General features: G+C 44.6%; 3 protein-coding genes across 7 annotated transcripts; 1 reads left to right on the forward strand and 2 right to left on the reverse strand.

The window, feature by feature from the left end:
* Positions 1–4760: 4760 nt before the first annotated feature.
* On the reverse strand, positions 4761–53792 carry LOC143767179 (uncharacterized). Its single transcript, XM_077255276.1, has 7 exons — positions 53665–53792; positions 38811–38941; positions 38473–38661; positions 38304–38370; positions 36191–36276; positions 23096–23201; positions 4761–7548 (listed from the first exon to the last, which is right to left on the reverse strand). The coding sequence occupies exons 2-7, from the start codon at positions 38886–38888 to the stop codon at positions 6650–6652; spliced, it is 1425 nt and encodes a 474-aa protein (XP_077111391.1). The 5' UTR covers positions 38889–38941; positions 53665–53792; the 3' UTR covers positions 4761–6649.
* A 23282-nt stretch (positions 53793–77074) lies between these two features.
* Positions 77075–158349, reverse strand: LOC143767177 (uncharacterized). 5 transcript variants are annotated; one of them, XR_013213678.1, is made up of 16 exons: positions 158227–158349; positions 145371–145500; positions 142561–142725; positions 142410–142461; positions 139510–139614; positions 139326–139436; positions 138624–138736; positions 138360–138453; positions 133771–133862; positions 130915–131041; positions 127038–127099; positions 126918–126954; positions 92506–92766; positions 89405–89509; positions 88492–88892; positions 77075–80026 (listed from the first exon to the last, which is right to left on the reverse strand). XR_013213678.1 is itself a non-coding variant. In XM_077255269.1 (15 exons), the coding sequence occupies exons 1-14, from the start codon at positions 158241–158243 to the stop codon at positions 89427–89429; spliced, it is 1449 nt and encodes a 482-aa protein (XP_077111384.1). In that variant the 5' UTR covers positions 158244–158349; the 3' UTR covers positions 77080–80026; positions 89405–89426. The 5 variants fall into 5 exon arrangements, 4 of the variants coding, with proteins under 4 accessions (XP_077111387.1, XP_077111384.1, XP_077111386.1 ...); XM_077255269.1 differs by lacking the exon at positions 88492–88892 and having other exon boundaries at positions 77080–80026; XM_077255271.1 differs by lacking the exon at positions 88492–88892 and having other exon boundaries at positions 77080–80026; positions 145371–145487; positions 158227–158342.
* Positions 158350–178538: 20189 nt separating this feature from the next.
* LOC143767192 (deoxycytidine kinase 2) lies at positions 178539–208109 on the forward strand. The gene is made up of 7 exons (XM_077255312.1): positions 178539–178859; positions 180391–180506; positions 191038–191231; positions 191317–191464; positions 191549–191664; positions 191855–191954; positions 207488–208109. Exons 1-7 carry the CDS (start codon positions 178766–178768, stop codon positions 207512–207514), a joined length of 795 nt encoding a protein of 264 aa, XP_077111427.1. The 5' UTR covers positions 178539–178765; the 3' UTR covers positions 207515–208109.
* The last annotated feature ends 69125 nt before the right edge of the window (positions 208110–277234 follow it).

The following is a 277234-nucleotide window of genomic DNA, read 5'->3' on the forward strand; positions in this document are numbered from 1 at the left end:
AGTTTTGCAAAAAGTTTCATTTTTTCCTTTCACATTGCTTTAATTGACTTTTTTCCATGGACATTGAAATCATGGAAGTGCGGGGACTCCGGTCTCTCTCAAAGTGTCGTCAGAGCTCCTGCAGCACCGAGCACCCCGCTCCTACCAGCCTGGGACTCTCAGCATCAACCAACCTTGCCAACGCCGCCCCACCGGTAAGTTACATTCTGTCTATGAGACACACCTCCATTTTCCCCTAAATTTAAGGGGGAAAAACGTAATCTTATATGCCGAAAAATACGGTATCCCACGTTTGTCATTTCTTTACATGCTTGACAAAAAGGCACAAATACATAAAAATTTGTTGTATCCTGAGACTTGTAGCTTCCAATAAAATGGGTACGGTATTATGTTTCCATGATTCTCTCCTTTATTCTTTGGGATTTGTTTTGTGCCATGTGTGATGTCACACACCCAATACAATGTGAAACACGGATCAGATTGTCCTTATCTGGGATCATGTCCCTTCTGATATAAAGGGGTTGCTACTGAATTGCAAACAGATGGCATAGCCTGCACATTTTACAGAATACGGGGGAGGAAAAAATACTAAAAAACATAAAGCGAACCTGTAATATTGAAAATGTCAGAGAAGTAGATGTTAATTAGTTCAATATAAATTTTTGTTGGACAACTTGCATGTTACTCATTTAAATCCCTGTGTTTCATCTACATCCATGCGAGTCCAGTGGACGGTGCTATTCAGTGATTGACAGTCTTTCCCATATGACTACACATGCAAAAATACCTGTCAATCTCTGAGTAGGACTGTCCACTGGACCAGTTTCCAACATGTGATGTTGATATTCATTATGTGTCAGTTCCCAATGTATGTGGTGTGCTTGACAGCGATGCAGTACACTGTGCTATACAGCCAGCACCTGCTTCTAATAGCAACTGTAAGATCTACTAGAAGTTTAAACCCTAAGATGTCACTCTTAATTACACACAATGGTATTTCTATGATTAGGTCCAGAAGTACCGTAGTCTCCAACTTTGCTCATCAACCTACTCCCTCCCCCAACGTGAACACAACCAAAGTTTATGGGTGTCTGAGTTATCCTACCTTACGATATTGATGGCTTATCAATACCATGAAGAGCCAGTAAAGTCCAGTGTCTTTAGCCTTCACAGTGGGCAGAACATACGGTACACTACCACCCCCAGCATCTCAGAAGTTATCACCAGTACTTAGTACCTGGATATTAAGGAGCAGTGTAGTGTCCTACTACAGGCTGCGGAGTCCCTGCTTATCCACTTACTGCTCCATCTACTGCTTTGCTTGCCCAGTAGGGTTATCATTTTAGGTTAGATTGATAAGCTTTTGGCAAGCGGACACGCACTATAAAAAAAATGCATTACACTACTGTAACAATACAGTTTTGGCAAAGTCAAATACCAGGAAATATCAAAAACAAAAGCAGCTTTATGACACACCAAAAAAAAGCAGCGCCACAAAATCATGTTATAAAACGCACTTAATGCACTACTCCAGCATTTGTGTTTTAAATTTCAGTGCTGGAGTGGTGCAGCTAATGTTAGCCTCCATGACCCTAGTATTCTACTCACCAGCTGCAGTTTTCCTCTCTTCCTAGTCGCCACGCCATCCTGCTCCGCCATCTTGTGACAGCAGCTTCTGACTGACCGGAAGTCAGAGGTAACGGTCACAAGCTCTCAGTATAAGTCTATGAGCGCATCGTTCTGGCTCCCATAGACTTACATTAAGTTGTGACTTCCGGCTCGCCCAGCAAACACTGGAGCGTTTCGGCAGGTTGCAACCTGCAGGAGACCAATCGGAGTGGCTGTTATAAAAGATGAAGATGGCAGCTGGTAAGTATAATACAAGAGAGAGGAAACTTAGTTGCACCACTCCAGTGCTGCAAAAAACAAACAAAAACATGCTGGAGTGGTGCTTTAAAAAAAAATTGAAAAAAAAAGCAAGTAATCCAAGATGCAGAAAATCTGCAACAGCAAAAAGTCACAAAATACTAAACTTGAGTCTTAAAAAGCAGAACTGCAGTTAATAGCCTCTAGATGGGTGCAAAATTTGTGGCTTCTGCTAACAGGGACTGAGTCATGCAGAGTAGGTGAGAAATAAATGATGTAGAGATTACATACCTAAGACCCATTAACCCCTTTCTGACATATGATGTACTATCCCGTCGAGGTGGGGTGGGCCCGTATGACCACCGACGGGATAGTACGTCATAAGCGATTGGCCGCGCTCACGGGGAGAGCGCGGCCGGGTGTCAGCTGCATATCGCAGCTGACATCCGGCACTATGTGCCAGGAGCGGTCACGGACCGCCCCCGGCACATTAACCCCCGGCACACCGTGATCAAACATGATCGCGGTGTGTCGGCGGTATAGGGAAGAATCGCGCAGGGAGGGGGCTCCCCGCGGGCTTCCCTGAGACCCCTGGAGCAACGCAATGTGATCGCGTTGCTCCGAGGGTCTCCTACCTCCTTCCTCGCTGCAGGTACCGGATCCAAGATGGCCGCGGCATCCGGGTCCTGCAGGGAGGGAGGTGGCTTACCGAGTGCCTGCTCAGAGCAGGCGCTTGGTAAGCGTGCAGTGCTGTGAGGCAGGTCGGTGATCTGACAGAGTGCTGTGCACACTGTCAGATCGCTGATCTGTAATGTCCCCCCCTGGGACAAAGTAAAAAAGAATTTTTCCACATGTGTAAAAAAAAAAAAAAAAAAAAAATCCTAAATAAAGAAAAAAAAAAAATTATTCCCATAAATACATTTCTTTATCTAAATTAAAAAAAACAAAACAATAAAAGTACACGTTTAGTATCGCCGCGTCCGTAACGACCCAACCTATAAAACTGCCCCACTAGTTAACCCCTTCAGTAAACACCGTAAGAAAAAAACAACAAAAAAAAACGAGGCAAAAAACAACGCTTTATTACCATACCGCGGAACAAAAAGTGGAATAACACGCGATCAAAAAGACAGATATAAATGACCATGGTACCGCTGAAAACGTCATCTTGTCCCGCAAAAAAACAAGCCGCCATACAGCATCATCAGCAAAAAAATAAAAAAGTTATAGTCCTGAGAATAAAGCGATACCAAAATAATTATTTTTTCTATAAAATAGTTTTTATCGTATAAAAGCGCCAAAACATAAAAAAAATGATATATATGAGATATCGCTGTAATCGTACTGACCCGAAGAATAAAACTGCTTTATCAATTTTACCAAACGCGGAACGGTATAAACGCCTCCCCCAAAAGAAATTCATGAATAGCTGGTTTTTGATCATTCTGCCTCACAAAAATCGGAATAAAAAGCGATCAAAAAATGTCACGTGCCCGAAAATGTTACCAATAAAAACGTCAACTCGTCCCGCAAAAAACAAGTCCTCACATGACTCTGTGGACTCAAATATGGAAAAATTATAGCTCTCAAAATGTGGTAACGCAAAAAATATTTTTTGCAATAAAAAGCGTCTTTCAGTGTGTGACGGCTGCCAATCATAAAAATCTGCTATAAAAAATGCTATAAAAGTAAATCAAACCCCCCTTCATCACCTGCTTAGTTAGGGAAAAATAAAAAAAATTAAAAAAATGTATTTATTTCCATTTTCCCATTAGGGATAGGGCTAGGGTTAGGGCTAGGGTTAGGGTTGGGGCTAGGGTTAGGGCTAGGGTTGGGGCTAGGGTTAGGGCTAGGGTTGGGGCTAAAGTTAGGGTTTGGATTACATTTACGGTTGGGAATAGGGTTGGGTGTGTCTGGGTTAGAGGTGTGGTTAGGGTTACTGTTGGGATTAGGGTAAGGGGTGTGTTTGGATTAGGGTATCAGTTATAATTGAGGGGGTTTCCACTGTTTAGGCACATCAGGGGCTCTCCAAACGGGACATGGCATCCGATCTCAATTCCAGCCAATTCTGCGTTGAAAAAGTAAAACAGTGCTCCTTCCCTTCAGAGCTCTCCCGTGTGCCCAAACAGGGGTTTAACCCAACATATGGGGTATCGGCGTACTCAGGACAAATTGGACAACATCTTTTGGGGTCCAATTTCTCCTGTTACCCTTGGGAAAATACAAAACTGGGGGCTAAAAAATAAGTTTTGTGGGAAAAAAAAGGATTTTTTATTTTCACGGCTCTGCGTTGTAAACTGTAGTGAAACACTTGGGGGTTCAAAGTTCTCACAACACATCTAGATAAGTTCCTTGGGGGGTCTAGTTTCCAATATGGGGTCACTTGTGGGGGGTTTGTACTGTTTGGGTACATCAGGGGCTCTGCAAATGCAACGTGACGCCTGCAGACCAATCCATTTAAGTCTGCATTCCAAATGGCGCTCCTTCCCTTCCGAGCTCTGTCATGCGCCCAAACAGTGGTTCCCCCCCACATATGGGGTATCAGCGTACTCAGGACAAATTGGACAACAACTTTTGGGGTCCAATTTATTCTGTTACCCTTGTAAAAATACAAAGCTGGGGGCTAAAAAATCATTTTTGTGAACAAAAAAAGAATTTTTATTTTCACGGCTCTGCGTTATAAACTGTAGTGAAACACTTGGGGGTTCAAAGCTCTCAAAACACATCTAGATAAGTTCCTTAGGGGGTCTACTTTCCAAAATGGTGTCACTTGTGGGTTTTTTTAATGATTAGGCACATCAGGGGCTCTCCAAACGCAACATGGCGTCACATCTTAATTCCAGTCAATTTTGCATTGAAAAGTAAAATAGCGCTCCTTCCCTTCCGAGCTCTGCTATGCGCCCAAACAGTGGTTTACCCCCACATATGGGTATCGTCGTACTCAGGACAAATTGCACAACAACTTTTGTGGTCTAATTTCTTCTCTTACCCTTGGGAAATTAAAAAAATGGGGGCGAAAAGATCATTTTTGTGAAAAAATATGATTTTTTATTTTTACGGCTCTGCATTATAAACTTCTGTGAAGCACTTGTTGGGTCAAAGTGCTCACCACACATCTAGATAAGTTCCTTAGGGGGTCTACTTTCCAAAATGGTGTCACTTGTGGGGGGTTTCAATGTTTAGGCACATCAGGGGCTCTCCAAATGCAACATGGCGTCCCATCTCAATTCCAGTCAATTTTGCATTGAAAAGTCAAATGGCGCTCCTTTCCTTCCGAGCTCTGCCATGCGCCCAAACAGTGGTTTACCCCCACATATGGGGTATCAGCGTACTCAGGACAAATTGTACAACAACTTTTGGGGTCCATTTTCTCCTGTTACCCTTGGTAAAATAAAACAAATTGGAGCTGAAATAAATTGTGTGTGAAAAAAAGTTAAATGATCATTTTTATTTAAACATTCCAAAAATTCCTGTGAAACACCTGAAGGGTTAATAAACTTCTTGAAAGTGGTTTTGAGCACCTTGAGGGGTGCAGTTTTTAGAATGGTGTCACACTTGTGTATTTTCTATCATATAGACCCCTCAAAATGACTTCAAATGAGATATGGTCCCTAAAAAAAAATGGTGTAAAAATGAGAAATTTCTGGTCAACTTTTAACCCTTATAACTCCCTAACAAAAAAAAATTTTGGTTCCAAAATTGTGCTGCTGTAAAGTAGACATGTGGGAAATGTTACTTATTAAGTACTTTGCGTGACATATGTCTGTGATTTAAGGGCATAAATATTCAAAGTTGTAAAATTGCGAAATTTTCAAAATTTTCGCCAAATATCCGTTTTTTTCACAAATAAACGCAAGTTATATCGAAGAAATTTTACCACTACCATGAAGTACACTATGTCAAGAGAAAACAATGTCAGAATCGCCAAGATCCGTTGAAGCGTTCCAGAGTTATAACCTCATAAAGGGACAGTGGTCAGAATTGTAAAAATTGGCCTGGTCATTAACGTGCAAACCACCCTTGGGGGTGAAGGGGTTAATACTCCTAGAAGACCTTCGTAAACCTCACATGATGCTCCTGCTGAGCAGTTATTTGTCTCAATATAGTACTTATCTGACAAATCATTGACAGAATAGAGATCATTGCCCACCTTCATATAAACAGCCAGTACTGCTGATTATAACTACTGCTAGGCATCACGTATGCAGTGTTAGCAGGAAAGCAGTTGGCTTTGCCACTGCAAATTGTAAGATAATAATACTAAAATATTAATCCTAACCGACTAGACCAGTTTAGTACATTAATCCTTCAATTTTCTTATACCACTAAGAAGTGTTTAATTAGTATGAAATCTTTTTTTCCCCCTAATTTCTGCTTAAAACCTTTGTGCATCTTGTAGTTAGTTGCGTCCTATAGTCCAAACATATCGTACTTCAGCTTTTTAAAAATTTTAAAAAAAAAATCAGCATCCATTATAATGGCATTTTGACCTAATATATTGCCTCACAGTTTCAATAATGGGGTAACCACAGGAAAGGGATGAAAATTTCTTCCATACAGAACAGGCCATAAAGAAATGTCCAACTGTGAAAAAGGTGAATTAAGAATAGCAGGTTAGCAACATTTGGCTTATACAACTTTATCCAAAATATGCAATTTGTACATTATTCTTCAATACATGAGGTTGGCTAGGAAGATCATATCCTTTTTTTCCCATCCAAATTAGAAGATGACACAAATTATGCACAAACTCTACCTGGATTTGTTGTTATAGAGGTTGATCTTAGGTGTGCATTTTCTGATGTGCAACAAGCCCAGATTTGTTAATAAAACTTTCTCCACATTCACTGCAGATCAATTGCTTATTTTCCGTGTGAGTCTTTTTGTGCCTGAAAAGGTCTGAACTTGTGATGAAGCCCTTACCACAAAAGGAACAATTAAATGGCCTTTCCCCCGTGTGGATCCTCTCATGGTTGACCAAGTTGGATCTTGAAGCAAAACATTTTCCACATTCTTGACATGAAAAAGGTTTCTCTCCTGTATGGATCCTCTGGTGTTTAATCAGGTTTGATTTCATTCCGAAACTCTTCTCACAAAGTGCGCAGGTAAAGGGCTTCTCTCCTGTGTGAATTCTTTGATGTTTCACAAGGTTGGACTTGATCCCGAAGCACTTTCCACAATCGAGGCATGTGAATGGCTTTTCGGCGTTGTGAGTTTTCACATGCTTGACAAGGTTGGCCTTCATGGCAAAACATTTCCCACAGTCTGAACAAGAAAACGGTTTATCCCCCGTGTGGATGCTCTGATGAGTTTCAAGGATGGATTGACTGGAGAAAGACAATCCGCACTCGGAGCATTGGAAAGATTTCTTACCGGTGTGAATACGTTGGTGGGCAAGAAAAACCGTTTTACTGGCAAAACTCTTTTTGCATGTCAAACAGTAGGACGAGGTCTCTTCTGCTCCGGGTGGCACAACAACTTGGGAATTTAAATGAAATGAAGTCTCACAATCAGAGCACAAATACATGTTTTCTCCACTGTTAGCCTTCTGGTTGGACGACCTGCCCCTGGATTTAAAACACTTCCCACATAGCGAACATAAATACATATCTTCATCTGTGGCAACCGGACTGGAGGAACCAGAAGGTGCGTCTGAGAATTTGTGCTCCTTTTCCTCACCATCTAGAAGATAAAAATCAATGTCACTGTTACCACTCAACTCTGGTGAATTACATCACATTTTCTCATTAGGCGCAAAATACCTTGGTAGAAAAAAGTTTTCTTTCCACTGTCCAGAAATTTGTCAGTTCCATAAAACATATGTTCCTTTTACATGTGCCTAATATTTGTGTGTTTCATGTGGCTGGCTAACTATACTACCTGTAACCGCTATATCACTTATTACACTTTCATTTTTCCTGACAACAAATTGAATATTGCCATAGCCCTCACTGCTTTACTAATGTTCACATCCTAAAATTAGCATTAAAAGGGTTGTCCAGTCTAATCAGCAAGGTCTGCAGTCAAATAGAGACTGCAAAATAGTGACAACGTGCAATATGCACACAGTCACGATTCTTCTATATGCCCTGTGTGATCACGATGTTACTTAGACTCCTGCAATTCCCTTCTTTTCAGTGAAACTGGGAGAGACTAGATAGCACTTGATTATAAATATACAAATAGCATACGTATACGCTGACACGACGACCCCCGCGCAATGGGCTATTCAAGGGAATCATGACAGATTGCGCACTGCACAATGTCATGCTTTGCCAGTCTGGTCACAAAGTGATTGCAGAGTTTGCTTCGGAGACCAGACAACCCCTTTAAGGAAGTAAGGTACTTCTATATCATTCAACAAGCTCAATATCAGCATACATACTGGGTTATCAGATAAAGTGTTCAACATCAAACAATACACAGCTTCTTAAAGTAAAAAAGGTTACCGCATACACTGTATTTTGCGGACGCCAAATTTTGGGGTGGAAAATAGGGAAAAAAAATGTTTGTTTTTTTTTTATTAAAATGGTGGTGCGTCTTATAGTGCGTTTTAAGGGTACCTTACCAGAGGGTTCAGGGGTGGTGGAGCAAGGTAACAGGAGGCATAGTCACTGCTTCAGGAGGCCGGAGTGGGGCGACGCTGTGGTGCCTGGGCGGTCATTAGCTGTTGGCGCCAGTGAGCGGAGTCCTCGTTCCCATTCAGTGGGAAAATGACCACCGGAAGTCTCAATCAGCACATGCGCCACCTCTGGCAGCCATTTTCCCGAGGCCCATTGGAGGGAACTGAATGGGAAAGGGGACTCCCCTCACTGGCAAGGACATCTAATGAACACCCAGGCATCGTGCCACTCCTGCCGCTGGCCTCCTTAAGCAGCCACCTGTCCTCGTGTCACCTGCTTCACCTCCGCTGACCCTCTCCCCGGTAAGCTACTTTCGGATTATAAGACGCACCCACATTTTCCTCCCAAATTTGGGGGACAAAAAGTAAATCTTACAATCCGAAAAATATGATAGTTTAATACTGGGCAATTTTCTTTTTTAACGTGTACAGATTTATTTCCTGCCCTTCTTCCAAGAGCCAAACTTATTCATTTTTCAGACAAAAGACATTTGAAGGCTTGATTTTTATGTGACAAGTTTTAGTTTTACCCCCTTCACGTCATGATCAGTAGGGGAGCTCACATCAAGCTGATCATGCGCCCACATAAGCCCACATAAGCTGTCCGAATTATCACATTATTTAGCCCATTCAGTGAACATCATAAAAAATGCTTTTTTATTAGATTAGTGGAATAAAATACAATCAAAAAGTTGAATTCCAATAAGATAGTATGTCTGAAAATGTAATTTTTTCCAGGAAAAAAACAAGCAACCACACAGCTCTGTTAACGCTACTTTCACACTTCCGTCTTTTTGTGTCCGTCGTAGTGCAGCAAAATGACGGATCGACGGACATCATGAAAATAGTGAAAAACGTGTGCGACGCATCCAGTGTAATGACAGATGCGTCGAGAGAGAGAGACTTTTCCCGGACTTGAAAATCCTTCCGGGCATGCTCAGAGGGGAAAAACTGGATCCGTCGCTGGACTCCAGTGTGCGACGGATCCTGCGTCCATAGGCTTCCATTCTAGTGAACGACGTATGACGCAGGATCCGTCGGTACAGGTTTTCCCGACGCAGACAAAAGACGTTACATTGAATGTTTTTTCCAGACGACGGTCCGCCAAAACACGACGGATCCGTCGCACGACGGATGCGATGTGTGGCCATCCGTCGTGATCAGTCGCTAAGGCTACTTTCACACTAGCTTCGTTTTGCCTACATCGCAATGCATCGTTTAGGAGAATAAACGCATCCTGCAAAGTTGTCTGCAGGATGCGTTTTTTCCCCATAGACTAACATTAGCGACGCATTGTGACGTATGGCCACACGTCGTATCCGTCGTGTGACGGATGCGTCGCGTTTTGGCGGACCGTCGGCACAAAAAAGTTCCATGTACCGTTTTTTTGTGCGTCGAGTCCGCCATTTTCGACCACGCATGCGTGGCCGAAACTCCGCCCCCTCCTCCACGGAACTCACAATGGGGCAGCGGATGCGTTGTAAAACTGCATCCGCTGCCCATGTCTTGCAGAAATTTCACATCATAGCGGCCCATACCGACGCTAGTGTGAAAGTAGCCTTATACAAGTCTATGGGAAAATGCAGGATCCTGTAAATTTTTTTGCTGGCGCTGTTCATCTCGGTTGCATCGCCACTGACCTCCATGCGGCGGGAGATGAGCCACGGCTACCAGAACTGCTGATCTCCCGACGGAATAGCGGTGCCGTTTTTGTCACTTGTGGAGGCACAGTTCGTGGCCTTCCGGCTGCCGTGAATTGTGGGATAGCAACACAATCGCCGGAAGCTGTGACAGAGCCGATTGGCAATCATATATTAGATTAATTGAACCACTTAATATTGAGCAAAATTGAGTATGCCGACATCCCCCTATATATCGTTTGAACCCAAGTACAGCTCCTTCTGTATATTGTATACTGTAAGAGCCCCATACAGCCTCCCCCATATGCGGCATGAACCCCACACCTTGCTTCCCCATATGCGGCATGAGCCCCACACAGCCTCCCTAATATGCGGCATAAGTTCCATACCAGCCTTCCCCATATGCGGCATGAGCCCCACACTAGCTGCCCCCATAGGCAGGCATGAGCACCACCCAGCCTCCCTATATACTGCATGAGCCCCACACAGCCTCCCTATATACACTGCATGAGCAAAACACAGCCTCCTATATACACTGCATGAGCCCCACACAGCCTCACTATATACTGCATGAGGCCCACACAGCCTCACTATATACTGCATGAGCCCCACACAGCCTCCCTATATACACTGCATGAGCAAAACACAGCCTCCTATATACACTGCATGAGCCCCACACAGCCTCACTATATACCGCATGAGCCCCACACAGCCTCCCTATATACACTTCATGAGCAAAACACAGCCTCCTATATACACTGCATGAGCCCCACACAGCCTCACTATATACTGCATGAGGCCCACACAGCCTCACTATATACTGCATGAGGCCCACACAGCCTCCCGATATACAGAAGAAATGAGCAAAAATGAGGACCTTAAAACATAACATTTATTAATAAATTATTACAATTCAAAGACAAGACAACCATAAGGCTATGTGCACATGTTCAGGAAAGTGTGCAGAATTTTCCTGAGAGAATCCTGACTACTTTCGCAGGAAATCCGCATGCGTATTTTTTTGGGTTTTTGCGCAGATTTTTCCAGAGCTTCCCAATGCAGTAAATAGCGGGAAATCCATGAAAAATCCGCAAAATTAATTAACAAGCTGTGTTTTTTTTCTGTGATGCGTTTTTATTGCGGAAAAAAAACGAAACATGTCCACAAAAATTGCAGAATGCATTAAAAATGATGGGATGCTTAATGTATGCTTTAAGCATTTTTGCCACGGAAAACCACAAAAAAACACGCAAAATCCGGAACGTGTGCACATAGCCTTAAAGTCAATGTCCCTCAGCAAGACAAGCCAAAAAACTAGCCAAAATTATCAAGTCGGAGGGCCGACTATCATAAAACCATCAATCCCAGTACCACTGGCAGTGTAGCAAAAATAGACCTAATGAACAAAAAGGGCCAAAGCTAAATACATTAAACAATTAGCTCATATTGCACCACATAAACAATGGAGATCAATATAATAACACAACAAGAACAATCTCACCAATCCAGTAAGGAGTAGGATCTACAAGGTAATTCAAAGAGTCTCCTGTGGAGCTGAAGGCATAACATCATAAGGACAGACATCCAAATCAGGAGAAAGAAATAATTCATGCCATTCCAAGCGGGGACCGCCTCCCAACGCGTTTCATCCCAGCGGGACTCATCAGGGGATATGGCAGCCAGGGACAGAGCTCCACCATGGCAGGTGATACACAAGAGCCTCCCAGGGGAAAGAAAGAATGGGGAGGTCCATTTAACTAGATATTAGCATATCATAAAGACACCGCCTACTAGTGCACAGCAAATCAAAATCAACCATTCGGAAATTCTGAAGTAAAGGAGACGCCCCCTATCAATTCAAGGACCAGTAACAATGCTTTTGATGCATCATAAGATCCCAGTAACTTACCCCATTGATAATTCAGGTGGAACACAAATGCCGTGAGCCGCATGCCACATTCTCCTGCATGTTAGCGAACACAAGATCAAATTAAGCGCCAAACCCTACGTGCATGCGCACAAGATACAAACCGCCTGGAAGTGACATCCGCTGTGTGAATCACAAGCGGTGGTCAGCATCTACTACTTCGGGATCATTGTGTAAAGCACTTCCGGTATGGCCAAAGCTGTGCGCCTGCGTGAACAGCACAGCGGTGAGACACACTCTGTACACAGCTGCCATAGCAACGGAGGCATACGAGAACCCTATTACACGGCACACAAAGAAGTCGCATAATCACATAGATGCCCTCTATCATAGCTACCATGGCAACGGATCCATGCAAGATCAATAATTAAACAACGCATAAAACAGTCACAAGGTTATCCTATTCAGGATACAGTGCGTTCAAACCATTTAGGGCAAGTAGACATTATGGGTTATCCAATTTATATATGAACAATCATAGGGATAAATATGGGTGTATGATAGACAAGATGAATACCATATATACGATCGTGTCATCTATTACCAAATTTCACCTTCAGTTTTACAGAAAAAAATACCCAGGAGAAAGATGGAGACAACGAGCAGCAATGCTACTCGGTATGAAATAAAAGTGTTTTGACTGGCTTTATTATTACCACATATAGACAGAGGTTAACAAGCTGTATAATAAGATCAAAGGTAAGTGAATTCATAACGATTAGGATGGAACCTGGGAGGAGAACCAGCAACCTAGACAAAGGCACAGCCAAGGAACAATGAAAATAAGGAAAATGATAAAAAATAAAAAAGAAAAGGAAACCTTATTATTCCCTAAATATGCCCCTATCTAGCAATTGCACCCTACCTAGCAGCAGAGGTTTGCACCCTAGAACCTGCGCAATGGCGCCCCCGCTCAACGGCGGCTCACCCTCAATACCTAGGCCTTAGGGATGCCCTACAAGCTCAAAGGAAACAAGTAAAAGTAAGTTGTTAATTTAATCCTCCTGAGGCAACAGATCAAAAGGCGATGAATCCATCTAGTTTCAAGCTGTAGGATTATTTTATCCTAGTCACCCCCACGTATGGGTCTATCAGTTTTGTCTATTCCCATAAATTTAATTACAGAAATATTACCACCATGTATGAAGTTGACAGGTTTCTTTTTTTCACTATGTCTCTTAGATGTTCACTAATTCTTCTCCTGAACTCTCTGATGGTTTTCCCAACATAAATAAGACCACATGTACACAAGGCCCTGTAGACAATTCCCTCACTCCTGCAATGAATGAAAGATCTAATCTCATATTTCTTGGTATTATCTGAAGAAAAAAAGATTTTCCGGGAATCAATATTTTTTGCAGGAAACGCATCCACTGCATGTGTAGCAGCCAATGACTTTAGAAGTGAGCCAGGCTGTTCTGGGGGATTGGGAAAAATGGCTCCGTACTAGCCGGTCTCTAAGTGATCTCCCCTTTTGGAATTTGATTTGGGGATGTATTGGTAGTAGATCACCAATATCCCGATCCATCTTGCAATCGGATTGGCCAGTGTTGATTGAGAATTTGCCTCAGTTTATTAGAACCATTATTGAAGGTGGTGATAAAATGGAGACCTGCAAATTTATCTACTTTAGAAGTAGAGGAAGATGTCAATAACTCAGACCTGTCTCATTTGAACGTCTTGGTATGCTTTTCTCAAAACCCCATCAGGGTAACCCCTTGTAAAGAAACCTTTTTCTTAGACCACCTGCCTGCCGCTTAAAAATGTCAATGTCGGAGCAATTTTTCCGTATTCTAGTGTATTGTCCATTTGGGATGCAGATTTTCTGGGCCATGGGGTGACTGCTTTCCCATCTAAGAAGGGAAATGGTGGCTGTGGATTTTCTAAAGGTGCTAGTATCCAAGGTTACATCCAACAACTGCTCAATATGGACATCCAAAAATGATAACTTCATCGGATTGGATTCAAACGTGAAAGTGAGGCCAATGTCATTGTGGTTCAAAAGTGGTGACGAACTCAGCAAAGGTGTCACCCGTGCCTTTCCATATTACAAACACATCGTCGATATATCTTAGCCACAATTGGACATTTTCATTACCTTCAACACCTGTTTCGCCAAAGACAACGGTTTCCTCCCACCTGCCAAGGAGCAAATTAGTATACGAAAGGGTAGAAGGACTCCCCATCGCAGTGCCCCTGAGCTGGTGGAAGTACTTACCATCAAAGGTGAACATGTTCTTGGTCAAAAGAAAGTTCAAGGATTCAAGAATGAACTTATAAGGTTTCAAAAAACGACAACCCCTACTGCTAAGGTAGTAGTTTACTGCCTCATGGATCGACGAGTAAAGATCCTCAACGTCAATACTGGCTAAAATAGCATCAGGTTCCAAAATCACTCCATTGATTTTTTTTTTAAAGACATCTGTAGTATCTCGTATGTAAGAGCTCAGGGAAGTGACAAACGGGTTGAGAATCTAATCTAAATATACACCAAGATTTCTAGTAAGACAATCAGACCCAGAAACGATGGGTCTACCTTTAAGTGGGGTAAGACCGTTATGCACTTTTGGGAGACAGTAAAAAGTCACCATTACTGAATACTTGGGTAAGATAAATTTGTGTTCATTGTTATCAAATGGCAGCTGAGGTGAGGCCCTGAGTTAAGATGTCCTTGAGTTCATTTAAAAAGTCATCCCAGCATGAGCCTCACACAGCCTCCCTATACAGTGGGTACAGAAAGTATTCAGACCCCTATATATTTTTCACTGTTTCATTGCAGCCATTTGGTAAATTCAAAAAAGTTCCTTTTTTTTGCACATTAATGTACACTCTGCACCCCATCTTGACTAAAAAAACAAAACAAAACAGAAATTTTTGCAAATTTAATAAAAAAAAGAAAAACTGAAATATCACATGGTCATAAGTATTCCGACCCTTTGCTCAGACACTCATATTTAAGTCACATGCTGTCCATTTCCTTGTGATCCTCCTTGAGATGTTTCTACTCCTTCATTGGGAGTCCAGCTGTGTTTAATTAAACTGATAGGACTTGATTTGGAAAGGCACACATCTATCTGTAAGACCTCACAGATCACAGTGCATGTCAGACCAAATGAGAATCATGAGCTCAAAGGAACTGGCCAAGGAACTCAGAGACAGAATTTTGGCAAGGCACAGATCTGGCCAAGGTTACAACAGAATTTCTGCAGTACTCAAGGTTCCTAAGAGCACAGTGGCCTCCATAATCCTTAAATGGAAGAAGTTTGGGACCACCAGAAGACTTCCTAGACCTGGCCCGTCCAGCCAAACTGAGCAATCGTGGGAGAAGAGCCTTGGTGAGAGAGGTAAAGAAGAACCCCAGGATCACTGTGGTTGAGCTCCAGAGATGCAGTAAGGAGATGGGAGAAAGTTCCACAAAGTCAACTATCACTGCAACCCTCCACCAGTCGGGGCTTTATGGAAGAGTGGCTCGACGGAAGCCTCTCCTCAGAGCAAGACATATGAAAGCCCACAGAGTTTGCTAAAAAACACATGAAGGACTCCCAGACTATGAGAAATAAGATTCTCTCGTCTGATGAGACGAAGATAGACCTTTTTGGTGATAATTCTAAGTGGTATGTGTGGAGAAAACCAGGCACTGCTCATCACCTGCCCAATACAATCCCAACAGTGACACATGGTGGTGGCAGCATCATGCTATGGGGGTGTTTTTCAGCTGCAAGGACAGGACGACTGGTTGTGAATGAAGGAAACAGGAATGCAGGAAAGTACAGAGATATACTGGATAAAAACTTCTTCCAGAACGCTCTGGACCTCAGACTTGGTCGAAGGTTCACCTTCCAACAAGACAATGACCCTAAGGACACAGCTAAAATAACAAAGGAGTTGCTTCAGAACAACTCTGTGACCATTCTTGACTGGCCGAGCCAGAGCCCTGACCTAAACCCAATAGAGAATCTCTAGAGAGACCTGAAAATGGCTGTCCACCAACATTCACTATCCAACCAGACGGAACTGGAGAGGATCTTCAAGGAAGAATGGCAGAGGATCCCCAAATCCATGTGTGAAAAACTTGTTGCATCATTCCCAAGAAGAGTCATGGCTGTACTAGCTCAAAAGGGCTGCATCCATCACTTGTCAGTCAATTGTGTATTGTCCTGATGATTGGAGAAAGTGGAGTTGCGTTCCTTGACAAACTGGTTGCAGCGGTGGGATCTGCGTGATCTCTCCGGTCTTATCTGTAACAAACTGGTGGCAGTGGTGCAATCTGTGCGAACCCCTTGACACCAAATATGATTTTTGTTTTAGATCTTTATTTTTAAATAAATGAATCAAATTGCACAATTGAAGCCACGTATATTTTTCTCCAAAATGCTCCTGACTGAAGTGATCAACAGGTCTCTCCTTTCACAAGACACCGGTCAATCATGTGGAGCAGGGCTGGGAAAAGAAGGCCAAAAGATGATCTTCTAATAACATTTTGGCCAAGATCACACTAGCCGTTTTTGCAGCTTTTTTATGCAAATTTCAGTTGCATTTTAAATTACCAGCTATGTCTATGGGATTTCAGAAATTTCATTTCATTCAATTCATGAACACAGCTTGTTTTTTTTGTCATCAGGATTTTGTAATGTGCATGTTTTTTTTGCACAATGGAGCATGTCACTTCTTTTAGCGTTTTTCACCCATTATAATGAATGGGTGATTAAAAAAACACACCAAAAATGCAAGTATCAAGTTTTGCTGTGCTTTTTGTGCCAAAACCTGATTCCATAGAATAGGACTATTTTTTCCCCAACACTGAACTTTATCAGCATGCACAATAAACAAAAGTCTAACATGCCAAAACTGCAACAAAAAATAAAAAATAAAAACAAGGAAAACGCCTAGTATGAACTTACCATCTCTCTAAAATATCACATTTTTCTCAGGAGCATTACAGAGAAAAATAGGGATTTTTGTGTAATCACTGTAAAATCCTTTTTCTCCGCGCCAATCATTGGGGGGGACAGGACCATGGGTGTTATGCTGCTGCCACTAGGAGGACACTAAGTGAATATAGAAAGATTAACTCCTCCCTTGCAGTATACACCCTCCTGCAGGCTCTAAGTGAACCAGTTCGGTAACAATGCAGTAGGAGCTTAAAACCATTAACAAGGATAAACTATGTCAAAACCAAGACACAAAACAAGCCATCAGGTTAATAGGGTGGGTGCAGTGTCCCCCAAAGATTGGCTCGGAGAAAAGGATTTTACGGTGAGTACACAAAAATCCTTATTTCTCCTAGGCCTCATTGGAGGACACAGGACCATGGGACACCCTAAAGCAGTCCCTGGGTGGGGAACAACCAACTGTTATTACCCCATGTACCAACGAGTTACAGATGCGGTACTGCCACATGCAGAATTCGTCTGCCGAGGGCTGCATCTACAGAGGCTTGAGAATGAACTCTGTAATGTTTTGTGAAAGTATGCAAGCTGGACCAAGTCACAGCTCTGCAGACATGTTTTGCTGACGCCTGGTGCCGAATGGCCCAAGAGGCGCCCACTGACTGAGTGGAGTGTGCCTTAATCCCTGCTGGGACAGATTCACCCCTAACACGGTAGGACTCGTGAATAGCCGAGCGGATCCACTTGACTATTGTGGCCTTTGAAGTGGCTAGACTCTTCCTATGCCCCTCCGGAAGCACGAACAGGGCATCTGACTTGCGAAAAGACGCCGTCTGCGAGACATATCTCTTCAGAGCTCTCACAAGATCTCGGGTGTGAAGAGCCTTCTCGATACGATGTACCAGTGCCGGACAGAGTGAGGGCAAAATAATATCCTCGGTGACATGGAAAGAGGAGACAACTTTCAGCAGAAAAGAAGGGAACGTCCTCAGAACCACCTTATCTTGATGGAAATTCAGGAACGGGACTCGACAGGACAAGGCCGCTAACTCCGAGACCCACCTGATTGATGTGACGCAACAAGGAAAGCTACTTTCCAGGAAAGAAAAGATAGCGAGACTTCCTGAAGCGGTTCGAAAGGGGCCTCTTGTAAAACCCCGAGGACCAAATTAAGATCTCATGGTTCCAACGGCATCTTATAGGGAGGCACCACTTGAGAGACTCCCTGAATGAAGGTCTTCACCTGTAATCTGTTGGCAATCCTGCGTTGGAACAAAACTGATAAGGCTGAAATCTGCCCTTTGAGTGAGCTAAGCGCGAGACCTGACTCCAATCCGGTCTGCAGAAATTCCAAAATGGAAGGAATGGAAAAGTCAAAAGGAGAACGTCCATGGTATTTGCACCACGAGAAGAAGATCTTCCGGGTGCGATGGTAAATGCCCATAGACGTGTGTTTCCTAGCACTAATCATGGTAGACACCTGATGAGAAAAACCTGCTTGAGCTAGAACCCAGGATTCAACGGCCACGCCGTTAAACACAGGGCCTCGGAGTTCTGATGGTAAATAGGGCCCTGGGACAGCAGATCTGTGCGATCCGGCAGTCGCCATTGGACGTCGGCGACGAACTGAACTAGTTCTACGTACCATGCCTGGCAAGGCCAATCCGGCGCAATCAGGATTACTAGTACCCCTTCCGCTCTGATCTTCTTGACAACCTTCGGAAGTAAGGGGAGCAGGGGGAATATATACGGAAGCCGAAATTGATGCCACAAGAGGACAAGTGCGTCTGCTCCGATGGCTACTGGATCGTCGCATGATGCAAAGGGCAGAGGTGTAGCTGTGCGAATGGAACTGCCTCTATAGCTGATACCATCATGCCACGAACTCTCAAACGCAGAGCATGGGGAAAAGAGCATCCGAGTTCCCCACTGTAAGGCTGAGACTTTTTCCGGAGGAAGGATCACCAACCCTTGGGAATTGTCCAGGATCATTCCCAGAAAGGAAATTCGCTGAGCCGGTACTGGCGAGGACTCTTTGAAGTTTATCTTCCAGCCCAGGCGAGAAAGAGTATTTATTGTGATGCTCCGCACTCCTTGCAGGTGTGAAAAGAAAGGTCCCTTGATCAGGATATCATCTGGATACGGTAGCACTACCACCCCCCAAGCGTGAAGGATGGCCATAGCAGCTGTCATGACCTTGGTGAAGACTCGGGGGGGGGGGGGGGGGGGTGTTTCGAGGCCAAAGGGCAAGGCACCGAATTGAAATTGTCCCTCTTGGACTGTGAATCATAGAAATCTTTGGTGAGGGGAAAAATCGAAATCGGGATGTGAAGGTAAGCGTCCTGGATGTCTATGGACGCTAAGAACTCTCCTTTTTTCCATTGAAGCGATGACAGAACGGAGCAATTCCATTCTCAACCGTCGTACTCTGACTAAGTTGTTCAACAGTTTTAGGTCCAGTATGGGCCGCACTGTTCCGTCTTTTTTGGGGTCTACAAACAGGTTCGAGTAAAACCCCTTGAACCTTTAATTTTGCGTAACCGGGATAATGACCCCATCCTTTCTGAGGGAATTTATGGCTCGGAAGAACACTGCTGCTTTTGCCTTGGGAGGAGAAGATAGGAAGAAACGCGTTGATGGGAGAGACTAAAACTCTATTTTGTATCCGGAGGACATTAGATCTCTGACCCAATCGTCGTAAATGACCGAGAGCCAGGCTTGACAGAAGAAAAGCAGACGACCGCCTACTTTGTTGGTGTCTCCCGGATACCGCAGTGAGTCATTGTGTAGAGGATCTGCGTGATCTGGGTCCCTTGGGTCCACACTGTCTGGGCCTGCTTTTCCAGGAATGGGAGGGTCTATATGAGACCTGGGAACCTCTATCCCTGCGTTGGGCCTGTCCTGGTCCCGAAGAGATGGATGTAGAGGACCAGTTGGGATTGTAGCGAAAAAAAAAAAAAATCAGGTCTGAGCTTGTTGTTGCTGGTTCCGAAAGGGTCGAACGGGCCTCTGCTGGGGAAGAAACTTACTCTTCCCTCCAGTAGCATCGCAGATTAGTTGATCAAGTCTTTCTCCAAACAAGCAACCTCTCTGACAGGGCAGAAAGGTTAAAGACTTTTTAGAAGCAGAATCCGCACGCCAGTCTCTGAGCCGTAGGGCTCTCCTAATGGTGATGGCGTTTGCTGCTGCTTGGGAAGCGCAGTTAGCCGCATCCAAAGAAGCGGACATCACAAAATCCCCGGCTTGAGCTATCTGATTAGCGAGGGATGCCGCCTCAGGGGGGAGGTCAGTTTCCTGAATGGCTGCGGACAAGAAATCAGCCCAATGAACCATAGCTTTAGCCACCGAGGTCGCGGCAAAGAATGGAAAGAGTGCAGCTCCAGAAGCCTCAAAAACTGAACGAGCAAGATTGTCAAATTGACGATCAGTAGGATTTTTGACTGCGGCGCCATCGGACAAAAGATAGAGTTTTAGAAGCAAGCCACGATACGGGAGGATCCTCTGGGGGGGGGGGGGGGGACTGTAACCAATTCTTTCTTAGATCAGGAGCAAAGGGATATTTAGACTCCATGGGCTTCTGCCCTGTGAAGCGTTTATCCAGTCAGTCCCTATTTCTCTCAACAATGTCCTTAAACTCGGGGTGGTTGAACACCCTGTGAGGGCGTTCAGTCCTCTTAAAGGACACGGTGTGATCTAGAATAGATATGGGTTTCTCGTCCACCCTCAGAGCCCTGTTGACTGATTCAATGAGGGAATCAAGTGTCTCCTGATCATTTTGAGAGTCCTGGTCTAAGGACGCATCAGATTCGTATTCTGAATCATGTTCGCTACCAACCCCTGGAGAAGGGGAGCGAGAAGCCGAACTCCCGGAGGCCGAAGCACAAGGAGGTTCGGGGATGTGCCATGAGTCTTTTTTCTAGAAGCATGAGCACTTTTTGATAATGTACGACCCCTGCTATATAAAAAGTTTTGTCAGTCGGAAGGGTTTTCCGCAACTAACAGACTAACGCCCTGACTAGAGGAAGCGTCCCGGAGAGAGTCTATAGCTTTGGCCAGAGAAGCCATAGACTGCGACAGCAAAAAAACTGTGTGTGTCTTGTTAGTGTGCATCTTGTTAGTCTTTTTGGAAGTTTTAGATTGAGACATAGTGTACCCTGTTTCTTTGCGTCCAGAGAGATAGCTAGAGGGAGGATGTACTTGCAGAGGAAGGGTTAAGCAAAGATTCTGCAGCTTACCCAGGTCCTGTGTCTTGAGTCCCCAGGGGAGGTGACGCTGTCTGTGTCCCCACAGCGCTTCTGACAGTGCTGCTCCTGTTTTCCCTGCTGTGTCCAAGCCCCCTACTGCCGTGCCGAGGGTATAGGAAGATGGCCGCCGAGATAAGGAAAAAGTGCTTCTCGTTTGAGACGAGAAGCGCTAGACACATGGGCGGCGCTACCCCCGGTAGGCGGGGCCATAAAATGCGGCCTATCCCAGCTGGAAGCTGGGGCCTAAATTTATGGAGGCCGGGAGAAGTGAGGGCCGTGGCCGTCCGCCGCAGCCCTGTCCGGGCCAGAAGCCAGCGACTAAAGTTTTGGGGGTGCGAATCGCGGCCTTACACTGCCGCGACTGCCGAGCCTGTCAGGAGCTGGGGAATGGGCCGGAGCCCTGGTGACACCGGGGACAGGGAAGGAGCTGGAGCGGTGAGTGAAGAATGCCGCCGGACACTGGGGCACCTCCCCCTCCCAGGGACAAGGACCCCTCTGAGCCTCCGCAACCAGCTGCAGTCCTACTCACAGATTGCAGGTGTGCAGGTCCTGGTATTCACTGTCAATCCAATGTCCCCACAGACAAGGGGGGTAGAGAGAGTCTTTCTGCTGCCTTCCATCATCCCCCAAGTCAGTGGTGATGCAGTGGGGACTGCACGGGCGCCATAGTGGGGGCCACAGTATTGGGCAGAATGCCCGGCTATAGACTTGGCTCCAGGGGACACTCCATGTGGTTGCCTGTTGCTGGTGTGGGGAGATCGGGACCCGAAGGAACCCCCGCCCCTGAGGTGAGCTCAGGCATGGCTTCCCACGTCGCAGGAGAGGGTACGGGGAGGAACTCTCCGCGTTCTCGCCTGTTGATGATTCGGGGAGATCGGAACCTAGAAAGGATCCGACGCCATCTTCACTCCGTTAATTAAAAAATAAATATTTATATAAAATAAAATAAAAACGTTGGGGTCTGAAAACCAGACCCAAGTGCCTCCTACAGACATTAAGCAAGAACTGGTTCACTTAGAGCCAGCAGGAGTTAATCTTTCTATATTCACTTAGTGTCCTCCTAGTGGCAGAAGCATAACACCCATGGCCTTGTGTCCCCCCAATGAGGCGTAGGAGAAATACACCTGTGACTGCAGGAGGTAGGCAGGAGGCCGGCAGTGGGCAGAGGTTGGGGACAAAAGCAGGAGGCTGGCAGTGGGCATAGGTTGGGGAGAGAGGCAGGCAGTGGGCAGAGGATGGGAAGAGAGGCAGGAGGGCCAGCAGTGGGCAGATGTTGGGGAGAGTGGGCAGAAGTTAAGGACTGAGGCAGAAGGCCGACAGTGGGCAGAGGTTGGGGAGAGAGGCAGAAGGCCGACAGTGGGCAGAGGTTGGAGAGAGAGGCAGGCAGCTGGCAGTGGGCAGAGGATGGGGAGAGAGGCAGGAAGCCGGCAGTGGGCAGAGGTTGGGGAGAGAGGCAGGAAGCCAGCAGAGGTTGGGGAGAAAGGCAGGAGGTCAGCAGTGGGTAGAGGTTGGGGAGAGAGGCTGGAGGCCGGCAGAGGTTGGGGAGAGAGGCAGGAGGACAACAGTGGGCAGAGGTTAAGGAGAGAGGCAAAAGGCAGACAGTAGGCAGAGGTTGGGGAGAGAGGCAGGAGGCCGGCAGTGGGCAGAGAGGCAGGAGATCAGTAAGTGTAGAGCCCAGAGCAGCTCATTGGCATACAATTTCATCTATGGATTTCTCTAAGGCAGCTAAACTGATTTCTCCAAGAAAGGTAAGTAATTACTCAGCATTATAGCACCTTTATATACATATTATTAGTTTGGGGGATAAAATCCTGATGCAAGGTTACCTTTAAATCTGCAGCATCTTCACTTTCATCGACTCTCTGATATGAGACTTTTCATAAGTTACAACAGTGGAAGGTACATACCTGAGCTGATATTTAAGGCCAGATGCTCTTCTTTAATCTGTACATATGTGTCTTCTCTTTCAGTTTGTGGCATAAGAAGAAGCTTCACATCTTTAAAGTCTTCAGACTAAAATTGAACCAAGAGAAAATGTTTAAAAGAGCGTTTTTCACCTTGTTTTTTTTTTTTTTTTTTGACAAGCCCATAATGCTTAAAAATATAAGAATGTACAGTACAGACCAAAAGTTTGGACACACCTTCTCATTTAAAGATTTTTCTGTATTTTCATGACTATGAAAATTGTACATTCACAATGAAGGCATCAAAACTATGAATTAACACATGTGGAATTATATACTTAACAAAAAAATGTGAAACAACTGAAAATATGTCTTATATTCTAGGTTCTTCAAAGTAGCCACCTTTTGCTTTGATGACTGCTTTGCACACTCTTGGCATTCTCTTCATCAGCTTCAAGAGGTAGTCACCGGAAATGGTTTTCACTTCACAGGTGTGCCCTGTCAGGTTTAATAAGTGGGATTTCTTGCCTTATAAATGGGGTTGGGACCATCACTTTTATTGAGCAGAAGTCTGGTGGATACACAGCCGACAGTCCTACTGAATAGACTGTTAGAATTTGTATTATGGCAAGAAAAAAGCAGCCAAGTAAAGAAAAACGAGTGGCCATCATTGCTTTAAGAAATGAAGGTAGGTCAGTCCGAAAAATTGGGGAAACTTTGAAAGTGTCCCCAAGTGCAGTTGCAAAAACCTTCAAGCGCTAGAAAAAAATTGGCTCACATGAGGACCGCCCCAGGAAAGGAAGACAAAGAGTCACCTCTGCTTCTGAGGATAAGTTTATCTAAGTCACCAGCCTCAGAAATCGCAGGTTAACAGCAGCTCAGATTAGAGACCAGGTCAATGCCACACAGAGTTCTAGCAGCAGACACATCTCTACAACAACTGTTAAGAGGAGACTTTGTGCATCAGGCCTTCATGGTAAAATAGCTGCTAGGAAACCACTGCTAAGGACAGGCAACAAGCAGAGGAGACTTGTTTGGGCTAAAGAACACAAGGAATGGACATTAGACCAGTGGAAATCTGTGCTTTGGTCTGATGAGACCAAATTTGAGATCTTTGGTTCCAACCACTGTGTCTTTGTGCGAAGCAGAAAAGGTGAGCGGATGGGCTCTACATGCCTGGTTCCCACAATGAAGCATGGAGGAGGAGGTGTGATGGTGCTTTGCTGGTGACACTGTTGGGGTTTTATTCAAAATTGAAGGCATACTGAACCAGCATGGCTACCACAGCATCTTGCAGCGGCATGCTATTCTATCCGGTTTGCGTTTAGTTGGACCATCATTTACTTTTCAACAGGACAATGACCCCAAATACACCTCTCCAGGCTGTGTAAGGGCTATTTGACCAAGAAGGAGAGTGATGGGGTGCTACGCCAGATGACCTGGCCTCCACAGTCACCAGACTTGAACCCAATCGAGGTGGTTGGGGTGAGCTGGACCGCAGAGTGAAGGCAAAAGGGCCAACAAGTGCTAAGCATCTCTGGGAACTCCTTCAAGATTGTTGGAAGACCATTTCCGCTGACTACCTCTTGAAGCTCAACAAGAGAATGCCAAGAGTGTGCAAAGCAGTCATCAAAGCAAAAGGTGGCTACTTTGAAGAACCTACACTCACTGGCCACTTTATTAGGTACACCTGTCCAACTTCTTGTTAACACTTAATTTCTAATCAGCCAATCACATGGCGGCAACTCAGTGCATTTAGGCATGTAGACATGGTCAAGACAATCTCCTGCAGTTCAAACCGAGCATCAGTATGGGGAAGAAAGGTGATTTGAGTGCCTTTGAACGTGGCATGGTTGTTGGTGCCAGAAGGGCTGGTCTGAGTATTTCAGAAACTGCTGATCTACTGGGATTTTCACGCACAACCATCTCTAGGGTTTACAGAGAATGGTCCGAAAAAGAAAAAAAATCCAGTGAGCGGCAGTTCTGTGGGCGGAAATGCCTTGTTGATGCCAGAGGTCAGAGGAGAATGGGCAGACTGGTTCGAGCTGATAGAAAGGCAACAGTGACTCAAATCGCCACCCGTTACAACCAAGGTAGGCCTAAGAGCATCTCTGAACGCACAGTGCGTCGAACTTTGAGGCAGATGGGCTACAGCAGCAGAAGACCACACCGGGTACCACTCCTTTCAGCTAAGAACAGGAAACTGAGGCTACAATTTGTACAAGCTCATCGAAATTGGACAGTAGAAGATTGGAAAAACGTTGCTTGGTCTGATGAGTCTCGATTTCTGCTGCGACATTCGGATGGTAGGGTCAGAATTTGGCGTAAACAACATGAAAGCATGGATCCATCCTGCCTTGTATGGAGCATCTTTGGGATGTGCAGCCGACAAATCTGCGGCAACTGTGTGATGCCATCATGTCAATATGGACCAAAATCTCTGAGGAATGCTTCCAGCACCTTGTTGAATCTATGCCACGAAGAATTGAGGCAGTTCTGAAGGCAAAAGGGGGTCCAACCCATTACTAGCATGGTGTACCTAATAAAGTGGCCGGTGAGTGTAGAATATAAGACATAATTTCAGTTGTTTCACACTTTTTTGTTAAGTATATAATTCCACATGTGTTAATTCATAGTTTTGATGCCTTCACTGTGAATGTACAATTTTCATAGTCATGAAAAAAAATATATAATTTTTCTGTAACAAATAAATTTTTATTAAGAATAACATTACAATTTACATGTTACTTTCTTGTTTTCAATACAAAGTTTTCCCCAAAAACAAACCCCCCCCATTCCCAACTTATCCCACCCCCTCCCTGTAAGACAGCCCACTTCTTTTAATAGCTCGACCATCAAAACTATAGAATGACTATCATCTCATTTAGGACTGCAGGCCTCATGTTGTGCTTTCACCAATTCAGGTCCTTTGACTCACCCGTCTTCTATAGCAAACCTATCCCATGGCAAGCCACGAAGACCACAATTTATCAAACGTTTCTATTTTCCCTCTTTTCTTATAAACCCCTTTTCCAATATCAGGCCCTGTTTCACATATTGGAGGAATTCTCTTCTTGAAGGCGGTTCATCCTTAATCCAATTTCGTGCTATTACCTTTCGGGCCATATACAGCAGTCTGGCAATAGCTGTCTTCAGGTTGTTATCCACTCCGATCTCATCCACGTATCCCAGCAAGCACACCATCGGGTCCCTTGGCACCATGCATCTGTACGCTCCTTCCACACGACTCAAAACCACCAACCAAAAAAAGCAGCTAGTATCGGACACGTCCACATCATATGAAATATATCAGCATTCGTAGACTTACACCTCGGGCACTCAGAATCAGCACGCAAACCTGCCTTATACAATACCTCCGGAGACTTGTAAACTCTGTGTATTACATAAAGTTGTGACAGCCTATACGGTTCGCTCAGTGGCAGTCGTGGAACCCACTCCAGCACCGACTCCCAAGTTTCATTCTCCATTGGGCCCAAATCCCTCTCCCACTTAGCTCTCGTCGCTATCGGAGACCCCAAAAGGTAAGTATGCAGCAAGTCTTTATAAAGAGTGTAAATAACCCCCCTAGTAGTCCCTTCACCACACACATACTCCAACACTATATCCGTTTGAATTTTGATGCCTCCGTCCCTATTCTGAGCTCCAAATGCATGTCTCATCCGCAAATACTGATATTCCCCCGCAGGCCCAAGACCGAACTCCACCTGCAATTGAGAAAAGGATTTCAGCTCCCTCTTCTCAATTATCTGATACACGTAGTGAATTCCCTTGGCCTGCCATTCTGGTAATACTCCCAGTGTCACAAACTCCGGTAAATTATTATTATGCCATAACGGGGAGAATCTGGTCAGCCCCGTAATCCCACGTATATGTTTCAGTCTACCCCACAGCTTACATATCAATAATATAGTTGGATACAATTTCCCCAAAGCCCCCAGGGATCCATCCTCCTGACACTGTATTACTGGCCTTCTTTTTGTCACCTTTTCCATCAATTGCTGTACCGTACTGGACGACCCCTCATGCGCCCAGCCCTTTAAATGCTGACTTTGGGCTGCAAGAAAATATACTTCAGGGTTGGGCAGTGCCAAGCCCCCATCTTCCTTGGGTCGCTGAAGCGTCTCCAGTCTGATACCTGGATGATGTCTCCTCCATACCAAATTCCTGAACAGGGAGTTAATCTGTCTAAATTTTCCGCGCGGTATCCAAACTGGTGCGTTATGAAGAACATATAGAATTTTCGGCATCAAAATCATTTTGATGAGATTCACCCTGCCCACCACAGATAAATGTAACTTAATCCAAGCATCCACTTTTGCCTTAAGAATGCCTAAGATCGGAGTCAGATTCCTATGTATGTAATCCGTAACAGGCATAGAGATTCATATCCCCAGGTATTTAAATTGATTTACCACCTTCAGTCGTCCATCCTCCAGCGGCTCACACCTCTCCTCCCCTTCGTCAACCACTTTAAACAAAATAGACTTACTCCAATTTATCGTCAGTCCCGACAATGAGCCAAATCTTTCAATAAGCCCAATGGCCTCCCCAAGGAATCGACCGGGTCAGCCAGAAATAATATCGTCCGCGTACAGCGCCACCTTCTCTTCAATCATCCCATATTTAAACCCTGACACCTCATCAGACTGTCAAAGTTTAGCAGCCAATGGTTCCACAGCCAGAGCAAACAAAAGAGGAGAGATTGGACACCCTTGTCTCGTCCCTCTAGCTAATTGTATAGTCCGCGATAACTCCCCATTCACCTTGACTCTAGCCACCGGCTGCGAGTACAGCAGCTGAATCCAGGACACAAACTGCGGGCCAAGCCCCATACACTGCAACACCTGCCAGAGATACAGTATCCCTATTCCACACTGTCGAATGCCTTATGGGCATCTAAAGATGCAGTAACTCTTTGGTCACAGTTGTCGGATCTAAGCTGCAGATTCATAAACAGCCTCCGTAGGTTGACCGCCGTGGATCTGTCAGGCATAAAGCCAGACTGGTCTGGGTGCACCAGGTTGGAGATGACACTCGTCAACCGCGTCGCCAACACCTTGGCCAGAAATTTGACATCTATAGTGAGCAAGGAAATTGGCCGGTACGACTCAGGTTACCCTTCCTTAGGAATCACCGCTATTATGGTTTCTCTCATGGATGATGGCAGGTACCCTCTATTCTTAGCCTCATCTAGGACCGCCTTTAATCTGGGAATTAGCACCTCCCCCATATTTTTATAGATCTCAGCGGGAAACCCATCCACTCCAGGTGCCTTCCTATTAGCCATGGACTGTAATGCCCAACCCAGTTCCTCCTCCGTGACGGGAGCCTCCAAGCCCTCTCTATCTGCATCACTCAACTTCGGGAGCCCCAGTCCCTTAAGGAACGCCACTGTGTCTCCCGCCGACTCGTCTACCCGAGAGGAATATAGGTCCGCAAAGACCTCCAAAATCTCAGAATTTTCGGAGACACTCGTACCACTCCCGGAGACCAGAGATTGGACAAACCTCTGGTCAGAAGCCACCAGCGACAGCATGTGACCGACAGTTTCACCTTCCTGATAGTAAGCCAGCTTCAGAAATTCCCACTTCCTTTCAGCCTTCCCCAACAAAACTTTTTCCAGGTGACTTTGAGCTGCCTTTAAAGGGAACCTGTCACCACGTTTTTGGAAGATGGGATAAAAATAGCGTTAAATAGGGGCAGAGGTGGGCGTTACATTAGTGTGTGTGTTATGCGTTTATTACCCACCTAAGTTGCCGAAATACCTTTGCAAAGTCTCCGTTTTCGCCTGTCAATCAGGCTGGTCAGGTCACATGGGCGTGGTGTCTTCACCCAGATTTGGCGTAGTTTTCCGTTGGTGGCGTAGTGGTGTGCGCATGCCCAAAGTCCGGAATCCTCTGCCAGGGGATTTAAAATAGCGCGGTGTTCGTTATTGCATTGGTGATCGGTGGGCGCGGCCATCTTCCTTTGGCCGCGCGTGCGCAGAAGCGGCGCTCTGCTGGCCGCGGCTTCAGGAAAATGGCCGCGGGATGCCGCGCGTGCGCAGATGGATATCGCGGCGGCCATTTTCCTGAAGCCGCGGCCAGCAGAGCGCCGCTTCTGCGCACGCGCGGCCAAAGGAAGATGGCCGCGCCCACCGATCACCAATGCAATAACGAACACCGCGCTATTTTAAATCCCCTGGAAGAGGATTCCGGACTTTGGGCATGCGCACACCACTACGCCACCAACGGAAAACTACGCCAAATCTGGGGGAAGACAACGCCCATGCGACCTGACCAGCCTGATTGACAGGCGAAAACGGAGACTTTGCAAAGTTATTTCGGCAACTTAGGTGGGTAATAAACGCATAACACACACACTAATGTAACGCCCACCTCTGCCCCTATTTAACGCTATTTTTATCCCATCTTCCAAAAACGTGGTGACAGGTTCCCTTTAATCTGTTCCCAGCTTCAGGAGTGCCCATTATTACCATCTCATCTTCTGCTGCCCTTAGCTCATCAATCGCTGCCTTCTCGGCCTCTCTCGTCTTCCGCTTACATCTACGAATATCTCTAAACAACAGCCCTCTTAAATACGCCTTCATAGCTTCCCATACAGTAAGAGCGTCTGAACTCCCATCATTCAGCACAAAAAATTCCGCCAACTGCTGTTTTATCTTATCTAAATCTATACTGTGCAGCCAGTTAGGGTGAATCTTCCACTCTTTCCTGTTCGCAGCCTGTGTCCCCATCAGTCGGAACTCCACCTCAACTGGACTATGGTCCGAGAGGGCCCTAGGTAAATATCGCACATCCCCCACCATCGTGTCCAACAGACAATTGCCTAGTGCCAGATCAATTCTGGATAGAGTACTATGAGCCAGTGAATAACATGAATACCCCCTTTCCCCAACATGTCTAACTCTCCATAGGTCAGTCATACCAACTTCACGAATATAAGTCCCAAACGTAGTAATGTGTCTCACTGTCCTATTCTGGGAGTTTTTATTTTTATCCCAAAAGTCATCACATATATTATTAAGATCACCAATGATTAGAAAGGGTATCAGGCCCCAGCGTTCCAACACCTCTCTAATTTTCTTACTTGAGTATGGGGGCGGAATATACATTGCCGCTATACACATCAACACTCCGTGTATTTTACATTGCACCACCACATACTGACCATCCACATCCACCTGTACCATCACATCTTCATACTGCACTCCCACGCGTACCAATACCGACACACCCCTAGAGCACGTAGAGAAGGTAGAATGGTATGCCTTCTGTATCCAGCGCCTATTTAATACATCCACCTTTTCCCGCACCAAATGCGTCTCCAGCAGACATATCATTGAGACACTCTGTTCTCGAACATACTGCAGACTGGCCGCCCTCTGAGACTTATCCGTAAGGCCTCGCACGTTCCAACTCAATATTTTAATGCGGCCCCCCATCATGTGGCTCATCATCCTTCATAGTATCTTCATTTCCAATTATGAGCTGTCTAATCCCTCCCACCCCCCCTGCCAACCCCCCAACTTGCCCCCCTAACCCACCCAATACTACACATTCTACCTCTTATCAACAGTGGGGCTCCACCGCCCATTGCAAACACCCTCCCTTGCTTTGTCCTCTCCATTCGCCTTCCGCTGCCGTCACGATCAGAATTTCCCACAATTGTTTTCTTTTTATGATTTTATTCAGTGGCGCTTAGAGACCAGCTTGGATGTAATGCTGCAGATTAATACCACCACCACACTGTGGTTGAAGGAACAGTCCTATATATGATAAATAATAAATTAAATCCGCGCAGAAAACCCAATGAACAAATATTAAATATTTATGTATTTAATAGAAAAATAAGAAATAGTAATTGCACAACACTAATTGATATTAAGCACATGCGAAAAGACCATGAGATTATGCACCAATGTATAAACGAAGGCACTAGCCTGATTCCCTAATCTGAATGTGATATCAATAGAAATGAATGGGAGTGACTAGTATCCTCTCTATATGCACCAATGGATTCCTACCTACCACTTCATAATGAATAAATGTCTTTAAAAAACATAGAGAGATCTCTCAAAAAAAGCACTAAAAACGGCAATAGACCGCAAACGTAGGAAAAAACAACAAAACGGTAAGTGCACCATGCACAACAGAGGGTATGGAGCCCAAAGTACTCTACGAAGCTGCCCCGGCCGGTAGCATAACTTCAATGAATTAGGTGTAGCAACGTATGGACGCCGGATAAACCAGGTCGGAATCCCGCTATACGTGCCACCTGTTACCTTCGATGGAGCTCATACGTTGTAGTTGTCCCTTCTTCGCTGTGTCCTCGGTGAAGGATTTCTCAGATCCTAGGTGAGTAGTGTAGTCACGGCTTCTGTAGAGTTCTCTGCTCCCTGGCGTTAACGCTCTCCGGAGCAGGACCTGCCGTGACGTAACAGATCACGTGAAAAGAGGAATGGTTTGCAAACTGAACGTTCAGAGAATACGGGTCGCCGCTTGGGCCACAGTCCAGAACGTTCAGTTTGCAAACCATTCCAGGGAGCAGAGAACTCTACAGAAGCCGTGACTACACTACTCACTACATTTAGTGCTTTTTTTGAGAGATCTCTCTATGTTTTTTAAAGACATTTATTCATTATGAAGTGGTAGGTAGGAATTCATTGGTGCATATAGAGAGGATACTAGTCACTCCCATTCATTTCTATTGATATCACATTCAGATTAGGGAATCAGGCTAGTGCCTTCGTTTATACATTGGTGCATAATCTCATGGTCTTTTCGCACGTGCTTAATATCAATTAGTGTTGTGCAATTACTATTTCTTATTTTTCTATTAAATACATAAATATTTAATATTTGTTCACTGGGTTTTCTGCGCGGATTTAATTTATTATGGTTTTCTTTTTGTTTTAAAAAAAAACCCCAACAGAACATTCCAACTTATATAAACATGTAGAGAAACTACAAAGCAAACGTGCAGTACCCCGCGTAACCCTCCTCCCCCATACTTATTAACCTTTACTGCCCCCTCCAGCCAATCACTCAATAAGGCCTAGCTCAGCCCTCAACAGTTGCTCAACCCTTTAGCCGTTGTGCTATTAAACGCAGATCCCTCCTCCAGTGACAGAGAAATAACTCCCATCCGGATCTCCCCGAAATGTCAATCACCTTTTTCCTTAAGTTTTTTAGCATTAGTATCAATCCACTGGGTAGCGTCCTCTGGAGTCAGGAAAAAATGGGTTTTATCAAAAGCTACCACTCTCAACTTTGCAGGGAACAGCATAAGTATTGCACTCCCAGCTCCCTCAGTCGTCTCTTGACCCCAGTGAACTTCATCCTCTGTTTCTGAACCCCAGCAGAATAATCCGGGTAAATAGCAATCTTTTGACCTCCAGCCGTCAGATCCTCCATTTCTCTAGTCTTCCTGAGGATAATGTTTCTGTCCCTGTAGTTCAGTATTTTGGCAAGCATGGTACAGGGATTCGCTCCTGGGGCAAGGGGCTGCGGCGGGACCCTATGAGCTCTCTCAACAGCAAAGACTTTTGTCAGCACTGTGCCCCCAATTTTCTCCAGCAGCCAGCTTTCAATAAACTTCGTGGGGTTTCTCCCCTCAGTTTTTTCATGCAGACCCACTATACGTATATTATTCCTTCTGGATCTATTTTACAGATCCTCATTTTTGGCAGGGAGCTCTGATATTGCTTGGGCGAACTTTCTCAGCTTTTTGCAATTTTACCATATGGTCTTCTGCAGTGCTCACCCTCTCCTCCACCGCACCCATGCGTCTGTCCATCTTTTGCAGGGCTGCATTTATCTGTGCTGTTTCCCCTTTTACCTCCTGCATGTGAAGGGTCAGGGTATTTAGGGACTGCTTGCATGAGGAGACCAACGCAAAAACATCCCTGAGGGTCGGCTCATCTTCCGGTATCAAATCTTCAGATCCCCCTTTTGCCCCACCATGCTGCTTTTCTCCCTCCCCTTCTGTACCTCATGCTTTGCAGCCAGGACCGCATCCACCACCTTCATCCCCACTCCAGCTCCGGTTCCTTTCTCTGCCTCCTCCGCAGCATCCACTCTGGCATACTGCTGAAGCTTCGCCGCCACCTCCATACGCCTCTGACATGCGGTGTTCTCCTTGTCAGCGTCTTCTCTGGCATCGGCGCCATCTTGGCTGGCTCCTGCTTCGCCAGCACCCGCGTCCTTCTGCCGCCGCCTGGTCATTGCCTCCAATGCCGGATCCACCGCTCAGCACAGCTTTGCTCCCCTGACCCTCAGCCAGCCGGTATGTGGCAGAAAAGTCCGGTCAGCAGCGTCTGCACAGGATATTTAGCCCTTTAGCAGCGGGAGCGCTCTTCTATGCGTCCGCTCACATGACCAGCTAAGACACGCACAGAAAAATCTTTAAATGAGAAGGTGTGTCCAAACTTTTGGTCTGTACTGTATATTCATTGTACCCACCCAATCCACTCCCACAGTTCAGTGTACTCTATGTCCGGGCTTGTACTCTGGTAAAAAAGGCCCACTGGCTGCTGCACGTAGCCACCCTACCATGCCCATGTTTTGATTTCACCACTATCTAGATCCTCAAGATCTGCAGAGATTGGTGAAAATAGTGGTGGAGGAGGAAGCCGCCAGGTTATCCTTCCACCATTCAGTGTGCAAGACTGAGGCAGCAGAAGCAAAGACACGATTGCATTGAGACTGCATAGTAGAGCCTTAGTGCAAACAGCAAACACCGGAGCAGAGAGCAGGGGGAACGGGAGGAAGGCATTTTTCTTCATATATGAGTGGGCGCTCCTCAGTGCATACCGGGGGAGGGTATGCTCGTGGGCGTTCCTCAGTGCATACTGGGGGGGGGGTCTGCGTGTGGGCGCTCCTCAATGCATACCGGGGGGGGTCTGTGTGTGGGCACTCCTCAATGCATACCGGGGGGGTCTGCGTGTGGGCGCTCCTCAATGCATACCGGGGGGGTCTGCGTGTGGGCGCTCCTCAATGCATACCGGGGGGGGGGGGGGGTCTGCGTGTGGGTGCTCCTCAATGCATACCGGGGGGGGTCTGCATGTGGGCGCTCCTCAATGCATACCAGGGGGTCTGCTTGTGGGCGCTCCTCAATGCATACCAGGGGGTCTGCGTCTGGGCGCTCCTCAATGCATACCGAGAGTCTGCATGTGTTGGCTCCTTGCGTATATAGGGGGGGGGGCTGTGTGCTGGCTCCTCAAACATATAGCGGGGGGACTATGTGTGCTGGCTCGACACACATATAGAGGGGGGACTGTGTGCTGGCTCCTCACGCATATCGCATATAAGGGGGTGGGGCTGTGAGCTGGCTCCTCACACATATAAGAGGGGGACTGTGCTGGTTCCTCACACATATAGGGGGGGGACGGTGTTGGCTCCTCACACATATAAGGGGGGGGACTGTGCTGGCTCTTCAAGCATATAGGGGGGACTGTGCTGGCTCTTCAAGCATATAGGGGGGACTGTGCTGGCTCTTCAAGCATATAGGGGGGGACTGTGTTCTGGCTCCTCACACATATGGGGGGACTGTGTGCTGGCTTCTCATGCATATGGGGGGGGGGTACTGTGCCGGCTCCTCACACATATGGGGGGACCGTGTGCTGGCTCCTCACGCATACAGGGGGGGGGGGGGGACTGTGTGTGCCGACTCCAAGCATGTAGGGGTGGTTAGGTGTGTTGGCTCCTCATGCTAATAGGGGGGCTGTGTGTGTTGGCTCTTCACCCATATAGGGGGCTGTGTGTTGGCTCCCTCTGGATATGGGAAGCTGTGTGTGGGGGCTCCTACTACATATAGGGGGGTTGTGTGTATGGGACCCTACTGTTTATAGGGGGCTGTGAGAACCATCCTGTGTGGGACACCACGTGTGGAAGGGCTTGCAGGGACACTGAATTGTTAGCGGGAAGACTTGCAGGGACACCAAATTGTTAGAGGGAAGGCTTGCAGGGACGCCACACCGCTCATGGGTCACTGTGGATCAAGAAACAAGGACTGAATAACAGGAGCATATTATTTATAAACTTTATAAAAAGAACAACATTATATGGGTTTTGATTAGCTGCTACTGGTAAGATACATGTTACAATTCCTATTTTAACATGTATTAGCAGTAGCAGTAAGTCAAAATACTAATTCAGCTCAATATTAAGTGATACTATTAATAAAAAATTATAATTAATGTCTTAATATTGAGCAGAATTAATTACAGCCTATTGATTCGACCCTCCACAACAGTCATGGTGCCTCATGAGGCCCCTCGGGAAAATTAATTGCTGACCCCTGCTCTCAAGTGATGAGACCAATATAAAGGTTTTAAGAACTGATGGCATCAAAACTATATGGAGCCACAAAGGTAAGGCATACAGAGAAAAATGCATGGTGCTTACAGTGAGACATGCTGGTGGCAGTGTCCTTACATGGGGTTAAGTGCTGCTGGTGGAATGGAGCAACATTTCATTAATGATATAGTTAATTCACAGATGTACTGCTCTATTTTGAAAGAGAAGATGCTACCATCAGGGCCGGCTCCAGGTTTTTGTGGGCCCCGGACAAGAGAGTCTCAGTGGGCCTACATACCACGATTCATGATGCACAGATACGGTGGAGAAATATAGATATACTACACAGGGCCTAGCCTTCCCCCTCATCCTTCACATAGGCAGATCTGCACACACACACAATACACAAAAAACAACTACATCTAGTATGTTGTATGTGGGGTGTACTAATTTTTGCATGTGTGAAACTGAAGATTTTTGTCATGAAAGTTTTATTATTAACCTTACTTTTAGGTTATCGGTTAAAAATTTTTCTATGAAATTTGGTTGTCAAAATTTTGGAAATAATCTTGTGTTCAGGAGGGAGGATGATATTGTGCACCTGGCTCTGTGAAGGATGAAATAGGGTTAGCTCTGAAAAAGAAGAACCTGGCTTGGTGAAAGTAGGCAGTGTTATTTATTACAAGACCCATCATTATCCTGAGATCTAGATCAATATTGCTTTTTTCCCCAAAAACATGTTTGCACTCCACCATTTCTACATTTTAGTGAAAGGTACCTGATTTTCAGTGGTGGTCTCATCCTGTTCTGGAGAATTCTCTGGACTTGAAAATCGCGCTGGCGTACTTACACCACTTGACTCATCTGTCAATAAAAAGACAAGAGTAGATGAAAACAATGGGGGCAATTTATTTAAATGAAGCAAAAAAATATATCCTTAAAGACTTCTGCCATAAGTATATTGCACATAAGACATTTTTTTGCACCCAACAAGGTGCTGCAGCCTGATGCTACAAGTGTGCGAATATTTGAATGCAAATATCTGGAACCAAGTAAGCTACCATAACTAATAGATGGTGGAAACTTAGGCTAGACAGTCTAAAACTGTGCCAGATTTATCAAACAGCATATATCAGTATGCCCATCTGCATGCAGAATATACATGGCAATTCATGTAGAAAACACAATATCAATAAACCTCTAAGAATGGGTAACTGAGGGTGAAGGAATAGTATGCCTGGGCCACATCCACATGGCATGTACTTTTTAATGTGAAATCACACTAAAATAAAGGCTATAGTACACAAGATTTCTTGCATAGATACATAGGTTGAAAAACACCTAGGTCCATCAAGTTCAACCTTTCTTCACCAATCATATTGCTCATTTTAAAAATCAAATACCGAGAAGAATAATGTGTTACATGTGGCTTTTAGTACATATGGCATCTTAATGGTTAGTAATAAAGCCTAGCAGCACTGGGGTCCCGAGTTCAAATCCCACCAAGGGCAACATCAACAAACAGTATGTATGTTCTCCACGTGTTTGCGTGGGTTTCGTTTGGGTATTGTGGTTTGTCCCACACTACCAAGACATTCTGATAGGAAATATATTTTGTGATCCCCAATTGGGACAGTGAGTATAATGGCAGTAAAGGGGCTGTGGAATAAGATAGTGTTATATAAGAAAAAGCATGATAAATACTACTAAGATATCCAAGCTGGTTTTATAGTACATTATATTCTATGTCTGAAAGTAACAATACAAGTTGTAGGTAGAAGAACCTCAAAATGTCAAATAGGGGGCTGAAACGTAGGATATGCCAGTCTTTTTCACACCTATGCAACTAACGAGGTGAAATGGAGGCTGATGAACGTCCAAAGCAATTGCCTTAAATGCCCTTGAGAATGCCAAGAGTGTGACAAAACATGTCAGGAGGGCTCTGTAGCTTCAATTCGATTTATATAGAAGTGTTAGACTGGAAGACTATAACAAACCTCATACACTGTAGTTTTTGGACTATAAGACGCACACCAGGTTTGGACAGCAGAAATAGGAAAAACACTTTCCCTATTAATATAAACTTACCTGATGGTGTAAATTGGAAGGGTAATCACTAATTTTAAAGGCATTAAAGTAGAATAGGGATGTAATAGATCTATTGTTAGTCTTTCTCTGTGTGTATTATACACTCAGCTCTGCTACATATGTATATATACATAAAGACACAGCTCTGCTACATATACATATATAGACACACAGCTCTGCTACATATGCATATAGACACACACACAGTTCTGACCCATACACATTTACATACACACACGATATATTACCACATCTTGCAGTTCCTTCGAGGCATGTGGCTGTTCACATAACCTGAAAGGTACTGGAGCTAGTCGAGTAGAGGCTCCTTCAGCTGTACAGGATGTGCAGCCTCCGTACAGGTCCTAGTGGCTTCTTATCCTGCTCTGTACAGATCACATAGATCAGTGTAGGGCAGGAGGAGAGAGAGCATTTATCTCTGTGAATGGGAAGCACGCTGTGTCCTTTATCACAGGAAGCTGCCTCTGGAATATAAGACGCACAGACTTTTTTACATGATTTTTTCTTATTAAAATGTGCATCTTATAGTCTGAGAAATACGGTATATCGTTGAGACTAATGTTATACACACACTGTACAAACACTGCTCGGCATTTCTAAAACTCTGCTCAAGAAGGTTATTTAGTGCGAACATCAATTAAAAGTTTAGCAAAACATTTATTACCCTGCACATCTAATGGGTCCACTTTGAAAAAAAAAAAAACATTTTTGAATGGTCCAGGGGGATCACAAAAGGAGAAAATAAAGGGACAAAATCTGTTCCTCAGTCAAAGATATGCACGTACCCTGCAGTTCCTCCATACACCTCTCGCTCTTTGTTTGCAAATCTTCATTTTCTATAAATTTCCAAATCTGTAAAAACACAATGAGCTGTAACCACAACTTTCTAGGAAACCCCATCAATAATGAAGTATTTCCTCAGGGGCGAGGTATAAATGTCCCAGCAATGCTTACCTCTCCAGTAAGGAGGTGAATGACTTTATTGGTCAGATTAAGGATCTTCCCTTCATGATTCTTTTCAGAAGACTGGGTATTTGAAGGAGACAATGTGATGGGATCTTGTTCCTCACCTGATGCCTCCAATTCACTTGGAGAAATCCTGCATGCAACAATTTCACCAGATTTCTTTACAACCACAAAATCCTATATGATAAAAAGGGCAGGATTTAATATAATCAAAACAGGATCACATCCAGGAACACACGAGAGTGGTGTCCATGAGAAAACACTCCCAGAATTACCATGGGTTTAAGTATGGCTAAGAATGATGTGACATTCCTAGGATCACTCACCTCTCCAGTCAGCAGGTAGATGATCTCCAGGGTGAGGTTGAATATCTCCTTACTCATGTGATCCTTTTCCTTCTCCATCCTGAAGAACTTCTGGCCTCTGGTCCAGGAAAGCAATGACCCAGAGGTGAGCACTGAAAATAGAGATACAACTATAAAAAGCTAAAATGTAAATTATTTCGGAAAAGGCTAGCAAGTAGGAATCTGCAAGATGCGTCTACTGTGGCAAGCGATAGATGCTACTGGCTCATATGCCACCGCCATTTTGCTGGAGTTACATTTTTTTTTTTTTTAAGACCACAATATTAACTGCGCAAGCGCAGTATGTAAGATAGGGTGCAGGTCAGTGAGGGATCAGAGACCTGTCAGAAGGCATATTGGCAAATACCTAAGCAGAGCACCACATGAAGACCCCCCACAGGCCGCCCCGGAGCACGAGCATATCATTAACGCAAAACTGAAAATAAAGATTAAACAACAACCACAAGACGGATTTCATCACCAGGTATCATTGTAATCAGTATAACGGGCATCAACCTAAGGCCGGCGTCACACTAGCGAGTTTTACGGAAGTACGAGCGCAGAAAATACATCCGTAAAATACGCATAACACACGGCCCAATGATTCTCTATGTCCCAGCTCCTATCAGCCGTATTTTACGGATCCGTATTATACGGTCTTCTATGGCCGTAGAAAATCGCAGCATGCTGCGTTTGTCACCGTATTGCGCAAAAAAAAAAATTGCCAATGAAAGTCTATGGGGGCGAGAAAAATACGGATTACACACGGACCAGCAGTGTGAATTGCGAGAAATACGCAGCGGTGTTCTATAGAAAAGCCGGTAACTCAATTGCCGGCTTTTCATTTCTCCTTCACAAACCTGACAGATCATGAACTGGAGCCTTGGAAAAGTTCCCACGCTCGAGTTCATATGAGGACATCCAGCAGAGGGCGCCTCACCGCAACTCAAGGTAACTACAGATCACCCCGCTTTCCATTCATTCCACGGGGGTTTTACAGGCAAGAGCACTGCTTTAGCAGAGCTCCTGGCTGTAAAATGATTTAACCCCTTCAGATGGATTTACTTCGTGGGACTTGACCTGAGCGACGGAAGGTATGAGATATTGTTGTTTTTTTATTTTTCCTTTGTTACAGAACGAGGGTCTTCAGGTGGATTACCAGTATAATAAAATATTACAACACCCTGTGTCTTTATTTCATTAAAATACTTTTAAGTAATGTGTGTGTGTGTTTTATTAACCATTTCGTACTATTGGATTAATAATGAATAGGTGTCATAATTGACGCCTCTCCATTATTAATCTGGCTTAATGTCACCTTACAATAGCAAGGTGACATTAACCCTTCATTACCCCATATCCCACCGCTACACGGGAGTGGGAAGAGAGTGGCCAAGTGCCAGAATAGGCACATCTTCCAGATGTGCCTTTTCTGGGGTGGCTGGGGGCAGATGTTTGCAGCCAGGGGGGCCAATAACCATGGACCCTCTCTAGGCTATTAATATCTGCCCTCAGTCACTGGCTTCACCACTCTGGTGGAGAAAATTGCGCGGGAGCCCACGCCAATTTTTTCCGCCATTTAACCCTTTATTTTACAAGCTACAGCGCCCAAATTTTGCACATACACACTACTAACATTAGTAGTGTGGAATATGCAAAAAAAAAGGGGATATGAGATGGTTTACTGTATGTAAACCATGTCTCATATCCTGTCGGGTTTGGGAAGGAGAAATGAAAAGCCGGCAATTGAATTACCGGCTTTTCACATATCTCGCGCTGAATTAAATATATATATATATATATATATATATATATATATATATATATATATATATATATATATATATATATATAATGTGTCTCAATGACATATATATATATTATATATATACTGTATATATGTTTTAACGAACATTTGAGCACATAAATCCATTAGATGTCGGTTTTGCAAGCCTGCGAGAAAATATCGCAGTACGGATGCCGTACGGATTGCATACGGAGGATGCCATGCGCAAAATACGCTGCCACACCCTGCCTACGGCTGACATACGGATCACTATTTTGGGAACATTTCTGCGTATTACGGCCGTAATAAACGGACCGTATTTACATACGCTGAGTGTGACGCCGGCCTAATACTGTATTTTACTGACCAAGATCCTGATGACAGGTTTGGTTTAACTTTTATTTGTGATTTTTTTTTAGCACCAAAAGATCCAAATCCTTAAAAAAAAGTCACCAAATTTAAATGCGACATTTAGTAAAAGTTGCTAGTTGCTGTCAAAAAACAAGGCTTAAAAAAAGAAAGACAATTTAAAAGCGGTGACAAACTTAAAAGGATAAGGAGCAAATGCTAGAGACACTAAAAATAGAGGAGTAAATTACTCCAGAAAATTGGAGCAAGAGCAATGATGAATCAGGGCCATAGAGTTTACCGTTTGACCTCTGCCTTGACACATGAAGCATCCTGGAGCCAGTGACCACCTCGCTTCTAGCACCCGACCAGTGAATGCATGTCAGGAAGGAAGCGAGACCAAGCAATATTCAGCTCCTCATTGGAGCCATCTTCAAAGAGGTACTGCAAAATAAACCTCAAGGAGGAACTGAAATAGTGCTTCATGGGAGAGCAAATCTTATGCTACAAAGTGTTGTCCCCACTGTCCACCATGCAATGCCATCAGAGAGAAGTCAGATCATCTCCAAATGTATTCTGCAGCAGAACAACAACCCCAAAATACAGTCAATGTCATTAAGAATTATTTTCAGTGTAAAAAAACTAAGAGTCCTGAAATTGGTGATATGACCACTAAAGAGCCCTGATCTAAACATTATCGAGTTTTATGTGCCTAAAAGCTAAAAAGCAGGTAGTTTCTAATCACCAGCCTATGGTACGCAGGGCGGGCTCAGAGAGGTCACAGACCGCTCCTGGCGGCGATTCAGCTGCTCCATCTCAATAGAACAGCTCTACCTCTTCCAGGCCGCTTTGTCTATGGGGCTTGACAACTGGTGTCATGCTGATTAACCCCTTAGTGACAGAGCTAATTTTGACCTTCATGACCAGTCCAAATTTTGTCACTTTATGAGGTTATAACTCTAATGCTTCAATGGATCCCAGTGACAATGCGACTGTTTTTTTTTGTGAGGTATTGTACTTCATGGCAGTGGCAAAATTTGTTTGATATGGCTTGCGTTTATTTGTGCAAATATCGCAATTTTGTGAAGAAAAAAAAATAATCACAATGTTCAATAATGATACCTTTAACCCCTTCCTGACATGCGCCGTACTAGTACTGCTTTGCGGGAACTGCGTTCCCGCAAACCGCAGTACTAGTACGGCGCTGCTATTTCCGGTCACCGCGCGAGGATGGCTGCTGTATCTAACAGACCATCCTGGCACGTCACCACGAGGGGCTAATCCGCCCCCCCGCGTCAGCGATCGCTGTGATTCAATCACAGCAAAGCTGCCAATAAAGTTGTAAAAAAAAAAGCATGTGACAGGCTGTGATTGGTGCTGTGACACGTAGCACCAATCACAGCCGTCACAGTAGATGGGGTGATCGCCACGTCACCTCACCTGATTAACCCCTATGGCGTGGATTGGCTGAACAATAGCTTCTATCCAATCAGCGCCAAAGGGGTAAATTTAAAACAGCGATCACCGCCCTGCACGCCATCTTTACCTCAGATTTGGAGTGCAGAGCAATGGTCTAAGCCCCTCTGTGTCACCTGAGAAAAGTTTCCATTGGTGGCCAGTGCGATCGTCCCTGCAGTCTCCTGCCCTCCTGTGCTGTGTGCTGCTCTCCTGCTGCCTGCTGTGTGACTCCTGTGATCACAGCAGCAGAAGCAGCACCTCCCCCACACCTTTCCCATCCCCATCCCTGTTACAGTACCCCCCCTCCCTCCAATTGATTTTTTTTGCGCTTTTTTTTCCTGTGCGCGTCATCCCGCACAGGGCACTCGTGCTCTTCCTGTGTCCGCAGCGCTTTGATCAGTATCGCTGCTGATCAGAGACTGCGCCACTGGACTTTTTCTTTTTTAGCTAGTTAGTGTAGCAGACTTCGCAGTCTAAGTGACGGCCGATTCTTTTTAGAAAAAAATAATCGTAGTTAGTATAGTGTAGTTTTAGACGTAGCAAAGTAGCGCAGCCGGCGTCAGTATTTGGTGACGTCCCCCCGTCCAATTGAATTTTTAGAGCACTTTTTTGCGCTTTTTTTCCTGTGCGCAGCGTCCCGTGCAGAGCATTCGTGCTCTTCCTGTGTCCGCAGCGCTTTGATCAGTATCGCTGCTGATCAGAGACTGCGCCGCAAGAATTTTTCTTTTTTAGCTAGTTAGTGTAGCAGACTTCGCAGTCTAAGCGACGTCCAAGTTTTTTTTAGAAAAAAATAGTAGTTAGTACAGCATAGTTTAGACATAGCAAGGTAGCGTAGCCGGCGTCACATCGTTGGTGACGACCGATCTTTTAGAGAAAAAAAAAAATTGTACAGCGTAGTTTTAGTGGTAGCGTCTTAGTACAGCCGGCGTCACAGCGTTTTTAGAAAAAAAAAAGTACAGAGTAGTTTTATAGGTAGAGAGGTAGCTTTTTTTTTTCTTGCATAAAAAGTGCATTAGGGGAGCGTACGTCACATTGTTGGTGACATCAGTTTTTCTTTTGCAAAAAAAAAAAAAGAATTAGTTGCGTCGATTAACTTTTTAGCGAGTGCATTAGGGGAGCTACGTCACATTGTTGGCGACATCAGTTTTTCTTTTGCAAAAAAAAAAAAAATTAGTTGCGTCGATTAACTTTTTAGCGAGTGCATTAGAGGAGCGTACATCACATTGTTGGTGACGTCCGTTTTACTTTTGTAAAAAAGAAATTGCGTCGTATAAATTTATAGGGAGGGCATTAGTATAGTGAACGTCTGGTTTTTATACAAACTTTTTTTTTTTAAATCTGATTTTTCTTCTACATTTTACCTCTCTACTTCTTTTTTCTCCGTTTTGTTATAATAAAGAGTACCCTATAACACAAGCCCCACACATTACACATGTAAAAGCACCACTTACACACACATCCCCGGGGTTTCGGAGAAAAAATAAAAATGGCCCATTTGTCAATAAGGCGCTATTCACAAGAGGAGGCTTACGCCATCCTTGCGTCCGACACGGATTCAGATAGTGAGGAAGATTCCACATTCCTCCTCCTCATCTGGTGAGGAAGGACCCCCAACAAGGCGCCCTAGGACCCAGGCAACTCCTGCAGCAATCGATCCCGTATGGATTGCACCCCCCGAAAATTTTCAGCAAGTGATTCTGGATTTCAGCAGCAGCTCAGGAATCCAGTTTGACACCACTGGCCTCACTAAAATTGACTTCTTCAAATTCTTTTTCAGTGAGGAAATAATAAATCTTATGGTGGCCCAGACGACCCTGTATGCCCAGCAATTTTTCACCCAAAATCCCATGTCATCATACGCCAGATGGACATTTTGGGGAATTGTGCTGCATATGGGCATAATAAAAAAAACAGAGATTTGTCAGTACTGGAGTACTGATATTCTCTACAGTACACCAGTATTCCGCATGGCCATGAAAAGGGCTACGAGGGGAAGGACACCCAAATTAACCCCCCTGAATGCCCCCCCGTCCTGGGGGGTGAGTGGGAAAATTGTGTGGGAATTGCTGCACCCACTGCTGGATAAGGGTTATCACCTCTACATTGATAACTTTTACACCAGCATCCCACTCTTCAAGGCCCTCTCTGCCAGAGGTACAGCTGCATGTGGTGAGGCCTCCCTAAGCCGCTAATTGGGCAAATGCTGAGAAAAGGGGAAAGCAGAAACCAATGCAGTGACAACATGCTGGTGGTCAAGTATAAGTACAAAAGGGATGTCCTTATCCTGACCACCTTACACCGTGACAACAGCACCCTTGTCACTGTTCGTGGGACCACAGCACAAGTCCAAAAGCCAGATTGTATCTTGGATTACAATCGGTACATGGGGGGGTGTGGATCTCTCAGATCAGGTCCTCCAACCATACAGTGTCATGCAAAAAGCCAAAGTATGGTACAAAAAATTGGCCGTGCACATTGTAAAGCTGGCACTGTACAATGCCTTTGTGCTGTCCGGATCTGCAGGCAATACGGGGACCTTCCTTCAGTTTCAGGAGGAAGTCATCAAGGCCCTAATGTTTGGCACTCAGGGAGGTGAGGGCCCCAGTACTTCAGAATCTGATAGTGCCCGTATTGTCCCAGGTCAACATTTCCCAGGACAGGTTCCCCAAGCAGCGAGGACAGACCGATCACAAAAACGGTGCAGAGTATGCTCCAAGAGGGGAATCCGAAAGGACACAAGGTACCATTGTGAAACCTTCCCTGAGAAACCTGGCCTTTGCATTAAGGATTATTTCAAAGCGTACCACACGTCCACAAATTAATAAAATTAGTTTATACCCTTTTGACCCAACACATCTATAATCTGATGTACTAAGCACATCTTACAAATACCCCCACATTATAAATTCATACACTAAAACCAAAAGCATTATAGTTATTACTATAAAACTATGCCTCTAGAAAAATTCCTTCAGAGGTGTAGTTCCAAAATGGGGTCAATTGTGGAGTATTTCCACTGTTAAGGCACATCAGGGGCTCTACAAATGCAACATGATGTCCTCAGACCATTCCATCAAAGTCTGCAATCCAAAACATCACTCCTTCCATTCTGAGCCCTGCCGTGCGCACAAACAGTGGTTTTCCCCCACAAATGGGGTATCGTCGTACTCAGGAGAAAATGTGCAACAACTTTAGTGGTCTATTTTCTCCTGTGACCTTTGTGAAAATAAAAAAATTGGGGCAAAAGAACATTTTTGTGGAAAAAATTAGATTTTTTTATTTTCATGATTCAACGTTATAATTTTCTGTGAGGCACTTGGAGGTTTACGGTGCTCACCACATATCTAAATAAATTCCTTGGGAGGTCTAGTTTCCTAAATGGGGTCACTTTTGGGAGATTCCCACTGTTTAGGTACATCAGGGGCTCTGCAAATGCAACATGACGCCCGCAGACCATTCCATCAAAGTCTGCAATCCAAAACGGCACTCCTTCCATTCTGAGCCCTGCCGTGCGTACAAACAGTGGTTTTCCCCTACATACTGGGTATCGGCGTATTCAGGAGAAAATGTGCAACAACTTTAGTTGTTTATTTTTTCCTGTTACCTTTGTGAAAATAAAAAAATTGGAGCTAAAAGATCATTTTCATGGAAAAAAAAAAGATTTTTTTTCACTGCTCTACATTATAAACTTCTGTAAAGCACCTGGGGGTTCAAAGTGCTCACCACACAGATACATAAGTTCGTTAAAGGGTCTAGTTTCCAAAATGGGGTCACTTGTGGGGGTTTTCCAATATTTAGGCACATCAGGGGCTCTTCAAACGCAACATGGCGCCCACTCTCAATTCCAGCCAATTTTACGTTCAAAAATTCAAAAGGTGCTCCTTCCCTTCCGAGCCCTGCTGTGCGCCCAAACAGTGGTTTTCCCCCACATATGGGGTATCGGCGTACTCAGGAGAAATTGATCAACAATGTAAGTGGACCATTTTCTCCTTTTACACTTGTGAAAATAAAAAAATCGTTGCTAAAAGATCATTTTCGTGGAAAAAATTTGATTTTTTTTTTCACGGCTCTATGTTATAAACTTCTGTGAAGCACCTGGGGGTTCAAAGTGCTCACCACACTGCTACATAAGTTTGTTAAAGGGTCTAGTTTCCAAAATGGGGTCACTTGTGGGGGTTTTCCAATGTTTAGGCACATCAGGGGCTCTTTAAACGCAACATGGTGTCCACTCAATTCCAGCCAATTTTGCGTTCAAAAAGTCAATAGTTGCTCCTTCCTTTCCGAGCACTGCTGTGCGCCCAAACAGTGGTTTTCCCCAACATATCGGGTATCAGCGTATTCAGGAGAAATTGCTCACCAACTTTAGTGGATCATTTTCTCCTTTTACCCTTGTGAAAATAAACAAATTGTTTTCGAATGATCATTTTTGTGACTAAAAAGTTAAATGTTCATTTTTTCCTTCAGCTCCTGTGAAGCACCCGAAGGGTTAATAAACTTCTTGAATGTGGTTTTGAATACCTTGAGGGGTGCAGTTTTTGGAATGGTGTCACTTTGGGGTATTTCTGTTATATAGACCCCTCAAAGTGACTTCAAGTGTGAGGTGGTCCCTAAAAAAAATGGTTTCCTAAATTTTATTGAAAAAATGAAAGATCGCAGGTCAAATTTTAACCCTTATAACTTCCTGACCAAAAAATATTTTGTTTCCAAAATTGTGGTGATGTATAGTACATAAGTGGGAAATGTTATTTATGAACTAATTTTTGTGACATATCTCTGATTTAAGGGCATAAAAATTCAAAGTTCAAAAATTGCTAAATTTTCAACATTTTTGCCAAATTTCCGCTTTTTTCACAAATAAACGCAAGTCAAATCGAAGAAATGTTACCACTATCATAAAGTACAATATGTCATGAGAAAACAATCTCAGAATCACCAGGATCCGTTGAAGCGTTTTAGAGTTATGACCTCATAAAGTGACAGTGGTCAGAATTGAAAAAAATGGCCTGGTCAGGAAATTGAAAACAGGCTTCGGGGTGAAGGGGTTAAACCAGTCATTGATGCTGTACAAAATAATAACATTTCCCATATGTCTACTTTACATCAGCATTATATTTCAAACGTAATTTTATTTTGTTAGGATGTTAGAGGGGTTAAAAGCTTAGCAGCAATTTCAAATTTCTTCAACAAATATACAAAACCGGTTTCTTTAGGGACCTATTCAGATTTAAACGCACTTTGAGGGGCTTATATATCGCAAACTCCACAAAAGTGATACCATTTAAAAAAACATGCACCCCTCAAATATTTCAAAACTCTTATCAGGACATTTTTTAACCCTTCAGGTGTTAAACAGGAATTAATGAAAGAGAATGAAAAAAATAAATTTAATTTTTACATCTAAAATCTTGCTTTAGCCCCAACTTTTTCACTTTTGCAAGAGGTTACACCAAAAGAGGACACCACAGTTTGTTACCCACCTTCTTACGAGAAAGGCGATACCCCACATGTAGCCAAAAAGTTGTGTTTGGAGAATCGTCGGGGCTCGGAACGGAAGGAGCAATATTTGAATTTTGGAACACAAATTTGGCTGAAAGAGATGGCAGGAACCATGTCACATTTGCAGGGCCCCTACGGAGCCTAAACAGCAGCCTAAACCCCCCCACAAGTGACCCAATTTTGGAAACTACATCCTTCAAGGATTTTATCCAGGGGAGCAATGAGCATTTTGAACCCACAGGCACTACACAAAAATTGATAACATTAGTTATCATATTGAAAAGGTGGCCATATCGTTACTTTTTGTAGCTTTTGAATAAACCCTAAATTTAAACCCCACCAGCAAAGGAATAAATAAAAATTCTAAAATATATTTTTTAAATCTGATTAAAGGGATGACATGGGGAGGGAAAAGATGATCAAGGGGGTGCACAGCCCAAGTGCTGCTCTAATTACTAATTATTGGGCTTTGATCACTGGTAACACACCACAGTGATCAAAAGTCAGCAACCAAAAGGAAAAATCCCTGTGGTTGCCGTGTGCAGGCAGGCAGATCCTGGCAGGCGCACTGGGCATGCACCCGCCGTTTTGTTTCAGAAGGAGCAGGCGAGCCAGGGGATGGTGTCGCCGGTACCGAGATATTATGGGGGGCTTGGGGACGCCATTTCTCTCTCATTTGACATGTTATATCATGTCAGAAGAGAAAAATTATTTTTAAACTGAATCACATTTTTTTTTAATGTGATTGCGGTTATTTGCTGAATAACAGCGATCACTTGAAAAAACAACCCAAATAGTGTTCTCTGGGGTCTCAGCTATGCCCGGTAGCTGAAATCCTTGAACTTTTCCGACTCTGGGGGGAGCTATACACTATCTCCTTAGTGGCTACCATTATAATGTGTATCAGTGGTCATTAAGGGGTTAACATACTTTTTCCTGGGTGCAGACTGTCAAACAGAATTAGGTCAGCAGTCACACCCCCATCAACAGGGCAGAGCGGAAAATAAGCCGCTGCTCTGCGAAAGCCGCCACATCGCCCGCAGCAGCAGTCCGAGACTGATCGGTGCAAGCAGACAGTGCTGTACACAACAGGCAGGTAATCAGCAACTACATGCCTGTTAGTGATTGGGCACATTGTAAAGGAAGAAAAATTAAAGGCCCGGAAAATCCCTTTAAGTTTATAGCATTTTTATTTGCATGCTGGGTGTAAATATAGAACACATAGTAGCGTACAAACGTTATGTACTGTACATACACACACTATGTAGAGTTGTGCTCAAAAGTTTACATGCCCTGGTGATTTTAGCCTGAGAACATGCACAGAAATTGACACAAATGGGTTTGAATGGCTACTAAAGGTAACATCCTCACATGTGACCTGTTTGTTTGTAATCAGTGTGTGTGTGCATAAAAGCTGAGTGAGTTTCTGGGATCCAGACAGACTCTTGCATCTTTCATCCAGCCACTGACATTTCTGGATTGTGAGTCATGGGAAAAACAAAAGAATTGTCAACGGATCTATGGGGAAAGGTAGTTGAACTGTATAAAACAGGAGCGGGATACAAAAAGATATCCAAGGAATTGATAATGACAGTCAGCAGTGTTTAAACTGTGATTACCAAATGGAAAATCAGGGGCTCTGTAAAAACAAAACCAGGGTCAGGAAGACCAACAAAAATGTCGTCCACAACTGCCAGGAAAATTGTTTGAGATGGAAAGAAAAACCCACAAATAACATCAGCTGAAATACAGGACTCTCTGAAAACTAGCGGTGTGGCCGTTTCAAGATGCACAATAAGGAGGCACTGAAGAAAAATGGGCTGCATGGTCGAGTCGCCAGAAGAAAGCCACTACTGTGCAAATGCCACAAAGTATCTCGCCTACAATACACAAAACAGCACAGAGACGAGACGAGAAGTTTTTACTTCTGGAACTAGGTAATTTGGAGTGATGAGACCAAAATTGAACTTTTTGGCCACAACTATAAACGTTCCATTTGGAGAGAGGTCAACAAGGCCCATGATGAAAGGAACACCATGTCTACTGTAAAGCACGGAGGTGGATCGCTGATGTTTTGGGGATGTGTGAGCTACAAAGGCACAAGAAACTTGGTCAAAGTTGAAGTAAAGATGGATGCAGCACGTTATCAGCAAATACTGGAGGCAAATTAGCAATCATCCAAACGGAGGCTGCACATGGGACGTACTTGGACGTTCCAACACAGCAACAATCCACAACACAAGGTCAAATCGACCTGTCATTGGCTACAGCAGAACAAAGTGAAGGTTCTGGAGTGGCCATCTTGGTCTCCTGACCTCAATATCATTGAGCCACTCTTTGGAGATCTCAAGCACACAGTTAGTGCTGGACAGCCCAGGAATTTACAGGAACTGGAGTCTTTTTGCCAAGAAGAGTGTGTAGCTTTACCATCTGAGAAAATAAAGTACCTTATCTACAACTACCACAAAGACTTCAAGCTGTCATTGATGTTAGAGGGGGCAATACACAGTATTAAGAAATGGGGCATGTAAACTTTTGATCAGGGTCATTTGGATGTTTTGGGTTGTCATTATGATTTATAAAAAGAAAACACAGTAGTTTGACAATAAATGACTTTACCCAACCATTAACCATGAGTGGAGAAAAAGTTTTGGCGTTATTAATATTCTCTGAAAAAAGCCCAAAAAAGCAAAAATTCTGCAGGGGTATGTAAACTTTTGATCACAACTGTATGTGTGTAACTGCAACCCCCTTCTGGCTAATATACTATATATTTATACCCAAATTTCCCTACTACCACATAGCAGCATTATACCCACTACCTATGCAGCCAGACTTTTTTCCTATTTGCTCACCTATGCTCAGATACTCAGTGCTGCACTAGATGCCCTGTGCTCAGATACTCAGCGCTGCACTAGATGCCCTCCGATCAGATAGCGCTGCACTAGATGCCCTCTGATCAGATACTCAGCGCTGCACTAGATGCCCTCTGCTCAGATACTCAGCGCTGCAGTAGATGCCCTCCGATCAGATACTCAGCGCTGCCCTAGATGCCCTCCGCTCAGATACTCAGCGCTGCACTAGATGCCCTCCGCTCAGATACTCAGCGCTGCACTAGATGCCCTCCGCTCAGATACTCAGCGCTGCCCTAGATGCCCTCCAGTCAGATACTCAGCGCTGCACTAGATGCCCTCCGCTCAGATACTCAGCGCTGCACTAGATGCCCTCTGCTCAGATACTCAGCGCTGCACTAGATGCCCTCTGCTCAGATACTCAGCGCTGCAGTAGATGCCCTCCGATCAGATACTCAGCGCTGCACTAGATGCCCTCCAGTCAGATACTCAGCGCTGCACTAGATGCCCTCCGCTCAGATACTCAGCGCTGCACTAGATGCCCTCTGATCAGATACTCAGCGCTGCACTAGATGCCCTCTGCTCAGATACTCAGCGCTGCAGTAGATGCCCTCCGATCAGATACTCAGCGCTGCACTAGATGCCCTCCGCACAGATACTCAGCGCTGCCCTAGATGCCCTCCGCTCAGATACTCTGCGCTGCCCTAGATGCCCTCCGCTCAGATACTCTGCGCTGCCCTAGATGCCCTCCGCTCAGATACTCAGCGCTGCCCTAGATGCCCTCCGCTCAGATACTCAGCGCTGCACTAGATGCCCTCCGCTCAGATACTCAGCGCTGCACTAGATGCCCTCTGCTCAGATACTCAGCGCTGCCCTAGATGCCCTCCGCTCAGATACTCAGCGCTGCCCTAGATGCCCTCCGCTCAGATACTCAGCGCTGCCCTAGATGCCCTCCGCTCAGATACTCAGCGCTGCCCTAGATGCCCTCCGCTCAGATACTCAGCGCTGCACTAAGATGCCCTCCGCTCAGATACTCAGCGCTGCCCTAGATGCCCTCCGCTCAGATACTCAGCGCTGCACTAGATGCCCTCCGCTCAGATACTCAGCGCTGCACTAGATGCCCTCTGCTCAGATACTCAGCGCTGCACTAGATGCCCTCTGCTCAGATACTCAGCGCTGCACTAGATGCCCTCCGCTCAGATACTCAGCGCTGCCCTAGATGCCCTCCGCTCAGATAATCAGCGCTGCACTAGATGCCCTCCGCTCAGATACTCAGCGCTGCACTAGATGCCCTCTGCTCAGATACTCAGCGCTGCACTAGATGCCCCGTGCTCAGATACTCAGCGCTGCACTAGATGCCCTGTGCTCAGATACTCAGCGCTGCAATAGATGCCCTCTGCTCAGATACTCAGCGCTGCACTAGATGCCCCGTGCTCAGATACTCAGCGCTGCAATAGATGCCCTCTGATTAGATACTCAGCGCTGCACTAGATGCCCTCTGCTCAGATACTCAGCGCTGCACTAGATGCCCTCTGCTCAGATACTCAGCGCTGCACTAGATGCCCTCTGCTCAGATACTCAGCGCTGCACTAGATGCCCCGTGCTCAGATACTCAGCGCTGCACTAGATGCCCCGTGCTCAGATACTCAGCGCTGCACTAGATGCCCTCTGCTCAGATACTCAGCGCTGCACTAGATGCCCCGTGCTCAGATACTCAGCACTGCAATAGATGCCCTCTGATTAGATACTCAGCGCTGCACTAGATGCCCTCTGCTCAGATACTCAGCGCTGCACTAGATGCCCTCTGCTCAGATACTCAGCGCTGCACTAGATGCCCTCTGCTCAGATACTCAGCGCTGCACTAGATGCCCCGTGCTCAGATACTCAGCGCTGCAATAGATGTCCTCTGCTCAGATACTCAGCGCTGCACTAGATGCCCCGTGCTCAGATACTCAGCACTGCAATAGATGCCCTCTGATTAGATACTCAGCGCTGCACTAAATGCCCTCTGCTCAGATACTCAGCGCTGCACTAGATGCCCTCTGCTCAGATACTCAGCGCTGCACTAGATGCCCTCTGCTCAGATACTCAGCGCTGCACTAGATGCCCCGTGCTCAGATACTCAGCGCTGCAATAGATGTCCTCTGCTCAGATACTCAGCGCTGCACTAGATGCCCCGTGCTCAGATACTCAGCGCTGCAATAGATGTCCTCTGCTCAGATACTCAGCGCTACACTAGATGCCCCGTGCTCAGATACTCAGCGCTGCACTAGATGCCCTCTGCTCAGATACTCAGCGCTGCACTAGATGCCCCGTGCTCAGATACTCAGCGCTGCAATAGATGCCCTCTGCTCAGATACTCAGCGCTGCACTAGATGCCCCGTGCTCAGATACTCAGCACTGCAATAGATGCCCTCTGCTCAGATACTCAGCGCTGCACTAGATGCCCCGTGCTCAGATACTCAGCACTGCAATAGATGCCCTCTGATTAGATACTCAGCGCTGCACTAGATGCCCTCTGCTCAGATACTCAGCGCTGCACTAGATGCCCTCTGCTCAGATACTCAGCGCTGCAGTAGATGCCCTCTGCTCAGATACTCAGCGCTGCAGTAGATGCCCTCTGATTAGATACTCAGCGCTGCACTAGATGCCCTGTGCCCCCAGCACTGCCCCATGCTCAGTGTCCCCTATCCATATGCTCAGGACTGTACCCTCCACTTCATACCCAGCTCTCGTATGCCTGGCACTGTATGTGCACTTCTTGCCTAACTGCGCTCTACCCATATACCCGGCACTGTACCCGCTGCTCCGCGGCACCGATACCCCCGGCCCTGCCTAGTATTCCCCGCACCCATAAATGAAGCCACGGGACGCACGGATTACCGTCAGTACACACCTCTCACACAGTGCTGGGAAGCAGCCGAACTACAGCGGCACACGAGAGGAGAACCAGCTCACCACTGAGCAAACACACGCCGCCATCTTGTCGGAGACCAGCACACTGCAATTAGGTAACGCATGACGTCATGGCAGCCATCTTGGTGGAGGCAGCGAAATCCCTCTTCACGGTGACGAAAGCTGATAGTATAGCAATGTATTGTAATATTGTGTCAGACAGAATATGGATTTTCTGATTTCAGTTTAGGTGTGTCACATTTTTATAGCCCGAGTATAATGGGAAGGAAAACTGACGAGGCTAAAGTTTGCTTATTCGTTCAGTTTCTTATTCGGAGCTGAAGTTGGTTTCTTATTTGGCAATTTTTTCTTTTCCGTTTTTTATAGGTTTAACAACAAAAAAATAAGCATCACAATAAGCAGCGAGCTGCCCTGATGCGAATACACTTAAAAACCTCTACAAAAATGATGGGCAAAGTGGGCACCGAAGGGCGTTAATCAAAGGGTTAAATGCCTTTGGGCCACTGATCTCACAGTGCACGCATATAGAACAGGGAGCCCCACATCAAAACTAGGTCCTTCCAGCCTGACCCAAGTGGGTGCAGGGCATCAGAACGGGCATCAAAGTGGGCAAACAGTCGATTTTCACAGATTTGAATAAGTAACATGTTTTTAAGGGGTTAAATGACTTTGGGCCACTGAGCTCACACTTAAAATACACAGATGCCATTTAACCCCTTAAAACATCAGTTACTTATTCAAATCTGTGAAAATCAGATGTTTGCCCACTTTGATGCCAATTCTGGTGCCCAGAACCCATTTGGGCCAGGCTGGAGGGACCTGAGTTTGATGTGGGCCATCACTCTCTGTGTATTTTAAGTGAGATCAGTGGCCCAAAGTCATTTAACCCCTTAAAAACATCAGTTATTTAAATATGTGAAAATTGGCTGTTTGCCCATTTTGATGCCAGTTCTGTTGCCCAGAACCCATTTGGGCCAGGCTAATGGGACCTGAGTTTGATGCAGGGCATCACTATCTGTGTATTCTTAGTGTGAGATCAGTGGCCCAAATTCATTTCACCCTTTAAAAACATCAGTTACTTATTCAAATCTGAGAAAATGGTGTTTGCCCACTTTGATGCCAGTTCTGATGCCCAGAACCCATTTGGGCCAGGCTGAAGAGACCTGGTTTTGATGTTGGGCTCCCTGTTCTATATGTCTGCAGTGTGATATCAGTGACCCAAAGTCATTTAACCATTTCATTAACGCCCTTTGTTGCCCATTTTTGTGCCATTGTATGTTATTATTGTGATGCTTATTTTTTGTTAAAGAAAAAATTGCCGAATAAGAAACTAACTTCAGCCTTGTGGAAAACTGAATGTGTGCAGAATAGCAAACTAATCAAATTGCAGCTCTTATGTTTGTAAGTCAGAGTGGCAAATGTAAGGAGCCCTGTGATTGGTTGCTGTTGGCATATGCCTCCATATTGCCTTTGCACTAATTTATATCAGCAGAATACCTCTTCACCGCTGAGCCTGTTTTCGCCTTGCGTTACCAGGCCACATTTTAGGCTACTTTCACACTTCCATCTTTATAACGACGGACGTTGCAATGCGTCGTTCTGTGCAAAAAACGCATCCTGCAAAGTTGCCCGCAGAATGCGTTTTTTGCACATAGACTTGTATTACCGACGCATCACGACGTATGGACACACGTTCCATACCTAGTGGCACTGGATGCGTCGGTAATTGATGGACCGTCGTCACAAAAAAGTTCAATGGAACGTTTTTTTGTGCGACGCGTCCGCCATTTTCGACCGTGCATGCGCGGCCGAAACTCCACCCCCTCCTCCCCGGAACTCATAATGGGCAGTAGATGCGTCTGAAAACTGCATCCGCTGCCCACGTTGTGCAATATTTGCACAACGTCCGTAGGTACGTCGGGCCGACGGTTTGCAACGGCCCCCGTACCGACGGAAGTGTGAAAGAGGCCTTACAGTTCTGACCAGTGTCAATTTATGAGGTAATAACTCTGGAACGCTTCAACGGATCCCACTGATTCTGAGATTGTTTTTTGTGATGTACTTCATGATATTGGTAAATTTAAGCCAATATTTTTTGCGTTTATTTGTGAAATTATAGGAATTTTCTCAAAAATTTTGAAAATGTCGAAATTTTCAAACTTTACATTTTTAGATCTTTAAACGTGAGTTATTTCACATAAAAATAGTTAATAAAGAACATTTTCCACATGTCTATTTTACATCAGCACAATTCTTGAAATTCTTTTTGCTAGGAAGGGTGTTTCCACGGTCAGGAATGGCTCAGTATTTGCTCAGGATTTGACGCAGGTAAAATCTGCATCTGAGGTCACTGGCAGGTCACCTGCATTTTTTATACATTTTTTCCCATTCGTTTTTTCATTACCTGCGTTTTTTTTTGTCACTTGAAATAAAGCTTATTGAAAGTTGGCTTCTGGGAAGGAAAAAAAAAGATTTCCTATTGGCAGATAGGGTACATGCACACATTAAACGCTGCAGGTTGGACGCTGCGTACATCTGCAGCGTCCAGATGTTACAGCATAGAAGATGGGATTTCTTGAAATCCCATCTCCACTATGCGTTCAAAGACACAGGTGGCAGACCCGCGTATCCGGACATGCGGAGCATCTTTATAGACCGCAGCATGTCTGTTTACGATGCGGAGACGCTCAGTGCTTACTGCGTAAATTTCCCATGAGCTATCATTAGATGCGGTAAAACAGCATTTAATTATTAGTCACATGCGTAATAACTGCGGTAATGCAGCTTACTAGGCATGTGTACTAATTTACATATGTTATCTTGTGTCACATCCAGAAGTACGTGATGGGCCGGTGTTACACTTGCAAGTGTGATATGAGTGCAGCGCCCCAGAGTCCTGGTCGTCGCAGTACTGATGCTCCGCCGCTAAGGGGAGTGATGGTACGTCTGATGGCACTGAAGGAGTTCACCTGACCAGGTATCACAGACACCAATACACTTCATAGTCTGGCCTCCAGGGGGAGCTAAGGGCGCTATGTATTAGGCCACTCCTCACAATCTGGTAAAACTGGGGGTTAGATAGAAAGACAGAAAGCTGACTGGGTTGGAACCAGGCAACATTCTGTCGCAGAGGGTGTTGCGGGGGAAGATTCAGGGGGGTCCCTGTCAGGGGTGGGATCTTGACAGAGGCCTAGCGAACAGGAAAGAACGTTAAGGAACGGCGCCTGCACTACATCACGGCGGTATCTCAAGAAAGGACAAGAAGGGAGGTTTATTGTGAAGAGTGAGAAACGAGATCAAAGCAAAAAGGAGATAAAAGCCAGTAGGAGTCGTGCTGTAAGATCGAGGCAACATCCTACTGAGGCGCGTAGCCGGTGGCCGGGAACGCCGAGGAAGTATTGGGCTCCAAGCATTACTTCAAACCAACGGCAGGACAGTTAATTATAGGTTGGCTGTCTCGCCTAAATCACCTAAGCAGACATAGGGGGCAACTGTGGGAGAGGGGCGTCACTAGGGTCCCGGAAGAACTCCAGGCCTACCCGTCATACGGGTGCGTCCTATCCATATCATCTGGGGAACGGAGAAGAACATCAGAATAGACATAAGTTGTGAGAAAGAACATCAGGAACAGGCCCAACAGTTGTGAGGACTATCCCGTGGTGCTCAGCAGGGAAGGACTACAACACACAGGCGCTAGAAGGAAGGCACAGATTTCCACCTGCAAAGGGAACTCTGGAGGTGCCATCGGACCGGCGGGTCTCAGACAGCCGTTAACCGTACTCTGGATTGAGGATCTTGAAGCCTTCAGTAAAAAGGTAAAGAGACTGCAACTCTGTGTCCTCGTCATTTATTGCTACCTGCACCGCACACCACCATCTACACCTTTCATTGGACGCCCCTTAGCAGGGTCACGGACCGGGTCCAGCCACCGTGACAACCCTAGAACTGAGACAGAGAGGCCCAGTACCGAGTACCCCACGGCCCTGCGTCTGGGGGCGCTCCATGAGTGTCTCGCATCAACACTCGGCTCTGCTGCCGGCACTCGGACCGATGGGTGCAGCTGCATAGAAGTACATGCAGCCACACACTCTGGTCCTGAGTGCCGGGTGTTGGTGCAAGAGACTCGAGCGACTTTTTCACATCACACTCACAAGTGTGACACCGGCCACTCAGGAATATGTAATGTCCTTTCCTTTTCTTTTGCTAAATAAGTTTTTTTTTTAAATGGCGTGAAAAGCCAGCAACTGGGGGCCAATGTCTATAGCCTGGGAAGGAGTCAATACCCATGGATCTTCCCAGGCTATGGATATCAGCCCGCAGCTGTATACTTAGCCTTTACTGGCTAAGCTCATAGCCACCCCAGAAATGGCGCATCTCTGAGATGCGCCAATTCCAGCACTTAGCCTCGCTCTTCCCACTTGCCCTGTAGTGGTGGCAAGTGGGGTAATAGTTTGGGGGTTAATGTCACCATTGTATTGTAAGGTGACATCAAGCCCATTAGTAATGGAGAGGTGTCAATAAGACACCTATCCATTACTTATCCTATAGTTGTTACAGATTAAATAAAAACACAGCCAGAATAAAGTATTTTAATGAAATAAAACACCACAGTTTTCCCATATTTATAGTACTGCTAATTCCCCGAATCCCTCGATCTCCTGCAAAAAAATTAAAATAATAAACCAACACAAATACTCAATTTTCCGACTTAGTCCTTAATAACGAGTGTCCCACGACGAGTCCAGCTCTGCTACATCTGGATGCCTGACATCCAGATGTAGCAGAGTTTGTAGATGACCGCCGAGGATAACTCTGCATAGTAAGCTGCATTTACGCAGTTATTACGCATGTGACTAATAATAAGATGCGGTTTTACCTCATCTAATGTTAGTCTTTGGGAAATTTAAGCTGCGGGGACGGAGCGTCTCAGCCTCGTAAATAGGCATGTTTGTTGTGAATTTGGATTCTGGGCTCCCCCGGTGGCTACTGGTGGAATTGAACTTGTGACATCATCTTCCCTGTTCACCTGTTCTGATTAGATCTGGGTGTCGCTATATAACCTGGCTTCTCTGTTAGATGCTTGCCGGTCATCAATGTTATCAGAAGCCTCTCTGTGCTTGTTCCTGCTCCCAGACATCTACTAGATAAGTTGGACATTCGTCCATGTTTTGTTTTTGTATTTTGGTTCCAGTTCACAGCTGCAGTTTCGTTACTGTGTCTGGAAAGCTCTTGTTGATCAGGAATTGCCACTCTGGTATTATGAGTTAATGCCAGAGTCCTAAAGTAATTTCTGGATGTGTTTTGTTAGGGTTTTCTACTGACCTTGAAAGTATGCTTTCTGTCTTCTGCTATCTAGAAAGCGGACCTCAAATTTGCTAAAACTATTTTCCTGCTGCGTTTGTTGTTTCATCTCATATCACCGCCAATATATGTGGGGGGCTTCTGTCTCCTTTTTGGGCATTTCTCTAGAGGTGAGTCAGGTCTTATATTTCCCTCTGCTAGCATTATTTAGTTCTCCGGCCGGCGCTGGGCATATAGGGATAAAAAGTAGGACATGCTACCTGGCTACTTCTAGATGATGCGGTAGGTTTAGTTCATGGTCAGTACAGTTACATCTTCCAAGAGCTTGTTCCTATAGAGGCTTATGCTAGTTCTCTGGCCATGGAGATCATGACAGTTTGACCGGCCCACTAAAGGGTTAAAATCCTTGGCTGAGAAAGGAGAGAAATAAGAAGTCTGCTGAAAATTTTTTTTTTTTTTTTTTTTTTTTCTTTCTCTAGTAGTTAGTGTGCTCTTAATTGGATCACTTGCCAGTCTGTCTATGCTGCAGTCTTTCTTTTTTTTCTCTCTCCTTCTAATCTTTGAATGGCTCTATGTTCACCTGTCTATAATGGATCTACAGAGTGTAACTGCAGGTTTGAATAACCTCGCCACGAAAGTACAAAGTTTGCAAGATTTGGTTGTTCATGCTCCGGTATCAGAGCCGAGAATTCCTTTGCCGGAATTCTTCTCAGGGAATAGATCTAGCTTTCAGAATTTTAGAAATAATTGTAAGTTATTTTTGTCCCTGAAATCTCGTTCTGCTGGAGACCCTGCACAGCAGGTTGGGATTGTGATTTCCTTGCTCCGCGGCGACCCTCAAGATTGGGCTTTTGCATTGGCACCAGGGGATCCTGCGTTGCGCAATGTGGATGCGTTTTTTCTGGCCTTGGGCTTGCTTTATGAGGAACCTCATTTGGAACTTCAGGCAGAAAAAACTTTGATGTCCCTATCGCAGGGGCAAGATGAAGCTGAAATTTACTGCCAAAAATTCCGTAAATGGTCTGTGCTTACTCAGTGGAATGAGTGTGCCTTGGCGGCTACTTTCAGAGAGGGTCTTTCTGATGCCATTAAGGATGTTATGGTGGGGTTCCCTGTGCCTGCAGGTCTGAATGAGTCCATGACAATGGCCATTCAGATCGATAGGCGTCTGCGGGAGCGCAAACCAGTGCACCATCTGGGTGGTGTGTGACCGTTTTTCTAAGATGGTCCATTTGGTTCCCCTGCCCAAATTGCCTTCTTCTTCCGAGTTGGTTCCCCTGTTTTTTCTAAATGTTGTTCGTTTGCATGGTATTCCTGAGAATATCGTTTCTGACAGAGGAACCCAATTCGTGTCTAGATTTTGGCGGGCATTCTGTGCTAGGATGGGCATAGATTTGTCTTTTTCGTCTGCTTTTCACCCTCAGACTAATGGCCAGACCGAGCGGACTAATCAGACCCTGGAGACATATCTGAGGTGTTTTGTGTCTGCTGACCAGGATGATTGGGTTGCTTTTTTGCCATTGGCGGAGTTCGCCCTCAATAATCGGGCCAGCTCTGCCACTTTGGTGTCCCCGTTTTTCTGTAATTCGGGGTTCCACCCTCGATTTTCCTCCGGTCAGATGGAATCCTCGGATTGTCCTGGAGTGGATGCGGTGGTGGAGAGATTGCATCATATCTGGGGGCAGGTGATGGACAATTTAAAGTTGTCCCAGGAGAAGACTCAGCTTTTTGCCAACCGTCACCGTCGTGTTGGTCCTCGGCTTTGTGTTGGAGATTTGGTGTGGTTGTCCTCTCGTTTTGTCCCTATGAAGGTCTCATCTCCTAAGTTTAAGCCTCGGTTCATCGGTCCGTATAAAATATTGGAGATTCTTAACCCTGTTTCCTTCCGTTTGGACCTCCCTGCATCCTTTTCTATTCATAACGTTTTTCATCGGTCGTTATTGCGCAGGTATGAGGCACCGGTTGTGCCTTCCGTTGAGCCTCCTGCTCCGGTGTTGGTTGAGGGTGAGTTGGAGTACGTTGTGAAAAAAATCCTAGACTCCCGTGTTTCCAGACGGAGACTCCAGTATCTGGTCAAGTGGAAGGGATACGGCCAGGAGGATAATTCTTGGGTCACTGCATCTGATGTTCATGCCTCTGATCTGGTTCGTGCCTTTCATAGGGCCCATCCTGATCGCCCTGGTGGTTCTGGTGAGGGTTCGGTGCCCCCTCCTTGAGGGGGGGGTACTGTTGTGAATTTGGATTCTGGGCTCCCCCGGTGGCTACTGGTGGAATTGAACTTGTGACATCATCTTCCCTGTTCACCTGTTCTGATTAGATCTGGGTGTCGCTATATAACCTGGCTTCTCTGTTAGATGCTTGCCGGTCATCAATGTTATCAGAAGCCTCTCTGTGCTTGTTCCTGCTCCCAGACATCTACTAGATAAGTTGGACATTCGTCCATGTTTTGTTTTTGTATTTTGGTTCCAGTTCACAGCTGCAGTTTCGTTACTGTGTCTGGAAAGCTCTTGTTGATCAGGAATTGCCACTCTGGTATTATGAGTTAATGCCAGAGTCCTAAAGTAATTTCTGGATGTGTTTTGTTAGGGTTTTCTACTGACCTTGAAAGTATGCTTTCTGTCTTCTGCTATCTAGAAAGCGGACCTCAAATTTGCTAAAACTATTTTCCTGCTGCGTTTGTTGTTTCATCTCATATCACCGCCAATATATGTGGGGGGCTTCTGTCTCCTTTTTGGGCATTTCTCTAGAGGTGAGTCAGGTCTTATATTTCCCTCTGCTAGCATTATTTAGTTCTCCGGCCGGCGCTGGGCATATAGGGATAAAAAGTAGGACATGCTACCTGGCTACTTCTAGATGATGCGGTAGGTTTAGTTCATGGTCAGTACAGTTACATCTTCCAAGAGCTTGTTCCTATAGAGGCTTATGCTAGTTCTCTGGCCATGGAGATCATGACACATGTTGCGTGGAAAGACGCGCCGCATGTCCGGATACGCAGGTCTGCCGCCTGCGTCTCAAAACACATAGTGGAGATGGGATTTCATGAAATCCCCTCCACTATGTTGTAACATCTGGACACTGCGCCGCAGTGTTTCCTGACTGTGGAAACATACCCTTAGAGGGGTTCAAAGTTTACTAGCGATTTCTAATTTTTCCAACAATAATTTTTGTATGGACCACATCACATTTAAAATAACTTTGAGGGGTTTATATGACAGGAAAAACTGCACCCCTCAGAGTGCTCAAAACCAATTCCAATAACTTTCAGGTGCTTCACAGGAACTAAAGCCATAATACAAATTTTACCTTTTCCCGCAAAAACGTTGGTTTTGCCCCACTTTTTTCATTTTCACAAGGATAACAAGAGAAAATAGACCATATAATTTTTTGTGCAATTTCTCCTCAGTACGATGATACCCCCATCCGCCCATTTGTGATGGAAAACTACTGTTTGGGTGCATGGCAGGGGTCGGAAATGAAGGAGCGGCCGTGAAGGGATAGTGACTATTTTGACTCACATTTGTGTTTTCCAGAAACTAGCAGTAGTGGATGTTGCGGAGTGAAAATTACAAATTTTCTAGTTCCCATACACTGTGCCCAGCTCATGCTTCTGGGCATATGGACCCCATAAATTAGGGTCCATATGGACGCTAAATGTTGCTTAGGCACACCGTGGGGCTCAGAATGGAGAGAGGTGACAGTCCAGGCTCAGAACCACTGGTGAATGAGCTGCTGTGAGTGCAGCGTCAGTGACCGACGGTGACGTCATAGAGGTTACCTCCAGTTACTGAGGCTGTGTTCCCAGCTGGGCTGAACTGCGGTGAGATCCCCGATAATAGATGTGCCTTTTCTGGGCGGCTGCGGACTGCTATTTTTAGGCTGGGGGGGTCAATATCCATGGCCCCTTACCAGCCTGAGAATACCAACCCCCAGCTGTGAGCTTTAGCAAGACTGGTTTTCAAAAATGGGGGTGGACCCCACACCATTTTTGTATTAATTTAAAAATACAGACCGTATTTTCATACGCCTAGTGTGACGCCGGCCTAATACAGATGAGCCTTTTCTGGGGTGACTGGGGGCAGATGTTTTTAGCTGGGGGGGGGCAATAACCATGGTCCCTCTCTAGGCTATTAATATCTGCCCTCAGTCACTGGCTTTCCCACTCTGGCGGAGAAAATTGTGCGGGAGCCCACGCCAGTTTTATTTTAACACCTAGAGCTCCCAAATTTTGCGCACACACACACACTACTAACATTATTAGTGAGGAATATGTAAAAATATAAGGGATATGAAATGGTTTACTGTATGTAAAACCATGTCTCATATCCTGTCGGGTTTGATAAGGAGATAGCAAAAGCCAGCAATTGAATTACCGGTTTTTCTGCTCTGTATATACAGTGGGGCAAAAAAGTATTTAGTCAGTCAGCAATAGTGCAAGTTCCACCACTTAAAAAGATGAGAGGCGTCTGTAATTTACATCATAGTTAGACCTCAACTATGGGAGACAAACTGAAAAAAAAAAATACAGAAAATCACATTGTCTGTTTTTTTTATCATTTTATTTGCATATTATGGTGGAAAATAAGTATTTGGTCAGAAACAAACAATCAAGATTTCTGGCTCTCACAGACCTGTAACTTCTTCTTTAAGAGTCTCCTCTTTCCTCCACTCATTACCTGTAGTAATGGCACCTGTTTAAACTTGTTATCAGTATAAAAAGACACCTGTGCACACCCTCAAACAGTCTGACTCCAAACTCCACTATGGTGAAGACCAAAGAGCTGTCAAAGGACACCAGAAACAAAATTGTAGCCCTACACCAGGCTGGGAAGACTGAATCTGCAATAGCCAACCAGCTTGGAGTGAAGAAATCAACAGTGGGAGCAATAATTAGAAAATGGAGAACATTCAAGACCACTGATAATCTCCCTCGATCTGGGGCTCCACGCAAAATCCCACCCAGTGGGGTCAGAATGATCACAAGAACGGTGAGCAAAAATCCCAGAACCACGCGGGGGGACCTAGTGAATGAACTGCAGAGAGCTGGGACCAATGTAACAAGGCCTACCATAAGTAACACACTATGCCACCATGGACTCAGATCCTGCAGTGCCAGACGTGTCCCACTGCTTAAGCCAGTACATGTCCGGGCCCGTCTGAAGTTTGCTAGAGAGCATTTGGATGATCCAGAGGAGTTTTGGGAGAATGTCCTATGGTCTGATGAAACCAAACTGGAACTGTTTGGTAGAAACACAACTTGTCGTGTTTGGAGGAAAAAGAATACTGAGTTGCATCCATCAAACACCATACCTACTGTAAAGCATGGTGGTGGAAACATCATGCTTTGGGGCTGTTTCTCTGCAAAGGGGCCAGGACGACTGATCCGGGTACATGAAAGAATGAATGGGGTCATGTATCGTGAGATTTTGAGTGCAAACCTCCTTCCGTCAGCAAGGGCATTGAAGATGAAACGTGGCTGGGTCTTTCAACATGACAATGATCCAAAGCACACCGCCAGGGCAATGAAGGAGTGGCTTCGTAAGAAGCTTTTCAAGGTCCTGGAGTGGCCTAGCCAGTCTCCAGATCTCAACCCTATAGAAAACCTTTGGAGGAAGTTGAAAGTCCGTGTTGCCAAGCGAAAAGCCAAAAACATCACTGCTCTAGAGGAGATCTGCATGGAGGAATGGGCCAACATACCAACAACAGTGTGTGGCAACCTTGTGAAGACTTACAGAAAACGTTTGACCTCTGTCATTGCCAACAAAGGATATATTACAAAGTATTGAGATGAAATTTTGTTTCTGACCAAATACTTATTTTCCACCATAATATGCAAATAAAATGATAAAAAAACAGACAATGTGATTTTCTGGATTTTTTTTTTCTCAGTTAGTCTCCCATAGTTGAGGTCTAATACACACACACACACACATACTATGTGTAAACATTTATTTTATCTATTCTAACCTGTCAGTGTGATTTTACTGAATTACCGGCTTTTCTATAGAACACCGCTGCATATTTCTCGCAAGTCACACGCATGGTCTGTATGTAATCCGTATTTTTCTCGCCCCCATAGACTTTTATTGGCGGATTTTTTGCACAATACGTGACAAACACAGCATGCTGCTGTTTTCTCAGCCCGTAGAATACGGCAGAGAAGTATACGATGGATAGGTGCTGCCCCAGAGAGAAACATTGGTCAGTGTGCAATGCGTTTTTTTCACGCCTCTCATACGTCCGTATTCATCTCTAGTGTGACCCCGGCCTTACACACATGGACACTGACATCAGGACGTGTAAAAGAGGCCTTATAGCAGGTTTTTATGTTTGGCTGCTGTCACACACTAAAAAACACTTTTTATTGTACAAAAAAATATTTTTTGCATCACCACATTTTGGGAGCTATAATTTTTCCATATTCTGCCAACAGAGTCATGTGGGGGCTTGTTTTTTGCGGGATGAGTTGACATTTTTATTGGTACCATTTTCGGGCACATGATATTTTTTGATCTCTTTCTATTCCGATTTTTTAGGAGGCAGAATGAACAAAAAACAGCATTTCAGGAATCTTTTTTTTTTTTTATGGGGGGGTGGTGGTTTATGCCATTCCGTGTGTGGTAAAATTGATAAGGCAGTTGTATTCTTCGGGTCAGTACGATTACCTTATTTATATATTTTTTTTTATGTTTGGCGCTTTTATACAATAAAAACTATTTTCTAGAAAAAATATTTTTGCAAAGAAAGGGATATGTTCTGGCACACCGACCCTTATGATAAAAATCACAAAAATGTTATTTCGGCATGTCATGCCATGATTAAAAACATGAAGAACACCTGACACGTTTCTGGTGCGATAAAACCGCCCTTAGTGATAGGATGCAACAAAACACTGACTTGGAAATAAATAATATGGTAGAAACAATCACACACAAATAGGTAATTAAATTATTATGCACAAGGTGTTATAAAAGTGATCGCAACTAGCATATACAAAACAGCAAAATACAAATTAATAAATGTAAAATTAATCGTTTCTGAAATTCATTGCTTTTGGATATTTTGTATCAAGTTTAAGGCTGTGTGCACACGTTGCAGATTTTTCGCGTTTTTACGCTATAAAAACATGAAAAAAGCGCATACATTATGCATCTCATCATTTAGAATGCATTCCGCAATTTTTGTGCACACGATGCGTTTTTTTCTGCAAAAAACGCATCGCGGTAAAAAAAGGCAGCATGTTCATTAATTTTGCTGATTTTTTGTGGCTTTCCCACTATATTATTGCATTGGGAACCTCCAGAAAAATCCGCAAAAAAAAAAACGCACCAAAAACGTGGTAAAAACGCATGCGGATTTCTTGCAGAAAATGTCCTGTTTTGCTCAGGAAATTTCTGCAAGAAATCCTGAACGTGTGCACATAGCCTAAGAATCCAAAACGCTTCTCGTGTAGTTAATAGTTTTTGTCTGTTCCATCCTCGAAATGGATTATATACCTTCTCAAAACCTTGAAAAGCAAATTGTGAGATATCATCCTTGTGAATGTTAACAAAATGTTTAGAGGCTCCATATTGATACAGGAAAGATATATATCTTGGTACCGTGTTAGCCAGTAGATAGAAAGATGCTTAGAATTGAGAGTCGTCAGTGGTTGATACCTTTTAATGGCTAACTGAAAAGATGGTAACAAATTGCAAGCTTTCGAGACTACACAGGTCTTTTCATCAGGCATAGACTAATACAAATTCTGAAGAATCGCATATTTATTCACAACATGGCACAAAAACCCCCCCCAAAAAACATGGATAAGACAGGTGGCACGAAGCAGAATTACCATGAGTGATAAACAGTTATGTCCATAAATGTTGGGCCAGTTCTTAGATAAGGAATGTTTTATTGTCCTCCGATTGGGGTCTCTGTTGTGATGACCCCTCATAGTCTGAGGGGCAAGTTCCTTAGTTGATGTAAAAAGACATAAATCCAAGCGACACATTTATTCCACCACTAAGACTGTCAAAGGTCGTCATCAGTTTATATTCCCAGACTCTTCTGTCTCTCTGAGTTTTAAAGTTACCCTTTAACACAAGTAATTTCATGTCCATAATGCTATGATTTGGGAGACAAAAATGTATTGCCACAGGTAGATCCATTCTTTTTTCTCTTCTTATTGTATGGCAGTGAGAATTCATTCTTGTTCTCAGTTTCTGCCCTGTCTCCCCCACATACAGACCCCCAGTTGGACATTTAGTACAAATAATTAAGTACACCACATTAGAAGTGACGCAGCTGAAAGTACCTGGTATCTTGTAGTTCTGATGTGAATTGGGGATCTTTATCTTGTCCGTGGTCATTATAAATGGGCAGGTTTTACATTTTTTCTGATTGCAGGGAAAGGTACCTGCAGCTGTTGTAGAGAACAGGGAGCTCTTGACAATGATGCTTCTTAGAATGCTTCATTAAGAAGCTGCGTCACTTCTAATGTGGTGTTCTTAATTATTTGTACTAAATGTCCAACTGGGGGTCTGTATGTGGGGGAGACAGGGCAAAAGCTTAGAACAAGAATGAATTCTCACCGCCATACAATAAGAAAGAATGGATCTACCTGTGGCAATACATTTTTGTCTCCCAAATCATAGCATTATGGACAAGAAATTACTTGTGTTAAAGGGTAACTTTAAAACTCAGAGAGACAGAAGAGTCTGGGAATATAAACTGATGACGACCTTTGACTGTCTTAGTGGTGGAATGAATGTGTCGCATGGATTTATGTCCTTTTACATCAACTAAGGAACTTGCCCCTCAGACTATGAGGGGTCATCACAACAGAGACCCCAATCAGAGGACAATAAAACATTCCTTATCTAATGGACATAACCGTTTATCACTCATGGTAATTCTGCCTCATGCCACCTGTCTTATCCATGTTTTTTTTTTTTGTTTTTTTTTGTGCTATGTTGTGCATAAATATGTGATTCTTCAGAATTTGTATTAGTCTATGCCTGATGAAGAGACCTGTGTAGTCTCGAAAGCTTGCAATTTGTTACCATCTTTTCAGTTAGCCATTAAAAGGTATCAACCACTGAGGACTCTCAATTCTAAGCATCTTTTTAGAGGCTCCATAGTAAGCTGCAAACATTAAATATATGTTCACTGTTCAGCTATCCTTTTTTTTTAGTTTACGGATAGTAAATCCGATATATTGAAGTCTGCATGACAGGCAGCAAATGCAATAAACGACAAATTGAGTGTCACAGTTGATAAACGACATGATGTTGTGAGAAACACCATTATGGGATTGTATTTGGTTTTATCTAGAGCATATATGCAGACATTGCATCTGCTGCCTGCACATTTGTGAAAGTCTGTAACGGACAACCACGATTTGGTGGTTTGCAGTTGTCGGATAAGGCAGGGAGAAAGGGAGATTCCTAAACTGCATCCTCTCCTAGCCACATATCTGCAGCCGTTGTTTGTAATTTCTTGCAAAATATCCTCTTTATTAATAACCAGTAAATATTTTTTATACTGGTTTTAATTTGGTTAAATTGAGGACTATAAGGTGTTGAAAACGTAACTGAATACTTCTATCTGCCACTATACGTTCGGAGGATCAGGCGGCAGACCTGTGTATCCAGACACGCGGCGCGTCTTTCCAGACCACAGCATGTTTATTTACGATGCAGAGACGCCGCAGCGGAAAATTTTCTATAGACTAACATTAGATGCGGTTTTACCGCATCTATTAATAGTCACATGCGTAATAACTGCATAAACACAGCTTACTATGCATGCAAACTAATTTAAATAATGTCTTACCTTGTGACTACCGGAAGACCACGTACACTGCAGTTCTCGCGATGACTGAGCTCACCGCCGGGGTTACCTCCGGTCACTCGGCTGGTTCTCACGATCAGCTGATCAGTTGATTGTGAGAACAGCAGTGCAGGTGACAGGCATCCAGAGGTAGCAGAGCTGGGCTCATCGTGGGACACTCGTTATTAAGGACTACGTCGGAACAGGGAGTATTTGTGTTGGTTTATTATTTTATTTTTTTTGCAGGAGATCAAGGGAATCAGGGAATTAGCAGTACAATAAATATGGGAAAACGGTGTGGTGTTTTATTTCATTAAAAGACTTTATTCTGGCTGTGTCTTTATTTAACCTGTAACAACTATAGGATAAGTAATGGATAGGTGTCTTATTGACACCTCTCCATTACTAATGGGCTTGATGTCACCTTACAATACAAAGGGACATTAACTCCCAAACTATTACCCTACTTGCCACCGCTACAGGACAAGTGGGAAGAGCGAGGCAAAGTATCGAAATTGGTGCACCTTAGAGATGCGCCATTTCTGGGGTGGCTGTGAGCTGGTGTTTGTAGCGGGGGGGGGGGGGGGCAATATCCATGGTCCCTTCCTAGTCTATTAATATCAGCCCACAGCTCTCTATCCCCCTATTTTAATAGCCAGTAAAGGCAAAGTATACAGCTGCAGGCTGATATCCATAGCCTGGGAAGATCCATGGGTAGTATCCCCTTCCCAGGCTATAAACATCGGCCCCCAGTTACTGGCTTTCCCTCTGCTGGTTTGGAAAATTGCGCGAGAGCCCACACCATTTTTTTTTAAATAAAATATTTAGTAAAAACAAGGAAAGGACATTACATATTCCTGTGTGGCTGGTGTCACACTTGCGAGTGTGATGCGAGTCTCTCGCATCACACCCGGCACTCAGGGGGGAGTGTGCGGCTGCATGTATTTGAATACAGCTGCACACGTCGGTCCGAGTGCCAGCGGCAGAGCCAGGTGTTGATGATAGACACTCGCGGGAGTTTCTCACATCACACTCGCAAGTGTCAGGGTATGTGCACACGTAGTTTGGAGCTCTGCGGATTTTTCCGCAGCGGATTTGAGAAATCCGCAGGTAAAAGGCACTGCGTTTTACCTGCGGATTTACCGCGGATTTTGTGCGGAATCCGCACAAAGAATTGATATGCTAACAGACAGTTCTCCATCCTCCTCCTTCTTGACCTGTCCTCTGCTTTTGACACAGACGATCACTGCCTACTGCTACAGATTCTTTCTTCCCTTGGCATCAAAGACCTTGCCCTGTCCTGGATTGCCTCATACCTTTCACACCGCACTTTAGTGTTTCGTACTCCCACACTACCTCCTCATCCCGCCCTCTCTCTGTTGGAGTCCCTCAAGGCTCTGTCTTAGGGCCCCTACTTTTTTCTCATCTATACCCTTGGCCTAGGGCAACTCAAGTCCCATGGATTCCAGTACCACCTGTATGCGGACGACACTCAGATCTACCTCTCTGGCTCAGATGTTGCCTCTCTTCTGTCCAGAATCCCAGAGTTTCTGTCAGCCATATCCTCCTTCTTCACCTCTCCCTTCCTAAAACTCAATGTAGACAAAACCAAACTCATCATCTTTCCCCCATCTCACGTATCCCCCCTACCTGATCTATCATATTATGGTAAACGGCATCACGTTCTCTCCCGCACTTGAAATCCACTGCCTCGGGGTAACTCTCGACTCTGCCTTGTCCTTCAAACCGCACGTTCAAACTCTTGCCACCTCCAACTCAAAAATATTGCCAGAATCCGTTTCTTCTTCACCCCACAATCTACTAAGACTCTTGTGCATGCCCTTATCATCTCCCGCCTCGACTACTGCAACACCCTCCTCTGTGGCCTCCCCGCTAACTCTCTTGCACCCCTCCAGTCTGTCCTCAACTCTGCTGCCCGGCTAATCCACCTCTCTCCTCGCTACGCCCCTGCTTCTCCCCTTTGCAAATCCCTCCACTGGCTCCCAATTCCCCAACGAATCCAGTTCAAACTACTAACACTGATCTACAAAGCCATCCACAACCTGTCCCCTCCATATATCTCTGAACTAATCTCCCAATACCTTCCCTCACGTAATCTCCGATCCTCCCAAGACCTCCTACTCTCCACCACACTTATTCGGTCCTCACACAACCGCCTCCAAGATTTCTCCCGAATATCCCCCATCCTCTGGAATTCCATGCCTCAACACGTCCGACTATCCACCACCCTCGGATTCTTCAGACGGAACCTGAAAACCCATCTCTTCAAGAAAGCCTACAGCCTGCAATAACCATTCTGCTGCCTCGCCATCGCCAGAGCAGCCGCCTCACCACCACCAGAGCTGCTGCACCTCCGACCTTCTGTCTCTTCCCCACTATCCCATAGAATGTAAGTCCGCAAGGACAGGGTCCTCTCCCCTCTGTACCAGTCTGTCACTGTAAACTTGATTACTGTAAACGATATTTATAACCCTGAATGTAAACCCTTTCTCATGTACAGCACCATGGAATTAATGGTGCTATATAAATAATAATAATAAATAATAATAATAATATGCTGCGAAATGTAACCCGCAGCATTTCTGCGCGTTTTTTTCCGCAGCATGGGCACTGCGGATTGTGTTTTCCATAGGTTTACATTGTACTGTAAACGCATGGAAAGCTGCTGCGGACCCGCAGCTGCAGATCCGCAGCAAAATCCACAACGTGTGCACATAGCCTCACTCCGGCCCATCAGGTACTTCTGGATGTGACACAAGATTCACCATTATGTAAATTAATACACATGGGTAGTAGGCTGCAGTTATTACGCATGTGACTAATAATTAAATGCGATTTTACAGCATCTAATGATAGCCTATCGGAAATTAACGCTGCCGGGATGGAACGTTTCCGCATCGTAAACAGACATGCTGCGGTCTATAAAGACGCGCAACATGTGCTTATACGCAGATCTGCCACCTGTGTCTTTGAACGCATAGTGGAGATGGGATTTCATGAAATCCCATCTTCTATGCTGTAACATCTGGCCGCTGCGGGTTGGACGCTGCAGATGTATGCAGCGTCCAACCTGCAGCGTTTACTGACTGTGTGCATGTACCCTATCTGCAAACAGGATATCATTTTTTTTTTCCCTTCCCAGAAGCCAACTTTCAATAAGCTTTTTTTCAAGTGCCAAAAAAGCAGGTAATGAAAAAATGCATGCGGAAAAAAAAAACTGCAAAAACACAGGTGACCTGCCAGTGACCTCAGATGCAGATTTTACCTGTGTCAAATCCTGAGCAAATACTAAGCCATTCCTAACCGTGGAAACATATCCTAAAAATTAGCATTAAAAAGACGCAGCAAAAACGCCCAGTGAGAACACACCCTAACATTCCAGTCTCTCCTCCTTGCCTCCGATTTTAAAACATTCAGTTACAATCAGAGATAGGATTTTGGCGTGGAAGGCAGTGAGAAAAAAAGTACAGCCTCTCGTTCAGAATTTCCATATATTTAACATTAAGAGCCAACCCTGAATTTCCCCAGGGTATGGAAAACAAATTATTTTTGGCTTGGAGACAGAGGGGTATATCTACAATTTCACACTTCCCTCACCCATCGGAATCTAGATGGCTGACATGCACAGAAATACTTGAAAAATTTAATCTTCAGCCGTCACACTTTGAAAAGCAATTTATTGGCAAAGTGAAAGCAATTTATTGGAAAATTTTGCAACATTAATGAGAAACAGAAAATAACTGAACCGTTCACTTCAATGGAATGGTACTTAACAGAAAAGTCTCAAAAACAATTTAGGTTGTCTTCCAATAGAGTGATATAACTCCTTGCTGATGGAGGCGAAACTCATAGTGGATGTGAGGACGTTGGCCGAGCAGAAGGGTTGAGTAAGTGAGGCATGGTGGAGGGACCCCCCACTACCCCTCTTCTTCTTTCTGTTTGTTTCTTGTTTGATTATTTTGGTAAAGGAGCGTCACAGGAATAAGTTCTCACTTCCATGAGATGGGAGCTCTAGAGCTTTTAATCGCTCTAAATACATATGGAAATTAATAGTCATGATGTTTGTAATCTTTTAAGTACAGAAGTGAAATATTGTACCAATGTCAGGTCATGATTGATGATATCTTTTTGCTATCACTATGGGCATGAAAATCTTCATATACCATTTTGGAAAAGGAGCAGCACAGGAATAAGTTCTCACTTCCATGAGATGGGAGCTCTAGAGCTCTAAGGCTATGTGCACATGTAGAATTGACCTCATGCGGATTTTGTGCGGATTCCACTGCGGTTTTACACCTGTGGATTCCTATTGTGGAGCAGGTGTAAACCGCTGCGGAATCCGCACAAAGAATTGACATGCTGCGGAATGTAAAACAGCAGCTTTTCCTCACGTTTTTTTCCGCCTCATGGGCACAGCGTTTTCTGTTTTCCATAGGTTTACATTGTACTGTAAACTCATGGGAAACTGCTGCAGATCCGCTGCGGATCCGCAGCAAAATCCGCAACGTGTGCACATAACCTTATTCTCTCTCTATATATCTGAAAATAATAGTCATGATGTTTGTAATCCTTTAATTGCGGAAGTGGAAGATTGTACCGATGACAAGTCATGATTGATGATATCTTCTTGTTACCACTTGGGTTTCAGAAAATACGTGAGGGACTTAATAATAAATTGTTTCAAGATGTCAGAATAATCACTATATTGATCTAGATTATATGAAATGGCCCGAATTGACAAATGACGAGGAATAGAAGAATATAAATTAACAACATCAAATGTAAAAAAAACTAAAATGTTAAAGTAGTACTGTTAAAGTAGTAAGTGTTATGACGGTTTTAGAGGAGAACCCGGGCTACCGGCTATCGCACCACGTGGACACAGTTCCCATATGCACCGAACCCAGGCAACAGGCGATATTTGTACTGTTTAATTGCATATGAGACCCTCTGACACACATGTAGAAGCTGGCTCAATGGTTTTTATGTAACGGGATGTCCCCAATTACCCTTTAAACACAAGAGCGATACAACTTGTTTATGTGCACATATATAATTCCTTCTTTTCCTTCTTAAACTCAGCCGTATTTCATATACCACATGTAGATTATAATTCCTTGTGATTTTCTTTCCAGGCACCTTTTATCTCCCACTGAGACAGTATAATTGAGGAGATACCCACACCGCTGAAATAGGTGCTTATGAACTCTTGTCTACCACACTATACCTCTACCATGGAACATAAATCTATTGTAAAGCTGTAGTAGCTTCGTACGCAGTGACCCACAAATTCAAACACAAAAGTCAATTTTAATGTGTTTCTTCACAGCATTAAAGTCCAGTTCACATAAATGCATATAACTTCAGTGATCAGTTTACACCAGTTCAATGCAATACATTTCACATGGCTTTAGATTTGCGGTCCCTAAACAGGCCAGACTTCCCTTGTCCAGTTTCCCTGGGCGACCGCACGCCATCTTAGACTCTATATGTCTCCATACACACAGCCTCATATGTTGCAGACACTACTCACGCCAGCCCTCCTCTGACTAGTTCCCGTGGGTGTCCTGCATCGCTGTATCACAGTCTCTGTACTCACTCAGCGCACTGCACTCTTTATCCTCTGGAGTGCAGCCGGGTACAAATAAGACAAAGTCTCTTACAGACTCTTTACTCACACAGTCGTACACAGTTCAGGATATCCTCCGGGTAGCAGCCGGGCACCATATCCACCTGTTTGCAATCACTGCACATGCTAGTCCTCTTTCGGGCACAGGACATCCACCTCCGGGCACAGGACTGTCCACATCCGACTCCTACGGGTACAGGACATCCACCTCCGGGCACAGGACTGTCCACCTCCGGGCACAGGACTATCCACATCCGAGACCAGTACCATGGACGACTTGCATCTCTGTGTACGCTGCGGGTGCCAGGCTATTCAGCTGCCCTGGGTGCTGGCTCTGCTGGCCTCCATGCACTCTGCAGACCAGCACACACCAGACTGACACTGACGTGCACCTCGCACACCTGGCCATACCCCTTACTGCAGGGCTTTTAAACACACACAAACCTGTGGCCTTCAGCCACCTGGAAAACCCGGACCGGAAATCCGTGACTCTCATGCACACCTATGGACTTCCTCCGTCTGCATGCACATTCTGGGGAGAACAAACAGCGCCCCCTAGCTGTATCAGAGGCCACAGCCTCACACTATCCTTTTCATTACAGTATAGTATCCTTTCACGTTATATAGCTTTCTTTTAGACCTCTCATAAATGTACTTTATGTATTTTATTTCTATGAATACACCACTTTCACAGTCTGTTTCTTCTAGGGACATAATTTCCGTGGCAACAGTCACAGATTCACTATATCCTTTTGACATCAATTACAATAATAGCTATTATTTTCAATATATTTTCTTGTGCATTATTTGACTTATAATTTGATTTATTTTCTTTTTCTTTGTGTACCTGTTTGTAAAATTCCTCACTCCGATAAAAGTTTGTTCTGAAGAAGGTCCAAGTGAGGACCGAAAACGTTCAACTATTATTGTCTGGATGCATAATAAATGAACCATTTTTTCTTCGAATTTTGAGTGCCAAGTTTATTTAGTCTATTGATTACAGGCCGGATACCCTACTTGTGCAACAACACCATTCCAACAACAGAGTGCCATGTTTTACCTATACGACTTAAATTTTCAATAAGGGACCCAATACTAGAAATAATAGAACGAAGTGGAGGCCGAAAAATGCCTTTGTGGATTTTTGGGAAAGCATGAAAAATAGGACTGACAGGATGGTCGGGAAGAAGCAAATTGCAAATTTTGGTATTAAAAATACCTAATTTTAAACTCTCCTCAACAATACTAGATAGCCTCAGTTTGTATGGCAGGGTGGGATCGGTCTTAGGCCGGCGTCACACTAGGCGCAAGACAATACGGTCCGTTTTTTACGGCCGTAATACACAGAAATGTTCCCAAAATAGTGATCCGTATGTCATCCATAAGGCATGGTGTGGCAGCGTATTTTGTGCATGGCATCCTCCGTATGTAATCCGTATGGCATCCGTACTGGGATATTTTCTGGCAGGCTTACAAAACCGACATCTAATGGATTTATGGGCTCAAATGCTCATTAAAACATATATACAGTATATATATCTATATATATCTATATATATATATATATATATATATATATATATATATATGTCATTGAGATTATATATATATATATACTGTATATTTATACTGTATTTATATTTAATTCAGCGCGAGATATGTGAAAAGCCGGTAATTCAATTGCCGGCTTTTTCTTTCTCCTTCCCAAACCCGACAGGATATGAGACATGGTTTACATACAGTAAACCATCTCACATCCCTTTTTTTTGCATATTCCACACTACTAATGTTAGTAGTGTGTATGTGCAAAATTTGGGCGCTGTAGCTTGTAAAATAAAGGGTTAAATCGCGGAAAAAATTGGCGTGGGCTCTCGAGCAATTTTCTCTGCCAGAATGGTAAAACCAGTGACTGAGGGCAGATATTAATAGCCTAGAGAGGGTCCATGGTTATTGGCCCCCCCGACTAAAAACATCTGCCCCCAGCCACCCCAGAAAAGGCACATCTGGAAGATGCGCCTATTCTCGCACTTGGCCACTCTCTTCCCACTCCCGTGTAGTGGTGAGATATGGGGTAATGAAGGGTTAATGTCACCTTGCTATTGTAAGGTGACATTAAGCCAGATTAATAATGGAGAGGCGTCAATTATGACACCTATCCATTATTAATCCAATAGTACGAAATGGTTAATAAAACACACACACATTTTTTTAAAGTATTTTAATGAAATAAAGACACAGGTTGTTGTAATATTTTATTATACTGGTAATCCACCTGATGACCCTCATCCTGTAACAAAGGAAAAATAAAAATGCAACAATATCTCATACCTTCCGTCGCTCAGGTCAAGTCCCATGAAGTAAATCCATCTGAAGGGGTTAAATCATTTTACAGCCAGGAGCTGTGCTAAAGCAGTGCTCGTGGCTGTAAAACCCCGGGGAATGAATGGATGGCAGGGGAATGACCTGTAGTTACCTTGAGTTGCGGTGAGGCGCCCTCTGCTGGATGTCCTCATGAACTGGAGCCTGGTAAAAGTTCCCACGCTCGAGTTCATATGAGGACATCCAGCAGAGGGCGCCTCACCGCGACTCAAGGTAACTACAGGTCACCCTGCTTTCCATTCATTCCCCGGGGTTTTTACAGGCACGAGCACTGCTTTACCACATACACACTACTAACATTAGTAGTGTGGAATATGCAAAAAAAAAAAAGGGATATGAGATGGTTTACTGTATGTAAACCATGTCTCATATCCGGTCGGGTTTGGGAAGGAGAAATGAAAAGCCAGCAATTGAATTACCGGCTTTTCTCTCTAACACCGGTGCGTATTTCTCGCAAGTCACACGCATGGTCCGTGTGTAATCCGTATTTATCTCGCCCCCATAGACTTTCATTGGCGATTTTTTTTGCGCAATACGGTGACAAACGCAGCATGCTGCGATTTTCTACGGTCGTACAAGACCGTATATTACGGATGCGTAATATACGGCAGATAGGAGCTGGGCCATAGATATTCATTGGGCCGTGTGCAATTCTTATTTTACGGACGTAGTTTATGCGCTCATACGTCCGTAAGACTCGCTAGTGTGATGCCGGCCTTAAGAGGTTGATATGTAGAGTGATCATTTAGATCATTTAGATCATTTAATACACTATGTACTTTTTGTAAGTTTATGTATAGAGTAGTATCACGAACGACAGTACAACCTCCTTTATCTGACTGTCTGATGGTAAGATTAGAATTGTCTCTCAATTCCCTAATAGCTTTGTAATGAGAATAGGTTACATTTTTATGATAATGAGATTGCTGTGTTTGAATGTGTAGTGATCTTAAATATTTTTCAATGAGAGATTGAAACAGGTCAAGGGATGGAAGTCTTGACTGCAATGGATAATAAGATGAATTTTGAGGAAAAACCCTGACATCTTTGTCTTGAATCAAGTGAGAATTATGCTTAGGATCCTGCAAAGATGACAGGGTTAAAATAGCATTATGCTCTTTAAATGAAAGAGATGCTGTGTCCACAGAAGAAGAAAAGTGACTGTCCTGTAACCTTTCTTGTCCATTAGTATCCATAAAAAAAGTCTCTTTACTGTTAACAATCTGGTAAATTTGTTTACATCTTTAATAGTTTGAAAGAGATCAAAAGTTTAACTGGGCGTGGAGAGAGGTGAATATTAATTTCTCTTAAGTAGCGGCACACGTGAGCGCCGGCAGCAGCAGGAAGCTGGGGGCTGACACTGTGCGCACTACTGAAGAGGAATGAATACTCACTGCTCTCTGCGCGCACAGTCCTGGCATGCAGAGCAGTGAGAAGCTGCGCTCTGCTTGTGAGCAGCGCATGACGTCCCTGCCATGCGCTGCATACAAGCATAAAGCAGCTGCTGGCATCACAACAAGATGCTGCGAGGGAGCGCCGGGAAGGTAAGTGTAATGTTTTTGTTTAATGTTTTCTGATGGGGCCATGCATATCAAGATGGGGGTGGGGGCCAATTATAAGGATGGGGTCATGCATACCAGGATCGGGATGGGGGCCAATCATACCAAAATAGGGATGGGGCCCTGCATACCAGTATAGGGATGGGGCCATGCATACTAGGACGAGATGGGGACCCTGCATACCTCAATAAGGATGGGAGCCTTGCATACTAGGACGAAATGGGGGCCCCTGTATACCAGGATAGGGATGGGCCATGCATACTAGCATGAGATGGGGGCCCTGCATACCAGGGTAGGGCTGGGGCCATGTATATTAGGACGAGATGGGGGCCCTGCATACTAGTTAAGGGATTAGGGCTATCATTCCTGCCAGGATAGGGATGAGGGAGCCATGCATACCTGGATAGGGATGGGGCCCTGCATACCAGGTTAGGGATTGGACCATGAATACCAGGATAGGGATGATGAGGGATCAATGCATACCAGAATAGGGATGAGGGGGCCATGTGTATCAGGATGGGGATGAGGGGGCCATGTGTATCAGGATGGAGATGAGGGGGCCATGTGTATCAGGATGGGGATGAGGGGACCATATATACCAGGATAGGGGATACTAAGTACAGAATTGACCACATTTTTTGCTTCAATTTTTTTTTCCTAATTTCCTCCACTAAAACCTAGGTGTGTCATAGTCCGAAAAATATGGTAGTTAATTTCATATATTTATAAGATATTTTTTAATCACTTGTTTGTACATTTAAGAGGCAGAAACCTTTTTTTTATGTTTTTGGCATTTAATTAAAAGCAACTTACCTAGTAATTTCAACAGAGTACCTCAGTAGCTGAAAAGTAAATGCGATCATGCTGTGAAGAGGCAGTGGAGAGCAGGTGCATTGAAGACTTCCTCCCCATAATAACATAAAGGGTTGTCTGCTCCTAGACAACCCCTTATTAATAGCCCCAGGGTACAGCATAAAATAATAATAATAAAAAAACTTGCCGTACTGGCGCCATTCCTTCAATGTCAGCATGTCTCCTCGCGTCACAGGACATAATCAATATCACATGATGGGTCAGGCATTCGCAGTGTTCTCTGGATGGAAGAAAGACTGTTCTCAAAACTGTGAAAGCTGCAATCAACAGTAGCTGTCAAGTGACAGTCAGGGAACTTTTTGCTGACATCAGAGGAATTGCGCCAATCTAACAGGTAAGTATCACTTTTTTTTTTTTTTTTATCTTTGATACTTCATCCTGAGTCTAGTAAGTAGGGGCTGTCCGAAAGTGGACAACTCTAAAATCTCCATATGCAAGAACTATTAAACTAAACAAATTTGACAGTAGTGTACTTTGAATGAAACAATTCTTACAATATAAGAAAAACATACAAATCTTTCCTCAATCTTTAACTACATCATCAGCAATGTGTTCTGGTTTCTTAGACCTTGGTCTTCATTCCATAACATAAGGAGAAAAGAAAGTTTGGAAACTAGAAAATCAATTTTGCTCTCAGTTTCAATAAGTTTAGAAACAATGTCAACACTGCTTGGTTCTTGGCATATTGTGGGCTGGGGACTATAAGGCCCAGGAGTTTCGTTATGACACCCTGGTATTGAATTCACTGTGCTTTAATCTTGTTCCAGTTCCTGTTTTGAAAGATATTATATTAGTATATACATTTAAAAGGGTTCGTAAAATTCAAATATGCCTTTTTGATAGCCAAAATTGTTTAAAAACGAATGGTTTCTACAGTTTTCACTGCAACTATTAGAACTGTCTACTATGTAAAGTTTCCCCTACGGCTCTCTTGTCTTGAGCAAGGTTCACATACTTTAATGCTATATTGGTCCTAATTCCTTGTAACACAGAAAAAATATATATGTTTAATTACTTAAGATGCATCCAATTCAGGGATTCTGTAAGAAGGTTTTTGCAATTTAATCTAAGAGCAGTATGATGTGTTGGCAGAGAGTCTGATTCCAGCAATGTGTCACTTGCTTAGCAGCTAGCTGTAGTTTCAATACAATCAGTATTTTATCAGTATAATATTATCATTTCAGGACTAGGTGTGGATTCTGAAAGCAGCATGCTGTATGAGTAGAGAGCCTGAGTTCAGCAATGTATCTCTTACTGGACTGTTTGCTGCAGTTTTGATAGAATCCCTGTTTTCTCTGTAGCAGTGCTCAAATGCTGAGGTCTGTATAATCCCAGACCCCACCGATTGACAGCTTGCTGACAATGTACAGTGTACACAGGAAGCTGCCAATCAGTGATGTGGGTGGGGTTAGATACAGCTCAGCATTCTGAGCACTGCTACATCTACAGCAGAGAAATGGGATTTTTCAGAACCCATGACAGCACCACGGAGAGAGTCGATTTGCCCTTTGAGGACAAGAAACTTACAGAATTAGTTGGATTACAGAGCACAGGAGGACCTCCTATTGTTATTACAACAAATCAAACATCAACACCATAATGCCTTAAACACCCTGTAACTTACACAAAAAAACAAAGTGTGATCACCCACATGTGATGGGAGGGAATATAAGGATGCTGTCAAGGGTTCTGAAAAATCCTATTACCAGTATGTAATTACATCTTTCTCTCATCCATGACAGCTCCGCAGAGAGAATTACAGAGAATTAGAATTCAGGGAAGGACTTCCGGGTCTCTGCAGTGACTGTTCAGGCAGAAGGCGCGCACTAACCACGTCATCGCGCCCTCTGACCTGAACGTCACAGCCAGAGGACGCGGAAGACGGAGCCTGGCGGAACAGGAACAGGTGAATATCGCAATGGTCACTCTCCCCCATCATACTCACCCTCCCGGCACGGTCCCTAGCAGCTTCTCTAATGCTATGGTCTCTGGGAGCTTGTTCCTGTGTTCAGCGGTCACTGGTAGCGCTCATTAAAGCAATGAATATGCGCTCCACCCCTATGGGAGTGGAGTCGCGTCCATATTCATTACGTTAATGAGCGGTACCACGTGACCGATGAACAAAGGAAGAGCTGCCGACACCCGTAGACCATCGAAGAAGCTGCCAGGGACCATGAGGGTGAGTATGATGTGACAGCTGCTACTTCCCCTCCCCCACCGACCCCCTGGGACAATGACTCGAGTATAAGCCGAGAGGGGCACTTTCAGCCTAAAAAAAATGGGCTGAAAATCTTGAGTATAAACAGTGTGTATAATATATATATATATATATATATATATATATATATATATATATATATATATATATATATATATATATATCTGCCAAACATCAAGAGACCACTGCACAGTTTTATAAGAATCAGCTTCTCTACATGTCTGACAGCCATTCCATTCCAGTGTCAGTTGAATTCCAACCAGAGTACACCTCATTCTACTTAATGTGCTTCTAATTAGGTGATCAGCTGAACCAAATCTTATTCAACGAAGGAAAGTATAAAAAAAACACTGCTGTGGTGTTCACAATCCTCTTGCAATAGGACAAGCTGGATGGCAAAACAAGTGCTAGTAATATCCCAAAAATAATAGGAATGAAAAAATAACTTTTAACCATGCCAAAGGAGTTGAAAACTAGCAGAGAGACAAAGCGAGCGTCATGTTGCCTCCATCCTTAAAATTTCTAAGACGGCAGCCCATTACAACAAGGTCAAGCAGCAGACATTGGGGACAACGAAGCTACAGACTGGCAGAGGGTGAAAACGACTCTCCACTGACAGGGATGAACGTCATCTTATTTGAATGTCACTCAGCAACTGAAGGATGACATCAAGTGACCTACAAAAGGAATGACAAATGGCCGCTTCAGTGAAGTGTATGGCAAGAACAGTTCATAACAGGCTCCTAAATGCCGGACTCAAGTCATGTAAAGCTAGAAAAAAGCCATTCATCAATGAGAAGCAAAGGAGAGTCAGGCTGAAATGTGCCAAAGACCATAAGGATTGGACCATCGAGGTCTGGAGTAAGGTAATCTTCTCTGATGAGTCTAATTTTCAGCTTTGCCCAACAACTGGTCATCTAATGGTTAGACGAAGACCTGGAGAGGCGTACAAGCCACAGTGTCTTGCGCCCACCGTGAAATTTGGTGGAGGATCGGTGATGATCTGGGGATGCTTCAGCAAGGCTGGAATTGGGCAGGTTGTTCTTTGCGAAAGACGTATGAATCAAGCCGCATACAAGGTTATCCTGGAAAAACAGTTGATTCCTTCTGTTCAGGCAATGTTCCCCAACTTTGAGGACTGTTTTTTTCCAGCAGGACAATGCACCATGCCACACAGCTAGGTCAATCAAGGTGTGGATAGAAGGACCACCACATCAAATCCCTGTGGGCAGCCCAATTTCCAGACCTCAACCCCATTGAAAACTTCTGGAATGTAATCAAGAGTAAGATGGATAGTCACAAGCCATCAAACAAAGAAGAAATGCTTACATTTTTGTACCAGGAGTGGCATAAGGTCACCCAAAAGTTGTGTGAAAGACTGGTGCAAAGCATGCCAAGAAGCATGAAAGCTGTGATTAAAAATCATGGTTATTTCACAAAATAATGATTTCTGAACTCTTCATGAGTTAAAAACATTAGTATTATTGTTTATAAAGGATTATGAACATGTTTTTTTTTTTGCATTATTTGAAGTCTGCAAGCAATGCATTTTTTTTTTGTTATTTTAACCATTTCTCATTTTCAGAAAATAAATACAAAATTTATTGCTTGAAACTTTGGAGATATGCTGTTAGTAGTTTATAGAATAAAAGAACAATTTACATTGTACTCAAAAATATACCTATAAAGAGAAAAATCAAACTGAAAATTTTGCAGTGGGCTCTTAATTTTTGCCAGAGCTGGCTGTATGTTTTTTTATGTGTATATATACACTACCGTTCAAAAGTTTAGGGTCACCCAGACAATTTTGTGTTTTCCATGAAAACTCATACTTTTATTAATCAAATGAGTTGCCAAATGAATTGAAAATCTAGTCCAAACATTGACAAAGTTCGAAAAAAAAGATTTTTATTTGAAATAATAATTTTCTCCTTCAAACTTTGCTTTCATCAAAGATTGTTCCCTTTGCAGCAATTACAGCATTGCATACCTTTGGCATTCTAGCAGTTAATTTGCTGAGGCAATCTGGAGAAATTTCACTCCATGTTTCCAGAAGCCCCTCCCACAAGTTGGTTTGGCTTGATGGGCACTTTTTGCTCACCATACAGTCAAGCTGCTCCCACAACAGCTCAATGGGGTTGAGATCTGGTGACTGTGCTGGCCACTCCATTACAGATAGAACACCAGCTGCCTGCTTCTTCCCTAAATAGTTCTTGCATCATTTGGAGGTGTGCTTTGGGTCATTGTCCTGTTGTAGGATGAAATTGGCTCCAATCAAGCATTGTCCACAGGGTATGGCATGGCGTTGCAAAATGGAATGATAGCCTTCCTTATTCAAAATCCCTTTTTTAACTTGTACAAATCTCCCACTTTACCAACACCAAAGCAACCCCAGACCATCACATTACCTCCACCATGCTTGACAGATGGCGTCAGGCACTCTTCCAGCATCTTTTCAGTTGTTCTGCGTCTCACAAAGGTTCTTCTGTGTGATCCAAGCACCTCAAACTTGGATTTGTCTGTCCATAACACTTTTTCCAATCTTCCTCTGTCCAATGTCTGTGTTTTTTTGCCCATATTAATTTTTTCCTTTTATTAGCCAGTCTCAGATATGGCTTTTTCTTTGCCACTCTGCCCTGAAGGCCAGCATCCCGGAATCGCCTCTTCACTGTAGACGGTGACACTGGCGTTTTGTTTTGCGTGTACTATTTAATGAAGCTGCCAGTTGAGGACCTGTGAGGCGTCGATTTCTCAAACTACAGACTGTAATGTACTTGTCTTGTTGCTCAGTTGTGCAACAGCGCCTCCAACTTTTATTTCTACTCTGGTTAGAGCCTGTTTGTGCTCTCCTCTGAAAGGAGTAGTATACATCGTTGTAGGAAATCTTCAGTTTCTTGGCAATTTCTCGCATGGAATAGCCTTCATTTCTAAGAACAAGAATAGACTGTCGAGTTTCACATGAAAGTTCTTTTTTTTCTGGCCATTTTGAGAGTTTAATGGAACCAACAAATGTAATGCTCCAGATTCTCAACTATCTTAAAGAAGGTCAGGTTTATAGGTTCTCTAATCAGCCAAACTGTTTTCAGCTGTGCTAACATACTTGCACAAGGGTTTTCAAGGGTATTCTAACCAGCCATTAGCCGCCTTATACAGTTAACAAACACAAAGTACCATAAGAACACTGGGGTGATGGTTGTTGGAAATGGGCCTCTATACACCTATCAAGATATTGCATTACAAACCAGACGTTTGCAGCTAGAATAGTCATTCACCACATTAACAATGTATAGAGTGTATTTCTGAATCTTTTAATGTTAGCTTCATTGGAAAAAAATGTGCTTTTCTTTCAAAAATAATTAAAATTTCTAGGTGACCCTAAACTTTTGAACGGTAGTGCAATAAATAAATATATATATATATATATATATATATATATATATATATATATATATATATTTATATTTGTCTTTCTGTCGGCAACTTCCGTCACGGATATTCATTCGCTGATTGGGTCGCCAGCTGCCTGTCATGGCTGCCACGACCAATCACCGACGGGCACAGTCCAATTAGTCCCTCCCTACTCCCCTGCAGTCAGTGCCCGGCGCCCGCTCCATACTCCCCGCAGTCACGGCTCACACAGGGTTAATGCCAGCGGTAATGGACCGCGTTATGCCGCAGGTAACTCACTCCATTACCGCCGCTATTAAGCCTGTTTGACCAAGTTTTTACTATTGAGGCTGCCTATGCAGCCTTAATTGCAAAAACATCTAATGTTAAACATAATAAAAAAAAACAAAACAAATCATTATATACTCACCTTCCGCCGCCTTTCCGACGCTCCGGTGACCGGTCCATGCAAGCGGCAGGTTCCGGTGCTAAGGTTGGTGTGCGAGAAGGACCTGCCATGATGTCACGGTCATGTGACCGCGACGTCATCACACCCTCGGACCGGAAGCTGCCGCCTGAACCGAACACAGGCGACAGAACTACAAGGGGCCCCTCGGAAGGTGAGTATATGTTTATTTTTTAACCTGTGACATACGTGGCTGGGCAATATACTACGTGATTGGGCAATATACTACGTGGCTCTGTGCAATATACTACGTGGCTCTGTGCTGTATACTACGTCACTGGGCAATATACTACGTAACTGGGCAATATACTACGTGGCTGGGCAATATACTACGTGGCTCTGTGCTGTATACTACGTCGCTGTGCAATATACTACGTGGCTGTGCAATATACTAAGTCACTGGGCAATATACTACGTCACTGGGCAATATACTACGTGGACATGCATATTCTAGAATACCCGATACGTTAGAATCGGGCCACCATCTAGTATATGTATGTATATATATATATATATATATATATATATATATATATATATATATATATATATATATATATATACATGCATATACATATACATACATGTATACATACACACACACAGTACAGACCAAAAGTTTAGACACGCCTTCTCATTTAAAGATTTTTCTGTATTGTTGTGACTATGAAAATTGTAAATTCACACTGATGGCATCAAAACTATGAATTAACACATGTGGAATTATATACTTAACAAAAAAGTGTGAAACAACTGAAAATATGTCTTATACTCTAGGTTCTTCAAAGTAGCCATCTTTTGCTGTGATGACTGCTTTGCACACTCTTGGCATTCTCTTGATGAGCTTCAAGAGGTGGTCACCGGAAATGGTCTTCCAACAATCTTGAAGGAGTTCCCAGAGATGCTTAGAACTTGTTGGCTCTTTTGCCTTCACTCTGCGGTCCAGCTCAACCCAAACCATCTCTTTTGGGTTCAGGTCTGGTGACTGTGGAGGCCAGGTCATCTGGCGTAGCACCCCATCACTCTCCTTCTTGGTCAAATAGCCCTTACACAGTCTGGAGGTGTGTTTGGGGTCATTGTCCTGTTGAAAAATAAATGATGGTCCAGCTAAATGCAAACCGGATGGAATAGCATGCCGCTGCAAGATGCTGTGGTAGCCATGCTGGTTCAGTATGCCTTCAATTTTGAATAAACCCCAACAGTGTCATCAGCAAAGCACGCCCACACCATCACACCTCCTCCTCCATGCTTCATGGTGGGGACCAGGCATGCAGAGTCCATCCGTTCACCTTTTCTGCATCAGACAAAGACACGGTGGTTGGAAGCAAAGATCTCAAATTTGGACTCATAAGACCAAAGCACAGATTTCCACTGGTCTAATGTCCATTCCTTGTGTTCTTTAGCCCAAACAAGTCTCTTCTGCTTGTTGCCTGTCCTTAGCAGTGGTTTCCTAGCAGCTATTTTACCATGAAGGCCTGCTGTACAAAGTCTCCTCTTAAAGGGCCACTGTCACCCCCTCCAGCCGTTATAAACTAAAAGAGCCACCTTGTGCAGCAGTAATGCAGTGTGTTATGCATTATGCAGAGTGCGGGGCTGGGATTCACAAGCAGGGCGGCCGTACAGGCGCAGTCTGCAAGCCTGGCTGTGACGTCAGACGGCCAGAGCTCACTGCGCCTGCACCAGACAGTACTACACAGCGCAGGCGCCGGATTTCATGCGAAAACAGTGTGGAGGGGGTGGCGCCCGGCGCCCTTGAAGATTTGAGTGACTGCAGTGTGGTGTTTCAAGCAAATTTCAAGAATTTATAAAATGCATTATTTTGGGAATACATGCACCAAAAACTAAAAGAGCCACCTTGTTAGAATGCAGCATTACTGCTGCACAAGTTGGCTCTTTTAGTTTATAACGGCTGGAGGGGGTGACAGTGTCCCTTTAACAGTTGTTGTAGCTGAGCTGCTGTTAACCTGCGATTTCTGAGGCTGGTGACTCGGATAAACTTATCCTCAGAAGCAGAGGAGACTCTTGGTCTTCCTTTCCTGGGGTGGTCCTCATGTGAACCAGTTTCTTTGTAGCGCTTGATGGTTTTTGCAACTGCACTTGGGGACACTTTCAAAGTTTTCCCCAATTTTTCAGACCGACTGACCTTCATTTCTTAAAGTAATGATGGCCACTCGTTTTTCTTAGCTGCTTTTTTCTTGCCATAATACAAATTCTAAGAGTCTATTCAGTAGGACTATCAGCTGTGTATCCACCAGACTTCTGCACAACACAAGTGATGGTCCCAACCCCATTTATAAGGCAAGAAATCCCACTTATTAAACCTGACAGGGCACACCTGTGAAGTGAAAACCATTCCCGGTGACTACCTCTTGAAGCTCATCAAGAGAATGCCAAGAGTGCGCAAAGCAGTCATCAAAACAAAAGGTGGCTACTTTGAAGAACCTAGAATTTAAGACATATTTTCAGTTGTTTCACACTTTTTTGTTAAGTATATAATTCCACATGTGTTACTTCATAGTTTGAATGCCATCAGTGTGAATGTACAATTTTCATAGTCATGAAAATACAGAGAAATCTTAAAATGAGAAGGTGTGTCCAAACTTTTGGTCTGTACTCTATTAATAGCAGTGACAGTATCCCTTATATAATGAATATTGACTGCTGTATCTACATTATATAGGTGATAATGCAACTGCTGTATATACATTATATAGGCGATATTGCGACTGCTGTATATACATTATATAGGTGACACTGTGACTGGTGTGTATAGTCGCAGTATCACCTATGTAACATATATACAGAAGTATCACCTATACTGTATATATTTATAGCAGTCACAATATCCACTATATAATGTATATAGACTGCTGTATATACATATTATAGGTGATACTGTGACTGGTGTGCATAGGCGCAGTGTCACCTATGCACACACAGCAGTATAACCTATATATTGTATTTATAGCAGCCACAGTGTCACCTATATAATGTATATAGTCTGCTGTCTATACATTATATAGGTGATACTGCGATTATATGCAGCACTAGCAGTATCACATATATTCTATATACATTAGTCTAAGTCTATATACTGTACATTATACAGGTGGTACTTCAAGTGCTGTATATACAGAAAACAAGGTTTCCGTATTGGGACTCACCCAGGTCCATGAGATGGGGGAGGATGAAGAGATGAGGCGGGTCCTTCATCGGGTGTGCAGAGGAGTGAATCCCTGGCTGGGTCTGTTGAGTCGAGCAGGAAACAAAAAAAAAGATGCTCTGACGCTGGTACTGGCCAGCGTCAGAGAGAAGAGCCCTGCGCAACCCACGGTGGCCCATTCAAACTTGTGAATGAAGGCCCTGTGTACACGCACTCTCAAACATCTCTGGAGATAGTGTAATTTGCCCTTCCAGATGCCATTGCAGGGAAATCGCGTCTCAGGATGTCCAATTGTAGTTCCCTGGTGTGAAACTGAGCCAGCACTGATGCGAGGGAGAAGTAACGCCCTTTTATTCTGTAGGTTTCCTGTCCTTGGAGGGCAGATCCACTGACTTGCTGGTGCTGTTACGGGTGAGAGAAAAAACAGGGATTGTATCACAACGGCATCAAGCAGCTCAGTGATACATCGCTGAAATCAGGGTCTCTGCCATATCAGCATGCTGCTCTCAGATTCCATAGCAAAAACCTCGTCACAGATTCCATTTAATAATATTGCTTTAATAATATAGTTTTATTTCTAAGTATATCAGTGCATAGCTTATGGACCATTTGTCACACTTTAAGATGTCCTTTGTGCCATTTTGGGTCACAGATTACTGGTCAATTATATTAACTATGTCAATAGTTATTGTGACCAGTCAGCATCTTCGCTCCTTATGCTTACTATATGCCTACTGTTATCCTTGATGCTTTATGTCTATGTGTTCCACAGTACGAAACTCCACTAATTTAAAATAATAAAAAAACATTAAAATTGAATTGACCATTAAAACTACACATGCACAATCTTGTTGTATTCATGATACACACCCATTTCCAGAAAATCTGAAAAAAAATAAGACGTTGGTCTATACCTGGGAAGTAATGGTGTCTTTCTTATTGTTTTTTTCTCTGTGTATTGGCTTTGTCTGCATTAAATATGGCAGGAAGCATTTCTGATTCACTTCTCAGCAACTTCACTGAAAATTGTAAAAAAACCCAAAGTTAACTAATTATTTAATATTAAAAAATAAACAGACTTCATTATTATGGGGGATGTATTGACTATATTTTTAACTATTTAAATGTAGATACTACGCATGCTATACATATATTTCTTTTTTAAGTCTCTAATGGTACATTGTAGTAATTCTACATTCCGTAATTATGAGAGTGTTCATCATGCTCAGCTGCTATGATCATGGTTTCAGCAGCCACACAGACAATAAGAATTAATATACCAGAGATGTCTATTAATTTCTATAAAGAATTTTCTATCCATGCAGGACTTGTGCAAAGGTCATTGTGCAGGGAGGAGAGCCGTGACAATCACCTGCTACCTTTCATTGTTATGACATTAAAGTTGTTATTATCCAGCAATAAACACCCAAAGGTGTCCTCAGGTGAGTAAATATGCTGGAGGAGAAAGCGGAATAAGACATAACTACAAAAAACTTGTGTAAAGCTGGAGTTACACTAAACGACTTACCAACGATCACGACCAGCGATACGACCTGGCCGTGATCGTTGGTAAGTCGTTGTGTGGTTGCTGGGGAGCTGTCACACAGACAGCTCTCTCCAGCGACCAACGATCAGGGGAACGACTTCGGCATCGTTGAAACTGTCTTCAACGATGCCGAAGTCCCCCTGCAGCACCCGGGTAACCAGGGTAAACATCGGGTTACTAAGTGCAGGGCCGCGCTTAGTAACCCGATATTTACCCTGGTTACCATTGTAAAAGTTAAAAAAAAACAGTACATACTCACATTCTGATGTCTGTCACGTCCCCCGGCGTCCACAGGGTTAAAACTGCTTTCGGCAGGAGTGCTGCTAATGCACGCGCTGCTGCCGAGAGCTTCCCTGCACTGAATGTGTCAGCGCCGGCCGTAACAGCGGTGACGTCACCGCTGTGCTCTGCTTGGATCTGGCAGAAAGGAGAAGTATAAGCCCTTCTTTTTATATCTACCCTTACTTATGAATCATTTTTTGACTTTTTTTTTTTTTTTTTCAAAATTGAAAAAACTAAATTGCCATACAAAACTACCGTAATTGGTTACTCTGAAAAAAAACACTCTGTATTAAAAACTCTTAGGCTACTTTCACACTAGCGTTAACTGCAATACGTCGCAAATGCGTCGTTTTTGCGAAACGCCGCATCCAGCAAAAGTTTTTGCTGGATACGTTGTTTCGTCATAGAGTAACATTAGCGACGCATTTGCGACGCATTTGCGACGCATTTCCAAACGGTGAATGCGTTTGGCGGCGTTTGGGCGTATGGTAGCGGTCCGTCGGGAAAAAAAAACGCTACATGTAACGTTTTTTGCTCCCGACGGTCCGCTTTTTCCGACCGCGCATGCGCAGTCGGAACTCCGCCCCCACCTCCCCGCACTTCCCCGCACATCACAATGGGGCAGCGGATGCGTGGGAAATATGCATCCGCTGCCCCCGTTGTGCGGCGGAGAACACACTAGCGTCGGGAACGTCGGCCCGACGCGCAGCGACGGGTTGTTCCCGACGCTAGTGTGAAAGTAGCCTTACATGAGTATTTATATTAGGTGAAGTTAGGCCAAACATTAAAAATTGTCCATTTCGATTCAGACAAAATGGATGACTTTTCAAATTTGTTAACCATCAGTATGCCATCCGTATGTCTGTCTTTTACATCCACTTTATACAGAAACAATTCATAATATTGGCCAAATACAGTTTTCTATGTTAATGCTAGCAATGGATCTGTAAAAATGGATGGTGCCTGTATGACAACCATTATTTTATCACATCCAATGAGATTAATGGGCAAGTCTGATCCGAAAAGCAGATCAGAGTATTGCATGCGGCGATTTATAAATACTCGGGCCATTGGTCTGTATGTAGAAACGTTCATGTGAAGTAGACCATTGACTTGCATTGATCCGTGTGTACGCTCCCCGATTTGCATACAAATAAATAATACACTCATCTGAAGGAGCCCTTACAAGCATGTATGGCCACGTCTAGCTGGAAAATTATGTGCAGCTCTCAATATTTTGCTCCTCTGCTTTGATGCTATTGTCCAATATTTCAAATTTAACTGAGAAATATACAGCTAAATCTTCTATGTGTGTCTGTGGCGGAGATCCTCTCACCCCCAATTGTTACTAACCCAAAAACAAATAAATGCTGTAGAAGCGGTAACGACACAAACAACACAGGGTTGTATAAACTCTGCCTGCTTAACCAAGCCCACTCTCAGCTCGGTCACCTCATAAAAATGGAAGAGATCAGCAGGAAACCAAACCCATGTTCTCTGCAGATTTTTTAAATGCCTGAGAAACTCCCCAAATTGTATACACTAAAAAACCATGTGATCAAGTTAATCACTCGTTTCTAAATTTAATGTTACTTTCAAACACTTATTTAAAGGGGGTATTCCACTTCTGGGGACATTAGTATTTTTTTTTATATATTTCATTAAAAAATTTCCACCGTTGGCTTTTTGCTCTGAGGTCATACATTAGCAGAAATTAGTAAAAAAAATTAATGGATAAAAGTTTGACACGCTTGCCATTTGACCGTCAGAAAGAGCTCACGGAAGGATTCTCAGTACTGATGAGCGAGCATGCTCGGATAAGGTGTTCTCCCAGCATGCTCGTGTGTTAACCGAGTGTCTTCAGCGTGCTCGAATAATATGTCTCGCTGCTGTTCTACAGCTGTAACACATGCAGGGATGGCCTAACAACAGACAATCCCTTCATGTGTTGTGGCTGTCAAACAGCAGCAAGGACACAAACATTTTTCCAGCACACCGAAGACAATGTTAGCACCCGAGCATGCTCAGATAACACCTTATTAAAAACTTTTTTTTTATAATAAAAAATACATGCATTGAAGTAAAAAAAAAATAAAGTGTTCTCGAAAAAGAATAACCCTTTTAATTCATAATTTGCTTTATACTTATAAGACAATTGAATGGATTTTACACAATTAATTGATATACCCCTTATTATTTTCCTCCTAATTGAGGCAAGGCGCCACTGTTCCCTCGTCTTCAGGTCAGAGTAACGCTTTTGAATCTGACGCTTGCTGTGCATGGTCCCGTATTTGTCGTACAGCAGATTAGACAACTGATTCAGAACTCCACTCTTCTTTCGATGTACATGGCCAGCAGTTGTGTTCTCATACCCCTGCTCGTCCAAAAACTGAACCATGTCTATTAATTCATTCTTACTAAAAGGTTTGGCCCTTAACTTTTTGGATTCTGTATTAAAAAAAAAAAAAAGAAATGAGGTGTGACCAATTTTAAAGCATTAACTTTTATTTAATGAAAAAAATATCCAACAAATTATTTTTCCACGCATAAAGAAAAAAGCAGATTTCAGAAATCTCCAGAAATTGACCATCTTATTGACAAGCAAACTATGAAACACTTGCAAGACTAACAAATCTAAGTATCCTTCTCTATTCTGCCATATGTACCATGTTGTTTACTATTGGTGAGCCATGCAGGTAAGAGTGGCCTAAAAAAACCTGACGCATTAGCCCAGTGGTCCCCAGCTTTTCTTTCTTCAAAAGTTAAAACAAAAAGGAATCTGCCAGCAGGTGTTAGCTATGTAATCTGAGAGCAGCATAATGTAGGGGCAGAGAGCCTGATTCCAGGGATGGGTCACATGCTATCATCTAGCTATAGTTTGAATACAATCCCTGATCTATCAACAGGAGATTACCAATGCAAGACTAGGTGTCGCATGCCAAGCAGTCAAGCTAATATGTGTATCCCCATACCCACCACTGATTTCACTTTGAACTGTGAAACATTGTCACTAGCCACATTCTATAGTAGAGGCCAAAGCCATTATTATAACATAATGTAAGTAAGATGATTGTGATACAACCCACAAGTTACTGTGACACTCAAGTCACAAACATCAAAATCATTAGGATTTTCTACCAGCAGCCATCTCTTACAGTATGCTGCAATGTAGCAGTTTTTGGCTGCATGATGTGTGTCACAACCTAAGTCACTGTGTAACCCCAGCTTTCATCCCCTTTCAGACGAGCATATTTCTCGCCCCCTATATGGACAGCAATGAGTGGACTGGCTGTGGGACTCCTGACCTGAACAAACAGGAATCAATGAGGATGATCGCTGGTGGCTAGATACCCACTGTAGGTCTATACATTGCTGACCATATACGGAGCGTGAAATATGCTCATCTGAACCCGGATTTAAACAAATTTCTAGGATTAGGAAAAAAGAAGGTCTGTTTTCTAGAAACACCACCACTTTAATCCATGGGCTGTTTATCATGCAGCATACCTCTGTTCCTAAGCTTGGAAGCCTATTAAATTATTAAAATTATTAGATCACCAAAAAGAACAAGGTATGTATACAGTTACACAGTTATATTAGTACAATGTACTAATTCATCAGTGAGATTTAGGATTAATACTTCCAATAGGTGGCACAATAGTTCAAGTCATCTTCCTCTCTAAAGAGGCAATTTACATATTTAATTTCCCAGAGGAGCATTGCGCGGCCTATAAGAATCCCTACACTGGCATGTCACTCTCCACAAAAATAGTCTTATAACTTTCAGTGGTCTGCTGCAGCCTTAGAAGACAGACAAATCTCAGGGTCCGGCGAGCCGAGCCACAGGTTGGAGATATACTCAAGCTACTTACCGGTAGCGGTGTTTTTCAGGAGCTCATGACAGCACTAACGAGCACTAACGAGAGAGGGGATCCGCCCTTCAGGGACAGGAAACCTACAGAGATAAAAGGGAGGCACCTCTCTCCCGCATCAGTTGGATTACAGAGCATGAGAGGACCTCCTTGGTTAGTAGCACATAAATAATTTACACATTTCACCCTGTGACTAAACGTAAAAAATTTATATCAATAAGTGGTGATAAGCCATGCCAGCATAAAGGGAGGGAATATAGGAGTGCTGTCATGGGCTTCTGAAAAACACCGCTACCGGTAAGTAGCTTGAGTATTCAGTCGCCATGACAGCACTAACGAGAGAATTACAGAGAAAAGAGTCTAAGGGCTCATTTCCACTTGCGAGAATAACGGACGAGTGCAATCCGACAAAAAATCGGATTGCACTCGGACCAATGTTTTTCAATAGGTGACATCTCATTTGCATTTTTTTTCTCAGCCGAAATCGGACTGAGAAAAAAATCGCAGCATGCTGCGATTTGCTGCGAATCTCGGACGAGACTCGCCAATGCAAGTTAATGGGTGCGAGAAAAAAAACGGACGGAATACGGACCATCAGTTTTCCGTTCGTTTTTTACAGATACCTTACCATTCTGTGGCATACAACACTGTAAATGATTGTCAAAAAATAGTTGCAGAGAAAAAAAACGGATTGTATACGGATGTCATACGGATGGTGCGATTAAAAATTGCATTGCACTCGCATGACAATCGCATACTTTGCATCCTATTTTTTCGGTCCAGATTACGGACCGTTTTTGTTCTCGCAAGTGGAAATGAGCCCTTAGGGAGGGACTACTGCTTCCAGCACCCTTCTACCAAACTTGAGATCGTTGGAGCCACCCAGATCTAATCTATAATGCTTAAAGAAAGTAGATGGAAATGACCATGTGGCTGCCTTACATATATCCTGTCATGTCGGACGCTGTTCATACCAGGGCGTTCGACAGACAGCGGTAATTCCGCTTTTGTCCACTATGTGCTCAGTGGCGTCGGCTAGATTTTATCTAGCTGGTCCGGGGTTAATTTAGCTGGTGCTCGGATTGGAAGCTGGGCCACGCCCACTGCCTTTAAATAGTTCTTCTGAACATTGGGTGTCGCCGATTATAGCTTCTGTCTTCTGCGATGTTATCTCGGTCTGGAGTGGTGAGCTGGTAGTTGGAGTATCGTTGCTGGTGGTGTATTTTCCTTTGTCTTATTTTCTTCTTCCCATATTTGTATTTGTTTTGCCCTTTGCACTTATAGTGTATTCCTGAGTGACTGCAGCGTGGTGTATATTTTCCGTTATCCTTGTCTGTGCTTACTGTGGGTACTGGTTAGAGGTCTCTTCACTGGGTGGCTGGGTGGTGGTTTCAGCCTAGGGTTGAAACAGGAGATAGGGCGAGGGTGGAGCCCCAGACATGCAAACCATCAGTGTAAACTCTGGGTAGAGGGTCAGTCAGGGTTTCCCTAGTTTTCAGGGAAATCGCAGGGGCCCGGGTTATTTGCTCTTTCACACCTAGGTCATTATAATCGGCCTTAAAAACAAAAAAAAACAAAAAAACCAAAAAAAATAAAGGGGGTTTCCTTTTTTTTGTTTTCTCATGGATCCCATGACTTCCATAACCCGCCAGTTGAGGGCGCTGTTCCTACAGGTCACTGAGTTGAGGGGGGCAGTGCAGCAACAGGGACTTGCAATATCTAATGTGCAAGCTGGAGCGACAGGTAGAGTTGCTGAGCCTAAGATTCCTTTGCCTGAAAAATTTGCTGGGGAACGCAGTAAATTTGTTTCTTTTCTTGAAGCTTGCAAACTATATTTCCGTATGCGCCTGATCTCCTCGGGTAATGAGGCTCAGCGTGTGGGTCTGGTGTTGTCATTGTTAAGCGGGGATCCCCAAGCATGGGCGTTTTCTTTGCCATCTGATTCTGCTGCATTTGACTCTGTGGAGTTTTTTTCCTCTCTTGGAAATATTTACGATGAACCTGACAGAATGGCTCTAGCAGAATCTAAGATACGCACTATTCGCCAGGGGGAGCGAGTTGCAGAGGATTACTGTTCTGAATTTCGTCACTGGGCGATCGATACACAGTGGAATGATCCAGCGCTGCGGAGTCAGTTTATTCATGGGGTTTCTGGAAGGGTTAAAAAAGCCCTTCTGATGTACGAGACTCCTACTTCTCTAGATTCTGCTATGAGTTTGGTTGTCCGCATTGATCGCCGTTTGCGTCAGGGGGAGCATGAGACACCGCCTATGGGAGAGGGTTTAGGTTCACGTGTGGTTGCTGTAGGTGAGCCCACGGAGCCTATGCAAATTGCAGGGGTGTCACATGTGAAGCGTCGAGTGTTATGATCCGGTGGCCTTGGAGCCGCATGAGACCTTCTCTGGAGAAGGTGGTACCTGTACAGACCGCAACCCTAAACTGACACCGCAACTAGAAGTAGCCGTGGGGTGTACCTAACACATCCTAGACACCTCGACACAGCCGGAGGACTAAATAACCCTATAGATGGAAATGGGAATTCTATCTTGCCTCAGAGCAGAAACCCCAAAGGATAGGCAGCCCCCCACAAATATTGACGGTGAATATAAGAGTAAAGACACACACAGGCTGAAAACAGGATTTAGCAAAAGAGGCACTTCTAGCTAAATAGTAAAGGATAGGACAGAGTACTAAGCGGTCAGTATTAAAACTCTGAAAATATCCACAGCCGAAAATACAAAAATTCCACATCTAACTAAAGACATAGAACGTATATCTGCATCTCCAGAGAATCCAGCATGACTGAAAAAATCCAAACAAGTCTAAGCTGGACAAGACAAAACAATAAATTGTTCTGAACTGAAAAGCACACTGCATGTGTGCTGCAGGAAAATAAACCAGACACTTATCTTGGCTGAATTGGCAGCAGAGCAGAAGGAACCAGAAAGGGATGCAAACCCTCCAAGAACAATGGACAACTGGCACTGACTAATGAATCCAGCACACCTAAATACCGAATAGAGCTGCAATCAGCAGAAACACCTGCCCTGGATTACAACCCAGAGACAACTGCACTATCACAAACAACCACCAGAGGGAGCCCAAGAGCAGAATTCACAACAGTACCCCCCCCTTGAAGAGGGGTCACCGAACCCTCACCAGAGCCCCCAGGGCGATCAGGACGAGCCAGATGAAAGGCACGGACCAAATCAGCAGCATGGACATCAGAGGCAAAAACCCAAGAATTATCCTCCTCGCCATAACCCTTCCATTTGACAAGATACTGAAGCTTCCGCCTCGAAAAACGAGAATCCAAAATCTTCTCAACCACATACTTCAACTCCCCATCAACCAACACAGGGGCAGGAGGATCAACAGAGGGAACAACGGGCACCACATATTTCCGCAATAAAGATCTATGGAAAACATTATTGATGGCAAAAGAGGCCGGAAGGGCCAAACGAAAAGAGACCGGATTGATAATCTCAGAAATCCTATAAGGACCAATAAACCGAGGCTTAAACTTAGGGGAAGAAACCTTCATAGGAACATGACGGGAAGACAACCAGACCAAATCCCCAACCCGAAGCCGGGAACCAACACGCCGACGACGGTTAGCTAAACGCTGAGCCTCCTCCTGAGACAACACCAAATTGTCCACCACACGAGCCCATATCTGCTGCAACCTGTCAACCACAGAATCCACACCAGGACAATCAGAAGGCTCAACCTGCCCTGAAGAAAAACGAGGATGAAAACCAAAATTACAAAAGAAGGGCGAAACCAAGGTAGCCGAACTAGCCCGATTATTAAGGGCAAACTCGGCCAATGGCAAGAAAGCCACCCAATCATCCTGATCAGCAGACACAAAGCATCTCAAATAAGTTTCCAAAGTCTGATTAGTTCGCTCGGTCTGGCCATTTGTCTGAGGATGAAATGCGGAGGAAAAAGACAAATCAATGCCCAGCCTAGCACAAAAGGCTCGCCAAAATCTAGAAACAAACTGTGAGCCTCTGTCAGACACAATATTCTCCGGAATACCATGCAAACGAACCACATGCTGAAAAAACAACGGAACCAAATCAGAAGAGGAAGGCAATTTAGGCAAAGGTACCAAATGGACCATCTTAGAGAACCGGTCACAAACCACCCAGATAACAGACATCCTCTGGGAAACCGGAAGGTCTGAAATAAAATCCATAGAAATATGCGTCCAGGGCCTCTCAGGGACCGGCAAAGGCAAAAGCAACCCACTAGCACGGGAACAACAAGGCTTAGCCCGCGCACAAGTCCCACAGGACTGCACAAAAGAACGCACATCCCGTGACAAAGAAGGCCACCAAAAGGACCTACCAACCAAATCTCTGGTACCAAAAATACCAGGATGGCAAGCCAACACAGAACAATGAACCTCAGAAATCATTCTACTAGTCCATCTATCAGGAACAAACAGTTTCCCCACTGGACAGCGGTCAGGTTTGTCAGCCTGGAATTCCTGAAGAACCCGTCGTAAATCAGGGGAAATGGCAGAAAGGACCACCCCTTCTTTCAGAATGCCAAAGAGTTCAAGGACCTCAGGAGAATCAGGCAACAAACTCCTAGAGAGGGCATCAGCCTTAATATTCTTAGAACCCGGAAGATACGAGACCACGAAATCAAAACGGGAAAAGAAAAGGGACCATCGAGCCTGTCTAGGATTCAGCCGCTTGGCAGACTCGAGGTAAATCAGATTTTTATGATCGGTCAAGACCACAATACGGTGCTTAGCTCCCTCAAGCCAATGTCGCCACTCCTCAAACGCCCACTTCATAGCCAACAACTCCCGATTGCCGACATCATAATTGCGTTCAGCAGACGAAAACGTACGGGAAAAGAAGGCACACGGTTTTATCAAGGAACCATCAGAATTCTTCTGAGACAAAACGGCCCCTGCCCCAATCTCAGAAGCGTCAACCTCAACCTGAAACGGAAGAGAAATGTCCGGTTGATGCAACACCGGGGCCAAAGTAAATCGGCGTTTAAGCTCCTGAAAGGCAGAGAAAGCCGCAGAGGACCAATTCATCACATCAGCGCCCTTCTTCGTCAAATCGGTCAAAGGTTTAACCACACTGGAGAAGTTAGCAATGAAACGGCGATAAAAATTAGCAAAGCCCAAAAATTTCTGAAGGCTCTTCACGGATGTGTGCTGAATCCAATCATGAATGGCCTGAACCTTAACCGGATCCATCTCAATAGATGAGGGAGAAAAAATGAAGCCCAAAAAAGAAACCTTCTGCACTCCAAAGAGACACTTAGACCCCTTCACAAACAAAGCATTATCACGAAGGATCTGAAATACCATCCTGACCTGCTCCACATGAGACTCCCAATCATCGGAAAAAATCAAAATGTCATCCAAATATACAATCATGAATTTATCAAGATAAGTCCGGAAGATGTCGTGCATGAAGGACTGAAAAACAGATGGAGCATTAGAGAGCCCGAATGGCATCACAAGGTATTCAAAATGGCCTTCGGGCGTATTAAACGCAGTTTTCCATTCATCCCCCTGCTTAATACGAACAAGATTATATGCCCCCCGAAGGTCAATCTTAGTAAACCAACTAGCCCCCTTAATCCTAGCAAACAAATCAGAAAGCAAAGGTAAAGGGTATTGAAACTTGACCGTGATCTTATTGAAGAGGCGATAATCAATACAGGGTCTTAAGGAGCCATCCTTCTTAGCAACAAAAAAGAATCCCGCTCCCAACGGTGAAGAAGATGGCCGAATATGCCCTTTCTCCAAAGACTCCTTAACATAACTCCGCATGGCGGTATGTTCAGGCACAGACAGGTTGAAAAGTCGGCCCTTAGGAAACTTACAGCCTGGAATCAAGTCAATAGCACAATCACAGTCCCTATGCGGTGGAAGGGAACTGGACTTGGGCTCATCGAATACATCCTGAAAATCAGACAAAAACTCAGGAATTTCAGAAGAGGAGGGAGAGGAGATTGACATCAAAGGAACGTCATTATGAACCTCCTGACAACCCCAACTAGTCACAGACATAGACTTCCAATCCAACACAGGATTATGTACCTGCAACCATGGAAAACCCAGCACAATAGCATCATGCAAATTATGCAACACCAGAAAATGACAATCTTCCTGATGGGCTGGCGCCATACACATGGTCACCTGTGTCCAAAACTGGGGTTTATTTTTTGCCAAAGGTGTAGCATCAATGCCCCTTAAAGGAATAGGATTCTGCAAAGACTGCAAGGGGAAACCACAACGCCTGGCAAATTCAAAGTCCATTAAGTTCAAAGCGGCGCCTGAATCCACAAACGCCATGACAGAAAATGATGACAATGAGCAGATCAGGGACACAGATAACAGAAATTTAGGTTGTACAGTACTGATGGTAACTGAACTGGCGATTCTCTTTGTACGCTTAGGACAGACTGAAATAACATGAGAAGCATCGCCACAATAAAAACACAACCTATTCTGACGTCTGAATCCTTGTTTTTCTGTTCTAGACAGAATCCTATCACACTGCATAGGCTCAGGACAACGCCACAGCGCGCACAGCTCTGCGCTCACGCAAGCGTCGATCAATCTGAATGGCCAGAGACATAGAATCACTATAGACCGACAGGCGTGGGAAACCCCACCATAACATCTTTAACGGATTCAGAATGACCCTTTCTGAAAATTGCCGCCAAAGCATCATCATTCCATTTAGTCAGCACAGACCATTTTCTAAATTTCTGACAATACAATTCTGCCGCCTCTTGACCCTGAGAAAGGGCCAACAAGGTCTTCTCCGCTTGATCTACAGAATTTGGTTCATCATATAATAATCCTAGAGCCTGAAAAAAGGCGTCTACATTAAGCAAGGCCGGATTCCCAGATTTCAGGGAAAATGCCCAATCCAGAGGATCGCCACGCAGCAGGGAGATGACAATTTTAACCTGCTGAATGGGATCACCAGAGGAATGAGGTTTCAGAGGAAAAAACAGTTTGCAGTTGTTTTTAAAACTCAAAAATTTGGACCTGTCCCCAAAAAACAAATCAGGAGTAGGAATCCTAGGCTCTAAAACCGGAGTCTGAACAATATAATCTGCAATACCCTATATTCTAGCAGCAAGCTGGTCTACACGAGAAGCTAATCCCTGAACATCCATACTAGCACAAGACTCCACAGCCACCCAGAGGAAAAGAGGGAAGGAGAGACAAAGCAGACTACAGAAAAAAAATGGCTCAACACCCTTCTTCTGAGATGCATTTAACTCATTGTTGGCCAGTTGTACTGTTATGATCCGGTGGCCTTGGAGCCGCATGAGACCTTCTCTGGAGAAGGTGGTACCTGTACAGACCGCAACCCTAAACTGACACCGCAACTAGAAGTAGCCGTGGGGTGTACCTAACACATCCTAGACACCTCGACACAGCCGGAGGACTAAATAACCCTATAGATGGAAATGGGAATTCTATCTTGCCTCAGAGCAGAAACCCCAAAGGATAGGCAGCCCCCCACAAATATTGACGGTGAATATAAGAGTAAAGACACACACAGGCTGAAAACAGGATTTAGCAAAAGAGGCACTTCTAGCTAAATAGTAAAGGATAGGACAGAGTACTAAGCGGTCAGTATTAAAACTCTGAAAATATCCACAGCAGAAAATACAAAAATTCCACATCTAACTAAAGACATAGAATGTATATCTGCATCTCCAGAGAATCCAGCATGACTGAAAAAATCCAAACAAGTCTAAGCTGGACAAGACAAAACAATAAATTGTTCTGAACTGAAAAGCACACTGCATGTGTGCTGCAGGAAAATAAACCAGACACTTATCTTGGCTGAATTGGCAGCAGAGCAGAAGGAACCAGAAAGGGATGTAAACCCTCCAAGAACAATGGACAACTGGCACTGACTAATGAATCCAGCACACCTAAATACCAAATAGAGCTGCAATCAGCAGAAACACCTGCCCTGGATTACAACCCAGAGACAACTGCACTATCACAAACAACCACCGGAGGGAGCCCAAGAGCAGAATTCACAACAGTCGAGCCCCTGAGCTCAGGAAGCAGGGAGCCTGTTTTTACTGCATTAAGACTGGTCATTTTATTAACATCTGTCCTCTGCTGTCTAAAAAAAATGCAACGGCGGAAAATTTCTAAGCTCAGAGGGTGTGGAGGAGATCAATCTGAGCTTATGTATATCCTCCATGGTGGTTTCTCAATGCATGCTCCCTGCTAAGGTTATTATCGCTGGCAGTGAGCTGCCAATTACTATTTTTGTGGATAGTGGTTCAGCCACAAATCTCATTGATGAGGAGTTTGCGCGCACTTCTGGTTTTAAGATCGAAAAACTGCCTCATCCTATTCGCGTGGTCACCATCAATGCTGCTCCTCTCTCACAGGGGGAGATTACTGATTTGTGGCTGAGGTAAAACTCGACATTGGGGTTCTACATTCCGAGCAGGTTACATGTAAGGTGCTCAGGAATCTTCCTGCTCAGGTGGTTTTGGGTTTTCCATGGTTGTCTATGCACAACCCAGTAATTGACTGGAAAACTCAGGACATAATTCAGTGGAGCGAGTTCTGCCAGGAGAATTGCCTGGCCACATGTGTGTCTGCTGTGACTTCAAGCGTTCCGGAGTCACTTCTGGATTTTGTGGATGTGTTCTCTGAGAAGGGTTGTTCAGAGTTGCCGCCACATCGCCCCTATGACTGTTCTATCAGGTTTAAACCAGGGGCCAAATTGCCTAAAGCAAGGATGTGCAACATCTCCGGTCCGGAGAGACAAGCGTTAAAGGATTACATTGCTGAAAGTTTGAGCAAAGGGCACATCAGGCCTTCATCCTCGCCTGTGGCAGCAGGGTTCTTATTCGTGAAGAAGAAAGATGGCGGTGTGATGTAGTGACCCCTGTAACAGGTAGGGGGCGCTGCATGGTCTCCCCGGTGTGTGCACGGAGTCGTATTGAGGCCATGAGGATCGACCTGCAGTGATGTCAGGATCACGTGACCAGCCCAGGTGATCCATTACTGTGGGTGTGGTTACAGGTACATCACCTGACCAGGGTGTGGGTCACATGGTCTTCTGTGTGGTTCCTGTGTGGGTCCAGTGTTTGATCTGAATGGTCCAAGTGCAAGGTCCTGGAAGCCTGTGTAGGAAGACCTGGGAGGAGGCTTCCTGGAAAGCACATGGCTTGGACCTGGTGGCCTGGGTGTTGGACTAAGTCCTGAATAGCACCCAGACAGGCCACATGCCTCTGTGTTGGACGGTCCCAGGTGGGATGGACGTTCTGAAGAACACAGTGTGATCATGGTCCTGGACAGTCTGTGTTAGAAGCTCCTGTGAGTGGAGTCTTCTTGGAGCACCTGAGAGACTGTGGACCTGGATGATCGGTGTTGGGGAAGCTACCGGCCTTCGGAGGCTCTGGACTGATGTGTGCCGGCCCGGCAAGTTGGTGAACCCCGTTAAGCAGTTTCCCCAGGAGAGAGGACTGACAAGGAGTCAGCAGATGGAGCAGGAGCTCCCATAAGGTACCTCCATAAGCTGTTGGTGCTTGTAACCTGAACTGTGAGGTAAACCCACGGCAACTGGTCAGTGAGGACCAGCGTGTTTAGTGTCCGTGAGTCAAAGCCGTAAATGAAGTGTAAGTTAAAGCTGCAAGTTTATATCACCAGTTGGTGCCGGTTGTGTTTCATGAGATGTACACAATGAACTGTGCATAACCCAGTTTATGAGGCATAATAAACCGCATGGACTGTTTTGTTTTAAAAACCCGTGCCCGTGTGCTGAATATCGCGGCCAAGCGATTGTCCCCCAATACACTCAGTAAGAGTAGTCTTACAGGCGGATTACGGCCGTGTTTGGATTTCAGGGAGTTGAACCAGATTACGGTTTGTGATCCATACCCTATGCCACCAATACCAGATTTGATCAACCAGGTAGCAGGTGCTAAGTGGTTCACCAAGCTTGACCTCAGGGGGGCGTACAACCTCATAAGAGTCCGTCAAGGTGATGAGTGGAAGACGGCTTTTAATACCCCTGAGGGTCATTTTGAAAATTTGGTGATGCCATTTGGGTTGACTAACACACCTGCAGTGTTCCAACATTTCATCAATTATGTGTTTTCGCATGTTTTGGGGAAATTCGTTATCGTGTACCTAGATGACATTCTCATATATTCTTGCGACCGTGATACTCATTTAGATCATGTCAGGCAGGTGTTACAGCTTCTCAGAGAGAATAAGCTGTATGCTAAACTTGAGAAATGTGTATTTTCTGTTCAAGAGTTGCCTTTCTTGGGTTATATCGTGTCTGTTTCTGGTTTTAAAATGGACGCCGCTAAGGTGCAAGCGGTGCTGCATTGGGAACGGCCTGATAACCTGAAAGCACTTCAGCGGTTCCTTGGGTTTTCTAACTACTATAGGAAATTTATCAAGGATTTTTCCATCATTGCTAAACCGCTAACTGACATGACTAAAAAGGGTACCAATTTCTCCGTTTGGCCTGAGGCTGCTGTGCGCGCATTTGAGTTTCTTAAGAACAGTTTTGTTTCAGCCCCCATTCTTGTGCAGCCAGACGTATCAAAACCTTTTGTTGTGGAAGTCGATGCGTCTGAGGTTGGTGTGGGGGCGGTACTGTCACAAGGCTCATCTTTGAGTGATTTGCGTCCATGCGCCTATTTTTCCAAGAAACTGTTGACCGCCGAACGTAACTACGATATCGGCAACAGGGAGTTGTTGGCTATCAAGTTGGCCTTTGAGGAATGGCGACACTTCTTGGAGGGGTCTGTTCATCAGGTACCTGTTATTACCGATCATAAGAATCTGCCGTATTTGGAGTCAGCCAAGCGTCTGTCCCCCAGGCAGGCTCGCTGGGCATTGTTTTTCACGCGGTTCAATTTTGTTGTCACTTACAGACCGGGGTCTAAAAACACTAAGGCAGATGCTCTGTCCAGGTGTTTTCCGGGGGGAGAACCTCGGGAGGATCCAGTACCCATCCTCCAAAAGGGTGTTGTGGTTTCAGCTCTCACTACCGAGGTTGAGGCTGAGATTGCCGAGGCTCAGGAGGAGGTACCATCTGAGCTTCCCATCAACAAATCTTTTGTACTGCTTCATCTCCGCTTAAAAGTTTTGGCGGAGCATCATGATGCTGTCCTGGCTGGCCACCCAGGGGTTAGAGGTACCTTGGAGTTGGTGTCACGTCGGTTTTGGTGGCCCAAGATCCGACAGGACGTGGTCTCATACGTGTCAGCTTGTACCACGTGCGTTAGGGCTAAGACGCCCCGCTCCCGTCCTGTTGGCACACTACTTCCTCTTGAGGTACCTAGTATGCCATGGACGGAAATTTCCATGGATTTCATCACTGATTTGCTCTCCTCAGCTGGGAACACGGTCATCTTGGTGATTGTTGATCGGTTTTCAAAAATGTCGCACTTTGTGTCTTTGCCTTCGTTGCCTAACGCTAAGACTCTAGCTCAGGTATTTGTGCAGGAGGTGGTCAGACTTCATGGGGTTCCGTCTGACATTGTGTCTGATAGGGGTACTCAGTTTGTGGCAAAATTTTGGAAAGCATTTTGCTCACGGCTGGGGATCAAGTTGTCTCATTCTTCGGCGTTTCATCCTCAGTCAAATGGTCAGACTGAGCGTATGAACCAAAATTTGGAACAGTACTTAAGCTGCTTTGTCTCTGATAACCAGGAGGAGTGGTCTACGTTCCTTCCTTTGGCTGAGTTTGCCATCAATAATCACCGCCAGGAGTCGTCTGGGGAATCTCCGTTTTTTTGTGTTTACGGGCTACATCCTCAATTTTGTACTTTGAGTCAGAGGGGCTCTTCCGGCGTTCCGGAGGAAGACCAGTTAGGAGCACAATTGTCAACAGTCTGGAGGAGAGTTAAACAGCGCCTGTTGAGTGTTGGTGCTAGGTACAAACGTGTGGCTGACAGTAGGCGTGTGCCAGGTCCGGACCTGAGTGTGGATGACTGGGTGTGGTTATCCACAAAAAAACATAAGACTCAAGATACCATCCCTTAAATTGGGTCCAAGGTTTATTGGTCCATTTAGGGTCGCCGCCGTCATTAACCCTGTAGCGTACCGATTGGAGCTTCCTACGGTGTATAAGATACACAACGTGTTCCACAGATCGTTGCTAAAAAAGACGGTGGGTCTTGTGGACGCGACACCTATGCCTTCTCCAGTCTTGGTGGATGGTAATTTGGAATTTGAAGTCTCCAAGGTGGTTGACTCTTGTGTAGTGCGCCGCACTTTACAGTACTTGGTTCACTGGCGTCTTTATGGGCCTGAGGAAAGGTCCTGGGTTTTCAGTCGTTGGTTTTAATTCTTTGTTTTTTATTCAGGTTCTGGTCCCTAGTGTTGTCTTCTTTCACGTGGTCATTCACTTCCTTCAATGTTCCTGTGATGTCACACAGCGTCATTATATTGTCACTTAACATTATATATGTTTTTTGTATACTAGAGAATATTCCCTTGCATGTGTCTAGTAATGTTATGTAGTATTGTAGCAGGTTATATTGTTGTAATCTATTCATTTATGCACATTTTATATTTTTATATATCTATTATAGTACACATGTTTGTCCTACGTGTTTTGCGGTTTTCTAATTTATGCAGCGCTATGGTTACCATTTTTATTGGTTTGCCATTGCCTTATTTAAAGCATGCTGTTCGTATTTTGCATTATGCACTTTATTCATTTAGCATATATACATCTGCGGGTGTTAGTTTGCATCCCAATAATTGGTCACTAATGTTTTTTTCCTTTCAGCTTAAATTTCATCTTATACACTTCACCCTATATGCACCTTTTCTGTGGCTGTATATGTACATCCCTATATGCTTCACTGAAGCCTTCTTTTCCTTTTTTCAACTTCATATTTTTCATATATTCACTGACAGTGGCGCTATTTGTTGGTTCTTTATTCGCCACGTCTAGGTACACACGCGCTTACGTTGCTAAGTTACTGCTATGCAGCGGCGCTGGTTTACCAACCTGACCTCCTTTTACGTCACTTGTTCACTTTACGGCCGGTCACCCGGAAGTTTTCCGCTAAACGGCCGCTGCACTTATCATAATACGGCCTAATTGGCTCTCCATTTCTTGTTTTATTTTGATTTTTTATGGTGCAGTGTCCCGCACGATACTACATGGGCGGCTTGCTTTTTGGTTCTTTGTGGATGCATCCTTCTGCTCGCAGTATTATTATCGCCATGGCAACGACACCTTCCGGTTTTCTAGCGCTAGCGTTGTTCAGCTGTGTACACTTCTGTGGCCATCTATCACATATAAAAAGGTACCTGTCCAACGTCTATCCACCCCTGGACGAAGCATTTCCTTGCGAAACGCGCGTCGGGTGTGGTGGACTCCTGGTTCTTCTCCTCCATCTGGGTAAACACTTGTTTATTAGGCATTTTAGCGGTTAATTGTTAGGCTATGGCGTTTTCTATACTGCTCACAGACCGGTGTATATGGCTTATTTAACCTTGTTACTTACAATTTTGTACACACTGGTTCTGTGTGCAATATTTAGGCTATTTTATACGTCTCTGTCTTCTTACATATTGACGCCAATTTATATGCCTTGCCGCTTTATTTAGTATACCTATTTCCCATTTGTGTATTATATTGTCACACTAAGTGCTCATATATGTTTTATTGTTACCTTCAGGTTTTTTTGTCCACCATTGTTCTGTGTTTGTTGTGTCTCACCCTTGCCTGGTTAGGCAATTTTATGACCACTTTGTGGTCTTTTTATTATTAATAAAGGATTTTTTATACGTCAGTTTGTGTGTGGTGCCTTTTTTTGTAGGTGTTTAATTACTTTACAGTACTTGGTTCACTGGCGTCTTTATGGGCCTGAGGAAAGGTCCTGGGTACCAGCCTCGGACGTTCATGCGGACCGGCTGGTCAGTATGTTTCACCGCCGTCATCCGGACAAGCCGGGTCCTATAAGCCATGAGGGCCCTGGGGTCCCTCGTAGAAGGCGGGGTACTGTCATGTCGGACGCTGTTCATACCAGGGCGTTCAACAGACAGCGGTAATTCCGCTTTTGTCCACTATGTGCTCAGTGGCGTCGGCTAGATTTTATCTAGCTGGTCCGGGGTTAATTTAGCTGGTGCTCGGATTGGAAGTTGGGCCACGCCCACTGCCTTTAACCCCTTCATGACCCAGCCTATTTTGGCCTTAATGACCTTGCCATTTTTTGCAATTCTGACCAGTGTCCCTTTATGAGGTAATAACTCAGGAACGCTTCAACGGATCCTTGCGGTTCTGAGATTGTTTTTTCGTGACATATTGGGCTTCATGTTAGTGGTAAATTTAGGTCGATAATTTCTGAGTTTATTTGTGAAAAAAACGGAAATTTGGCGAAAATTTTGAAAATTTTGCAATTTTCACATTTTGAATTTTTATTCTGTTAAACCAGAAAGTTATGTGACACAAAATAGTTAATAAATAACATTTCCCACATGTCTACTTTACATCAGCACAATTTTGGAAAGAAAATTTTTTTTTGCTAGGAAGTTATAAGGGTTAAAATTTGACCAGTGATTTCTCATTTTTACAACAAAATTTACAAAACCATTTTTTTTAGGGACCACCTCACATTTGAAGTCAGTTTGAGGGTTCTATATGGCTGAAAATACCCAAAAGTGACACCATTCTAAAAACTGCACCCCTCAAGGTGCTCAAAACCACATTCAAGAAGTTTATTAACCCTTCAGGTGTTTCACAGCAGCAGAAGCAACAAATAGGGGAAAAATTAACATTTAACTTTTTAGTCACAAAAATGATCTTTTCGCAACAATTTTTTTATTTTCCCAAGGGTAAAAGGAGAAACTGGACCACGGATATTGTTGTCCAATTTGTCCTGAGTACGCTGATGCCTCATATGTGGGGGTAAACCACTGTTTGGGCGCACGGCAGGGCTCGGAAGGGAAGGAGCGCCATTTGACTTTTTGAATGAAAATTTGGCTCCAATCTTTAGCGGACACCATGTCGCGTTTGGAGAACCCCCGTGTGCCTAAACATTGGAGCTCCCCCACAAGTGACCCCATTTTGGAAACTAGACCCCCCAAGGAACGTATCTAGAAGCATAGTGAGCACTTTAAACCCCCAGGTGCTTCACAAATTAATCCGTAAAAATGAAAAAGTACTTTTTTTTTCACACAAATTTTCTTTTAGCCTCAATTTTTTCATTTTCACATGGGCAACAGAATAAAATGGATCCTAAAATTTGTTGGGCAATTTCTCCTGAGTACGCCAATACCTCATATGTGGGGGTAAACTACTGTTTGGGCACATGGTAAGGCTCGGAAGGGAAGGAGCGCCATTTGACTTTTTGAATGAAAAATTATCTCCATCGTTAGCGGACACCATGTCAGGTTTGGAGAGCCCCTGTGTGCCTAAACATTGGAGCTCCCCCACAAGTGACCCCATTTTGGAAACTAGACCCCCCAAGGAACTTATCTAGATGCATAGTGAGCACTTTAAACCCTCAGGTGCTTCACAAATTGATCCGTAAAAATGAAAAAGTACTTTTTTTTCACACAAAATTTTTTTTAGCCTCAATTTTTTCATTTTCACATGGGCAACAGGATAAAATGGATCCTAAAATTTGTTGGGCAATTTCTCCTGAGTACGCAGATACCTCATATGTGGGGGTAAACCACTGTTTGGGTGCACGGCAAGGCTTGGAAGAGAAGGCGCGCCATTTGACTTTTTCAATGGAAAATTAGCTCCAATCGTTAGTGGACACCATGTTGCGTTCGGAGAGCCCCTGTGTGCCTAAACATTGGAGCTCCCCTACAAGTGACCCCATTTTGGAAACTAGACCCCCCAAGGAACTAATCTAGATGTATAGTGAGCACTTAAAACCCCCAGGTGCTTCACAGAAGTTTATAACGCAGAGCCATGAAAATAAAAAAATATTTTTCTTTCCTCAAAAATGATTTTTAGCCCGGAGTTTTTTTATTTTCCCAAGGATAATAGGAGAAATTGGACCCCAAATGTTGTTGTCCAGTTTGTCCTGAGTACGATGATACCCCATATGTGGGGGTAAACCACTGTTTGGGCGCACGGCAGGGCTCGGAAGGGAAGGCACGCCATTTGGCTTTTTGAATGGAAAATTAGCTTCAATCATTAGCGGACACCATGTCGCGTTTGGAGAGCCCCTGTGTGCCTAAACATTGGAGCTCCCCTACAAGTGACCCCATTTTGGAAACTAGACCCCCCAAGGAACTAATCTAGATGTATAGTGAGCACTTAAAACCCCCAGGTGCTTCACAGAAGTTTATAACGCAGAGCCATGAAAATAAAAAAATATTTTTCTTTCCTCAAAAATGATTTTTAGCCCGGAGTTTTTTATTTTCCCAAGGATAATAGGAGAAATTGGACCCCAAATGTTGTTGTCCAGTTTGTCCTGAGTACGATGATACCCCATATGTGGGGGTAAACCACTGTTTGGGCGCACGGCAGGGCTCGGAAGGGAAGGCACGCCATTTGGCTTTTTGAATGGAAAATTAGCTTCAATCATTAGCGGACACCATGTCGCGTTTGGAGAGCCCCTGTGTGCCTAAACATTGGAGCTCCCGCACAAGTGACCCCATTTTGGAAACTAGACCTCCCAAGGAACTAATCTAGATGTGTGGTGAGCACTTTGAACCCTCAAGTGCTTCACAGAAGTTTATAACGCAGAGCCATGAAAATAAAAAATTATTTTTCTTTCCTCAAAAATGATTTTTTAACCCACAATTTTTTATTTTCCCAAGGGTAACAGGAGAAATTGGACCCCAAAAGTTGTTGTGCAGTTTCTCCTGAGTACGCTGATACCCCATATGTGGGGGTAAACCACTGTTTTGGCACACGTCGGGGAGCGGAAGGGAAGTAGTGACGTTTTGAAATGCAGACTTTAATGGAATGCTCTGCGGGCGTCACGTTGCATTTGCAGAGCCCCTGATGTGCCTAAACAGTAGGAACTCCCCACAATTGACCCCACTTTGGAAACTAGACCCACAAGGGAACTTATCTAGATGTGTGGTGAGCACTTTGAACCCCCAAGTGCTTCACAGAAGTTTATAACGCAGAGCCGTGAAAATAAAAAATGTGTTTTCTTTCCTCAAAAATATTTTTTTAGCCCAGAATTTTTTAATTTTCCCAAGGGTAACAGGAAAAATTTGACCCCAAAAGTTGTTGTCCAGTTTCTCCTGAGTACGCTGATACCCCATATGTGGGGGTAAACCACTGTTTGGGCACATGGCGGGGCTCGGAAGGGAAGTAGTGACGATTTGGAATGCAGACTTTGATGGAATGGTCTGCGGGAATCATGTTACATTTGCAGAGCCCCTGATGTGCCTAAACAGTAGAAACCCCCCACAAGTGACCCCATTTTGGAAACTAGACCCCCCACGGAACTTATCTAGATGTGTGGTGAGCACGTTCAACCCCCAAGTGCTTCACAGAAGTTTACAACGCAGAGCCGTGAAAATAAAAAATAATTTTTCTTTCCTCAAAAAAGATGTTTTAGCAAGCAATTGTTTATTTTCACAAGGGTAACAGGAGAAATTGGACCCCAATATTTGTTGCCCAGTTTGTTGTGAGTACGCTGATACCTCATATGTGGGGGTAAACCACTGTTTGGGCGCACGTCAGGGATCGGAAGGGAAGTAGTGACATTTGAAATGCAGACTTTGATGGAATGGTCTGCGGGCGTCATGTTGCATTTGCAGAGCCCCTGATGTGCCTAAACAGTAGAAACACCCCACAAGTGACCCCATTTTGGAAACTAGACCCCAAAAGGATCTTATCTAGATGTGTGGTGAGCACTTTCAACCCCCAAGTGTTTCACATAAGTTTATAACGTAGAGCCGTGAAAATAAAAAATAATTGTTCTTTCCTCAAAATTATGTTTTAGCAAGTAATTTTTTTTTTTTGCAAAGGTAACAGGAGAAATTGGACCCCAATAGTTGTTGCCCAGTTTGTCCTGAGTACGCTGGTATCCCATATGTGGGGGTAAACCACTGTTTGGGCGCACGTCGGGGCTTGGAAGGGAGGGCGCACCATTTGACTTTTTGAACGCAAGATTGGCTGGAATCAATGGTGGCGCCATGTTGAATTTGGAGACCCCTGATGTGCCTAAACAGTGGAAACCCCTCAATTCTAACTTCAACACTAACCCCAACACACCCCTAACCCTAATCCCAACTGTAGCCATAACCATAATCACAACCCTAACCCCAACACACCCCTAACCACAACCCTAACCCCAACACACCCGTAACCCTAAATCCAACCCTAATCCTAACCCTAATCCCAACCCTACCCACAACTGTAACCCCAACACAACCCTAACCCTATCCTTAACCCTAACCACAAGCCTAATCTTAACCCTATTTCCAACCCTAGCCCTAATTCCAACCCTAAGGGTACCGTCTCACATAACGATTTACCAACGATCACGACCAGCGATACGACCTGGCCGTGATCGTTGGAAAGTCATTGTGTGGTCGCTGGGGAGCTGTCACACAGACCGCTCTCCAGCGACCAACGATGCTAAGGTCCCAGGTAACCAGGGTAAACATCGGGTTACTAAGCGCAGGGCCGCGCTTAGTAACCCGATGTTTACCGTGGTTACCAGCGTAAAAGTAAAAAAAACAAAACGTACATACTCACATTTCGGTGTCCTTCAGGTCCCTTGCCGTCTGCTTCCCGCTCTGACTGAGTGCCGCCATACAGTGAGAGCAGAGCGCAGCGGTGACGTCACTGCTGTGCTGTGCTCTCACTTTCCGGCCGGCAGACAGTCATAGCGGGAAGCAGACGGCAAGGGACCTGAAGGACACCGAAATGTGAGTATGTACGTTTTTTTTTTTTTTTTTTACTTTTACGCTGGTAACCACGGTAAACATCGGGTTACTAAGCGCGGCCCTGCGCTTAGTAACCCGATGTTTACCCTGGTTACAAGTGAACGCATCGCTGGATCGCTGTCACACACAACGATCCAGCGATGACAGCGGGAGATCCAGCGACGAAAGAAAGTTCCAAACGATCTGCTACGACGTACGATTCTCAGCAGGGTCCCTGATCGCTGCTGCGTGTCAGACACAGCGATATCGTATGGATATCGCTGGAACGTCACGGATCGTACCGTCGTAGCGACCAAAGTGCCACTGTGAGACGGTACCCTAACTCTAATTCCAACCCTAACCCTAAGGCTATGTGCCCACTTTGCGGATTCGTGTGAGATTTTTCCGCACCATTTTTGAAAAATCCGCAGGTAAAAGGCACTGCGTTTTACCTACGGATTTACAGCGGATTTCCAGTGTTTTTTTGTGCGGATTTCACCTGCGGATTCCTATTGAGGAACAGGTGTAAAACGCTGCGGAATCCGCACAAAGAATTGACATGCTGCGGAAAATACAACGCAGCGTTTCTGCATGGAATTTTCCGCACCATGGGCACAGCGGATTTGGTTTTCCTTAGGTGTACATGGTACTGTAAACTTGATGGAAAACTGCTTCGAATTCGCAGCGGCCAATCCGCTGCGGATCCACGGCCAATCCGCTGCGAATCCGCGGCCAATCCGCTGCGTATCCACTGCCGATCTGCTGCGTATCCGCGGCCGATCCGCTGCGGATCCGCTGCATATCCGCTGCCGATCTGCTGCATATCCGCGGCCGATCCGCTGCCGATCCGCTGCGTATCCGCTGCCGATCCGCTGCGTATCCGCGGCCGATCCGCTGCGGATCCGCGGCCGATCCGCTGCGTATCCGCTGCGGATCCGCTGCGTATCCGCTGCGGATCCGCTGCATATCCGCTGCCGATCTGCTGCGTATCCGCGGCCGATCCGCTGCCGATCCGCTGCCAATCCGCTGCCGATCCGCTGCGTATCCGCTGCCGATCCGCTGCCGATCCGCTGCGTATCCGCGGCCGATCCGCTGCGGATCCGCGGCCGATCCGCTGCGCATCCGCTGCCGATCCGCTGCGTATCCGCTGCCGATCCGCTGCGGATCCGCTGCCGATCCGCTCTGTGTGCACATGCCATAACCCTACCCCTAACCCTACCCGTAACCCTAACCCTACCCCTAACCCTACCCCTAGTTCTAACCCTAGTTCTAACCCTAACCCTAGTGGAAAAAGAAAAAAAAAAATTTCTTTATTTTATTATTGTCCCTATGGGGGTGATAAAGGGGGGGGGGGGTTATTTATTATTTTTTTTATTTTGATCGCTGTGATAGAACCTACCACAGCGATCAAAATGTACCTGTAAGGAATCTGCCGACTGGCAGATTCGGCGGGCGCACTGAGCATGCGCCGGCCATTTTCCAAGATGGCGGCGCCCAGCGAGGAGACGGCCGGACACCGGGAGGATCGGTAAGTATGAAGGGGTGGTGGGGGGGGTGATCGGAGCACAGGGGGGGTAATCGGAGCACAGGGGGGGTGAATACTAACAAGGAGGGAGCGGACAGGAGGACGGGGGAGCCGGCAGGCGGACGGAGGGGACCGGACCCCATAACAGAGGCCTGGGGGGGCGATCGGTGGGTGTGGGGGGGGTCACGTGAATATTTCCAGCCATGGCCGATGATATTGCAGCATCGGCCATGGCTGGATTGTAATATTTCACCAGTTTTTTAGGTGAAATATTACAAATCGCTCTGATTGGCAGTTTCACTTTCAACAGCCAATCAGAGCGATCGTAGCCACGGGGGGGTGAAGCCACCCCCCCTGGGCTGAAGCACCACTCCCCCTCTCCCTGCAGATCGGGTAAAATAGGAATTAACCCCTTCACCCGATCTGCAGGGACGCGATCATTCCATGACGCATACGCTGCGTCATAGGTCGGGAAGGCACAGACTTTCATGACGCAGCGTATGCGTCAAAGGTCGGGAAGGGGTTAAATAGTTCTTCTGAACATTGGGCGTCGCCGATTATAGCTTCTGTCTTCTGCGTTGTTATCTCGGTCTGGAGTGGTGAGCTGGTAGTTGGAGTATCGTTGCTGGTGGTGTATTTCCCTTTGTCTTATTTTCTCCTTCCCATATTTGTATTTGTTTTGCCCTTTGCACTTAAAGTGTATTCCTGAGTGACTGCGGCGTGGTGTATATTTTCCGTTATCCTTGTCTGTGCTTACTGTAGGTACTGGTTAGAGGTCTCTTCACTGGGTGGCTGGGTAGTGGTTTCAGCCTAGGGTTAAAACAGGAGATAGGGCGAGGGTGGAGCCCCAGACATGCACACCATCAGTGTAAACTCTGGGTAGAGGGTCAGTCAGGGTTTCCCTAGTTTTCAGGGAAATCGCAGGGGCCCGGGTTATTTGCTTTCACACCTAGGTCTCCTGTGACATATCCTCAATCGACACCCCGACCTTTCTGCCCAGGAAGTCGCCATGGCCCGAATGAGCTCTTATGCCTTCCGGGACTTCTAGGCCACCTGCTGAATAAGCCAAAGAAATCGCTTCCCTAATCCATCTACCTAAGGTGTTTTTGGACACCCTAAACCCTTTCCTGACTCCCTGAAAGGATATGAATAAAGAATTACCTTTTTTCCAGGGGTCTGTTAAAGATATATACCTAAGTAGACATCTTTTGACATCTAATGAATGGAGTTATGGAGGCTGTCTAGAGAGGGCCTGTAAGTCACTAAAGGTACCTTCAAATTAAGCGACTTTGCAGCGAGAACGACGACGATCCGTGACGTTGCAGCGTCCTGGATAGCGATTTCGTTGTGTTTGACACGCAGCAGCGATCTGGATCCCGCTGTGATATCGCTGGTCGGAGCTAGAAGTCCAGAACTTTATTTCGTCCCTGATCACCCGCTGTCATCGCTGGATCAGTGTGTGTGACACCGATCCAGCGATGTGTTCACTTGTAACCAGGGTAAATATCGGTTGCTAAGCGCAGGGCAGGCTTTACTGCCGGCCGGCGCTGACACATTCAGTGCAGGGAAGCCGCCGGCGGGGGACGTGACAGACATCAGAAGGTGAGTATGTAGTGTTTTTTTTTTTTTACTTTTACAATGGTAACCAGGGTAAATATCGGGTTACTAAGCGCGGCCCTGCACTTATTAACCCGATGTTTACCCTGGTTACCCGGGTGCTGCAGGGGGACTTCGGCATCGTTGAAGACAGTTTCAACGATGCCGAAGTCGTTCCCCTGATCGTTGGTCGCTGGAGAGAGCTGTCTGTGTGACAGCTCCCCAGCGACCTAAACAGCGACGCTGCAGCGATCGGCTCGTTGTCTATATCGCTGCAGCGTCGCTGAGTGTGACGGTAACTTAACTCTCCTCGCAGATGTTAGAGCGACCAAAAGAGCTGTTTTCAAGGACAGAACTTTTATAGGAGCCGATTCTAAAGGCTCAAAGGGGGCTTCCGTCAAAGCTGTAAGTACCAAGTTTAGGTCCCACGGGGCTAGTTTTTTCTTAACTATGGGTCTTGATCTAGCCGCTGCTTTGATAAACCTAGCAATCCAATAATTGTTAGCTAAATTACAATTGTATAAAGCCCCTAAAGCTGACACATGGACTCTAAGGGTACTTGTAGCTAGCCCCATCTCTAGACCTCTCTGCAGGAACTCCAGAATCTTAGTAATACTGACTTTTTGACCCATCTGTGATCCTGAAACAGTCAAGAACTTTCTCCAGACTCTAACATAAATATTTGTCGTGGAAACCTTCCTGCTTTTTAATAAAGTATTAATTAGTCCTTGTGAAAATCCCCTTTTCTTTAGTAATGACCCTTCAAATTCCACGCCGTCAGATGTAAATTGGACACTCGTGGATGGAGAATTGGACCTTGGGAGAGAAGGTCTGGGAGAGAAGGTCTGGGAGTTCAGGGAGAATCCAAGGCTGAGAAATGGACATTTTCCTCAGCCACAGAAACCACGTCCTCCTGGGCCAAAACAGCGCTACTAGGATTACCCGAGCTCTGTCCTCCCGAATCTTCCTCAGAACAATCGGTATCAAGTTCAATGGGGGAAAGGCATAGGCCATATTGAAGTGCCATGGAATTAGGAGGGCATCCACTGCGTACGGATTGTCTCTAGGGAGTAAAACCGGTGACACTTTTTGTTCTCTTTGCTGGCGAAGAGGTCTATATCTGGTCACCCCCAAAGAAGTGTGATCTGGTTGAGGACGGTCTGATTGAGAACCCAATCTCCTTGCCCGAGTTTCCTGCAACTTAGATAATAGGCCATGATGTTGTGTTTTCCCTTTATATGAAGAGATGTGAGTGACAGTAGATGAGTTTCGGCTATCTGCAAGATACGACCCGCCACTTCCACTAAAGATCTGGATCGGGTTCCCCCCTGATGGTTAATATAAGCTACGGTTACCTGATTGTCTGAGAATAGCCTGACGTGATGGCCCTGTAAGGACATAAGGAAATAACTCAGAGCTCGTTCTACTGTCAATAACTCTAAAAGGTTAGAGGAGAAACTTTGTTCGGAATGTGACCAAACTCCCTGGACCCACATATCACCCATATGTGCTCCCCATCCCCTGGGACTAGCATCTGTGGTAACTACACGAGTTATATGGTTTATCCAGGGAACCCCAGTCCGTAAGTTCTGTATGTGTAACCACCAACGTAAGGACTGAATAGAGTCATCAGACAAGGAAAAGGTACTATCTAGGTGGCCCTCCAACAGACGAGTATTGCACAATACATCCCACTGTAGGACTCTGGTGTGGTACTGGGCCCAAAGAACCACCGGGATACACGACGTGAGTGAGCCTAACAGTGACATCGCTCCTCTTAATGTTACCGATGGATTATTAACAACCTTGAATATTTGCCGTTGAATTTATTCTACCTTTGTATCTGGTAGACGGCATTCCTGCAACCTTCAGTTCAATATGAGATCCAGGAATTCTTGAACCCTTAGAGGCTGTAAACGGGATTTTTTAAAATTAATAATCCAACCCAACCTTTGTAAGGCTGCAGTCACTTTTGCTAGTTGGCCCGAGCAGTGTGATTCTGAGTTCCCTATTATCAATAGGTCATCCAGATATGGAACCACTAGAATATCCTGTTCATGAAGATGTGCCATGACCTCCACCATTATGTTCGTGAACACACGAGGAGCAACCGCAACACCAAAGGGGAGTGCCCTGTATTGGAAGTGTTTAACCGCCCCGCCTAGTAAGACTGCTACCCTTAAAGGGAACCTATCACCCCGTTTTTTTCGGTATGAGATAAAAATACTGTTAAATAGGGCCTGAGCTGTGCATTACAATAGTGTAGTTTGTGGACCCCGATTCCCCACCTATGCTGCCGAAATACGTTACCAAAGTAGTCGTTTTCGCCTGTCAATCGGGCTGGTCAGGTCGGATGGGCGTGGTTTCTTCCCCCAGATATTGCGTAGTTTTCCGTTGGTGGCGTAGTGGTGTGCGCATGTCCAAGGTCCCGAATCCTGCACAGGGGTGTGAAAATAGCAGCGATGTCCGTTATTCCATTAGTGGTCGGTGGGCGCGGCCATCTTTCTTTGGCCGCGCGTGCGCAGAAGCGGCGCTCTGCTGGCCGCGGCTTCAGGAAAATGGCCGCGGGATGCCGCGCGTGCGCAGATGGATATCGCGGCGGCCATTTTCCTGAAGCCGCGGCCAGCAGAGCGCCGCTTCTGCGCACGCGCGGCCAAAGAAAGATGGCCGCGCCCACCGACCACTAATGGAATAACGGACATCGCTGCTATTTTCACACCCCTGTGCAGGATTCGGGACCTTGGACATGCGCACACCACTACGCCACCAACGGAAAACTACGCAATATCTGGGGGAAGAAACCACGCCCATCCGACCTGACCAGCCTGATTGACAGGCGAAAACGACTACTTTGGTAACGTATTTCGGCAGCATAGGTGGGGAATCGGGGTCCACAAACTACACTATTGTAATGCACAGCTCAGGCCCTATTTAACAGTATTTTTATCTCATACCGAAAAAAACGGGGTGATAGGTTCCCTTTAAATACCACTGGTATTCTGCGTGTATAAGGACATGATAATAGGCGTCTTTAAGATCTACAACGACCATAAAACACTTGTCAAACAATAGCTTTATTGCTGTTTTCACAGACTCCATTTTAAATGATTGGACCCATAAGAATTTATTCAGGCCTTTAAGGTTGATGATGGTGCGAAAAGAATTGTCTAGTTTTTTAACCAAGAAGAGGGGGGAATAAAATCCTTTACCCCTTTGCGCTTCAGGAACCTCCACCAATACGCCCTTTTGCTTAAGTTCCTGGACCTCAGACTCTAATGCCAGTTGTTCTGCAGGTGAAGAACGTACAGGTGTTACTAGAAATGTATCATTAGGAATGTTTTGAAAATCAAACTTTAGTCCCGATTTAATAATCTTCAGGAGCCATGGGCTACAGGAAATATTAAGCCAAGCCGGATTGAAGGCCAAAAGCCTGCCTCCCACCCGGTCCGGCAGTCATTGTGGCTTTCTGTTGTCCCGAAAGGAGTTGAACATGTAGCCTCTACCTTTCTTCCTATTGGTGTCATATCTGGGTTTTCCTCTGTTTGACCTTGTCCGGTCAAACCATCTTCTGTTAGTGCCCCGTCTGTAGGTGGGTCTTCCCAGGTAGGGGAATCGTTTTTTTACTATCTCCCGCTTTTTCTAATAACTCATCCAGAACTGGACCGAATAGGTGCGCCCCTTCACACGGAATGCTGCACAACTTTGATCTGGCCTGCATGTCCCCCTGCCAAAATTTCAGCCAGATGACCCTACGGGCCGAATTAAAAAGTGCCGCCGATCTGGCCGCCAATTTCACCGAATCTGCTGATGCATCAGCAAGATAAGCTGCAGCCCCTTGAATCATAGGAAGGGAAGATAATATTTCACTTCTTGGAGTCTTATCTTTAAGCTGATCCTCTAGGCTGTCCAGCCACACCATCATAGAGCATCCTGTACAGGAGGCTGCAATTGATGGTCTGAGAGCCCCTGCTGATGTTTCCCAAGCTCCCTTAAGAAACACATCGGATCTCTTGTCTAGTGGGTCCTTTAAAGTTCCCAAATCCTCAAACGGCAGCGAGGATTTCTTGGAAGCCTTAGCCACGGCCGCATCAAGTTTTGGGGCTTTATCCCATGTCACAGATGCTGTCTCCTCAAACGGATATTTTCTCTTAAATGATGGAGGAAGAGAACCTTTCCTTTCAGGCTTTTTCCACTCTCGTGTAATGAGGGAGCTTACTTTGTCTACTACAGGAAAACATCTACGAGACTTTCTGTCTAGTCCTTTAAACATGACATCCTGCATAGATTTCTTTGACAGGGTTTCCTCAATTCCTATAGTGTTATTCACTGCCTTGACAAGGCGGTCTATCCGGTCAAAGGAAAAACATGAATGACCGTACTCAGTCTCTGAGGAAGATGATGATGTATGAGAAACCACTGACTTCAGCTCCCCTGAGTCACTGTCCTCAAATAAACTTGGGGATCTAGGTTCTCTTTCTCTAGATATTTAGAGGACCGTTGTTTCCCCTGATAGACATGGAGAGAGGGATTATAAGGGGAGACACACATCACTAAGTGAACTTTCTCGGCGATCACTTTCCCCTATAGTAACCGAGTGGTACCGTAGATTGCGGGGGACCCTCTCCGCCGTTGTAACGTCCTTACGACTTGAGGATTTCCCGGCTTTAGAACTTTGATCAGCTCTATCATCTCCAGGATGACTACTGCCACTAGATCGCCGCTGGGTGCTTACTGTTTCGGGCTTCTCCAAGGATTGACACTGCTGCTCAGACTGCAACGGTTCCTGCTCCCGAGACTCCATTGTAATATTGATAGGAAGCATGTGGTAGCCCATACGGAATCCTTAAATACAGGCCCCTTTAGGTACCTCCCCCGGATGGGGTCAGCAGGTTAATCCAGGTGAACTGCCTGGTACACCGCATATGGGAGGCCCCTCCCCCAGAAGCTCGCCCCCTTATCGGAACCTCCCCCACAGCTGTGCCGTACGTCGCTCTTAATGGCCTCACCTGACCCTATAACCGCCAAGCGCCCGCATTCCCCCGCTGTGCACTGCAGGGCGCCGCCATATTCACTGCTGCGGCGCAACTGCGCATGCGCCATCACTCCTCGCCGGCCATAAACTACAGGGCGCCGCCATATTTACCGCCGCGACCCAACTGCGCATGCGCCGCCGCTATGTCCAGAACGTCGACCCGCCGCCACACGTGTTACACACCGCCGGTCCGCCAGCTCCGCCGCAGGACTACGGAAGACAGGGCCCTCCCATAACATACAGACCTGTACCTGCGGCGATGGGACACTCCAAAGTCGGCACTCCCCCGAAGGCTGCTTTCCTCTGCTGTTGCCTACCCCCACAGCCCTCTTGTGTGGCACCTCCAGCGCACCGGACCCGACCGAGGAAGGGGAACCCCCGCTTCCAGAACCGGCCTGTCGACCCTGGGTACTGTCTTCAGTCTTCACCTTTCTTCTTAAGGCAAGTCTGTAGGGTCCCCTGTCAGGGACAGGAAACCAACTGATGCGGGTGAGAGGTGCCGGCCGCCCTTTTATCTCTGTAGGTTTCCTGTCCCTGAAGGGCGGATCCCCTCTCTCGTTAGTGCTCGTTAGTGCTGTCATGGCGACTGAATAAAATTGTATTGGGCAATCATAGCATGTCAGTTACTGGTCCAGGAATTATGTGCCCGTTACAGGACCTGCAGGTGCCAGGAATTATGTGCCTGATACTGGTACTGCAGGACCTGCAGGTGCCAGGAATTATGTGCCTGATACTGGCACTGCAGGGCCTGTATGTACCAGGAATTATGTGCCCATTACAGGACCTACAGGTGCCAGGAATTATGTGCCTGATACTGGCCCTGCAGGACCTGTACCTTGGTTTATTGATTCATTATTGACTCAAAGATAATAAATTCCTCTCAAAGAGAGATAACAAGTCTTGAACCTGGCTGTCCAACAGGAAACACAATTTAACAAGTAGACGTGTGCACAGCCTAATTTAGAGGTGCCAAGGTAGGTTCCAAAACCCTAGTAATATGTAAGAAAGACCTGGCACTCAACTCATATGCAAGCGGTTTATTGTTGAAGTAACAAAAACGTTTCGGTCACACAATACGACCTTCATCAGTTACTGTAAACACAACTCAGAACTCAGTGTAAAAAAAGAAAAATAAAGTATATACATAACTCAATTCCAAGCAGGAAAATAATGTGGCATGGTATTGGAAAAAAACAATATTGTACATAGGAATAAGAAGAAACTAATCTTGGCACAATACTGGTAGACACAGGGTGGAATAGTGTTAGAAGGGGTCACATACCGTTTTGTGGATGGTGAAAAAGAAGGTGTGCCAGAATGGGCAAGCAGTGGGAAGCTTCTGTAATATAAGGGACTAGCTGTACTACCCGGCTTCGCCCGGGTTAATGACTGCTGTTAGCAAAATAGAATGTGTTAACAAAAATTTATTCTGCACACAAAAACCACAAAACAAATAGATAGAAATGTAATTATTAAAAGGCAAAAACTAAGCAAATAGAAGCATTTCACAACATATATTAGCTTTGTTATACTGAGAATGTCTTTGTTGCCTATATTAACCAATCAGAGCTCAGGTTAATTAACTGTAGCAAAATAGAAGCTGAGCTGTGATTGGTTGCTATTGGCAGCCTGATAAATCCCCAGCCAACAGGAAGCCCTCCCCCCTGGCAGTATATATTAGCTCACACATACACATAATAGACAGGTCATGTGACTGACAGCTGCCGTATTTCCTATATGGTACATTTGTTGCTCTTGTAGTTTGCTTATTAATCAGATTTTTATTTTTGAAGGACAATACCAGACTTGTGTGTGTTTTAGGGCGAGTTTTATGTGTCAAGTTGTGTGTGTTGAGTTGCGTGTGGCGACATGCATGTAGCGACTTTTGTGAGATGAGTTTTGTGTGGCGACATGCGTGTAGCAACATTTTGTGTGTTGAGTTGCATGTGACAGGTTAGTGTAGCAAGTTGTGTGCAGCAAGATTTGTGCATGGCGAGTTTTGCGCGTGGCGAGTTTTATGTGTGGTGCATTTTGAGTATGTGCAAGTTTTGTGTGAGGCAACTTTTGCATGTGGTGCAACTTTTGTACATGTGGCAATTTTTCTGTGTGTGCAAGTTTTGCATGAGGTGAGTTTTCCATGAGGTGAGTTTTGCACGTGTGGCGAGTTTTGCGTGAGCCTAGTTTTGCATATGGCGAGTTTTGCATGTAGCGAGTTTTGAGTGGTGACTTTTGTGTTTCGACTTTTATGTGGCGAGGTTGGTGTGTGTGTGTGGTGAAATGTGTGCTGAGGGTGGTATATGTGTTCAAGCACGTGGTAGTGTGTGGCGCATTTTGTGTTTGTGTTCATATCCCCGTGTGTGGTGAGTATCCCATGTCGGGGCCCCACCTTAGCAACTGTACGGTATATACTCTTTGTCGCCATCGCTCTCATTCTTTAAGTCCTCATTGTTCACATCTGGCAGCTGTCAATTTTCCTCCAACACTTTTCCCTTCACTTTTTCCCCATTATGTAGATAGGAGCAAAATTGTTTGGTGAATTGGAACGCGCGGGGTTAAAATTTCACCTCACAACATAGCCTATGACGCTCTCGGGGTCCAGACGTGTGACTGTGCAAAATTTTGTGGCTGTAGCTGCGACGGTACAGATGCCAATCCCGGACATACACACATACATACATACACACATTCAGCTTTATATATTAGATATACCTGTATGTAATCTCCTGTATATAGTATATACCTGTGTGTCATCTCACCTATATATAGTATATATCTGTGTGTCATCTCCTGTATATAGTATATACCTGTATGTCATCTCCTCCTATACATAGCATATACCTGTGTCATCTCCTCCTGTATATACTATATACCTGTAGGTAATCTGCTCCTGTATATAGTATATACCTGTGTGTCATCTCCTCCTGTATATAGTATATACCTGTATGTCATCTCCTCCTGTATGTAGTATGTACCTGTATGTCATCTCCTCCTCTATATAGTATATACCTGTGTGTCATCTCTCCTGTATATAGTATATATCTGTGTGTCATCTCCTCCTGTATATAGTATATACCTGTGTGTCATCTCCCCTGTAAATAGTATATACCTGTGTGTCATCTCCTGTATATAGTATATAGCTGTATGCCATCTCCTCCTGTATTAGCCCTCGTTCACACGTTATTTGGTCAGTATTTTTACCTCAGTATTTGTAAGCTAAAATGGCAGCCTGATAAATCCCCAGCCAACAGTAAGCCCACCCCCTGGCAGTATATATTAGCTCACACATACACATAATAGACTGGTCATGTGACTGACAGCTGCCGGATTCCTATATGGTACATTTGTTGCTCTTGTAGTTTGTCTGCTTATTAATCAGATTTTTATTTTTGAAGGATACCAGACTTGTGTGTGTTTTAGGGCGAGTTTCGTGTGTCAAGTTGTGTGTGTTGAGTTGCGTGTGGCGACATGCATGTAGGGACTTTTGTGAGATGAGTTTTGTGTGGCGACATGCGTGTAGCAACTTTTTGTGTGTCGAGTTGCATGTGACAGGTTAGTGTAGCAAGTTGTGTGCAGCAAGTTTTGCGCATGGCGAGTTTTGCGCGTGGCGAGTTTTATGTGTGGTGCCTTTTGAGTATGTGCAAGTTTTGTGTGAGGCAACTTTTGCATGTGTTGCAACTTTTGTGCATGTGGCAATTTTTCTGCGTGTGGCAATTTTTCTGCGTGTGCAAGTTTTGCGTGTGGCGAGTTTTGCACGTGTGGCGAGTTTTGCATGTGGAGAGTTTTGCGCGTGGCGAGTTTTGAGCGGCGACTTTTGTGTTTCTACTTTTATGTGGCGAGGTTGGTGTATGTGTGGTGAAATGTGCACTGAGGGTGGTATATGTGTTCGAGCACGTGGTAGTGTGTGGCGCATTTTGTGTGTGTGTTCATATCCCCGTGGTGGTGTGATTATCCCATGTTGGGGCCCCACCTTAGCAACTGTACAGTATATACTCTTTGGTGCCATCGCTGTCATTCTTTAAGTCCCCCTTGTTCACATCTGGCAGCTGTTAATTTGCCTCCAACACTTTTCCTTTCATTTTTTCCCCATTATGTAGATAGGGGCAAAATTGTTTGGTGACTTGGAAAGCGCGGGGTTAAAATTTCACCTCACAATATAGCTTTGACGCTCTCAGGGTCCAGACGTGTGACTGTGCAAAATTTTGTGCCTGTAGCTGCGACGCCTCCAACACTTTTCCTTTCACTTTTTCCCCATTATGTAGATAGGGGCAAAATTGTTTGGTGAATTGGAAAGCGCGGGGTTAAAATTTCACCTCACAACATAGCCTATGACGCTCTCGGGGTCCAGACGTGTGACTGTGCAAAATTTTGTGGCTGTAGCTGCTACGGTTCAGATGCCAATCCCGGACATACATACATACATACATACATACACACACACACACATTCAGCTTTATATATTAGATATAACCTATAAGTAAGCGCGTCCTGCTCCCTCCCTGCTGCCTCTCAGCGCTCAAATATAAGCGGTTTTGCTTAGGATGCCAGACAAGCGGTGGACACCGCGTCTGCAGCGTTGTACAGGAAGTAAGACACCATCGGATCCGCACCTCAGATTCACCATGAGGCACATGCACTGAACCACCAATGTATTTTCATTCATTCAGGCTGCTATACCATCCATCCATGCTATACCCCTTCCTTCAGATTAATGGTATTTAAGTTCATTTACACAGCACCACGCCATCTGGCTCCTTATTTATAGGTTATATCCCTTATATTACAGAAGCTTCCCACTGCTTGCCCATTCTGGCACACCTTCTTTTTCACCATCCACAAAATGGTATGTGACCCCTTCTAACACTATTCCACCCTGTGTCTACCAGTATTGTGCCAAGATTAGTTTCTTCTTATTCCTATGTACAATATTGTTTTTTCCAATACCATACCACATTATTTTCCTGCTTGGAATTGAGTTATGTATATACCGTACTTTATTTTTCATTTTTTACACTGAGTTCTGTTATATTGTGTTTACAGTAACTGATGAAGGTCGTATTGTGTGACCGAAACGTTTTTGTTACTTCAACAATAAACCGCTTGCATATGAGTTGAGTGCCAGGTCTTTCTTAGGCTACGTTCACATTTGCGTTGCGTCAGGCGCAGCGACGCATGCGTCATGCGCCCCTATATTTAACATGGGGGGGCGCATGGACATGCGTTGCACTTGCGTTTTGTGACGCATGCGTCACTGTGGTGCATGCGTCAGGGCGCAGAGGACGCTGCAAGATGCAGTTTTTTCTGCGCCAAAAACCATGCAAAAGTGGACACATGCGTCACAAAACGCTGCGTTGTGCATTCGTTTACATTTGCGTTGTGCGTTGCGTCGCCGACACAGCACCGCACAACGCAAATGTGAACGTAGCCTTACATACAACAGGAACCACAGTGACAGTCAGAGAGTGAAGAAATACTGATCAATTAGTTATATCATAACAGCTTGTGCATGGTTAGAATCTAAACTCAGAAAAGCTTCTTCAGCTCCTGGCATTAACAAACTCTAAAATAAACAAAACAGTACAAAACGTGTAAACATATGCCATAATTGATAAATTATTGGCGATAATCTGCCCAACTGAGCACATGTAAGAACTTGCTTTATTCATGGTGCGGAAATTCTTAACGGTTTTAAAAACGAAAGCCCTAAATACTCACGTTTCATGCACTTGTCAGATGAAGATGGCCCTGCGCCCTTTTAAAAAAAATACACAAATAGCCAATAAATATAAATCCGCAGGAAATGAAAATGATATATATTACATATATTTTACTTACTGACATCTGTCTGCTTGTTTGTTTACTCTGTTGTAGATCTTGTAAATACTGATCAAATTGCTCTGCCAAAAGTAAAGGACAATAAAAACCAAACCATACTAGAGATTCATTAAATTTCAATGTAACCATTTTACTGCAACTTTTTTATTTTTTTTTTACATATATTTTTAAATATTTTTTAATATTATTATTTATATAGCACCATTGATTCCATGGTGCTGTACATGAAAAGGGGTTATATACAAATTACAGACATCACTTACAGTAAACAAACTAACAATTACAGACTGATACAGAGGGGCGAGGACCCTGCCCTTGCGGGCTTACATTCTACAGGATGGTGGGGAAGGAAACAGTAAATTGGGGGGTTGCAGTAGCTCCGATGGGGTTGGTGTGGAGGCAGCAGGGTCAGTGCAGGCTGTAGGCTTTCTTGAAGAGGTGGGTTTTCAGGTTCCGTCTGAAGGATCCGAATATAGTTGACAGACAGACGTGTTGGGGCAAAGAATTCCAGAGGATGGTGGATATTCAGGAGAAGTCTTGGAGGCGGTTGGGTGAGGAGCGAATAAGTGTGGAGGAGAGAAGGAGGTCTTGGGAGGACCGGAGATTACGTGAGGGAAGATATCAGGAGATTAGTTGAGAGATATATGGAGGAGACAGGTTATGGATGGCTTCGTAGGTCAGTGTTAGTCATTTGAACTGGATACGCTGAGGGAATGGGAGCCAGTGAAGAGATTTGCAGAGGAGAGAAGCGGAGAAGTAGCGAGGAGAGAGATGAATTAATCTGGCAGCAGAGTTATGGATGAACTGGAGAGGTGCAAGAGTGTTAGCAGGGAGGCCACAGAGGAGGATGTTGCAGGAGTGTAGGCAGGAAATGATGAGGGGCATGCACAAGCATTTTAGTAGATTGAGGGTTGAGGAAAGGAAAGATTCTGGAGATATTTTTGATCTGGAGGCAACAGGAGGTGGAAAGAGCTTGGATTTGCGGTTTGAAGGACAGGGCAGAGTCAAGGGTTACTCCGAGGCAGTGGACTTCCGGTACGGGGGAAAGCATAATGTCATTAATGGTGATAGATAGATAGATCAGGTAAGGAAGATCTGAGATGGAGGAAAGATGATGAATTCAGATTTGTCCACATTGAGTTTGAGGAAGCGGGAGGAGAAGGAGGAGGATATGGCTGATAGACACTCCAGGATTCTAGACAGCAGAGCGGTGACACTATCCTGCTATTCAGTATATGTGCTTTTTTCCCTTTACTTCCTGTGAGATTTTGTTTTGGGGGCATTTCAAAGGGGACTTTACAGGAGGATGGTCCTACAGGCACTTCTCTATAGCTTCTATTACCCCCACAAAACAGGACGTCATCAGGGGCCAACACTGCAGTCACTTACCACAGCTTTGTCGCTGCTGTTCCATGATGACGTCCTGTTTCAGGGGGTAAATAATGAGAAGGGATGGCATCTTCAGTGGCCACAACACATGTCTTTTGTGCCTGCATCTTCAGTGGCCGTCGCCATAGTCCCGGCTTCTGACACCACTCGTTCCCTGAAATGAGATGTCCTCAGGAGGTGGTCATAGAAGCAGTGTGAGAGAAAAAAGCGCTGCCCCAAAGCTTCTATAACCGCCCTCAAATTAATCAACATCAGGGGGATGACATTGGTATCACTTAGCCTGTTTCTATCAGGCTAGGATGATACATTTGAAGGCAGTGACAGAAGTTGTGGGGCGGCGCTTCTGTCACTACCTACTGATGACGTTTCTTTTGAGGATTATGGCAGAAGCAGTGGGGCACTGGTGTAACTCACCCTGCTTCTATCTCTGCCTCTTCATAAATGATTGAAGATGTGACAGGAGCTGTGGGGCAGTGCTGGTGTCACTCACCATACTTCGATTATTGCCCCCTTATGACTATTCCAATGTTTACTTTATAATGCATATTTTTTATTTAACTGGTGTAAAAAAAAAAAAATCATAGATTTGTAAAAATAAAATGGCTCGAGTCCCCATTTTCCAAAACTCATAACATTTTTATTTTTGGTCAATGGGACTGTGTGCAGGCTTATTTTTTTTGTGGTCGCTTGATGTCTTTAGTTATACTATCTTGGGGTAGATATGACTCTTTGATAGCTTGTTGTTTGTTTGTTTTTTGTAGCATTGTGGTAACCCAAAACCGACACTTCTGGCTTTTCAACTTTTTTTTTCTGTACAGTTTTTACAACTCCTCATGCAGTCTCCGGCTAATTAGAAAAAAACTTGGGTCAAGTGGGAGGAGTGCTGGTCCAAGTTTAAAAGAAGGGACAGTAAAGTCTTATGCCAGGACTGTTAAAAAAGCCATGGACCACACATCCAAAAATCATACATTGATCTAATGCCGCTGGGCACAAATTTACAAAAATGAACATTTTCTTTTTCTACAGCATTGGCATACTGCATTCTGTCTCGTCCTTTTTTTACTTGGACCAGCACTCCTCCCATTTGCACAGGTGTTTTTAATTAGGGGTTCGGCCTATATTTTTTACCCTTAGGCTGAGAGCTTATGAGTTTTCTAGGTCCTTTCACTTGGTGTTGGTGCTGTGTTGCGGTCATTATATCTGTGGTTTTATGCCTGTAAGGGTGGTGTGGCCTGAAGTGTTAGGGACGCATGGCGTCATACCTTTAAGACTATAAGACCCACTGAGAGGTTCGATGTGACGTAGCAGTGGGCTTCATTCAGTCTCATCAGAATGTTAAATTAACAACCCCATGTTAAGTTTCGTAAATTTTTGCCTAGTTGCATTAGATCAACGCATGATTTTTGGCTGTGCAGTCCATGTCTTTTTCTACAGCTCTGGCACACTATTAACAATCGACAGTGACAATTAAGAGGTTAACAGCAGCAATTGGAGTGTCCGCAGCAATCGCTGCTGTTAGAGGCAGATGCTAGCTATATACTACAGCTGGCATCTGGACTGTGTGGAGTGGGCTCTGCTTCTGAGCCCGCTCCAAAGTCTTTGACATTCTCCATGAAGAATATATCCGTCATAGAGTGTTAGCTTTTTTATGTTATGTTTTTTGTTTTGTTTTTTAATTTATTTACATACATTTTTAACATTTTTATAAAGTTTCTTTTAAAAAAAAAAAAAAATTGTAGATGTGATTCATAAAAACTAGTGGTATACAAGGACAGGAAGAGTTCATACATGATCTTTCTCTTGTCCCTGCAGCCTGCCAGCTTCCCCACAGGTCCCTCTCTCCATCACTTTGAATGAAAACCGGGGAGGGCATTTTAAACTGCTGTATCTCAGCCTGGATTCCAGCTACAGCAGTGATCCAGGGCTCATTTTAATGCTTAGATTCTTCAAGGTTTTCGAGGCCCAGTCCATAATATCATGGGGTAAAGTGAGTCGGGAGTGTGGGCTGCCACACACCTGCAACTCTCACGTTAAACCTTGATATCTCGGGCTGGGTCATTACAGCAGCGGTTCTCTTCTCACTTTAAGGGCTCATACTCACTTGCGCGAAACTCGGATGAGTCTTTAACGGCAATACCCGGCGCTGCTGCCGGCACTCAGATCAAAGCGTCCGGCCGCATAGGAATACATGCAGCCGCACGCTCCTCTGTGCCAGGTATTGCTGTGCGAGACTCATCCGAGTTTCGCGCAAGTGAGTATGAGCCCTAAAGCTGAGAAGCTGTAGCTGTGATCACAGCTGAGATATGGCTATGAGAAGCCAGGTTGTATCTTGGCTACTGAGTTGGCATCCTACAAGGATGTAAGAAATACGTCCTTGGAAGGGAATGAGTTAAAAATAGTGGCTTATGTAAATCTAGTGGATGTTTTGAGGCTCACATGTAGGTTCAAGACTGTTACATGAGACCCATTAATTGTCTTATTCCCTCACCAGAGGTGATTTCTTTGGGAACATTTTCCTCTTTAATCTTCACTAGAAGCCAGTCCTCCTCCTCTTCCTCTTCTGATCCTGTTCCATCTTCTGAATCGTCTTCTGGTTTTTCCATGTTTATGTTTTTCTTTATTGGCCAAATAGAAAAAGATGGGAAAAAAAAAAAAATAGTTTGTGAATGTTAGAAAATATGTATGAAACATTCAACTAATAGATGTTATAAAATGAAACCACATGAACCACAGGAATAAAGATGCTCATCATGTCTGGCTAGTAATATTCACACATCAAGCCTGACTTCATACATACAGTATTTTCAAGAGCCTGTGATTATTTCCTGTTGATCAAGCACTTGAACTATTATTATTTGTCTGGTGATGCATGAACAGGTCTTATGAGCAATCAGATTGAAAACTTTCTCTTATCATAGTTTTACTGCAATTGCTTTATCTACACCCCCAGAAAGAAGCCACAAAGTGAAACGTACGTTGGCGTTTCCCAGCATGTGCATCAATCCTACTAAGGTACATATAAAATACACTGCTCAACAAAATAAAAGGGAACACTTAAACAACAGAATATAACTCCAAGTAAATCATACTTCCGTGAAATCAAACTGTCCACTTAGGATGCAACACTGTTTGACAATCAATTTCACATGCTGTTGTGCAAATGGAATAGACAACAGATGGAAATTATTGGCTATTATCAAGACACACTCAAAAAAGAAGTGGTTCTGCAGGTGGGGACCACAGACCACATCTCAGTACCAATGCTTTCTGGCTGATGTTTTGGTCAGTATTGAATGTTGGTTGTGCTTTCACACTCGTGGTAGCATGAGACGGACTCTACAACCCACACAAGTGGTAGTGCAGCTCATCCATGATGGCACATCAATGCGAGCTGTGGTAAGTGTTAAGGTTTGCAGTGTCTGTCAGCGCAGCGTCCAGAGGCTGGAGGCGCTACTAGGAGACAGGCCAGTACACCAGGAGACGTGGAGGGGGCCGTAGGAGGACAACAACCCAGCAGCAGGACCGCTACCTCAGCCTTTGTGCAAGGAGGAACACTGCCAGAGGCCTGCAAAATGACCTCCAGCAGGCCACAAATGAGCATGTGTCTGCACAAACGGTTAGAAACCGACTCCATGAGGATGGTCTGAGTGCCCAACATCCACAGATGGGGGTTCTGCTCACAGCCCAACACAGTGCAGGACGCTTTGCATTTGCCACAGAACACCAGGATTGGCAAATTTGCCACTGGCGCCCTGTGCTCTTCACAGATGAAAGCAGGTTCACACTGAGCACATGTGACAGACGTGACAGAGTCTGGAGATGCCGTGGAGAGCGATCTGCTGCCTGCAACATCCTTTCAAATGACCGGTTTGGCAGTGGGTCAGTAATGGTGTGGGGTGGCATTTCTTTGGAGCGTTGCACAGCCCTCCATCTGTTCGCAAGAGGTAGCCTGACTGCCATTAGGTACCGAGATGAGATCCTCAGGCCCCTTTGTGAGACCATTTTGCTGGTGCGGTTGGCCCTGGGTTCCTCCTAATGCAGGACAATGCCAGACCTCATGTGGCTGGAGTGTGTCAGCAGTTCCTGCAAAATGAAGGCATTGAAGCTATGGACTGGCCCGCTCATTCCCCAGACATGAATCCGATTGAACACATCTGGGACATCATGTCTCGCACCATCCACCAACGTCACATTGCACCACAGACTGTCCAGGAGTTGGCGGATGCTTTACTCCAGGTCTGAGAGGAGATCCCTCAGGAGACCAGCCGCTGCCTCATCAGGAGCATGCCCAGGCATTGTAGGGAAGTCATACAGGCCACACACAATACTGAGCATCAATTTGACTTGTTTTAAGGACACTACATTCCACTTTAATTTTGTGTGGGACTCCAAATCCAGGCCTCCATTGGTTAATAAATTTGATTTCCATTGATGATTTTTGTGTAATTTTGTTGTCAGCACATTCTACTTTGTACAGAACAAAGTATTCAATGAGAATATTTCATTCATTCAGATCTAGGATGTGTTATTTGAGTGTTCCCTTTATTTTTTTTAGCAGTGTAGATATGGCTCTTCAGGTCTGCTGGTACTTACCTAGCTACATGCATTAATCAGCAACCCTCTTTTTTTATTGCCTTTACCTTTCTATCTCACACAAGCAACCTCTCTTGCATGCAGTCTATACTGATAGCCTTTATCTGTATCTAATGCACTGGCACCTTACCATGTATGTATTCTTGCTTCAATAGCTGTCTCTGGACATAACATTCATCTATTCCTGCTTGCATGGTTGCACATTATTATTATTTCCACTTTATTTGATATTGTACCATATATTATTTGATATTGTACCATATATACAGCTCCAGTGTGCATTTGGCTTATATTTCATTGACTTAACTGCAATTGACCACTAGAGGTCGCTCACAACCCATTGTATGTGTGCCTGAGGGACTACTTGCTTAAAAAAATAGTGAAATTTCTTTTTTGATATATATATATATATATATATATATATATATATATATATATATATATATATATATATATATATATATATATATATATAGCGCGATTGGTATTGCACAGGCTTCTTTGCCCATTTTTCCCTTTTTCTTTACCCCTTTTTTTATATATATTTCTCAATAAAGATTTGTTAAATTGCATTATCTGGGCTGTTTTGCTTCTATCTTTTGGGATTATATGCACCTTTTGGAAGTGCCCACTACTGAAGTTTGGGTCCTATATAGGTTTTGACTGTAATTGCTTTTGTTGCATAAATCTCTCCCATATTTGCATTACTGAGCCATACCATCTTACCTAAAATTTGCAGAAGCTAACCTACCAAGATATCCATGTCATGATGAGGAGAGTCTCTGGGTAACAGTTTGTCTTCTGAAAGCCTACATCCACTGTTATTTCCTTTAGACTTTGCATCTGTAGTGCATCAGAAGGGTTAATTGTTTTGCTACCCATGTGCAATAAATCAACAATCTCAAATTACATGAACTGCTGACATTAAATTCTGCTTAAAGGGGATGTTCCCTTTCAGACAATGTCATGCCGCAGGTGCAATTTGACAAAACATAACAAACTTTGCTGTACTTACTTTCCCCATGTCCACTAATGAGTCCCAGCTGCTGCTCCTGGTGTCTGACATTGGCTGGCGACGTGATGTCAGCTCAGCAGCCAATCAGTGAGCTCAACAGCTCTGTCCGATGTAAGAGGTTCACTGGTAAAATCCTGCAGAGGAAATATGTTTCACAGAGGTTGTTAGCTTCAGTGATATGAACCCGGATAAATGCTCCAGCATGCTATGTGCTGAGAGAGGTTAGTCCACCATGACAGGGCTGGCTTTTTGTGAACAACTAAATAGTTGGGTGGGACGGCTGTTCACTATATCTTCACCCCAGGGTGTGGTCCAGGAGGTATAGCTAGAGTCTCTGGACTCACTCAGGGTTCGGCATGTCTGAAGGTGAGCAGACCTCCAGAGCAGTGCTCATGTGAAAGACTGAAACCTGTTTCCAAGTGGGGAGGCCCCGCAGTTATACGGACTGTAGTGAATGCTGTTCACCCAGTGCTGTATATCCCACCCCCCCACAGCTGTATGTGCCCCCTAGTGATGCGTATATTCCCAGTGCTGCATTTACCCCAAAAGTGATGTATATCCCCCGAGTACTGTATATCCCCCCACCTGTGATATATATAGCCCCCAGTGAAGTATGTGACCCCACCAGTGATGTATATTTCCCCCAGGGACATATACCCCCAGTGCTGTCTGTGCTTCCTATTGATGTATATAGCCCCTCAGGGATGTCTATTCCCCCCAGCCTCCCCGGTGGTGAATATGTCCCAGCATCTCCTGTAATGTCTATTCCCCCCAGCCCCTCTTGTAATTTATATGACCCCAGAGTCTCTTGTGATGCATATATAGCAGTCTCAATGTTTCCTATGTTATGCATGTACAGTAGTCCCAGCTTCTATGTAATGTATATACAGCAGTCCCAGCGTCTCCTGTGTGATGTATATACAGCAGTCCCAGCATCTCCTGTGTGATGTATATACAGCAGTCCCAGCATCTCCTGTGTGATGTATGTACAGCAGTCCCAGCGTCTCCTGTGTGATGTATATACAGCAGTCCCAGCGTCTCCTGTGTGATGTATATACAGCAGTCCCAGCGTCTCCTGTGATTTATATACAGTCCCAGCGTCTACTGTGTGATGTATATACAGCAGTCCCAGCGTCTCCTGTGTGATGTATGTACAGCAGTCCCAGCGTCTCCTGTGTGACGTATATACAGCAGTCCCAGCGTCTCCTGTGTGATGTATGTACAGCAGTCCTAGCGTCTCCTGTGTGATGTATATACAGCAGTCCCAGCGTCTCCTGTGTGATGTATACACTGTGTGCAGAATTATTAGGCAAGTTGTATTTTAGAGGATTATTTTTATTATTGATCAACAACTATGTTCTCAATCAACCCAAAAGACTCATAAATATCAAAGCTTAATATTTTTGGAAGTTGGAGTGTTTTTTTTTTTTAGATTTAGCTATCTTAGGATTATATCTGTTTGTGCAGATAACTATTACTTTGCAGAATTATTAGGGTATGTGCACACGTCAGGATTTCTTGCAGAAATTTTCCTGACAAAAAAAAGGAAATTTCTGCCAGAAATCCGCATGCGTTTTTGACGCGTTTTTTGTGCGTTTTTTCCCAGATGCATAGAATTGCGGGAAAAACGCAGAAAAACCGCAAAATTAATGAACATGCTCATTTTTTTACAGCGATGCGTTTTTTTCTCGGAAAAAAACGCATCCATGTGCACAAAACATGCAGAATGCATTCTAAATGATAGAATGCATAATGCATGCGTTTTTAATGAGTTTTTATAGCGTTTTTATCGCAAAAAAAAGCGGGAAAAAAAACGCGAAAAAACCTGAACGTGTGCACATGGCCTCAGGCAACTTAATAAAAACCAAAAATATTTCCATCTTACTTGTTTATTTTCACCAGGTAAACCAATATAACTGCACAAAATTTAGAAATAAACATTTCTGACATGCAAAAACAAAACCCCCCAAAATTAGTGACCAATATAGCCACCTTTCTTTATGATGACACTCAACAGCCTTCCATCCATAGATTCTGTCAGTTGCTTGATCTGTTTACGATCAACATTGCGTGCAGCAGCCACCACAGCCTCCCAGACACTGTTTCGAGAGGTGTACTGTTTTCCCTCCCCGTACATCTCACATTTTATGAGGGACCACAGGTTCTCTATGGGGTTCACATCAGGTGAACAAGGGGGCCATGTCATTATTTTTTCTTCTTTGAGGCCTTTACTGGCCAGCCACGCTGTGGAGTTGCTGGAGACATGTGATGGAGCATTGTCCTGCATGAAAATCATGTTTTTCTTGAACGATACCAACTTCTTCCTGTACCACTGCTTGAAGAAGTTGTCTTCCAGAAACTGGCAGTATGTCTGGGAGTTGAGCTTCACTCCATCCTCAACCTGAAAAGGTCCCACAAGTTCATCTTTGATGATACCAGCCCATACCAGTACCCCACCTCCACCTTGCTGGTGTCTGAGCCGGAGTGGAGCTCTCTGCCCTTTATTGATCCAGCCTCTGGCCCATCCATCTAGCCCATCAAGAGTCACTCTCATTTCATCTGTCCATAAAACCTTTGAAAAGTCAGTCTTAAGATATTTCTTGGCCCAGTCTTGATGTTTTATCTTATGTTTCTTGTTCAAAGGTGGTTGTTTTTCAGCCTTCCTTACCTTGGCCATGTCCCTGACTATCGCACACCTTGTGCTTTTTCTTACTCCAGAAACGTTGCAGCTCTGAAATATGGCAAAACTGGTGGCAAATGGCATCTTGGCAGTTTCACGCTTGATTTTCTTCAATTCATGGGCAGTTATTTTGCGCCTTTTTTGCCCAACACGCTTCTTGCGACCCTGTTGGCTATTTGCCATGAAACGCTTGATTGTTCGGTGATCACGCTTCAAAAGTTTAGCAATTTCAAGACTGCTGCATCCCTCTGCAAGACATCTCACAATTTTGGACTTTTCAGAGCCCGTCAAATCTCTCTTTTGACCCACTTTGCCAAAGGAAAGGAACTTGCCTAATAATTAAAGGGACTGTCACCTGAATTTGGAGGGAACAATTTTCAGTCATATGGGCGAGGTTTTCGGGTGTTTGATTCACCCTTTCCTTACCTGCTGGCTGCATGCTGGCTGCAATATTGGATTGAAGTTCATTCTCTGTCTTCCATAGTACACGCCTGCGTAAGGCAAGATTGCCTTGTGCAGGCATGTACTACGGAGGACAGAGAATGAGCTTCAATCCAATATTGCAGCCAGCATGCAGCCAGCGGGTAAGGAAAGGATGAATCAAACACCCGCCCATATGACTGAAAATTGTTCCCTCCAAATTCAGGTGACAGTCCCTTTAAGCACACCTTATATAGGGTTTTGATGTCATTAGACAACACCCCTCCTCATTACAGAGATGCACATCACCTGATTTACTTAATTGGTAGTTGGCTCTCAAGCCTGAACAGCTTGGAGTAGGACAACATGTATAAAAAGTATCATGTGATCAAAATACAACTTGCCTAATAATTCTGCACACAGTGTATACAGCAGTCCCTGCGTCTCCTGTGTGATGTATATACAGCTGTCTCAGCGTCCTCTGTGATATAGATACAGCAGTCTCAGCATCTCCTGTGTTATGTATATACAGCAGTCCCAGCGTCTCCTATGTGGTATATATACAGCTGCCTCAGCGTCTCCTATGTGATGTATATACAGTAGTCCCAGCGTCTCCTATGTGATGTATATGATTTACAAAACTTATGCCAAAAAGTTGACTGCTCTCCTGTCCGACATAAACCTGGAAAAGCAGCTGTGTGAAGCAACATTATCAGTATCACCTAACATCACAGCTGCACCAAAGAGAGGCAGCTCCAGCCATCACATTAAAGGTGAGTTACCGTAATTAATTGTTTGACCAAATATACCGGGTAATTTTCAAGGTGATCATTTTTGTGTGGCCCCCGAATGATGGTAGAAATTTCCAAATGGCCCCCGGCTGGAAAAAGGTTCCCCACCCCTGGGGTAGACAGAACAACCGCTTCAGAGTCGCAGCGCTCATGGATTGGCTGCAGCACTGTCGACGTGATATCATCACCGCAGCCATTGTCAGACACCAAGAGCAGTGGGGGAGACTCGTCGGTGGACCCGGGGGAAGGCGAGTACAGTGCAATTTGTCTGAAAGGGAACAACCTTTTTTAAGTATTTTTCACTGTCTGTACAAAACCAATGTCTATATAAGACTTCACAACCACATTATAGTAATGACATATATGCAGGTTACTCCATATGACCATAGGTAGATCCATTCGATATGTTAATTTCCCTTACTACAAGGCCTTACCAGGGGTAATCACTGTAGGCATTGCCTCCTCAATCTTCTCCTTGAGTAACTCCTTTCTCTGCTTATTCTCCATTATTCTGTTATTGCTGCTTTCCTGTACAACACATCAGTTTGACAGTTTACAAGCCCCTTTGTCATTCTATAATTTAATTTGGGTTTGGTAGTGTTACCTGAATTATTTTATTTATACAAATACATGGCATTAAATTAAATTAAAAATAATTTAGAAAATTTTACTTTATTTTTTTTGTTTAATTGACTCACTTTTTTAGTGTGACTGCTCTTAACTTTGAAATCCCATGATGTAAGTTCACATTCCTCCATAGAATCTTGTGGTAAAAATAAACTGGAAAGTGTTTTAGGATCTTGACTTCTCTCTGTAGAAGAAAAAAAGCAATGCATTTTAGTGACTTTTCTGAGTAACTGCTCATTTGTCAGGCAAAATAATCTTTTGTGCTACACAAAAGATAATCATTCTTGGCAGTTTATCATCCTGTTTAAGTAGGACCTTGTGCTGCAATAAACAATGGCAGCCTGTGCACTGAGCGATTACTATTTGTTTTGTGTGAATATTACTATGTGGTCTCCCTGTGTAATGTTTAACGCCAGAGATCACATAATCAAAATGTACCTTAAGTCTGAAGCATTTCCCATAGGCTGCCCTTTACTAGATGTGTGATCTTTTGGTCTCTTTTTAACCTCCAGCTGTCTGGCAATTATATGTGTTACGCAACACTTGTGTAATTGCACTGGAAAGCACTGTAGACTACTCTTTCCGATACAAAAGGTCAAGGAAAAAAACATACCTAGCAGCTTACATTTTTTGGAATGGGATTTTATGGTGGACAAGTCATTCCCCCAGACTATGACTAGACCAGCAGTATCCTGTGCATATGCGTTCAACAGAGGCTACAAACGTGTGCACAAAACTTTATACTACCTCAGAATTTATCATTTAGGAAGTACCTAAAAAGGAGTCTCTATGATTTCTTTTCTCCTTGGTATCGTTGGCATCAGTAGTTTTCCCAGAAGTTCGGTTCTTCTTTGGAATCGTCTTAAGAACAACATTATCTTTTACTGCATAAAAAGTGTAACGTGAGAGATGTCAGGAAATACAACCTATTAACGCAAATAATTCAAAGTGCCTGACCTGCACAGACATCTTCATGGATTATCTTTTCTGGAGGATGTTCACAGTACACGGCAGATGAGTTTCTTTTATATGCCAAGGTCATTTTTAGATTTTCATTGCCACCTTTTAAGCCAAATAATTATATCATAAAATTGATACACAAAAAACATCTTATATTGTCCACGCACAAATTTGCTATGTTGGCTGGCTACTAAAACCACCTCAGTGTTTAAGAGTCAAACATAACAAGCTGGGATAATACGGCCAGTGTCTGATGCATGCTGCTACAGAATTGGGCAGCATGTATCAGCTGTCAGGTTCACTTTAAAAAGGACCTGTCACTTACTCAAAAAATTGAGTTAAAGCTAACCTGTCAGCAGGATTGTGCCCAGTAACCTACACCCAGTGTCAGGTCAGAGCCATTATACTGAATAAAATGATACCTTGGTTGATGAAATCCGTCTTGTGGTTGTTGTTTAAGGCTTATTTTCAGTGTTGAGTTAATGATATACTCATGCTCCGGGGCGGCCTGTGAGGGGGCTTCATGTGGTGCTCTGATTAGGTATTCATAATGCAGACTGCTGACAGGTCACTGATCCCTCACTGACCTGCCTCCTAGTTTACATATTACATAATGAATACCTGTACATCCTGAATTAAAAAAAAAAAAAAAAACTTCTGCAGGCAGGCGCCATCCGTGGTACCTGCTCTTCAGCGTAATTGCATGTTTGCTGTGTAGTTACTACATGTCGTTGAGATTTTCCTGAGGAATATAACAAAAATTTTTTTAAAAATGGCGCCGCCGACACATGCGCAATAGCAGCTATCGGATCTCAGCTATGTACCCTGATAGCTGCTACTGCGAAGGCGCGGCGGGCACAATTTTTTTTATACTCCTCAGGAAGAACACAACCACATGTAGTAACTACACAGTAAACATGCGATCATGCTGCAGAGCAGGTACCACGGCCGGCACCTGCTTGCAGTGGGGTTGTTTTTATTCAGTATGTACAGGTATTCATTATGTAATATGTAAACTAGGGGGCAGGTCAGTGAGGGATCAGTGATCTATCAGCAGTCTGCATTATGAATACCTAATCAGAGCACCACATGAAGACCCCCACAGGCGACCCCAGAGCACGAGAATATCATTAACTCAAAACTGAAAATAAAGATTACACAACAAGAACAAGACGGATTTCATCACCCAGGTATCATTGTAATCAGTATAACGGCACCGACCTGACATTGTGTGTAGGTTACTGTGCACAATCCTGCTGACAGCTTCCCTTTAAACACCTTGTAAAAATTCCTGAGCTCTCTGATTCTGCCACTCTTTTTTTTTTTTTTTTTTAACTGTGTCACTCCACTGTAGAAATACGCACATTTGTTTCATATGGCATATGTAAAATCTTTGGTTGTAGTTCAACTTTTTGTATCTTAAAAATCTTCTCACTGAAGATGTGTGCTTTCATCCTTCCTGCCAGTCACAGCTCGGCAGCTGCTCTAGCAGTCTATCAGTCTCAGATGCTGCCGAGCTGTGATTGGCAGCATCTGGGAAAGAGTTAAAAGCACATACCCCCACCAGACTGTCAAGAAAGATGGACTGCAATGCTGAGATTTCACATATTGCGCTGCAAAAGCAACAAATGTGAATATCACTGGATAACGCTGGTTGCTGTGTATCCACTGTGCCATGGGCATGGGCTTACCTTTGGAGGGGCATAACTAAGTGTCTACCAGGTATTCACTAGAGCCTCTGATTGTGAGGATATGCTGGGCTGCCGGTAGACACCAGGTACCACTCCAGGGCAGTCCCCGGGACTGCAGCAGCTGACTGGAAGGTCAGAGACTTGGGTCCTGGGTACAGATGGGCGAGACAAAAGCGTAGTCAGATGGTCCGAAGTCGGGGCAGGCAGCACACATTCAGAATTTGTAGCCAAGGTCAGGAGAGGAGAGATCAGGATAAACAAAAAAGCAAGCTGGGTCGATAACAGGTGAGACAAAACAGGAATAAGCTAATAAAGGAAGCTAGAGACTGAGCTACTAGGAACCTAAGTTCAGGGGAGGAGTGGAGGATGGAGTTGCCCGATATACAACCCGCTGGCAGGTGATAGGCCGGAGAACCATATCTCAGCAGGACAAAATGGATACAAATTCCTACAGAGTTCGGCGGTGCCCCCATATGACTCACAAAAGGCAGTGCTGGAAGAGAAGCACAAGGCAGCTCCGAGCGATGGTCAGCTACTGGGTGGAGAAGAGCGAAACACGCGGTGAGTGGGACGGCGCTTAGAAAGGTATGCGAGTGGTTGGTGTAACACACTGCAAAGATGAGACACAGCACAAAATAGAAGAGTGGCAGAATCAGGGAACATCATGGATTATAACAAGGTATTTAACTTTATTTTTATGCACAGCAATCAGTGTATAAGCCCCCTGCTACCATGCAGATCTATGAAAATATCTGTGCCTTCTCTCTGCCCGTAATAACTGGCCCTCCTGCCTTGATGGATATGGAAGATGTCTTTTAGGTTATCCATCCAATGCTACAAATTTCTAGCCTGTGCAGTAAAAGCAAAGACCTGTGTTTAGCTATACCCTCCAGAGGGCAGAGCAAAGTCCTGTAAAACGAATACACTGGCTTCACTTCTGGTCATTTGCTCTGTCAGGTTAAAGCAAAGCGCGCAAATGCAGGTCTATGCAGTAAAATCCAGACCAGACCTAGATGATTAGCATATGGCGCAGGAGAATTATACAAGGTATTTTCATGGTTCTGCAGAGTGGCGTTGAATTTATACACAGACTGCTGGGCTTATGTGTAAGAGGGCTTAAAGACGGTGCTTTTAATTTATATGGGGAAAACCTTGTGAAAGATTTCCTTTAAATTATATTTTGTTTTAGAATAAGAAAATGCTTACCGGAGTACTGTCGGTTCCCCAACATGTCATTGTTCACATCCTTTAAAACGTCCTATGAAGAAGTAGACAACTTATAGACCCTTAAACAAAATACATTAATCATCCATAAACTTTCATTGGTATTACTGCAGATTGTCCAAGCAGCGCTCACCTCTCTAGTCAGCAGCTCAATGATCTTGTTGGTGAGGTCCAGGATCTTCCGCTCATTTTTTGGATCATGTATCAGTGAGGGAAAGGGATGAACTGCAATAGGATCCCGGGTAATGCTCCATCCCCCTGACACATGCTCACTTGACTTCTTAACCAGTATATAATCCTGCAATTGTATCAGAAAAGTAAGAAAAGAAGGCATTATTAAAAGCATTCTTGATTAACTAAAGCTGCAAAGTAGTTACTGTGACAAGCCCTGGTGACCTAGGGAGTAGTGGTTAATGTCAATAGCTAAATCTTTGGGGGTTTTTTATGGCAGAAAAATAGGAGATCCATGGCGATTCTAACTCTTTATGGCAAGAATGGGTTAAATATCTGTATATCTGTCACAACTCTGGGTTGTTCCAGGACCAGGGGATCCTTCCCTGTCCCTAACACTAGGGGAGCCCTAGCTGCCCTGTTCCCTGGATTACTTGATGTTGAAGACGTCAGGGCCAAGTACCTTGCCTTAGCTCCTGAATCCGCCCTCAGTCTGTACCCATCTCTCACCCAGGGAAGAGTGGAGTAGTAGTGTACCATAAAACACCAAAAAGACAAACATGGTAATGTGAACAGGGATAAATGAAAATACCAGTCATACAAATATACTCACACAAACAACAGAAGTATACACAGAGGAATGGAGAATGGGGTAAAACTGAAGTAGGAGAAGTAGGGGAATTAGAACACACACAAAAAACCTAGCAACAGTCACAGGATAAATCCACCAAACACCTTCGTAAATAACCAACAAGCTCCAGCCATTCAGCATAATCTAGCTCTAGCAATGAGTGTTTGCCACAGCCCAGATTTTATAGGAGATGGGAGTGGCAAACGGTGAAAAGCCAGCCTTAATGCAGGAAAGCTTCCAGGAGATCTTAACTGAGCAGACTAACTCCTGCACTGCTAAAAAAAACCTGCATGGTTTATTATGAAGGTGAAATGCTTCTAAACAGTGCAGGAGTAGGAGAAATCAGACTGCGGTCTTCTGGCTTCTCTCTGTCGTGGTAAACCCACAGCAATATTCCTGTGCAGAAAAAGGTTCTACAGATAAGAAACTTGGTGGTGTAAGTCAGTGAAGGGGTTAATGTTAACCCCTTTCCCAACATCGGGCGTAATAGTACACCGATGTCGGACCCCCTAGTTTGGTGCGGGCTTTGGCACTGAGCCCGCACCTTTCCGGGCACATAACAGATGATCTATTCAGATGACATGTGCCCACAACAGCAGCAGGTGGAATCGCGATCCACCCGCGGCTGTTACCTAGTTAAATGCCGCTGTCAGTTTCTGACAGCGGCATTTAACTTGCGCTTACCAGAAGCGTGTCACTAATCCCGCCCATCCGAGACCCCGAGGGTGATCAAAAGATCATACCTACACCAATATGGTATCAATAAAAACGACAGCTTGGTGCGTAAAAAAAATTAAGCCCTCACCCAGCCCCAGATCACAAAAAAATGGAGACGCAGGGTCTTGGAAAATGCACTTTTTTCCCCAAAAACTTTGTAGTTTTTTTTTTCACCACTTAAATTAAAAAGAACCTATACATGTTTGGTGTCTATGAACTCGTAATGACCCAGAGGATCATAATGGCTGGTCAGTTTCAGCATTTAGTGAACATGGTAAAATAAATAAAAATTGGAATTGCACTTTTTTGCAATTTCACCGCGCTTGGATATTTTTCCCGTTTTCTAATACACAATATGTTAAAACCAGTGGTGCTGTTCAAAAGTACTCATTGTCCCTAGAAAACAATCTGTGAACGTGGGTTCATATAGATGAGTGTATAAAAAGGACTGTCCGTGAGAAAAAATTGCAACATGCACTATTTTCATCTGAGTCTCGGACAAGACTCTTACATTCAAGTCTACGAGTGCTTAAAACATATAGGATGCCTTACGGACCATCAGAGGGACATCTGATTTTTACAGGTAGATTTCTATTATAATCTAGCACACTGTATGTGATCATGTACATTTTTTAATGTAGTTAAATGAAAATGGATAGCATATGAACGTCGATAACAGACACATGAATGAAATACTGGGTAAGGTGGTCTCTCCTTAAATTATAATACTACTTTTGTGTTACAACAATGTTGGTATTTTTGACCGTGTCACCACTCTTGGAGATTCCACGCTTGCTGTCTTTATTGTACTATGTAATGAATTATTCTATTTTAAGCTTTTGTATTAAATAAAATATGCTTTTTTTAACCATTCAAACTCCTAAGTTTTCCTCCTGTCTTACTAGGAGTGGTTTTACCGCTCTTTGTGTAATTTTTTGACCACACATTGTGGCATAATCCACATATATAATGTAGTACATGTTTTATGTAGTTGCATGAAAACGGATAGCACATGAATGTCAAAAACCAAACACACGGATGGCACGTAGATGAAAATATGAAGATTAGGAAAAAAATTGTCTGAGTTTTCTAGTTTGAAACTAGGATGATTTTTCATATTCTTGTCTGCAGCCGGCCTAGGACTCAATAATGGAATATCATAGCAATCAACTTGATTTCAACTGCGGTTTTCTTAGAGAACTCAATACAGCAGGATAAAATAATATGTAAAAACTCTGAAGAGCCACAACAAAACCTACATTAATCAAAAGCCTACACAAAGAAAAATATTAGGGAATATTTCATTTATATTTTGGAAATGATATCAGTAATATACAATATAACATTTTATTTCTCATAGATTTTTTGTGTATTTATGAGAGAGCCGACTGAGGTCATGCGACATATGTGCCAAACTTCCTCACCTCCCCTGTCAGCAGGTAGATGATCTCCAAAGTGAAGTTCAGTAACCTCTTAGTTATCTTTTCTTTCTCCATCCGGAAGCTGAAGTATAACCACTGGTCCACGATGACGGTACTGGCCTGGAGGTGACGACTGTAAAGAAAAATGAATACACTAAAAACATAAAAATCTATATCTAAAAGTAAATATGGCAGATGAGAGAGGAGATAGGAACTCAAGACTATTGGCATGCCAATACGGGGTAGGTTCCACCTGGAGAATCAATTCATATTACATTTAAAGCTGCCCCTTTTCAAGTCATAAAAAGGAATATTTGGGGCTCTTGTTACAGGATGGAAAACAGTGATTTCAGTAAAATGTGCAAGTTATCATGAACCTGTCAACTATTGATGCCAGCCACTTCGTACTTAGGCTGGAGTCACACATGGCGTAAGACAATACGCCACGTATTATACGTCCGTACTACGGCCGTAATACGGAGAAATGTTCCCAAAATAGTGATCCGTAGTCAGGGTGTGTCAGCGTATTTTGCGCATGGCATCCTCCGTATGTAATCCGTATGGCATCCGTACTGCGAGATTTTCGCGCAGGCTTGCAAAACCGACATCTAATGGATTTATGTGCTCAAATGTTAGGGAAAACATATATACAGTATATATATATATATATATATATATATATATATGTTATTGAGACACATATATATATGTTCTGTATTTAGATTTCATTCAGCGCGATATCTGTGAACAGCCGGTAATTCAATTGCCGGCTTTTCATTTCTCCTGCACAAACCCGACGTGATATGAGACATGATTACATACAGTAAACCATCTCATATCCCCCTTTTTTTTGCATATTCCACACTACTAATGTTAGTAGTGTGTATGTGCAAAATTTCAGCGCTGTAGCTGCTGAAATAAAGGGTTAAATGGCGGTAAAAATTGGCGTGGGCTCCCGCGCAATTTTCTCCGCCAGAATGGTAAAGCCAGTGACTGAGGGCAGATATTAATAGCCAGGAGAGGGTCCATGGTTATTGGCCTCCCCGTGGCTAAAAACATCTGCCCCCAGCCACCCCAGAAAAGGCACATCTGGAAGATGCGCCTATTCTGGCACTTGGCCACTCTCTTCCCACTCCCGTGTAGCGGTGGGATATGGGGTAATGAAGGGTTAATGCCACCTTGCTATTGGAAGGTGACATTAAGCCAGATTAATAATGGAGAGGCGTCAATTATGACACCTATCCATTATTAATCCAATTGTAGGAAAGGGTTAAAAAACACACACACACATGATTTAAAAGTAGTTTAATGAAATAAACACAGCGGTTGTTGTAATAATTTATTGTTCTCTCAATCCATCAGGAACACCCTCGCTTGGAAAAATAATAAACGCACAAGATACATACCCTCTGGTGAACCATCTCGTCCCACGAAGTAATCCATCTGAAGGGGTTAACTAATATTACAGGCACGAGCTGCGATAAACCATTCGCTCGTACCTGTAATCCCCGGGTGCTGAAAGGAAAGCTGGATCTGTACTTACATTGAGTCGCGGTGAGGCGCCCTCTGGTGGATGTTCTCATGATCTGCAGCCTGGGAACTTTTTCCCACGCTCCAGGTCATATGAGGACATCCACCAGGGGGCGCATCACCGCGGCTGAAGGAAATGTAGGTCAATGACCTACATTTCATTCATTCGCCGGGGGATTACAGACACGAGCACACAGCTGCATTAGCAGGGCTCGTGCCTGTAATATTAGTTAACCCCTTCAGATGGATTACATCGTGGGACGTGATCTGACATCAGAAGGTATGTATATTGTGCGTTTATTATTTTGCCAAGCGAGGGTTTGCAAATGGATTGCGAGAACAATAAATTATTACAACAACCGCTGTGTTTATTTCATTAAAATCCTTTAAAATCATGTGTGTGTGTTTTTTAACCCTTTCCTACAATTGGATTAATAATGGATAGGTGTCATAATTGATGCCTCTCCATTATTAATCTGGCTTAATGTCACCTTCCAATAGCAAGGTGGCATTAACCCTTCATTACCCCATATCCCACCGCTACAGGGAGTGGGAAGAGAGTGGCCAAGTGCCAGAATAGGCGCATCTTCCAGATGTGCCTTTTCTGGGGTGGCTGGGGGCAGATGTTTGTAGCCACGGGGGGGCCAATAACCATGGACCCTCTCCTGGCTATTAATATCTGCCCTCAGTCACTGGCTTTACCACTCTGGCGGAGAAAATTGCGCGGGAGCCCACGCCAATTTTTTCCGCCATTTAACCCTTTATTTTAGCAGCTACAGTGCACAAATTTTGCACATACACACTACTAACATTAGTAGTGTGGAATATGCAAAAAAAATGGGGATATGAGATGGTTTACTGTATGTAAACCATGTCTCATATCCTGTCGGGTTTGTGCAGGAGAAATGAAAAGCCGGCAATTGAATTACCGACTTTTCACTAACACCGCTGCGTATTTCTCGCAAGTCACACTGCAGGTCCGTGTGGAATCCGTATTTTTCTCGCCCCCATAGACTTTCATTGGCGTATTTTTTGCGCGATAAGCTGACAAACGCAGCATGCTGCGATTTTCTACGCCCGTACAACGCCGTATATTACGGATCCGTAATATACGCCTGATAGGACTAGACCCATTGAGAATCATTGTGCCGTATGTAATGCGTGTTTTACGGACGTAGTTTCTGCGCTCTTACGTCCGTAAAACACGCATGTGTGACCCCAGCCTTATGCTTCATGCATGCTAATTAGTGAATCAATCACAAAGAATGGTTACCCACCAAATGAAACTAATGGTAACCAAGGTACATTTTGATAAAAGGTAATTTTTTTGTTCATATAACAACATTAAAATCATAAATAAGAAAGGTGCTAGATCATGAAAAAAGAGGAACAATCATATCACAGGGCACCACAAGGCGCAGGCTATCAATATAGCAGAAAACCCAATGTATATATATATATATATATATATATATATATATGTATATATATATAGTCAAGATCCTGAAGTAAATATAAAGACTGTAAAGTGCTAGGCATGTAACCTCCCGAAGAAGCTGTTTTTTTCTGCTATATTGATAGCCTGCGCCTTGTGGTGCCCTATGGTGTGATTGTAATGTCCCTCTTTTTTCATGATCTAGCACATAATTGTAATGTTGCTATATCAATAAAAATTTACCTTTTATCAAAATCTACCATTCTTTGTGATTAATTTAGTAATTTTGTGGTACAATAACTCAAGTATTTATGGGTATAATAATTTAGGACACCATTGTGACAATAATTAGTGAATCAGTAAAGAATGTATCACCAGGACAAGCAGCTTTATATATAATCTTCATTATATTTTCATCCATGTGCCATCCGTGTTACCTGCACGCAACCTCCGATCCTCACAAGATCTCCTTCTCTACTCGCATCTTATCTCCTCTTCCCACATTCGGATACAAGATTTCTCCCTCGCATCCCCCGTACTCTGGAACTCTCTACCCCAACATATCAGACTTTCGCCTGCCATGGAAACCTTTAAAATGAACCGGAGGACCCACCTCTTCTGACAAGCCTACAACCTGCAGTAACCACCAAACCGCTACACGACCAGCTCTGCCCTCGCCTACTGTATTCTCACCCATCCCTTGTAGACTGTGAGCCCTCGGGGACAGGGTCCTCGCTCCTCCTGTATCAGTAGTGATTTGTATTGTTTAATATTATTGTACTTGTTTTTTATTATATATACACTGCACCTCACATGTAAAGCGCCATGGAATAAATGGCGCTATAACAATTAATAATAATAATCTGCCTTAGGGTATGTTCCCATGTAAACGCTGCGGGTTGGACACTGCGTACATTCGCAGCGTCCAACCCGCAGTGGCCAGATGTTACAGCATAGTGGATAGGATTTCAAGAAATTCCATCTCCACTATGCGTGCATGGACACCCGCGGTTTCCCTGCGGAGACGGACATGCGGCACGTCTTTCCAGACAGCAGCATGTCTATTTATCTTGTGGAGACGCTTAGTCTCCGCAAAATATCACCCTTCCAGTGTATTGGGAGCGGTGATTCCGCACGGTTCAATGAACACATGCAGAATCACTGCGCATACAAATGCCGGCAGCACTTTGGACAGAGCAGACATGTGCTGCGTCCAAAGCGCTGCCGATTACTGACCGTGGGAACATACCCCTACAGCACGCTATAATACACAAATGGTGGGATTCTGAGAATGATGGTTCTGCACTGTCATCTGGTCACAATCTGTCCTTGCAGAGTGGTACTGTGGCCATTCTCTGTACAGGAAATTGCAAATACCCCCACAGTGGGTGGCCAGGGCGTGACTGCCGAGAAACTCTGTGAGGGGTTCACAACACTGGACTGGTACTGCAGCCCATTCTTGCCATCATTTTGTGAGATGGGGTCAAAACTTTCTTAAAAGTTGATGGAGAATCTCACTGTTCGGGCTCTGTGATAGAATATTCCAGGGACCATGATTTTACTTGCTAGTTAGAGCTGTCATAACTACCCTGTGACAGGAAGACATCCTATTACTACACCATAAGGGTTATGTGTACATGACTTCAAGCGGATCTACTCCAAAACCCGCCTGAAAAAGAGCTAAACGCTGAAAAGAGTGAAAGACTTGGGGTTAAATGTTCAGTCTTTTGAGCATCATATAACCACTTCAAGTTTCCCAAAAACATCAAATGGTTAAACAAGTGACATGACCAATCTTCAAGCATTTTCTGCTCGGAAAACACTATTTACTTTTACAAATAAATGGGTAGGCTCAGAAGACCCCAGGCCTTCATCCAGGTACGGACTGGGGATGAAATTCAGCCCTGGCATTTGAAATCACACAGGCCCATGTTGTCCCTGTCCCCAAGTACTAGATGGGATATATTACTAATATTCCCCTTGATGGAGGAAAGGAAGATTTACTGCATGACCAATATTTCTAATGATACCCGAGGCATGCTGGGGTAAGTGAGTCAGCAACTTTGTGCTCCGTTACAACTCTTAACAGTATGGGCGTCTTGAGAACATCGATTCTTTTAACAACTTAGCAGACAAGGCAGCCCACAACCAGACAGGCCCTTCTGGCATTTGCCAGAATTGCCAGTCCGGCCCTGCCTTCATCTCTTTTAAAGGGAACCTGTCACCCCTTTTTTGAAGATGAGCTAAAAATAGCGTTAAATAGGGGCAGAGCTGGGCGTTACATTAGTGTCTTTTGTGTGCCTTTATTACCCACCTATGCTGCTGAAATACCTTTGTAAAGTCGCCGTTTTCTGCTGTCACTCACGCTGGTCTGGTCCTATGGGCGTGGTGACAGCGCTGTTTCTCCCCCAGATCAGGCTTATCATTCCGTTGGCGTAGTGGTGTGCGCATGTCCAACAGAGAATATCCACTGCCCAGGAGATGAAAAAGAGCGCGATCTGCGCTATTCAGCCGTTTACCGGTGGGCGCGGCCATCTTTCCTGTGGCCGCGCGTGCGCAGATGGAGCGCTCTGCTGCCCGGGGCTTCAGGAAAATGGCCGCAGGATTCCGCGCGTGCGCATATGGTAATAAAGGCACACAAAAGACACTAATGTAACGCCCAGCTCTGCCCCTATTTAACGCTTTTTTTTAGCTCATCTTCAAAAAACGGGGTGACAGGTTCCCTTTAAGTGTTTTTGCTTGAAAAACTGGTACTGGTTTCTTAATTGCTAAATGGAGTTAAAAGAAAAATAAATCTGGAAAACACCAGTACAAGACACCAAATAATTGAAAAAGATGTTAACCCCTTTACCCCCAAGGGTGGTTTGCACCGGAAATTTGGCGAAAAGTTTGCAATTTTCCAACTTTGAATTTGTATGCAATAAAACCACGGACATATGTCACACAAAATACTTAATAAGTAACATTTCCCACATGTCTACTTTACATCAGCACAATTTTGGAACCAAAATTTTTTTTTGTTAGGGAGTTATAAGGGTTAAAAGTTGACCAGCAATTTCTCATTTTTACAACACCATTTTTTTTTTAGGGACCACATCTCATAAAGTCATTTTGAGGGGTCTATATGATATAAAATAACCAAGTGTGACACCATTCTAAAAACTGCACCCCTCAAGGTGCTCAAAACCACATTCAAGAAGTTTATTAACCCTTCAGGTGTTTTTCAGGAATTTTTGGAATGTTTAAATAAAAATGAACATTTAACTTTTTTTCACAAAAAATTTACTTCAGCTCCAATTTGTTTTATTTTACCAAGCGTAACAGGAGAAAATGGACCTCAAAAGTTGTTGTACAATTTGGCCTGAGTACGCCGATACCCCATATGTGGGGGTAAACCACTGTTTGGGCGCATGGTAGAGCTCGGAAGCGAAGGAGCGCCATTTGACTTTTCAATGCAAAATTGACTGGAATTGAGATGGGACGCCATGTCGCGTTTGGAGAGCCCCTGATGTGCCTAAACATTGAAACCCCCCACAAGTGACACCATTTTGGAAAGTAGACCCCCTAAGGAACTTATCTAGATGTGTGGTGAGCACTTTGACCCATTAAGTGATTTACAGAAGTTTATAATGCAGAGCCGTAAAAATAAAAAATCATATTTTTTCACAAAATGATCTTTTCGCCCCCAATTTTTTATTTTCCCAAGGGTAAGAGAAGAAATTGGGCCCCAAAAGTTGTTGTACAATTTGTCCTGAGTACGCTGATACCCCATATGTGGGGGTAAACCACTCTTTGGGCGCATGGGAGAGCTCGGAAGGGAAGGAGCGCCGTTTGACGTTTCAATGCAAAATTGACAGGAATTGAGATGGGACGCCATGTTGCGTTTGGAGAGCCACTGATGTGCCTAAACATTGAAACCCCCCACAAGTGACACCATTTTTGAAAGTAGACCCCCTAAGGAACTCATCTAGATGTGTTGTGAGAGCTTTGAACCCCCAAGTGTTTCACTACAGTTCATAACGTAGAGCCGTGAAAATAAAAATTATTTTTTTTTTCCACAAAAATTATTTTTTAGCCCCCAGTTTTGTATTTTCCCAAGGGTAACAGGAGAAAAGTTGTTGTCCAATGTGTCCTGAGTACGCTGATACTCCATATGTTGGGGTAAACCCCTGTTTGAGCGCACGGGAGAGCTCGGAAGGGAAGGAGCACTGTTTTACTTTTTCCACGCAGAATTGGCTGGAATTGAGATCGGACGCCATGTCGCGTTTGGAGAGCCCCTGATGTGCCTAAACAGTGAAAAAAACCCAATTATAACTGAAACCCTAATCCAAACACATCCCTAACCCTAATCCCAAAGGTAACCCTGACACACCCCTAACTCTAATCCCAACCCTAATTCCAACCGTAAATGTAATCCAAACCCTAACCCTAATTTTAGCCCCAACCCTAACCCTAACTTTAGCCCCAACCCTAACTGTAGCCTTAACCCTAGCCCTAACCCTAAACCTATCCCTAACCCTAACCCAAACCCTAATGGGAAAATGGAAATAAATACATTTTTTTAATTTTTTGCTAACTAAGGGGGTGATGAAGGGGGGGTTCATTTGCTTTTATAGCGGGTTTTTTAGCGGATTTTTATGATTGGCAGCCGTCACAAACTGAAAGACGCTTTTTATTGCAAAAAATATTTTTTGCGTTACCACATTTTGAGAGCTATAATTTTTCCATATTTTGGTCCACAGAGTCATGTGAGGTCTTGTTTTTTGCGGGACGAGTTGACGTTTTTATTTGTAACATTTTCGGGCATGTGACTTTTTTGATCGCTTTTTATTCAGATCTTTGTGAGGCAGAATTACCAAAAACCAGCTATTCATGAATTTCTTTTGGGGGAGGCGTTTATACCGTTCCGCGTTTGGTAAAATGGATAAAGCAGTTTTATTCTTCGTGTCAGTACGATTACAGCGATATCTCATTTATATCTTTTTTTTAATGTTTTGGTGCTTTTATACGATAAAAACTATTTTATAGAAAAAATAATTATTTTTGCATCGCTTTATTCTGAGGACTATAACTTTTTTATTTTTTCTTTGATGACGCTGTATGGTGGCTCGTTTTTTGCGGGACAAGTTGATGTTTTCAGCGGTACCACGGTTATTTATATCCGTCTTTTTGATCGCGTGTGATTCCACTTTTTATTTGGCGGTATGATAATAAAGCGTTGTTTTTTGCCTCTTTTTTTTACTGTGTTCACTGAAGGGGTTAACTAGTGGGACAGTTTTATAGGTCGGGTCGCTACTGACGCGGCAATATTAAATATGTGTACTTTTATTTGTGTTTTTTTATTATTTAGATAATGAAATGTATTTATAGGAACAATATATATATATATATATATATATATATATTTTTTTTTTTACACGATCTGACGTGCATAACTCCTGGAGGCTTCCCGGCGCCTGCTCTGAGCAGGCGCAGTGAAGCCACCTCCCTGCAGGACCCGGATGCCGCGGCCATCTTGGATCTGGGCCTGCTGCAGGGAGGAGGAGGTAAGAGACCCTCGGAGCAACGCGATTACATCGCGTTGCTCCGGGGGTCTCAGGGAAGCCCGCAGGGAGCCCCCTCCCTGCGCGATGCTTCCCTATACCGCCGGAACACTGCGATCATGTTTGATCGCAGTGTGCCAGGGGTTAATGTGCCGGGGGCGGTCCGTGACCGCTCCTGGCACATAGTGCCGGATATCAGCTGCGATAGTCAGCTGACACCCGGCCGCGATCGTCCGCGCTCCCCCTGTGAACACGGCCGATCACGCTGGACGTACTATCCCGTCGGTGGTTATACGGGCCCACCCCACCTCGACGGGATAGTACGTCCGATGTCAGAAAGAGGTTAAAAAGGTGCTTTAAGCCCAAAAAATTACAGGTGTTTCCTTAAAGGGAACCTATCAGCAGGATTGTGCACAGTAACCTACAGACAGTGTCAGGTAAGCGCCGTTATACTTATTAAAATTATACCTTGGTTGGTGAAATCCATCTTGTGGCTATTTCTTAATCTTAATTTTCAGTGTTGAGTTATTGATATGCTCGTGCTTCGGGGCGGCCTGTGGGGGGGGGGCTTGATGTGGTGCTCCGATGAGGCATTCATAGTGCAGACTGCTGACAGGTCACTGATCCCTCCCTGACCTGCCCCATAGTTTACAGCATAAATATAATATGTACATACTGAAGAAAAAACCCTTCTGCAGGCAGGTGCCGGCCATGGCACCTGCTCTGCAGCATAATCGCATGTGTACTGTCCTGATAATTGTGCTTGATGTTATTCAGACAGTACAAAGAAATACAGTTTAAAATGGTGCCACCTGCGTAGTAGCAGCTATCGGTGTATATAGAAGTGACCCTGTAGCTGCTATTACACAGGTGGTGCCACCTTGCTAGAGAAGAATAAAAATGTCCTCCTCCAGGATGGCACAGCCCGCGACTGCGCAGTACCAGCAATCGCCAATAGCGAGGGTGGCGCCACCTTGGAGGAGTAATTTTCTTCTTCTTTAGCCTGCGTAATATCAGCTATCGGATCACCTCTATATACACCGTTAGCTGTTATTATCAGGATAGTAAACATGAAATTATACTGCAGAGCAGGTACCACGGCCAGCACCTGCATGCAGAAGGTTTTTTTTTTTGGAGAATGTACAGTTATGATGTAAAATATGGGGAAGGTCAGTGAGGGATCAGTGACCTGTCAGCAGTCTGCATTATGAATACCTAAGCATAGCACCACATGAAGACCCCCCACTGGCCGCCCCGGGGCACGAGCATATCATTAACTCACAAAAAAAAACACGTTTTTCCTGCGGATTTACAGCGGTTTTTGTGTAGATTCCACTGCGGTTTTACACCTACAGATTTCTATTATGGAGCAGGTGTAAAACCGCTGCGGATTCCGCACAAAGAATTGACATGCTGCGGAATGTAAACCGCTGCGTTTCCGCACGTTTTTTTCCACAGCATGTGCACTGCGGATTGCGTTTCCCATAGGTTTACATTGTACTGTAAACGCATGGGAAACAGCTGCGGATCTGCAGCAAAATCCGCAGCGTGTGCACATAGCCTAAATCAGCCTTCTGTTTGCCAGGATATCCAAAACTGTATTTTGCCCACAACTTTCCTTATACTTGGTACAGTGGCAATTATCCCACCTTGCACAAGTGTCTTATTTCCCATCATATATTTAGTAGCAATGTATTCTGCAGCACTGGACGCGAGATTATCAGCACTCATCTGTCCACATGGAATGTCCTTATTTCAGATACTCCCAGGTCAATATCATAGGAAGGGAATGAACCCATCACTGTTTTGGAATGCAGAAAAATCCACGCATACACGGTAAGAAACCATAAGGCTATGTGCACACGTTGCGGATCCGCAGCGGATTGGCCACTGTGGATTCACAGCAGTTTTCCATGCAGTGTACATACCATGTAAACGTATGGAAAACGAAATCCAGTGTGTACATGCTGCGGAAAATACCGTGCGGAAACGCGTTGTATTTTCCGCAGCATGTAAATTCTTTGTGCAGATTCCGCAGCGGTTTACACCTGTTCTTCAATAGGAATCCGCAGGAAATCCGTGGTAAATCCACAGTGCGTTTCACCTGCGGATTTTGCAAAAACGGGGAGGAAAAATCCGCACACGAATCCGCAACATGGGCACATAGCCTAAAATTAGATACTGCTCACCAAAGAGCACAGAAAAATGCTTCAAGCACAATTTATTTATTGTTCACGTAAATTATTCAGTTATATGCAAGAATTACTGGATAGTTTCCAGGTTTGCATCATGGGGACCCCTGGATTATCTGGCCACTGATGTAGGGTGTTCTACCTGAACCATTGCCATCTTCTCCTCTACCTGTTGTGGTGGAAAGTAATTCATGATAAATTGTGTTTGGAGCATTTCCCACACTGATTAGAGTGCAGTTTCTCGCTTTACCCGCTGCAGTCTGATGGCAGCTCCATAGGAACCAGCACCGACCGAGCCCTCCACCCCGATCACTGGGAGTGCTGCCTCTCTGTCCTAGATGTGGCCTTGGTGTGACCTGGGCCAGTCCTGCAGGGGCTCTGAGCTGCCCTACACAGTGCACCCACCTGTCCACAGCTGTGTGCTCAGCACGGCACCCTCTACCCCAGCCACACTCAGCGCTGTGACCACTGTGCCCTTTCCCGTACACTCTCCATCCACACTCCCAGCTACATAGTGCAGACTCCGCACCCACCTGTCCACAGCTGTGTGCTCAGCACGGTACCCTCTACCCCAGCCACACTCAGCGCTGTGACCACTGTGCCCTTTCCTGTACACTCTCCATCCACACTCCCAGCTATATAGTGCAGACTCCGCACCCACCTGTCCACAGCTGTGTGCTCAGCACGGTACCCTCTACCCCAGCCACACTCAGCGCTGTGAGCGCTGTGACCACTGTGCCCTTTCCCGTACACTCTCCATCCACACTCCCAGCTATATAGTGCAGACTCCGCACCCACCTGTCCACAGCTGTGTGCTCAGCACGGTACCCTCTACCCCAGCCACACTCAGCGCTGTGACCACTGTGCCCTTTCCTGTACACTCTCCATCCACACTCCCAGCTATATAGTGCAGACTCCGCACCCACCTGTCCACAGCTGTGTACTCAGCACGGTACCCTCTACCCCAGCCACACTCAGGGCTGTGACCACTGTGCCCTTTCCTGTACACTCTCCATCCACACTCCCAGCTATATAGTGCAGACTCCGCACCCACCTGTCCACAGCTGTGTGCTCAGCACGGCACCCTCTACCCCAGCCACACTCAGCGCTGTGACCACTGTGCCCTTTCCCGTACACTCTCCATCCACACTCCCAGCTACATAGTGCAGACTCCGCACCCACCTGTCCACAGCTGTGTGCTCAGCACGGTACCCTCTACCCCAGCCACACTCAGCGCTGTGACCACTGTGCCCTTTCCTGTACACTCTCCATCCACACTCCCAGCTATATAGTGCAGACTCCGCACCCACCTGTCCACAGCTGGGTGCTCAGCACGGTACCCTCTACCCCAGCCACACTCAGCGCTGTGACCACTGTGCCCTTTCCTGTACACTCTCCATCCACACTCCCAGCTACATAGTGCAGACTCCGCACCCACCTCTCCACAGCTGTGTGCTCAGCACGGTACCCTCTACCCCAGCCACACTCAGCGCTGTGACCACTGTGCCCTTTCCTGTACACTCTCCATCCACACTCCCAGCTATATAGTGCAGACTCCGCACCCACCTGTCCACAGCTGTGTGCTCAGCACGGTACCCTCTACCCGAGCCACACTCAGCGCTGTGACCACTGTGCCCTTTCCTGTACACTCTCCATCCACACTCCCAGCTATATAGTGCAGACTCCGCACCCACCTGTCCACAGCTGTGTGCTCAGCACGGTACCCTCTACCCCAGCCACACTCAGCGCTGTGACCACTGTGCCCTTTCCTGTACACTCTCCATCCACACTCCCAGCTATATAGTGCAGACTCCGCACCCACCTGTCCACAGCTGTGTGCTCAGCACGGTACCCTCTACCCCAGCCACACTCAGCGCTGTGACCACTGTGCCCTTTCCTGTACACTCTCCATCCACACTCCCAGCTATATAGTACAGACTCCGCACCCACTCGTCTCCCCTTCTCCTGTGCACCAGCTGGGGCCACTACCACCCTCAGCGGATGCCCATGACGCTTCTACAGCGCCCTCAGCTTGGCTCCACACTCCCTGACGGTCCTACTGGAATACCAAGCATTCCCCGTGCACGCACAGCTGAGTCCCTTCCCAATACAGCCTCCATGACTGGGCACGGGTGACGGCATGCAGAGATAGACGCTACCTGTCACTCCCGCACATATAATAGGCAGCAGTCAATGCTGGTAAGTGACGTCACCAGCCGCGGCCAGGAGACCGCGAGATGAAACCCTCTGACAGAACGACGCAGCGGTTGCCATCACTCAAGATGGCCGAAAGAAGCGACGTGCTGATCTAAAAGCGGGTTCAGTGTACGCCTGGGAGCGCATGCGCAGAGGATCTAGTTTGTGTCCTAGGCTGCAATGTGGGTAGGGTATAGCTGGCAGCGTGCTGCGGTGTGCGCCTCTAAATAATCCTGGCAGTGCGCAGTCTCAGGCCGGCATCACACTAGCGAGTTTTACGGACGTATGAGCGCATAAATTACGTCCGTAAAATACGCAATACACACGGCCCAATGATTCTCTATGGCCCAGCTCCTATCTGCCGTATATTACGCATCCGTAATATACGGTCTTGTACGGCCGTAGAAAATCGCAGCATGCTGCGTTTGTCAGCGTATTGCGCAAAAAAATCGCCAATGAAAGTCTATGGCTGGAGTCACACTCAGCGTAAGACAATACGGTCCGTTTTTCACGGCCGTAATACGGAGAAATGTTCCCAAAATAGTGATCCGTTTTTCCTCCGTAGGCAGGGTGTGTCAGCGTATTTTGCGCATGGCATCCTCCGTATGTAATCCGTATGGCATCCGTACTGCGATATTTTCTCGCAGGCTTGCAAAACCGACATCTAATGGATTTATGTGCTCAAATGTTCGGGAAAACATATATACAGTATATATATATATATATATGTCATTGAGACACATATATATATATTCTGTATTTATATTTAATTCAGCGCGGTATCTGTGAACAGCCGGTAATTCAATTGCCGGCTTTTCATTTCTCCTTCCCAAACCCGACAGGATATGAGACATGATTACATACAGTAAACCATCTCATATCCCCTTTTTTTTTGCATATTCCACACTACTAATGTTAGTAGTGTGTATGTGCAAAATTTAGGCGCTGTAGCTGCTAAAATAAAGGGTTAAATGGCGGAAAAAATTGGCGTGGGCTCCCGCGCAATTTTCTCCGCCAGAGCGGTAAAGCCAGTGACTGAGGGCAGATATTAATAGCCAGGAGAGGGTCCATGGTTATTGGCCCCCCCGTGGCTAAAAACATCTGCCCCCAGCCACCCCAGAAAAGGCACATCTGGAAGATGCGCCTATTCTGGCACTTGGCCACTCTCTTCCCACTCCCTGTAGAGGTGGGATATGGGGTAATGAAGGGTTAATGCCACCTTGCTATTGTAAGGTGACATTAAGCCAGATTAATAATGGAGAGGCGTCAATTATGACACCTATCCATTATTAATCCAATTGTTTGAAAGGGTTAAAAAAACCACACACACACACATGATTAAAAAGTATTTTAATGAAATAAACACACCGGTTGTTTTAATATTTTATTGCTCTCTCAATCCATTTGAAGACCCTCGCTTGGCAAAATAATAAACCCACAATATACATACCCTCTGATGAACTGTCAGGTCCCACGAGGTAATCCATCTGAAGGGCTTAAAATATTTTACAGGCAGGAGCCCTGCTAATGCAGCTGTGCTCGTGCCTGTAAGCCCCGGCGAATGAAGGTAATGTAGGTCAATGACCTATAGTTACCTTCAGTCGCGGTGATGCGCCCCTGCTGGATGTCCTCATGAACTGCAGCCTGGGAACTTTTTCCCACGCTCCAGGTCATATGAGGACATCCAGCAGAGGGCGCATCACCGCGACTGAAGGTAACTATAGGTCATTGACCTACATTACCTTCATTCGCCGGGGCTTACAGGCACGAGCACAGCTGCATTAGCAGGGCTCCTGCCTGTAAAATATTTTAAGCCCTTCAGATGGATTACCTCGTGGGACCTGACAGTTCATCAGAGGGTATGTATATTGTGGGTTTATTATTTTGCCAAGCGAGGGTCTTCAAATGGATTGAGAGAGCAATAAAATATTAAAACAACCGGTGTGTTTATTTCATTAAAATACTTTTTAATCATGTGTGTGTGTGTTTTTTAACCCTTTCAAACAATTGGATTAATAATGGATATGTGTCATAATTGACGCCTCTCCAATATTAATCTGGCTTAATTTCACCTTACAATAGCAAGGTGGCATTAACCCTTCATTACCCCATATCCCACCGCTACACGGGAGTGGGAAGAGAGTGGCCAAGTGCCAGAATAGGCGCATCTTCCAGATGTGCCTTTTCTGGGGTGGCTGGGGGCAGATGTTTGTAGCCAGGGGGGGGGCAATAACCATGGACCCTCTCCTGGCTATTAATATCTGCCCTCAGTCACTGGCTTTACCACTCTGGCGGAGAAAATTGCGCGGGAGAGCACGCCAATTTTTTCCGCCATTTAACCCTTTATTTTAGCAGCTACAGCGCCCAAATTTTGCACATACACACTACTAACATTAGTAGTGTGGAATATGCAAAAAAAAAAGGGGATATGAGATGGTTTACTGTATGTAAACCATGTCTCATATCCTGTCGGGTTGGGGAAGGAGAAATGAAAAGCCGGCAATTGAATTACTGGCTTTTCACTAACACCGCTGCGTATTTCTCGCAAGTCACACTGCTGGTCCGTGTGGAATCCGTATTTTTCTCGCCCTCATAGACTTTCATTGGCGTATTATTTGCGCAATACGCTGACAAACGCAGCATGCTGCGATTTACTACGGCCGTAGAAAGCCATATAATACGTCGCCGTAATATACGGCTGATAGGACCAGACCCATTGAGAATAATTGTGCCGTTTGTTTGGTGAGTTTTACGGACGTATTTTCTGCGCTCATACGTCCGTAAAACTCGCTAGTGTGACTCCAGCCTATGGGGGCGAGATAAATACGGATTCCACACGGACCAGCAGTGTGACTTGCGAGAAATACGCAGCGGTGTTAGTGAACAGCCAGTAATTCAATTGCCGGCTTTTCATTTCTCCTTCACAAACCCGACATGATATGAGACATGGTTTACATACAGTAAACCATCTCATATCCCTTTTTTTTTGCATATTCCAAACTACTGTTAGTAGTGTGTATGTGCAAAATTTGGGCGCTGTAGCTTGTAAAATAAAGGGTTAAATGGCGGAAAAAATTGGCGTGGGCTCCCACGCAATTTTCTCCACCAGAGTGGTAAAGCCAGTGACTGAGGGCAGATATTAATAGCCTAGAGAGGGTCCATGGTTATTGGCCCCCCCTGGCTACAAACATCTGCCCCCAGCCACCCCAGAAAAGGCACATCTGGAAGATGCGCCTATTCTGGCACTTGGCCACTCTCTTCCCACTCCTGTGTAGCGGTGGGATATGGGGTAATAAAGGGTTAATGTCACCTTGCTATTGTAAGGTGACATTAAGCCAGATTAATAATGGAGAGGCGTCAATTATGACGCCTATCCATTATTAATCCAATAGTACGAAAAGGTTAATAAAACACACACACATGATTACAAAGTATTTTAATGAAATAAAGACACATGTTGTTGTAATATTTTATTAGACTCTTAATCCATCTGAAGACCATCGTCCTGAAACAAAGTTAAAAAAACAAACAACAATATTCCATACCTTCCGTTGTTATGTCCCACGAAGTAAATCCATCTGAAGGGGTTAAATCATTTTACAGCCAGGAGCTGTGCTAATGCACTCGCTCGTGCCTGTAAACCCCGGGTACTGAAAGGAAAGCTGGGTGACCTGTAGTTACCTTGAGTCGCGGTGATGCGCCCCCTGCTGGATGTCCTCATATGAACTCAAGCGTGGGAACTTTTCCAAGGCTCCAGTTCATGAGGACATCCAGCAGAGGGCGCCTCAACGCAACTCAAGGTAACTACAGATCACCCAGCTTTCCTTTCAGTACCTGGGGGTTTACAGGCACGAGCGAGTGCATTAGCACAGCTCCTTGCTGTAAAATGATTTAACCCCTTTAGATGGATTTACTTCGTGGGACGTGACAGATCATCGGAAGGTATGTATATTGTTGGTTTATTAGTTTTCAGAGCGAGGGTCTTCAGGTGGATTGAGAGAGCAATAAAATATTAAAACAACCTGTGTGTTTATTTCATTAAAATACTTTTGAATAATGTGTGTGTGTATTTTTAACCCTTTCATACAATTGGATTAATAATGGATAGGTGTCATAATTGACGCCTCTCCATTATTAATCTGGCTTAATGTCACCTTACAATAGCAAGGTGACATTAACCCTTCATTACCCCATATCCCACTGCTACACGGGAGTGGGAAGAGAGTGGCCAAGTGCCAGAATAGGCGCATCTTCCAGATGTGCCTTTTCTGGGGTGGCTGGGGGCAGATGTTTGTAGCCAGGGGGGGCCAATAACCATGGACCCTCTCTAGGCTATTAATATCTGCCCTCAGTCACTGGCTTTACCACTCTGGCGGAGAAAATTGCGCGAGAGCCCACGCCAACTTTTTCAGCCATTTAACCCTTTATTTTACAAGCTACAGCACCCAAATTTTGCACATACACACTACTAACATTAGTAGTGTGGAATATGCAAAAAAAAAAAGGAATATGAGATGGTTTACTGTATGTAAAACCATGTCTCATATCCTGTCGGGTTTGTGAAGGAGAAATGAAAAGCCGGCAATTGAATTACCGGCTTTTCACTAACACCGGTGCGTATTTCTCGCAAGTCACACTGCTCGTCCGTGTGTAATCCGTATTTTTCTCGCCCCATAGACTTTCATTGACGATTTTTTTGCGCAATAAGGTGACAAACGCAGCATGCTGCGATTTTCTACTGCTGTACAAGACCGTATATTATGGATGCATAATATACGGCAGATAGGAGCTGGGCCATAGAGAATCATTGGGCCGTGTGTAATGCGTATTTTACGGACGTAGTTTATGCGCTCATACGTCCGTAAAACTCGCTAGTGTGAGGCCGGCCTTATACGGTCTTCTACGGCCGTACAAAATTGCAGCATGCTGCGTTTGTCACCGTATTGCGCAAAAAATCTCCAATGAAAGTCTATGGGGGCAAGAAAAATACGGATTACACACGGACCAGCAGTGTGACTTGCGAGAAATACGCAGCAGTGTTCTATAAAAAAGCCGGTAATTCAATTGCCGGCTTTTCATTTCTCCTTCCCAAACCCGACATGATGTGAGACATGGTTTACATACAATAAACCATCTCATATCCCCTTTTTTTTTGCATATTCCACACTACTAATGTTAGTAACATGCTAATGCACTCGCTTGTGCCTGTAAACCCCCGGGTACTGAAAGGAAAGCTGGGTGATCTGTAGTTACCTTGAGTTGCGGTGAGGCGCCCTCTGCTGGATGTCCTCATGAACTGGAGCCTTGGAAAAGTTCCCACACTGGAGTTCATATGAGCACAGCTCCTGGCTGTAAAATTATTTAACCCCTGCAGATGGATTTACATCATGGGACATAACGACGGAAGGTATGGAATATTGTTGTTTGTTTTTTTAACTTTGTTTCAGGACGATGGTCTTCAGATGGATTAAGAGTCTAATAAAACATTACAACAACATGTGTCTTTATTTCATTAAAATACTTTGTAATAATGTGTGTGTGTGTTTTCTTAACCATTTCGTACTATTGTATTAATAATGGATAGGTGTCATAATTGACGCCTCTCCATTATTAATCTGGCTTAATGTCACCTTACAATAGCAAGGTGACATTAACCCTTCATTACCCCATATCCCACCACTACACAGGAGTGGGAAGAGAGAGGCTAAGTGCTGGAATAGGTGCATCTTCCAGATGTGCCTTTTCTGGGGTGGCTGGGGGGCAGATGTTTTTAGCCAGGGGGGGCCAATAACCATGGACCCTCTCCTGGCTATTAATATCTGCCCTCAGTCACTGGCTTTACCGCTCTGGCGGAGAAAATTGTGCGGGAGCCCACGCCAATTTTTTCCGCCATTTAACCCTTTATTTCAGCAGCTACAGCGCCCAAATTTTGCACATACACACTACTAACATTAGTAGTGTGGAATATGCCAAAAAAAAGGGATATGAGATGGTTTACTGTATGTAAACCATGTCTCATATCCTGTCGGGTTTGGGAAGGAGAAATGAAAAGCCGGCAATTGAATTACCGGCTTTTCACATATATCGCGCTGAATTAAATATAAATACAGAATATATATATATGTGTCTCAATGATATATATATATATATATATATATATATATATATATATATATATATATATATATATATATACTGTATATATGTTTTAACGAACATTTGAGCACATAAATCCATTAGATGTCGGTTTTGCAAGCCTGCGAGAAAATATCGCAGTACGGATGCCATACGGATTACATACGGAGGATGCCATGCGCAAAATACGCTGACACACCCTGCCTACGGATGACATACGGATCACTATTTTGGGGACTTTTCTGCGTATTACGGCCGTAAAAAACGGACCGTATTTACATACGCTGAGTGGGAGGCCGGCCTCAGGGTTTGGCATAGTGAGTTCTGGGCCGAATTCTGCACCTGTACAGCCAAATTCACACATCTGGTTTTTTTTCTGCGTTTCCTATTGTTATTTTTGCAGATAAATCATGGACCCATTACCATCAGCCTTTAACACTTTATGGAGCTAGCATTTTTTTATTTTACATATTTTTCCGTGGACCTAGATGATTTGTGCAGCCTCATTTTTGTGGGCCGAGTTGTAGTTTTGATTGCCATCCTGTACATGACCGTATAATGTACTACAACACGGTCACAGAATTCCAAGTGTGATGAAACAGTGACAAAATGTGTTTCCATCGTTATTTTTGGGGGTTTGTTTTTACGCTGTCAATTTTGTTGTGGAATTGACTTGGAAACATGATTGTTCGTGTCCGTCCAATTATGGCGATACCAAACGTGCCACAGCTTATTTCTTTTCATAATTAAGTGGTGAAAAAAATTCAGAATATTGTAAAAATAAAGTTTTTTTGCTTTGTGTCGTCATTTTCTCAGACCCGTAACCTTTTGTTGTAGGGAGGTAAAGTGACCAACCAAACACAATTCTGGTGTTTTGATTTTTGTTTTTCTCTTTACAGTATTTACTAATCAGGTTAATTAGTTTCATACTTTAATAGATCAGACTTTTACGGACACGGCGATGCCAAATATGTTTATTTTTTCCTGCATTTTTAATGGCATTTGAACCTGCAGTGATCACTTATGCTGTATACTCCAGTAGTGCAGTATATAGGGAAAATCTCAGTCTCCTGTGGGTTCAAATGAACGTATAAGGCCGGCGTCACACTTGGCGTAAGGGTATGTTTCCACGTTCAGGAAACGCTGCGTTTTTGACGCTGCGTTTTTCTGCTGCGTCAAAAACGCAGCGTCCAGATGTTACAGCATAGTGGATGGGATTTTATGAAATCCAGACTCCACTATGCGTTTAAAAACGCCTGCTTTTTTGCCGCGAAAACGCATGCGTTGTGCGTTTTTTCAAAACGCTGCATGTTGCTACTATGAGCAAAACACGCAGGTACACCACAGGTGACCTGCCAGTGACCTCAGGTGCAGTTTTGGTCAGGATTTTACTTGCATAAAATCCTGACCAAAGACTGATGCAATCCTGAACGTGGAGACATACCCTAAGACAATACGCCACGTATTATACGTCCGTACTACGGCCGTAATACGGAGAAATGTTCCCAAAATATTGATCCGTAGTCAGGGTGTGTCAGCGTATTTTGCGCATGGCATCCTCCGTATGTAATCCGTATGGCATCCGTACTGCGAGATTTTCGCGCAGGCTTGCAAAACCGACATCTAATGGATTTATGTGCTCAAATGTTCGGGAAAACATATATACAGTATATATATATATATATATATATATATATATATATATATATATATATATATATATATATGTCATTGAGACACATATATATATATTCTGTATTTAGATTTCATTCAGCGCGATATCTGTGAACAGCCGGTAATTCAATTGCCGGCTTTTCATTTCTCCTGCACAAACCCGACAGGATATGAGACATGGTTTACATACAGTAAACCATCTCATATCCCGCTTTTTTTTGCATATTCCACACTACTAATGTTAGTAGTGTGTATGTGCAAAATTTCAGCGCTGTAGCTGCTGAAATAAAGGGTTAAATGGCGGAAAAAATTGACGTGGGCTCCCGCGCAATTTTCTCCGCCAGAATGGTAAAGCCAGTGACTGAGGGCAGATATTAATAGCCAGGAGAGGGTCCATGGTTATTGGCCCCCCGTGGCTAAAAACATCTGCCCCCAGCCACCCCAGAAAAGGCACATCTGGAAGATGCGCCTATTCTGGCACTTGGCCACTCTCTTCCCACTCCCTGTAGCTGTGGGATATGGGGTAATGAAGGGTTAATGCCACCTTGCTATTGGAAGGTGACATTAAGCCAGATTAATAATGGAGAGGCGTCAATTATGACACCTATCCATTATTAATCCAATTGTTGGAAAGGGTTAAAAAACACACACACACATGATTTAAAAGTAGTTTTGAAGGAGACTCTCCTTCAGGCCCTGGGATCCATATTCATGTAAAAAAAAAAGAATAAAAATAAAAAATATGGATATTTTTACTCTCCGACGGCCCCCGGCTCTCAGCGGTGCAAGAGGTGGCCTCCGTTCCCAAGGATGCATTGCGCGAAGGCCGGAAATGACGTCGCAGTCACGCGACTGCGACGTTATCTTAGGTCCTGAGATAACCACCACATTATGGGTGTCAGGTACGAACATTCCTACATGAACAGTTTCCTGGAAAGTGGATTGGTCGTCGTGGGCCAGTTGAATGGTCACCAAGGTCTCCCGATCTAACCCCATTAGACTTTTATCTTTGGGGTCATCTGAAGGCAATTGTCTATGCTGTGAAGATATGAGATGTGCAGCATCTGAAACAACGGATACTGGAAGCCTGTGCTAGCATTTCTTCTGCGGTGTTGCTATCAGTGTGTCAAGAGTGGGAGAAGAGGGTTGCATTGACAATCCAAAGCAATGGGCAGCACTTTGAACACATTTTATAAGTGGTCATAAACTTGTAAATAACTCATGAAATAATAAAGTTACGTTAAAACCAATCACACCATTGTTTTTCTTGTGAAATTCTCAATAAGTTTGAGGTGTCACATGACCCTCTTCCCATTGAAAAAAATAAAGTTGGATCCAAAATGGCCAACTTCAAAATGGCCACCATGGTCACCACCCATCTTGAAGTTACCCCCCTCCCATATACTAATGTGCCACAAACAGCAAGTTGATATCACCAACCATTCCCATTTTATTTAAGTGTATCCATATAAATGGCCCACCCTGTATATGATAGTCCATAGAAACGTGACTGAGGTATATGGAATTTTAAACTAAGTAAAGACAGAATTTTGGTACAAGGGCCCGATAGGTTGATCGCTTTGGTTGATTTAGGGGGCTATGTGGAGGCTAATACTGTATATAGGGGTATGTCAGCATACTTAATTCTCAGTATTAAGTCATACTATTAATATAAAAAATATATATATGATATATATGTAATCTTGAGCAAAATTAATTTCAGCATATTGGTGTGGCTCCACAGTCATGGTCTGTCATGTGGACCCTTGGGAAAATTAATCTCCCACCCTGCTCTATTTTGTATAATACCATGTTATGTATAGTGTTGTACATAAGGGAAAAATTTGCGCAGCGTGCCACTAATCTCTGTCGTTTGCCCACACCTTCTAACCTGCCCGGGGTCCTGGCTACTCTTATCTGTACCTGTTTGTGAGCCAAAATCAGGAGAGGAACAATCAGAGGAAAAGTATAAGGAACGCATCACCACTTTTGTGTTTATCGCTCACTCCTGGTTTTGGCTTACAGATATTGAGGTATAAGGGTATGTGCACACGTTGCAGATTTGCCTGTGGAATTTCCTGTGCAGATTCTTCCCTCTCTTGCCAGAAAATGCAGGTGCGTTTTTGCTGCGTTTTTTCTATGAGGATTTGTATGTGTTTTTGAAAGCTAAATAATGATCTATCATTGAACAAAAAAAAAAGATTTGTGATGTCATTTCTTGTCCAACCTCCTCTTTTACATTTGTTCAACCCACACTCCATTACACACAGATAGATAGACAGACAGAAAGACAGACAGATAGAAGGAATGAGATAGATAGATAGAAGGAATGAGGCTGGCGTCACACTAGAGAGTTTTACGGACGTTTAAGAGGCGCAAAAACCGCATTGCACACGGACCAATGTTTCTCCATGGGGCAGCTCTTATCTGCCGTATATTTCTCAGCCGCATTTTACGGACGTAGAAAATCGCAGCATGCTGCTTTTGTCAGCGTATTGCGCAAAAAATCCACCAATTAAAGTCTTGCCAACGAATTACATACAGAACACTGTTTTGGGAACATTTCTGTGTATTGCGCCCGTAAAAAACGAACCATATTTTCCTACGCCAAGTGTGACGCCGGCCTGAGATAGATAGATAGATAGATAGATAGATAGATAGATAGATAGATAGATATACAGAAAAAACGAGGCAGCACTCCATCTTTGCAATGTTAGACGTGCAGGATTTTAATCAACCCACTGGTTTGGGCGACGTTTCGGCTCAGACTGAGCCTTTCTCAAGCAATGGGTGTAACAAACAGATGTCAATTTATAGTACTCTCAACAATAATTTCAGCCAAAGTGAATAAATATATCATACAGTGAATACCTCATATATTATACAGATACAATTATATGTGGAAATATATGTGCAAATTCATTCATGATCATAGATCAATATAAAGTGCTTGTATATATAAAGTGCTCTGTGCTTGTATATACTATATTTCATTAAAATCATCTCCACATTAGGTTCATTTCTTAGAATGTAACTAACTAATGTAACATAATATTTCATGAATACATACTGTGGTAATGAGGAGCCCATGTGCCGCATGTAGGACGCCATTCACCGTACTCAGCGTCTGCCAATACCTACTGCGCATGTCCCAGCGCGTCACAAGCATAGTTTACTGCGCATGTCAAGGCGCACATTGAATGTAGAGGATTGCCGATAAACTGAGTTAAAGATATTAGGATACGTTTGTGCTAGGGCGCCTAATAACGCCGTATCATAGCGCCACTATTGCGCATGAGCCTCCAAGTATATCTACTCATTTGTGGCACACTATAAATTTCTATTTTAGAACTTTTAAACAATTTTGCGGATCAACTTACTCCGTAATCCACTAGGTCACCTGCACAATATACAGTGAAAATTGCATATTAATTAGATACCAGGGCATATTTTAAAGATATCTTTGTTTTATTATCCTTGAACTGGGGTTCTTTACCCTGACTACCCGGACGACACCTTTATAAAGGCTGCCCCCGGGCGCCACACAGCCTCCAGATGTCACAGCCAGCCCCTCCGAGCCAACCGCCCCAAACTGGACAACCGTAAGGTAACATAACCCTCTCCACTAATGTTTATAAATATTTGTATATATTTTATGCCCCAGTATAATCATACAACAAAAGAAAGAAAAAATTCCTTTGAAATTGACATTTTATTTCACATAAATAAATCAATTATGTCTGCAATCCACCACTTCAAAATATTTTTAAAGAATTTTTTATAAGAATTTTTTATATGAATCTATCAAATATGTGTAATATTTTCTGGATTAATTTCAAATCTAGGCCTTCCGTCCTCATGCGACCATGTTCCTCAACACAGAGTAGACGAACCTAAAAAATGGAGAACCATAAAAGATATTAAAATCAGGGAATGAATTTTTCAAATAACCATGTACCCTCAAAAATACTTCAAGGATAAAAAACATATACTTAACAAACCATATGAAATAAATTACATGACTGTATGAATTTTAAAATCTACATTTAGGCCTTTGGGCTTGAGGGTATCCAGTTCATAGATCCATTTTAGTTCTTTCTTTTTAAGGATCCCTTCCCTGTCACCCCCTCTCCTTTGTACCGGGACTATATCAATTATTTTGCACTTTAAATCCCTCTCGGAATGATTTAGTTCCACAAAATGTTTCGGGACCGGAAGATCCATTCGTTTCTTTCTTATTGTATACCGGTGCTGGTTCATTCTTACCTTGAACTCGCATGTAGTCTCACCAATATACCACAAATTGCACGGGCACATTAGGAGATATATGACAAATTCGGAGCTACATGTCAGATATTCATTAATCCTATATGTCTTCCCTGTCCGGGGATGCTGAAATGTACAGCCCTTCACCATGTGTGTACAGTTCACGCAATTCAGACACGGAAAGCATCCTTTTTTACTTAGGCCTGTTAATGTCGACTGAAAACTTTTCTTCATTGTTCCTATATCTGATTTAACCAGATAGTTACCAATATTTTTACTCTTCTTATAGGAACAAATGGGCGGCATCTTAAACTCCTTAATATCAGGGAGACACCTACCCAACATCCCCCAATGTTTCCTAACTATTTTGGCTACTTCTTTGCTTTCTTCCACATAGGTCGTAACCAGTGGAATCCGATCCAACTGCCTTCTTCTCTTTACACTGGGTGGTTTATTGATCAAACCCTCTCTATCCTGTTGAAGCACCCTTTGTTTTGTTTTCTCTAATAAACTCTTCGGATACCCCCTTCTCAGAAATTTATCAGTTAGTCTGTCAAGCACAATATCAACCTCTTCTTCTTCTTTAACAATTCGTCGTACTCTCAATAATTGACTAAGCGGGATCGATTTTAACATACTACGTGGATGCTGGCTATCATATGTCAATAAGTTATTCCTATCTGTTTTCTTTACAAAAAGCGTTGTATTTAGCCCCCCCTCCTTTTGTGTAACCAATACATCTAAAAACTGAATTTCCAGTCTAGATGATACCAAAGTGAATTTAATAGTCTCGTCAATTGTATTGAGAAAACAGTGGAAATCATCTAGTGCCCTTTGTGTACCTGTCCACAGGAGGAAGACGTCGTCTATGTATCTCCACCACACCAAAACTTGTCGGAAGTGGTGGGACACATAGACGAAGTCTTCCTCCAGCACCTCCATTACCAAATTTGCATATGCGGGGGCCATATTGGCCCCATTGCAGTTCCTCGCTTTTGTGCATAAAACGTATCCCCAAAAAGAAAATAGTTGCGTTTCAGTATTATTTCTAACAGTCTTAATAAAAAGGTTCTACCTTCCACTGTAAATTTTGCCGAATCCAATTTTTTATCCACCGCCCGTAACCCCCTTTCGTGATCAATAGACGTATATAGGGATACCACGTCAAAAGACGCTAAAATAATCTCATCCGTCAACTGTATTCCTTCCAATTTTTTTAAAAAAGTCCGTTGTATCCCTAATATATGATTTTCCACTTTTAACTAAAGGGTTAAAAATTCTGTCCAAAAATATACCCATCTTACTAAATATTGAGTTAACCCCGGAGATTATTGGGCGTCCCGGTGGATTTATCAAACTCTTGTGGATTTTGGGGATAGTATATAGCACCGGGGTTGTGGGAGCCTCCACCTGTAGATAATCAAATAAATCTTGATCAATTACTTTTGAATCCACAGCTTCCTTCAGGCACATCCTAATTTCCTTCTCAATGCGAAACCTGGGGTCTCCATCCATCCTACCATAGACTTCTTCATCCTGCAGTTGTCTATTAATTTCATTTATATACATACACTTGTCCATGACGACGACGGCACCCCCTTTGTCTGCGGGTTTGATGATGACGTCGCCATCATGGACAAGTTCCTGCAATGCCAAGACCTCATCTCTCAATATATTCGGGTGTTGAAATTCTTTCTGCATATTATCTCTCAATTCTTCTATCTCCATCATAACCACCTCCTCAAAAGCGTCTATGACAGCTGAACTAGTAGGGGGCATAAAGTTACTTTTATTACGCAATTCAACCATCCTTAGATCAAATTCACTACTTTTCACATTTGTAATACTATCCTTGTTATGAAACCATTCTTTCAGTCTTACTGCCCTGAAAAAACGTGCCAAGTCCACTTGTAAATTGAACCAGTCCATATGTGAACATGGACTAAATGAAAGTCCCTTACTTAGTACAGACACCTGCATATTAGTGAGTACCTTTGTTGAAATGTTCACTACAAGTTCTGTTCCCGCCTCCTGAGGTTCGGTTGTCTTTGGGCTTGTGGCTTGATTTTTTCTGGTTTCTTTTTGCCTCCGATGGTGGCGTTTGCCTCCTCGTCTTTTCCGGCTTCCATTCCACCTATTGGGTCTAGAGGGAATAAATTCATTAATCACACACTCAGTTTGATTATATTCATCTGTTTTCCTGGATTCCAATTGACCTCTCTTCTTCCACGGTATCCTAGCACTATCATTTTGCCAAGTGTAGACATGTCCGGTTTCATAATCACCCGCGTCCCTACTACATTTTTTTCGTTTTGTTTCTTCCAAATCACCTCTAAATTTACATAAATCTCTTTCTATTTTTTCTTTAAAAGCAATCCAATCTTCCTTGTTCAACACTTCTTGCAATTTCTTTTCCATTTCTCCAACACTCAATTGCATCTTTTTTACTTCCATTTGTAAAAATTCTATATTTAGCAACATTATGTCCATAGCGTATTTATTAGAGATCATTGTAAACCGGGTACAAAAAGTGGAATTCCCCATAAACAAATTTGGTCTAATGTTTGACCTTAATCCCCTGGGAATTTTTCGTTCCTTATAATATTGTCCCAGTGTTGATAGATGTAACTGTGAACTAACTAGACGTTTAGAGTCATTTTCATATTTCCGTTTAATTTCAACAATAGATGGGGTTTTCAAGTCTGAGCCGAAACGTCGCCCAAACCAGTGGGTTGATTAAAATCCTGCACGTCTAACATTGCAAAGATGGAGTGCTGCCTCGTTTTTTCTGTATATTGACCAGCTTGGATATATGGACTATTATCCTGGGGGCCTGCACCCGAAGATATGTAGAAAGTGTGCTGTTCCTTTTCTTTTTTACCTAGATAGATAGATAGATAGAAGGCATGAGATGGATAGATGTAGATAGAGATATGGATAGTTAGGCTACTCTCACATATCTTTTTTTTTTCCGTCAGGCAGGATCCGGCGAATTTTTGAAAAAACGGATCCATTGCAAATAGTGAAAAACTGATGCAACTGATCTGTTTTTTTTTTTATTTAAAAGAGAGCGAACGGAAAATGTGCATGATTTGAATGGAAACATGCATGACAAAATGGATTTGGAGGCCGGATTCATCATTTCACATCTCAGTTTCATACGTTTTTCTCCGGATCCGTCGCTGTGCGTTTTTTCGCCGGACAGAAAAACCGTTCCTCTGTACGTTTTCTCCGTCCGGCGGAAACAGCTTTTTTGACGGATCCGGCAAAAAACGGATGAAACGTTGTGGCCATCAGGCCCAATCCTGCGCTAATACAACTCTATGAGAAAAGAACAGATCCAGCAGAAAAAAAACGGATCCGTTTTTTTCAAAACTGGCCGGATTGTGCCTGACGGCAAAAACCTGATGTGTGAAAGTAGCCAGCTAGATATATCCATAGATAGGTCGATGCTGATTAATGAACATAAAGAAAAAGACGGGAAAAAAATGGCGTGGGCTCCCGCACAATTTTATGCACCAGAGGGGGAAAGTCGACGGCCAATATTTGTAGCCTTTGAAGGGGGTAATACCCACGGACCCTTTCCAGGCTATGAAAAAACGGATCCATTGCAAACAGTGAAAAACTGATGCAACTGATCCGTTTTTGTTTTTTTTTTACAAAGAGAGCGAACGGAAAATGTGCATGATTTGAATGGAAACATGCATGACAAAATGGATTTGGAGGCCGGATTCATCATTTCACATCTCAGTTTCATACGTTTTTCTCCGGATCCGTTGCTGTGCGTTTTTTCGCCGGACAGAAAAACCGTTCCTCTGTATGTTTTCTCCGTCCGGCAGAAACTGCATTTTTGACGGATCCGGCAAAAAACGGATGAAACGTGTGGCCATCAGGCCCAATCCTGTGCTAATACAACTCTATGAGAAAAAAACAGATCCATCAGAAAAAAAACGGATCCGTTTTTTTCAAAACTGGCCGGATTGTGCCTGACGGCAAAAACCTAATGTGTGAAAGTAGCCAGCTAGCTATATCCATAGATAGGCCGATGCTGATTAATGAACATAAAGAAAAATACGGGAAAAAAAATGGCGTGGGCTCCCGCACAATTTTCTGCACCAGAGGGGGAAAGCCGACGGCGAATATTTGTAGCCTGGGAAGGGGGTATTAGCCATGACCCCTTTCCAGGCTATGAATATCAGCCCACAGCTGTCTGCTTAGCCTTTACTGGCTATTAAAAAAGGAGGATCCCCCCAAAAAATGACGTGGGGCCCCCTATATTTTATAGTCAGAAAGGCTATGCAGACAGCTGAGGGCTGATATTCATAGCCTAGAGAGGGGCCATGGATATTGCCCCCCCCCCCCCCGGCTACAAATACCAGCCTCCCCAGAAATGGCGCATCTGTAAGATGCGTCAATTCCGGCACTTAGCCCCTCTCTTCCCACTCCCCTGTAGTGGTGGGATATGGGGTAATAAGGGGTTAATGTCACCTTGCTATTGTAAGGTGACATTAAGCCGGGTTAATAATCAAGAGGCGTCAATAAGACGCCTATCCATTATTAATCCTAGAGTAGTGAAAGAGTTAAAAAAAAATAAAGACACAGCCAGAAAAAAGTATTTTATTATTCTTAATTTAACCATACTTACCATACTCGATCGCCTGTAAAAAATTAAAATAATGAACCATATACTCCCTGTCCGACGCAGTCCAATTAATAACGAGTGTCCCACGACAATCTCCCCTATAGAACAGTGACATCGGGTGGTGTCACTGCTCTATAGACCTTCAGTGACACAGTGACAGGAGACAATGGCTCCTGCAGTGCATCACTGAGGTTACCTTAGTTCACTGGTCTCACTTTATGCCATTGCTGCGTGGGAACTTTCTCACACAGTAGTGCCACAAGTGAGACTAGGGACTATTTTTTAAAGTGGCGGATGAATACAGTGCAGAAGGATACCTCCCTCCCGTCATTGTATTCCTGGAGCCCCTGGAGAGCGGTCACATCAGCTGATGCTGCTGCTCTCCACGGGAGATCGTCGTGGGACACTCGTTTTAATTGGATTTCTGCGGATCAAGGAGTATAGTGTTTGATTTATTATTTTAATATTTTTTACAGGTGACACTGGCTTCGGGGAACAAAGTGACAAGTGATGGTGAGTATGTACTCTATGTCTGTATATATTTATTGCATGTAATGTATGAATGTACTGTATGTATGTATTGTATGTCTATATGTATGTATGTTATATGTACTGTCATATGTTGTCATATGTTGTATGTACTGTCATATGTTGTATGTTCTGTCATATGTTGTATTTAGTCATATGTTGTATGTTCGTGGTTTTTTGTTTTTTTTTACATTCAACACATTAGCCGGATGATGGGACTACTACTGTCCCATCATTGGCTAATGTGTCAATCACTGCCACTGTAGTCCCATCGGACGATGCCTGCGCGGGCACACACCCCCAAGGACTCCCGACAGCCCCGCATACACAAACACCCGCACACAGTCCCCGCCCACACACACAGTCTCCTCCTACACGCTACCCACACTCTTCCCCCCTCCCGATCTGCAGCGTTTCTCGCAGCAAAACCGCAGGTTTTTTTTAGATCTGCGGTTTTGCTGCGGATGTGCCCGACTCAGTGCAAGTCAATGGGTGCAGAAACGCTGCAGATCCGCACAAATAAATGACATGCTCCTTCTTTTAAGCGGCAGCGTTTTCAGTGCCGTTAGCATAGCATTTTTTTCCATTGATTTACATTGTACTGTAATATGGAAATTGCCTCTTCTGAGAAAAAGAGGACTTAACTCTATAGCGCCACCTGTTGGAAGTAGCGATCCTACAAGTCACAATCAACCCTTTAAAGAGTCGTGCAATATGACTTAGGATAAAAGCCAAATCAGTATCTCAATTCGCAGACACGGTGTTTCGGGCTGTTGGCCCTCGTCAGTGCGAAGCATGAGAACTGATTTGGCTAGGTGAGAGGCTCTGGGCTGGGGTCTAAGGGGTATCGTTTCTCCTTAGGCCGGTTTCACACGTCAGTGGCTCCGGTACGTGAGGTGACAGTTTCCTCACGTACCGGAGACACTGACACACGTAGACCCATAAAAATCAATGCATCTGTTCAGATGTCATTGATTTTTTGCGGACCGTGTCTCCGTGTGCCAAACACGGAGACATGTCAGTGTTCGTGGGAGCGCACGTATTACACGGACCCAATAGAGTCAATGGGTCCGCGTAAAACACGGACCTCACACGGACATTCTCCGTCTGGGGTCCGTGTGGCGTGCCGGAGACAGCGCTACAGTAAGCGCTGTCCCCCCCACATGGTGCTGAAGCCGGTATTCATATCTTCCCTGTAGCAGCGTTTGCTATAGAGAAAATATGAAGAATAGTGTTAAAAATAAAGATCCATGTGTCCGCCGCCCCCCCACCCCCTGTGCGCCCCCCCGCTGGTCAGAAAATACTTACCCGCTCCCTCGCTCCTTCCTGGTCTGGCCGCGCCTCCTACTGTATGCGGTCACGTGGGGCCGATCATTTACAATCATGAATAGTCGGCTCCGCCCCTATGGGAGGTGGAGCCACATATTCATGATTGTAAATGATCGGCCCCACGTGACCGCATGCAGAAGTCGCGGCCAGACCAGGAAGGAGCGACAGCCGACGGGGGACCCGGGTAAGTATTTTCTGACCAGCGGGGGGGCGCACAGGGGGTGGGGGGGCGGCGGACACCTAAATCTTTATTTTTAACACTATTCTTCATATTTTCTCTGCAGCAAACGCTACTGCAGAGAGGATATGAATCGCAGCTTCAGCACCATGCAGAGTGGGTACCACACGCTCCGTGTGGTACCCACTCGCCATACGGGCGGCACACGTGTGCCGCACGTATGGCCTCCGTGAGTTCCCAGGCACACGGACACGGATAACTCCGGTACCGATTTATTCCAGTACCGGAATTATCTGGACGTGTGGGACAGCCCTTATGGAGAGTGACATACCATCTCTGGCTTGTCAAGGTAAGGAGGCTTATTTGCCGTACAATGCTCCTCTGGGAATTGAAATATGCAAATTGCCTCTTCTGAGAAAAAGAGGACTTAACTCTATAGCGCCACCTGTTGGAAGTAGCGATCCTACAAGTCACAATCAATCCTCTAACGAGTCGTGCAATATGACTTAGGATAAAAGCCAAATCAGTATCTCAATTCGCAGACCCCAGTCCAGAGCTTCTCACCTAGCCAAATCAGTTCTCATGCTTCGCACTGACGAGGGCCAACAGCCCGAAACACCGTGTCTGCGAATTGAGATACTGATTTGACTTTTATCCTAAGTCATATTGCACGACTCGTTAAGGCTACGTTCACATTTGCATTGTGCGCCGCAGCTTTGGCGACGCAACGCACAACGCAAACAAAAACGCAGCAAAACGCATGCACAACGCTGCGTTTTGCGCCGCATGCGTCCTTTTTTTGGTTGATTTTGGACGCAGCAAAAATGCAACTTGCTGCGTCCTCTGCGCCCGGACGCGTGCGCCGCAGTGACGCATGCGTCGCAAAACGCAAGTGCAACGCATATCCATGCGCCCCCATGTTAAATATAGGGGTGCATGACGCATGCGGCGACGACCGCAAATGTGAACGTAAGGGTTGATTGTGACTTGTAGGATCGCTACTTCCAACAGGTGGCGCTATAGAGTTAATTCCTCTTTTTCGCAGAAGAGGCAATTTGCATATTTAAATTCCCAGAGGAGCATTGTACGGCAAATAAGCCTCCTTACCTTGACAAGCCAGAGATGGTATGTCACTCTCCATAAGGAGAAACGATACCCATTGTACTGTAAATCACTTTCAGATCTGCAGCGTTTCCGCGCGGAAACTGCAGATCCGCAGGAAATCCACAACGTGTGCCCATGGCCTAATAGTGACTGGGTGAACATGATCTTAGACTTTAATCCTTGGTGCAGAATAATCTGCTGTGTGCTTTTCTCCATGTGTGCATAGTACACTTAGGGAAGTTAGTACCACGGCCACATGGAGGCACGGCAGCAGACATGACAGCAGCTAGTACACTGCCTGCAGGGTCAGCCGGTCACGTCCACTCACTGCCACTCAGATAAGAAAGCTTTCCCGCCTGCTGGTGACGTCACGGGGACTCCGCCGCCTCATATCGGCGCTCACCGGACGCCACCACACATCCAGCTTCTTCGAACATGCCGCGCTTTTTAGGACGGCCTCTCCTTCATTGATTGGCTGGCGTGGCCCGGCCTTCGTGCTATCATTGGCTGCAGCGACGTGTCCTCTATTCTGATTGGCCGAACGTCTGAACCTTATAAACATCAGCCTGCCATTTACACAGTTTGTTCGTATTAGTCCTCCCCTGCACACTTGCATTTGTGAAGCGGGCACAGTTTCTCTCTGGCTATGGCCACTCCACCGAAGAGGACGTGCTACAGCCCCAGCCTGGACCTCAGCTTCCACAAGCGCAGCAAGAAGCTTTCTATAGAAGGGAACATCGGTAAGTGTGCAGCCACACATCGGACGATATTGTGAGCGATGCGCCGTGATGCCCTCCTCTGTGGTGCACGTGAGAGCTGCGGCTCTACCCCGACTGCCTGATGTCCAGTCCGGTATCTGCGGGATGTCCGCACAGACGCGGCCGGTGGAGGACGTGCAGCTCCCGCCACTTCACGCTTTGATTTCATTGGAACTTTGCAGCTGTTAAATTCTGGCGGGTTTTCTGCTATTGGTTACAATGGCGACAGCGCCCCCGTGTGTCCGGCTGTGAGAAGAGAGCATTTGTATTTCTCCTTTACACTGCACTATAAACGTGTGCGTGTAAAAATATATTACTTTTCTTCTATTGTGGCCCTCTAGGTGACCTAATTGTTTGATCTCCTGCAGCATAAGAGTCCTGCAATGAGTTGTACAAATACCAATTTCCTCCAGAGCCCAGTGTGTGGCTACCCCAATTAGCTTCTAGGTATGTGGTGATGGGAGTTGCTGCTATTAGTGACTAGTCCTGGCTGTAAAACCCAGCTGACCCCTGCCCTTCACTAGCCAGCTAACCTGTATACCTCCTAGACCAAGGCTCTCAAACTGGGCTGGGTATAGCACTTTTACTGACAAAATACTTTTTTAATGCTTTATTTTACTTTTTTTTTTTTTTTTTTTTAATTCACAATTCTTTCCCCAGACTGGCCACATCCAGTAATATATTCTTACAATTAGCAGTACACTGTAATTCTAGGAAACAGCTTGTGGTAATGCCCTCCATCTTGTGGTAATGCCCTCCATATTGTGGTATCACCCCCTATTGTGCCGTTCTTCATATACATAAGAAAAGATTCTTCTCACCCGTCCTCTGTTCCCTCGCATCCTTGCCGTCCATGTGGCCGCAGACGCTGTAGACCCCTTGATAATCATGGCCCGACACAGGAGCCGCTGCCGGTAGCACTTTATTTCAGTTGCATGGGTGCCCTTGGACGCACATTCAGTTGAAATGTATTGCAGCGCAGAGATTCTCTGCACAGCAATAGCAATGCAAGCTTCTGGCCCATCAGAGGCCATCAGCTGACTTCTGCACGCTGGCGCATGGCAGTGACATATGCTGCTGTGCCGGCATGCCTGTGTGAGCTGCTGGCCTCTGGCCGGTGCCTGGCATAGGTATTGCTGTGTAGAGTCTCTACACGGCAATACATTCCAATTGAATGTATCTAAGGACCAGGCAGGGATTGTCAAGGGGTCTGCAGTGCCTGCGGCCACATGTTTGAGACCCCTGTCGTAGACAATGGCCAATTTAACAGTGTGTGGGTGTGTACACACTAGCCTCATAATGTGAAAAGGGTTAAATAGTCTGTTTTCCAGACACCTGTAATAAGTGTGCAGGGAATTGTATGGCACAGTGTTTTTCTTTATGTATGGGCATACAGTTTTGGTCAGGTTGTTCACCATAGTTTATTCCACCATGCTGTGTCAGCCTTTATCGTCTCTGTCCTCAGCCATATTGCACTGGAGATCATTGCTTTGACCTTCTTCTGTTTCCGCAGCTGCTGGGAAATCCACGTTTGTCCGAATTCTGGAGCAGGCGAGCGATGACTGGGAGGTTGTTCCTGAACCTATTGCCAAGTGGTGTAATGTACAGACTGCGGAGAATGAGCACGAGGTATTCTAGCTCCTGCTGCTCTCACAAGAGGAGGTGCTGATGGCCACTTTATAGTTCAGTTTCCTAATTTGAAAAGTAGTCCTCCATTATCTAAGGAGGACATTCATGTCTGCCTCTCAATGAGCAGACTTACCCTTTCAAGACTTGGAATACCGTATATTTATCTTGAATCCATATACATGGCTTCTATTCATAAGAAAATGCAAACTAGGGGCACTTAAGGGAACCTGTCACCCCCAAAAACGATGGTGAGGTAAGCACACCGTCATCAGGGGCTTATCTACAGCATTCTGTAATGCTGTAGATAAGCCCCCGATGTTGCCTGAAAGAGGAGAAAAAGACGTTAGATTATACTCACCCAGGGGCTGGCTCTCTGACCTTTCCCGGCGCCTGCGCACTGCAGTACTTTGCTCTGCCCTCAACAGGGCAGACAAAGTACGCCTGCGCTGCAGCCGCGGCGTGAAGTCCAGAAGAGGACGTCATGGAATGAAGATGGGAGGCGCCGCACCGGACCTGAGACGCCCATCGGACCCGGACCACCCCTGGGTGAGTATAATCTAACGTCTTCTCCTCTTTCAGGTAACATCGGGGGCTTATCTACAGCATTCCAGAATGCTGTAGATAAGCCCCTGATGACGGTGAGCTTACCTCACCATCGATTTTGGGGGTGACAGGTTCCCTTTAACAGTTACTTGCAGCACGTCTGGTTAAAAAAAAAAAAAAAGGCCTGAAAACCGCAGGAAAGACTCTACCTAATAGTTTTTATTGCTAAGCCAGTTTGCCTTTCACGGTTTTAACCCCTTTACAACCTTGGAGGTATGGATACGTCATATCTTTAATGCAGCACCACAGCTCCTGGGCAGTGGATGAAGGATACAGACAGGACAGCATGGGATTGCAGTTGATTCTTTTTGTGAGATAAAGCATTTCCCTACCTGTTTTAAACAGTTTTTTACTTCAGAGAATAATTTGCGATCCTGTATGGTAATGTTTTCATACTACTTTGGTTTCTCCCCTGCCCAGGAGATGTATGATTAGACGATCATCCTGTACGGGCAGACCATTGATTAAAATTCACTATGGTTTGTGGGAAAACCCCTTTAAGCTGTGAGAGTACCTCAGCGTACACCTACCGGTTTAAATTTTATGAAGGGAGACACCTGGATTGAACCCCCTAAATGTCCTTCTGTCCTGCGAGTGAGTGGGGAAATTGTGTGGGATTTGGTGCATCCACTGCTGGCTCAAGGTTATCATTTCTGCAGAAATAACATTTATATCTGCATCCTACTCCTCAAGTCCTTCTCCGTGCGAGCTACCGCAGCCTGTGATACTGTCTGCAAAAATCAGGAGGGCCTCCCTAAGAAGCCAATTGGGCAGCTGCTCTGAAAGGGTAAGGATACAGCCCAATGTAGCGACTGGTCTGTACCTTTAGTTCCAGAAGGCAGTGATCACGGCCCTAATCCATGGAGATCAGGAAGGAGCGGGCCGCAGCACTTCTGGACCTGAATGTGTTTATCGTGCCAGGTCAACATTTCCCCGGTGAGTTCCCTAAAGCACAAAGAAAGGAAGGTTGCAAAAGAGGCACAGTGTGTTATAGAAGGGGGGATAAGCCAGTACACCATTTATCAATGCAACACCTGCCCCGACAAACCTGGTCTGTGTATGAAAGAAAACTTCACTCCTCCATGCACTACTAAATTGTAAATTAATTTCTGATTTGCACAACACAAGTATTACAACCTGTTGTACATTACACAACTTGCGTAAGCCACTACTTTATTAAATTCACATACCAAGAAACATCAATTACAACATGGGGTCACTTGTGGGGGGGTTCCAGTGTTTAGGCATATCAGGGGCTCTCCAGATGTGATGCCTGCAGACAGTTCCTCAGTCTGCTTTCCAAAACGCCATTCCTTCCCTTCTGAGCCTTGCCGTATACCAAATAGTAGTTTTCCTCCACATATGAGATATAGGCATACGCCGGAGAAATTGCACAATATTTGGGGTCCTTTTTCTCCTGTTACCCTTGTGTAAGTAGTTTACTGTAGACCCTTACTTTTTTCACAAAAAATGCTAATTTCTTTTCTTTACACATTTCATCAGTTCCTGTGAAGGAGGTGAAGAGTTAATATACCTCTTGAATGCGGTTTTGAGCACCTTGAGGGGTGCGGTTTTTAGAATTTTCACTTTTGGGTATTCTTTCATATTGGTGGAGCACTTGCCAGGTCCGTAGGGTACTCTGTACCTGGTCGGCACAGTTAAAGGGGTGGTCACGGCGGCGGTGACCTGGTCCGTGGCCTTGGGCATCCAATTAAAGGCGATTAAGTGTAATGGAAATAAAGTCTATTGGCATAATGTTCATGACATCACCTGTGGTAATCGGCCAGGGATTGCCAACGCTGCTTACAGGGATCCGCTGGGGCCTATAGTTATGCAGCTTAACCCCTTCATGACCCAGCCTATTTTGGCCTTAATGACCTTGCCATTTTTTGCAATTCTGACCAGTGTCCCTTTTATGAGGTAATAACTCAGGAACGCTTCAACGGATCCTCGCGGTTCTGAGATTGTTTTTTCGTGACATATTGGGCTTCATGTTAGTGGTAAATTTAGGTCGATAATTTCTGAGTTTATTTGTGAAAAAAAACGGAAATTTGGCGAAAAATTTGAAAATTTGGCAATTTTCACATTTTGAATTTTTATTCTGTTAAACCAGAGAGTTATGTGACACAAAATAGTTAATAAATAACATTTCCCACATGTCTACTTTACATCACCACAATTTTGGAAACAAATTTTTTTTTTTTGTTAAGGAGTTATAAAGGTTAAAAGTTGACCAGTGATTTCTCATTTTTACAACAAAATTTACAAAACCATTTTTTTTAGGGACCACCTCACATTTGAAGTCAGTTTGAGGGTTATATATGGCTGAAAATGCCCAAAAGTGACACCATTCTAAAAACTGCACCCCTCAAGGTGCTCAAAACCACATTCAAGAAGTTTATTAACCCTTCAGGTGTTTCACAGCAGCAGAAGCAACATGGAGGGGAAAAGTGAACATTTAACTTTTTAGTCACAAAAATGATCTTTTCGCAACAATTTTTTTATTTTCCCAAGGGTAAAAGGAGAAACTGGACCACGAATGTTGTTGTCCAATTTGTCCTGAGTACGCTGATACCTCATATGTGGGGGTAAACCACTGTTTGGGCGCACGGCAGGGCTCGGAAGGGAAGGAGCGCCATTTGACTTTTTGAATGAAAAATTGTCTCCAATCTTTAGCGGAAACCATGTCGCGTTTGGAGAGCCCCCGTGTGCCTAAACATTGGAGCTCCCCACAAGTGACCCCATTTTGGAAACTAGACCCCCCAAGGAACTTATCTAGATGCATAGTGAGCATTTTAAACCCTCAGGTGCTTCACAAATTGATCCGTAAAAATGAAAAAGTACTTTTTTTTTCACACAAAATTTCTTTTAGCCTCAATTTTTTCATTTTCACATGGGCAACAGGATAAAATGGATCCTAAAATTTGTTGGGCAATTTCTCCTGAGTACGCCGATACCTCATATGTGGGGGTAAACCACTGTTTGGGTGCACGGCAAGGCTCGGAAGGGAAGGCGCGCCATTTGACTTTTTGAATGGAAAATTAGCTCCAATCGTTAGCGGACACCATGTCGCGTTTGGAGAGCCCCTGTGTGCCTAAACATTGGAGCTCCCCTACAAGTGACCCCATTTTGGAAACTAGACCCCCCAAGGAACTAATCTAGATGCATAGTGAGCACTTAAAACCCCCAGGTGCTTCACAGAAGATTATAACGCAGAGCCATGAAAATAAAAAATTATTTTTCTTTCCTCAAAAATGATTTTTAGCCCGGAGTTTTTTATTTTCCCAAGGATAATAGGAGAAATTGGATCCCAAATGTTGTTGTCCAGTTTGTCCTGAGTACGATGATACCCCATATGTGGGGGTAAACCACTGTTTGGGCGCACGGCAGGGCTCGGAAGGGAAGGCACGGCATTTGGCTTTTTGAATGGAAAATTAGCTTCAATCATTAGCGGACACCATGTCGCGTTTGGAGCGCCCCTGTGTGCCTAAACATTGGAGCTCCCGCACAAGTGACCCCATTTTGGAAACTAGACCCCCAAGGGAACTTATCTAGATGTGTGGTGAGCACTTTGAACCCCCAAGTGCTTCACAGAAGTTTATAACGCAGAGCCGTGAAAATAATAAATGTGTTTTCTTTCCTCAAATATTTTTTTAGCCCAGAATTTTTTAATTTTCCCAAGGGTAACAGGAAAAATTTGACCCCAAAAGTTGTTGTCCAGTTTCTCCTGAGTACGCTGATACCCCATATGTGGGGGTAAACCACTGTTTGGGCACATGCCGGGGCTCGGAAGGGAAGTAGTGACGATTTGGAATGCAGACTTTGATGGAATGGTCTGCGGGAATCATGTTACGTTTGCAGAGCCCCTGATGTGCCTAAACAGTAGAAACCCCCCCACAAGTGACCCCATTTTGGAAACTAGACCCCCCAAGGAACTTATCTAGATGTGTGGTGAGCACGTTCAACCCCCAAGTGCTTCACAGAAGTTTACAACGCAGAGCCGTGAAAATAAAAAATCATTTTTCTTTCCTCAAAAAAGATGTTTTAGCAAGCAATTGTTTATTTTCACAAGGGTAACAGGAGAAATTGGACCCCAATATTTGTTGCCCAGTTTGTTGTGAGTACGCTGATACCTCATATGTGGGGGTAAACCACTGTTTGGGCGCACGTCAGGGCTCGGAAGGGAAGTAGTGACATTTGAAATGCAGACTTTGATGGAATGGTCTTCGGGCGTCACATTGCATTTGCAGAGCCCCTGATGTGCCTAAACAGTAGAAACACCCCACAAGTGACCCCATTTTGGAAACTAGACCCCAAAAGGATCTTATCTAGATGTGTGGTGAGCACTTTCAACCCCCAAGTGCTTCACAGAAGTTTATAACGTAGAGCCGTGAAAATAAAAAATAATTGTTCTTTCCTCAAATTATGATTTAGCAAGTATTTTTTTATTTTTGCAAGGGTAACAGGAGAAATTGGACCCCAATAGTTGTTGCCCAGTTTGTCCTGAGTACGTTGGTATCCCATATGTGGGGGTAAACCACTGTTTGGGCGCACGTCGGGGCTTGGAAGGGAGGGCGCACCATTTGACTTTTTGAACGCAAGATTGGCTGGAATCAATGGTGGCGCCATGTTGCGTTTGGAGACCCCTGATGTGCCTAAACAGTGGAAACCCCTCAATTCTAACTTCAACACTAACCCCAACACACCCCTAACCCTAATCCCAACTGTAGCCATAACCCTAATCACAACCCTAACCCCAACACACCCCTAACCACAACCCTAACCCCAACACACCCGTAACCCTAAATCCAACCCTAATCCTAACCCTATCCTTAACCCTAACCACAAGCCTAATCTTAACCCTAGTTCCAACCCTAGCCCTAATTCCAACCCTAAGGGTACCGTCTCACATAAAGATTTACCAACGATCACGACCAGCGATACGACCTGGCCGTGATCGTTGGAAAGTCGTTGTGTGGTCGCTGGGGAGCTGTCACACAGACCGCTCTCCAGCGACCAACGATGCCAAGGTCCCGGGTAAACATCGGGTTACTAAGCGCAGGGCCGCGCTTAGCAACCCGATGTTTACCGTGGTTACCAGCGTAAAAGTAAAAAAAAAAAAACCGTACATACTCACATTTCGGTGTCCTTCAGGTCCCTTGCCGTCTGCTTCCCGCTCTGACTGAGTGCCGCCGTACAGTGAGAGCAGAGTGCAGCGGTGACGTCACTGCTGTGCTGTGCTCTCACTTTCCGGCCGACAGTCAGAGCGGGAAGCAGACGGCAAGGGACCTGAAGGACACCGAAATGTGAGTATGTACGTTTTTTGTTTTTTTTTTACTTTTACGCTGGTAACCACGGTAAACATCGGGTTACTAAGTGCGGCCCTGCGCTTAGTAACCCAATGTTTACCCTGGTTACAAGCGACCGCATCGCTGGATCGCTGTCACAACGATCCAGCGATGACAGCGGGAGATCCAGCGATGAAAGAAAGTTCCAAACGATCTGCTACGACGTACGATTCTCAGCAGGGTCCCTGATCGCTGCTACGTGTCAGACACAGCGATATCGTATGGATATCGCTGGAACGTCACGGATCGTACCGTCGTAGCGATCAAAGTGCCACTGTGAGACGGTACCCTAACTCTAATTCCAACCCTAACCCTAAGGCTATGTGCCCACTTTGCGGATTCGTGTGAGATTTTTCCGCACCATTTTTGAAAAATCCGCAGGTAAAAGGCACTGCGTTTTACCTACGGATTTACAGCGGATTTCCAGTGTTTTTTTGTGCGGATTTCACCTGCGGATTCCTATTGAGGAACAGGTGTAAAACGCTGCGGAATCCGCACAAAATTGACATGCTGTGGAAAATACAACACAGCGTTTCCGCACGGTATTTTCCGCACCATGGGCACAGCGAATTTGGTTTTCCATAGGTGTACATGGTACTGTAAACCTGATGGAAAACTGCTACGAATTCGCAGCGGCCAATACGCTGCGGATCCGCGGCCAATCCGCTGCGGATTCGCAGCCAAATCCGCACTGTGTGCACATGCCCTAACCCTACCCCTAATTCTAACCCTAACCCTAGTAGAAAAAAAAATATATATATTTATTTTTATTATTGTCCCTATGGGGGTGATAAAGGGGGGTCATTTACTATTTTTTTTTATTTTGATCACTGTGATAGGCTATATCGCAGTGATCAAAATACATCTGAAACGAATCTGGGGGAGCGGACAGGAGGACGGAGGAGCGGACAGGACGACTTAGGGGGGCGGACCACGTAACGGAGCACTGGGGAGGAGATCGGTGGGTGTGGGGGGGGACAGATTAAGTTTTCCAGCCATGGCCGATGATATTGCAGCATCGGCCATGGCTGGATTGTAATATTTCACCGTTTTTTTTGGGTGAAATATTACAAATCGCTCTGATTGGCAGTTTCACTTTCAACAGCCAATCAGAGCGATCATAGCCACGAGGGGGTGAAGCCACCCCCCCTGGGCTGAAGCACCACTCCCCCTGTTCCTGGAGATCAGGTGAAATTGGAGTTAACCCTTTCATCTGATCTGCAGGAGCGCGGTCCCTCCATGACGCATACGCTGCGTCACAGGTCGGATTGGCACCGACTTTCATGACGCAGCGTATGCGTCAAAGGTCGGGAAGGGGTTAAATGGTTTTGCTCCCCACAGGGAGTGGAGGCCCCAGGGCTACCAGGACAGTCTAAAGGTACCTTCACACTAAACGATATCGCTAGCGATCCGTGACGTTGCAGCGTCCTGGCTAGCGATATCGTTTAGTTTGACACGCAGCAGCGATCAGGATCCTGCTGTGATATCGCTGGTCGTTGAACAAAGTTCAGAACTTTATTTGGTCGTCAGACCGGCGTGTATCGTCGTGTTTGACACCAAAAGCAACGATACCAGCGATGTTTTACACTGGTAACCAGGGTAAACATCGGGTTACTAAGCGCAGGGCCGCGCTTAGTAACCCGATGTTTACCCTGGTTACCAGCGTAAAATGTAAAAAAAACACTACATACTTACATTCGCGTCCCCCGGCGTCCACTTCCCACACTGACTGAGGGCCGTAAAGTGAAAGTACAGCACAGCGGTGACGTCACCGCTCTGCTGTTAGGGCCGGTGCTCAGTCAGTGCAGGAAGCGGACGCCGGGGGACGCGAAGGTGAGTATGTAGTGTGTGTTTTTTTTACATTTTACGCTGGTAACCAGGGTAAACATCGGGTTACTAAGCACGGCCCTGCGCTTAGTAACCCGATGTTTACCCTGGTTACCCAGGGACCTCGGCATCGTTGGTCGCTGGAGAGCTGTCTTGTGTGACAGCTCTCCAGCGATCAAACAGCGACGCTGCAGCGATCTGCATCGTTGTCGCTATCGCTGCAGCGTCGCTTAATGTGAAGGTACCTTAAGAGGGGTTGTAGATGTTGGTGTGCAGGAAAGAATTGGAGGACACAGGGTTGTAGTCTCTTTACCTTTTAATTGCCCATGCAATCCAGAATGCTGGTGACAGGTGATCTTTGAAATCTGGAAGCGGTTCGGAATCCCCCTAGCCAGGTGGGGTTGGAAGCCTTCCTTTCTGTGATGAATTCTAGGTTCTTTATGCATTAGGTTACCTCAAGTTCTTCTCTATCTGTCCCTCAGGTGGAACACTACCTGCATGGCAGGCAGCTCAAGCCTTTTTCAAGTGTCCCTCTCTCGTGGTGACTCCAGGCTCTAATCTGCTGCTGTGCCTTCGGGTGTAGTTGTGGCCAGGAGACCTGCAGACTCCTGCCCTCCAGTTTCAGCTGTGGGGCATACAGTTCCCACACAATGTCGAACCCCGGTGTCCGGTTTCTTGTGCTCAATCCTGGGGGTGAGCTCAATCGCAGCTCCACTCCCAGTTTCTCTCCTCACGTGCTTCTTCTCCCTTCACGGTCTTACACAGACTGACTGTAACTCCTCCTCCAAGCCAGAACTTATAGGGAAGCTACCCTGAAGCCGGGTTTAGAGCTGCCCCTTCTGACCTGTAGTCAGGAAAGTGTTGTATGCTAGTGTTACCTGTTAAGGGGATCCCTTCTCGCTTCCAGGCATGGCATCACTCTCCCCGAGAGGCAGGCAATACCACTGTGGCAACCAGACTCCTGGGGTGCCACATAGGCCTCTCAAAGTCAATTTAAATAGGATATAGAAAAAAATGGCTTTGTAAATTTTGTTGGAAAAATGAGAAATCAACTTTTAACCCTTAGGAAGTTATAACAAAAAATGGTTTAAAAAATTGTGCTTGATGTAAAGTAGACGTGTGGGAAATGTTGTTTTTGTGGCATGTCATGAAAAAACAAGCTCAATCGGGGAGGGGGGTTGAAAAATGCATGGTGAGAAGGGAGTGCATATCACTTTATAGCCTTTTCCTAGAGATAATTTATCAATTGGTGTGGATTCCTGGCATTCCCACCAATCTGCTGATTGTGCTTGCGGCACGAGCTCCATGCTCTAGTGGCTATGAATGGAGAATGGCTGCAGTACCATTCATGGCCATCACGCTATCTATGCCGAATCAATCAGCTTATCAGTGGGGATGCCAAGAGTCTGGCCTCCACTGCTTTACCTATCCCAAGTATGGGTGCATGTTTCTAGAAGATCTTTGTACAATCTTTTGTGCTGTGACTTTAATTTGCTGCACAGTGTATTTAAGCCTTTGGGGTACTGGGCTTAAATATTCAGAATAGTCTAGAACGTTTCTGCAATGCTTTTAACAATGCCAAAGAGGTGCATTCTAAAGAATCAATACTATAGAAGAGAGAATCTTGCATCGGTGCAAAACCTGAGCCCAAATATCCACTGTGTGATTACCACATCAAATACACCGCCCTTTCATATTCACGGGTGCCAAACCCTGTAAACAATTGCACAACTCCATATACTGAAGAGAAAAAGGGGTGGCACTCAAGTTTCTAAAATCCAATCTTTATTGTGACGATTTAAAAAATCTTCAGCAGGGGGATGTAGAACGGGAAGAAAAAATCGGATGGCCGTTTCGCGCTCCCTTGTGCTTCTATGGGTCCTGTAGAACGCAAGGGAGTGCAAAACTGCCGTCCAATATAATTTTTTATTCTTCTGTACTACACCCTTTTTTCTCTTTAGTATATGGAAACATGTGCATTCTGCCACCTAATACAACTCTTCATGCCATACACTGGGCATGTATGCAATTTCTCCTATAGCTGCATTTAAAATAAATGACCATGCACAAAAGGACTGGTTAAACCAAGTCCAAGTTTTTGGTACACCCTGTGCCTAAACAGTTCAGTGCACCTTCCCACCTACTTGTCATGTATTTACAGTGTCAGCACTTCCATGACTTACAGCTTTGACAGGAGCCAGGGGACTGTAAAGATGGATGAGAAGGTGCACTGAATTGTTCAGGTATAGGGTGCACGGAGATGATGTACTTAGTTTGAACAGTCATTTTGTGCTGACAGACTCCCTTTAAAGGGACTGTCAGCACAGAAATATGGTTCAAACCAAGTCCTGCTGATTGGCACTTCATCGCATGGCCAATCCCTTCTCTCCTACTTATTTTCCCATTATGTACACTCCCATTCTTTGACAGCTCTGGCTTCATAGAACCAAAGGTTGGTGGCGATTGAAGGGAAAACAAGCAGGTGGGAATGTGCATTTAAATGATTGGCCATGCCATAGTGCACCAAATGCTGGTACATTTGTCAGCACATAAATTTTTTGCTTTGACGTCTCTAGCTTCGTAGAACCAGGGAAGGTTGGAGAAAGGATGGGTGGTGTAGTTGAATTACTGGTAGTGCAACGATGCGTCTGTACGTTGCTTGAACAGTCATTCTGTGCTGACAGGCCCTCTTGAGAGTTGTCCACTTGTTTTCTGGTAGAGGCTTTTTCATTTTTTTTTTTTTTTTTTTTAAGGAACTGTCTACCTCACAGAAGAGTGGTGGAAACCTCCTTCAAATGCTGTATGACAAGCCAACACGTTGGGCTTACACTTTCCAGACGTATGCTTGCTTAAGCCGTGTGAGGGCTCAGTTGAAACCTGTGTCTCCTAAACTAAGAGAAGCGGAGCATCCAGTACAGTTCTTTGAGCGCTCGGTGTACAGTGATCGGTGGGCACCTCTTTATTGCTTGTTGTCAATAAGAAAATGTGTTCTAGAACAGAAGCAACCATGTGACACCTCATTTCCCATATAGGTACATTTTTGCCTCAAGCTTGTTTGAATCTGGGAACATCAATGAAACAGAGTGGGCTATCTATCAGGACTGGCACACGTGGCTTCTCAAACAGTTTGAGGGTGAAATTGAGCTGGATGGAATAATATATCTTCGGGCAACTCCCCAGGTATGAATCCCTTTTTCCTCTGGTGTCTCACAACCTAGGAGAGGACCTCTCAATACAACATAATCTTGTTCTTTCACTCTTCAGAAATGTATGGGCAGACTGCATTCAAGAGGCAGGGAGGAGGAACAAGGGATTGAACTCGAATACTTGGAAAGCCTGCATTATAAACATGAGAAATGGCTGTATGACAGAACATCACAGTAAGTCTTGTGCTATAGTGGGGGGCATTATAAAGTTAATTTGTATTTTCTATAGCATTGGGAACTGTAAGTACGTCTACTGTATGTATACCATTTGGGGTTCGTCCAATTAACTTTTTGAAAGAAGTTTGGCTTTTGAGCCCTCTTGGCTGTTGAAACTTTCAGCAAACCTGAACATGTTTTGATCTAGGGTGGATTTTGAGTCCCTGAGACACACCCCAATTCTAGTCTTGGATGTAAACGATGACTTCAAAAATGACAAGATCCAACAAGAAGCATTGATTGACAAGGTAAGGGTTTTCCAAAAAAATACCTAACTCAAACTGCACTGTGTGAATATTCCCTCAGTCCATTTAACATTTGCATATTGTGCATTGGCATTAAAATCCTAAACTGGTCCAAAAGAGGAACTAGTCTTCTCATGACATTTCTGCTTTGGCCTTCAAAATGTAGACGTATAAGGCATGTATGTGCACACATCAGGATTCCTTGCAGAAATTTCCTGAACAAAACCAGACATTTTCTGCAAGAAATCCACATGCGTATTATTTTGCGTTTTTTTTTCTCCAGAGGTTCCCAATGCAATAATATAGTGGGAAATCCGCAAAATTAATGAACATGCTGCATCTTTTTTCACGGAAAAAAATGCAACATACGCACAAATTGCAGAATGCATTATAAATGATGTGATGCATATGTATGCGTTTTTATAGCAAACGCAAAAAATCCTGAACGTGTGCACACAGCCTAAATCTGGCTTCAGTGAAACCTCCTTGTGGCCACTGTTGAACATCTTAGACCATGGTAAAAATGGCTACTTCCCAATATATTGCAAACTTTTCTATTTGAAGTATCTTTAACCCCTTAGTGACAGTGACCATTTGCTGCTTAACCCCTTTACCCCCAAGGGTGGTTTGCATGTTATGGACCAGGCCAATTTTAACAATTCTGACCACTGTCCCTTTATGAGGTTATAACTCTGGAACGCTTCAACGGATCCCAGTGATTCTGACATTGTTTTCTCGTGACATATTGTACTTCATGACAGTGGTAAAATTTATTTGATATTACCTGCTTTATTTGTGAAATTTTGACAATTTTGCAATTTTCCAACTTTGAATTTTTATGCAATTAAATCACAGATATGTCACACAAAATACTTAATAAGTAACATTTCCCACATGTCTACTTTACATCAGCACAATTTTGGAACCAAAATTTTTTTTTTGTTAAGGAGTTATAAGGGTTAAAAGTTGACCAGCAATTTCTCATTTTTACAACACCATTTTTTTTTTTTAGGGACCACATCTCATTTGAAGTCATTTTGAGGGGTCTATGATAGAAATTACCCAAGTATGACACCATTCTAAAAACTGCACCCCTCAAGGTGCTCAAAACATTCAAGAAGTTTATTAACCCTTCAGGTGTTTCACAGGAATTTTTGGAATGTTTAAATAAAAATGAACATTTAACTTTTTTTCACAAAAAATTTACTTCAGCTCCAATTTGTTTTATTTTACCAAGGGTAACAGGAGAAAATGGACCCCAAACGTTGTTGTACAATTTGTCCTGAGTACGCCGATAGCCCATATGTGGGGGTAAACCACTGTTTGGTCGCATGGCAGAGCTCGGAAGGGAAGGAGCGCCGTTTGACTTTTCAATGCAAAATTGACTGGAATTGAGATGGGACGCCATGTTGCGTTTGGAGAGCCCCTGATGTGCCTAAACATTGAAACCCCCCACAAGTGACACCATTTTGCAAAGTAGACCCCCTAAAGAACTTATCTAGATGTGTGGTGAGCACTTTGACCCACCAAGGGCTTCACAGAAGTTTATAATGCAGAGCCGTAAAAATAAAACAAAAAAAATGTTTCCCAGAAAAATTATTTTTTAGCCCCCAGTTTTGTATTTTTCCAAGGGTAACAGGAGAAATTGGACCCTAAATATTGTCCAATTTGTCCTGAGTACGCTGATACCTGATATGTGGGGGGGGAACCACCGTTTGAGCGCATGGCAGAGCTCGGAAGGGAAGGAGCATCATTTGGAATGGATTGGTCTGCAGGCGTCACATTACGTTTGCAGAGCCCCTAATGTACCTAAACAGTACAAACCCCCCACAAGTGACCCCATATTGGAAACTAGACCCCCCCCCAAGGAACTTATCTAGATGTGTTGTGAGAACTTTGAGCCTCCAAGTGTTTCACTACAGTTTATAACGCAGAGCCGTGAAAATAAAAAATCTTTTTTTTCCCCACAAATTATTTTTTAGCCCCCAGTTTTGTATTTTCCCAAGGGTAACAGGAGAACTTGGACCCCAAAAGTTGTCCAATTTGTCCTGAGTACGCTGATACCCCATATGTTGGGGTAAACCCCTGTGGGCACACGGGAGAGCTCGGAAGGGAAGGAGCACTGTTTTACTTTTTCAACGCAGAATTGGCTGGAATTGAGATCGGACGCCATGTCGCGTTTGGAAAGCCCCTGATGTGCCTGAACAGTGGAAACCCCCCAATTATATCTGAAACCCTAATGCAAACACACCCCTAACCCTAATCCCAACGGTAACCCTAACCACACCTCTAACCCAGACACACCCCTAACCCTAATCCCAACCCTATTCCTAACCGTAAATGTAATCCAAACCCTAATTTTAGCCCCAACCTTAACCCTAGCCCTAATCCTAACCCTAGCCCTAATGGGAAAATGGAAATAAATACGTTTTTTTAATTTTTCCCTAACTAAGGGGGTGATGAAGGGGGGTTTGATTTAGTTTTATAGCGTTTTTTTTATCGGATTTTTATGATTGGCAGCCGTCACACACTGAAAGACGCTTTTTATTGCAAAAAATATTTTTTGCGTTACCACATTTTGAGCGCTATAATTTTTCCATATTTGAGACCAGAGTCATGTGAGGTCTTGTTTTTTGCGGGACGAGTTGACGTTTTTATTGGTAACATTTTCGGGCACGTGACATTTTTTGATCGCTTTTTATTCCGATTTTTTTTGTGAGGCAGAATAACCAAAAACCAGCTATTCATGAATTTCTTTTGGGGGAGGCGTTTATACCGTTCCGCGTTTGGTAAAATTGATAAAGCAGTTTTATTCTTCGGGTCAGTACGATTACAGCGATACCTCATTTATATCATTTTTTATGTTTTGGCGCTTTTATACGATAAAAACTATTTTATAGAAAAAATAATTATTTTGGCATCGCTTTATTCTGAGGACTATAACTTTTTTTTATTTTTTTGCTGATGATGCTGTATGGCGGCTCTTTTTTTGCGGGACAAAATGACGCTTTCAGCGGTACCATGGTTATTTATATCTGTCTTTTTGATCGCGTTTTATTCCACTTTTTATTCGGCGGTATGATAATAAAGCGTTTTTTGCTTCTTTTTTTTTTTCTTACGGTGTTTACTGAAGGGGTTAACTAGTGGGACAGTTTTATAGGTTGGGTCGTTACGGACGCGGCGATACTAAATGTGTGTACTTTTATAGTTTTTTTTTTTTTTATTTAGATAAAGAAATGTATTTTTGGGAATAATATATATATACATATATACACTCACCGGCCACTTTATTAGGTACACCATGCTAGTAACGGGTTGGACCCCCTTTTGCCTTCAGAACTGCCTCAATTCTTCGTGGCATAGATTCAACAAGGTGCTGGAAGCATTCCTCAGAGATTTTGGTCCATATTGACATGATGGCATCACACAGTTGCCGCAGATTTGTCGGCTGCACATCCCAAAGATGCTCCATACAAGGCAGGATGGATCCATGCTTTCATGTTGTTTACGCCAAATTCTGACCCTACCATCCGAATGTCGCAGCAGAAATCGAGACTCATCAGACCAAGCAACGTTTTTCCAATCTTCTACTGTCCAATTTCGATGAGCTTGTACAAATTGTAGCCTCAGTTTCCTGTTCTTAGCTGAAAGGAGTGGTACCCGGTGTGGTCTTCTGCTGCTGTAGCCCATCTGCCTCAAAGTTCGACGCACTGTGCGTTCAGAGATGCTCTTAGGCCTACCTTGGTTGTAACGGGTGGTGATTTGAGTCACTGTTGCCTTTCTATCAGCTCGAACCAGTCTGCCCATTCTCCTCTGACCTCTGGCATCAACAAGGCATTTCCGCCCACAGAACTGCCGCTCACTGGATTTTTTTTCTTTTTCGGACCATTCTCTGTAAACCCTAGAGATGGTTGTGCGTGAAAATCCCAGTAGATCAGCAGTTTCTGAAATACTCAGACCAGCCCTTCTGGCACCAACAACCATGCCACGTTCAAAGGCGCTCAAATCACCTTTCTTCCCCATACTGATGCTCGGTTTGAACTGCAGGAGATTGTCTTGACCATGTCTACATGCCTAAATGCACTGAGTTGCCGCCATGTGATTGGCTGATTAGAAATTAAGTGTTAACAAGAAGTTGGACAGGTGTACCTAATAAAGTGGCCGGTGAGTGTATATATATATATATATATATATATATATATATATATATATATATATATATATATATATATATATATATATATATATATATATATATATATATATATATATATATATAAATTTTTTTTTTTTTCTTTATTTAGGAATTTTTTTTTTTTTTTTTTTACACATTTGGAATTTTTTTTTTTTTTTTTACTTTGTCCCAGGGGGGGACATCACAGATTGGTGATCTGACAGTTTGCACAGCACTCTGTCAGATCACCGATCCGACTTAGAGCACTGCAGGCTTACCAAGCGCCTGCTCTGAGCAGGCACTCGGTAAGCCACCTCCCTCCCTGCAGGACCCGGATGCCGTGGCCATCTTGGATCCGGGACCTGCGGGGGTCTCAGGGAAGCCCGCAGGGAGCCCCCTCCCTGCGCGATGCTTCCCTATACCGCCGGCACACCGCGATCATGTTTGATCGCGGTGTGCCGGGGGTTAATGTGCCGGGGGCGGTCCGTGACCGCTCCTGGCACATGGCGCCGGATGTCAGCTGCGATAGGTGGCTGACACTCGGCCGCGCTCTCCCCCACCCCCCGTGAGCGCGGCCGATCGCGCTGGACGTACTATGTCCTTGGGAAGTAGGGCCCACCCCACATGGACGGAATAGTACGTCCAATGACAGAAAGAAAGGGGTTAAGGACCAAGCCAATTTTTACAATTTTGACCAGTGTCCCTCTGAGGTACTGTATAAGCCGAGGCACCCAATTTTGCCACGGAAAATTGGGTAAGCTTATTGACTCTAAAATAAGCTGGGTATACATTGTCCCCCTCATCCCTGTCCTGCTATGCATGGCTCCCCTGTCCTCCCCTTCTATGCATGGCTCGGTGTCCTCCCCCTTCTATGCATGGCTCGGCGTCCTCCCCTTCATGCTCACCCTCCTCGCGTGGTCCTGCATGTCCCTTCATCTGTTGTCCTGGCGCCGGTAGCTCTCAACTCCTCTGCTTAGTGGTCACATGGTAACAGTCATTACGGTAATGAATATGGCACGTGACCGCTGAGGAGAGGAGAGCTGCCGGCACCAGGAAAACTGAGATGCAGGGACGTGCAGGACCATGCGACGAAGGCGAGTGTCACAGCTGCCAGCTCCTGCCGCTGACTGGAATTGAGATTGGACGCCATGTCTCATTTGGAGAGCCCCTGATGTGCCTAAACAGTGAAAACCCCACACAAGTGACACCATTATGGAAGCTAGACCCCCCCCCCCCCCCCCCAGGAACTTGGCTAGATGTGTGGTGAGCACTTTGAACCCCCAAGTGCTTCACCGAAGCTTATAACTTGGAGCTGTGAAAATGAAAAAAATCATATTTCCACAAAAATGATCTTTGCCCCAAAATGTTTATTTTCCCAAGGGTAACAGGAGAAATTAGACCCCCAAAGTTGTTTTGCCAATTAGTCCCAAGTATGCTGATGCCCCAAACGTGGGGGTAAACCACTGTTTGGGTGTACAGCAGGGCTCAGAAGGGAGGGAGCACCGCTGGACTTTTTGAACGCAAAATTGTCTGGAATCAATGGTGGCGCCATGTCGCATTTGGAGAGCCCCTGAAAAAGCCTAAAAAGTGGGAAAAAACCCCCCCCCCCCCCCCCCCCAATTCTATCTCTACCCTAACCAACAAACCCCAAAGCGCTGTAGCCCAAAGCTAACTCTAAAAGAAAAAAATAATAAAATTATATATATATATATATTTATATATTTTATTTTTTATATTTTCCCTAACTAAGGAGAAGATAAAGGGGTGTTCACAATAAAAAAAAAAAAAAAAAAAGTGATCACTGGGATAGACCATCACAGTGATCAAAATGAACCAATGGGAAGAATTTCCTATTGTTGCCGGGTGCCAACTGACAGATCTTGGCGGGCGCACTGCGCATGTGCCCGCCATTTTCTCCAGGAAGAAGACACTGGTGGCCCCTGGGGACTTCATGGAGGGGGGGGGGGGGGCTGCCTGGACACCAGAGGTACCGGGGACCTTATTTTGTCTGGGGTCTCAGCTACCCCCAGTAGCCAAGACTCTGGAGAAATTCTGAGTCTGAGGAGCACTATACACTTAAACCTCAGCGCCGTTAAAGGGAAGGTACTGTGTTTGTAGATCCTTAATAAATCAATGTAATGTAGCATAATGTGCTGTTAAAAACCAAGTTTTGAATGCATTTGAAACCTATTTCGTGTGTTATGAGTTTAAAGAAGGCACTGGAGGCTGACATCTTGCTTTCACAGTAGCAGCACGACATTATCAGTGTCATAGGGCACCCCATGGTCATAGATGACAGCTGACCCTTTCTATTGTAAAAGAACTGTCACTGCTGTGAACTGGGCACGCCTCTGGGCTGCACAATTCACAGTAGTGGGAGTGTTCTGCTGCCATATTCATGGAGCCCTCGGATCTGCTAACATAAGCAGTACTGCTTCCAGCAGAACAGATCATAGATTGATGGCTGATGGGAGTATAATTCAGGAGAAAAACATGAGAATAGCAGAGACATCAAGGAGGAACAATGTACCATTAGGCTGTGTGCACACGTAGCAGATTTTTCGCGGTTTTTCGCTATAAAAACGCTATAAAACCGCGAAAAAAAGCTAACATTAAGGATCCTATGTAACAGAATGCAATCCGCATTTTTTGTGCACATGCTGCATTTTTTTTCCTGAACGGAATCGCAATCCAGAAAAAAACGCAGCATGTTCATTAAAATTGCGGAATCGCGGCGATTCTGCACCCATAGGAGTGCATTGATCTGCTTACTTCCCGCACGGGGCTGTGCACACCATGCGGGAAGTAAGCAGATCAAGCGCGGTTGGTACCCAGGGTGGAGGAGAGTCTCGGACTGGGCACCATATAAGTGGTAAAAAAAAAAAAAGAATTAAAATAAAAAATAGCGATATACTCACCCTCTGGCGGCCGAACCTTCTCATCGTCTTCTGTGGTGTGTGTGAAGGACCTGCGATGACGTCAGTCACATGACCCGCGGTCACGTGACCGCTACGTCAATGGAAGGTCCTGAACACACAGCATTAGGAACGGACGCCGCTGAGGTGAGTATAACTTTTTTTTTTTTTTTTTTTTTTATTATTATTTTCAACATTCTACCTTTTACTATAGATGCTGCATAGGCAGCATCTATAGTAAAAAGTTGGTCACACTTGTCAAACACTATGTTTGACAAGTGTGACCAACCTGTCAGTCAGTTTTCCAAGCGATGCTACAGATCGCTTGGGAAACGCTAGCATTCTGCAAGCTAATTATGCTTGCAAAACGCTAGTTTTCTGCGGGCATATGCATGCTAATTCTGCATGCGATATACCCGCGGCAGGAGGCGCAGAATTGCCGCGGAAATTTCCGCGGAAATTCTGCTACGTGTGCACATAGCCTAAGCATTATCGAACAGGAGCTGACAGCTGCACAGCAGGAGCTGTGATTCATCCCTTCATAAGATAAGGAGCTGCAGGTCTGCAGTGAATGGCCAGGCATTGTGGAGGGGGGGGGGGGTGGTGGTGAGAGAATTGTGTAATCTGGGTGAGACTGATGGGAGAGAGAAAAACAGTAACTGCTGGTGATGGTAGATCAAAGGGCAGTCTCCCACAAAATGGTGCTGCCCTGTGATGCTACTCTTCATTCTGCCCCAGGGATACTAGACCACCCAAAAGGGGAGGCAAATGGTGATGTCAGCAGTTACTTTCCCAGTTAACAGTAAAGCTGGTAAGTCTTACTATAGCTGCTTGAGGGCTAAAACGGAAAATGCTCCCCCTAGTGGTAAATATATATTTGTAAGAAAATATATAATTTTCATATAGAAATGTTTGCAAACATTGCATTAATACATTTTAATTCTAACCCCTTCCCGACCCATGACGCCACGTAGGCGTCATGAAAACCCGTGCCAATCCGACCCATGACGCCTATGTGGCGTCATGGAATGATCGCGTCCCTGCAGATCGGGTGAAGGGGTTAACTCCTATTTTACCCGATCTGCAGGGAGAGGGGGAGTGGTACTTCAGCCCAGGGGGGGTGGCTTCACCCCCCCGTGGCTACGATCGCTCTGATTGGCTGTTGAAAGTGAAACTGCCAATCAGAGCGATTTGTAATATTTCACCTAAAAAAATGGTGAAATATTACAATCCAGCCATGGCCGATGCTGCAATATCATCGGCCATGGCTGGAAATACTGAAGTACCCCCCCCCCGTCCTCTGTTATGGGGTCCGGTCCCCTCCATCCGCCTGCCGGCTCCCCCGTCCTCCTGTCCGCTCCCTCCTTGCCCAGACCCACCCCCCCTGTGCTCCGTTCCCCCCCCCCCCCCCCCCGTGCTCCGATCCACCCCCCCACCACCCCTTCATACTTACCGATCCTCCCAGTGTCCGTCCGTCTCCTCGCTGGGCGCCGCCATGTTGGAAAATGGCGGGCGCATGCTCAGTGCGCCCGCCGAATCTGCCAGTCGGCAGATTCCTTACAGGTACATTTTGATCGCTGTGGTAGGTTCTATCACAGCGATCAAAATAAAAAAATAATAAATAACCCCCCCCCCCCCCCCTTTATCACCCCCATAGGGACAATAATAAAATAAAGAATTTTTTTTTTTTTTTTTTCCTCTAGGGTTAGGATTAGAACTAGGGTTAGAACTAGGGGTAGGGTTAGGGGTAGGGTTAGGGTTACGGGTAGGGTAATTAGGGGTAGGGTTATGGCATGTGCACACAGAGCGGATTGGCAGCGGATCCGCAGCGGATTGGCAGCGGATCCGCAGCGGATTGGCAGCGGATCCGCAGCGGATGGGCCGCGGATCGGCAGCGGATCCGCAGCGGATTGGCAGCGGATCCGCAGCGGATTGGCCGCGGATCCGCAGCGGATTGGCAGCGGATCCGCAGCGGATTGGCCGCGGATCCGCAGCGGATTGGCCGCTGCGAATTCGAAGCAGTTTTCCATCAGGTTTACAGTACCATGTACACCTAAGGAAAACCAAATCCGCTGTGCCCATGGTGCGGAAAATTCCGTGCAGAAACGCTGCGTTGTATTTTCCGCAGCATGTCAATTCTTTGTGCGGATTCCGCAACGTTTTACACCTGTTCCTCAATAGGAATCCGCAGGTGAAATCCGCACAAAAAAACACTGGAAATCTGCTGTAAATCCGCAGGTAAAACGCAGTGCCTTTTACCTGCAGATTTTTCAAAAATCGTGCGGAAAAATCTCACGAATTCGCAACGTGGGCACATAGCCTTAGGGTTAGGGTTGGAATTAGAGTTAGGGTTGGAATTAGGGCTAGGGTTGGAAATAGGGTTAAGATTAGGCTTGTGGTTAGGGTTACGGATAGGGTTAGGGGTGTGTTGGGGTTACAGTTGTGGTTAGGTTTGGGATTAGGGTTACGGTTGGGATTAGGGTTAGGATTAGGGTTGGAATTAGGGTTACGGTTGTGTTGCGGTTAGGGTTGTGGTTAGGGGTGTGTTGGGGTTAGGGTTGTGATTAGGGTTATGGCTACAGTTGGGATTAGGATTAGGGGTGTGTTGGGGTTAGTGTTGAAGTTAGAATTGAGGGGTTTCCACTGTTTAGGCACATCAGGGGTCTCCAAACGCAACATGGCGCCACCATTGATTCCAGCCAATCTTGCATTCAAAAAGTCAAATGGTGCTCCCTCCCTTCCAAGCCCCGACGTGCGCCCAAACAGTGGTTTACCCCCACATTTGGGGTACCAGCGTACTCAGGACAAACTGGGCAACAACTGTTGGGGTCCAATTTCTCCTGTTACCCTTGCAAAAATAAAAAATTACTTGCTAAAACATAATTTTTGAGGAAAGAACAATTATTTTTTATTTTCACGGCTCTGCGTTATAAACTTCTGTGAAGCACTTGGGGGTTGAAAGTGCTCACCACACATCTAGATAAGTTCCTTCGGGGGTCTAGTTTCCAAAATGGGGTCACTTGTGGGGTGTTTCTACTGTTTAGGCACATCAGGGGCTCTGCAAATGCAATGTGACGCCCGCAGACCATTCCATCAAAGTCTGCATTTCAAATGTCACTACTTCCCTTCCGAGCCCTGACGTGCGCCCAAACAGTGGTTTACCCCCACATATGGGGTATCAGCATACTCACAACAAACTGGGCAACAAATATTGGGGTCCAAATTCTCCTGTTACCCTTGTGAAAATAAAAAATTGCTTGCTAAAACATCTTTTTTGAGGAAAGAAAAATGATTTTTTATTTTCACGGCTCTGCGTTGTAAACTTCTGTGAAGCACTTGGGGGTTGAACGTGCTCACCACACATCTAGATAAGTTCCTTGGGGCGTCTAGTTTCCAAAATGGGGTCACTTGTGGGGGGTTTCTACTGTTTAGGCATATCAGGGGCTCTGCAAACGTAACATGATGCCCGCAGACCATTCCATCAAAGTCTGCATTCCAAAACGTCACTACTTCCCTTCCGAGCCCCGGCATGTGCCCAAACAGTGGTTTACCCCCACATATGGGGTATCAGCGTACTCAGGAGAAACTGGTCAACAACTTTTGGGGTCCAATTTCTCCTGTTAGTCTTGCAAAAATAAAAAATTCTGGGCTAAAAAAATATTTTTGAGGAAAGGAAACACATTTATTATTTTCACGGCTCTGCGTTATAAACTTCTGTGAAGCATTTGGGGGTTCAAAGTGCTCACCACACATCTAGATAAGTTCCCTTGGGGGTCTAGTTTCCAAAATGGAGTCACTTGTGGGGAGTTCCTACTGTTTAGGCACATCAGGGGCTCTGCAAACGCAACCTGATGCCCGCAGAGCATTCCATCAAAGTCTGCATTTCAAAACGTCACTACTTCCCTTCCGAACCCCGACGTGTGCCAAAACAGTGGTTTACCCCCACATATGGGGTATCAGCGTACTCAGGAGAAACTGGTCAACAACTTTTGGGGTCCAATTTCTCCTGTTACTCTTGCAAAAATAAAAAAATTCTGGGCTAAAAAATATTTTTGAGGAAAGGAAACACATTTTTTATTTTCACGGCTCTGCGTTATAAACTTCTGTGAAGCACTTGGGGGTTCAAAGTGCTCACCACACATCTAGATTAGTTCCTTGGGAGGTCTAGTTTCCAAAATGGGGTCACTTGTGCGGGAGCTCCAATGTTTAGGCACACAGGGGCTCTCCAAACGCGACATGGTGTCCGCTAATGATTGGAGCTAATTTTCCATTCAAAAAGCCAAATGGCGTGCCTTCCCTTCCGAGCCCTGCCGTGCGCCCAAACAGTGGTTTACCCCCACATATGGGGTATCACCGTACTCAGGACAAACTGGACAACAAAATTTGGGGTCCAATTTCTCCTATTACCCTTGGGAAAATAAAAAATTCTGGGCTAAAAATCATTTTTGAGGAAAGAAAAATTATTTTTTTATTTTCACGGCTCTGCGTTATAAACTTCTGTGAAGCACCTGGGGGTTCTAAGTGCTCACTATGCATCTAGATAAGTTCCTTGGGGGGTCTAGTTTCCAAAATGGGGTCACTTGTAGGGGAGCTCCAATGTTTAGGCACACAGGGGCTCTCCAAACGCGACATGGTGTCCGCTAACGATTGGAGCTAATTTTCCATTCAAAAAGTCAAATGGCACGCCTCCCCTTCCGAGCCTTGCCATGCACCCAAACAGTGGTTTACCCCCACATATGAGGTATCGGCATACTCAGGAGAAATTGCCCAACAAATTTTAGGATCCATTTTATCCTGTTGCCCATGTGAAAATGAAAGAATTGAGGCTAAAAGAAATTTTGTGTGAAAAAAAAGTACTTTTTCATTTTTGCGGATCAATTTGTGAAGCACCTGGGGGTTTAAAGTGCTCACTATGCCTCTAGATGAGTTCCTTGGGGGGTCTAGTTTCCAAAATGGGGTCACTTGTGGAGGAGCTCCAATGTTTAGGCACACAGGGGCTTTCCAAACGCGACATGGTGTCCGCTAACGATGGAGATAATTTTTCATTCAAAAAGTCAAATGGCGCTCCTTCCCTTCCGAGCCTTACCATGTGCCCAAACAGTGGTTTACCCCCACATGTGAGGTATTTGTGTACTCAGGAGAAATTGCCCAACAAAATTTAGGATCCATTTTATCCTGTTGCCCATGTGAAAATGAAAAAATTGAGGCTAAAATAATTTTTTTGTGAAAAAAAAGTACTTTTTCATTTTTACGGATCAATTTGTGAAGCACCTGGGGGTTTAAAGTGCTCACTATGCTTCTAGATAAGTTCCTTGGGGGGTCTAGTTTCCAAAATGGGGTCACTTGTGGGGGAGCTCCAATGTTTAGGCACACGGGGGCTCTCCAAACATGACATGGTGTCCGCTAAAGATTGGAGCCAATTTTTCATTCAAAAAGTCAAATGGCGCTCCTTCCCTTCCAAGCCCTGCCGTGCGCCCAAACAGTGGTTTACCCCCACATATGAGGTATCAGCGTACTCAGGACAAATTGGACAACAACGTTCGTGGTCCAGTTTCTCCTTTTACCGCTGGGAAAATAAAAAAATTGTTGCTAAAAGATCATTTTTGTGACTAAAAAGTTAAATGTTCATTTTTTACTTCCATGTTGCTTCTGCTGCTGTGAAACACCTGAAGGGTTAATAAACTTCTTGAATGTGGTTTTGAGCACCTTGAGGGGTGCAGTTTTTAGAATGGTGTCACTTTTGGGTATTTTCAGCCATATAGAACCCTCAAAATGACTTCAAATGTGAGGTGGTCCCTAAAAAAAATGGTTTTGTAAATTTTGTTGTAAAAATGAGAAATCACTGGTCAAATTTTAACCCTTATAACTTCCTAGCAAAAAAAAAAATTGTTTCCAAAATTGTGCTGATGTAAAGTAGACATGTGGGAAACGTTATTTATTAACTATTTTGTGTCACATAACTCTCTGGTTTAACAGAATAAAAATTCAAAATGTGAAAATTGCGAAATTTTCAAATTTTTTGCCAAATTTCCGTTTTTTTCACAAATAAACTCAGAAATTATCGACCTAAATTTACCACTAACATGAAGCCCAATATGTCACGAAAAAACAATCTCAGAATCGCTAGGATCCGTTGAAGCGTTCCTGAGTGATTACCTCATAAAGGGACACTGGTCAGAATTTCAAAAAACGGCAAGGTCATTAAGGCCAAAATAGGCTGGGTCATGAAGGGGTTAAGCTTAATTTCACAAAAAAACAAACTATAAGAAAACTGGCAACTTCCCTTTAAAAAGCGGCGCTGTGGTTTAAGTACCCTTAACTGCCACCGTTTAAAGGTGTATCAGCAGTCGTTAAGGGGTTAAATCTGTAATTGTGGTGTACTCAATATTGCTTGTTTGCAGGTGGAATTGCTCTGACTGGTTAAAGATTTCTGAAATGCACACGTTGCTTATTGTATAGGAAGTCTCCTAACAAATTAAAGACCACAATTTCCCAATGTGCAGCTGACCCCACACCATACTAAGAAAACCGTATTACTTACCCCCTCCCAGCAGTGATGTGACATTACACTAGCTTTGTCAACATGTCACCGCTGCACGCTAACACACTGGGGTAGTGGAGAGCTAAGGAGGGTGGGTAATACTATTTGCATATGGCATGACACTTTCTGAAAGGGGCCAACCCCTCTGACCACTTGAATACCACTGTTAATCAGTGTCTACTGGCTTCACTTTTAAATTAAAAACTGCCTATATAGTGCAGTAGAATTGCGGTATTTAGAAGTGATCAAATTATCTCCAGTTCAAATCCACTTTACCCCCCCTCCCAAAAAAAAAATCCTCAGTTACGGAACTCTTAAATTTTATTTTATCACTTTTTTTTTTCATAAGTCTGACTTTCAGAATATAAAATTAACCTGTAAAGAAATTTGTAGTGCCAAAGCTGCATTTTTATTTAGTTTTTCTTATGTTTGCCACCACTTCCTAAAGATAAATGCAATCAGTATGTTGTAACGTACCCCAAAGTCATATTAAATTTTTTTTTTCCCTTCTGAGCTGCAAAGTGCAAACTGCGTAGTCGGGAGACAATCAACCCCAAAACTTGTTGCACAATTTCTTTTACTATACTTGGAAAATGCAAAAAAATTGGCTAAAACATTTGTGGGAAGTTGTCACCCTCACCCCCCCCATTTTCACAGATCAACATTGTAAATGTCTATGAAGCACTTGTGAGTAGTGATGAGCGAGTGTACTCATTGCTCGCGTTTTCCTGAGCACGCTCGGGTGATCTCCGAGTATTTATTAGTGTTCGGAGATTAAGTTTTCATCGCCTCAGCTGAATGATTTAGAGCTACTAGCCAGGCTGAGTACATGTGAGGGTTGACTGGTTGCTAGGGATTCTCCACATGTACTCAGCCTGGCTAATAGCTGTAAATCATTCAGCTGCTGTGACGAAAACTAAATCTCCGAGCACTAAAAAATACTCGGTCACCCGAGCGTTCTCAGGAAAACCCAAGCAACGAGTATATTCGTTCATCACTACTTGTGAGTTCAAAGTGCTCACAACACATCTAAATACATTAATTGAAGGGGGTCTAGTTTCCAAAACTGGTTCACTTGTGGGGGATTGTTTAGGCACATCAGCGGCTATCCAAACGCAACATTGCATTTGCTAGTGATTCCAGCATTTTCACCAAATTTCCAAATATATTTATATTTTCACTAATAAACGCAAGTTATATTGAAGAAATTTTACCACTAGATTATGCAGTGGTGTCACAAAAAACTCTCAATCAGTGGGATCCGTTTAAGGGTTCGAGTTATTCCCACATACTGACAAACTGTAAAAATTTGGCCTGGTTATGAAGGTGAAAACTGGGTGAAGGGGTTGGTATAACAAACAACCCCTTTACACTCCTCCCATGCCATCAGCACTCGCAGTGCCAAGGCTCGTGTGGTTGACACGTGAGCCTTGTGCCCTACTGGCATTGGCATCGTTGTCTCCACCTATGTACAAATTCGACAGGAAGCCAGGGCTGCATTTGATCTGACTTCCTCTTCATGTTCAATTCTTATGAATGTGGGGACAGCGATGCCAACACTTATTGGGTGCTAGTCTCACATGTCAAGACAACGACACGAGAGCCATAGGACCGCAAGTGCTGACACCAGAGGTGAGTATAAGCTTTTTTTTTTTTTTCTTATTGTAGCCAAACAATTAAAGAAGGGGTTGTCTTAGTAGTGGACAACCCTTTTTAAAATGAAAATCCAAGTTGTCTGTTGGAAAAGGTGGGGGAGGGTAGTTTTCCTAATGCACACAAGAACCTCACTGATGTGCAATAATTTTGTCTACAAACCACCTTTCAAAATGACTGCAGATGTTTGTTCTTAGTATTGAGGAAAAGCAGTTAATTTTATATATAAAACATTTTTTTTTCACCATTTTAGGTCAAAGACTTTCTCACGGCCCTCTAACCAGTACTTGAAAAACTTTCTACTTGATGTCTTGCAGCTAGTGGATTGTTGGACTTAACTCTTGGTCATCAAAGGCTTTTCTCTATTTGTTTTATGTTCATACCTCCAATATATTTAAACTTCTTAGCATTTGTTTTAGCTTTGCCTGTAAATATGGTCTTTTTGCTTTAATTTTTATAGTGTTTTCCTCATTAAGATTTGTGAAATGGGGTTTTTATAACCACTTGCATTAATAGTTGGTTGTTCCTTGAACACTTTGAAACCTAAATGGCAACTTGTTTTGTACAAATATACCTATGTATATAGAAAAATATACGCTGGTTTCAGCACATGATGCTGGCTTAAATCAGCATTGTGGAGGCTGTAAAGCTGACTCTAGACTTGCATTACTAAGTCTGATATATATATATTTTTTTTAATGATATATTACTAATTATTGTCCTTTTTTATGAAGTGGTTTTCATTTTGGCTTGCATACACCACATCCTTGACATTTTTACAAGTGTCCGAAACATGTCTGCTTTACATCTTATATCTTCCAAGAAGGTGTCATTTTATTGCTATTTTTAAATAAATTTAAAATCAATGACTTATATATCTTCTTGTGGTACAATGGATGTCTATTATTCAGACAAATTTGTGAATTGGTGTTTAATCACAAATGCTGTAGCCCTTGGGGAAATACTCAGCAGAAAGCACACAATTATACTAGTGAAAGTTTGTACTACCGGATTGCTCAATACAGTTGCAAATGTACTCTTGTTGGGAAAAAATATCTATCCTTTCATTAAAAGTTGAGTCCACTTGTGATGTTAACATGCCACAAAGAATGACTTCGTGATTGTGGCTACGTTGGAGCATTCTGAGCATAGGGCAATCACCTGGAAGATGGACACCAAGAGGCAGCTTAGGCTCCAGCCTAAACTCACCTCCTGGTTACCATGGAGGACCAGAGCAAGCAGCAGCCATCAGCTCACAATCAACATGGACACAGGAGGGGCAGCTGTTTTGAGCCAGAGGAGCAGATTCTCGCAAGACCATTTGGTGTCCAGATAGGATGTGTTGCCTATACCAGAACAACCTCTGAATCTGGAGAGACCAAAATAAATGGGGAGAGTGTGCTATGTAAGAACCTGTCAGTAGTGAACTGGCAGAAAAATCTATTCAAACTGCATTCACAAAACTATTAGTGAGGAGTCCCTTGTCTTTGCAGCAAGCCTTAGATCCGTTGTCAGATGTTAAGTGGAGGGCTCCCGAAAAACCTTATTAAAAAGAGGGAAGAAAAAACTTAAGGAAGTTTCTACCGACTCTTTTCTGTTATCAGAAGAACAATGCCATAGTGAGTCTTCGTCCTCAGTGAGTGATGTAGGGGGAAGACCATGTTTTCCAGTGTAGGATACAGATAAGCTACTTAAAGGGAAACTGTCACCCCGAAAATCGAAGGTGAACGAAGCCCACCAGCATCAGGGGCTTATCTACAGCATTCTGTGATGCTGTAGATAAGGCTAGTTTCACATTAGCGCTTAAAACGCATCCGCAAGTGGTGGAAAAAACGCATATAAATGCGTACAAACGCAGTGTTTTTTAGACGCATGCGGTATCGCATGCGGTTAAAAAAACGCCTCGTTTATATGCGTTTTTTCCAGGACGTCCCCCTGACAGCACATTGGAGGACGTCCTCCTCCTCCTTGCAGGGACAGGAAATACAACACGAGAGGTTAAAAGGTCCCACTCCACCCCCTTTCCCTCAGTCTTTTTTCCTGTCCCTGCATGGAGGGACACACGAGAGTAACAGCGCGATACAGCGTGAAGACTCACCAGACCGGAGGGCTCGGGGGATCGTGCGGCTAGGCCAATATCCTTCCCCCGCAGTATTAAGCCCGAGGCAGAAACTTCCCGGTGGGGAGTCCCTCTGCCCAGAGACCAGTCGAGCGGACGGGCTCCTGGGTTGAACCGCTCCCTCCCGGGGGGGGGGGGGGGGCTCGGTTCAGGTGCCAGGAGAAGAGGCGCCGCAAAGGAAAAAATCCGGCGCCAGCAGCAGGCGCAGCGGGCGTTCTACAGCGTGGAACGCGGCAGTAAGAACCCATATACCTTCCGGTATCAGCGCAGGTAAGGTGACGTTATATCCGGGGGGGCGCCCTGACGCCCTCTCCTCCCGGCATCTCGGCGTGCGTTCCACCTGGTGGAACGCAGAAGTGAGCGTCCTTAAAGGCGCAAAACACAGAACACCGCAGAGTTTCATCCAGTGTTCCTTCCGGTGTAAGGAGCGCTAGATTTGAATTTCGGGAGAAGCATTTTTGGGCTGCAGGACACAGGATTTTGTGGGTCTGTGCTAGCCAGGATGGGGAAAAATGCTGGAGACTAAGGGTGAGTGCGGCAGATGCTGCTATATCCCTCATTTTGTTTGTTTGTTAAATCTCATATTTATGCGGGGCATTTCTCAACAGAGAATGTGGAGGACAGAAATGAGGAGACGGGGGGGGGTAAGTGCGCAGTTTACTTACATACGCCCGCACACTGAGCCATTCTTATTCTTATTGTAGGATAAAGAGGCCACTCAGACTCTCCTCTCTCAGGCAAAAAAGTCGGGCAAAGTGTTATCAAAATCTAAGAGATGCTCCATATGTAATGTGAAGCTTTCAGAAGCATACAAGAAAGCTCTCTGCAGTTCTTGTATCACTAAGGTTGTCAGAGATGAACAACCAGCAATGTTATCAGAGATGAGTCTAATCCGAGAGGAGATCCAAAATTCTTTGGCCTCTGTCTCAACGGGATATGGGCAGTCCGAGTCCGGCTCGTAAGAGACCAAGAAGGGATCCAGTACAGGAAGACCAGGATGGTTCTTCAGAAGCGGAATCGGATTACAGAGATTTTGACCAAGAAGAAGAATTGCCATTGGAACAAGAACAAGGGAGAAGGTATTACTTTCCGGTAGAAGACACAGAAGAGCTGGTTCAAGTGGTCAGAAGTACCATGCAGATAAAAGAAGATCCACGTCCAAGATCTAGACAAGATCAGATGTTTGGAGGTCTCACACATCAGGAACAAACAGTATTCCCGGTGAGCGACCATATTCGTCGTATGATATCACAGGAATGGAGAGACGCGGAACGTAGGTTGGTGATGTCTAGAGAGTTTAAAAACCGTCTTCCATTCGATCCAGAAGAGATCAAGACATGGGAAGAAATTCCCAAGGTAGATGTCCCCATAGCCAAGGTGGCAAAGAAGACATCCATACCTTTTTGAGTATTCATCTAGTCTCAAGGATGCAATAGACCGTAAGGCAGATATCCTGTTACGTCGAACCTGGGAGACTTCAGCAGCTTTAATAAAGACTAACGTCGCAGCCACGTCAGTAGCAAGATCCATGTTCCTGTGGATGGAACAATTGGAAGAACATTTAATGAATAAAACTCCAAGAGCTGATATAATTTCTTCCCTACCTATCAAAGTCAGCCACGGCCTTCATGGCAGACACCTCGGCTGAATCCGTTAGATTTGTGGCCAGAAATAGCTCTTTGTCAAACGCAACCCGAAGGGCCATTTGGCTTAGATCTTGGTCGGGGGATAATGCATCCAAAAATAAATTTGTGTGCCATTCCATTTACAGGCTCTAGAATATTTGGTCAGGCTTTAGATGACATTCTAGAATCTGCAGCTGACAGTAAAAAAGGGTTCCCCGAGGATAAACCTAGGAGATTTCAGCCCTTTCGGAGAAGACCACTTCCCCCAACGCAGACAACCGGAGTATAGAGAGCAGTGGAGATCAGGCAGAGGAACCTTTAGGAGTTCTTACGCCCAGAACAGAAGGGGAAGATCTTCCCTTTTTGGTTCAAGTTATAGACCAAGAAAGCAATGACGCCATAGGTATAGGCGGGAGACTAAGCTTTTTAAGTCACTGGAGTCAGATCTCAGACAACAGTTATGTCCTCAAAATAATCTCAGACGGTTACAAAATAGAGCTGATTTCCTGCGTACCGCAAAGGGTTATTGCACCAACAGTGGTAGCTACAAATTCCCCTATGTTCTCAGACCTGCAAGATCTTTACAAATCCCCGGTTATAGTTCGGGTTCCCTGTCCGGAATTAGGCACAGGTCATTATTCCTCCCTATTTTCAATTCCAAAAGCGTCGGGAGAGTCCCGTACAATAATAAATTTGAAACCTCTGAATGTATACATCAGGTACAAAAAATTCAGAATGGAATCGATCAGGTCAACCATTCACCTTATAAACAATGATTCGGTGATGTGCACTCTCGATCTGAAGAGTGCGTATTTTCAGGTTCCGATACACCCCTCATCTCAGGAGCTTCTGAGATTCTCGTTGAGTTTTCCGGACCAAACCTGCCACTTCCAATTTCAATGCCTCCCATTCGGTCTAGCATCTGCTCCAAGAATTTTCACGAAATTGATAGCAGAAGTAGTGGCATTCCTAAGAAACCAAGGAATAACAATAATTCCGTACTTGGACGATTTTCTCATCGTAGCACAAACAAAGGTCATTCTGCTGCAACACAGAGATCGGGTTATAGCAGTATTGGAACAACTAGGATGGGTGGTAAACCGAAGAAAGTCTCATCTAAGACCAGAGACCTGAAAACATTTTCTGGGAGTACTCTTGGATTCTGCAACCAGACAATCCTTCTTGCCAAGGGACAAACGAATCTCATTAATAAAGATGACTCTACAGTTCCAAAAAAGGCCAATTACGATAAGAATGGCCATGGAAATCTTGGGGAAGATGACAGCTTGCATCCCTTGTGTCAGATGGGCTCAGGCGCACTCAAGACCCTTACAAGAACAAGTACTCTCGGTATGGGATCGTTCCCGTTCATCGTTGGACAGAAAGATGCTCCTATCAATGAAGGTAAGAAGATCACTACGATGGTGGACTCAGGACTACAATCTAAGAATTGGCGTCCCTTGGATATCATCCCCTTGCGTGGTAATCACCACGGACGCAAGTCTGTGGGGATGGGGAGCACACTTGGGAGGAAGATTCTTTCAGGGCAAGTGGCCCGAAGAAATCAGTCAGATGTCGTCAAATTACAGAGAGCTATACGCAGCTTGGGAAGCCCTCAGAAGAAACTATTCATGCCTAAAGGACAAACACGTAAAGATCCTATCAGACGTCACAACAGTATCCTTTTTGAGACATCAAGGAGGTTCCAGACACAGGGCGCTTCAAAATCTAGCGCAAAGAATATTTGCCTGGGCAGAAAACGTGGTCCTATCAATAACAGCAGTGCATCTAGAAGGATCCCAAAACATCCTAGCAGACTACCTAAGCAGGAAGAAAGTTTGTCCAACCGAATGGGAATTAAATCAAGAAATGTTTCAAATACTATGCCACCGTTGGGGAACGCCCAGGATAGATTTATTCGATACAAGAAAAAATTCAAAGGTGTCCAGATTTTATTCCCTCAACCCTTCAGACATGCCGGAAGCGGTCGATGCCTTAAGCCAAACATGGAACGAACCTCTGTCTTACGCGTTCCCCCCGTTATTCCAGTAGTGCTCAGGAAGATTCAAGAGGACCAGGCAACGGTGCTGACGATTGTACCATTCTGGCCAAAGAGAAGTTGGTTCCCGTTGTTGGGAGCCATGACAGTGGAAGATCCCATCCAACTCCCGTTATGGAAGGATATCATTCATCAGGGGCCGGTTTTGCACCAGGACCCGGAGAGATTACATCTATCAGCATGGATCCTGAAAGGGACATCTTGAAATCCAGAGGTTTTTCGGATGAAGTAATCACAACCATCCAGGCTAGTAGGAAGCCTGTGACCACAGCCATCTACCACAAGATCTGGAGGAAATTTTGTTTGGAAAGTGGCAGGTCGGCCGTGACACCGGGGACTTTGGATGTTCCTAGAGTCTTACATTTTTTACAGACTGGCTTTAACTTGGGGCTCAGGCCGAGTACAATTAAAGTCCAGATCTCTGCTCTCAGTACCTTCTTGGATTATCCGTTGGCTTCCCACCCCTGGATAATTAGATTTGTTAAAGCTATCCAGAGATTACGTCCTACTTTAAGACAACTAGCTCCTACGTGGGACTTAAATCTGGTCCTCAGGGCTCTATGTAAAGATCCTTATACGCTCGAGGAAGACATGCCCATTTCAATACGTACCTGGAAGACGGCCTTTTTAGTAGCGATTACAACTGCTAAACGCATAGGTGAAATTCAGGCTCTATCTATCAAGGATCCATACCTTCAGGTTCGAGAAGACCATATAATTCTAAAATTAGATCCAGCTTTTATCCCTAAAATAGCCTCGGTTAAAAACCGAGACCAGGAGATAATTTTGCCGTCCTTTTGTGAGAACCCTGCTAATGAGAAAGAACAGACTTTACACTCCCTTGATGTTAGGCGGGCGGTATTAAACTATTTAGAGGCCACTAGCTCCTGGAGAAAAGATCCTAATCTTTTTATTCTTTTTGGGGGTAAGAATAAAGGTAAAAAAGCGTCCAAGGCTTCAATAGCTAGATGGACAAGCTATCCCCTCTGATGAGTAGACCTTTGAAATTATAGTCGTGATCCAACAGGGATAAAAGCGCACTCTACTAGGGCTGTTTCAGCATCATGGGCTGAGCGAGCAGGAGCGTCCCTAGATCAGATTTGCAAGGCCGCAACTTGGGCCAGGGTAGACACATTTTGTAAGCATTATAAATTAGATGTAATGGCAGCCCAGCAGATGTCATATGGGAGAAAAGTTCTCCAGGCAGTTGTCCCACCCTAAAGGAGGTTTTCTTTGGTATTCTCCAATGTGCTGTCAGGGGGACGTCCTGGAAAATGGTTATTATACCTACCGATAATTCGGTTTCCAGGAGTCCATCCTGACAGCACAGTTATTTCCCCCCCTATGCATGCCAGTTCATATGCTGTAATAGGTTTGGTTAATAAAGTTTTCAAAGTATATCTATCCATGGTGTGGTACTTGTCAAAACACTGAGGGGAAAGGGGGTGGAGTGGGACCTTTTAACCTCTCGTGTTGTATTTCCTGTCCCTGCAAGGAGGAGGAGGACGTCCTCCAATGTGCTGTCAGGATGGACTCCTGGAAACCGAATTATCGGTAGGTATAATACCCATTTTCCTGCGTTAGCGTTTTTGGTGCACATGATTTTTCTCTTGTGAAATTTCTCATCAAGATAACCAGACACCGCCAATGGGACTACAGAGGGCGTGTATTATGGAATCTCTCTATCTCTCTATCTATATATAACCCCTGAACTGCTGGAATCTTCAGATTTTGCTCCTGTCATGATGGATCTTCGCATGGAGAGCTTTTATTTCAACCTGGATTTAAGCATCAAGCTGTTTCTTGACTGTGCTTTTGCTTGGGAGCAAGACAGAAATTGCGAAAGATGGAGGAGACGACGTAGGCGTTTTTGGAGACACCCCATTATCGAACTACGTGAGAGCCGTGGAGCCTATAACACGCTGTATGCCGAGCTTAATGCCAATCCGGAGAAATTCCAGGAATACACAAGGATGTCGCAAGACTCGTTCTGGGATTTGCTTGGTTGTGTCCAAGGAGCCATACGGCGACAGGACACCCAGCTCCGTAGAGCGATTCCACCGGAGGAACGTTTGCTGGTTACATTAAGGTACGTTCCAAATCTAAACCAATGACAGTCCAAATTTTTTGTTTTCCGACGTGTATTTTTGGGGTATTTTCCTTTCTTTCTTTAGTGTAACCACACCATAAGTAGAATAGATTGTAATGTTTCTTGGGTTTGTGGAGCGCCCCCGCACCGCCGCAGGGCCGAGGGGTACCCGGAGCCGGGCCTCTAGGTCTCAGTCCTGGGGTTGTCACGGTGGCTAGACCCGGTCCGTGGCCCTGTCTGTCAGTGGGGGACGTCCGGTGCAATAAGTGGTGTTGTAGCGGTGCAGGTCGCGGTAAATAATGAGGACACCAGTTTGCAGTCTCTTTACCTCTTTACTGAAGATGTTGGAGACCTCAGTCCAGAGCGCTGTTAACTGGGTTTTCAGAGACCGGCCGGTCCAACGACACATCAGGAGTTCTCCTCACAGGTGGGAATCAGTATCTACCTTCTAGCGCTGTGTGTTGTAGTTCTTCCCTGCTGAGCTCCCGGGATAGTCCTCACAACTGTTTCTTTCTGTCTCTACTGTTCTTTCTCCGTCCTCCAGGTGATATGGTAGGACGCACCCGTATGACGGGGTAGGCCTGGAGTTCTTCCGGGACCCTAGAGTCGCCCCTCTCCCACAGCTGCCTCCGTTGTCTGCTTAGGTGTTAAGTGAGACAGCCAACCTGTAATTAGCTGTCCTGCCGTGGTTTGCAATGTACTTAAAGTCTCTTACTTGCTCGGCGTTCCGGCCACCGATTGTTTGCGCCTCAGAAGGATGTTGCCTCGGTCTAACAGCAAGACCCCTTCTGGTATTTCTCCTTTTGCTTGATCTCCCGTTGTTTACTGGTTAGTTCTGCTCTGAGGAGTCTGCCAGGATCCCCATCCCTGACAGGTCCTCTCACTAGCTCTTCCCAGCTACTTCTCCCTCTCTTCCTGTCCAACCCCCAGTTTTACCAGAGTTGTGAGGAGTGGCCTACTAGATAGGACCACCCCCCCTGGTGGCCGGAGTGTGAAGTGTGGTGTGAGTGTACCTGGTCAGAGAAACTCCTTTAGTGCAATCAGACGTACCACAGCTCCCCATAGTGGCGGAGCCACAGTACTGCAACAACCAGGACTCTGGGGTGCTGCACTCCCCCCCCCGGTTAAATCCAGTACTCCGGGACTGGGAAAACAAGAACAATAATACATGTTAACAGGAAACACACAAACTTTTGAAATAGCATAACAATTGAACATAACAAGGCTTCCCTTTACGGGAGGTGAGGATTCTTGAACGTTGCAAAAGTTAGGTCATGCACAGTTTATGACTCTCAGTTCAGTGATTGAAACAGCGGGGACCCCGGGTAAACAAAGGGGCCCCCCTTTTTGAAAGTTTTTGAGCAATTCACCGTCCATTACTCTATTGTCCATTTAAAAACCTGTAACAAAAAGATATATATACAACATTTTCAATTAAATAGCAGCCCTTATTAATACCTCCAAAGTTTGTAGCGGAGGGGAGTTTGATTTTGAGTGCTGCGTGTGGACCTTCGCAGCGCAGGGGTTGCTATTGGCCTAACAGGGCCCGCTATGCTTGCTACCGCTGGTGTAGTGCGCTGTCTTCTAACTACACTTCTAGTGAGTCTGGGTAGCACTGGCAGGTTAGGGCTCTCAGAGCTGCAATTATCAACAGTGGGTACAGCAGATTCACTGATAGCAGAGGGAGGATTTGCCGGTTCAATGGTTGGCATGGCATCTTCAGGCAAGGCTTGTTGAGGTAGTGGAGCCAGATGATCTGGTACCACCATTGTTTCTGGCGGGTCCGGCTGTTCAAACATTACAACAGGTACCGCAACGGCTTGGTTTATCAGCGTCCAGGACTGGGGAAAGTCACCAAGGACAGTATGGAACATTTTCTCCTTTTCCACCGGCGGGGAGATCTCTGGGGCCGTGCCCCTCTCTTTCAATTTATCGGGGCAGACCTTAAGGTGATCCCTGGATACCGCTGTCGAGGTCTCCCCTTTGTCCTTGCTGATGAGACAGACCTTAGTGTTGTCGAAGTCGGATGGCAAGATGGTATACGGTTCCGCTTCCCATTGGTCATCGAGCTTGTGTAACCTCCTCTTCCGTTTAAGCACTTGCTCACCAGGTGACAGGGGAATCGCAGGAGCGCGTTGGTTGTAGTCCCTTTCTTGCTTCTGCCTAGCCTGGGCGAGACTTCTCTCCACACACTCTTGCACTTCGCGGTACCTTCGCTGCCTTTCTGCATCCCAATCCGCATCCGGCGAGGTATCTTCAGGTACTAGGACCCCCATGTCCAGATCAACGGGTAACCGACTAGACCTTCCTCGCATCAGGTACGCTGGAGTACAGTTGGTGGAACTTACTGGGATGTGGTTGTACATATCCACCAAGTCAGGCAACTTTGTCGGCCACAGATTCCGTTCTTCCACAGGCAAGGTCTTCAATAAATCGATTACTACCTGGTTCATCTTCTCGCACATCCCGTTGGTTTGAGGGTGGTACGGTGTAGTTCTGATCTTCTTACACCCGTACAACTGGCAGAATTCTTGGAATACTTCTGCTTCAAAGGCAGGCCCCTGGTCGGTCAGTACCTTCTCTGGGTAGCCATGGGGTCTACAAAAGTGCTGCTGGAAGGCCCTGGCGGCAGTCCTGGCCGTTAGATCTTTAACAGGCACAACCACCAGAAACCTGGAGTAGTGGTCCACGATGGTAAGGGCGTAGATATAGCCCGTCCGGCTAGGTGTCAGCTTCACATGATCCAGCGCGACCAGTTCAAGCGGCCGTTTGGTGATGATAGGCCGCAGGGGGGCCCGTTGGCTGTCACGGTCCTTTCTGCGCAGACTACATGGACCACACTCCCGACACCACTTCTCAATGGTTCTCTTCATGCCAATCCAATAGAACCTCCCTCGGAGTAGCTTCTCTAGCTTCTTCCATCCGAAGTGTCCGGCTCCATCATGGTAGGCTCCCAGAACCATGGGCGCATCTCGCCTTGGCACCACTATCTGCCACACCAATTCATGAGTACGTGGGTCGATGCTCCTCCTGCACAGCTTGCCATCATGGATAAACAGCTTGCTTCTCCCCTTCCACAGCTGTTGGGTTTCTTGTGGATCATCTGGGCCAGGGTGCAACCCAGCCTGCGTCAAGAGCTCCTTCACCTGACGGACCGCGGGGTCACTATCCTGGGTTTCTGCCCATCCATGGTGGGGCAGGGGATTCAGCGTGGCATCCGGTTGGTTCTTGTGCCTGTTCTTCACATGGTGAGAGCTCTGAGTGGCTTTGGGGCGATGGAAGGCAGGCAGCTCTACCTCTTCAAGTGCCTCCGGGTCTTCTCCCACTTCTGGTAAATTGGGCATTCGGGACAGAGCATCGGCATTGGCATTCTGGTGCCCTGCCCGATATTTGATGGTGAAATCGTAGTTGGACAGCCGGGCCATCCACCGCTGTTCCGAGGCCCCGAGTTTGGCAGTATCCAGATGCGTTAGCGGATTGTTGTCCGTGAAGACGGTGAATTTCGCGGAGGCCAGGTAGTGCTTAAACCTCTCCGTCACTGCCCAGACAAGGGCAAGGAATTCCAGTTTGAAGGAACTGTAGTTGTCAGGGTTCCTTTCCGTGGGACGGAGTTTCCTGCTGGCGTAAGCGATCACTCTTTCCTTGCCGTTCTGGACTTGAGACAGCACGGCTCCTAGTCCCACATTACTGGCATCTGTGTACAGCACAAACGGTTGGTCGTATTCGGGGTAAGCCAGTACCTCTTCTCCCGTCAGCGCCGACTTCAAGCAGGTGAAGGATTCCTCCAGCTCTTCGTTCCAATCGAAGGGGGTTTTCCTCCCCTTGGTCTTCTTTGGTTGGCCCACCAGCAGATTTTGCAAGGGTGCGGCCTTCTTAGTGAAATCCTTAATGAATCTCCGGTAGTAACCTACCAACCCGAGGAACTGCCGGACTTCGTGGAGGTCACTAGGCTTTGGCCAGTCCTGGATCACTGTGACCTTGTCGGGGTCTGGGGCCACTCCTTCAGCGCTTACCACATGGCCCAGGTACTGCACTTTAGGTTTCAGCAGATGACACTTGGACGGTTTCACTTTTAGGCCGAATTTGGACAAGGCTTCAAACACCTCGGCCAGGTGCTTCAGATGGTCTTCGTAGGTTTTAGAGAAGACTATGACGTCATCCAGATATAGCAGCACGGTTTCAAAGTTCAGGTGTCCCAGGCAGCTCTCCATCATCCTCTGGAACGTTCCGGGAGCATTGCACAATCCGAAGGGCATGTAGTTGAACTCAGAGGCCCATTGGCGTCGTGAAGGCCGTCTTCTCTTTGTCCGCCTCCGCCACAGGAACCTGCCAGTACCCACTGGTGAGATCTAAGGTAGAGAAATAGTTAGCAGATTTTAAAGCAGCCAGAGACTCCTCTATCCTGGGCAGTGGGTATGCGTCCTTATGTGTAATGCGATTCAACTGTCTGTAATCAACACACATCCTCATTGTACCATCTTTCTTTTTAACAAGGACTAACGGAGCCGCCCAGGGGCTACAGCTGTCTCTCACCACCCCAGCCTCCTTCATTTCCCGCAACATGTCCTTGGCACACTGGTAATGAGCTGGGGGTACAGGGCGATATCTCTCTTTTATGGGTCGATGATCTCCCGTGGGGATGTGATGTTGGATCCCTTTCACCTGCCCAAAATCTGAGGGGTGTTTGCTGAATACCTGCTCGTACTCGTGCACCACCCTGTAAGCCCCCTGTATTTGATGAGATGGGGTAGAGTCAGTGCCCACATGCAATTCCCGACACCAATCTTTCGAGTGCTCAGCAGAACCTTTGTTCTCCGCCGCGTTTGACGGGACCAAGGGTTCAGGTGTCTGTATTACACTATTATTGACAGTGAACAGTTTGGCGAGCGTGGTATACTTGGTTAGGTGGACCTCTTCCTCCCCACAATTGAGGACACGTACGGGCACTCTCCCCTGTCGGACGTCTACCACCCCCCGGGCTGTCAGAACAGTAGGCCTATTGTCTGAATATACAGGTTCTACCAAGGCCTGGTAGTCCTTACCCCTGAGGCCTATGGCTGCTCGACACCATATTAACATTTCACTCTTGGGAGGTATCGCGATGGGGTTTGAATCACTTACAGTGACACGACCAATCTCACCACCAGTCAGCTCTACCTGCTGTCTTTGCATCAGAGCTCTGATTTCCTTCTGCAGGGCACGTTGCTCACTGTGGCCAGCGTTTTCTGCCACCTGTTGCAACAAAACAATCACTTCTGCAAGACAATTTTCTATAACATTAGTACCAAGAGTCATCATGGGATTACATTCTCGACGATCAATATCTACAATCACAATCCCTTGGGCTTTCAATTCCACCCGCCCCACTTTGATGGTGACCTCCTTATACCCCACTTGTGGCAACGGCTGACCATTACTGGCGATTATGGTGAAATCATCATCAGGGCCACGAGTAATATCAGCGTCCTCCCAATACCGTTTGTAGAGCACGTAAGGTATAGTCGTCACCTGAGAACCGGTGTCCAGCAAAGCATTCAAGGGGATTCCATCAATCACTACAGGGAGAACTGGTCGTCCTCCAATATACTTGGTTCTCCAATGCTGCGGGCCTGACCGTCCTACTCCTGGGGGTTGGCCCTTTGCCCCAGGGGTTGCTCGTTTAAAGGACAGTACCTTGCAAGATGGCCCACCTGGTGACAGCGGCGGCAGATGGGTCGTCCATCCTGGTGGAAGCGATCGTCGGGCCGGCTCCTGGTCGGCGGAGTCCTCCTCTGTCGCATCCAAGGGACATCCTCCGGGCTGGAAGCCAACTGGATCTTCTCTTTGGGGGCCTCCTGTAGGGACTGCACCGTCCGGGCCAGGGCAGCAACGCTCTTGGTTAGTTCTTGCATCTGGAGACGAAGTCCTGCAGGGGAGTCGTCCTCGAAGCTCTGGGCGTCGGCCTCCGCGGCAACTGGGGTATCCGATGCCACCTCCTGGTGGTAGGTGAGAGCGGGGCGCCTGGGTGGTACTGCGCGGCTGGGCTGTCGCTCCTGCAATGCCTGGATAGCTTTATCTTTAAACTGCGCAAAAGTCAAGTCTGGATTTTGCATGGCCAGGAAGTGCAATTGGCCCCGCTGGTGACTGCACAGGAGCCCCTCAATGAACCGCTCCTTCAGGATTTTATCTTCATCCTGCATGCTGCCGGGGTCACTCTGCTTAATGGCCCGCATCGCTTCCTGGAGATTAAGGGCATAGTCCCGCAAGCTATCCTGTGACTTTTGTTTGCATCCATAGAAAGCCAGTTTAATCTCTGTAGCAGTGCGAGTATCAAAGGTGGCTTTAAGCTTGGCAAAAATCTGTTGTGCAGTTCCTTTATCCTCAGCGGGCCAGGATTTCAATTCTCTCAGAGCCGCCCCAAAGAGTTGGCCGGTTATCATATGGACCTTCTGGGGCTCGGTTAGGGGATAGAACTCGAGCAGGCTGCAGAGCCCTTCTTTAAAGTCAGTGAACGTATGTGCCTCCCCAGAGTATCGTGGGAGCCAGGCCGCTCCGGGCAGGTAGGGCATGGAGAAGGGCATTATGGCTTTTGCATTAGCGGCAGTGTCCGACTGGCTGATGGGGGCAACGGGCTCTGCGGCAGCCAGTGGTGGTATTAGGGCCGCGGCTTCGCCCGCTGCGGGGACCGGAGCTGCCCCTTCGTCTGCGGCTGCGACCGCCACCTCCTCTCCTCCCGACTCGGACATGGCCGTCCCTTCCTCCCACTAACCTGCTGGAGGTCTGAGTTCCTCTTCCGGGATTGGCGCCTCACCGCGCTTTACGTTCCGCGCTTCTTTTGGCTGATCCCGCCCACGTAGCTGAGGCTCCTCCCTCCGCGCGCGGCAATGGCGAATTTTGGCGGCAAATGGCACAGCACAGTCTTTTCAATAAAGTACAGTCCAAGCACAATAATCACAGTTCCAAGGCACACATGACCTGATTCTTCAGGCTTAAGTAAATCCTGTTCGTGACGCCAAGTTTTGGAGCGCCCCCGCACCGCCGCAGGGCCGAGGGGTACCCGGAGCCGGGCCTCTAGGTCTCAGTCCTGGGGTTGTCACGGTGGCTAGACCCGGTCCGTGGCCCTGTCTGTCAGTGGGGGACGTCCGGTGCAATAAGTGGTGTTGTAGCGGTGCAGGTCGCGGTAAATAATGAGGACACCAGTTTGCAGTCTCTTTACCTCTTTACTGAAGATGTTGGAGACCTCAGTCCAGAGCGCTGTTAACTGGGTTTTCAGAGACCGGCCGGTCCAACGACACATCAGGAGTTCTCCTCACAGGTGGGAATCAGTATCTACCTTCTAGCGCTGTGTGTTGTAGTTCTTCCCTGCTGAGCTCCCGGGATAGTCCTCACAACTGTTTCTTTCTGTCTCTACTGTTCTTTCTCCGTCCTCCAGGTGATATGGTAGGACGCACCCGTATGACGGGGTAGGCCTGGAGTTCTTCCGGGACCCTAGAGTCGCCCCTCTCCCACAGCTGCCTCCGTTGTCTGCTTAGGTGTTAAGTGAGACAGCCAACCTGTAATTAGCTGTCCTGCCGTGGTTTGCAATGTACTTAAAGTCTCTTACTTGCTCGGCGTTCCGGCCACCGATTGTTTGCGCCTCAGAAGGATGTTGCCTCGGTCTAACAGCAAGACCCCTTCTGGTATTTCTCCTTTTGCTTGATCTCCCGTTGTTTACTGGTTAGTTCTGCTCTGAGGAGTCTGCCAGGATCCCCATCCCTGACAGGTCCTCTCACTAGCTCTTCCCAGCTACTTCTCCCTCTCTTCCTGTCCAACCCCCAGTTTTACCAGAGTTGTGAGGAGTGGCCTACTAGATAGGACCACCCCCCCTGGTGGCCGGAGTGTGAAGTGTGGTGTGAGTGTACCTGGTCAGAGAAACTCCTTTAGTGCAATCAGACGTACCACAGCTCCCCATAGTGGCGGAGCCACAGTACTGCAACAACCAGGACTCTGGGGTGCTGCACTTGTTTTACAGATTTCTGGCAACCGGAGAGTGTTTATCATCCCTCCACTTCCAATACCGCCTTGGAATATCCACCCTGTCAGGAATAGTTGCGGACACCTGTTGGGCTTTGTGAAATGTACTCCGGGATGAGTTTATATCCCTACCCACCGTCGACATGTGGCTTGAAATTGCGGAAAAATTCTGGAGTGTTTGTGATTTCCCCAACTGCTTAGGAGCAGTGGATGGAAAGCACATCCGCATTATCAAACCTGCCAGAACAGGATCGGAGTATTTCAACTATAAAAAAATATTTTTCTGTTGTGCTCATGGCAATAGCTGATGCGAACTGTCGCTTCATCGCCGCGGACATTGGAGCTTTTGGCCGTGGCAACGATTCCCAGACTTTCAAGAACTCTGATATGGGCTGCCGTGTGTATGGCAAAAATTTCAATTTTCCCCCGCCACAACCTCTCCCCAACACTCAAGGTGCACCGATGCCACTTGTTATGGTTGGGGATGAGGCCTTTCAGATGTGTGAAAACCTACTGAAGCCATATTCCAGTCGGGACTTGAACCACACTAGAAGGATCTTTAACTACAGACTGACCAGGGCCCGAAGAACTGTAGAGTGTACCTTTGGCATTCTGGTCGCTACATGGCGCATTCTTGCATCAGCCATAACTGTAAAAGTGGAAACAGTCGACGAGGTGGTCAAAGCCTGTGTGGTTCTGCATAATTATATAATGGCTAAGGAGCAACCCAACATTGAACTGGATGAACCAGTTGCACACCCACTGCCCGATTTCCAGCATCACCCGCTGCGGTCAACTGCAGCAGTTGGTCACATGCGGGACCAATTTGCTGCCTTTTTTGATTCAGAGATTGGACATGTGTCATGGCAGGACAATGTTGTGTAAATGTCCTGTTGTAATTAGATCTGTACCAGTAATTTTCTAATATGAAAATATTTCTCATTAATAAACTTTAGTTTTGGTTGTGTTGACCGTGTCTCCTATCTTTTTCCTCTACAAACCAAGGCTGTCCTAAAACTAGCAGTATTTGGTCTGTATTTAATATCAGTTTTTGTAATCCAAAACCAGGAGTGGGTGATAAAGGCAGAGGTGCTAGTTATTATGTTAATATCATAATTTGCCTCTAATTGTTCCACTCCTTGTTTTGGCTTACAAATACTGATATAAAACACTGGCCACATACTGCTAATGTTATGGCAGCCATGTTGCTTTATTGGTAAGCTTGTTGACGTCATTGCGTCCAGATTCTGTTCTACTGTATCCATTGGACACAGAGTGAAGAGACAATGACTGTCACACTATCTATACTCATCAAGTCAGGTGTTAAAAATAATGAATTCATAATGCACATATAACAGCCTCATGAATTCACTATTTCTGACACCTGTGCAGGTGAGCATAGATATGCAGTGTGTGACCACCATTGTCCACTCAATTTGTGTGTAATAGATTATGTATAAAGAAGAGAAAATGGTGGTTATACAAGGCAGTTCTCTACTCACCAGGTCAGGTGTCCCAACTAATGAGTTTATTCACACCTGACCTGTTCAGTAGAGGTCTGCACTGTATTTCCACCATTTTCTCTTCAGACTGCCACACTAGTCACAGACAAAAAGATTATGGAGATACATGTAATATTTTTTGGCCCACCTCATATCTGTATACTAAAGACACACAAAGCTGCAGTCTTTTTTTTTTTTAATTTTTTTTTAATTTTTTTATAACTACTGGAGATATGATGTGGCCCAAAAAGTAAGTGTGTGGCGAAGTTTCTTAGTTGGCGCACGGTGTGTGTTGCCGGCGGTGGAAGACACAATAAACCAAACATAATTGTGGCAAATCATAATTTTTTTTTATTTTTTTTTTGTAACAACCAAAAAATGTATTTACTGTGCCGGCTTGGGGTAGAGTGATGTAAACGGGGGGGGGGGGGGGGAAGCACTGAGGCCTGGCTAACTGTGGATGACGCAGAGGTGGCAGGAGAAGGGGCAATGAAACTAGAAGGGTCTGGAAGTTCGGGGATGGGGCTTGACACACGAGAGGCTTGAGACGCACTGGAAGGCCGGGGTCACACTAGACCGTAATACGGACGAGTGCTATGCGCTAAAAAATCGCATAGCACTTGGCCCAATGTTAACCTATGGTGCAGCTCCCATCATCCGATATTTTCTCCACCGTATTCAGGATCCGAGGGAAATCGCAGCATGCTGCGATTGTCAGCGTATCTCGGCTGAGACTCGCCAATGAAAGTCTATGGGGGCGAGAAAAAATTGTATTACACACGGACCATGCGTGTGCATTGCGAGAAATACGCAGCGGTGTTCTCTAGAAAAGCCGGTATTTCAATTGCCGGCTTCTCATTTCTCCTTCCGAAACCCGACATGATATGAGACATGGTTTACACACAGTAAACCATCTCATATCCCTTTTTTTTTTTTCATATTCCACACTACTAATGTTAGTAGTGTGTATGTGCAAAATGTGGGCGCTGTAGCTTGTAAAATGAAGGGTTAAATGGTGGAAAAAATTGGCGTGGGCTCCCGCGCAATTTTCTCCACCAGAGTGGTAAAGCCAGTGACTGAGGGCAGATATTAATAGCCAGGAGAGGGTCCATGGTTATTGGCCCCCCCCCGGCTACAAACATCTGCCCCCAGCCACCCCAGAAAAGGCACATCTGGAAGATGCACCAATTCTGGCACTTGGCCACTCTCTTCCCACTCCCGTGTAGCGGTGGGATATGGGGTAATGAAGGGTTAATGCCACCTTGCTATTGGTTTATTATTTTGCCAAGCGAAGGTGTTCCGGATGGATTGAGAGAACAATAAAATACTAAAACAACCTGTTTGTTTCTTTCATTAAAATACTTTTTAATAATGTGTGTGTGTTTTATTAACCATTTCGTACTATTGGATTAATAATGGATAGGTGTCATAATTGACGCCTCTCCATTATTAATCTGGCTTAATGTCACCTTACAATAGCAAGGTGACATTAACCCTTCATTACCCCATATCCCACCGCTACACGGGAGTGGGAAGAGAGTGGCCAAGTGCCAGAATTGGTGCATCTTCCAGATGTGCCTTTTCTGGGGTGGCTGGGGGCAGATGTTTGTAGCCGGGGGGGGGCCAATAACCATGGACCCTCTCTAGGCTATTAATATCTGCCCTCAGTCACTGGCTTTACCACTCTGGCGGAGAAAACTGCGCGGGAGCCCACGCCAATTTTTTCTGCGATTTAACCCTTTATTTTACACGCTACAGCGCCCACATTTTGCACATACACACTACTAACGTTAGTGTGGAATATGCAAAAAAAGGGGGATATGAGTTTACTGTATGTAAACCATGTCTCATATCATGTCGGGTTTGTGAAGGAGAAATGAAAATACAGAGTATATATATATATATATATATATATATATATATATATATATATATATATATATATATATATATATATATTATATATATATATATTATATATTATATATATATAATATGTAATATGTTTTAACGAACATTTGAGCACATAAATCAATTCGATGTCTGTTTTGCAAGCCTGCGAGAAAATCTCGGCATACGGAGGGCATACGGATGTCACACGGATCATTTGATGCGAGGAAATCGCATCCTCGCACTGCACACGGATCACTGTTTTGGAAACATTTGTGCGATTCTCGTCTGTGAAAAACGGACCGTTTTTTTATACGTTGTGTGTGTCCCCGGCCAAAGGGTGAGACAAACCTGACATTACAGACACATTGGGAGGTGAAGGGGGAGGAATGCAAAGAGTCCTGTTGTGTTTTTTTTTTTTTTTTTGTTTGCCTGGTTGTGGGAGGTCTTGGTGGGCTCATATGGAGTGGTGGTGGGTGACCTGTCAGGGTCCGGCTGCACTATGTCAGAGTCCATAGTGCTTGTAAAGCGTGCAGCCATGCCAGAGTCCATAGTGCTCGTAAAGCGTGCAGCCATGCCAGAGTCCATAGCGCTTGTAGAGTGGAAGGCCATGCCAGGGTCCTGCTGCACTGTGGTGTCAGTGGAGGAGGTCTAAACGGGAGCAGCGAATGCCATGGTGGTGGCAGTGGGATGTCCAACTGCACTCGGCATGGTGGTGGTGCTGTAGTGGTGTCCGGCTGTGGAAGGAATTGAGGTGTCCGTGCAGTGAGATGCAGCAGAGTCCGGCATTGAGGTCAATCGTGACAGTGAAGGCACAGGTGGATATGCCGCCACTGTCTGCTGGAAATACCGACTCTGCTGCATAGCCTGCACGTAAGCAGCATTGCAGGCCTGCATGACACTCAGCTGGAGATCAGGAGTAAGGTGTTCTGACATGCCCTGCTCAATTTGGTAAAAAAAAAAATGTGCTGGCCTCTTGCGGTCGGCTTTCACTTGATCAAGGCTTTTGCTGACCTCCTGGATACGTGCATTCAAGAGGCTATGTGAAACATCCATTCAGTCACCCAAAGCCTTGATTGCTTCGTGTAAAACCGAGCTTAAGTGCAAAAACTCGGGCATGAGTGACCTGTCCGAAGCCCTCTGCCGCTGCCGGGAGGAGCCCAAAAAAAAAGGAGCAGTGGAAGAGGACTGCGGAAGGGGAAGACCTGATGGACCAGCTCCCAGGTCTCCAGTTAGTGTGGAAGGCCCACTTGCTGCTGGATGGCTGGGATGGCTCTGTGGCTGTCGGATGAAGGATCGCTCCAGAACCTGGGCCAACAGTAGTGCTGTGGAAAAAGAAAATTAGTATCAAAAATTTACCAGACTCAAAATCCTGTGGAATATAAAAATACAGATTATGGCAATACAATACAACCTAATGCACGTGATAAATACTTACGTTCTCTGGGCAAGGACCGGTCTTAAAAATGCCAGAACGCGATGGTATTTGTATCGTCTGATCCTTGCTCCTGAACCACTGGGAACACGGCTCTCTTGACGCAGGTCCTTGTTGAAGCGGTCCTTCATCGAACGCAAACGTGTTTTCACTTTGGCCACTGTTAAAAGTCAGAAAAAGGGCTTTTGGCCGTGCTCACACAACTGTGTGTGATGACAGAAACTCCTGAGTTTCTTTCATCACACACAGTTGTGTGAGCACGCCCAAGGTCTCTGCTGCTTCACACTGCATTGCAATACTTACCAAATGCACTTCGGACCCAATTCGGGGCGTTGTCCCAGCCATCCCACATCGCTTGGGCCACCTCATTCCATAAGTGCCGGATCGTGACGTTGTTTGAGTGCAGTGGATCCTGGGTGTCTCACAACGGGACTCGCTCCTGGACCAGGGAGATGAGGAGGTCATTCTCGATTAGATCATCCTCCCGTTGTGAAACCTAAAAATTAAATAAAGTCATTAAAGTTTGCTCAATTAACATAAGGAAAAGAAAGAAAAAAGATGCTGAGAAATGGCATGAATAGGAAAGTCAACATACAAAAGGATTCCAGAAGAAAAAAGTTAAATACAAAAGAAAGGAAGATTCAAGATAAGTCAGCCTTGTATACGTACCCGCTGCCGTCTTTCCACCGGACCTTGACTCCGCCTTCTCCTGCCCTGTCTCTGCTGCAGTAGAAGAGCTCTAAAAAAAAAAAGAAAATTCAAATTGTCACATGTGTAGATGTGACAGTGAATACTTACCAATCTGACGAGGCAAGTACTCGCCTCACTGACATGCTCCACTTCCGACTGTCCTGGACGAAACTCATCAGAAGACATTCTGACAGAGGCGTATCTAGGGTTTCTGGAACCCGGGTCAAGATTACATTTTGGCGCCCCCCCCCCCCCAGGACATATGTGATTTTCACACTTAGTCATGTACCGACGAGCCGCTCTCCCTAATGCTCTCAATATTCTGAAAAATTGAGAGAAGCAGAAGAGAAGCTCGTCACAGGACCACAAGTATGAAAATCGCATATGAGTGAAGTGTCCATGTGATGACTACTGGAACCTGCAGAGCTGAATCCTGAATCACAGCTTCTGAATTCTCACAACTAATGCACTGCACACTTTTAGGATTCTCCCTTGCCAGTGGACGGTCATGTCAGCACAAGCATGCGATTTGTATACCTCTGACCACATTCCGACTAGACGTGCCCGGCCTCGCTTAGTTCATTTTCATTGACTGCCACACATGTCTAGTCAGCATGTGACCGCATTAATGTAAATCGCCAGCACGAGAGAATCCTGACAGTGTGCAGGGCGCACGGTGAGAAGTCAGAAGTCTGCAGTCACAAAGAATGACTGCAGACTCATCACAAACCTGGACATTCCCTTTAATGCTCCTAACATAAATAAAAACATGAGTTAGTCAGTATCACAAATAACATTTACATCCGGGTACCTTATAGATGGCGTCGCCTCTGGAGTTGTTCTCCTTTTCTTCATCTTGTCCAGACTCCATGATGAGTTTTCTCATCCACAGCCGTCTCTGCAGACTTCCATCTCCGTTCTTTTGCAGAAAATCTCCACATGATGCCCTTAAAGATACAAGTGTCATTATAATGCTCCTGAGTTAAAAATTGCCCCTCACTATATTGTCTGCACAAAATATGACCCCCACACTGTCCCTCTTATGGTACATGCTCTTCACACTGACCTCTCCTTTCCATACCGGCCCCCTCTTCACACTGTCCTCTCACACTGTGTCCCCCCTATAGGGCCCAGTATTTATACTGTACTCTCATCACACTCCCCCTCCTTGGTATACTGTCCCCTCCTGGCTGTGCCCTCACACTGTCCCCCCCCATGCTACGCCCCCACTACTGTTTCTATTCTGTGCCCACTCACTTTTCTCCCCCATACTGTCACCTCACTCCATTCCACCTCATCCATCATTTCCTCATCCCCCTCCATCCCAATTATTGCACTCTCCCTGTCAGCCCCATCATTGCCCTCGCCTCTCCTCCCCGTACACACACACAAAACCATTTACGTCTCTGCACATTCACCCGCAGCGCTACGCATGCACGCACAAACACACACATATTGCATACAGTATAATGGCCGCACCTAGTTACTCCTACACACGCAGCTGAGCTCCGTACACCTTGCACACGCGGCTCTGCTCCGTACAGCTTGTACACATGCGGCTCTGCTCCGTACACCTCGTACACATGCGGCTCTGCTCCGTACATATGCGTCTCTGCTTCATACACCTCATAGACACACACGACTCCGCTCCATACACCTCGTACACACGGCTCCGCTCCGTACACCTCGTACACACACGGCTCCGCTCCGTACACCTCGTACACACACGGCTCCGCTCCGTACACCTCGTACACACACGGCTCCGCTCCGTACACCTCGTACACACACGGCTCTGCTCCGTACACCTCGTACACACACGGCTCCGCTCCGTACACCTCGTACACACGGCTCCGCTCCGTACACCTCGTACACACGGCTCCGCTCCGTACACCTCGTACACACACGGCTCCGCTCCGTACACCTCGTACACACACGGCTCCGCTCCGTACACCTCGTACACACGGCTCTGCTCCGTACACCTCGTACACACACGGCTCCGCTCCGTACACCTTGCACAAACCCAGCTCTGCTCCATACACCTCATAGACACACATGACTCCGCTCCATACACCTTGCACACACGGTTCCACTCCGTACACACCCAGCTCTGCTCCGTACACCTCATACACACACGGCTCCGCTCTATACACACACGGCTCCGCTCCATACACCTTGCACACACCCAGTTCCGCTCCATACACCTCGTACACACACGGCTCCGCTCCATACACCTTGCACACACGGCTTCCACTCTGTACAACTCATACACACACAGCTCAGCTACATCCACACAAACCACTCCTGACCCCACACAGAACCTTACCCTCATCCAGCAGCACCATGAGAACCAGCAGAGTCCTGCACTACACGAAGGCCCTTGATCATGTGACTCCTGACTCCTCCCCTCCTGTGACCTCATCACAGGTCCTGTGTGCAGTGCACAGAGCAGCAGCAGTAACAGCTGTGGTGTGCGGCTCTCTGCGGTGCAGGGGCTCTGCTGTGGGGTAATTATGCCGCTGGGATTCCACGCGCAGCACTTTCTCTGAGCCGGCTGTCAATTTGACAGCCGGCTCAGAGAACGGGACTATCTCAGTGTGGGCGCGGCAGAATGCAGCCGACGAGGAGCCTCCTTGGACCGCCGCCGCATCATCAGGCGGCCCGCTGGCGCCCCGTCGGCTGCGCCTGGGGCACATGCCCCGGCTGCCCCCCCCTGGATACGCCACTGCATTCTGATGCATGTAGAAAGAAAGAAATGGCAGAAATTAGGACATGTAGAGAAAGAAAATAGAAAATAAAGGCATTGGCTAGGATATACTCACATTGTTCAGAGGCTTGTTTGCTCCAAGGTGCTGGGGTCTGTCTGCTCTGCTTGGCTGTCTGCTGAGAAGTGACCTGCAACTGTCCACACCCTCCCTTTATCACCTTGATGGTGGGGGGTGGCTTATCAGTGTTTAGACATGTTTTTCTCAATTGAAACGCATGCGTTCACGAACGCAACCAAACGCATGTGCTTGTAAACACATGCGTTCATATAGACAGCAATGCGTTTTTTTGTTGCAATCCTTGCGCAATCGACCGCATGCGTTACCAGGCGGCAAATTGACGCCTCTAAAAATTACTACATGTTGCATTTCCGCGCCAAGCCGCAAACGACGAGACGACGCATGCGTCGTCAAACGCGACAAAACGCGAACAAACAAACGCATGCGTCCCTAATGTTAAATATATGTCTTCAAAAGGAGATTTGTAGTTAAATTTCCGCGCTGCCGCTAAGATGAATTTCAGGAGAGTATAGTTGATTCACAGTGGTTTTATTCAACGCGTTTCAGGGGTCTCATGCCCCCTTCATCAGGAAATACCACACAGAATATACAGGCATCACAGGTATAAATAGTTTTGCTAGGTTAAAAAAATGAGCTCCACCAGGTCAGATGACTCAGTGTCAAAGTTCAATGATAACACACAATTAACAATTCAAACGAATTTTGATTAGATTAGAGAGGTATATACAATGACAAAATACAATGACTTCTTTTATGTTTCTAGACAATAGTTCCAAATTTGCAACATTAAGGAGGAAATTTAAAATTAAAAAAAAAACAAAAAAAAAACTCTACTTAAATGGACAAGAACCTGTAAGAAAAAGAGCTACTCCAGTTCAGAATAGATCAAAAGAAGAGGCAGCACTCCATTTTCAAAAAAGGTGCAGGATTTATTCAAACCCACATGTCTGTGCGACGTTTCAGCTCTACTGAGCTTTTCTCAAGCAGTGGATAAAGGTTCCTTATTACATATATATAGTGTCCCAACAATCCTAATTACAGCCATTTGTGTTAAATTACATGTTGATACATTCATTAAAGTGCATCTGTGCATTTGTGCATTTAAATAAGTAGATGCTAACAGCCATGTCGTTCTTACCGCTGCTGGAGACAGCTAATCATGGAGGACGCCATTGTCTCTGTCGGCGTGCATAGGTCTCAATTGCGCATGTCTGCTAATTTGCAAAACCTGGTTGAACTGCAGGGCAGGTAAACGGACTCCGCGCATGCGCAATAGCGCTAAATGCCGCCATATTTTTGTAGTTATACTCATTAGAGCTCCAAGTGTGTAACCAACTTAGCGCATGCGCAGTAGCGCTAAAAATCGCCATTTTCTTATGGTCATAATCTTTGGAACTCCTAGCATATAGTGACCAATCGAAGAAACATATAAGTCTATTAAAAAGATATAAGTGAGCATATTCATTTATAGTGCCAACACTCATCATAATATTCGATATCTTATTTATTTTATATCGCTATTTACGTCCAATACAGGACTGACTCTATACACCACCCCGATACTGCGAGTGTAGTCTTAACAGGCCACACCTCGCAAATCAGGTAGCCCTCAGCATGGGCAAGTCAAACCTAAGCGGTCTGGCTGCCCATATCCAAGTTGCTACATAGTGGTGGAAATAAAGAAACATAGCAGGTGCCATAAACTTGTTCAAGCTCACTTTATTAACCTAGCCCCAGTTCAACAAAATATATATAAATTTGCAGAAAATGTATAGAAAAAATATATGTGTCCTCCATATTCATTCTGTCTCCCACAGCAGCAACCCGGCACGGCTGACTCGCCATCTATACAAAAGATGAAATAAATAAAGTGCATTAGTACCTATATTTAAGAACTATATTAAAAACAACTGGTAATAACTCGGGACCCTATAACCATACAATAGACAGTGTGCTGTTCCTTTTTTACTATTTTATACTGATGTCCGGAAATTTTTGCACATTTGGACTGTTTGTACTTTTCCTTAACATCCTTAAGCCAGTTTTTGGTATCATGGAGGAGCACTCCATGGAACCTGGGACTTTTAATTATACAGTGGAAGATGAGCAACGTATTCTTAATAACATAGAGGGAGATGCAACCTTTTTAAAAATACCCTCACTAATTGAGACTAAACATAAATATACGAATGATGTGAAGCGGCTTATAAGCTGGCAGTTACATTTGACCACATTGGGACAATATCTCAAGGAACGCAAAATACCAAGGGGATTGAGATCTAACATAAGACCAAATCTGTTCAGTGGTAATACTGCTTTTTGCAATAGGTTTACGATGATTTCCAACAAATATGCAATGGATGTAATGTTGTTAAATGTTGAATACTTACAAATTGAAGTAAAAAAACTACAATCAAGTATTGGGGAAGTGGAAATAAAATTACAGGACATTTTGAGTAAGGAGGATTGGACTACGTTTAAGGATAGTGGACAAAGATATGAGTAAATTTCGTGGTGAACTGGAGGAAACTAAAAGGAAAAAATGGACTAGAGACACTGGAGATTATGAGACGGGCCATGTGTATTCCTGGCAAACAGAAAATGCAAAAATGCCCTGGAGAAAAAGAGGTCATCAAAATAGATATGAAATTAATTTGAATAATGCTTGTTACTTGAACTCTGAGTTTGTATCCCCCAGATCCAGCCAAAGGTCCAGAAGAAGGCAAAGAAGAGGAGGCAAGCGCCAACACCAGCGGCAAAAAGAAATTAGAAAAAGCCAAACCACAAAGGACTCTGAACCTCAGAAAGAGAGAACAAAACTAGTGGTCAATATCTCTCACAAGGTATTAACCAATGCACAAATATCTGTACTAAGTAAGGGGTTAAGTTTCAGTCCATGTACCCATGTTAATTGGTTTGAGCTACAAATTGAATTAGAAAGTTTCTTTAGACAAATCAAATTGAGAGAATGGTTTAATGATAAAAGTGATGGCGGGTCATGTAAGATAAGTGAATTTGATTTAAAAATGGTTGAGTTAAAGAAAAAAAGCAATTTTACTCCACCGACTAATTCTGCCATTATTGAAGCTTTTGAAAAAGCTGTAAAAACAGATATTGAAATGTTTAAAAATGGATGTGCCAATGAATATAGACACCCTAATATCCGGGGGGAGGAAGTTAAAGCCTTACAGGAACTTGCCCATGACGACGACATTATAATAAAACCCGCAGACAAGGGGGGAGCGGTCGTCGTCATGGACAAACAAACCTATATACAAGAAGCCATGAGGCAATTGAATGATATAAATGTATATGAAAAACTAGATGGGGATCCAAAATTCAGTATTCAGGGAATAATTAAAAAATGTCTAAAAGAGGCCATGCTGGCATCTATAATAGACCAGGACTTATATAATTTTTTATGGGAGGAGAACCCACGTACCCCGGTACTGTATATGATACCAAAAATACATAAAAGCTTGGTCAACCCTCCGGGACGACCTATTGTGTCCGGGGTTGGGTCCGTTTTTAATAAAATGGGTATCTTCCTAGATAAAGTACTGAACCCTATTACAAAAAAGAGTAGTTCTTATATTAAGGACACTACTGACTTCCTAAAGAAGTTGGAGACGCTACAATTGAGGGAGGAGGTGCTCCTGGCCTCCTTCGATGTAGTGTCTTTATATACTTCTATTGATCATGTACGAGGCTTAGGAGCTGTAGGTAAGATGTTGGACCCAATCAAATATACAATAGAGGGTAGGGCTTTCCTCCTTAGGATGTTGGAAATAATTTTGAAATATAATTATTTCCTTTTTGGTGACGCGTTTTACGCTCAAAAACAAGGTACAGCCATGGGGGCCAACATGGCCCCCTCATATGCTAATCTGGTTATGGAGGTCCTGGAGGAGGACCTTATCTATGTGTCCCACCACTTCCGGCATGCATTGGTGTGGTGGCGATACATAGATGATGTCTTCCTCCTTTGGACAGGTACAGAAAAAGAGTTGGATGAGTTTCATGTGTTTCTTAATACAATAGATCAAACTATTAAGTTTACTTTGGTTAAATCTAAGACTGAAATTCAATTCTTAGATGTGTTGATTGAACAAAAAAATGGTCACCTTGATACAACCTTATATGTAAAAAATACGGACAGAAACAATTTACTTTTATATGACAGCCACCACCCAAACTCTATAAGGAAATCTATTCCTTTGAGCCAACTACTCCGGGTTAGGCGAATAGTTAAAGAGGAGGAAAAAGCCGACTCTACAATAGATTTATTGATCAAAAAATTTCTGGATAGGGGGTACCATAAGAGGCTATTGGAGCAGACAAAAATTACCGTTATGAAAAATGACAGGTTGCAACTTATTAATAAAAACTCAAGTAAGAAAAAGATATCTAAAAGAGTTCCTTTTGTCTCTACATATACGGAGGAAAGTGACGAAATTGCTAGCATTATCAAAGAGCACTGGACAATGTTGGGAAAATGTCTCCCTAATATCCAGGAGTTTAAGATGCCTCCGTTATACTCATATAAAAGAAGTAGGAATATCAAGGATATACTCATTAGGTCGGATATTGGCCCTATGAGGAGGAGTATTCAAATGTCCTTGACTGGATCTGGTAGAAATGGATGCTTCCCATGCTTAAATTGTATAAATTGCAATTTTATGTTAAAAGGTTCTACATTTAAACACCCAGTGATAGATAAAACCTATAAAATCAAGCATTTTTTGACTTGCAGTTCGGAGTTTGTCATCTATGCGCTGATATGTCCTTGCAATTTGTGGTATATTGGGGAAACGACCTGTGAGTTTAAGGTCAGAATGAATCAACATAGATACACTATAAGGAAAAAGAGAACTGATCTTCCGGTCCCCAAACATTTCACTGAACAAAAACACACAGAAAAGGATTTACGATTTAAAATTATTGATACTGTCCCTTTACAAAGAAGAGGGGGTGACAGAGAATCAATTCTTAAAAAGAGAGAACTTATGTGGATATACCTTGAAACCTGGGGGTCTTAATGTTGATTTTAAGATGCATACGATTGCTTAGGTCTATTGTATGGTTATAGGGTCCCGAGTTATTACCAGTTGTTTTTAATATAGTTCTTAAATATAGGTACTAATGCACTTTATTTATTTCATCTTTTGTATAGATGGCGAGTCAGCCGTGCCGGGTTGCTGCTGTGGGAGACAGAATGAATATGGAGGACACATATATTTTTTCTATACATTTTCTGCAAATTTATATATATTTTGTTGAACTGGGGCTAGGTTAATAAAGTGAGCTTGAACAAGTTTATGGCACCTGCTATGTTTCTTTATTTCCACCACTATGTAGCAACTTGGATATGGGCAGCCAGACCGCTTAGGTTTGACTTGCCCATGCTGAGGGCTACCTGATTTGCGAGGTGTGGCCTGTTAAGACTACACTCGCAGTATCGGGGTGGTGTATAGAGTCAGTCCTGTATTGGACGTAAATAGCGATATAAAATAAATAAGATATCGAATATTATGATGAGTGTTGGCACTATAAATGAATATGCTCACTTATATCTTTTTAATAGACTTATATGTTTCTTCGATTGGTCACTATATGCTAGGAGTTCCAAAGATTATGACCATAAGAAAATGGCGATTTTTAGCGCTACTGCGCATGCGCTAAGTTGGTTACACACTTGGAGCTCTAGTGAGTATAACTACAAAAATATGGCGGCATTTAGCGCTATTGCGCATGCGCGGAGTCCGTTTACCTGCCCTGCAGTTCAACCAGGTTTTGCTAATTAGCAGACATGCGCAATTGAGACCTATGCACGCCGACAGAGACAATGGCGTCCTCCATGATTAGCTGTCTCCAGCAGCGGTAAGAACGACATGGCTGTTAGCATCTACTTATTTAAATGCACAAATGCACAGATGCACTTTAATGAATGTATCAACATGTAATTTAACACAAATGGCTGTAATTAGGATTGTTGGGACACTATATATATGTAATAAGGAACCTTTATCCACTGCTTGAGAAAAGCTCAGTAGAGCTGAAACGTCGCACAGACATGTGGGTTTGAATAAATCCTGCACCTTTTTTGAAAATGGAGTGCTGCCTCTTCTTTTGATCTATACTGAATGTGGACGACCAGTGGACGGGTTGCCTGGAGGCTCTGCACCCTGAGATAAGTTATACCAGTGTGCTGTTCCTTTTTTACTATTTTTTACTCCAGTTCAGAAGCGAATGCCTTACAGATGGACTACCGTGTGGAATCGACAAGTTGCTATTTTCTTATCGTGAATCCATTGGAATCTTTACATTAAATGTGGAATAAAATCATGTTTTATTATTTTCCATTAAAAAATATAAATATATATATGGAAATTAATTTGTCGTGGTTTGGGGTGATCTAAAATTACGAAAATTATAATTAGTGAGTTTAAAATTGCGTCATGTACATAAGAGTAACAATTTAAGCAGCAAACCAGCGCTCGAAGTGAGCGCAGAAACAAAATGAAAGTGACACTTCACCTGTCCAAGGACCAATAATAGATATATTTAACAAGAGACAATATAACATTGCCAAGGGAGGGGAATGAATGAATACACAGCACTCGGTGACCTCAAAGAACAGCAGATAAACTGGGACGCCTGGCAGCAGAGAAAAGGATGATTGAGTTAAGTGCTCCTGTCGGGAGGGGTCATTACACCCTGTGAAGCTGCCACAATCAGCACCAGCTCCCTGGATTTAATCTCAAGAGTCAAAAACCATTATTCAGGACCCAGTTGTGATGGAGACAATTTGTATGTAATAAAGGAGTGAAAACGCTCCTCTCCAGGGCAGACTCAGACTATTCCGACATGAGGAGTTTGAGGAAATTACAACTAAACATATCAATGAATGACTCCAAGATAATCCTAAATGAAAATGTAAATTTAAATCTTAGGTGGCTCACAGCACAAAGGATTACAAAAATCAATCATAACTATACAAATAAAAATATAAATCTAGATATATCAATAAAAATATAAATATAGATATATCAAATTCATAAAAAAGGGGGGAGGGCTACGCATTCAGATAAAACCTTGGTAGTTTCTTTAAATATATATAAATAAATAAAAATATAAAAGTGGGGGGGTGGAGAAGAAAAAAAAAAAGTACTATTCAGATGAAAACCTCAGTTATTTCATTTAAGCCTTGTGGTTTTAGGCTCCCTAATTTGTAGATCCAATATACTTCTTTCCTATTTAGTTTCATGGATCTATTAGGTACATGCTTAGGTATATGATCAATAGGGCTGATTTTTAATAGTTTAAAGTCCTTATTATGCACTAGGGCATAATGTCTGGACAGACCATGAGTGAGTAAGCCTTTTTTTATATTGTGACGATGGGAATTCAGTCTGAGGTGAAGGGGCTGTGTGGTTCTCCCCACATACTGTTTACCACAGGGACATTCAATAACATATATTACAAAGTCAGAATTGCAATTCAGAAAAAAAGGAATCATAAATTTTTCTTTAGTGGAGCAGGAAATTATACAATCAGATTTATGATTTATGCTGGAACAGCATAAGCAATTTTTTGTGCCACATTTAAAAATTCCTTTGGTGGAATTACTGGTGAGAAACCCATTGGCCCCTGTATGGGATCTCAGGCGGCTAGGGGCTATTAAGTCCTTAATTGTGGGGGCTCTTCGAAATGTGATCCCCGGATTTCTTGGAAGAATTCTATTCAAAATAGGATCATTTAGCAGTATGTGCCAATTTTTGTGGAAAATTTTACGGATTTCCTTGTGTTCGGTGGAAAATTATGTTATGAAGTTCAGTGCATAATTATTATTAGTTACTCTTTTTTCTTTCTGCTCTAATAATGTTCCCGGATTTAATTTAATAGAGTTTTTGAAGGCATTTTTAATTAAATGTGAAGGATAGTTCTGGGCACAAAATCTTTTCTTTAAAACATTAGACTGCTCTTTGAAGTCTGTGTCTAATGAACAGTTCTTTCTGATACGGTTAAATTGGTTGCTGGGAATATTATTTAACCATTTGTTGTAGTGTCCACTACTGTAATGGATGTAACCATTAGTATCTACTTTTTTTAAAAATGTTTTACTACAAATCTTTTCTTCTTTAACAAAAAGGGTGACATCTAAAAAATTGATTAAAAAATTATTATGGACTACTGTAAAAGAAAGATTCCAACTATTAAAATGTATTGTCTGGATAAAATTTTCAATATTATTAGTGGAGTTGTCCCAAATAAAAAATAAATCATCAATGAATCTCTTATATAAAATAATATTTTTACACCAATTCTCATTAAGAATAAAAATTTCTTCAAAAATCCCCATAAAAAGGTTAGCAAACGTAGGCGCTACCTTCGAGCCCATTGCGGTCCCCTTGATTTGTTGATAAAATAATTTATCAAAAGTAAAATAATTGTTTATTCGGACTCCCATGACAGCACCACGAGAGAGGGGATCCGCCCCTTTAGGAACAGGAAACCCACAGATACAAAAGGGCGGCACCTCTCCCACGCATCAGTTGGTTTCCTGTTCCTAATGGGACGGGATCCTACAGAATTTACAAAAGGATCCCAGGCCGGCCGGCCGACTCAGGTAGCGAGGGGGTCTCCTACCTCGGCCGGTGCGGAATTCCTGGATGATGCCACGATGGTCCTGGTAGGGCTGCATGGCGGTGGCATTCCAGCAGGGAGCGGTCGCCGGTGGTGTCCTGTCTCCAAGCCAGCACCGGGTGAGTATTTCCCCGGGGTCTCCTGCTGAGGTGGCTGGGGTCTCTGATGTACGGCGGCGCTTGGGGGCGCAACCCGGGGTGCTGCGGCTCTGTCCGGCGTCCTCGCCGCTCTGCGCGCTGATGGTAAAGCGCTGGGAGCCCGGGTGACGTCGGGGGAGGAGTCGACAGTCACTTCCGGGTTTCCAGGGTCCTGCGCATGCGCAGTGTATCCAAGATGGCGGCGCCCACCGGTATAGCGTCGCCGGCGTTCTCAGCCCTAGAGAAAACCGCCTGCACCAGGGGGAGGCCGGAAAGATCAATCAGGGGAGCGCTAGGCACAGCTGCTGACCGGAGGAGGGGCTATAAAAAGAACTCCAGATCGTGATCCCTTGCTTCTGGCCTCATATCTGGTAAAGATGGAGGACGAGCACGTGCAGCTTCGGGAAGAGGTGTCCCAGAAGCCTAAAGAGAAGGATCGCGACAAAAGGAGTAGTGAATCTGGCCACAAAAGCACCTCCAGACAGGGGTCTGGAACGTCAGCCTGGAGAAATCCCCCTCGTATTCCGGTACTTTTTTCTTTGGGCAGCGCTGGTAAGTGATCTCCGTGAAAGTTCACTCAGTGACAGGATTCCCCTCATATGTTCCATTTTAGGGGAAGAAATGTGCCGGGAAGGCGAAACACAGGGAATGTGGAATCTGCGGGGTTCCCCTACCTGATTCGTGCCCTAAAAAGTTATGTGGCCCCTGTATACAGCAGACGGTGAGGTCTCAGGAAAGGGGAGAGGGGGAGAGCATTATATCTACAGGGATTAGATTGCTTTACTTACCCCCCTCAGGTGGCGGAGGAATCCCTTACTTTAACCACCAGCTTAAAGGAGATGATCAGAATGGAGGTCAGACAATCCTTAAAGGGTTTGGCTCAAGGAGGAAGCTCTAAATCCAAAGCTCCGTTACTCTCTGATTCTTCAGTAGAAGAGGATAAGGAGGACGTTTTCTCCGGTTCGGCTGCGTCATCCTCTTCCTCGGATGAGGACACTGCCCGCTTCTGTCTACCCCTCGAACGAGTAGATAAGCTGGTCAAGGCGGTCAGAGGAACGATGGGCATAACGGAACCGAGACCCCAACTTTCCAAGGAGGAAATTATGTTCAGTGGGTTGGAGCAGAAAAAACGCAGAGTCTTCCCGCTCAATGAAAAAATCCAGGCTCTTATCAATAAAGAGTGGAAAAAACCTGAGAGAAAGGGTTCCTTACCTCCAGCGCAGAAGCGCAGATATCCGTTTGATGATCCTGCAGTCACCAACTGGGAAAAGGCCCCTAAGTTGGATGCGGCAATAGCCAAGGTGGCCAAACGGGCCTCTCTCCCCTTTGAGGACATGGGGACCCTTAAGGACCCCCTTGATAGAAAAGCGGATACCTTTCTAAAAAGTACCTGGGAGATGGCGGCCGGTTCTTTAAGGCCTGCGGTGGCTTCAACCTGTACAGCCAGATCAATGATGGTTTGGTTGGAACAATTAGAGACTCAGTTAAAAGAAGGTGCGTCAAGGGATTCTATCCTGACTGCCTTACCACTGATCCAAGAAGCAGCTGCTTTCTTATCAGATGCGTCTATTGACTCTGTCAAAATGGCTGCTAGGGCAGCAGGTCTCTCGAATGCGGCCAGAAGGGCTCTTTGGCTGAAATGTTGGCCAGGCGATATACAGTCAAAATCAAAATTCTGCATCATTCCATGTAAAGGGGAGTACCTATTCGGGCCCACCTTAGATGATCTCCTAGAGAAAGCGGGAGATGACAAAAAGAAGTTCCCCAACCTGCTGGGGTCCTACCGTCGTCCCTTTAATAAAAGAAGGTTCGGTCGCGGAGGGAAGCGTACCTTTTCACCTTCAAGGGATCGGTCTAGGTGGGACGACAGACGTAGACGAGGTACGGGATATATGTTCCGTCGTTCCTCAAAAGAAAGGAAGAAGGAGGACAAATGACTAGGAGCCCCGGTGGGGGGCAGACTTTTACATTTTGGTTCAGAATGGTCAGAGATCACAAATAGTGTCTGGGTGCAAGATACTATTTCTCGAGGTCTTACTCTTGAGTTTTGCCATACCCCACGGGATAAATTTATGTTAACGCCCTTACGTTCTAATCCCCTAGAACAATCTGCTCTAGAAGAAGAAGTTTGGTCTCTCTGTTCTAAAAATGTTCTTACACAGGTTCCAGAGACTGATAGAGGGAAAGGATTCTATTCTCCCTTGTTTCTTATTAAAAAACCTGATAACTCGTATAGAACCATTATAAATCTCAGACATCTTAATAGTTTTTTGGTTAAGCATACCTTTAAGATGGAGTCCATCAGCTCAACAATAAAGATACTGTTCAAAAACTGCTTTATGGTGGTAGTCGACTTAAAGGATGCCTATTACCACGTACCTATTCATGTGGATTTCCAGCAGTTCTTGAGGGTAGCAGTATTAATGGAAGGGGTTGTTTATCATTTTCAGTACAGAGCTCTTCCTTTCGGTATAACATCAGCCCCTAGAGTATTCACAAAAATAGTGGCAGAGGTGATGGCTCACTTGCGGGAATCTAATGTCCTTATTGTCCCATACCTGGACGATTTCCTCATAATAGGTAACTCGGTAGAACACTGTTTGTCCCAACTAGAACTAACTAGGGTTAAGTTGGAACGCCTGGGCTGGATAATTAATTTTGAAAAATCTCGATTACAGCCTCAAAAAATTCAAAAGTTTCTGGGCTTAGTACTAGATTCAACTACACAACAGTGTTATCTTCCGGAAAATAAACTATCTCAGATTCAGCATCAGGTACTGAAAGCAGTAAATACACCCTCTATGACCCTGCGGCAAGCTATGTCCCTGTTGGGGTCCCTCACATCGTGCATTCCAGCGGTAAGGTGGGCACACTTTCACACTAGATCCCTCCAGAAAGAGATTTTGGTTAAGGATAGGATCTTGAGGGGTGTATTAGAGGAAAAAATAACGCTAGAACCAGCGACTCTCAAATCCCTAAGTTGGTGGCTGGATAGGGATAATTTGTCAGCAGGTGTTCCCTGGATGATAGACGTGTCCCGGGTTGTGACTACGGATGCCAGCTCCTCAGGTTGGGGGGCTCACATGAATGACATTGTAGTGCAAGGCCAATGGGAACCATACTCAACATCCTCTTCCAATCAGAGAGAATTATTAGCAATCGAATTGTCAGTTAAAAACCTCCTCATGTATCTGCAGGGCCACCACGTCAGGATCCTCTCAGACAACCGGGTGGCAGTCTCCTATATAAATCATCAAGGAGGGACACACTCCGAGGCTCTGATGCAGATCACAGATCGTCTCCTCCGGATGGCAGAAGAGAATTTACAATCTTTGACTGCTCTGCACATCACAGGAAAAGACAACATAAAAGCGGACTTTCTCAGCCGCAATGTTCTAAAGCAAGGAGAATGGTCTCTAAACGGAGACATCTTCAAACAGATTGTACGCTTGTGGGGTCAACCGGTGGTGGACCTATTTGCCACAAGAGAAAACAAAAAAGTAAAAAACTTTTGTTCCCTAAACCCCAGGGAAAATCCACTGGCAGTGGACACATTCCTCATAAAATGGGATTTTTCTCTGGCCTACGCCTTCCCGCCACTGAACCTACTACCTCTAGTGGTGAGGAAGGTCAGAGAAGATTGTGCGAGACTCATTCTGATTGCTCCCTTTTGGCCCAGGAGAACCTGGTTTTCATGGCTCAGGACGATGTCAGTGGGCGATCCCTGGGTACTTCCAGACATCCAAAATTTACTCTCCCAGGGGCCGATACTCCATCCACAAGTGAAGGGACTTCATTTGACGGCTTGGAGTTTGAGCGGTCATTGTTAGAAAATAAAGGCTTCTCTCCTAAATTAGTCGATACCCTTTTAAGAAGTAGAAAGCCAATAACAACAAGAATCTACTCCAGAACCTGGAGAAAGTTCTTAACTTCCTCAGAATTTAATATTAATGATGGTGTACCAATACGTCAAATATTGGAATTTTTGCAAAGAGGGTTAGAGTTAAAACTCTCCACAAGCACACTAAAAGTACAAGTTTCTGCACTTGGGGCCCTGTTCTCATGTAATATTGCGGGAAACTACTGGGTGTCGAGATTCATTAAGGCGGTCGGTAGAATTAGACCACTTTATAGAAACAAAATGGTACCATGGGATTTAAATCTTGTCCTTTCTTCTTTGACAAAGCCCCCTTTTGAGCCGTTGAATGAAGCCTCAGTCAGGATGTTGTCTCTCAAAACAGCTTTCCTAGTAGCTATAACATCAGCTCGCAGGATAGGAGACATCCAGGCACTCTCTAGACTTCCCCCGTATATAGAATTTCTCCAGGATAGAGTTATCCTTAGACCGGACCCAGCCTACTTACCAAAAGTAGTATCCCAGTTTCACAGATCGCAGGAGATAGTTTTACCTTCGTTTATCCCTAATCCTTCTAACCCTAAAGAAAGGGAGCTCCATACCTTAGATGTCAGGAGATGCCTTCTTCAATATATCTCGGTCACTAATGATTGGAAGAAGGATAATGCACTATTCCTATCCTTCCAAGGTCCAAGGAAAGGGGCTAGAGCATCAAAATACATACTTGCTAAGTGGATTAGGGAGGCTATCTCTCTTGCTTACACGACAGGTGGGGGTCCAGCTCCGCAGAATCTGAGGGCACATTCCACCCGAGCCATGGCGTCATCCTGGGCAGAGAGGTCTGGAGTGTCGGTCGACCAGATATGTAAGGCGGCCACATGGTCATCCCCTTCCACCTTTTTTAAACACTATAGGTTGGACTTGGGGTTCTCCTCAGATCTCACCTTCGGGTTAAGGGTGCTACAGGCTGTGGTCCCTCCCTAAAAATGGCTTACATCTCTGTAAATCTCTCGTGGTGCTGTCATGGGAGTCCGAATAAAGCATTAAGCTACTTACGGGTAGCGGCATTTTTCGGAGGCCCATGACAGCACCCTTAGTTCCCTCCCTTTTCACATGGGGTTGCACATCCTGGGTTTATAATCAACTAAATAATTTAAAGAAGAAATGTTATCTTCTCACGTGTGTTACTTTATTAAAGTCATTGTGTTTAATTGTATACAATATTGTGTTTGCTTGTCATTAACTGCGGTAGTCCTCTCCGGCTCTGTAATCCAACTGATGCGTGGGAGAGGTGCCGCCCTTTTGTATCTGTGGGTTTCCTGTTCCTAAAGGGGCGGATCCCCTCTCTCGTGGTGCTGTCATGGGTCTCCGAAAAATGCCGCTACCCGTAAGTAGCTTAATGCTTTTTCAGTATAAAATCAATTCCTTTTATAATAAAATCCTTTTGTGCCGAAGAAAGCCTATTATCAGATTTTAAAAATTGATAAAAACAATTTGTGCCAACATCATGTGCAATATTAGAGTAAAGTGCTGTAACATCCATAGTAATAAATACATAATGCGGTTTCCAAGTGACCTCTTGCAGTAAACACAATAGATGGGTTGAGTCTCTGAGGTGACTTTTTAGATTAAACACATGCGGTAACATTATCCTATCGATATAGTGGGCTAAATTTGAGGTTAGAGAATTGATACCTGCAATTATCGGTCTGCCAGGGGGATTATGAAGACTTTTGTGCACTTTTGGCAGATGGTAAAAAAAAGGGATACTGGGGTTCTTAATGATTAAAAAATTCTTCTCCTTACTATTAAAGATATTCTGTGAAACCCCCTCAGCGATAAGAGCATTATAGGCTTTAATAGAGTTGGAGTAGTTACTCAAAGAGCTTTTTACGTAATAATCAGTGTCAGATAAAATCCTATTAGCTTCATTGATGTAGTCGCATCGGTTCTGAATTACTATCCCTCATTTCATCCAATCCAATCTTAATTTGCAAGAGAAACAAGCATTGAAAGCACTTTCACTTAATAATTTGATTGTGATTAGACCGGCCGACAAAGGTGGAGGGATAGTAATTCAGAACCGATGCGACTACATCAATGAAGCTAATAGGATTTTATCTGACACTGATTATTACGTAAAAAGCTCTTTGAGTAACTACTCCAACTCTATTAAAGCCTATAATGCTCTTATCGCTGAGGGGGTTTCACAGAATATCTTTAATAGTAAGGAGAAGAATTTTTTAATCATTAACCCCTTCACCCCCGGTGCTTTTTCCGTTTTTGTTTTTCGCTCCCCTCCTTCCCAGAGCCATAACTTTTTTATTTTTCCGTCAATTTGGCCATGTGAGGGCTTATTTTTTGCGGGACGAGTTGTACTTTTGAACGACATCATTGGTTTTACCATGTCGTGTACTAGAAAACGGGAAAAAAATTCCAAGTGCAGTGAAATTGCAAAAAAAGTGCAATCCCACACTTGTTTTTTGCTTGCCTATTTTGCTAGGTTCACTAAATGCTAAAACTGACCTGCCATTATGATTCTCCAGGTCAGTACGAGTTCATAGACACCTAACATGACTAGGTTATTTTTCACCTAAGTGGTGAAAAAAAATTCCAAACTTTGCAAAAAACAAAACAAAATTGCGCCATTTTCCGATACTCGTAGCGTCTCCATTTTTCGTGATCTGGGGTCAGGTGAGGGCTTATTTTTTGCGTGCCGAGCTGGCATTTTTAATGATAGCATTTTGGTGCAGATACGTTCTTTTGATCGCCCGTTATTGCATTTTAATGCAATGTCGTGGCGACCAAAAAAACGTAAATCTGGCGTTTCGATTTTTTTTCTCATTACGCCGTTTAGCGATCAGGTTAATGCTTTTTTTTATTGATCGGGCGATTCTGAACGCGGCGATACCAAATATGTGTAGGTTGGGGTTTTTTTTTTATTGATTTATTTTGATTGGGGCGAAAGGGGGGTGATTTAAACTTTTATATTTTTTTTATTTTTTTCACATTTTTTTTTACTTTTTTTTTTACTTTTACCATGCTTCTATAGCCTCCATAGGAGGCTAGAAGCAGGCACAGCCCGATCGGCTCTGCTACATAACAGCGATCATCAGATCGCTGTTATGTAGCTAAAATGCAGGTGTGCTGTGAGCGCCGACCACAGGGTGGCGCTCACAGCCACCGGCGATCAGTAACCATAGAGGTCTCCAGGACCTCTATGGTTACAATGTACAAGCATCGCCAACCCCCGATCATGTGACGGGGGTCGGCGATGCGCTCATATCCGGCCTGATGCGGTAGTTAAATGCCGCTGTCTGCGTTTGACAGCGGCATTTAACTAGTTAATAGCGGTGGGTGATCGCGATTTCACCCGCCGCTATTGCGCGCACATGTCAGCTGTAAAAAACAGCTGACATGTCGCGACTTTGATGTGCGCTCACCGCCGGAGCGCACATCAAAGCGGGGGTCCCGACATGTGACGTACTATACCGTCACATGTCGGGAAGGGGTTAAGAACCCCAGTATCCCTTTTTTTACCATCTGCCAAAAGTGCACAAAAGTCTTCATAATCCCCCTGGCAGACCGATAATTGCAGGTATCAATTCTCTAACCTCAAATTTAGCCCACTATATCGATAGGATAATGTTACCGCATGTGTTTAATCTAAAAAGTCACCTCAGAGACTCAACCCATCTATTGTGTTTACTGCAAGAGGTCACTTGGAAACCGCATTATGTATTTATTACTATGGATGTTACAGCACTTTACTCTAATATTGCACATGATGTTGGCACAAATTGTTTTTATCAATTTTTAAAATCTGATAATAGGCTTTCTTCGGCACAAAAGGATTTTATTATAAAAGGAATTGATTTTATACTGAAAAACAATTATTTTACTTTTGATAAATTATTTTATCAACAAATCAAGGGGACCGCAATGGGCTCGAAGGTAGCGCCTACGTTTGCTAACCTTTTTATGGGGATTTTTGAAGAAATTTTTATTCTTAATGAGAATTGGTGTAAAAATATTATTTTATATAAGAGATTCATTGATGATTTATTTTTTATTTGGGACAACTCCACTAATAATATTGAAAATTTTATCCAGACAATACATTTTAATAGTTGGAATCTTTCTTTTACAGTAGTCCATAATAATTTTTTAATCAATTTTTTAGATGTCACCCTTTTTGTTAAAGAAGAAAAGATTTGTAGTAAAACATTTTTAAAAAAAGTAGATACTAATGGTTACATCCATTACAGTAGTGGACACTACAACAAATGGTTAAATAATATTCCCAGCAACCAATTTAACCGTATCAGAAAGAACTGTTCATTAGACACAGACTTCAAAGAGCAGTCTAATGTTTTAAAGAAAAGATTTTGTGCCCAGAACTATCCTTCACATTTAATTAAAAATGCCTTCAAAAACTCTATTAAATTAAATCCGGGAACATTATTAGAGCAGAAAGAAAAAAGAGTAACTAATAATAATTATGCACTGAACTTCATAACATAATTTTCCACCGAACACAAGGAAATCCGTAAAATTTTCCACAAAAATTGGCACATACTGCTAAATGATCCTATTTTGAATAGAATTCTCCCAAGAAATCCGGGGATCACATTTCGAAGAGCCCCCACAATTAAGGACTTAATAGCCCCTAGCTGCCTGAGATCCCATACAGGGGCCAATGGGTTTCTCACCAGTAATTCCACCAAAGGAATTTTTAAATGTGGCACAAAAAATTGCTTATGCTGTTCCAGCATAAATCATAAATCTGATTGTATAATTTCCTGCTCCACTAAAGAAAAATTTATGATTCCTTTTTTTCTGAATTGCAATTCTGACTTTGTAATATATGTTATTGAATGTCCCTGTGGTAAACAGTATGTGGGGAGAACCACAGAGCCCCTTCACCTCAGACTGAATTCCCATCGTCACAATATAAAAAAAGGCTTACTCACTCATGGTCTGTCCAGACATTATGCCCTAGTGCATAATAAGGACTTTAAACTATTAAAAATCAGCCCTATTGATCATATACCTAAGCATGTACCTAATAGATCCATGAAACTAAATAGGAAAGAAGTATATTGGATCTACAAATTAGGGAGCCTAAAACCACAAGGCTTAAATGAAATAACTGAGGTTTTCATCTGAATAGTACTTTTTTTTTTTTTTCTTTTCCACCCCCCCACTTTTATATTTTTATTTATTTATATATATATTTAAAGAAACTACCAAGGTTTTATCTGAATGCGTAGCCCTCCCCCCTTTTTTATGAATTTGATATATCTATATTTATATTTTTATTGATATATCTAGATTTATATTTTTATTTGTATAGTTATGATTGATTTTTGTAATCCTTTGTGCTGTGAGCCACCTAAGATTGAAATTTACATTTTCATTTAGGATTATCTTGGAGTCATTCATTGATATGTTTAGTTGTAATTTCCTCAAACTCCTCATGTGGGAATAGTCTGAGTCTGCCCTGGAGAGGAGCGTTTTCACTCCTTTAGGGCTGTCCCACACGTCCAGATAATTCCGGTACCGGAATAAATCGGTACCGGAGTTATCCGTGTCCGTGTGCCTGGGAACTCACGGAGGCCATACCTGCGGCACACGTGTGCCGCCCGTATGGCGAGTGGGTACCACACGGAGCGTGTGGTACCCACTCTGCATGGTGCTGAAGCTGCGATTCATATCCTCTCTGCAGTAACGTTTGCTGCAGAGAAAATATGAAGAATAGTGTTAAAAATAAAGATTTAGGTGTCCGCCGCCCCCCCACCCCCTGTGCGCCCCCCCGCTGGTCAGAAAATACTTACCCGGGTCCCCCGTCGGCTGTCGCTCCTTCTTGGTCTTGCCGCGGCTTCTCCTGCATGCGGTCACGTGGGCCCGATCATTTACAGTCATGAATATGTGGCTCCACCTCCCATAGGGGCGGAGCCGACTATTCATGATTGTAATTGATCGGCCCCACGTGACCGCATACAGTAGGAGGCGCGGCCAGACCAGGAAGGAGCGACAGCCGACGGGGGACCCGGATAAGTATTTTCTGACCAGCGGGGGGGCGCACAGGGGGTGGGAGGGCGGCGGACACCTAAATCTTTATTTTTAACACTATTCTTCATATTTTCTCTATAGCAAACGCTGCTACAGGGAAGATATGAATCGCGGCTTCAGCACCATGTGGGGGGGACAGCGCTTACTGTAGCGCTGTCTCCGGCACGCACACGGACCCCAGACGGAGAATGTCCGTGTGAGGTCCGTGTTTTACGCGGACCCATTGACTCTATTGGGTCCGTGTAAAACGTGCGCTCCCACGAACACTGACATGTCTCTGTGTTTGGCACACGGAGACACGGTCCGCACACGGTCCGCAAAAAATCAATGACATCTGAACAGATGCATTGATTTTTATGGGTCTACGTGTGTCAGTGTCTCCGGTACGTGAGGAAACTGTCACCTCACGTACCGGAGCCACTGACGTGTGAAACCGGCCTTATTAGGCTACTTTCACACTAGCGTTAACTGCATTACGTCTCAAAACGTCTTTTTTCATAAAAAACGCATCCAGCAAAAGTTTTTGCTGGATGCGTTTTTTCCCCATAGACTTGTATTGGCGACGTATTGCGACGGATTGACATACGTCGTGTACGTTTTACGACGTATGCGTCGAAATTTGGCGACACGTCGTCTCAAAAAAAGTTGATTGTAACGTTTTTTGTCTCCGCCTAAAAAACGTGTCGCGACGCATCCTGCGGCATACGTCGTTGGCTGCAATGGAAGCCTATGAGCGACGGATGCGTCGGGACACATCGTACGACGCAATGCAGCGCTGCAATACGTTTTTTTACACTGAGCATGCTCAGAAGCAGAATTTTGTTGCCAATTGGCCAGACACCCCCAAATCTATATAAACCTGGCCTGGGCCTTCAACCCCACATATGCCAGCAAGAAGACAGAGAGGAGAATAGACTGCCAGCAAGACCCCAGCCAGGCACAAGACCCCAGCCAGCCTGCCACAAGAGTCCAGCCATCCTGCCACAAGAGTCCAGCCATCCTGCCACAAGAGTCCAGCCATCCTGCCACAAGAGTCCAGCCATCCTGCCACAAGACTCCAGCCATCCTGCCACAAGACTCCAGCCATCCTGCCACAAGACTCCAGCCATCCTGCCACAAGACTCCAGCCATCCTGCCACAAGACTCCAGCCATCCTGCCACAAGACTCCAGCCATCCTGCCACAAGACTCCAGCCATCCTGCCACAAGACTCCAGCCATCCTGCCACAAGACTCCAGCCATCCTGCCACAAGACTCCAGGCAGCCTGCCACAAGACTCCAGCCACCATAGAGCCAGTGTGAGTATTGCAATTTTTGTGTGCATCTGTGTGCCTGTGCATTTCTGTGTGTATGAGGTACTACTGACTACAGCAAGAGCTTAAAACCTGAAGAGAACCTGAGGCCTGCCATCGTCCTGCACCAGCCAGTGCCATGCTAGAGTCCAGATCCACCATGATGCCAGCCACTGTGAAGACCTGCAGCTCCAGCCAAAGGATTGTCAGCCTTTTGTATGTGTGTGTGTGTATGCGTCTTCTGATTGGGTTCACCTTTCTGCCTTTGTTGTACATATGTGTATTTGCATAAAGCTATGTGCGTGCATGTGTATGTGTGTATTTTTGTACGGCTGTGTGCTTTTGTATCATGTTCCTGCACCTTATTATGCCTTTGCCAATCTTATGCCTGTTCATGTGGGAGGGTATGTGTCCATGTTCAGGATTGCATCAGGATTTGGTCAGGATTTTCCATCAGTATTTGTACGCCAAAACCAGGAGTGGGTGATAAAAGCAAAAGTGTGCCTGTTTTCCTATTATACTTTCCCTAATTGTTACACTCCTGGTTTTGGCTTACAAATACTGATGGAAAATCCTGACCAAATTCTGATGCGATCCGGAATGTGGACACATACCATGCATGTTTGTGTGCGTCTTGTTGATTGCATGTGCATTTGTCCATGCTTTAATTGGTTAATTACCTTTTTCTGATGTATTGACTGTATAGTGGTCTGTGCAGCATGTGGTTTAAATGTGTTTTTTTTTTTTTTTTTTTTAAATCTGATGTGTTTTTTTAAAAAGTCTAGCGGTCTGCAGCTTGTGGTGTGAATGTGTGAGTGTGGGTTTTTTTTCTATTTAAAAGTGTTGATTTTATTTTAATTACTGTTAAAACCATTTGCAGTTGATGTACTTGTATTTAAAATAAAGAGCATGTCCGCTCCTAATTGTGATTAAAAAAAAAAAGAGTGAAAAAAAAAGAAAATAATAAAATTTTTGTTAAAAAAATGTCCGTAGTATCATTTCATAAAGGTAAATTTAAAACTGGTGTATGTACCAATGGTTATACTTGCAATACACAGTTGGTTGAGGGCACTTTTTTTTATAAAGGTTACACTTAAAGGTTTTTTGGGGGAGGTGATTTTTGAAAATAAAATGTGGTAAATATATGTTTACATGGTGGGTTCACATTTAAAAATATTTTTTTGGGAACATGGAAATGAATGGTATACCGTGCACCTGTTTTGGGGTTTTGGTGTTCACATTTAATGAACTTTTCTCACATCATTTTAGCAGGGTGTTTATTAAAACATTACCTAGTTTAGGGGGTGGTCTAACTAGAAATCCATTATACTTATTATAGATACACCAGGGACCAGGACCACAGCCGCCGCCTGTCAGCACAGGACCAGCCCACCAAGACCACAGCCACCAACTGTTAAAAGTAAGTTTTGAAGACCCCAAATCTGCTGCTTCAATGTGTAGAGCAGATTGCAAGTGTCTTTAAACTTACAGAAAAACCAGGACCACAGCCGCCGCCTGTCAGCCCAGGACCACAGCCACCGCCTGTCAGCCCAGGACCACAGCCGCCGCCTGTCAGCACAGGACCAGCCCACCAGGACCACAGCCACCAACTGTTAAAAGTAAGTTTTGAAGACCCCAAATCTGCTGCTTCAATGTGTAGAGCAGATTGCAAGTGTCTTTAAACTTACAGAAAAACCAGGACCACAGCCGCCGCCTGTCAGCCCAGGACCACAGCCACCGGCCTTACTTCCACAACAATGTCCTCTTCTGACAGCCCTCCTCCACAGCAACAGCGTGTATCGGTAAGTTAACACAAAAATTTATTTATTTATTTATTTATTTTTTAAATTTACTTTTTTTTTTGATCACTACATGCATAAATTATGTTTCAACAGGAAGCTGAATCAGATGAGGAGCTGTCAGAAGGGGGCGAGATGGGTGGAGAGATGCAAGTGGAGGAGGAACCAAGTGTAAGTAGTGGTGAAACAGTTGCTTCGCACATCACACTGCACCATACACAAAACAGATTTTCATACATAACTAAACACAGAAAATATATGCCTACCTAACTGAGAATTTGTTTCCTTTATTTCAGGCTGCTGCTCCTGCTGCTGCCGCTGAAGGTTCTCCCAGACACTCCCAGAGTCGGCGGACTCGTCGCCGCGGTCGGCCATCAGTGAGTTTTTTTTTTTTTTGGGAGGGGGATTCTATTGGTACTTTAGTGTTTCAGTGTACTAATTTGTTTGTTTTTCTTCTTTTTTTTTTGGCACAGGCTTCACAGCGTGCTCCCGCAGAAGAGGATGATGATGATGACATAGACATTGATAATCTCATTGAGGAGGTTCGCGAGCGGGAGCCGCTGTGGAACATGGCTGACCGCAGGCATGCCGATACCGGTGTCACCCGTCGGCTCTGGGACGAAGTGTGTCGCAACCTGTTTCCAAGGCGGGAGAGCCTTCATCCTCAGCAGCTGAGCAAACTAGGTAAGTATTCACTTTCCAGTGATGTTTTGAGCTGACTGTAATGTATTGCATTTACCAATTTTTTTTTTTTTCTTTTGATTCTTGTCTTCACAGTTGGAAAGGTTAGGAAGCGGTGGCGGTCACTGAGGGATCGCTTTAAGAGGGAATTCAACGAGGAGATGCAGGCCCCGAGTGGCTCTGCAGGAAGGAGGAGGAGCAAATACAAATATGGCCCGGCCCTCTCCTTCCTGAGGCGAACCATGCTGAGCAGAGTGTAAGTATTCTACAGCCCACTAATAACCATGTTAACCTGTCTACTTAGTTTGCTTTCAGTCAGGGCTTTTTCATTCCAATGTATTAATTTCTTTTGTTTTTTCTTTCACAGCACCTTCTCCAGCCACCGTGCGCCTGCATCTTCCTCTGCGCCCTCTGGAGCGATCCCTCCTGAGTCCGCCACTGAGGGCCACGTCAGTAGGCCCCACACCACTGTCCCCTCCTCTGACCCCACTGTCCCCTCCTCTGACCCCTCTGTCCCCTCCACTTCATCCGCCCCAAGCAGTGGAGCATTATTGCAGGCTTCATTGCTCGCATCTGATGCTGAACAGTTAGCGTTCCCTTTACCCCACCCCTCTGATCCTGCCACCTCGAGACCACCATTAGGTTCGTGGCGTCAGCGACAGAGGGGTCAGGAAAGGAGCTATGCTCCTGAATTCTTACACCTGAATGCATCCTTCCAAGGCTCTTTCAAAATTTTGGGAGAGCAAGTGACTGCTGGTTTCAACATGGTGCAGTCACGCATCAGTGAAACAAGCCAGGAAACCAGCAGTCGCTTGGATAGGCTGCATTCAGCTGTAAGTCCCGATCCGGCCAATATTTATTTTCAATCCATGCTCAGGAGCATGGAGAAGCTTTCTTTTGAGCAACAGATGCGGGTAATGAATACCTGCCATAATGCTCTACTGCAGGCCGTTAATGAATCTACCCACACACCTCCCCACACCTCCACTCCAATTCCACCCCAGGCCCCACCCCAGGCCCCATTTCCACACCAGGCCCCACCCCAGGCCCCATTTCCACACCATGCCCAACCCCAGGCCCCATTTCCACACCATGCCCAACCCCAGGCCCCATTTCCACACCATACCCCCCATTACCAAACCCAGCCCCAATACCCACACCAGCACCATTACCAAACCCAGCCCCAATCCCCACACCAGCACCATTAGCAAACCGAGCCACAAACCCCACGCCAGCCCCATTACCCTACCCAGTCACAATACCCAACCCAGTCCCCACAACCATCCCGGCCCCCAGACCAAATTCCTTCCCCAATGTTTTCTTTACCCAGCTTTTCTCTTCCCCCTACCCCAACACCACCCCCCTCTGGTCAGCCTCCTGGTTTTACCCCCCCTTCCACTGCACCCCAAACAAGTAGGGTTTCCCCACCTATCGACGTGGTCCAACCTTCCTGCCCCTCCTCCCCTCGTATCTCCACCCCACACTTTGAAGACTTATAAACATTTACAAAACTATATTACGTCAATGTGATTTCAAAAATTTTGCAAAGTTTAAAAAAAAAAATTTGAAAATAGAAAATATCTATTTTTTTTGCAAAAATTAAAAAAAAAAAAAAAAGTTAAAATAAAATTCTGATTATAATTGTACTCTTTGTGTGTGTGTGGATTTATTAAGGTAATATAATAAAAAAGGTTTAATAAAAACAAACACCAGACATTTGAAAGGTATAACATAATGGTTTTACTAGCAAGAAAACCACGCTTTTGGGCCTTTTTTTTTTTTTTTTTTGGCAGAAACACATTTTTTACATAAACAAAACACATGGGAAACTGGTTACACAATCATGTCTTGCCACGGGATCCGCCCGACAGGTGAGACAAAATAATCGGCAAACTGGTCCCTCATCCTTGTAACTGAACCTGTAGAGCGAACCGAGCTGCTGCGGTAGTCCCACAAGGTTGTCTCCAACTCTTCATCATCCAAGGAAACGGGCTCCTTTGAAAGAACAAAGTTGTGGAGCACCACACAGGCTTTAACAACCTCGTCTATAGTTGTTGTTTTCAGTTTGATAGCCGTCAGCAGAACTCGCCACTTCGCCGTCAATATGCCAAAGGAACACTCCACGACTCTTCGTGCTCTAGTAAGCCGGTAATTAAAGACCCGCTTGGTATGGTTTAAGTTCCGGCTACTGTATGGTTTCAGTAGGTGCGGCGACAGTTGAAAGGCTTCATCACCTACAAAAACATATTCCAGGGCTGGGTCATTTGTTCCTGGCAGTGGTCTGGCTGGCGGGAAATCGTAGCTCTCTCCATAAAGGCAACGACCCATCGGAGAGTTTTTAAGAACTTGCGAATCGTTGGACCGTCCATATGCTCCGATGTCCACGGCAAGGAACCTGCAGTTGACATCTGCAATAGCCATAAGGACGATGGAGAAATACTTCTTATAATTATAATACTCCGATCCTGTTCCTGCCGGTTTCGCAATCCTTATATGTTTCCCGTCAACTGCACCCACACAATTAGGGAAATTGCAAATTTGCTGAAACTCTTCAGCACTTTGCAACCAGAGTATATCCCCCAACCATCCATGGAAATCTGGTTGCGAAGTGGTCCAAACAGCCCGACATGTGTCCTTCACTATTCCAGAGATAGTGGAAATGCCCAGCCTGAACTGATAATGGAGCGAAGTCATAGATTCACCCGTAGCTAGGAAACTTTAAAAAAAAAAAGTTAGAAAAAATTGCACAGACCAACAAGTTTTAATATGGCACTGTTAAATTTTTTTTAAGGACGGGACACACAATAAAACCAGCATGAAACCGGTGTAAAAAAGCAGCCAATGACAGAAAAAAAAGCAGTGGAATGTCCGCCAAGAAAACCAAAATTACATGCTGCAGAAAATAGTGCGCAGTATGCCAGCGCAGTATTGTCTGCAGCATGTAATATAACATTAAAAATGACCAATGACAGAAAAAAAAGCAGTGGAATGTCCGCCAAGAAAACCAAAATTACATGCTGCAGAAAATAGTGCGCAGTATGCCAGCGCAGTATTGTCTGCAGCATGTAATATAACATTAAAAATGACCAATGAAAGAAAAAAAAAGAGGCTTACCGCAGGGTCACCATCAGCCGCTCCGCCGGTGTGATGGCAAGCCTCATCCTTGTATCCTGTCTTCGGATGACATCCTCCATTTTTGCAAGCAAAAAATCAAAATGTTCAATCCTCATCCGCACGTAGTTGTGGAATTTGTGTGGATTGTGCCGCAACTCCAGGTAGAGAGTGGACTGGACACCCCGGGTCATCCGTAGTTGATTAATCGGATGAATCCACAGTCGTCTCCGTCTCCGTTGCTGCAGAAGCATCCTACGCCTTTCCGCTGCCGCCTCCTTCTCCCGCACTATGATATCCAGGCGATTCGTCTCAAAGATAACGTCGGTAACCAAACTAGCAATCCTCCCAAGAACACCTTCCATCGCTGCCACAAAACTAAACCCACAAAGATGGGCTGTAAAAACAGTAACTATATAGTTTTTCAAATTTTCCAGTAGCCAATCAAATTTGGGAGCCTCCCATTTTAAAAACGGATCCGTCGGAAAAACGGATACAACGGATGGTAAAACGTATGCAACGCATCCAGTATTTTCGACGGAAACGTTTAGCGGATTTGCGACGGATCCGTCGAAATGCTGGATGCGTGGCATACGTTTGTCACCGTTTTTTACTTTTTTGACGCATCCGTTTTTTCGGCAAAAAAACGGATTTGCGACGTAATGCAGTTAACGCTAGTGTGAAAGTAGCCTTACATACAAATTGTCTCCATCACAACTGTGTCCTGAATAATGGTTTTTGACTCTTGAGATTAAATCCAGGGAGCTGGTGCTGATTGTGGCAGCTTCACAGGGTGTAATGACCCCTCCCGACAGGAGCACTTAACTCAATCATCCTTTTCTCTGCTGCCAGGCGTCCCAGTTTATCTGCTGTTCTTTGAGGTCACCGAGTGCTGTGTATTCATTCATTCCCCTCCCTTGGCAATGTTATATTGTCTCTTGTTAAATATATCTATTATTGGTCCTTGGACAGGTGAAGTGTCACTTTCATTTTGTTTCTGCGCTCACTTCGAGCGCTGGTTTGCTGCTTAAATTGTTACTCTTATGTACATGACGCAATTTTAAACTCACTAATTATAATTTTCGTAATTTTAGATCACCCCAAACCACGACAAATTAATTTCCATATATATATTTATATTTTTTAATGGAAAATAATAAAACATGATTTTATTCCACATTTAATGTAAAGATTCCAATGGATTCACGATAAGAAAATAGCAACTTGTCGATTCCACACGGTAGTCCATCTGTAAGGCATTCGCTTCTGAACTGGAGTAGCTCTTTTTCTTACAGGTTCTTGTCCATTTAAGTAGAGGTTTTTTTTGTTTTTTTTTTTAATTTTAAATTTCCTCCTTAATGTTGCAAATTTGGAACTATTGTCTAGAAACATAAAAGAAGTCATTGTATTTTGTCATTGTATATACCTCTCTAATCTAATCTCTAATCAAAATTCGTTTGAATTGTTAATTGTGTGTTATCATTGAACTTTGACACTGAGTCATCTGACCTGGTGGAGCTCATTTTTTTAACCTAGCAAAACTATTTATACCTGTGATGCCTGTATATTCTGTGTGGTATTTCCTGATGAAGGGGGCATGAGACCCCTGAAACGCGTTGAATAAAACCACTGTGAATCAACTATACTCTCCTGAAATTCATCTTAGCGGCAGCGCGGAAATTTAACTACAAATCTCCTTTTGAAGACATTAATTTCTCTGGTCGGTGAAGACCTGTGGATCTGCAGCAGCCGCTATCTACATGCTCTAATCTCATCCTAACCAGGTGAGCAAATTTGGTGTATATTCTCCTCTATGTAACGTGGATAAGACCCTATTGCGCTTTTTGTCTCCCCATTGTTTTGCAATAATGTTAAATATAGGAATACACAACACATGCGGATATATGCAGTACAAACGCTGCGGACACAACCGCAAATGTGAAACCAGCCTAAGCCCCCGATCTATCCTGAAAGATGAGAAAAAGGTTAGATTATACTCACCCAGGGGCGGTCCCGCTGTGGTTCTGGTCCGATGGGCGTCACAGTCTGGTCCGGGGCCTCCCATTTTCTTACGATGACATCCTCTTCTTGTCTTCACGCTGCAGCTCTGGTGTACTTTGCCTGCCCTGTTGAGGGCAGAGCAAAGTACTGCAGGCGCCAGGAAAGGTCAGAGAGGCCCAGCGCCTGTGCACTGCAGTACTTTGCTCTGCCCTCAACAGGGCAGACAAAGTATGCTTGTGCCTGAGCCACAGCGTGAAAAGAAGAGGATGTCATCGTAAGAAGATGGGAGGCCCCGGACCGTGACGCCCATCGGACCAGAACCGCCCCTGGGTGAGTATAATCTAACCTCTTTTTCTCATCTTTCAGGATACATCGGGGGCTTATCTACAGCATTACAGAATGCTGTAGATAAGCCCCTGATGCCGGTGGGTTTAGCTCACCTTTGATTTTTGGGGGGGTGACGGATTCCCTTTAAAGCCTTTAGGTCAACAATGGGTTTGAAGGAGAAGACTGCTAAATCCCTAAGGCTGGCGTCACACTGGCATATTGCATCCGATGTGAGGGCATCGGATGCGATATGCTAATGACACTCGGCTCCTGCTCGCAGCAGAGCAGAAGCCGAGTGTCATGCGTCTGTACTCCGATTCTCTCGCACAGGGAGGATCGGAGCACAGCTGCGGAGGAGGCGGAGAAATGAATTTCTCCATCTCCTCCATTGCTGGGGTCCGCTTAGAACGCACATCACTCGGATGATATCTAAGTAATGTGCGTTCTCACTTACACCTATAGGCTTATATGGGTGCGAGTGAGCCGACAAAGTCAGCTGGTGGGAGCTGCCCCATAGCCCAACATTGGTCCAAGTGCAATGCGATTTTTTTTTTTTTTTTAATCGCATTGCACTCAGCCGTTTAAAACGCCAGTGTGACGCCGGCCTAACAAATGTGATGTTTGGAGGGTTGGAGCAGAGAAGGAAACTCACCTTTCCGTTTAATAGTAAGATACAGGCACTCATTAATAGAGTGCAGAAAAATGGAGATATCCTTTCAAGGAAGAATACTCAGTTATGGGATAAGGCCTCTAGGATCAATGGCGCCATACCAAGATGTCAGCCTTACCTTTTGAGGATTCTGGGGTGCTCAGATCCGTTAGACAAAAACAGATGCATATCTGAGGCACACATGGGACACGGCAGCAGGGTTCTGAATCTGGTGATTGCTGGAACTTGTGCCTCCCATTCCATTACGATTTGGCTTCAACAACTGGAGGAACAGCTCAAAGATAAAGACCCCAAGGGGTAAGATTTTGGCCAACCTCCTTTTGTTACATGGAGCTGCAGCATTCCTACTGTACACATTTTTAGAGAAAAAACACTGAGGTTACTTACCAGTAGCTGGGTTTTCCAGAACTCATGACGGCATACCTGAAATTGATCCACCCAGCAAGGACAGGAAACAGGCGTAGCTAGGGTTTTGGTTCAGAGGGGTGAAACTTCTCAGTGGGCCCCTAACTAGGTAACCTTGATTAAAACTGTGTGGTGCACCTTAATAGTGGAGGAGAACCTCCAGCAGATGACTGCACTGTTGCTGAAAATAATAACTACATAAAGACCAATATTGATAGTACCGCCATATGGTCAGTGGTAGATACCAGTCCAACAGACCATATAAGATCACAGAGGTGTTACAGATAATGACTTACAGCAGACATACCTTCTGATGGAACCGCTCACTTTTCATGTCTTTTCCATCTGGCCCAGACCGACATGACAACTTCTTCCAGCCAGGACTCTGCTACAGAGATTACAACAGACACATTTCACTTCTTACATTTTTCAGCAGTCACCAATGGGACGATTTCCAACCTGCAGAAACTCCTCTCTGACCACCCTCTCTGTCCCCCCTTGTAGCTATGCTACTGACAGGAAACCTAGTGACATAAAAGGGCGGTACCTCCCCCCCATCAGTTGGGTTACAAAGCATGAGCGGACCTCCGGGTTAATTTACATACACAACGAAAACCACATAAAAACACCCAAACTATAGTGCACACCCATATGATGAGAAAGGGAGGCAATATAAGGGGGCTGTCATGGGTTGTGGAAAAACCAGCAGTGGTAAGTAACCTTGTTTTTTCCCTTTGCACATGACAGCACACCTGAGAGATTTTTGGAGAATTGAAACACCTTAGGGAGGGACCACCTCTTGCAGCACCCCTCTATCAAAGGTTAAGTCAGCAGAGGAGGACAGATTCAGGCTGTAGTGCTTAACCCCTTCACCCCGGAGCTTTTTTCGTTTTCGTTTTTCGCTCCCCTCCTTCCCAGAGCCATAACTTTTTTATTTTTCCGTCAATATGGCCATGTGAGGGCTTATTTTTTGCGGGACGAGATGTACTTTTGAACGATACCATTGGTTTTACCATGCCGTGTAACAGAAAACGGGAAAAAAATTCCAAGTGTGATGAAATTGCAAAAAAAGTGCAATCTCACACTTGTTTTTTGTTTGGCTTTTTTGCTAGGTTCACCAAATGCTAAAACTAACCTGCCATTATGATTCTCCAGGTCATTACGAGTTCATAGACACCTAACATGTCTAGGTTATTTTTTATCTAAGTGGTGAAAAAAAATTCCAAACTTTGCTAAAAAAAAAATAAAAAATTGTGCGATTTTCCGATACCCGTAGCGTCTCCAATTTTCGTGATCTGGGGTCAGGTGAGGGCTTATTTTTTGCGTGCCAAGCTGGCATTTTTAATGATACCATTTTGGTGTAGATACGTTCTTTTGATCGCCCGTTATTGCATTTTAATGCAATGTCGTGGCGACCAAAAAAACAATTTTGGCGTTTAGATTTTTTTCTTGCTACGCCATTTAGCGGTCAGGTTAATGCTTTGTTTTTGTTGATAGATCGGGCGATTCTGAACGCGGCGATACCAAATGTGTATGTTTGATTTTTTTTTTTTTTATTGTTTTATTTTGATTGGGGCGAAAGGGGGGTGATTTGAACTTTTATATATTTTTTATTTTTTTATATTTTTAAACACTTTTTTTTTTTTTATTTTGGCATGCTTCAATAGCCTCCATAGGCGGCTAGAAGCATGCACAACTCGATCGGCTATGCTACATAGAGGTGAAGTACAGATTACCTCTTATGTGGCAGAAATCAAGGTGTACTTTGAACGCCGACCACAGGGTGGCGCTCAAAGCAATCGGCCATCAACAACCATAGAGGTCTCAAGGAGACCTCTGGTTGTTATGGCAATGCACAGCTGACTCCCGATCATGTGACGGGGGTCAGCGGTGCGAGCACTTCTGGCCGCGCGCGCTAGTTAAATGCTGCTGTCAGCGCTTGACTGCGGCATTTAACTAGTTAATAGGCGCGGGCGGATCGCGATTCCGCTCGCGCTCATTGTGCGCACATGTCAGCTGTACAAAACAGCTGACATGTCACGGCTTTGAGGTGGGCTCACCGCCGGAGCCCACCTCAAAGAAGGGGATCTGCCAGCTGACGTACTATTCCGTCAGCTGGCAGAAAGGGGTTAAGGAAGGTACAGTGGGGAAAAAAGTTATTTGGTCTGCTACCAATTGTGCAAGTTCTCCCACTTAAAAAGATGCCTGTAATTGACATCCTAGGTAGATGTGAATTTTTTTTTCTCCACTGTAGATGGTGAGGACCAGGTGGTGGCCTTACAAATCTGATCAATTTATACCTCTACTCTTTCTGCCCAGGAGGTTGCCACGGCTCTGGTGGAGTGAGCCTTGATGCCTTCAGGAACCGAAGCACCAGGAACCGAAGCACCACTTGCAGTGTAAGACAAACTAATGGCCTCCCTGATTCCTCTTACACTGGTACCTTTGGATACCCATTTCTGCTACCCTGAAAGGCTACAAAGAGGGACTGGTCTTTCCTTCACTGACTGGTCATGGCAAAGAGAAAAGGAATAGAAGCAGCACTTCAACCCGATAAAAAGAAAAAAATGTGTAATACAAAAAAACTTTATTCGAGGCATGTAGCCATGTTTAAAAACTGGATAAACATCTGACGCGTTTCAGGCACGTTGACTGGTCATGGATATAATAATAATCTATATTTTTTTATATAGCGCTAACATATTCCGCAGCGCTTTACAGTTTGCACACATTATCATCACTGTCCCCAATGGGGCTCACAATCTAAATTCCCTATCAGTATATGTCTTTGGAATGTGGGAGGAAACCCACGCAAACACGGGGAGAACAAACAAACTCCTTGCAGATGTTGTCTTTGGTGGGATTTGAACCCAGGACCCCAGCGCTGCAAGGCTGCAGTGCTATCCACTGAGCCACCATGCTATATATTCTAACAGCACATCTAACATTCCTCACATCTAACCTATAGAATCTTCTGGATTCCTAGGGTTATCACAAAAGGAGGGCAAATTAATTTCTTGGGTCTTATGGAACTTAAGAGCCACTTTAGGAAGGTAAGCTGGCTCAGGTCTTAGTACGACCCATCTTCTTATATCTGCACATAGAGAGAGCATACGGACAGGGCCTGTATATCGCTCACGGTGAGGGCCGATATTAGAGCCACTAATATAATGGTCTTTAGTGTAAGGAATTTGGCAGATAAATCTTGTAGGGTCTTGAACGGGTATTTAGTTAGTGTCTCTAGCACCAGATTTAGATCCCACGATGGAATTTTTGGGATTGTATAATTGGTGCATCTAATAAATATGCCTTTTCTGGGTGGCTGCGGGCTGCTCTCTTTAGGCATGGGTCAATATCCATTGCCTCTTACAAGCCTGAGAATACTGACAGTCTGTTTTAACAAGGCTGGATGTCAAAAATGGTAGCGGACCCCATGCCGTTTAAATTAAATAATTAAAAAGAAACAGCAGCCTTGTTAACGCTGACAGCTGAGGGTTGCAGCCCGCAGCTGTCAGTTTTGCCTGGATGGTTATCAAAAATACAGGGGAACCCACCCTGTTTTTTTTCTTATTCATAGCACAGGTGGCGGTTGATGAATACTCCCATCAGCTGCTGCCTGCTCTCACTTATTAGCAGCAGGTGTAGGTTGATGGGAGTAGTAGTACCATCAGCCGCCTCTTGCTCTCACTGTTATCACTTGAATATAACGCTCATCATTCTCCCCTGATTGCCGGCAGAGCAGGGGAGAATGATGAGAGCGGTTTTCAGCACCTGGCACCAGGGAACAGCACTAACTACCACTGCTTCTCAGGCGCCTGTATGTGTTACACTGATGACATCCCTGTGTGGGACATTTTGTGTCCAGTGCTTCTGTTAATTAAAAAAAAAAAATATGGACATGTCACCGTATTTTGCCCACGGACCGTGGAAACACACGGACATGTGCACAGACCCATTGACTTGAAAGGGTCTAAGTGTGTAAGTGTCACCGCATGTCCTGGAGAAACAGACGTGTTAAAGAGGCCTATGGGAAGGCCTGAAAATATAATTTTACCATCTGCCGCATCAAACTTTTGTAATGACCACCACCAGAAAAACAGCTAGCTCTAAAGACAGATATTGGGCCTGGTAGAGAAATCAGGTTCTGTGTGAGATGACAGAGAAACAAATAGGAAGGGGATTATATTCACCCTCTTCTACGAAAAAGAACAGATTCAGGACCATCAACAATTTGAAGAGCCTCAATCGATGGATAAAATAAAAAAATCGAACTTGCAAGATGGAATCTGTGAATACGGCCATAAAACTACTTAATCACAACTGTTTTATGGTGGTCATCAATTTAAAGGATGCTTATTACCACATCCCTACTCATCCAGACCATCAGAAATGCCTAAAGGTACCGTCACACTGAGCAACTTTCCAACGAGAACGACAGCGATCCGTGACGTTGCAGCGTCCTGGATAGCGATCTCGTTGTGTTTGACACGCAGCAGCGATCAGGATCCTGCTGTGACATCGCTGGTCAGAACTAGAAGTCCAGAACTTTATTTTGTCACTGGATCACCCGCTGTCATCGCTGGATCGGTGTGTGTGACACCGATCCAGCGATGTGTTCGCTTGTAACCAGGGTAAACATCGGGTTACTGAGCGCAGGGCTGCGTAAAGTAAAAGCAGAGCACAGCGGTGACGTCACCGCTGTGCTGTGCTTTACGGCCGGCACTGACACAGTCAATGCGGGAAGCTGACAGCGAGGGACGTGACAGACACCGGAATGTAAGTATGTAGTGTTTTGGGTTTTTTTACATTTACAATGGTAACCAGGGTAAACATCGGGTTACTAAGCGCGGCCCTGTGCTTAGTAACCCGATGTTTACCCGGGGACTTCAGCATCGTTGGTCGCTGGAGAGCTGTCTGTGTGACAGCTCTCCAGCGACCACACAACGACTTACCAGCGATCACGGCCAGGTCGTATCGCTGGTCGTGATCGTTGGTAAATCGTTTAGTGTAACGGTACCCTAAGAGTAGCCCTGTAAATACGAGGGGAGATCAAACATTTTCAATTCAGAGCCCTTTCAGACAGCTTCATTGGGAGATTGTCTGCACAAAGATTGGTAAAAGGGCATTTAGAAGTGAAGGTCAAACTTTCTTTAAAAGTCAGAAACTCCCTCTCGTGGTGGGCAGACAGGGCAAACTTAACATCAGGGGTCCAATGGGTGAGGCCAGTAAATGACATACCAACTGATATGAGCAACTCAGGTTGGGGGGGGCGCATCTGGGAAATCATACAATTCAGGGGTCTTCGTCACTCTTCAAGAAAGGTCGGTCATCAAACCTAAAAGAACTGTGGGCTGTGAGAAAGGCTCTAGAGGGCGTTCTCCCTCCATCGTCATGTCGGACAACTCTGCTAAAGTGGCATATATCAACCACCAGGGGGGAACCAGGTCTCAATACCTTATGGAAACGGCAAACACGCAAACTCTTCCAGGTAGCAGAGCAACATCTTTTGTCCCTTACAGCACTGCACATAAAGGGGGCATAAAACACGAAGGCAGAATTCTTAAGCTGAAATAAGGGGAATGGGCCCTAAACTCTCAGGTGTTTCAGCAGATAGTTCGTTTATGGGGGTTGCCGGAAATATACTTGTTTGCCGATAAATAGAAAAGTATGCAGTAGATGTATAGCGCCCCTGGGGTCCAGTCGCCACAGAGATACTGCTCCCCATCCAGAGGTGTGGTATTCCGCTCTCAGGTAAGGAAGGGGTATGGCAGAGAACCCTACACCTGCATCCAACACTAGACACTTCAGTCAGGGCACCTGGGCGTACCCTAAGGGAGTATGGCCTCATCTCAGTCTGGAGAGGGTTAATAGGTAGAGGATGTGGGTGGAGAAAGCAGAGATGTCATAGAAACAATAGGGGGAGTCGGGAAAGATCTAGAAAGTTAGTGAGTGAGAGAAGTGAAAAGAAGCAGACGTGCTAAGAACGCGCTCCCTGTCAGAGAGAGCTAGAGAAAGACAAAGCAGAAGGAACGTGAAACTACAGAAGAAAGGGGTCCTAGAGGCACGGGCAGTGAGAAGTCCACCCCTGGGGCTCGTATTCATGGTGACCAGAGTCAGGTGGAGGGACCAGGTCGCAGTCAGGGGACCGGCCCTATTCTAGTGGAGAAACTAAGGACTCGGCTAGATAACCGGAGGCTGTGGCTTTTGCAAGAAGCACAGCCACATCTGCACACATTAGCTGAAAAGGCAGCCGGATAGGATCCAGGGGGACTAGAGCTCACCGCCCGACAAGATCGGAGCCTGCTGGCTTGGTACAATATGTGGCAGGCGCAGGGCAGGAGAGGCGAAGCCAGCGCAGACAGATGGCCAGGCAAGGACATAAGAAAGGGGGTTCTGGAAAGTGTACCCATTTTGCTTGAGAGCTGGCTGGACCACTAACCCAGAGGACACAGCACCCCGGCTGGGGCAACTAAGAACTGTGAGTAAAGCATTGGAAACTGCACCCTGCTGTGTCCTCACACTTATTTACTGTGCCATCCCCCCTGCACCACATTCACTATCAACATCTTCATCATTTACAACCTAAGTGCCCTGGGACTAAAGCTCTGCCTGTGGAGAGCTGTACCAACTCTGCTGCATCACCATCAGCCCCAGCGGTCTCTTTAAGCAGCGTCGGCTAACATCACCTTTATTGACGAATACCACAGGTGGCGTCACAAACATTTACAATTCCCTTTTTACTACATTGACTCTTTTATTTGACCCCCAGGGCCACGGACCTTCTTACTCAGGGGTTAATATTCCAGACTTAAGTGAAGGGCTTCCATCTAGCCAGGGTTTGCCAGGGTTAGTCTCCACCTTGCTAAAAAGTGCAAAGTCTAACAACAAGAATTTACGGCAGGACATAGAAAAAATTCTTGAAATTTTTAGAAAAGCTATTGGGGCAAGCCTCCAGTCGGTCCCATTCTAGAGTTCCTCCAGACGGGGTTCAAACTGTGGTTAGCTACTAGTATAATTAAGGTCCAGGTGTCAGCTTTGAGTGCATTATACAATTGTAATACCCAAAAGAAGTTGTATTCAAAGAAGAATGTATGTAACAAATTTTATTAGATAATTAAAAACACAAAACAATTAAAATACATGATTGCACAACACATCATTAAAAAATTAAATATAAAAATATATATATGAATAAAACTGCGCAGTTCCTCCGGCACTGCCTCTTAATTTACTGTAGTCATTGCAGCTCGTGATCTGGATGGGAGAACGCCTACTTCCTGTCTAGCTTGGCCCGAGAGCGAATCGCAGTGACATACGGTACTGTAATTTATATAAAAAGTAAAAGCACTATCACTAATGTGGCGAACTATAACTCCCAGCATGCTACAGAAGCTGCAGGACATGTTGGGAGTTACAGTTCTCAAAAGCACTTGACATACCATAAATGGCACCTATGAGATCTTAAAGATATTAAAGGTGACGTGCTGACACCGGCTGTTCAATGCACAGGCAGAGTGTATTAGCGTAGCAATGGGCTGTATGACTTTAACCACTTTTTTTCCCCAGAAATTCCACAGCATTTCAGAGAAAAAAAGTGGCTAAAGTCATACAGCCCGTTATTACGCTAATACACGCTGCCTGTGCATTGGACAGCCGGTACTTTAAAAGCCACCTGGAGACTAGTCAGACAGGTGGGTCCCCAGCGGCTTCTCCCTATCCACTCCCATTGAGTGACACTTTTGTTTCTGCATCCATGTACAGGAAGAGACCTATCAGTGTATGGCAGCAGTAGGGGAAAAGCCAAAGTACGGTATGGTGTGTTTTCCTCTGAAACGCCGTAGCATTTCAGAGTGAAGCATACCGTACCTGGCTTAGATCATACAGCCAGTGTCTGATACATGCTGTCATACATGGATTACGGTAGCATGTATCAGCGGTCAGGTTCCCGTTACGGTACTTCCGCATTGGGAGGTGAGCGGCATTGACATGTGGACAGATGCATGATTGGCAACCACGGTATCATGCAGGTGTCTTGGTAGGTTCACTTTCATGGTAGGATGTCAGCACTACTCACTTCCCAATCCAGAAGTAAACGGTGTCAGTAAAACCCTTTTAACCCATCAAAAAAAAAAAAAAAAAAGATTTCACCAGTCAGTGCACCTGCTTTTTTTTCATCCTGCCGCATAATAAAAAAGTGATTGAAAAATCATAAGTACCGTACCACAAATTGGTACCAATACAAACTCCAGCTTGTTTCATTAAAAAAACTCACAACTATCGTACGGTAAACAGAAAAATTACTGAAGAGTTAGTGGTCAATTACGGTACCGGTATTACCGAATTTATTTTATTACGCATTGCCTACGGTACCGTATATTGGACTATCCTATTCCACAGCACTTTACAGACATTATCATCACTGTCCCCATTGGGGCTCACAATAACTATCTGTATGTGTTTGGAGTGTGGGAGGAAGGTGGAGTACCCGGAGGAAACCCATGCAAACACGGAGAGAACATACAAACTCCTTGCAGATGTTCTCCTTGGTGGGGTGTTGTCCCATACAACAGTGTTGCACAACCTGTGGCCCTCCAGCAGGAGATCCCCCACCATAACAGTGTCAGCCGCAGGACAAAGTACGGTATTGTACTGATACCATAATTCTGTATTTTCTTGCAGAAAGATACAATAGTGTGATGTACTTTCCTGGAAAGATGTCAAAGCAGAGAAGGATTTCATATATAATCCCTTTTAAACTGGGAGGTAGTGAAGTATGCCAAAGAACATGGGAACAGAGCAGCGGAGAGACACTTTGGGCCACCTCCAACTGAAAGTGATACGGGAATGGAGGAAACAGGAGGATCAGTTGCAAAAAAGTGGATGTGAAAGAGTGGATAATACGTCACAGGAACAATGGATATTCTGTACCTACAAAAATGATCATACATGAAGCTAAGCATCTTGCTGCCAAGAAAGGAATTGAAGACTTCACAGGATCATCATCATGGTGCTATAGATTTATGAAGAGATGTGGCCTTGCTATGTACACAAAAATTAGGATTGCACAAAAAATGCCTATGGAATATGAAGCCAAGATTGTGTCTTTTCACAAATTTGTACTGGAAGCAAGAAAGAAAAATGCATTCGAAATGACTCCGATTGGGAACATGGATGAAGTCCCGTTGACCTTCGATGTTCCATCAAACAAAACTGTTGATGTGAAAGGTGCCAAAACTATAGCCGTGAAGACCTCAGGGCATGAGAAAACCCATTATACAGTTGCGTTGTTCTGCTGTGCAGATGGCACCAAACTGCTACCAATGCTGATTTTCAAGGGAAAAACCATGCCAAAAGAGGCAATCCCAAGAGGAATCATTGTTTATGTTCATGACAAGGGATGGATGGACGAAAATGACATGAAGATATGGATAGAAAAAGTGTGGTCAAAACATATGCAGCATCAATAGTAATGTTAAAAATAATAAAAAAAATGGTTATACTCACCCTCCGACGTCCCGATCTCCTCGGCGCTGCACACGGCGGTCCGGTTCCAAAGATGCTACGCGAGAAGGACCTTCGGGACGTAACGGTCATGTGACCGCGACGTCATCACAGGTCCTGCTCGCATAGCAACCCTGCGACCGGACGGCCGCGTGCAGCGCTGAGAGGTGAGTATATCATTATTTTTTATTTTAATTCTTTTTTTTTTTTACACAAATATGGTTCCCAGGGCCTGGAGGAGAGTCTCCTCTCCTCCACCCCGGGTACCATCCGCACATGATCCGCTTACTTCCCGCATGGTGGGCATAGCCCCATGCGGGAAGTAAGCGGATCAATGCATTCCTATGTGTGCAGAATCGCCGCGATTCCGCACAAAGAAGTGACATGCTGCGGATTGTAAACCGCTGCGTTCCCGCGCGTTTTTTTCCGCATGTGCACAGCAATTTCGGTTTCCCATAGGTTTACATTGAACTGTAAACTCCTGGGAAACTGCTGCGGACCCGTAGCTGCAGAAACGCTGCGGATCCGCAGCAAAATCCGCAACGTGTGCACATACCCTAAAGCGATAATGGTTGTTTTCCAGACCTGAATCCGATTGAACACATCTGGGACATCATGTCTTGCGCCATCCACCGTCACGTTGCACCACAGACTGTCCAGGAGTTGGCAAATGCTTTTAGTCCAGGTCTGGGAGGAGATCCCGCAGGAGACCATCCGCCGCCTCATCAGGAGCATGCCCAGGCATTGTAGGGAGGTCATACAGGCACATGGAGGCAACACACACACAAAAGAGCATCATTTCCTTGTCTTGAGGCATTTCCACTGAAGTTGGACCAGCCTGGAATTTGATTTTCCACTTTGATTTTGAGTATCATTTCAAATATAGACCTCCATTGGATATTCATTTTGATTTACATTGATCATTTTTATGTTTTATTGTTCTCAACACATTCCACTATGTAATGAATAAAGATTTGCAACTGAAATATTTCATTCAGTGATATCTAGGATGTGGGATTTTAGTGTTCCCTTTATTTTTTTGAGCAGTGTATATGAGTTTCACTTTTTGTATTGAAGAACTGAAATAAATTAACTTTTTGATGATGTTATAACAATGAGAAGCACCTGCATATACATACCTTATTGCTGTTTTATATATTTTAAACACCACTAGGTGATACCATTACATTATTAATGTATTTTCTGAGCAAGATTTATAGTTATACGTATGCATGCGTGTGTCTGCACTCCACGTGGATCGGTTTATTATTTATATTTCTAACATTTCATGTTAAGTGTACTACTGATTTATATGGCAGTTTCTTCATTCTGCAATATATCTCCTTTATAAAAGCCTTTATATTTTTCTGTTGAAATAAAGATTTAAGATTTTTGATTATTACTTTGTCTGCCATGAGAGTAGTTTTTGTAAGTTATGATATATGATATATTATGACTACACTCATATTACATACAGGACAGTATGTGACCGTTATATATTACACTACGACTACAGACATCAGATATTACACGTGACAACCTGTATATAATATTGGATGCCTGTGTACATAGTACTGTACATACAGTATACAAGAGATGCATCACTGGTATATATACTGTGATACAGATGTCATATACAGGATATGTGACCATATACAGTACAGACCAAAAGTTTGGACACACCTCATTTAAAGATTTTTCTGTATTTTAATGACTATGAAAATTGTAAATTCACACTGAAGACATCAAAACTATGAATTAACACATGTGGAATTCTATACTTAACAAAAAAGTGTGAAACAACTGAAAACATGTCTTATATTCTAGGTTCTTCAAAGTAGCCACCTTTTTCTTTGATGACTGCTTTGCACCCTCTTGGCATTCTCTTGATGAGCTTCAAGAGGTAGTCACCGTAAATGGTTTTCACTTCAAAGGTGTGCCCTGCCAGGTTTAATAAGTGGGATTTCTTGCCTTATAAATGGGGTTGGGACCATCAGTTGTGTTGAGCAGAAGTCTGGTGGATACACAGCTGATATTCCTACTGAATAGTGTTAGAATTTGTATTATGGCAAGAAAAAAAGCAGCTAAGTAAAGAAAAACAAGTGGCCATCATTACTTTAAGAAATGAAGGTCAGTCAGTCTGAAAAATTGGGAAAACTTTGAAAGTGTCCCAAAGTGCAGTGGCAAAAACCATTAAGTGCTACAAAGAAACTGGCTCACATGAGGACCACCCCAGGAAAGGAAGACCAAGAGTCACCTCTGCTTCTGAGGATAAGTTTATCCAAGTCACCAGCCTCAGAAATCACAGGTTAACAGCAGCTCAGATTAGAGTCCAGGTCAATGCCACACAGAGTTCTAGCAGCAGACACATATCTACAACAACTGTTAAGAGGAAACTTTGTGCAGCAGGCCTTCATGGTAAAATAGCTGCTGGGAAACCACTGCTAAGGACAGGCAACAAGCAGAAGAGACTTGTTTGGGCTAAAGAACACAAGGAATGGACATTAGACCAGTGGAAATCTGTGCTTTGGTCTGATGAGTCCAAAGTTGAGATCTTTGGTTCCAACCACCGTGTATTTGTGTGACGCAGAAAAGGTGAATGGATGGACTCTACATGCCTGGTTCCCACCGTGAAGCATGGAGGAGGTGTGATGGTGAGGGGTTGCTTTACTGGTGACACTGTTGGGGATTTATTCAAAATTGAAGGCATACTGAACCAGCATGGCTACCACAGCATCTTGCAGCAGCATGCTATTCCATCCGGTTTGCGTTTAGTTGGACCATCATTTATTTTTCAACTGGACAATGACCTCAAACACACCTCCAGGCTGTGTAAGGGCTATTTGACCTGGCCTCCACAGTCACCAGACTTGAACCCAATCGAGATGGTTTGGGGTGAGCTGGACCCCAGAGTGAAGGCAAAAGGGCCAACAAGTGCTAAGCATCTCTGGGAACTCTTTCAAGATTGTTGGAAGACCATTTCCGGTGACTACTTCTTGAAACTTATCAAGAGAATGCCAAGAGTGTGCAAAGCAGTCATCAAAGCAAAAGGTAGCTACTTTGAAGAACCTAGAATATAAGACATATTTTCAGTTGTTTCACACTTTTTTGTTAAGTATATAATTCCACATGTGTTAATTCATAGTTTTGATGCCTTCAGTGTGAATGTACAATTTTCATAGTCATGAAAATGCAGAAAAATCTTTAAATGGGAAGGTGTGTCCAAACTTTTGGTCTGTACTGTATATTACATTAGGACTATAAAAATCAGATATTATACCAACCGCATATTATCCTGTATATAACAGGGGTTGTCTGTGTACATAATATATTACATACAGTACACAGGATAATATGTGACAGTATATATACTGTTACTACAGACAGTTTTGAGAGTGTCAAGTGGTTGCACAAAAACACCCACACCGGCAAATAAATTGTCTAAAAGTTTTTACAGGACACCTAACAGTCATTTAACTACATGGTTACACAATTATTTTTTTTCTGTTGTGGCAAACATCCATGTACAACATGTAGATACACTAAGCTGTAGCGCTAGGTCGGCGTCTCTGCGTGGTCACGCTCCCTTTCTCTGGCAGGGACGCAGACATACTCACCACCCCGGTAGCATCCTTGCTTCCTCCTGTCATGTGTACGCCGCACAGGCTTCCGGCGGCGCACCTAGCGCATGCTCCCCTGTTCTTAAAGGGCCAGTGCGCGCACTTTGAAAAATGTCCCCAGCCAATAGCTGGAAGGCATTTAGTATAAAAGGCACCCTCCCAATTAGGAAGTTGCCTGAGCAACCCTTGTAGTTTCCCTACGCTGAGCATTGTGTGTGCAACTTGTATGTTGTCATGTCCCTCTTCCCATCTAGTTAAAGTTAGCTCCTTATCCTGTCCTTATATTCCCGTATATTGTGAGAGTTATCCTGAAGCCGCTCCAGTGATACCTGAACAGGCACAGTCGGACCTTGAGCCTAAAGTCGCTATGCTGGTGCCCGAAACCCACACCTCTCTGAACAGGTTCCAAATTCAGCCTGGTCTGTGACTCTGAATCCAGTCCATGCCAGCATACTTGCTCCATCGTGGTCAGCAGCTGCAGTATTGGTGAGAAGGCAACAGCTGTTGGCACAATTGTTAGAAAATAGAAGAAACACAATATGATCGTCAATCTTCCTTGGTCTGGGGCTCCATGCAATATCTCACCTCATGGTAAAAAGGATGATACTGAGAAAGGAGAGGAATCAGCCCAGAACTACACAGGAGGATCTGTTCAATTACCTGAAGAGAGTTACGACCACATTCTCAAACATTACCATAACACACTGCAACGTCATGGCTTAAAATCCTGGAGGGCACACAAGGTCCCCCTGCTCAGCCCAGCACATGTCCAGGCCCATTTGAAGTTTGCCAATGACCATTTGGATGATCCAGAGGAGACATGGAAGAAGGTCATGTGGTCAGGCGAGACCAAAATAGAACTTTTTGGTATCAACTCCACTCGTCGTGTTAGGAGGAAAAAAAGGATAAGTACAACCCCGAGAATACTGTCCCAACCGTGAAGCATGGTGGAGGAAACTTCATACTTTAGGGGTGCTTTTTTCAAAGGGGAAAGGACAAATGCACCGAATTGTAGGGAGGATGGGGGTTTTGTATTGCAAGATTTTGGCCATCAACCGCCTTACCTCATTAAGAGCAATGAAGATGGGTCGTGGCTGAGTCTTCCAGTATGAGAATGACTCAAAATACACAGCTAGGGCAACTAAGGAGTGGCTCTAACAAGCATTTTAAGGTCCTGGAGTGGCCTAGCCTGTCTCCAGACCTGAACCCAATAGAAAATCTTTGAAGGGAGCCGACACTCCATGTTGCCCAGTGACAGTCACGAAACCTGAAAGATCGGGAGAAGATCTGTATGGAGGAGTTGGCCAAAATTCCTTTGACGAGGGAAAGCTGAAGCGAAACGCACGTCGGGCCGTGTGGGTTTACCAACGGGGTATGTATAATTATGGCAATGCAGGACAATCATGTTTGATGCACTGACATGGCGTGCATCCTAGTGACTAGGCTATTTTGTATCGGATATCCCCCATTCTATTAATTACTTACCACTCTGTTGATTTATTTTCTTGGGGTAATTTATTATTTTTGCACAGCGCTCACTTTATCCTAAATATCCATTTGATATATGTACTTTAAATGACAAAATTGGAGATATGCAAATTGCCTCTGCTGAAAAAAAGGACTTAACTCTATAGCGCCACCTATTGGAAGTAGCGATCCTACAAGTCACAATCAACCCTTTAACGAGTCGTGCAATATGACTTAGGATAAAAGCCAAATCAGTATCTCAATTCGCAGACACGGTGTTTCGGGCTGTTGGCCCTCGTCAGTGCGAAGCATGAGAACTGATTTGGCTAGGTGAGAGGCTCTGGACTGGGGTCTAAGGGGGTAACGTTTCTCCTTATGGAGAGTGACATACCAGCTGGCTTGTCAAGGTAAGGAGGCTTATTCGCCGTGCAATGCTCCTCTGGGAATTTAAATATGCAAATTGCCTCTGCTGAAAAAAAAGAGGACTTAACTCTATAGCGCCACCTATTGGCAAAATTGGAGATGTGAGCATTTAGTGCATATTAGCCTTTTTTATATATTTTATTACTGTCTGGATCGTTTGAGTACAGTAAAATAAATTGAGGTACTGATAGTTTTTCTATTGATTTAATTTATTGTCAACTTGATGAATGTCTTTTGCCCATACCCTTATATGGTACCTTGCACTCTATTGCCACCTGGTGGTCTGTTCTTTATACAGAGATATGTTTCATTATTGAAAATGGACCCCTCTTCCCCTAATTTTTTTTTTTTTACATGGTGCGGGATATATTGCATCCTGTCTAGAATGAAGAAAAGGTAAAGAGTTAAATTTCAAATGAGCACTCAAGCATTTGGAATCTATCTCCTCTTAAGTGGACGTAATTTAAATGTAAATTTAAAGGGGTTGTCCAGTCTAAAACTACAAGTCTGAAGACACTATGCTGCGAGAATGCTCTGGTTTCAGTGTCGAGAATGGCAAGCATGACCGGACAATCCCTTTAAGTTAGCTTTTTTTTAGGTGAACATTGTAAGCCATGATGAATAGCGGTTAAGCCACTCAAAATGCGTAGGCTCTGTGCCTCATTTTTATGCTGTTATTCTACTACAACATATTTTTATACAATAAAGAAGATTACAATCTTTATTTACTTTATTTATCTATATTTACAATGCTTTATTCCTGAGGCTGGACTAGATTGATTTTTTTAAAAAAAATTCCTCTACAGCGCGAGATTCCTCGATAACAATTTCAAGTACAGTAGTGTTCAAAGACATGAGTTAGTCACAAAATCTTTATACTAGTTTTTATTTCCATGCATTGGGAACATTGCACACTATGTTCTAATTCAAAACATGAAGAGAAATGTATATAATTTTTAACTACGTTACAGAAAATATAAATTGAACATTGGGCTATTCTAAAAAAAAATAGCAGTGTCTGCATTTGTCTTTACAAACGCACAATATGGATTATTTTTTATGACTAGCATTTTTGTGAATCACTGACCTAATATTTTGTCGTATACCCACAGTTATTTAGAACAGCTTCACATCTATGTTGCATAGAGTCAGCCAACTTCTGGCACCTGTTATTCCAGCCCAGGATGCTTGAACTACATCCAACAATTTTTGGGCATTTGTTGGCTTTGCCTCAGAAACAGCACTTTTAATGTCACCCCACAAGTGAGGGTGACATTAAGGTCCTGGGATTGGGCTGGCCACTCCATAACCTCAATCTTGTTGGACTGGAACCAAGATTGTGCTTGTTTACTGGTGTGTTTAGGGTAGTTGTCTTGTTGAAACACTCATTTCAAAGGGCATATCCTCTTCAGCATAAGGCAACATGATCTCTTCAAGTATTTTAAATATATGCAAACTGTTCCGTGATCCCTTGTATATGGTAACTAGGTCCAGCACCAGAGTAAGAGAAACATGCCCATATCACGATGCCTAACCACCATGCTTCACTGTCTTCAGTGAAGCTTAAATGCAGAGTTTGGGGGTCATCTGGTGAACTGTCTGCAGCCCTTGGAACAAAAAAACCCTACTTTTTTTACTTTCATAATTTTACATCTGTCCAAAAAATGTTTCTCCATTTCTCTTTAGGCCAGTTGATGTGTTCTTTGGTAAATTGTATCTTCTGTACATGTCTTTTTGAACAGTGGGGCTTTCCGGGGACTTTTTGCAAAGAGATTAGCTACACACACGCATCTTCTAACTGTCACA

Source organism: Ranitomeya variabilis, chromosome 4 (assembly GCF_051348905.1).
Source record: "Ranitomeya variabilis isolate aRanVar5 chromosome 4, aRanVar5.hap1, whole genome shotgun sequence".
In the NCBI taxonomy this organism is placed as follows: Eukaryota; Metazoa; Chordata; class Amphibia; order Anura; family Dendrobatidae; genus Ranitomeya; species Ranitomeya variabilis.

Excerpts from the sequence above, each read along its gene's own strand:
- LOC143767177 (XM_077255269.1), bottom strand. Across the intron at positions 142,462-142,560 it reads TTGAGCTGCTGACTAGAGAG|GACGTTTTAAAGGATGTGAA; the intron begins GTGAGCGCTGCT and ends ACTTCTTCATAG. Across the intron at positions 126,955-127,037 it reads AAACAAGCAGACAGATGTCA|GGCGCAGGGCCATCTTCATC; the intron begins GTAAGTAAAATA and ends TTTTTTTAAAAG.
- LOC143767179 (XM_077255276.1), bottom strand. The coding sequence starts at position 38,888 with ATGGAGAAGGAAAAGGATCACATGAGTAAGGAGATATTCAACCTCACC. Across the intron at positions 36,277-38,303 it reads GTGTATGGAGGAACTGCAGG|ATGAGTCAAGTGGTGTAAGT; the intron begins GTACGTGCATAT and ends TTTTATTGACAG. Across the intron at positions 23,202-36,190 it reads AGACCACCACTGAAAATCAG|TCTGAAGACTTTAAAGATGT; the intron begins GTACCTTTCACT and ends GTTCAATTTTAG.
- LOC143767192 (XM_077255312.1), top strand. The coding sequence starts at position 178,766 with ATGGCCACTCCACCGAAGAGGACGTGCTACAGCCCCAGCCTGGACCTC. Across the intron at positions 191,232-191,316 it reads CGCTCGGTGTACAGTGATCG|GTACATTTTTGCCTCAAGCT; the intron begins GTGGGCACCTCT and ends TTTCCCATATAG. Across the intron at positions 191,665-191,854 it reads CTGTATGACAGAACATCACA|GGTGGATTTTGAGTCCCTGA; the intron begins GTAAGTCTTGTG and ends GTTTTGATCTAG.